Genomic DNA, 288,358 nt, shown 5'->3' on the forward strand with positions numbered 1-288,358 from the left:
CACTGTTTCTATTTAAGCAGGTTGATGTTAGCCTCCAACATACATCAATACCAAATCCACACCCAATGCAGAAAAGTCAAATTTCTGGTTTTCTCTGCCTCTTTCTCTGTGCCTGAAGGTGGGGATTGGATATAGAGGGTAAGGATTTGTTTTCTTCCATCAGCCTCAATCGAGGTTTTCGCCAAAGTCAAACAAAGTTAATATCAGGCTTCTGAAAGCCTTTAAACTCTTGCAAACTATATGTGTAAATTCCTGCCCTACTCCTCCAAATCAGGATGCTTCTTACTCTTAATGAATAGGTCTTTTCCAATCTTTTATGTGGATATGTACATCAGTGCCTAAATATCTTTCTTTGATATAAGCAGATACTTACAAGCTTCAGCTTCTTATTAAGGTTTCCATGGATGTGTTAGAAAAAAATATACTCATAATCTTTGGCAATGAATTTAGATTCTGGTATGTTTGTTTATTTACTACTAGAGGCCTGGTACATGAAATTCGTGCACTCTGGGGGAAGGGTCCCTCAGCCCGGCCTGTGCCCTCTCACAGTCCGGAAGCCCCAAAGAGGTAGGCCCCGCCAACCCGGCCGGGGCTCTGAGATGGATTGCCCCGCAAGAGGGAGGCCCCGCCCACTTTCCACAGCCCGCTGGTTGGTGGCCTGGGCCTCCCTTTTTGGGGTGATTGTTTAGCCCCCTGATTGATTGATTGCCCTGCCAGCCAGTGTCCTGGGTCTCCCTCTGCAGGACGATCATAGGACGATGGCTGGACCTTTGATCAATTGCATTGCACCTGCCGTGGCTGACCTGGCACCAATGGGTGTCATAGCATGGTCATCGAGAAGGTCATCTGGACGGTTGTTCTGCTGTTTGGTCATTTGGTTGATTTGCATATTACGCTTTTATTAGTATAGATTAGAAAATAATACATAGCAGTGTTACGAAGCCAAATGTTGAGCTACCTCACATTGTAGAGAACAGTCATGCTAACACATCTATACTGTGTAAGATATTTCATCCTATTGTGTGTTCTTCTCTAATTGTGTCTCATTAGGAGACCAATCGATTTATATTGTAATTTACATTGTAGAACTATAGCATAGAAAAGACAAGGCAGCTACTCCTAAAAGACCTTATTTGACTCACAGAACAGGACTTCCCTACAGTTCTGCACTATGCTACCTCAGGACCTTCGTCCACACCTAAGCATCATATCTCACTACTGTCAGGATCTTGTACAACCTTTACCACAATGGATCTGTTTCTGTCAGTTTATCAAGATCCTAAAAGTTAGTACATAGAAGAAAATGCCATTTCTCTTTTACCTAAATCTTAATGTTCTTCTGTATATCCTGAAACAAATAGATTACATATAATTTTTATTCTGATTCTGTGATACTCTGAAGGCATTTTAATCATCTTGTAGCCTATCTCCTTGATGATATATTAAAGTTAAATCACATGGCCTCAAGGTCTAATCAGTCAATGTGCTTCTGGAAAACAATTTGCTATTCATCATTATTTTAAAATTATTTCACAAAAGAAGAGTAATGGGAGCTTCAGTTTCAGCATTCATGAAAATACATTACAAAGTTATAGTACTTAAATCAGTATGATACAACTGTAAGACTAAACAAATTAGTGAGCCACAAGGATCATCCCTCAAAAGAACTCTTGTTCATAAAACTTAATATATTATAAGGTATTAAAATATGTGAGGATTAAAAAATACATTTTTATATCCCACATGTGAGTGTAATCATATGGTTCTTGCCTTTTTCTGTCTGATTTATTTTGCTTATCATGATATTATCAGGCTCCATCCATGTTGTCACAAATGGGAGTACTTAATCTTTTCTTATAGCTGAGTACTATTCTATTGTATTTATGTACCACATCTTCTCTATCCAATAATCTCTCAAAGGACATTTTGGTTGTTTCCATGTCTTGGCCACTGTGAATAATGCTTTAATGAACATAGGGGTGCATATATCTTTGCAAATAAATGTTTTTGAGTTTTTCAGATAGATACTCAGAAGAGTGGTTGCTGAGTCATAAGCAGCAAATGAACAAACAAGACAAACAACCAAACAAAAACTCATTGACACAGACAACAGTATGGTGGTTACTAGAGGAAAAGTGCATGAGGGGGGTAGTAAAGGGTATAGGGGATCAAATATATGGTGACTAAAGGAGATTTGACTTTGGGTAGTAAACACACAATACAATATACAGATGATGTATTATAGAATTATACAATTGAAACTTATATAATTTTATTAACCAATGTCACCCCAATAAATTTAATGAAAATTAGAAAAATTATACAACAGATGATGCTGAGTAATCAGTTAAATATTTTGGTGATTGATCACTTAGAGCTTCATCTCACAATATATATCAATGTAAAATTCAGAAGGTTGTAAAAAGAAATATGAAAAACTAAACCAAAAACTATAGAAAAAAAACAAGATTATTCATCAGCTTCCCTGTAAAGGCAAAAAAAATGTAAATGTATAAAAGGTGATGGGATTAAGAAGTATAAATTGGTAGTTATAAGATAGCCATGGGGATGTTAAGTTCAGCATTGGGAATATAGTCAATAATATTGTAATAACTATGTATAGTGCCAAGTGGGTTACTTGAATTATTGGGGGATCACTTTTATAATTATATAATTATCTAACTACTATGCTGTACACCTAAAACTAATATAAAATAATATTGAATGCCAACTTTAATTGAAAAATAAAACTTTAGAAAAGCTATTAAGGAAATAATAAAAGATAAGTTTTAGATTTAGCTATATTTTTAAATCTTGGAAAATAATTGTAACAAATATGATGGACAAGGGGTTAATAGCATTAAAATACTAAAAAAAACCTCATATATAGAGAAAAAAACTGAAAGCTTCAAAAGAAGATTGGACAAAGATAAATTTCATAGAAAAACATGTATAGCCCAGCTGGTGTGGCTCAGTGGTTGAGTGTTGACCTATGAACCAGGAGGTCACCATTCGATTCCCGGCCAGGGCACATGCCCAGGTTTCAGGCTCAATCCCCAGTGAGGGGCATGCAGGAGGCAGCTGATCACTGATTCTCTCTCATCATTGATGTTTCTATCTCTCGCTCCCTCTCCCTTCCTCTCTGAAATCAATCTATCTATCTATATAAAAGCCTAAGTAACCAGTTGACTGACCGGCCAATAGCTATGATGCGCACTGACCACCAGGGGGCAGACGCTCAATACCCGAGCTGCTGAGCACAGCAACTTTGCAGAGTTCCCTTCTCGCACTCCGGGACCACTCGGGGGGATGTTGGACTGCTGGTTTCAGCCCAATCCCCACAGGCCAGGCCGAGGGACCCCATGCACTGGGCCTCTAGTAAAAATATATTTAAAAAGAAAAAGAAGAGATAGGAGAAAGATTATTTTTTTAAAAAAGAAAAACATGTATATATGGCTACATATAAAATTTTTCATGTTTACTGGTAACAAAATATATGCAAATAAAACAACAGAGAAAAATTGTATATTTATTATTATTTTTTAAAATATATTTCTTTATTGATTTCAGAGAGGAAGAAAGAGGGAGAGAGAGATAAAAACATCAATGATGGGAGAGAATCATTGATCGGCTGCCTTCTGCATGCCCCCCACTGGGGACCGAACCTGCAATCCAGGCATGTGCCCTTGGCCAGAATCGAACCTGGGACCCTTCAGTCCACAGGCCGATGCTCTATCCACTGGGCCAAACTGGCTAGGGAAAAATTGTTGTATATTTAAATTAACTTGTCTTTAAAACTCCTCATAAGCAATTATTTTAATGATTAATGATTCTTTATTCCACATATTTATCATTTTCTTTGCTCATCAACTCTTCTTGGAATTCAAGCCTTCCATCTCAAATTGAATATGATCTTTGGCCTAGAATACACATACTTTAGCATTTCCTTTATTGAAAGTCTGCTGGTGGCAAAGTCTCTAAATTTTTGAAAACTGTATTTCCTTCTCTTTATTCAAAAATTTTTGTTGGGTATATAATTCTAGGTTGGCAGTTATTTTCTCTTACCAAATTGGTGATATCATCCCCAGATCTTCTGGGTTTTCTTGTTGCTATTAAAAAGTAAACTATAAATTTATCTCTCTTACAAAGATAATATGATTTTAACCTATTGTTAAACTCATATATTGGTTTTTAAATTTTTCTTTTTAATTTCTAAATATGTTATTTGGTTCTTTTTAATAGGTTTTTGTTCCCTGAAGATACTTTAGAGTTTGATTTTGTTGTTGTTAATCCTCACCCGAGGATATTTTTTCCATTGATTTTTAGAGAGAGTGGAAGAGAGGGAAGAAGGGAAAGGAAGAGAGAGAGACAGAGAGAGAGAGAGAGAGAGAGAGAGAGAGAGAGAGAGAGAGAGAGAAATATCGATGTGAGAGAGACACATAGATTTATTGCCTTCTGCACGCACCCTAGCAGGGCCAGGGATCAAACAGGCAACCCAGCTACATGTCCTTGATCAGGAATCGACCCGCAACCCTTTGGTGTGCAGACTGATGTTCTAACCATTTTGCAACATTAGCCAGGGCTATAGTTTGACTTTTATTTCCTTAAGCATATTAAGCAGAATAATTTATAATTTGTATCTGATAATCCCAATATCTGAGGTTTTAATGGATCTGTCCCTCTTGCCTGTTGTTCCTTATTCATGTGTATAGTTACTTTTGGCTCTTATCTGCTCATGGCCTTGGATAAAGATGTGTTTCCCCAGGGATGATGTGTGTTCACTTCTTTCTGGTTCAGGAGGCAGGGGCACTTTTTTCCTAGGAACACATTGGGCTAAATTCACATTCGGAATTTTTTTTTTCATGCAGTCAATGTGAATTTAGGGCATAAATCTACACAAGAGCTGTATTGTGGTTACAACTTTTCAGAGATGGTCCCCCCTTTTCTCCTCAACTAGCTGTGATAGGTGATAAAGAAAATTTTCATACATTTTCCTAAAAATGGGTGTTTATTTATAGTTCACCCTTATACTGAAGATTTAGACCTTTGGGATATTAAATATATGGGAACAGGGACTCCTAATTAAACTCCATCTTGGTACGGCCCGAGCCTTATATTCTATCCTTGTAGAGAAGTCCCACATACACAAAAATGAAAGCTTATGTTGCACTTGTTTGACAAATGTGCTTAGGGAAAAATTAGCTTCAGTGCTCAGCTTGCTTCTTTGGGTCACTGCCTTAAATTAGATTTGGGTTTGATGGTTCCTGTACTATCTTATTAGGTTTTTGATGTTTTAAAAAAGGTACATATTTTTTACTTTATCCAGAACTTTTCATTGTTTCCTATTTGCAGAATCTGTATAAATACCTAGACAGTCGTATTACTGAAACTAAAACATATATTTTATTATGAATGAAATTAACAAAGATTTTATAAAAAGATAATTTTTACTATTAGCAAACATTTGGTGAAAAGAGTACTCACACAATACTGGCAGTACTGTACACTGAGTGTAAATTAGCTCAATGTTAAATAAAGGGCAGTTTAGAAGTATATATCTAAGACTATTTTTTAATGTTTATATGCTTGATTGAATAATTCCACTTTCAATAATATATAATTGTAAATAAGCAAAAAGGCACAAAACTGTATATTTGAGGATGTTTATTGAAATGTTAATTATAACAGCCAAAATCTCATGCTATATCCATACATTTAAATACTATGCAGTCATTTATTAATAATATATTTAAATAGAATTTGTAATGACATGGGTAATTGTTCTTTATATAAGATTAAGTGATAAAATCAGACCACTAAATTGTATATATCAGCATGATCCTACTATATATGTATGTGTATATACACATGGAAATACATCAAAATGTTAATGGGAATATATTACTTTTTACTATACATAATAATTTATGGTAAATAATTTTATTTCTTCATGAATTTTTGTATTATAAGTATTCTTTAGGCTAGTATATATATATTTTATAATCAGAAAAAAGTTTTTTTAAAAGCAACACATTAGGATTAACAGTAACTATTTACAGTAATTATTTTAGGGGTTACTGTTCTTATTATACAAAGAACTTACATAAATCTAAGAAAAACCCTAAAACTCTACATATAAAGATATTCTTATGTTGCTTCTCAATAGCACTTTGAGTCCTGTGACCCTAAATTCAATGGTCTAACCAACATTGAAGAGATTTCTTTCTGCCTAGCTGAAGAAATGGATTTTCTTTTACTTGAGGGAAAACCACCTCACCTCTTAGGCAAAAAACTATGGCTACATATCTTGAGCTCTATCCTTTATGTGAGACTAGGGGCCCAGTGCACAAATTCATGTACCTTGAAAGGAACTGTGGGCCGAGAGGCTGTGGTGGGCACAGGAGTGGGTCTCAGCCCATCCTCCGCACCCCTGCCCAGCCCCTCCCACTGCAGCCCCCGGTCCCCTGTCTCAGGTGCAGAAGCCCTCAGGGGCCATCGGGACCGGTGCTGGGTGCCAGCAGTGGGTGCGAGTGGCGGCTCCAGTGCCGGCAGTGGGTGTGAGCAGGGCCATCACTGGCAGCCAGTGCAAGAGGCTGCTGCTAGCCCCAATCGCCCCTCAGGAGCAGGGGGAGGTAGAGAAGTTGGGCGGGACCGCAGCGTGCGAGAGCAAAGAATTTTCAGTAACCACCAGAGGCTCGCCCCGATGACAGTGACCTGCACCCTGCCTTGGTCTGGCACCCCCACTCACCTGATTCACTATCCCGCCATGGCCGATGCCTGCCATGTTCCACACTGCGGCCTGCTGCTGACGCCTGCCATATTCCGCATACCCCTTGGTGGTAAACGCACATCATAGTGACTGGTTGTTCGGTCTATTTGCATATTAGGGTTTTATATATATAGATGTAGAGAAGAGCCCTTGGTATGCATATGCACTCAATACTCCTGCTTCCTCTTTATATGTGCTCATGAATAAGTACTGTCAGTGTCCACATGGCTGTTGTGTTTTCTTTTTCCTATTTTTCTCTTCCAACTTATATACTTTTGGTGCTCTTATGTGATTTAAGCATCACTATATTTTTTGGGCAAAGCTAACACTTACGTTGTATAATGCTGCATTTGGAAATTACTGTACTGCATCCACTGTGTACCAGCTACCTCCATTGGCTTCTACAACTCACACTGGGGACTGCTTCTTATTCTATGGGGTAATAGTTTCTCCTAGTAGTGGCTTTTCCTAGATAATACCAAAGTTAGTACTGGGTACCACTATCTTGTGCCCAGAGTAACTGTTGACACCTTGGAGCCTTGGAGCAAGGCCACCATGGACAGTTGTGCAGGTTGCAGACCACAAAGAGGCGCCTAGCAGAGAGAATTAAAAGGAGTCTGAAATGCAACCTGTGTTCCCCTGCCATACATTATGCCTGAGTTTTGGAATCTGTCTCAGGGAAGGGGGTGGATGCCTATTTTATTTTATTTTATTTTTTAAATTTCTTTATTGATTAAGGTATCACATATTTGTCCTCATCTCCCCATTCCCATCCCAAACTCCTCCCCATGTATGCCCCCATCCCCTGTTGTCCGTGACCACTGGTTAGGCTTATATGCATGCATACAAGTCCTTTGGTTGATCTCTCCCCCTTTCCCCCACCCTCCCCTACCTTCCCTCTGAAGTTTGACAGTCTGATCGATGCTTCCCTGTCTCCAGATCTGTTTTTGTTCATCAGTTTATGTTGTTCATTATTTCCCCTAGATGAGTGAGATCATGTGGTACAAGAAATACACTTATAAGAACCGAAAATGAGACAAGCAATAATGGTTATGCTGAGAGGCAAATGAATCAGTCTGTAGTGAGTTTCCTTCTGGGCCAACAGTTCTTTTGAGTCCCAATTTCAATGTCAAACAGTTCCTTATGTGTACATGTCAGCAATGATATTTCAGTTCTGGATGGTGGACAAATGGTAGTGATGCAGGTCCGAACCTCTCTGGTTTGGTCCTGGGCAACCTGCAGTGATGCACAGCTGCTGACTGCTAGTATGGCAAGGTGTCGTCAGCATCTTCCATCTCTGGACTGTTTCTCTTCTGTCTTCATGGCTGGAGCAGTCCTGTCAATTCCTTTCTGTTGCAGGAATCCACATGGTCTTGGAGTTATTTTCTGAAAATATACAAACATATTCTTGACCAAAAGTTAATAAAGGAATATTTTCTATAAATTTGACTTGGGATCCTTTTTCATTTTTTGCCCAAATGATTTTCCTTTGGCTTGTTTTTACACCATGTGTATTTTTCATGGGTGTCTTGCTGTTAGCATTACAAATGAAAGTTAATTTTCTAAAGTAAAAATGTTCTAGATGTAATTTACTTACAGGATATTTTTTCTTACATGATATTCTTCTACTATCCCCCCTTTTTTATTTAAATATTAGGAGGCTTTTGGAAATTTTAAATTCACCTGCTCAGAGAGGGTGATGGCTCCTCACCAAGCTATAGGGTTGCCTAGAGTAGGTGTCATTTTCTTATTTAAGTTCTGTCTGCTTTGTTCACTGCTAAATCCCCAACACCTAGCACAGTATCTGGTTTGGTAAATGTTTGTTGACTAAATACCTAAATAAAGTACTGAAGTCCTAATTTCATATTTGTGCCCTAATTACAAAATGCTTTTGTAAGAATAGTAATTTTAATTGTTGATTCCACCTTCTTGCCTTCCCATAAGGCTCTGACTTTGAATCCATGAGGGTAGGCATGGAGACAAATTCAAGTGACAGCCACCTTGCTCTAATCAGAATTGTCCTTCCCCTCTCATGTCCAAAGTTTTCTTACTAGCCCAACTTTGTATACACAACTCTTTCTTTCCTTAGAATAAATTATCTCCCAAGAGACTCCTTCAAATACATTTCTGACAGGCCTGTCTCACCAGTTTCCCAGCCATGCCCAGGCATGTGTGAATGCCAGTAATTGACACAGCTTAGACTCAAGTTAAGACCCTCCCTAGTCCTCCCTAACTATACACACATATATAGCCACATTTAATGAATTCATAATCATACCCAGGTGCATACATATTGATTCATGCAGGTCTACACATTCACATACTTGAACTCACACATCTATGTAATCACTCATACCTGTAGAAAATAAGCACTCATGCATATATTTACATACATACATGCACATACAGAATTATATACCAGCACACCTTTTTAACACACTTCTAGTTAGAGCTAGGCTCCTGCCAAGGATCTTGATCCCATTTTTTTTAACTCTATGACAACTCCTCTCCTTTTTACTTAACCCCTCTATTCTAATTTATACAGAGACCTACCTAGCAGGGATGACTCTAATCCAACTCAGAAAGCCAAGGAGCTTCTATCACTACTAAACTCGCTATGCCTAACACTTGCACAACCATCCTTATCAAAGTACCTTCAGGGATTCCCCAGGTCCTCTACTTTCTTGTTTGAGCCTTAGTTAGGACCGCTTGGTTAAACCTCAACAATCTTACCTCTGAGATAGAGAGATCCATCCTAGACATAACGATAAATTAAGTAAGAAATTTATGGGAATAGACAGAGACAATGTATAATGAGGATTCTAAAAAATAAAACAGAAAGCTATGGTCTTTGGGGGAATTTTGGGAGAGGTTATGAAAGAGATATCATTTAAACTGGGCCTTGAAGGCTCTACGGGATTCAGGCATACAAGAACAGAGGCAGGAAATTTCAGGAGAATGCAAGAATGTTCACAAAGATCCAGGGTTAGGAAAAAGTGATGTATATGGAAAACTCTAGGAGCTCAGGCATCTGCAGTGAGGAAACATGACAGCGGAAAATTGGCAGGATAAAATCATGAAAGGTCTTGAGCTCTGTTAAGAAGCTTGAGCTTTATCTGTAGAAAAACTGTCAGGCAAAGAAGGGATATAAGAAATGGAATCACACTGGCTGCTATGTGCAAGGTTCCTTGAAGGGAAGTACAGCTGGAGCCAAGGAGACCTGTTAGCAGGCTGTGCAAGAGTCCAGATTAAATATTATAGCAGTGAGTGGACTCAGTGAATGGAGCTGTAGAGAAATGGAAAATTGTAAAAGAGGTTTAGGGGGCAGGGAGTAGCAAGAGATAAGGCTGAAGAGTTAGAGGTTGTATTTTAAGATCTATACAAAACTATTGAAAGGTTTTAAGACATTGAAAAGTATTTAAACAAAGAAGGTTCCATCAGAATGGCATGTTACAATGATCAATGTGGCTTCCATATGGAGGAATTGGAGGGGAAAAGGATGAAGGTGGTTAAGGAGGATGCTGCAATCATTAGGTGAGAAGTGTTAGAAGCCTGGTCTAGGCTAGTGGCAGTGAAAATGGATATAAGAAAGTGGACTTGAGATACATATTACAGTGGTAGATTTGACAGAATTTGATGGCAAATATATTATAAAAGGCAAGGGTATACCAACAGATCTCACTGTGCACCTGTATTTTATCTTCCATAGCGTTAAAGGCAAAAAAGTAGTACACATCTCCTTAGTGAACAATGACTCTGCAGTCTCACTCATGGGTGAAATGTGGGCTTTGTGATGCCCCCCCCCCAAATATTACCAGCACAGAGGACATTTATTGAGTTTACATTCAGATAATATATTTGGCTTGGTCCCATTCATTCCTCAGATCGCTTTCTTTCAGCTTGCGTAATGAGAACTGATATTTCTAATGCTGGCCTTCTGAGCCTTCAGGCAGAAAAGAAAAACAATAATGACAATAGCTTCCTCTAATAGAGTGTGAGCTTACTAAGTGTCAGACTCTACACATACTTTCATTTGTTTTCCACACTAAATCCTCCTTCCAAGCCTACAAGACAGAAATTATTATCTTCATTTTTCAGATGAGGAAAATGAGGCTAAGAAAGCCATCTATGTCACCTAAAGATACAGTCATTTTGTTCCAGTCTGTCTAACTTCAAGTGCATGCGCCTTCAACTACATTAGTGTTTCTGAACCTCAATTACACATTAACATCACCTGGGGAGTATTTCTCTCTCTCTCTCTCTCTCTCTCTCTCTCTCTCCAGAGTCTGTTTTAGAACATCTTTGTCATCTTGAAAAGAAATCCTATACTCATTTGCTATCACCCTTGCTATCCCCCATCCTCCACCCTCTTCTTTAAACAAGTACTAATTAGTCTTCTGTCTTTATAGATTTCCTTTTTCTGGACTTTAATATTGATGGGATCATATAATATTTGGACTTTCCTGACTGGCTTCTTTCACTTAGCATAATGTATTCAAGGTTCATCTAAATTGTACTATGTATAAGTTTTCCATTCTTTTTTACAGTTTAACTAGGGGCCCAGCACGCGAAATCGCACGGCCCGCCCACCACGCGTACCTCGGGGCACCTGCTTCTGGGCGCCCGCCTTGCTGCACCTGCCTCACCATGCCCACCCACAGGCCGCCCCACTGTGGGCTGCGGGGTAGGGACTGAGAGGTGCTCCCTGCACTTCATGGTGACCGGTCGTTTGGTCATTATGGCGTTATAGCACTGGCTTTTTATAATATGGATAATATTCTACTGTATGAATATACCACATTTTTTTTTATCTGTTCATCCATTGATAGACAATTTGGTTTTGTTTCACCTTTTGGCTATTATGAATAATGGTGCTATAAACCATTCTAGTACAGCTGTTTGTGTAGATATATGTTTTCACTTCTCTTAGGTAAATGCCTAAGAGTGTAATTACGTGGTCATGTGGTAACTCTATATTTAATCATTTAAAGAATTTCTAGGCTGTTTTACCTGGGGAGTTTTTAGAATATACTAGTGCCCTGCCCACCCCACCCATCCCTTATCCTCTGAAAAAATGAATCATACTCTCTGAGGTTGGGTCCCAATTGATTCCAATAACCTATATCAGTAGGTTCCAGTGTGCACCCTGCATTGAGCACCACTGCAATATATCATGATCTCAATGATATTGATATATGGAACTACTTAGAATTATCTATTTTTGAAGAATCATTAACCATAAGGATTCAACAAGAAGCCAGTGGTACTTCAATATTTATTCATTAGCTAAGCCAACCACCCTGGTGACTTATGATTCTGGGAAGAGAAGCTTTGACTGGAACTTTCAAGACTTGTAGCTCTCTTTTCTGTCACCAAGGATGATCTTTAGTGAAGGAGGATTGGGCTGAATTATCAATGTATTGAGAAGGTATTGATTTCACACACTGCTTGTCACAGTGCCTAGAATGATACCATAAAAAATTCTTTCACTGGGGTCTGGGGAAAAAATGGGTCTTTAAGAGTTCCTTAAGAAACTGCAAAGCTCCCTGGTAGGAAGGAAGTTGACAAGGAGGGAGAGAGCCAGGTGAAGACATGACTTCTTTTTGGCAAGAGGAAAAGACAGGGAAAATTGGCAGGACTTATTGCTTGCCTTCTCTCAGCCTCTTTCTGCCCTTAGACTGTTCCATGTCCCCACATTTCTGTGGAGTGAGAGGGTAAAAAGATATATCCTGGACGTCATTATTCTACCCAAGGAGAATCCCTCCCTGTTTGGCTCAGCTCAGTGACTGGAGATTTATAGCTGAAGATTTTCAAAATGTATCCAGGAGTATGTTTACAGCGTAACACACTGAATCAATTGCTAATTATGAATCCTCTTCTCACTTCATATTGCTTCCAGGCCTTTGCCATGGTAACCTTTCATCTCAATGTTTCAAAAGAGAAATGCCAAACTTTTGAAAGTTCCACCATTTCTCATTTTCAACATGTGGTTTGTAGTTTAGATATGTGCAAAATGTTTTAACAAATGTTGGTTATGATTTTGACCCTTAAAAAATTCTGTGAGATATTATTACCTCTATTTACAGATGAAGAAACTGAGGCTTAGAGATGGATAAGTGATTTACTCAAAAACACACTACTAGTTTTAGGCAGAAATGGAACTAGACCTTGGGCCTCCTGATTCCATGCTCTTTCTGCTCCACCCTGCCTAGATGAACATTCAATATGCCCTGACAATATCTATAAGTAAAAGAATAAATACCAAATATAACTTTGTGAATATTTTTACCCTCAAATTTCTCCAGCCCCTGAACTTTTAACAGGAGTAAAGAGTAAAAAGGATCACTAAGTGACATTAAAGAACCAGCTGCACTCCCATTAACACAAGTTTACAATGGGAATAATTAGTGTTGTTTGTTTTTAATATTTGCCATTATCATTTTATGAAATAGTTCTTAAACTCTATTAAGTTCCCAAATACTTTTGGAAATGTAAATATAATGGGTGCTCTATTCAGATAAAAGCATATACATGTATGTAAGTCAGAGTGTTCATGAAGCCCATCTTTGGATCCTAGCTTATGAGCCAACTAGAGGCCCGGTGCATGAAATTCATGCACTGGGGGGGGGCGGTCCCTCAGCCCGTCCTGTGCCCTCTCACAGTCTGGGAGCCCTGGGGGGATGTCTAAGCTGGCAGTCGGACATCCTTAATGCTGCCCTGGAGACGGGACAGGCTCCCACCACGGCCGCTGTACTCACCAGCCATGAGCCCAGCTCAGGGCTTCTGGCTGAGCAGCACTCCCCTGTGGGAGCTCACTGACCACTAGAGGGCAGCTCCTATATTGAGCGTCTGCCCCCTGGTGGTCTGTGCATGTCATAGCAACCAGTCATTCTATTGTTCGGTCGATTTGCATATTAGCTTTTTATTATATAGGATAAAGGGAGTAGGAACAGAAAAAAGAAACGTGACTGTGTTTGTCGAGGACTGAGGTTTAGGAAGACAGATATGACAGAAATGACAAAGTAGAGCAAATTTCAACAGGAATGTTTGACAAAGCAGACCACTGAGTTGGGCTGGAGAGAAAAACAATGAAGCTACAAGGTGGCTGCCAGACTTGGAGTATGAAGATAAAGAATGGGAACTGAGGTCTTGATGAAAGTGAAAAACAAGTTGGAGCCAAGTGAAGGTTGAGAGATTGTGATTAGAAAGGGAGGGGATTCTCAAAATTATAAATTTCAGAGATGGAGCTCTCCTCTGATATGTATCTAGTTGCCTATTTAACATCTCCCTTTGGACACTTAACAGAACTCAAAATGTATCCTTGCTAAAACAGAATTCTTGATTTCTTCCTTCCATGACAACCTATCTCTCTCTCAATCTTTTCCATCTCAGTTATTGACACAACTCAGCTGCTGAAGCAAAAAACCTGGGTCATTCTTTTAATATATTTTTTAATTGATTTTTTTACAGAGAGGAAGGGAGAGGGATAGAGAGTTAGAAACATCGATGAGAGAGAAACATCGATCAGCTGCCTCCTGCACACCCTCTACTGGGGATGTGCCTGCAACAAAGGTACATGCCCTTGACTGGAATTGAACCTGGGACCCTAAGCCAAACTGGTCAGGGCATCCTTGGTCATTCTTGATTTTTCTCCTCCACATTTAATTCATCACCTTGTCCTGTCAATTTTACCTCCATTATGTATTCTATATCCACCAGCTTTTCTTCATCTCACTTGTCACCTGTCTAGTCCAGGACAGGTTCATCTCTTGTCTAGACTACAAGAATAGCCCCCTATCAGACCTGTCTGCATTAAAAATTTATCTTCCATAATCTATCTTCCATGCAATGACTAGAAGGATATGTTTTCTAGTGATAATAAATTTTAGCTTTATTTCAGCTCAAACTAAAATATTTTGACATTTAATCATATAATTTTATGATTTTAATTAAAATTTTAGATATATTAAAATATTATTTTGTATTAGTTTCAAGTGTACAGCAGAGGGGTTAGAAAATCATATAGAATGTACCCCCAGATATTTCCAGTACTCACCTAGCACCACACATAGTAATTATATTATTGACTCTATTCCCTATGCTGTACTTTATATAAGCATGAAAATTGTGTAACTACCAATTTATACTTCATAATCCTTTCACCTTTTTCACCCAGTTCCCCCCCACACCACCTCCCCTTTGGCAACTTTCAATCTGTTCTCTATATCTATGAGTCTGTTTCTATTTTGTTTATATTCTTTAGATTCCACATATGAGTGAAATCATATGACATTTGGCTATCTCTGACTGATTTATTTCACTTAGCATAATACCTGCTAGGTCCATGAATGTAGTTGCAAACGGTAAGATTTTAATCATTGTATGGCTGAGTAACATTCCATTGTATATATGTACCACATCTTCTTTATCTACTCATTCATTAATAAGCACTAGAATTGCTTCTAAACCTCAGCTATTGTAAAAAATGCTGAAATACAAACTAAGATGCAAATATTCTTTTGAATTAGTGTTTTGAGTTTCTTCAGAAGTGCCATTTTTAATTTTGTTTTTTGAAAAATATATTTTATTGATTTCAGAGAGAAAAGGAGAGGGAGAGAGAGATAGAAACATCAGTGATGAGAGAGAATCATTGATTGGCTGCCTCATGCACGCCCCCCACTGGGGATCGAGGCCACAACCCAGGCATGTGCCATTGACCAGAATGGACCCAGGACCCTTCAGTCTGCAGGCTGATGCTCTATCCAGTAAGCCAAACCGGCTAGGGCCATTTTTAATTTTTGAATAATTTTCCTACTATTTTCCATAGTGGCTGTACAAATCTGCATTTCTACCAGCTGTATCAAAGGGCTCCCTTTACTCCACATCCTCACCAACACCTGTTGTTTGTTGAATTATTGATGATAGCCATTCTGACAGGTGATAACTCATTGTGGTTTTAATTTGCATTTCTTTGATGATAAGTAACATTGAGTATCTTTTCATATGTCTATTGGTCATCTGTATGTCATCTGTGCATAAGTGTCTATTTGGGTCCTTTCTCCATTTTTAAAGTGAATTGTGTGTTTTTTGGTGTTGAGTTGTATAAATTCATTTTTTAAATTATTACAGTGGTTTGTTTTATTATTCCTACATTTACACCTTCTTTCCTGATTTCTTTTCTTTTCTATATTGATTAAGGTATTACATATGTGTCCTTATCCCCCCATTGCCCCCCTATCCCCCCACTCAAGCCCTCACCCCCCCTGGTTTCTGTGTCCATTGGTTAGGCTTATATGCATGCATACAAGTCCTTTGGTTGAACTCTCCCCCTTACCCCACCCTCCCCTATCTTCCCTCTGAGATTTGACGGTCTTATCGATACTTCTCTGTCTCTGGATCTATTTTTGTTGTTCATTATATTTTTGTTTATGTTGTTCATTATATTCCACAAATGAGTGAGATCATGTGATATTTATCTTTCTCTGACTGGCTTATTTTGCTTAGCACAATACTCTCCAGTTCCTTCTATGCTGTTGCAAATGGTAAGAATTCCTTCTTTTTTACTGCAGCATGATATTCCATTGTGTAGATGTACCACAGTATTTTAATCCACTCATCTGCTGAAGGGCACTTAGGCTGTTTCCAAATCTTAGCTATGGTGAATTGTGCTGCTATGAAAATGTGGGTGCATATATCCTTTCTGATTGGTGTTTCTAGTTTCTTGGGATACATTCCTAGAAGTGGGATTACTGGGTCAAATGGGAGTTCCATTTTTAGTTTTTTGAGGAAACTCCATACTATTCTCCACAGTGGCTGCACCAGTCTGCATTCCCACCAGCAGTGCACAGGGTTCCTTTTTCTCCGCATCCTCACCAGCACTTGTCATTTATAGATTTGATGATGATAGCCATTCTGACAGGTGTGAGGTGGTACCACGTTGTCCTTTTTGATTCGCATCTCTCGGATGAATAATGACTTTGAACATGTTTTCATCTGTCTCTTGGCCTTCCTTATGTCCTCTTTCAAAAAGTATCTATTTAGGTCTGTTGCCCATTTTTTGATTGGGTTGTTTATCTTCCTTTTGTTAGGTTGTGAGTTCCCTGTAAATGTTGGAGATTAAACCTTTATCGGTGATAACATTGGCAAATATGTTCTCCCATGCAGTGGGTTTTCTTGTTGTTTTGTTAATAATTTCTTTTGCTGTGAAGAAGCTTCTTATTCTGATGTAGTCCCATTTATTTATTTATTTTCTCCTTAGTCCCCATTGCCCTAGGAGCTGTGTCGGTAAAGGTATTGCTATGACATATGTCTGCTATTTTGCTGCCTATGGAGTCTTGTAGGATTTTTATGTTTTCCCATCTTACATTTAAGTCCTTTAGCCATTTTGAGTTTGCTTTTGTATATGGTATAAATTGGTGATCTAGTTTCATTTTTTTGCATGTTATCTGACCAAATTTCCCAGCACCATTTATTGAAGAGACTGTCTTGACTCCATTGTATGCTCTTGCCTCCTTTGTCAAATATTAATTGAGCATAATGGCTTGGGTCGATTTCTAGGTTCTCTGTTCTGTTCCATTGGTCTATATATGTTCTTGTGCCAGTACCAGGCAGTTTTGAGAACCGTGGCTTGGTAATATAGCTTGATATCTGGTATTGTGATCCGTCCAACTTTGTTCTTCTTTCTCAGGATTGCTGTGGCTACTTTGGGTCTTTTTTTTATTCCAGATGAATTTTTGGAGAGTTTGTTCTTGATCTTTGAAATATGCCATTGGTATTTTAATGGGGATTGCATTGAATTTGTAGATTGCTTTTAATAGTATGGACATTTAATGATGTTGATTCTACCAATCCATGAACATGGTACATTCTTCCATTTGTTTATGTCTTCCCCTATGTCTTTTTTCAATGCCCTGTAGTTTTTCAAGTACAGGTCTCTTTTACCTCCTTAGGTAAGTTTATTCTTTGGTATCTTAATTTTTAGGTGCAATGGTAAATGGGATTGTTTTATTTGTTTCTTTTTTTGTGAGTTCATTATTGGTGTATAAAAAGGCCATAGATTTCTGAGTGTTAATTTTATATCCTGCTACATTGCCAAATTCATTTATTGGGTCTAGTAGGTTTTTGATGGAGTATTTGGGGTATTGTGTGTATAGTATCATGTCATCTGAGAATAAGGACAGTTTTACTTCTTCTTTTCCAATTTGGATGCCTTTTATTTCTTCTTCTTGTCTGATTGCTATGGCTAGCAGTTCCAGTACTATATTGAACAGGAGTGGTGAGAGTGGGTATCCCTGTCTCATTCCTGTTCTTAGGTGAAATGGTTTTAGATTTTGCCCATTGAGTATGATGTTGACTGTAGGTTTGTCATATAAGGCTTTTATTATGTTGAGGTATGATCCCTCTATTCCCATTTTCCTGAGGGTTTTTATCAAAAAAGGGTGTTGAATTTTGTCAAATGCTTTTTCTGCATCAATTGATATGACTATGTGATTTTTATCTCTCAATTTGTTTATGTAATGTATCATGTTTATTGATTTGCAGATATTGTACCATCCTTGCATCCCCAGGATAAATCCTACTTGGTCATGGTGTATGATCTTTCTGATGTAATGCTGGATCCCATTTGCTAGAATTTTGTTGAGGATCTATGTTCATGAGGGATATTGGCCAGTAATTCTCTTTCATTGTGTTGTCTTTATCTGGCTTTGGTATTAGAGTAATGTTGGCTTCATCGAATGATCTTGGAAGTGTTCCTTCCTCTTGAATTTTTTGGAATAGTCTGAGGAGGATAGATTTTAGTTCTTCCTTGAATTTTTGGTAAAACTCCCCTGTGAAGCCATTTGACCTCAGGCTTTTGTTTGCTGGAAGCTTTTTGATGACTGCTTCAATTTCCCTCATAGTTATAAGCCTATTGAGATTTTTAGATTCTTCTCGATTGAGTTTTGGAAGGTTGTATTTTTCTAGGATTATGTCCATTTCCTCCAGGTTGTCTAGTTTGTTGGAATAGAGTTGTTCGTAATATTTTTTAACAATTCTTTGTATTTCTGTGGGGTCTGCTATTATTTCGCCTCTTTCATTTCTGATTTTGTTTATTTGGGTCCTCTCTCTTTGCTTCTTGGTGACCCTGGCTAGAGGTTCATCAATCTTGTTTATCCTTTCAAAGAACCAGCTCTTGATTTCATTGATCTTTTACATTTTTTGTCTCTATGTCATTTATTTCTGCTCTGATCTTTATTATTTCTTTCCTTCTGCTCACTCTGGGCTTTTCTTGTTGCTCTCTTTCTAATTTATTAAGTTGTATCCTTAGATAATTTATTACCAGTTTTTCTTGTTTTGTTTTTTTTGAGGTAAGTCTGTAGGGTTATGAACTTCCCTCTAAGGACTGCTTTCGCTGTTTCCCATAGATTTTGGATTATTGTGTTGTCATTGACGTTTGTTGCCAGAATGCTTTTTATTTCTTCTTTGATCTCGTTGCTTACCTGATCTTTGTTATTTGGCCTCCAAGTAGTTGAGTTTTTTAATTTTTTATTGTAGTTCATTTCTAATATTATGTCATTGTGATCTGAGAAGATGCTTGACATGATTTTAATCTTCTTGTATTTGAAGAGATTTTGCTTGTGTTCAAATATGTGGTCTCTCTTTGAGAATATCCCATATGCACTTGAGAAGAATGTATATTCCATAGCTTGGGGGGTGAAATGCTCTGAAGATGTCAATTAAGTTCATCTGATCTAGTGAGTTATCTAGGATTGGTCTTTGTTTACTGATTTTTTTTGGATAGAGGATTTATCCAGTGATGTCAATGGGGTATTAAAGTTCCCTACTATGATTGTATTGCTGCTGATCTCTCCCTTGATATCTTCCAGATGTATATTTATGTATTTGGGTGATCCTGCATCGGGTGCATATATGTTTACCCAAGTTATATCCTCTTGTTGTATCAATCCCTTTAGTATTATGAAGTGACCCTCCTTATCTCTTGTTATGGCCTTCACTTTGAGGTCTATTTTGTCAGATATAGTATTGCTACCCCATATTTTCTCACATTTCCATTTGCCTGAAAGATATTTTTCCATCCCTTCACTTTCAGTCTGCATGAGTCTCTTGTTCTGAGGTAGGTCTCTTATAGACAGCATATGTATGAGTCATGTTTTCTTTTTTTAAAAAAAATATATTTTATTGATTTTTTACAGAGAGGAAGGGAGAGGGACAGAGAGTTAGAAACATAAATGAGAGAGAAACATCGATCAGCTGCCTCTTGCACACCCCCGACTGGGAATGTGCCTGCAACCAAGGTACATGCCCTTGGCCAGAATCGAACCTGGGACCCTTCAGTCCGCAGGCCAATGCTCTATCCACTGAGCCAAACCGGTTTGGGCGAGTCATGTTTTCTTATCCATTCATCCACTTGATGTCTTTTGATTGAAGCATTTAGTCCATTTACATTTAAAGTTATTATTGATAGGTACTTGTTTGTAGGCATTTTTATTCTTTGTGCCTGTGTTCCTTCTTGCCTTTTTGTTTCTTCTTTTTACAACTGTCCCTTTAGTGTTTCTTGCATTGCTTGGTAGTGATAAGCTCCCTTAGCCTTTTTTTTTTTTTTGTCTGTGATGCTACTGATTTCCTCTTCAGTTTTGAATGATATTCTTGCTGGATAGAGTATTCTTGGCTTCAGTCCCTTCCTTTGCAATGCTTTGTATAATTCATTCCATTCCCTTCTGGACTGATGTGTTTCTGTTAAAAAATCATTTTATAGTCTAACTAGAGGCCCAGTGCATGAAATTCGTGCATTGGGCGGGTCCCCCCAGTCCAGCCTGCACCCTCTCTAATCATGGACCACTGGCTTCTAATCACTCACCTGCCTGCCTGCCTTGTCGCCCCTTACTGCCCCTGCTGCCGACCTGATTGCCCCTCACTGCCTCTTTGTGCCGGCCTGGTTGCTCCTAACTGTACCCCCCTCCGGCCTGGTCACCCCTTACTGTCCCCCCTGCTGGCCTGGTTGCCCCCAACTGCCCCCCCATGCTGGCCTAGTTCACCCTCCCTGCCCCCCCTGCCAGCCTAATCACCCCCAACTGCCCCCCTGCAGTCCTGGTCACCCCACACAGCCTGCTTGTTCAGTCATTTGGTTGTCCCTCACTAACCCCCTGCCGGCCTGGTCGCCCCACACAGCCTGCTTGTTCAGTCATTTGGTTGTCCCTCAATAAGCCCCCTGCCAGCCTGGTTGTATTCAGCCATCTTGTGAGGGCATGATGGTCAATTTTCATATTACGACTTTATTATACAGGATGGGAGTTCCTTTGTAGGTAACTTTCTGTCTCTTGCTGGCCTTAAGATTCTTTCTTTCTCATTAGCATTTGCCATTTTAATTACGACATGTCTTGGTGTGGGTCTTTTTGGATTCATCTTGTTTGGGACTCTCTGTGCTTTTGTGACTTTTTTATTCCCCATATCAGGGAATTTTTCTGTCATTATTTCTTCAAATAAGTTTTCTATTCCTTGCTCCTCTTCTTGTCCTTCTGGCACCCCTATTATATGTATGTTACTTTGTTTTATGTTGTCCCAAAGCTGTCTTAGGCTCTCCTCCTGCTTTCTAATTTTTTTCTCCAAGAGTTGTTCAGATTGGGTGTGTTTCACAGCCCTATCTTCCAACTCACTAATTGAGTCCTCTGCTTCTTCTCATCTACTGTTGAAAACTTCCATAGCTTTTTTATTTTAGCTATATCATTTTTTACTTCCTCCTGATTCTTACATAAGTTGTTAATTTTCTCATCCATCTGGTTTATGCACTGTATAACCATTACTCTGAATTCTTTTTCTGACATATTGCATGGCTCTATTTCATTTAGTTTCTTTTCTGGTGATTCCTTTTCTTTCCTTTGGGGGTTATTTCTTTGTCTCCCCATTTTTGCTGTCACTAGTATGAGACTCTCTGATGGGTTGTGCAGGGCTGGGGCTGACATTGTGATCTTGGCAGGCAGGGAACACAGTCAGAAGCTTGTCTGCATGAAGCGCAGGGCCAGGCCAATGCCACTGTCTTCACTGACAGGGAGTGTAGTCCAAGGCTTGCCAGCAGGATGCTCTGAGTCCCGGGCCCATACCACGTGCTTGGTGGGCAGGGAATGCAGACAGAGGACTGCCTGTGGGACATGTGGGGCCAGGGCCGACTTCATTGTCTTGGCTGGCAGGAAACGCAATTCTAGGCTTGCTGGCAGGATGTGCTGGGGCCAGGGTCCATGCCATGGGCTTGGTGGTCAGGGAGCACAGTCAGAGGCTTGACTGTGAGACACGTGGGGCTGGGGCCAACTCCATGTTCTTAGAGGTCAGTGAACTCTGTCAGAAGCTTGCCTGCAGGATGCACAGTGCTGGGGCGACACTGTGGGCATAATATTTTTCTTATAATACTTTATATTTCTGTGGTGTCATTTGTTACTTCTCCCCATTCATTTCTGATTTTATTTTTTAGGGTCCTCTCCCTTTTTCGTTGATGAGTCTGGTTGATGATTTATCAATCTTGTTTATTTTTCAAAGAACTAGCTCTTGGTTTCATTGATTTTTTGGGGGGTATAGTTTTTTTGAGACTCTATTTTTTATTTTTATTTCCATGCTGATCTTTATTTCCTTCCTAATACTCACTTTGGACTTTGCTTTGTTGTTGATTTTCTAGTTCTTTTATGTGTAAGGTTAGTTTTATTTGAGTTTTATTTATTTATTTAGATAGGCCTGTAATGCTATGAATTTCCCTCTTAGGACTGATTTCACTGTGTCCCATACATTTTTGTTGTTGTGCTTTTTTTTTTCATTTGTCTCAAGGTAGCTTTTAATATTTTCCCTTGATCTCATTATTAGTTTACTCAGTGTATAGTAACATTGTATTTAGCCTCCATATGTTTGTGTGTTTTTCAGTTTGTTTATTTTTACTTGGTTTCTAGCTTCATACTACTTTGGTTGAAGAAGATGCTTGATATGACTTCAACCTTCTTAAATTTATTGAGATTTATTTTGTGTTCATATATGTGGTCTATCCTAACAAATGTTCCGTGTGTGCTTGAAAAGAATGTATATTCTGCTGATTGTGGGTGAAATGCTCTGAAAATATCAATTAGATCCATAACATCCATCTGTGTCATTTAAGGCTGCAGTTTTCTTACTGATTTTCTGTCTGGAAGATCTCTTCATTGATGTCAATGGAGCATTAGTCTCCTACTATGATTGTATTGCTATTAATCTCTCCCTTTACAATATGTTCATCAAAATTTGCTTTATATATGTAGGTGTTACTATGTTGGATGCATAAATGTTTACAAGGGTCATATTCTCTTGTTGGGTTGATCCCTTTATTATTATACTAGGGGCCCGGTGCACGAAATTCATGCACTGGGGGTCAGGGGTCCCTCAGCCCAACCTGCCCCCATTCACATACTGGGAGCCCTCAGGGGATGTCCTACTGATGGCTTAGGCCCACGCCCCACAGGGAGCAGGCCTAAGCTGCAGTTTGGCCTCCCTTTGTGGGAGGCAACCAGGCTGATCAGGGGAAGGAACCAGCCCCATCTCCCCGCTGCTGCAGCCACTGCCAGTCACCACAGCCACCAAAGTGTTTTCATCAACACGGACTCCAGTCCCTTCACCATGAAAAAATTACAACTTTATTTAGGCATTTTCAAGATGTGTCTTTCATAGGATATGCATTTATTTATTTATTTTTTTATCTTCACCTGAGGATATGTTTCCATTGACTTTTAGAGAATGTGGAAGAGAAACGGAAAGATAGAGAGAAACATCAAAGTGAGAGGAACACTTTGATTGGTTGCCTCCTGCATGAGCCTTGATCTGGGCCCCGGCCAGGGAGGAGCCTGCAACCTAGCTACATGCCCTTGATCAGAATCACACCCAGACCCTGCTGTCTGCAGGCCCAGGCATTATCCACTGAGTCAAACTGACTAGGGCAGGACATGACAGTTCATAGCCCTCCAGCAGCTGACCTTCATTTTTTTCTCCAGAAGTGTGGTGGAAAAACCCTAGATCACTTTTTTGGATTCTTATTACCCAAGTTACAAAGAATATTACCAATGGAATAAAGGAAGCTTAGCCAATGTGCAGTCAGAAAAGGTGTTTCCTCTGTAGTTCACACCAATGGAGGGCTGGGCCATGCCCAGGCCTAAAGTCTCTGGCTGAAGCTGTAGGCCTGGGCAGGCCCCTCGAGCTGCCTCTGATCACCGGCTAAGCCTCTGCCCAGGCCTGCCCAGACCGAAAGCCTCTTGGGCAGGAGCAGACCCCAGCTCCCTGCGATCAATCGCAGGGGGTCCCCTCCTGCCCAGGCCAAAAGCAGACCCTCAGCTCCCTGCCCAGGCAATCAATCATAGGGGGTCCGCTGTGGCACCAGGCCGAAACAACCCCCAGCTCCCTGTGATCAATTGCAGGGGTCTACTCTGGCACCAGGCCAAAAGGCTCCGCCAGAGGCTTTCAGCCTGATGACACAGCGGACACCCAGCTCCCTACGATCCGTCGCAGGGGGTCCACTCAGGGCACCTATGTATACAAATTAACTGCCATCTTGGTTGGGTTAATTTGCATACTCGCCCTGATTGGCTGGTGGGTGTGGCTTTGGCATAGCGAAGGTGGGGTCAATTTGCATATTACTCTTTTATTAGGTAGGATAGTGTTCTTCTTTGTCTCTTTTTATAGCCTGTGTTTTGAAGTCTCTATCATTTAAGTGTTGCTAGCCTAGCTTCTTTTCATTTTCATTTGTGTAAAATATCTTTCTCTATCCCTTTACTTTTAGTTTGTGTGTACCTTTCATTCTGAGTTGGGTCTCTTGTAGACTGCATATCTGCGTTTCTTTATTTTTATTCATTCAGCTATCTGTTGTCTTTTGATTGACGCATTTAAGCCATTTACATTTAAAGCTATTATTGATAGGTACGTATTTATTGCTATTTTATTATATATACTAGAGGCCCAGGGCACGAGATTTGTGCACCGGTCGGGGGCATGGACTGTGGGGATTGGCCTGCTGTGGGAGCGCCGCTCATCCCAGTCAGCCGAGCAGCTGTGGACCTGCCCTCTGAGTGGCTGCTTCCTGGTCTGGCAACTTCCATGGAGCCAGAACACTCACCTCTCCTGGGGACCTGGTTGGGGCTGGCCCCAGAGACAATAGCACTGAGAGGGGGCAGAGTAGGTCTCAGTCCCGTGGTGGCCACGAACCCGCCTGTCATCCTCCGGGGTCAGCTCTGTGAGCCCGGCAGCGGCACTGTGTGATCTGTGGGTGTCTGGAGGAGGCAGCAGGGAGTGAGGAGGAGGAGCCTGGGGCAAGGAGGTGATGATTGCAGCCCAGGTTCCTGACCAACAGCCTGGGGTTCTCAGCAGGAGCAGCCAATCATCCCGGTCAGCTGAATGGTGCTCCCACTGTGATAGTGAACTGACCACCAGGGGGCAGCTCCTGCATTGAGTGTCTGCCCCCTGGTGGTCAGTGCGCATCGTAGCGACTGGTCTACTGGTCGTTCTGGTCATTCCGCTGTTTGGTTGCTAGGCTTTTATTATATAGGATTTTTGTTTCTCTTTGTTTTTCTTTTTCCTTCTTAAATGAGTCCTTTTAACATTTCTTGTAATACTGGTTTGGTGGTAATGAACTTATTTAGGTGTTTTTTTCTGGGAAGCTCTTTATTTCTCTTTCAGTTTTAAAAGATAGCCTTGCTGGGTAAAGTAGTATTGGTTGTAGGTTTTTGCTTTTCATCACTTTGAATATTTCATACCAATCCTTTTTGGCTTGAAATGTTTCTCTTGAGAAATCAGTTGACAGTCTTATGGGAGCTCTCTTGTAGGCAATTAACTGTATTTCTCTTGCTGTTCTTATAATTTTCTCTTTGTCTTTAACCTTTGCCATTTTAATTATGATGTGACTTTCTGTGGGCATTTTTAGGTACATCTTGTTTTGGATTCTTTATGTTTCCTGAACATGTATGTCTTTTTCTTTACCCAGTTAGGGAAGTTTCCTGTTATCATTTCTTTAAATATATTCACAATACCTTGTGCACTCTCCCCCCACTTCTTTTTCTGGTACTGTTATGATGCAACTGTTGTAGCACTTGATGTTGTCCCAGAGGTTCCTTAAACTATTATTATGTCATTTTTTTTTCTTTTTGCTGTTATGATTGGGTGTTTCTTGCCACCTTGACTTCCAAATCACTGATTTGATTCTCTGCTTCATCTTTTCTGCTCTTGATTTCTTCTAGTGTATTCATCATTTTAGATCTTGTATTCTTCATTTATGATTTGTTATTTTTATGGTTTCTATGTCCTTTTGTTTAAGTTCTTATTGAATTCATCCATTATTCCCCCTAAGATTCTTGAGTATCCTTATAACTATATTTTTATAAATTCTTCATTGTTGAAAATGTTACATATGTCTCCTCCCCCCCCCATTGACCTCTCCCTGCCCATTCTCACCCCCCAGCTCATGGCCTCACACTCCTACTGCCTGTGTCCATTGGGTATGCTTATATGCATGCATACAAGTCATTTAATTGATCTCTTATCCCCCCTCCTACCCTCCCCTGATAACCATTATTTTGAACTTTGTATTTGATAGATTGCTTGTTTCCATTTTATTTCTTTTTCTGGGGTTTTCTCTTGTTCTTCTATTTGGGGAATTTTCTTTATCTCCCCATTTTGACTTCCTCTCTGTATTTGTTTCTATGTATTAGGTAGATCTGTTATATCTCCCAGTCTTGGTATGGTGGCCTTATGTAGTAGGTGTCCTACAGTCTCCCTGATCATCTGAGCTATGTGCTCCAGGAATGTCCCTTGTTTGGGTTATATGAGTCCTCCTGTTGTAATTGAGTCCTGATTGCTGTTGGCCCATCCGTTGGTGGGATTGGCTCTCAGGCTGGATGAGCATGAAGATTGACCCCAACTACAGTGTTTGAGCTGCTGTGTGGGGTCACCCACACAAAGCAGAATTCACCCAGCAGGGTCTTGCACCTGCTGAGATCTCCCTTTCGGCGTGCTTCTTGTGGAGCTAGTTGGGTCATGCTCTGATGTGGTTTGAAGCCTTCACTGGGTTTGTTTGTTTGTTTGTTTGTTTGTTATGGATCTTCTTGGGATTGACTTCAGTGCAGGATAATGTGAGACACTGCCTGTGGCCAGCCCTGGGCTACCTGTTAGGTACTACAAAGCAAACCATGTTGGTGGCTACCTTTGCTGGGCTTATGTGTGTGTCTGTGTGGGGAGGTGTCAAGCTGTGTTTCAAGGCTGGCACCCACTAGTACAAAGCCTGGGCAGTCCAGAAAATTTCCCAAAGCACTTTGAAATCTGCCTCCACCTGCCAGCCTCTTGTTAGTCTCAGTCACTGTGTGTTGCATAAGGTAGTTACTCACCAGGTAGGGGTGAGTGGTGTTCATCAGGTTGATAATTCAAACTTGATGCCAGTATTGGAGTTGAGGCCACTTGGTAAATTTCTCAGGGTACACCAAGGTCAGCTGCCAGCTGTCTGGTGTTTGGGGGACCTTTGTGTAGGAGTGGGGTCTCAGGGAGCCATTAGGGTGAGGGCAGTAGAGTTCATCAGGACAAAACAGATTAAAATTTTGCTATGTGAATGGTGGGCACTGCAAAGGAATGGTGGTGCCATTCAGGGGCACAGGGAAAAATGAGCCTTCTTCTCTAGCCATACAACTCAATCTCTCCATGTGCATCTCTGATACCCTCTAAGTATGCCTAAATCTTTCCAAAGCCTTCAAAGAAAGGCTGCACAGGAGTCTCAGGCTGGCCCAGCTAGCTAATCCCTCCACAGAGCACAATCTCAGCAGGGTATGGCCACAGGGAGTCCAATGATTACAGCTAGTGTATCTCTCCATGCTGATTCTGTATGGAGAGGGTGCTCAACCCAGGAAAGATAGAATATATAGGCAATGTGGGAGAGGGCCTCAGTACAGGGACATTGGAAGATGTTTATCCAGCCCTGTCCCCATATCCACACAACCCAGTCACTCCCTGTTCACTCTGAGCCATCATCCTTCCCAAGGTGAGTACCTACACAACAGATTTTGTGCATTGGCCATTAAAAGGCACCTGGGTTTCTCCCATCTCACCCTGGTGGATAGAATCTCCCCCCAATTTTCATGGCCAGATGTTATGCAGACTCCTCTTCCTGGCACTAGGGTTAGGGAGGCAAGCATGGCATTGAGACTCCTCACTTCTAAGAGGGGACCTTTGCAGCTGAGAAATCCTTCTGGATACTGAACCACCACATGTGGGTGTGGGGCCTTCCCTCTTCATTGCTCCTCCCTTCCAACCAGTCTTGAGTGGCTTCCTCTAATATCGTTGGTTATAGGACTTCTGTTCAGCTAGTCTTCAGATTGATTGTATAATTTAGTTGTAATTTTTATTTGGTCCCCAGAGCAGGTGAATATAACTTCCACCTATATTGCTGCTATCTTGGGTCTCCAAACTAAATTTATTTTATCTGCATATGAGGATATGCTTATTGATTTGAGAGAAAGAGAGAGAGAGAGAGACAGAGAGAGAGAGAGAGAGAGAGAGAGAGAGAGAGAGAGAATGACATCGATGTGAGAGAGAAATATCAATTGATTGCTTCCCATATGCACCCAGATAGGGGATCAAATTCACAACCTGGGCATGTTCCCTGACTGGGAATCAAACCAACAACATTTTGGTGCATGGGACGATGCCCAACCAACTGAGTTACACCATTCAAGGTATCACATATATTTTTAAATGTGTTTTTGTTTTTATTCTGGTGGAATTGTACAAGATTGTATGTATATCAGGTGTACATTAGAAAAGATGTTTAACATCACTAATCATCAGAGAAATGCAAATTAGAACCACAATGAGATATCACCTCAAATCTGTCAGAATGGCTATCACCAATAAATCAACAAACTACAGGTTTTGGTGAGGATGTGGAGAAAAGGAAACCCTTGTGCACAGTTGGAGGGAATGAAGGTTGGTGCAACCACTGTGCAAAACAGTATGGAGCTATCTCAAAAAACAAAAAATGGGACTGCCTTATGACTAATTGATTCCACTTTTGGGAATTTATCCAAAGAAAACCTAAACACTAATTGGAATGAATATATGCACCCTTAGTTCATTGCAGTGTTATTTACATGAAAAGTTGTGGTCCATTTACACAATGGAATACTACTCAGCCATAGAAAGGAAGGAAATCTTATCCTTTGTGTCAGCATGGATGGGCCTGGAAAGCATTATGTCAAGTGAAATAAGCCAATCAGAGAAAGACAAGCACCGTACTATTTCACTCATATGTGGAATCTAATGAACAAAATGAACTAACAAGCAAAATAGAGACTGACATTTGCAAATATCTTTTCCCATTCATTAGGATAGCTTTTCATTTGTTGATGGTTTCTTTGCTTTTCAGTTTCGTGTAGTTCTATTTGTTTATTTTTTATTTTGTTTCCTTTGCGTTTGAAGTCATAGCCACAAAAGTCTGTAAGAGTAATATCAAGTAGTGTACTGCTTAAGTTTTCTCCTAGGAATTTTACGGTTTTAGTTCTTACATTAAAGTCTTTAATTCATATTAAGTTAATTTTAAAGTGTGTTTTACATGATAGTCTAGTTTCATTCTTTTGCATGTGGCTGTCCAGTTTTGCCAATACCATTTATTGATTCCCCACTATGCGCCCTTGACTTTGTTATAAAATAATTGTCCATCTATGTCTGGGTTTATTTCTGGCATCTCTTTTTGTTCCATTGATCTCTATGTCTTTTTTAAAATTGATTTTGTATCCTGCAACTTTACTAAATTTATAAACTTATTTATTAGTTCTAACATTTTTTGTAGAGTCTTTAAGGTTTTCATATATATACTAGTGGCCCAGTGCACGAAATTTGTGCACATCCAAAGGAGATTAATTAGAGGAAATATTTTAATATTGCTATTTGCCCTTTCTCTATAATAGAAATGTCAGAGATGGAAGAAAATTAGTAAAATGTATATGAAAACCTTCCTCCTGTCAGAGTCTGGGGCACACCATGGGACCCAGAGTCAAGTCCCCGCCCAAACACATGCACCTCAAAATTGCATGAGACCCAGACCCGGCTGCCCCCCCCTCCCCCATTGGGCTAGATCCATACCTGGCCAGTCCCACCCTTGTCAAGCCCCACCAGGCAGGGGACGTAGCCTCAGGTCCCCTGGCCAGTGCCAGGATGGGGGGCATGGCCTGAGGTCCCCCAGCCCAGACCAGGGCGGGGGGCATGCTTTGAGGTCCCCTGTCAAGCCCCGCTGGGTGGGGGGTGCAGACTCAGGTCCCCCGGCCCGGCACTGGGAGGGTGCACAGCCTCAGGTGCCCCGTCAAGCCCCACCAGCAGGGGGGTGCAGCCTCATGTCCCCTGTCAAGCCCTGCTGAGCAGGGGGTGTGGCCTGAGTTCCCCCAACCCAGCACTGGGGGTGCACCTTGAGGTCCCCTGTCAAGCCCCGCTGGGTGGAGAGCACGGCCTGAGGTCCCCTGTCAAGTCCCGCCAGGCAGAGGGGCATAGCCTCAGGTCCCCCGGCCTGGTGCCGGGGTGGTGGGCGTGGCCTGAAGTCCCTTGTCAAGCCCCACCTGGTGCGGGGAGCGGCCTGAGGTCCCCCAGCCTGGCACTAGGGCAAGGGGAGCAGCCTGAGGTCCCCTAGCACAGAACCAGGATGGGAAGCACACCTTGAGGTCCCCTATCAAGCCATGCTGGGCGTGGGGCATGGCCTCAGGTCCCCTGGCCTGGAGCTGGGGTGGGGGGCGTGACCTGAGGTCCCCTGTCAAGCCCTGCAGGGTGGGGGGTGCTGCCTGAGGTCCCCTGTCAAACCCCATTGGGGGGCATAACATCAGGTCCCTGCTGATTGCTTGTTAAGGCTCCTTATGGGAAATTGGCTTCAGCTGTGGGTGCAGCCATCTGTGTGATGGAGTGATGGTCAATTAGCATATTCCCTCTTTATTAGATAGGATATTATCTGAAAATAGTGACAATTTTACTTTTCTCTTTTCAATTTGAATACATGTTTTTTTCTTCTTGCTTATCTGCTGTGGCAGGACTTCCAATACTACTAGTATATTGAATAAAAGTGGTGAAAGTGGGTATCCTTGTCTTGTTCCTGATCTTAGAAGAAAAGCTTTCAGCTTGTCACCATCAAGTATGATGTTAGCTGTGTGTTTGTCATACATGGCCTTTATTATGTTGAGGTATGGTCCCTTTATATCCACTTTCTTGAGAATTTTTGTCATGCATGGGTAATGGATTTTGTCAAATGCTTTGTCTACATCTCTATAGATGATTATATGATTTCTATTTTTCTTTTGTTAATGTGTATACTTAAAAAGCTCTAAGTACTCTGTTACCACCAGAGTCTAAAGCTATTATCACATGACTTCTCACCTGGATTTCCTGGACTGTGTCAAAAAGCTCCATCATTTTAAAGGACCTGTTTATGAAGCATTTTCTTATCAATTAATCCAAATAAAAATGATCTTCCTCCTTATTCAGAACCTTCTAAACACCTATAAAACTTTCATTACTCCAACAAACATTTGTTGAGTGCCAACTCTTGTGCCAGGCAGTGTGTTGGATGCTGAAGACACTGTGTTGAGTGAGATCCCAGCCCTGATAGAGCTTAAAGTATAGTCAGGGATGCAGTTAAATGACCAGGGAAAAATAAAATGTGTTCTGTAGAGCATGAAGGGTGAGTGGAAAAATGATGAATAGGTAGATGAGACCAGGTTACTAGGTCCTTTTCAGCTGTTTACTCAACATACACTGATATAAAATTTACTCTGTGCCAGGCATGGTTCAGGAAACTAGAAATTCCGTTATACAAAACAGATAAATTTCTACCCTTGTGCAGTTTATATTTAGTCAGTAGAGACAGCTGATGAAGAAAAAAATAATAATAGAAAAACAGAGTAACTTCACAGTGGAAGATAATGGCAGATACCACCTTTACCAAGTAATAAAAGTGAATATTAGCATTATTAGAATACATTGAAATGATGGGCCCCCTGATAAGATACAATGCAAAGCCTCATTTCTGTAATAATTGTACCAAAAATGCATAACCAAAACCTAATCATTAGACAAACTCAAATTAAATGGGAGATATCTACATAACTGACATATAATATTGAAATATATCTGATTTTTAGATTTAATTAAAATTTTAAAACTTGGAAAATAATTGTAACAAATATGATAGACAAGGGGTTAATAGTTTTAATGTACTAAAACTCATACAGTTAGAGAGGAAAAACTTAAAATTCTAAGAGAAAAGCAATTGTTTTGTACTCATTTGAGGAATTTTACATTTCTAGCAAATAAGGCTAATACAGGCCCAGTTCCTTCATAGAACCCTATACTTTTCCTTCATTGTACTTTTTCCATCACAACTGTTATTAACGGAAATATTTATATACTTTTGTATTTAATGTCTTTCTTCCACACAAAACTGTAAGCTTCTAAATAGGCAGTGATTTTTGTGTGAGTTTGTGTGTGCCTGTTTTTTTTTTTTTCCCAATTTTTTTATTAAGGTATTATATGTGTACATATCTTACCATTGCCCTCCCCACACCCCACTCCCATATATGCCCCCACCCCCCAGAGTTTTGCATCCATTGGTTATGCTTATATGCATGCATACAAGTCCTTTGATTGATCTCTTATCTCCCCCACCTCTCCCTAACCTTCCCCTTGTAATTTGACAGTCTGTTTGATGCTTTACTGTCTCTGTATCTATCTTTTTGTTCAAGTTTATAATGTTCTTTATTATCCATAAATGAGTGAGATCATGTGGTATTTTTCTTTCATTGACTGACTTATTTCACTTAACATAATGTTCTCCAATTCCTCCCAGGTTGCTGCAAATGATGAGAATTCCTTCTTTTTTATGGCAGCATAGTATTCCATTGTGTAGATGTACCACAGTTTTCTGATCCAGTCATCTGCTGACGGGCACCTAGGCTGTTTCCAAATCTTAGCTATGGTGAATTGCGCTGCTATGAACATAGGGGTGCATATATCCTTTCTAATTGGTGTTTCTAGTTTCTTCGGATATATTCCCAGGAGTGGGATTACTGGGTCAAATGGGAGTTCCATTTTCAGTTTTTTGAGGAAACTCCATACTGTTCTCCACAGTGGCTGCACCAGTCTGCAATCCCACCAGCAGTGCACGAGGGTTCCTTTTTCTCCGCATCCTCGCCAACACTTGTCGTTTGTTGATTTGTTGATGATAGCCATTCTGACAGGTGTGAGATGGTACCGCATTGTTGTTTTGATTTGCATCTCTCGGATAATTAGTGACGTTGAGCATGTTTTCATGTGTCTCTTGGCCTTCCTTCTGTCTTCTTTTGAAAAGATTCTATTTAGGTCTGTTGCCCATTTTTTTATTGGATCATTTATCTTCCTTTTATTAAGTTGTATAAGCTGCCTGTAGATGTTGGAGATTAAACCTTTATCAGTGATGCCATTTGCAAATATGTTCTCCCATGCAGTGGGCCTTCTTGTTGTTTTGTTGATGGTTTCTTTTGCTGTGAAAAAGCTTTTTATTTTGATGTAGTCCCATTTGTTAATTTTCTCTTTAGCTTCCATTGCCCTAGGGGCAGTGTCAGTGAAGAATTTCTTTTGGCATATGCCTGACATTTTGCTGCCTGTGGATTGCTCTAGTATTTTTATGGTTTCCCGTCTTATGTTTAAGTCCTGTATCCATTTTGAGTTTATTTTTGTGTATGGCGTAAGTTGGTGATCAAGCTTCATTTTTTTGCATGTATCTGTCCAATTTTCCCAACACCATTTATTGAAGAGACTGTCTTTATTCCATTGTAAGTTCATGCCTCCTTTGTCAAATATTAATTGAGCATAGTGGTTTGGGTCAATATCTGGATTCTCTATTCTGTTCCATTGATCTATATGTCTGTTCTTGTGCCAGTACCAGGCTGTTTTGAGAACAGTGGCTTTGTAATACAGCTTGAAATCTGGTATTGAGATCCCTCCTACTTTATTCTTCTTTCTCAGGATTGCTGTGGCTATTCGGGGTCTTTTTTTATTCCAGATGAATTTTTGGAGAGTTCTTTCAAGGTCTGTGAAATATGCCGTTGGTATTTTAATGGGGAGTGCATTGAATCTATAGATTGCTTTGGGTAGTATGGACATTTTAATGATGTTGATTCTACCAATCCATGAACATGGTATGTTCTTCCATCTGTTTATGTCTTCTTCTATCTCTTTTTTCAGTGTCCTGTAGTTTTCCGTGTATAGGTCTTTTACCTCCTTAGTTAAGTTTATTCCTAGGTATCTTAATTTTTTTGGTGCGATGGTAAATGGGATTGCCTTTTTAGTCTCTCTGTCTGTAAGTTCACTATTGGTGTATAGAAAGGCCATAGATTTCTTGGCGTTAATTTTGTATCCTGCTACATTGCCGAATTCATTTATTAAGTCTATGAGTTTTTTGACGGAGTCTTTCGGATTTTTTATGTACAATATCATGTCGTCTGCAAATAAAGACAGCTTTACTTGTTCTTTTCCAATCTGGATGCCTTTTATTTCTTCTTCTTGTCTAATTGCAATGGCTAATACTTCCAGTACTATGTCAAACAGGAGTGGTGAGAGTGGGCATCCCTGTCTTGTTCCTGTTCTTAGGGGAAATGTCTTTAGTTTTTGTCCATTGAGTATGATGTTTGCTGTGGGTTTATCATATATAGCTTTTATTATGTTGAGGTATGAGCCATCTATTCCCACCTTGTTGAGAGCTTTTATCAAGAAAGGGTGTTGGATTTTGTCAAATGCTTTTTCTGCATCAATTGATATGACTATGTGATTTTTATCTTTCAATTTGTTTATGTGATGTATCACGTTTATTGATTTGCGGATATTGTACCATCCTTGCATTCCTGGGATAAATCCTACTTGGTCATGGTGTATGATCTTTCTGATGTACTGCTGGAGCCGATTTGCTAGAATTTTGTTGAGGATTTTGGCATCTATGTTCATGAGGGATATTGGTCTGTAATTCTCTTTCATTGTGTTGTCTTTATCTGGTTTTGGTATTAGGGTGATGCTGGCTTCATAGAAGGAGCTTGGAAGTGTTCCTTCCACTTGAATTTTTTGGAATAGTCTGAGGAGGATAGGTTTTAGTTCTTCCTTGAATGTTTGGTAAAACTCTCCTGTGAAGCCATCTGGCCCCGGGCTTTTGTTTGCTGGAAGCTTTTTGATGACTGCTTCAATTTCGTCCATAGTTATTGGCCTATTGAGCTGTTTAGATTCTTCTTGATTGATTTTTGGAAGGTTATATTTTTCTAGGAATATGTCCATTTCCTCCAGATTGTCCAGTTTGTTGGAATAGAGTTGTTCGTAGTATTTTGTAACAATCCTTTGTATCTCAGCGGGGTCTGTTGTTATTTCACCTCTTTCATTTCTGATTTTGTTTATTTGGGTCCTCTCTCTTTGCTTCTTGGTGAGCCTGGCTAGAGGTCCATCAATCTTGTTTATCCTTTCAAAGAACCAGCTCTTGGTTTTGTTGATCTTATGTATTGTTTCTTTGGTCTCTATGTCATTTATCTCCGCTCTGATCTTTGTTATTTCCTTCCTTCTGGTTACACTGGGCTTTTCTTGCTGCTCTTTTTCTAGCTCTTTGAGTTGTAGGGTTAAGTAATTTATTACCATTGTTTCTTGTTTTTTGCAATAGGCCTGTAGAGCTATGAACTTCCCTCTCAAGACTGCTTTCGCTGTGTCCCATAGATTTTGGATTGTTGTGTTTTCATTGTCATTTGTTGCCATGATGTTTTTTATTTCTTCCTTGATCTCTCTGGTGACCCAGTCCTTGTTTAATAGCATGCTGTTTAGTCTCCATGTGTTTGATTTCTTTGGATTGTTTTTATTGTAGTTGATTTCCAGTTTTATGCCACTGTGATCTGAGAAGATGCTTGATATAATTTCTATCTTCTTGAATTTGAAGAGACTTTGCCTGTGACCCAGAATATGGTCTATCTTTGAAAATGACCCATGTGCACTTGAGAAGAATGTATATTCTGTGGCTTTGGGGTGAAATGTTCTGAAGATGTCAATTAATTCCATCTGGTCTAGTGAGTCATTTAAGATTGCTGTTTCTTTGCTGATTTTTTGTTTAGAGGATTTGTCCAGTGGTGATAGTGGGGTATTAAAGTCTCCTACTATGATTGTGTTGCTATTAATCTCTCCCTTGATATCCTCCAGGAGTTTTTTTATGTATTTGGGTGCTCCTATATTGGGAGCGTATATGTTTACCAGAATTATTTCTTCTTGTTGGATTTCTCCCTTTAGTATTATGAAGTGGCCTTCCTTATCTCTTGTTATGGCATTTACTTTGAGGTCTATTTTGTCAGATATAAGTATTGCTACCCCAGCTTTTTTTTCATTTCCATTTGCCTGAAAGATATTTTTCCATCCCTTCACTTTCAATCTGTGTGAGTCTCTTGTTCTGAGGTGGGTCTCTTGTAGACAACATATATATGGGTCGTGTTTTTTTATCCATTCAGCTACTCGATGTCTTTTGATTGGAGCATTTAGTCCGTTTACATTTAAAGTTATTACTGAAAGGTATTTGTTTGCAGTCATATCTATTTTTGTGTCTGTATTCCTTCTTACCTGTTTATTTCTTCTTTTTACAGTATTCCCTTTAGCAATTCTTGCATTGCTGGTTTGGTGGTGATAAACTCCCTGAGGCTTTTTTTGTCTGCAAAGCTCCTGATTTCCCCTTCAATTTTGATTGATAGTCTTGCTGGATATAGTATTCTTGGATTCAGTCCTTTGCTTTGCAACACTTTGTATACCTCCTTCCATTCACTTCTAGCTTGTTGTGTTTCTGATGAGTAATCATTTGACAATCTGATGGGTGTTCCTTTGTAGGTAACTCTCTGTCTCTCTCTTGCCGCCTTTAGGATTCTCTCTTTATCATTTATATTTGCCATTGAAATTATGACATGTCTTGGTGTGGGTCTTTTGGGGTTGATCCTGCTTGGGACTCTCTGTACTTGCGTAACTTTTATCTTTCCCATATCCGGGAAGTTTTCTGTCATTATTTCTTCAAATAGATTTTCTAATCCCTGCTGCTCTTCTTGTCCTTCTGGCAGCCCTATTATACGCATGTTACTTCGTTTCATGTTGTCCCGAAGCTCCCTTAGGCTTTCCTCCTGCTTTTTAATTTTTTTCTCCAATTGCTGTTCAGCTTGAGCTTGTTTCTGTACCTGATCTTCTAACTCACTAATTCGGTCCTCTGCTTCTTGTAATCTACTGTTGAAACTTTCCATGGTGTTTTTGATTGTAGCTATATCACTTTTCATTTCTTCCTGATTCTTGCATAAGTTGTTGATTTTCTCATCCATCCGATGTATAAATTCCATGACCATTACTCTGAACTCCTTTTCGGTCATGTTGCAAGCTTCATTTTCACTAATTTCCTTTCTTGGCGACTCCACATTTTCTTTCCTCTGTGAGTTATTTCGTTTCCCCATTCTGGCTATTACCAGAAAGCTCAAGCTTCTGTTTGCGTGGACCTGGGTCGTGTGCTGTGGGGACTTCGCTCCACCCTAGTTTCACTGAAGTGCTCTGACACTAGGACGTGTGACTGTCTTTGGTTGTTGGGAACCAAACTTGCCCAGGATCAGTGTCTCCAGTGTTCCGTGTGGTCTCGTGTGCACATTTAGAATCAGGGGCCCTGTCTGCACCACACTGTTGGTATGTGCCGAGAATGAGATCCTTAGCATGTGCCAGGAGTCAGAGTTTCCCTGTGTCTGCACCAAGACTCGAGTGTCAAAGTCTCTGTTGCCTTGTGAGGTTTCTCGTTGAGAATCAGGGTCCCTGTGTGTGCACGCACCAACAATTGGGGTCGCTGGCTCTTAGTGTGAATGCGCTGTGAGTCAGGGATCCCAGGCAGCTGTGTCCGGCGTGCCAAATTCCCGGAAGTGGGGCTGCGTCCTGTGTGTGCTCTCTCTACTGAGCCAAACCGGCTAGAGCGCACATTCTTAAAAACCTGAAGGTGAGCCGGCTCAGTGCACTCTCCCAAAGTCCCAGAAGGGGGGCGGAGTCCGTCCTGCGCGCCAAATTCCCCAAAGGGAAGCCCCTCTGTGCACGCTTTTAAGAATCTCCGAAGGGGGAGCTGTGCCCCGCGAGCCAAATTCCCCCAAATTCCCCGAAGGGGAGCCCTCTGTGCGCACTGACAGATTTCCCCGACGGGGAGCTGCTTCTGTCCCGTGCGTGAGCGCGCGCCAAATTCCCTAAGAGGGAGCGCGTCCCTGCGCAAAGCTCGGCAGCTTGGGCCAGGGGTGGGTCTATCAGTTACTATGACGCTGTCTGTGCGCGCGCCTGTGAGCAGCTTGGGCGAGGGGCGCGTCTATCAGTTACTATGGCGCTTTCCGCACGCCTGTGGGCGCTCAGCAGCTTGGGGGAGGGGCGCGTCTATCAGTTACTATGGCGCTATCAGCGCCTGCGAGGAGGGGGATAGGCTCTTTGACTCACGGAAATCTGCCGGGAAGTCTGGATTCTTGTTTGTTTGTCTGAAGCTGTGATAGCAGTTCTCTGTCCCCAGTGGCTGCAGGGTCCTGGTTTGTGTCAGAAGCCAGGATCCGAGTCTCGGGCAGCTCTGTTTCCCAAGATGGCGTGGTCTCTGCGTCCGCACCAGCCGCCGAGAAGTGTCCGCTTTGTGCGCGGGGCTCCGCCGTCTAGGGCTGCCCTGTTCGGGAGCCCCTTGGAAGACCTGCAGAATCTAACTGACCCTATCTCATACACACACACACACCACACACATCTACACTCTCCTCTATGGGTTCCTCACTCACACTCTCTCTCTCCCTACTTTCCTGCCGGTCGCCATCTTTTTTTTCTGTGCCTGTTTTTTATACATTGCTCTGTCCTCAGTACTTAGTAAAGTGTCTGGTGTATAGTTCTCTGTCAATAAATGTGGGCTGATGGAATAAATATTGAGGGGTGTTGAGAGAGCCCATCCTTTAAGTTATTTAGAAACAGAAGCCCTGATTCTGAATATGGTGACCGGCAGGAAGGTAGGGAGGGAGAGAATGTGAGAGAGTGAGGGAGCGATAGAGGAGTGTGTGGACGTGTGTGGTGTGTGTGTGAATGAGCTAGGGACAGTTAGATCCTGCAGGTCTTCCAAGGGGCTGCGAAACTGGGCTGTCTTACATGGTGGAGCCCTGCTGCCATGGCAGACACTCCAGGGGCAGCCAGTGTGGGCACAGAGACCACGCCATCTTGAAAAACAGAGCTGATGAGACTAGGATCCTAGTCTCAGCACCACCCAGTCTGGTCTCAGATGCAAACCGGGACCCTGCAGCCACTGGAGACAGAGACCTGTGACCACAGCTGCAGACCTACAGACACCAAGAATCCAGACATCCCGGCCACAGATTTCTGTGAGTCACAGAGACCACTCCCCTCCCCACAGGCTTGCGGCAGTGCCTTAGGAACTACTAGACCCGCCCCTCACACAGGCCGCAGCACCTCTATAGGAATTTGATCATGGGAGCATGCAGACACTGGGAATCTGTTCCCCTCAACACAATTGGGTAACCAAACCTGAAGCCCACGCAGGACAGCAGTGCCACCTGACTTCGATACTGGGCAAACGCACATGGAAGTCTGTTTTCCACAGTGCAGGAGTGGACCTCCTGCTAACAAAGTGCTACTGTGCAACCGGTCCCCCAAACTGACCGGGATCCTGATTCTCTGGGCAAGAGGCAGCACTGAACATCAGTGACTTGACTCTGTCTCATTGCGTGTACCTGGGATCCCTGATTCTCAGTGCATTCAAACTAAGAGCCAGTGACTCCAATTCTTGGCGCATGCACACACAGGGACCCTGATTCTTGGCACGAAGCTGCACCAAGCAACAGAAACTCTGATACTTGATTCTTGGTGTGGGCACAGGGGAACTGACTCGGGCATGCACTATGGAACTCTGATTTTCGGCACATGCCAGCAGGGTCTCTGTTTCAGCGCGGTGCAGGCAGGGTCCCTTATTCTAGGTGTATGCATGAGGCCACACTGAGCGCCAGTGACTCTGATCCTGGGCGAGTGTGGCTCCCACCAACCCACAGCAGCCCCATGTCTTGGTGTTGGAGCTCTTCAGTGACACTTGGGTGGTGTGAAGCTCCCACTTCACATGGCCCAGGCCCACACAACTAAACATTTGAACCTTCTGGTGATAGTCAGAATGGGGAGATGACACAATCCCCAGAGGAAATAAAATGAGGAGTCACCAAGAAAGAAAATTAATGAAACGGAAGCATGCAATATGACAGAAAAAGAATTCAGAGTAATGGTCATACAGTTAATACACCCGATGGATGAGAAAATCAACAACCTATGCAAAAATCAGGAGGAAATAAAAAGTGATATAGCTACAATAAAAAACACCATGGAAGGTTTCCACAGTAGACTAGAAGAAGCAGAGAACCAAATTAGTGAGTTAGAAGATAAGGCAGAGAAACAAACTCAATCTGAACAGCAACTGGAGAAAGAAAAATAAAAAGCAGAAGGAGAGCCTAAGGGAGCTTTGGGACAACAGGAAACGAAGTAACATACATATAATAGAGCTGCCAGAAGGATAAGAGGAGCAGCAAGAATTAGAAAATCTATTTGAAGAAATAATGACAGAAAACTTCTTGGATATGGGGAAGAAAAAAATTACACAAGTACAGAGAGTCCCAAGCAAGATGAATCCCAAAAGACCAACATCAAGACACGTCATAATTACAATGACCAATGTGAACGACTAAGAGAATCTTAAAAGCTGCAAGACAGAGACAGAGTTATCTACAAAAGATCCACCATCAGATTATCAAATGATTTCTCAACAGAAACACATCAAGCTAGAAGGGAATGGAAAGAGGTATACAAAGTGATGCAAAGCAAATGACTGAATCTAAGAATACTCTATCCAGCAAGACTATCAATCAAAATTGAAGGAGGAATCAGGAGCTTTAGAGACAAAAAAAGGCTAAGGGAGTTCATCACTACCAAGGTAGCAATGCAAGAAATGCTAAAGGGAAAGCTGTAAAAAGAAGAAATAGAAAGGGAGGAAGGAACACAGGCATAAAGTACAGAAATGGCTACAAACAAGTACCTATCAATATCATTAAATGTAAATGGATTAAATGCTCCCATCAAAAGACATTGAGTGAGTGAATGGATAAGAAAACATCACTCATATATATGCTGTCTACAGGAGACCCACCTCAGAACAAGGGACTCACACAGACTGAAAGTGAAGGGTTGGAAAAATATATATCAGGCAAATGGAAATGAAAAAAAAAGCTGGGGTAGCAGTAATTATATCTGACAAAATAGACCTCAAAGTGAAGACTGTAACAAGAGACAATGAAGGCCACTTCATAATTCTAAAGTGATTGATACAACAAGAGGATATAACTCTGGTATACATTTATGCACCCAATGCAAGAGCACCCAAATACATAAAACAACTTCTGGAAGATATCAGGGGAGAGATTGACAGCAACACAATCATAGTAGGAGACTTTAATACCCCATTAGTATCACTGGATAAATCCTCTAGACAAAAAATTAGCAAAGATACATCAATCTTAAACGACTCACTAGATCAGATGGACTTAATTGACATCTTTAGAATATTCCACCCCAAAACTACAGACTATACATTCTTCTCAAGCACACATGGGACATTTTTAAAGATAGACCACATATTGGGACACAGGCAAAGACTCTCCACATTCAAGAGGATTTAAATCATATCAAGCATCTTCTCAGATCACAATGGCATAAAATTAGAAATCAATTACAGTAAAAATAATCACAAAAATTCAAACACTTCGAGACTGAATAGCATACTATTCAACAATGAGTAGGTTACCAAAGAGATCAAAGAAGAAATAAAACACATCCTGGAAACAAACAACAATGAAAACACAACAATTCAAAATCTGGGACACAGTGAAAGCAGTCCTGAGAGGGTAATTCATAGCATTACAGGCCTACCTAAAAAAGAAACAAAAACAAGAAAAACTGGTAATAAACCATCTAACTCTGCAACTTGAAGAATTAGAAAGAGAGCAACAAGAAAAGCCCATTGTGATCAGAAGGAAGGAAATAATAAAGATCAGAGTGGAAATAAATGACATAGAGACCAAAGAAACAATACAAATGATCAATGAAACCAAAAGCTGGTTCTTTGAAAGGATAAACAAGATTGGTGAAGCTCTAGCCAGGCTCACCAAGAAGCAAAGAGAAAGGACTCAAGTAAACAAAATAAGAAATGAAAGAGGTGAAAAAAACAACAACAGACCCCACAGAAATATGAAGAATAATGAAAAATATACTATCAGCAACTCTACTCCAACAAACTGGTCAACCTAGAAGAAATGGACATATTCCTAAAAAAATATGACCTTCCAAAACTCAACCAGGATGAATCAAAAAATCTGAATAGGCCGATAACTATGCAGGAAATTGAAGCTGTAACAAATAAAAACACCAACCAAACAAACAAACAAAAAACCCTTCCAACAAACAAAAGCCCTGGACCAGATGGCTTCACAGGGGCATTTTACCAAACATTCAAAGAAGAAATAAAACCTATCTTCCTCAGACTATTCAAAAATATTCAAGAGGAAGGAGAACTTCCAAGTTCTTTCTATGAAGCCAGCATTACCCTAATCCCAAAACCAAATAAAGACAATACAAAGAAAGAGAATTACAGGCCAATATCCCTCATCCACAAAGACGCCAAAATCCTCAACAAAATTCTAGCAAATCAAATCCAGCATTACATTGGAAAGATTATACACCATGACCAAGTGGGATTTATCCCAGGGATGCAAGAATGGTATAACATCTGCAAATCAATAAATGTGATACACCACATAAACAAACTGAGAGATAAAAATCATATCCATTGATGCAGAAAAATAATTTGACAAAATCCAACACCCTTTCTTAATAAAAACTTTCAGCAAGGTGGGAATAAAAGGAACATACCTCAACATAATAAAAGCCATATATAACAAACCCACAGCCAACATTATACTCAATGGGCAAAAACTAAAACCATTTCCCCTAAGAACAGGACCAAGACAGGGATGCCCACTTTCACCACTCCTCTTCGACATAGTACTGCAAGTACTAGCCATTGCGATCAGACAAGAAGAATAAATAAAAGGCAGCCAAATTGGAAAAGAAGAAGTAAAACTGTTCTTATTCTCAGATGACATGATATTGTATATAGAAAACCCCAAAGAATCCATCATAAAGCTACTAGACTTAATAAATGAATTCGGCAACGTAGCAGGATACAAAATTAACACTCAGAAGTCTATGGCTTTTCTATACACCAATAATGAACTCACAGAAAGAGAAATTTAAAAAGCAATCCCCTTTACCACTGCAACAAAAAAATTAAGATACCTAGGAATAAACTTAACCAAGGAGACAAAGGACCTATTCTAAGAAAATTTCAGGATGCTAAAAAAAGAGATAGAGGAAGACATGAACAAATGGAAGAATATACCATGTTCATGGATAGGTAGAATCAACATCATTAAAATGTCCATACTACCCAAAGCAATCTATAAATTCAATGCAATCCACATTAAAATACCAACGGCACACTTCGAAGACCTAGAAGAAATTCTCCAAAAATTCATCTGGGATAAAAAAAAAGACCCCGAATAGCTGCAGCAATTTGAAAAAGAACAATGTAGGAGGAATCACAATACCAGATATCTAGCTATACTACAAAGCCACTGTTCTCAAAACTGCCTGGTACTGGCAGAAGAACAAACAGATACACCAGTGGAACAGAACCAAGAACTCAGATATAGACACAAGCCAGTATGCTCAATTAATATTTGACAAAGGAGGCAAGAGCATACAATGGAGATAAGGCAGTTTCTTCAATAAATGGTGTTGGGCAAACTGGACAGATAACTTGCAAAAGAATGAAACTAGACCACCAATTTACACCATACACAAAAATAAACTCAATGACCTTCCCATACTAGCAGTTAGCAGCTGTGCATCACTGCAGATTGCCCAGGACCAAACCAGACAGAGTCGGACCTGCATTACCACCATTTGTCCACCATCCAGAACGGAAATGTCAGTGGTGACATGTACACATAAGGAACTGTTGGACATTGAAATTGGGTCTCAAAAGAACTGTTGGCCCAGAAAGAAACTCACTACACACTGATTCATTTGCCTGTCACCATAACCATTATTGCTTGTCTCATTTTCGGTTCTTATAAGTGTATTTCTAATAGCACATGATCTCACTCATCTAGGGGAAATAATGAACAACATAGACTGATGAACAAGAACAGACCCAGAAACAAGGAGGCATGGATCAGACTGTCAGGCCTCGGGGGGAGGGTAGGGAAGGGTGGGGGTAAAGGGGGAGATCAACCAAAGGACTTGTGTGCAGGCATATGAGCCTAACTGGCGGTTAAGGACAACAGGGGGGTGGGGGCATGTGTGGGGAGGGGTGTGGGATGGGAATGGGGGGACGAGGACAAATATGTGATACCTTAATCAATAAAGAAATTAAAAAAATAATAAAAAATAAACTCAAAATGGATGAAGGACTTAAATGTAAGATGGGAAACCATAAAAATCTTAGAAGAAGCCATAGACAACAAAATAGCAGACATTTGTCGTAGCAATATCTTTACCGATACAGCTTCTAGGGCAATGGAAACTAAAGAGAAAATAAACAAATGGGACTACATAAAAATAAAAACTTCTGCACAGCAAAATAAACCATCAAGAAAACAACAAGCAAGTCCACTGCATGGGAGAACATATTTGCCAATGATATCTCTGATAAGGGTTTAATCTCCAACATTTACAAGGAACTCATACAACTTAACAAAAGGAGGATAAACAATCCAATCAAAAAATGGGCAAAGGACCTAAATAGACACTTTTTGAAAGAGGACATTCAGAAAGCCAAGAGACATATGAAAACATGCTCAAAGTCACTAATCATCTGAGAGATGCAAATCAAAACAACAATGTGGTACCACCTCACACCTGTCAGAATGGCTATCATAAACAAATCAACAAATAACAAGTGCTGGAGAGGATGCAGAGAAAAAGGAACCCTCGTGCACTGTTAATGGGAATGCAGACTGGTACAGCCACTGTGGAAAACAGTATGGAGTTTCCTCAAAAAACTAAAAATGGAACTGCCATTTGACCCAGTAATACCACTTCTAGGAATATACCCCAAGAAAAGAGAAACACTAATCAGAAAGGATATATGTACCCCTATGTTCATAGCAGCACAATTTACAATAGCTAAGATTTGGAAACAGCCTAAATGCCCATCAGCACATGAGTGGATTAGAAAACTGTGCTGCATCTACACAATGGAATACTATGCTGCAGTAAAAAAAGAAGGAATTCTTGCCATTTACAACAGCATGGATGGATCTGGAGAGTATTGTGCTAAGCGAAATAAACCAGTCAGTGAAAGATAAATACCACATGATGTCACTCATTTATGGATAATAAAGAACATTACAAACTGTTGAACAAAAATAGATACAGAAGCAGAGCAGCATCCAACAGACTGTCAAACTACAGCAGGAAGGTAGGGGAGGGTTGTGGGGGGCGGGTAAGAGATCAACTGAAGGACTTGTATGCATGCATATAAGCACAACCAACAGACTCAAGACACTGGGGGTGTGGGGAGGAGGGCAAGTGCCTGGGGGTGGGGGAGGCTGGGGGGAGGTCAGTGGGAGGGCAGGGAAAGAGACATACGTACTACTATTTGTAATACCTTAAACAATAAAATTAAAAAATAGTTTAAAAAGAAAAAGAAGCCCTTTGCAGGTTGAATACTGTGGGCAAGCCACAAGATAGTCTGGGAGCCATTGGAGATGTGAACAATTCTGTCACCAATCTGATTTTTTAAAAATATTTTTTATTGATTTCAGAAAGGAAGGGAGAGAGACAAACATCAATGATGAGAGAGAATCATTGATGGCTGCCTCCTGCATGCCCCCTACTGGGGATCAAGCCTGCAACAAGGACATGTGCCCTTGACTGGAATTGAATCTGGGACCCTTCAGTCCTCAGGTTGATGCTCTATCCACTGAGCCAAATCACCTAGGGCACCAGTCTGATTTTGAATCAGATACCAAGGCAAGGGTAACTCTAGCTGTCTGTGAAACTGTGATAAACTGACCCCACCCCCCTCCCCCCAGCAGCAGAATCCCTCACAATGTTGGCACCTAGGGCAAGGGGAAGTTGTCAGCCTACCAAAAGGAGATTCAGTCTGAGAACTTGGCAGCTTCCAAGCCTCATCCGGAACTGACACACATCCTGAAGAACCCACCACAGAAGTTGTCTTCACCCTGAAGCTTCTGGCAGTGATTCAGGATCCCTGTGCTATAGTGCTCCAGGGCCCAGATGCAAAGGGAGCAACTGTTTAACAGAATGTGTTCTAGGACTTCCCACTGGGATAAGCTCTCACATAGGTCCACCTTTCTTTTCTTTTTTTAAATATATTTTATTGATTTTTCACAGAGAGGAAAGGAGAGGGACAGCGAGACAGAAACATCGATGAGAGAGAAACACCGATCAGCTGCTTCCTGCACACCCCCCACTGGGGACGCGCCGGTCGAACCCAGGACCCCTGAGTCCGCAGGCTGATGCTCTATCCACTGAGCCAAACCGGTTTCAGCAGGTCCACCTTTCTTATCTGATCTTCAGACAAGAGGTCTGGCCCTGAGCCTTTTCTAAGCAATCTGGGGTGAAGAAGGGAGAGCCTTCCAGGCAGAGAGATAAGTTTAAGTAAAGGCATAAAACAATAATGCACATTGGGATCCTATAAGTACTTTGATAGGACTGGAGCTTTGGGGAGGAGGTGTAGCAAATCAAAAGATGAGGTTCAAAGTACAAAAGTCCTCATCTTGAATGCTTCACTTAGGAAACTGAACTTGATCTTGTAAGCAATGGACAGCAGCTGAAGAGTTTCATGCTGTGACATTTTCACTCTGAATGCCAGGTGGAGAATAGTTTGGAGAGACAAACTGTAAGGTTTGAGGCAAAGGAAACAGGAGCTGGAAACCAAGATATATTAAAAGAGAGGTTTATTCCGCAGTAACGAGCGAAATTCATTACGGAGGAGGTAGAAATCAGGATTAGAGTAGGAGGAAGAGGAGAAGGGACCCAATCGGGCTGCCTCAGCAGACGGAGAAATGGAGGAACGGAAAGGGACAGAAATAAAGATGGAGAGCAGCGCACGTGGAAGTGTGGAGAGTCCTTTAAGGGAAGAAACAGGAAGGGGTAACTCCACCCACCAGTTGGGGGGAGGGAGGATCTCACACAAACCACTCAAGAGGGTTTTAAAATAGTTTAGGCAAAGTATAATGAAGGTTCAAAATAGGGTAAAGGTAGGAAATACAAAGAAAGAGGGTCAATTAAGTGAGGCAGAGCTTGTAGATCAGATGTGAGTGGTGTGATGGGTGGGAACATCTAACCTAATGGTACTTTCATTGAGATAGGCAATATGGGCAATAAGTGAGATTAGTTTGGACATGTTAAATTTGAGGTGCCTATAAATTATCTTAGCAGAGATGTTCATTCAGTAACCTGATACACAGGTCTGGAGCTCATAAAAGAAGCCAAGGCTGGAGATACAGATTAGGAAATCATTAACATATATAACTGAAGCCATGATAGTAAATGGGATCACGCACAGAGGGTATAGCATGAGAACAGAAAGCCAAAGAGAAAGACTGGGAAATTACCAATGATTAAAGAATGTTCAGAGGAAGAAGAGAGAGCAAAGAGGCCTGTGAAGAACTGATCATTGAAATTGTAGAAAATGGCAGAGGTGATATCTATTAAGTCAAGAGAGAGCAGATTTTTGAAATATGGAGTGTGGTCAATAGTGTCAAAAGTTAATATAAAGTCAAGCAGGGTGAGAGCTGAAAAAAAGTTATTAAATGCAGTAATTAGAAGGCTATTGGGCACCTTTCCTAGGGTTGTTCCAGAGAAGCTGTGAGGGCAGAAGACTGACACTTCTGAAGATTTCTACACCCCAAGACATTTATTCATAACTATGTAAAACCTTCAGAATTATATGGGAAAATATATGTTTATTTAGAAAATGTACTTTCATTTTTTAAAATAAATGCAGAAAGATGTTCCCAGTAGGATAAAGAATGGTTCTGTCTGTCTCAAAGAAGGTCAAAATTTTCATGGCAACACAAGGAATGGATGGCCTAGAACCTTAGAGGTTATAGTTTGATGTTTGGCTCTGATTCATGAAGATGGTATTATCCAATAGGGATGCTATCTGTGAATGACTGTGCTAGTATATGGATAGATATTGTAGAATATTTTCTACAATGCATGATTACAATATGGCTTTGGTAAGTTCAAATAGAGGCCCAGGGAGAAAGATATTGGTCAAAGCCAGATAAATGGTGTTGAGCATCAGATCCAAAGAACAATCATGGGGATTATGAGATCAGAAGGAAGAATCATGAGATCAGAAGCTGAAAGAATCAGGAATAAGTGAGGGAGAATAACTAGGGTAGGACATTCAAAATTAAGACTATGAACAACTTATGGGGCTAGAGGCCTGTTTTTGGGTGGTTCTCCCTATGTGATATGAACTGGCAGGCTTCATGGCTTCAAGAAACTATGCAGTCCTGCCCAGTGAGAGTGAAAAGAAAAGCTTTTGCAGAGCTTCTGACCTAGGTAGAATCCCTGAATGAATGGCCAGACTGGTGTCTGAGGAAGCATGCTAAACATGGTAGGGAGAGTTGGAGTTTTGGTCCATCTAGAGTCCCAAGGCTATTCCAAGTAGGAGGTATTGTTTCTGAAAAGGCCTGCTACAGGCCAGAAGCCAAAACTTGCCCACAACTTGACCTAATTTTTCTGTTAGTGTATGGATTGAATTGTATTCTCCCAAAAAGATGTTAAAATCCTAACCCCCATTATTTCAGAATATGACCTCATTTAGAAATAGGGTTGTTGCAAATGTAATCAAGTTAATATGAGTTCCTAGTGAAGGATGATGGACCCTTAATACAATATGACTGGTGTCCTTATAAAAGGAGAAGAGACCAGGGAGATACATAGGGACAATGGCATCTGTTAACAAGAGTCAGGTATTAAGTGATGTAGCTTTAATCCAAGGAACACCAAGGATTGGTGGCTACCACCAGAAGGTAGGAAGAATTAAGGAAGGATTCTACCTAGAGTCTTAGAGGAATATGGCTCTGCTGATGCTTTGATTTTAGACTTCTGGCCTTCAGAACAAAGAGAGAATCCATTTCTGTGGGTTTTGTTGTTGTTGTTCATTAATCCTCACCTGAGGATATTTTTCCATTGATTTTTAGGGAGAGTGGAAGAGAGAGGGAAAGACAGAGAGAAACATTGATATGAGAGAGAAACACATTAATTGGTTGCCTCCTGCAGGAGCCCCGACCAGAGCCCGGCCCAGGGAGGAGCCTGCAACAAGTACATGCTCTTGACCGGAATCAAACCTGGGACCCTTTGGTCTGCAGGCTAACACTCTATCCACTGAGCCAAACCAGCTAGGACAATTTCTGTTGTTTTAAACAACCCAGAAATAAGTGGGGAAGAATGGATGGATAGGACATTCAAAACTAAGTGAACAAATACAGTTAGTAAATGTGGAAGAATATCATTGCTCCAGAGATAAACTTCCAGTCAAAATAATAAACCCTCAAAGGAGGGATTACTGTAAAGATTCCATTTAGACTATAACTTCTGGCTACTTCATAGAAGAATTGAGAAGTTAATGTCTTGGTACCATTCCAAGAATTTTAGATAATCTTTGTAGATTTAAGTTACCTTGGTTCATAATTTCCAAAGTTTGAACTGGCAATCAAAATGTATGTCTTTGTTTTGGGTGTTTTTTATCCAAATTAAGTCCAGATTTTTAGTCAGGGTGCTATCTTGGTAAGGATAATAAATGGCAACAACCACAAAATATGTAAGGGGAAATAAAATTTTAGGCAGTTTGCATGGCCTTTTTATTTACCTTTCTTTTTTATGAATATACTTTGCTTATAGAACAGATTTAGGTTTACAGAAATATTGAGCAGAAAGTATTCTCCCCAGTCCCCAACCCCACACATAATTTCCCCTGTTATTAGCCTCTTACTTTAATGTAAGAAATTGAAAACTGTCATCCAAAGTGGCTATACCATTTTGAATTCCCACCAGCAATGAATGAAAACTCCTGTTGCTCCACATTCTTGTCAGCATTTGTGTATCAGTTTTTTGGATTTTAGCCATTCTAATGGATATATAGTGGCATATTGTTGTTTTTGGAAATAAACTTTCCAGGAATAAAGAACGTAAAATTAAAGCTATAAAATTGACATTCTAAGATTCTAAAGGAGATTTATATAGTCTAAATTATTTCTTCATAAATATGGAAAACCTTCAGAATTCCATGGGTAACTGAGGCTTTATTTAAAAAATAAACCTTCTGTTTGAAAATAAATGCAGAAGTATATTCCCAGTGGGAAAAAATGGTTTCTGAATTGTTGTGGAACTTGTGAGCATTTCAGAAATCAAGTGATTACTCTGATATCCCTTTGGTAAGTCTGGGACTAGCAGTTTATCTTTAGCCACCCTCTCCACAGACCTATACCCTCCCACATCTCTAAGATAGAATTCCTTCCTGTCTCTTCTTTTCCTGTTTCATTCATTTTGTAAAATTTCTGTCTCCATCTCTTTGCTTCCATGTTCCCTAGGGTCTTGCATCTCCTTTGCCTTACTCTGGCATCCCTCACTCTCATGTGGCATTTAACTTCCTTCCCCTCATCTAAACCTTGAAAACACTATGCAAAGTGAAAGAATCCAGATACAAAAGGTCATATATTATGTGATGCCATTTATATGAACTATCTAGTATGGGCAAATTCACAGAGTCGGAAAGTGGATTTGAGGTTACTGGGAGCTGAGGTGATGGGGGATGGAAAGTTATTGCTTAATAGGTACAGAGTTTCTGTTTGGAGTCACTTGAAGTACATTTTTATTATTTTTGACTTATTGAATAGAGGTTTTATGTTTACTCTTCTACATTAAAAAATTCAGGTGAATGGAAATTTTTGAATTAAAAAAAATACATTGCTCATAACTGAAACTAATCCCAATAATCAGTATTCATCATACCTCTCTGTCTCATCTTAAAAGTCTTAAATCTCTGTTTGACTTTTAAGAATGTATTTTCCATGTGTGATACATGTTGATTTGAGCCTAAAGTATTTTCTCACTAGCCTGGTAGAAGACAATTCTACTTGGCCTGACCCCTCTAAACTGAGAGGCCAATAAATGTGTGCTTACTTCCCTATGGCTTCTAATTTTAAACACACAAAAAAAGCCATTTCTGAGGTCCAAGAAGAACAATACTTTTGATCATAACTGGGGAATACGTGAGGTGTGCATAATTTAATTTCTTTTATTTCCATTCATGCTTTAGTATCAGAAAGAGTCACTAGAATGGAATAGTCACAAACATGGACTCTGAATCCTTATATATTACTTGAGTTCAAGCTACTTAAGCACTACATGCTTCAATTTCCTTCTCTCTCAATTTGTGATAATAACAGTGCACACCTTATATGATTGTTGTGAAAATTAAATAAATTAATATACACATAGCATACACGTATGCACATAGAAAAATGTCTGGAACATATACTAGTAAGTGCTTATCATTAGTGAATATTATATGATTAACTTTATTGCTTACTAGGTATATAATGGTGAATGAAATAGATAATTCCCCTGTTCTTGTGGATCTTACAGTCTCGTATAGAGGGTAGACATTAAACCACATTTAAATACTTTTTAAAGTTAGAGTTGTGATTAGTGCTACAACGGTGCTTATGACCATGTTTAAGAGGGAAATCTACTCTACCCAGGTAATCAGGAAATTCTACTCTACCCAGGTAATCGGCTGCAGCGTTGATATTTAAGCAGTGGTATGGAGAATGAGTAAATTAGCCTAGGGAAGAGGGCTAAGAGAAGGAGGGCAAAGAGGAGGAGAATGAGTGAACCCAGGATACTTTGATGGTCTATAATAGGTCTAGGGTGCTCAGCCTGCTGGACAACATTCTTAGCAGGAATTGAGGCTGCCTACAGGGAAGGACTATATGTGCGCCACAGTTAAGAGAGAAGGTCCTTGAGGGCCAGAGAAAGAGAATACTAGTCCTTTGCCTTTTGGAAACAAAGCTTATCCCCTGGGAAATGCAAAGTGAAATGGCACAGGCCAGGGAGAAGGTGACTGCTGGGGACTACATTTTATCAACATAGATTAAAGCATTCAGGAAGATAGTCTGCAAGGAAAAGTCAAATCAGGGAATCACACAAAAGTGGCCAAATTGCCGTTGCAGCTGAATTTTAAGATGGCCTTGAACACTTAAGAAATCATATTTGCTGTACATATATGAATGGTTGAATAAGGAGACCTCAATTGCTCAAATGTATTCCTGGCATGTACAGCCTTAAATTAGAGGGTCTAAATAAAGCTGTGGCCTGCCCTTTCTGAAAGTTTGCCAACCACTGATATAGATCATGTGGGATATGGGGCCTCATCTAGGCTGATTTTAGGACAGACATTGGAACTTGCTTTCTTGCTGAAATGTCTGACATCAGCCCTAATTTTTAGTCATTGTAACTCTTTCTCTAAGACACAACGTACTCAGGGCCCTCCAGGAGGACAGGCTTCATCTCCAGGAGGTTAAATAGGTCCTTGTTTAGAGAATGAATGATTGATTCCTGAACCCACACAATCTGCCCCAAATTGTGTTTTCCCTCTTCGTAGACCCATTATCTTCATGCCCTTTGACTTTGGAGCAACATGTGAAGCGTTCTTTTAGTTTTGTATCAGTAAACACTTCAGACCTCCCAGGCAGCTCCAAGTCATGCTCCACATCACCTTGTTTGGAAACATCACCATCTGGTGGATTTCACTGTTTCTGCTCTCAAAGATCTGGCTATATTCTTCCAATTGAGGGCATCCGTGACTTGCTGAATATTTTAGCTGCACACGACTCTGGGATTGGTATTTGAGGAAGCCAGGGTTGAGGGGCAAATAAGGAAGAATGTACTATGCTTCATGCTTCGAAGCTGAAATCTAGGCACACAGTCAGCTGAATACATACTGCTTGGTTGGCTTTTCTCAGAAGCACAATGTGCACACCCCATACCCCTTCTCTTAAAAGAGTTTCTCATTCTACCTCCACAAACCTGGATTACCTTTCCAAGGATCATAGAAAACCTTCAAGGAGTGGAATAAATAAGTTGTGTCCTTTCCTTCATAGCTGGTTGAAATTCAATCCCTGGAATCTGATAGGAGGCAAGACTTCCTTCTTTCAAATACAGGCCCTCCTTGGTATAGTCAATCCCAAGGACCTTGGGTCAAATGACCTATGGGGAAGCCCAGTGGAGACACATGCTGTGGGACCACGCTGCTCTTCCTCTTCTTAGCCAAAGTATTAATGAAGTATCTTAAACACTGTCTTTCATTACTGTCAGTGTAAGAAGCAGAAACACAGCCATGTTCAGACCTGAAGGAGTATCTGCTCACATAAAAAATGTTTGGGCTTTATAGTTAAACAAACTTGTATTCAAATCTCACCTCTTTCACATACAGCCTGTGTGGATGAAATAAAGACACATCTTCATGTAAGCCCTTATACTTCTGTTCCCTAGCAGCAAGTAACTCAATCTCTCTGTGCATTAGTTTCTTAATCTGCAAAATAGGATGAACCCTGCAGCTATTTTATGCAGTTGCAATGAAATTTAAATAAGAGAAAAATGGTGCTGTAATTCACCCACCTTATAATTTAAAAATATAATATTTTAATTTATTTGGGGTTTTGTTGTAGTTTTGACAATAAAAGAGTTTAAATCTCTTTCTTGCTGTCTAAGCTGAAAGCAGACTATATTCATATTTAGAATGATGTTCTCTGAATAAAGCATTTATTTAGTTTCCAACAAACATTTTTTAAAAAAATTCAAAGAATCATGTTTAAATTTGGAATCTACTTGAGATATAATGATCTGATTTATTTAGAATAGTCTTTCTCAAACTTCATTTTTTCCTGGGCAGCAGGGTCCATTTTTCAAATAAATTCTCACTTGGAACCCTAACATGTTAAATAAAAGCAAAGATGCAGGGGTTGCAGCTAGAGCTGAAGTTGAAGGGAAAAAAGTAGGATTCTATTTGGTTTGCACTTGAGTGTAAGCTCTAGAACATCATGTATTTTGCCTGTTTTCTTCACTGCTGCATCTCCAATGTCTATAAAAATGCCTTACATTAATGGGGCTCAATATATATTTTTGAATGCATAATGGATGAATAACATATGAAGAAGGCTGGAATATAATAGGCACCCAAGAATACCTTAGTATCTCTTACCTAACTAAAATCCTGCAGGAAATTGAGTGATATGTTGTTGGTGTGAGAATAAGAACTTCCACCTGGGAGAAGATTCATGCCCTCCCCTGTCACACACCTACCTTGTCATTCCTCTTTCTGTTTTTCTCCAGAAAGAAGATATTGCCTGTGCAGGGGGCATAAAGAAACCAGACAGAGTGATTTGGCATCATCACTACTTTCTCACCTTCTCAATAACCTCTGGTAAAATGACATAGCTTGCAAAAATCACACTGAGCACCTGATGAAACACAAATTTGAGCCACAATTAAGCAAATATCCCCCACAATAATAGTGCATCAGTAATAATAGAAGCATCACATTTAGCTCTGTAGCCAATAAGTCAGATTTGAGATGTGAGATGTACACAAATAAAGTTAACAGGCAGCCTGATGGAAAAAGAACAAATTCAAACTTTGTAGTTAACAGGCCCCAATTTCCAGGTTTGCCAGTTATTGCTTGGATGATCTTTTGGTAAGACTTCCCTGATCTTCAGTTTTTATATCTGCAAAAGGATCTTCATTCCTTATCTGATAAAAAAAATAGTACTCATATAATGGGTTTGCAAGGAAAGTAAATGAGCTGATTAGCTAATTGATTAGCAAAGTACCTAATTCATAATGAACATTCAACAAAAGGTCATTTTCCCCAAAGTCTTAGAACAATCATTTAAAGAGAAATCATTTAAAGAGAAATAATTTTATACAAAAGTCCCAAGGCAAAGATTAAGAATGAATACTATAGAAGTTCAGAGACTTGATCAGGGGTGAATGTCAGAATCTAATATGTTTTAACTGATGGGGAGATTCTGATGTACAAATGGAGAAAAGCCAGGATTTCTAAGTTCCCTGAGAGGCAGGTAAAAAGTGGGGATCAGTATGATTAATGGTCAAGAGATGAATGTTGACCTGAGTTAAAATTCCAGCACTGGAATTTGCTAATGTTTATTTTTTTTTCTGGACCTCCATTTCCTCATCTATAAAATGGGAATGATATTAAGAATTTCTACTTCAGGAGGAATTTTAAGGAAATTTCTACTTTATCCTTTAGTTAGGATAAAATGGGATAACATATTCAAACCTCTGAATGTGGTAAGAGCTCAATATATAGAACTTATTATTAGTATTTTTGGGATTTATACGCCCAGAAAGAAAGAATGGGCTGGAAAGAGTTACAGTTTCTTCAACCCTAAGCAGGGATGGAGACTCACTTCTAGAGAGTTGATTCTGCATGGATTCAGGGAGATAGTCCTATGTAGAAGTCATCTTTGAAGAGGAAAGCAGCAATGATGGTCATGGGAGGACCCTTGACCTTGCAAGAATAGTTACATTTACTTTTCTTGAGTTATTCTGACAACAACCTATGAGGACAAATATCAGTTGAATAGAACAAATCAATGAATTCACTAAAGTTAAAGAATACAATGTCAACACACAGAAAGCAGTTGCATTTCTATACACTAACAATGAAATATCTGAAAAAAGAAATAAAGAAAACAATCACATTCACAGTAGCATCAAAAACAAAATACTTACATAAATTTAACTAAGGAAGTGAATGATCTGTATACTGAAGACTATAAGATATTGAGTAAAGAAATTGAAAAGTGCACACATAAATGTAAATGTATCCCATGATCATGGATTAGGAGAATTAATACTGTTAAAATGTCCATACTACCCAAAACCATCTATAGATTCAATGCAATCCACATTAAAAACCCAATGGCATTTTTCACAGATATAGAAAAAAAAATCCTAAAGTTTGTAGGGAACTATAAGAGCCCCCAAATAACCACAATAATCCTGAGAAAGAGTACAAAGCAGGAGGCATTACCACTTCTTTATTTCAAACTATACTACAAAACTATAGTAATAAAAACAGTGTGGTACTGGCATCAAAATGGACAAATATAACAATAGAACAGAATCAAGAGCCCAGAGATAACCCCTTGCTTATATGGCCAACTAGTGTTAGGCAGGGGAGTCAAGAATACTCAGTGGAGAAAGGTTAGTAATCCTATATAATAAAAGCCTAATATGCTAAGTGTCCGGTCATCCATTCAACCAATCAAAGCATAATATGCTAATGATATGCTAAGGCTGCTCAACTGCTCGCTATGACGTGCACTGACCACGAGGGGGCAGACAGTAAACCAGTAGGTTAGCTTGCTGCTGGGGTCTGGCTGATTGGGACTGAGTGAGACAGGCCGGACATGCCCTGAAGCCCTCCCGTGGTTCCTCCCTGGCTGGCCAACGTCCCGTGATCCTCCCCGGCCCCAATCATGCACCAGTGGGGTCCCTCGCCTGGCCTCCACCTTCTCACAATCCAGGACCCCTCAGGGGATGTCAGAGAGCTGGTTTCAGCCCGATCCCACTCAATGCAGGAGCTGCCCATTGTTGGTCAGTGTGTTCCTACTGAGGGAGCACTTCTCAGCCAGAAGCTGGGCTCATGGCTGGTGAGTGCAGCAGCAGTGTCGGCAGCCTCTCCCGCCTCTGCGGCAGTGCTGAGGATGTCTGACTGATGGCTTAGTCCCACTCCCCAACGGCTCCTGGACTGCGAGAGGGTGCAGGCTGGGCTGAGGGACCCCCCCCAAGTGCATGAATTTCATGCACCAGGCCTCTAGTCTCTTCAATAAATGGTGTTAGGAAAATTGGATAATCGAAAATAGAAGAATGTAATTAACTCCTATCTTATAACACTCACAGAATTAACTCAAAATAGATGAAATAATTAAGCATAAGACCTGAAACAATAAGACTCCTAGAAGAAAACATAGAAAAAATTATCCTTGACATTGGTCATTACAATTAATTTTTTTTTACATAACACCAGAAGCACAAACAACAAAGGCAAAAATAAGTAAGTACTACATCAAACTAAAAAGCATCTGTACAACAAAATATACAATTAACAAAATGAAAAGGCAACCTAGGGAATGGAAGAAAATATTTATAAATCATATATCTAATAAAGAGTTAATATCCAAAATATATAAGGAAGTTGTACAATTCAATAGCAAAAAAACACAGATACAATCTGATTAAAAAATGTACAGAGGAACTGAGTAGACATATTTCCAAAGAAGATATACAAAAGACCAACAAGTTTTTGAAAAGATGCTCAATATTGCTAATCATTAGGGCAATGAAAATCAAAGCTACAATGAGATATTACCTCACACATGTTATAATGGGTATTATAAAAAATAATAAGAGATAAGTATTGGGGAGGATGTGGATAAAATGGAACCCTATTGAACTATTGGTAGAAATATAAATCAGAACAACACTATGGAAAACAGTATGATCACAAACAACAATCTGGTTAGTGACAGGAGGAGTGAAGGGTGGGGTCTGGATGGAGTGGGGCAAAGTCGGGGGCAAAGTGAGGGACATCTGTAATAATGTCAACATTTAAAATTTTTTGTAAATAATCAAACTCACAGGAATAAAGAAGAAGAAGAAACGATTAGGACAGACATACACAGAGGAAAGACCATGAGAGGACAGAGAGATGAAACATTCATCTACAAGCTAAGGAGAGAAGCCTCAGTAGAAATCAACCCTGTTAACACCTTGATCTCAGACTTCTCCAAAACTTGTGAGAAAATAAATTTCTGTTGTGTAAACTATCCCCCCCCCAAAAGAAAGAAAGAAAGAAAGAAAGAAAGAAAGAAAGAAAGAAAGAAAGAAAGAAAGAAAGAAAGAAAGAAAGAAAGAAAGAAAGAAAAATAGAACTAACATATGATTCAACTATTTCATTTTGGGGTATATATCCAAAGGAAATGAAATTAAGATCTCAAAGAGATACTGTACTCACATGTTCATTGTAGTATCATTCACAATATTCAAGATATGGAAACAACCTAAGTGTCAATTTATAGATGAATGGCATATACACAAGGTACTATTATTAAGCCATGAGAAAAAAGAAATACTGCCATTTGTGACAACATGGATGGACCTTGAGGGCATTAGGCTAACTGAAATAAGTCAGACAAAAAAGACAAATACTGTATTATATCATTTATATGTAGAATATTTAAAAATCCAAACTCACAAAACCAGAGTAGAATGGTGTAGCGAGAGGCTGGGGGGTTGAGGGCAAATGAAGAAATGTTGCTCAAATTGTGCAAACTTCCAGTTATAAGATTAATAAGTTCTGAGGAGCTAGTGTACAGCATGGTGTTTATAGTTAACACTGTATTATATGCTTGAAAATTGCTAATAGTAGATTTTAATGTTCTCATCACACAAAAAAGGTAACTATGTGAGGTAATGGAGTTGTTAACTAACCCTACTGAGGTAAGTATTTAACAATATATAAGTGTATCAAATTATCATGTTGTATACTTTAAATTTAATAAAGATATATGTCAATTATATCTCAATAAAGCTGGGTAAAAAAAAGGGACCCCTGAATAAAAACACATTTTTTTAACTCTAAAGAAATAAAAGCACTAATGATGAAATGCCAAGAACTGGAGCCATAATTTTGGTTAGAATTCTTAAATTCTATCCTTCAAGTCATGCCATAGATAGATACTTTTTGTATCTTGGGAAAAAACAGTTGTGTGGTGCTTTTTATTTTTGGTTTAGGTTTATTCTATTTATTTTTAAATGATAATGGTAAAAACTATGTAGTATATACTCTTCTATTTTTATCCTAGCTCACAAATCCTGGAATCCAGCTGGCAAGCTTTCCCTCTCCACCTCCCAATGTGTGGAGGGACTATACTGGCCAGGCTAATTTTTCCAAGGGTGACCTCAAATTTGGATTTTTTTACTTTAAAGTAGAAAGTGAACTTTTCCTTTAGGACAGTTTCCTGTTTGGTATCATAGTCTATTAGTAACATTTTGCCAGTAATAGCTGAAGGAATAAAGCCTAGATGGAAAAAGAGAGGAAAAGAGAGGAAAAGAGAGAACTCATTCTTCATTTACCATTTTAAACTTCAGCAATAAGTGATTTATTTATATTTCTATCCTTAATATTCATCTATTGAACAAACACTTATTGAGTGTCTACTGTGTACCAGGCACTGAAATATATGATTTCACATGTCAATTTTTAAAAATTGATTGATTTGAGGAGAGAGAGAGAGAGAGAGAGAGAGAGAGAGAGAGAGAGAGAAACATTGATTTGTTGTTCCACTTACTTATGCATTCATTGGTTGCTTCTTGTATATGCTCTGACTGGAGATTAAACCCACATCCTTGGTGTATCAGGATGACACTCTAACCAAATACCACATAGCCACATGTCCAAATTTTTATTTCTCACACAACTCTATGAATTAGAATTGTCACTTTCCTTTATAGGTTAGAAAACTGAGGCACAGTGACCTTCCTCAGATCACACTGATGGTAAGTTTTAAAATAGATTTTTTGGTCATCAGAGCTACTGTTTCTTCCACCATCCTCACAGCCGCCCCTCCATTTGGAATTGTTGTGGAGGATGTGCTGTGAGCTATCAAAATATTAGCAAAGGTATGCACTCTTGTCCATCAGATATCAGCATTTTATTGGTCTAATTTTGCCAGCCTAATTACCTAATGTCATAGAATATGTTGGTTCAGTATAGACAAAGAGTGGTGTTTTAGGCTTCTTGCCTAATCAGGTTTAAATGTACTTTTACAAATTCCTCCTTCAAAAACCAGTGTTGTACTTAATGGAGAAACACTGGAAGCATTCCTGCTAAAGTCAGGAGAAAGTGAAGGATGCCCACTATTGCCACTATTATTTAACACTAGAGGCCCAGTGCATGATTGAGTCATGCACGTGTAAGGTCCCCTACACGCTTTCTCTTTCGATTGCGGGGGAGCTGGGTGCCTGTCTGCTGGTGCACCAGGCCTTTCGGAAGCCTCCGGCGCAGAGGAGGCTTCCGAAAGGCCTGGTGCCTGAGCAGACAGGCACCCAGCTCCCCCACTTTTGATGGTCCGCGGCGGGAAGTGAGCTCACTGCCCCAGAGGCCCCTTCTGTTCCGCAGCACAGCCATGGCTCAGCATCCCGCTGGCCCAATCGGCTACCCTGGCCACCCTGAGTCCTGCCCCCTGCACCTCCCACTGGCCCAATCGTGGGCATAGCGGAGTGATGGTAATTTACATATTACCATTTTATTAGGTAGGGTATTTTATGGGTCAATGATTTGAAAATTTTTATTTTTACAAATATCTTCAGGTGAGTGTCATGATCAAGAAAATTTGGGAAGTACTAATTTGAAACATGCTTTTCAAATCTACTTGCAGATTTTAAGTCTTGAACTATTGATCCCAGAATAACCCACTGAAAACTCTTTACCAGTCCAGTTTTGGGAAAGTAAAGTAAGTTTTCTGAACATTTAGTTTGATACATTCTCCTCTTTGGAAGCATCACAAATACTTTATTCTGGTTGTTTCCTAGAAGACACTGTTTCTTGTTTTGATTTCTGGCCCAGCATTTCTAGGTTGTTTTCCTTGGAGGGTCCATCTTCCTTGAGTTGAGGCATAGCAAACCAAGTAAGTCATTTTTAAAAATTGGTTTCTTATTAAAGGATGGTCCCATTAAAATACCTTTGCTGTGTCTTGTTCCCTTTGTTCTTGAAACTTTTCAGATGGTAGGGTGCCTTTCACCTTAAATCTCATATTGATGACTCTGGGTATGCCCACATGGATATGATTTTCTTTAATGGGTCCAACTCCTTTTAGTGTTATGGAGATATCTCATTCTCCAAGGTCATTATTTTAAAATGTAGCTGATGGTAAAAGATATGGAAAAAATCATGGAGGATGTCTTACCCTCCTTTCTGAGTTCTGCATTGTCTTAAACCAGAGATTCAGGTTTTAAGGGTCAGTGATCTTCTTTTGGGCTTAAAGTACTCAGGGCAGCCCTTCTTCTTGTACTCATCCTGCATGTCTCTGGCGGTCATGTCCAGGCACAGGTCATAGCTGGCTAAGTAGTCTATGGACAGAGCCTCCAGGACAGTGCAGCCATTCTTACCCATCACTGCACTGTTTTAGCTCCTGTTGCCAGTTTTGATTACAAGCGGGCATGAGGATAGCCAACACTTGGGGTGTAGGTGGTGGATGGCTTCAGGAAGAGGACAGGCCTGCTTGGCACTGTGCTCTCCACCTCGTTGGGGTGGACTGTGTAGATTCTTCCCACACTCACAATATTCTTCCCACAATATTCTTTCAGAATTGGCAGAGCTGTTTGGAGGTTGCCATGGCTCTTACTCTAACACTTCGTTTAAGTTATTAGCTAAGCCAATTAAGCAAAAGAAAGAAATTAGCATTATAAAAATTGGAAAGAAAGAGATAAAACCATTTTTATTCACAAATAATATAATTGTTTTATAACTGGAAACCAAGAATCAAATGAAGAAATACAGCAAACATTTACGAAATTTCAGTTAGTTATCAAGATAAATAAATTCAGCAAAGTAGCATGGTACAAAGTAAATATCTAGAAATCAATTATATTTTTGTAAATATTTTTTATTCTTTAAAGTATTACACATAGTAGTACATATATCTCCTTTTCCCCCCATTGACCTTCCCCCAGCCTCCCTTACCCCCTGTCGCATGCCCTCATTTCCCCAAACCCCCCCACCAGTGTCTTGTGTCCATTGGTTGCACTTATATTTTTATTGAATTTACAGAGAAAGGAAGGGAGAGGGAGAGAGAAATAGAAAAATCAATGAGAGGGGAGTCTTCAATCAGCTGCCACCTGCATGGTGGGGCTTGAGCCCTAAACCCAGGCATGTGCCCTGAATGGGAATCAAACCAGCAACTTTTTGGTGCATGGGTCGATGCTCAACCCCTGAGCCACACCAGCCATGCAATCAGTTGTATGTTTATACACCAATAATGACTGTCAGAAAGGGAAATTAAGAAAAAATCTTTACAATTTCATAAAAAATAAAGTGCCTATGAATAAATTGAACCAAGGAGGTAAAATATCTGTACCTGAAAATTATAAAGTACTGAAGAAAGAAATTGAAGAATATGCAAATAAATGGAAGTATACACCAAGAGAAAAAAAGATGGCGACCGGCAGGAAGGTAGGGAGAGAGAGAGTGTGAGTGAGGAACCCATAGAGGAGAGTGTAGACATGTGTGGTGTGTGTGTGTGTATGAGCTAGGGTCAGTTAGATTCTGCAGGTCTTCCAAGGGGCTGCCTAACCGGGCAGTCCTAGATGGCGGAGCCCCATGCACAAAGCGGATACTTCTCGGCGGCTGGTGCAGATGCGGAGACCACGCCATCTTGAGAAACAGAGCTGCCTGAGACTTGGATCCTGGCTTCTGACACAAACCAGGACCCTGCAGCCACTGGGGACAGAGAACTACTATCACACCTTCAGACCAACAAACAACAAGAATCCAGACTTCCTGGCAGATTTCCGTGAGTCAAAGAGCCTATCCCCCTCCCCGCAGGCGCGCGGATAGCGCCATAGTAACTGATAGACCCGCCCCTCGCCCAAGCTGCAGAGCTTTGCGCAGGGACGCGCTCCCCGTTAGGGAATTTGGCACGCGGGACAGAAGCAGCTCCCCGTCGGGGAAATCTATCAGTGGGCACAGAGGGCTCCCCTTCGGGGAATTTGGGGGAATTTGGCTTGCAGGTCACAGCTCCCCCTTCGGGGAATCATAGAGCGTGCACAGAGGGGCTTCCCTTTGGGGAATTTGATGCGCAGGACGGACTCCGCCCCCCTTTGGGGAATCTGGGAGAGTGCACAGAGCCAGCTCACCTTCAGGAATTTGAGAGTGTGCGCCCTAGCCGGTTTGGCTCAGTAGAGAGAGCACACACAGGACGCAGATCCACTTCAGGGAATTTGGCACGCCGGACACAGCTGCCTGGGATCCCTGACTCACAGCGCATTCACACTAAGAGCCACCAACCCCAATTGTTGGTGCATGCACACACAGGGACCCTGATTCTCAATGAGAAACCGCACAAGACAACAGAGACTCTGACACTCGATTCTTGGTGCAGACACAGGGAAACTCTGACTCCTGGCACATGCTAAGGATCTCATTTTCGGCACATACCAACAGTGTGGTGCAGACAGGGCCCCTGATTCTAAGTGTGCACACGAGACCACACGGAACACAGGGGACACTGACCCTGGGCAAGTCTGGTTCCCACCAACCAAGGCAGCCACACGTCCTAGTGTCAGAGCACTTCAGTGAAACTCGGGTGGAGAGAAGTCCCCACAGCACACGGCCCAGGTCCACGCAAACGGAAGCTTGAGCTTTCTGGTGATAGCCAGAATGGGGAAACGAAATAACTCACAGAGGAAAGAAATAGTGGAGTCGCCAAGAAAGAAAATTAGTGAAACTGAAGCTTGCAACATGACCGAAAAGGAGTTCAGAGTAATGGTCGTAGAATTTATACATTGGATGGATGAGAAAATCAACAACTTATGCAAGAATCAGGAAGAAATGAAAAGTGATATAGCTACAATCAAAAACACCATGGAAAGTTTCAACAGTAGACTACAAGAAGCAGAGGACCGAATTAGTGAGTTAGAAGATCAGGTACAGAAACAAGCTCAAGCTGAACAGCAATTGGAGAAAAAAATTAAAAAGCAAGAGGAAAGCCTAAGGGAGCTTCGGGACAACATGAAACGAAGTAACATGCGTATAATAGGGCTGCCAGAAGGACAAGAAGAGCAGCAGGGATTAGAAAATCTATTTGAAGAAATAATGACAGAAAACTTCCCGGATATGGGAAAGATAAAAGTTACGCAAGTACAGAGAGTCCCAAGCAGGATCAACCCCAAAAGACCCACACCAAGACATGTCATAATTTCAATGGCAAATATAAATGATAAAGAGAGAATCTTAAAGGCGGCAAGAGAGAGACAGAGAGTTACCTACAAAGGAACAGCCATCAGATTGTCAAATGATTACTCAACAGAAACACAACAAGCTAGAAGTGAATGGAAGGAGGTATACAAAGTGTTGCAAAGCAAAGGACTGAATCCAAGAATACTATATCCAGCAAGACTATCGATCAAAATTGAAGGGGAAATCAGGAGCTTCACAGACAAAAAAAGGCTCAGGGAGTTTATCACCACCAAACCAGCAATGCAAGAAATGCTGAAGGGAATGCTGTAAAAAGAAGAAATAAACAAGTAAGAAGGAACACAGACACAAAAATAGATATGACTACAAACAAATACCTTTCAATAATAACTTTAAATGTAATCGGACTAAATGCTCCAATCAAAAGACATTGAGTGGCTGAATGGATAAAAAAACATGACCCATATATATATGCTGTCTACAAGAGACCCACCTCAGAACAAGAGACTCACACAGATTGAAAGTGAAGGGCTGGAAAAATATATTTCAGGCAACTGGAAATGAAAAAAAAGCTGGGGTAGCAATACTTATATCTGACAAAATAGACCTCAAAGTAAATGCCATAACAAGAGATAAGAAAGGCCACTTCATAATACTAAAGGGAGAAATCCAACAAGAAGAAATAATTCTGGTAAACATATATGCTCCCAATATAGGAGCACCCAAATACATAAAAACACTCCTGGAGGATATCAAGGGAGAGATTAATAGCAATACAATCATAGTAGGAGACTTTAATACCCCACTATCACCATTGGACAAATCCTCTAAACAAAAAATCAGCAAAGAAACAGCAATCCTAAATGACTCACTAGACCAGATGGAATTAATTGACATCTTCAGAACATTTCACCCCAGAGCCACAGAATATACATTCTTCTCAAGTGCACATGGGTCATTTTCAAAGATAGACCATATGCTAGGTCACAGGCAAAGTCTCTTCAAATTCAAGAAGATAGAAATTATATCAAGCATCTTCTCAGATCACAGTGGCATAAAACTGGAAATCAACTACAATAAATACAATCCAAAGAAATCAAACACATGGAGACTAAACAGCATGCTATTAAACAAGGACTGGGTCACCAGAGAGATCAAGGAAGAAATAAAAAACATCATGGCAACAAATGACAATGAAAACACAACAATCCAAAATCTATGGGACACAGCGAAAGCAGTCTTGAGAGGGAAGTTCATAGCTCTACAAGCCTATTGCAAAAAACAAGAAACAATGGTAATAAATTACCTAACCCTACAACTCAAAGAGCTAGAAAAAGAGCAGCAAGAAAAGCCCAGTGTAATCAGAAGGAAGGAAATAACAAAGATCAGAGCGGAGATAAATGACATAGAGACCAAAGAAAAAATACAAAAGATCAACAAAACCAAGAGCTGGTTCTTTGAAAGGATAAACAAGATTGATGGACCTCTAGCCAAGCTCACGAAGAAGCAAAGAGAGAGGACACAAATGAACAAAATCAGAAATGAAAGAGGTGAAATAACAACAGACCCCGGTGAGATACAAAGGATTGTTACAAAATACTACGAACAACTCTACTCCAACAAACTGGACAACCTGGAGGAAATGGACATATTCCTAGAAAAATACAACCTTCCAAAAATCAATCAAGAAGAATCTAAACAGCTCAATAGGCCAATAACTATGGACGAAATTGAAGCAGTCATCAAAAAGCTTCCAGCAAACAAAAGCCCGGGGCCTGATGGCTTCACAGGAGAGTTTTACCAAACATTCAAGAAAGAACTAAAAACCTATCCTCCTTAGACGATTCCAAAAATTAAAGAGGAAGGAACACTTCCAAGCTCCTTCTATGAAGCCAGCATCACCCTAATACCAAAACCAGATAAAGACAACACAATGAAAGAGAATTACAGACCAATATCCCTCATGAACACAGATGCCAAAATCCTCAACAAAATTCTAGCAAATCGGCTCCAGCAGTACATCAGAAAGATCATACACCATGACCAAGTAGGATTCATCCCAGGAATGCAAGGATGGTACAATATCCGCAAATCAATAAACGTGATACATCACATAAACAAATTGAGAGATAAAAATCACAAAGTCATATCAATTGATGCAGAAAAAGCATTTGACAAAATCCAACACCCTTTCTTGATAAAAACTCTCAACAAGGTGGGAATAGAAGGCTCATACCTCAACATAATAAAAGCTATATATGATAAACCCACAGCAAACATCATACTCAATGGACAAAAACTAAAAACATTTCCTCTAAGAACAGGAACAAGACAGGGATGCCCACTCTCACCACTTCTGTTTGACATAGTACTGGAAGTATTAGCCATTGCAATTAGACAAGAAGAAGAAATGAAATGTATCCAAATTGGAAAAGAACAAGTAAAGCTGTCCTTATTTGTAGATGACATGATATTGTACATAAAAAACCCAAAAGATTCCATCAAAAAACTAATAGACTTAATAAATGAATTCGGCAATGTAGCAGGATACAAAATTAACGCCAAGAAATCTATGGCCTTTCTATACACCAATAGTGAACTTACAGACAAAGAGACTAAAAAGGCAATCCCATTTACCATTGCTCCAAAAAAATTAAGATACCTACGAATAAACTTAACTAAGGAGGTAAAAGACCTATACACAGAAAACTACAGGACACTGAAAAAAGAGATAGAGGAAGACGTAAACAGATGGAAGAACATACCATGTTCATGGATTGGTAGAATCAATATCATTAAAATGTCCATACTACCCAAAGCAATCTATAGATTCAATGCACTCCCCATTAAATTACCAATGGCATATTTCACAGACCTAGAAAGAACTCTCCAAAAATTCATCTGTAATAAAAAAAGACCTTGAATAGCCACAGCAATCCTGAGAAAGAAGAATAAAGTAGGAGGGATCTCTATACCAGATTTCAAGCTGTATTCCAAAGCCACTATTCTCAAAACAGCCTGGTACTCGCACAAGAACAGACATATAGATCAATGGAACAGAATAGAGAATCCAGATATTGACCCAAACCACTGTACTCAATTAATATTTGACAAAGGAGGCGTGAACATACAATGGAATAAAGACAGTCTCTTCAATAAGTGGTGTTGGGAAAATTGGACAGATACATGCAAAAAAATGAAGCTAGATCACCAACTTACGCCATACACAAAAATAAACTCAAAATGGATACAGGACTTAAACATAAGACGGGAAACCATAAAAATACTAGAGGAATCCACAGGCAGCAAAATCTCAGACATATGCCAAAAGAACTTCTTCACCGATACTGCCCCTAGGGCAATGGAAGCTAAAGAGAAAATAAACAAATGGGACTACATCAAAATAAAAAGCTTTTTTACAGCAAAAGAAACTATCAACAAAACAACAAGAAAGCACATTGCATGGGAGAACATATTTGCAAATGGCATCACTGATAAAGGTTTAATCTCCAACATCTACAGGCAGCTTATACAACTTAATAAAAGGAAGATAAATGATCCAGTAAAAAAATGGGCAACGGACCTAAATAGAATCTTTTGCAAAGAAGACAGAAGGAAGGCCAAGAGACACATGAAAACATGCTCAACGTCAGTAATTATTCGACAGATGCAAATCAAAACAACAATGAGGTACCATCTCACACCTGTCAAAATGGCTATCATCAACAAGTCAACAAACAACAAGTGTTGGCGAGGATGCAGAGAAAAAGGAACCCTCGTGCACTGCTGGTGGGAATGCAGACTGGTGCAGCCACTGTGGAGAACAGTATGGAGTTTCCTCAAAAAACTGAAAATGGAACTCCCATTTGACCCAGTAATCCCACTCCTAGGAATATATCCTAAGAAACTGGGAACACCAATAAGAAAGGATATATGCACTCTTATGTTCATAGTAGCACAATTTACAATAGCTAAGATTTGGAAACAGCCTAGGTGCCCGTCAGCAGATGACTGGATCAGAAAACTGCAGTACATCCACACAATGGAATACTATGCTGCCATAAAAAAGAAGGAATTCTTACCATTTGCAGCAACCTGGATGGAATTGGAGAACATTATGTTAAGTGAAATAAGCCAGTCGATGAAAGAAAAATACCACATGATCTCACTCATTTATGGATAATAAAGAACATTATAAACTTGAACAAAAAGATAGATACAGAGGCAGTTAAGCATCAAACAGTCTGTCAAATTACAGCAGGAAGGTTAGGGAGAGGTGGGGAAGATAAGAGATCAATCAAAGGACTTGTATGCATGCATATAAGCATAACCAATGGATGCAAAACTCTGGGGGGTGAGGGCATATATGGGAGTGGGGTGGGGGGGCAATGGTAAGATATGTACACATATAATACCTTAATAAAAAAAATTGAAAAAAAAAGAAGTATATACCATGCTCATGGACAGGAAGAATTATCATTGTTAAAAGTCCATATTGCCCAAAGCAATCTATAGATTAAATGCTATTCCTATGAAAATACCAATGGTATATTTCACAGAACCAAAACAAATAATCCAAAAATGTATATGGAACCACAAAACAACAACAACAACAACAACAAAACCACACCATAATAACCTCAGCAATCTTAAGAAAGAAGAACAGAGTTGGAGGTGTCATGCTATCTGATATCAAACTATACTACAAGGCCATAGTAATAAAAACAGATATATAGATCAATGGAACAGTATAAAAAGCCCAGAAAAAAAAACATTTCTATTGGCCAATTAATTTTGACAAACGGGGCAGGATTATACAATGGGGTAATGACAGTCTATTCAATAAATGGTGTTAGTAAAATTGGACAGATACTTGCAAAAAAATTAGACTAAATTCTTACACCATATACAAGAATAAATTCAAACAAATTAAAGACTTAAATGTAAGACTTGATACCATAAAAATCCTAGAAGAATACATAAGCAAGAAAATCTTTGACATTTATCCTAGTAATATTTTTTCAAATATATTTCCTGGGGCAAGGGAAACAAAGAATAAACAAATGGGACTACTTAAAACTAAAGAGTTTCTGCACAGCAAAGGAAATAATCAAGAAAATGAAAAGACAACCCACTGAATGGAAGAACATATTCATCAATGATACATATGGTAAGGGGTTAATATCCAAAATTTATAAAAATAACTTATACAAATCAACACTAAAACAAGCAAACAATACAGTCTAAAAATGGGCAAAGGACCTATTTAGACACTTCTCCAAAGAGGATGTACAGATGGCCTAAAGATATATGAAAATATGTTCAACCTGGGTATGTGCCCTGACCATGTATCAAACCCAAATTTTAGTGTAGGAGACAACACTCCAACCAACTGAGCCACACTGGCTAAAGGTACCCTGAGATTATTTTCCTCACTTATCAATTGGCAAAAATCCAAAAATTTGATATCACACTCTGTTGATGAACCTAGAGAAAATAGACACTCTCATACATTGTTGATGAAACTGCATATTGATACAACCCTTGCTATTAGTTTGATAGGTTAGTCATAATAAAGTACCACAGATTGGGTAGCTTAAATGACAGAAATTTATTTTTTCACAATTATGGAGACTAGAAGTCTCAGATCAAGAAACCAGCGGGATTGGTTTCTGCTGAGGCCTCTCTTCTTGGCTTGTTGGTGGCCATCTTCTCTTCCCTGTATCTTCAAGTGGTCTTCCCTCTATGCATGTCTGTGTTCTAATCTCCTGTACTTATAAGGAAACCAGTTAGATTGGATTAGAGCCTACCCTAATAACTTAATTTCAACTTAATTACCTCTTTATAGACCATATCTCTAAATACAGTCACTTTCTGAGTATCTTGGGGTTGCACTTCAACACATGAGTTTAGGGGGACACAATTCCACCCGTAACAACCATTATGGAGGGAAATTTAGAAAAGCTATCAAAATTGCCAATATATACCTTGATCAGATTTTGTTTCTGGAAATCTATCCTGCAGCTATACTTGTACAAATATAAAATGACATATAGCGAAGGATATTTATTTCAACCTTGTTGATAATAGTAAAAGTTTGGAAATAACCCATGGCCACCAATAGGGGACTATTTGAGTAAACTATGTATCACTGACACAGTGCAAAAGTATGCAGTTGTAAAAAGAAACGAGTAACCTCTCCATGCATAGCTAAAGAGAGATCACAATGACATGTGAAGTAAGAAAAGAAAGGCACAAAACAGTGTAATAGCATGCTACCTACATCTGAGAAATATATTCACATTTGCTTGTACAGTACCAGCATAAAGAAACACTGAAGGCTAAATAACAATGACAAAAAAATGATAAAATTGATTACTCATGAGGTACAATGGGGGCACAGAATAGAAGGGGGCAGAAGTGGAAATGAGGCTTTTCTTTTTTTTTATTGTTTAAAGTATTACAAATAGTAATACATATGTCTCCTTTCCCTCCCCCCTAAGCTTTTCTATATATTCCTTTTTATAATGTTTTCATTCTAAATTATGTAAATTCAAAAACAAGTACAACTATTATATATAAAGCTTCCTAGTTCAGCCATGGAATTTCTAGTACAATATGAGACTAACTCTGGTCCTTTTACTTTTGAGAATGACTATTCTCCCTTTATTGAATCTTTACCTAGGTTTTTGAAATTGTGCTCTTGTGAAATAAAGGAAATCCCCCAGGGGTTGCAAATGCTTTCTCTCTTTCATTCTTTTTATTTTTATTTGAAAAAGAGGAACTGAGTTTAAGAGGACTAGAGAGAGTCCAGTTTGATTTGTCGTTGACCAAATAGGAGATTACCCAGATGCTATTGATCACCAGCACTCGGCAGCACAAATACCCTTGGGTGTGCATCACTTCAAGCAAACAGAAATGTACCCTGCTGACGGTGGGGTGCCTGAGTAGGGGTGTGGGTGGGGTTGGGGAACCCGAGCACGTTGCATCCAGCTGAGAGTGAGATTCCTTGAGAAAGCCCCTTCCTATCACAGCACCCACAGCACTCTGAGCCTGCTTGCAGCCCAACAGCCTCTCCGAGAATGCTACATTTAAAAGTGCAATTTTTGGATGATTCCCAGAAGATTTTTGTGGTTGATGTAAGTGGAAATTACATTGCTATTATTCCTTTATTATTCATTCAATAATGGTCATTTGTGGACAGCCCATTTGCCAGCAATGTTATGTCTTCGTTAGGACTGAATGACAGAGGACTGTGGTTTTTAGCTTTGGAAAAAGAAATCTGTATTTAATATTACAATGTAGCTCATATTTTCCATTAACTTTTCTTCTAGAACAGGTTCTCTTTTCTCAGGGGATGACAAAAGCAAGTTTTAAAGATATGCTAAATAGTTGTAAAAAGACAAAGCAGCAATAACTTAGTAGTCCTGCCCAAAGACGTATTTTTTGAAATAATTTGCCTATGAGTCTCATCCCATGAACATGTATGGGGAGAAAACTGTGGTTCTGAGGGAAAGGAGAAGGGGAAAGCTACCCTCCTTTTTTTGAAGAAAATTTATGGGCTTTGGGGTCAGGGTAGAATTATGCACTTGTAATGAGACCTCAGGAAGTAATGACAAGTATGAAAGAGAAAAATAAGATAAGAGACTACTTAATTTGATTTAGTGCTTGTAGTTCAGGGTTCTTAATATCATTCCTAGCTGCAAGATGATTGCATACAATTATACCTCATCTCTTCAAGAAAGAAGAAATTTATTAAGCATATCATTTGGGGCTCATTTTTCAATATAGTAAGATATGTACATTTTGATGTTGGGTTTTATGTATGAGCATTTTGAAATCTATAATTTTATTTGAACAAAAATGCAATTTGCTCTGATATTTACATTAGCTACTAACAAAGAATAAATAGCTCATTTTCTTTTAAATTCATACAAAATGCTGGTTGTTTTCTTTTATACATAAACTAACAACTGCTGTTGGGTGTGTGGGTAACCCCTTTTTCAAATGAATGTTTCATTTTGAGTTGAATAATGTGCTTTGTGGGTGATGACTTCATGGCTTCAGATGCTGTTTTGCTGTCTCTTCCTTTCATTTTTATTTGCAAAAGGCAGTTTAGTTCCACAAACCTGAATGATTTGTTTTTGTAGCAAATAGCTTCCATTAGAGGTATGAGGCTTTTCCTATTTTTTTTCTTGGAACTATATTTAAGGAGTGGAAAATGTCTTTTGAGTAGTTTATCCATTTGCAGGCTGGTGGTGTACATTCACAGTGCTCCAGTACCTGAGTTAGTGAGCTGGGTATTCAAAAGAGACTGCTTTAGGCTACACTTTTAATAGACATTTCAAGCAACTCAAACAGAAATCTTTGACAAAAAGTGACAGAAGAGCTTTCTGAATGTGGAGTTCAAATTCAGATCCAATTAAATGTGGGAGGGGGTGAGAATAGTACCATAGCTTCACAAAATTTTCCTTCTGAGGAGCTGATTCCAGCAACTTGAATCCAGCATGATTTGGCTTCAAGTCAGATTGTTTCTTTCCAGCTGCAGCACATTGTGTTCCTTGGGAAGATAATGGGAGAGATTACCCAGCAATTCGGGTGTCACAGCATCTGATTCCTTTTGCTCTGTAGAAGGCTACTTCTGAAAGTAGCAATCATGGTGTTACTGAGAGTGGCAATAGCATTAACTGTAGTCCCACGAGAAGTGTTCTCCTGAGAGGAATGGAACCTTAAGTTAGCAGCCAATTATACAACAGTATCTTCTCTTTTTAACAATAGACTGATGATGATGATGTCAGCAGTAATAGTGAGTTACAAGTGAATAACACTTTAACATTTACAAAGTAATCTCATATCCATTAGTTCATTTGATCCTTCATTCTACCCTGTGAGTGAAGGTAGGAAAAAAAATTAATCTTTTCCCATTTTGCAAATAAATAGGTACTCAGGGAGCTTAAATGGCGTGTGTAGGATTATACAGCATATAAATGCAAAGCAATCCAAAACTCTCCCCACTATTCAATATACAGTTGTATCCAGAAGACTCATCTGTCAATAGCCTTTTAGTCCCATAATATTGCTCATGCACATTATTTGTTTTCTGTTGCTATCGAAAGGCAAAGAATTTGGCATACAGTGAGTCTTTGGTGACTGGTGTGTTCTGAGGAGCTATGTGAGAAAGTGGTTCTTAGAGGTTAGGGAGAAGATGGCATGAATATTTTCACTGATTCAAAAGCAACCTAAACATTTCCTCTTTTATTAGTACTCATATCTTAACCAGGATGAAGAAATGCTTGGAACCATAATGGAGAGAATCATTAGCAGCTAAGGAAAGCCACATGGAGGGGCTTTTTATATCAAAATTGACTGATATCTCATGAGATGTGGATCAATCTCAGGGAGAATTATTCTGCAAGATAAGATTAAAAAAACACAATTGGCTGCATAGGGAGAAATAATGGAGTCTTGGACATTGGTGTTGATTTTACAGAAAGTACTATAGTAGAAATATGAAAAGAACACATGATCAGATAGAATAATGTCTCTTGGGTAAGGCTAATTGGCACCCAGAATGTTTTACTCTACCCCCAGTAGCAATTTCTTGGTGAATTTGTTGGTGTCCAAGATCTGGCTCGGGCCTACAGAATCAGAAGCCTGATTTGCCAGCACTCCACAAGAACTGAAGTCAGAGACTGTTATTTAAAATCAGGATGTCAGTGTCACCATTTACAGTGGGATTGGGGACACTAAGATCCTCTCATCAGTTACATCAAATGCCAAATGTCAGAAAAGTCAGATTTAAAGGAATTAAACATCTGATTCTATTATTTGATGGCCTAGTAATCCATCCATCTTCACAAAGGCCCTATCATTCAGACCTTTTATTCATTCATTCATTTAGTTATTTTGTTAAAAAATTATTATCGAGCCCTATCCGATTTGGCTCAGTGGATAGAGCGTCAGCCTGCGGACTGAAGGGTCCCAGGTTCGATTCCGGTCAAGGGCATGTACCTTGGTTGTGGGTACATCCCCAATAGGTGGTGTGCAGGAGGCAGCAGATAGATGTTTCTCTCTCATTGATGTTTCTAACTATCTCTCTCCCTTCCTCTCTGTAAAAAATCAATAAAATATATTAAAAAATTATTATCGAGATCATAATATTTCCCAGGCCCTGTTCTGGGTACATTATACTCTACCATATAGGTAAGTAAAGTTCTAGAGCAAGGGCACACTCTCAACTGGGCAGTGCTGGCTTTTTGCTACAAACTATGGCTTCAGTGATTCATTTTTCCCTCATTGCATGATTGAATATCCCTTTGTTATTGACCTGTTTTTAACTTGTTAATGCCTTAAACTAGATTACTTGGAAGAGTGGCTGGCCACAGACACATCCTGTTTTTTTGAAGTTTCTTTGAGTATCTGTGTATATAGAGGCACTGTGTGTTAATTTTACAGATGGACTCTGAGAATATTTGTCAACCTTTTCTTTTCTGAATTTCCAAATGTATTTGGGGAATGCAGAATAGATATGGAACTTCAAAATTGCTGAAATGTGCCTACTAAAGTGTAATCCAGTGAAAAAATATATTTAGTAAAAACCTCATTTTTATTTTTCAAGCTCTCATATTGAAGAAACTTGATTGTTGTTAAATATCAACATTATATCTAGTGTGGCACTTATCATGGACTTCATATACTTAGATAATCAAGGAAGGCTCTCTAGAATGATGATGGGAGTGGGTAAGCAGAAGGAGAAATGGAGTAAGGTAATGCTTTAAAAAATAATTGCAGATTTTAGCCCTGGCTGGTGTGGCTCAGTTGGTTGGGCATAGTCCCATGCACTGAGAGGTCGCCAGTTCGTTTTTCTGTCAGGGTACATCCCCAGGCTGTGGCTGGATCCCCAGTATGGGTCATGCAGGAGATTTGATGATTCTTGATGTTTTTATCTCTAAAAAAATCAATAAAATATTTTTAAAAATAATTGCAGATTTTAATGTAAATTAAGTTTTGTCTTTTTATTATGGAGACTGGAATTTTCTTGACTAAAAAAATGGGGAGGAAAAACCAAATCTAAGGTTTTCTCAGCTCTTAGAAATAGTAGAGAAGGTCAGGTTTCTAGCTTGACTATGAATCCTCCTAATACACACACATACCAGTAACAGTAATGAATGTCCTTGAAGGATGACCTTTTTTTTTTCTAAAGTCTGGACTGTTTGCTTATCTGGAGGATATATGGAGAGTTTACAAAACCAATAATCCCATCATTGTATCTGACACAGTTATGTCTGCTATTTCCCCTGCCTGTGGCAGTGCTGTTTTTGTAGAAGCATAGTGGAGGTGAAGAACAGCTTTGTTTGTGAATTTTCCCCCAAAATAATTCACTTTGATGGTTTATGGAGCCTAAAGTCAAAATAAGAGATTTGAAACATCTCAAATCTTACCTTTACCTGATTGCTAAGTGACTGTATTGTTAATCACAGCAGGTACCTGGTGGCTTACACAGGGAGAATATGGTGAGTCAGCTTACCTCATTTCTTTAAGAATAAGCCCATCATAAAGGCCACTAAGCAACAGTTTCTGAAAGAGGCAGAGGGCAGACAGTACCAGGACTGAGAACTATTCAAGATAAATAACAAAGCAAAGTTGCCTTGTGGTTATTTTTAATTGGTAGTGTGGTATTTACCCTTGGATGATAAGGGATCTTTTGTAATTTTGTCAGTGATGAAACAGATACCTCTCCCCTTCATAAGGAAAAGCTGTCCCAACTCCAATGAGATGGAATACTTTTGTGTAGTGGAATGTTCCTGGACTTGGGGCTACAAATACTGAGCCATTTTAGTGTTGTAACCTTGAGCCAGTCACTTACTCTCTTAGCTCCCTGAGTTGTTGTGAGGGGAAATATAAATGTTATAATGTATATTTAGAGTCTGATAATGTAGGATAAATTTGTACCACTTACAAGCTGTGAGGCCTTGGGCAAGTCACTTAGCATATCTGAGACTTAGTTTTGTCGACTCTAAAAACTTGGACCTTATGGGTGGTGGGAACACTGTGCAATATACAGATCTTGTAACATAGAAACCCACACCTGAAATCTATCTGATCATGTTGACCAATGTTACCCCAATAAATTTAAATACATACATACATACATACATACATACATACATAAATACAAACTTGGACTTGAAGTGTCAGGAAAAAATTTCCAAATAATAAACAATTTAAGTTCCTGAGTAGTAGCTAAGGAGATAAAGAGTGAGAACTAGAGTGCTGAGGGATTTATGGTGGTCTACACAAAGGAAAAATGAAAAGCCAATATGCAAAAGAGAACATGCCCTTTCAAGGCAAAACAAAGGTCAATCTGAGTGAATAGTGGAATGTTGAAAGGAAGATGGAGAGTACCTGGAAATTAAGATGAAACATGGGTATGAAAAAATTGGACAGATACATGCAAAAAAATGAAATGAGCACCAACTTATACTATACACAAGAATAAACAAAATGGATAAAAGACTTAAATGTAAGTTGTGGAACCAGAAAAATTCTTAAAGAAAACATAGGCAGCAAAATCTCAGACATCTCTCATAGCAATATGTTTGTGGATACATCTCCTAGGGCAAGGGAAACTAAGGAGAAAATAAACAAATGGGACTACATCAAAACAAAACGCTTCTACACAGCAAAAGAAAGCATCAACAAAATGAAAAGGAAGCCCACTGTATGGGGGAGCATATTTGGCAATGATACATCTGATAAAAGGTTAATATCCAAAATATATAAGGAACTCATACAACTTAACAAAGGGAAGACAAACATTCAAATAAAAAATGGGCAAAGGACCTAAATAGACAATGTTCCAAAGTGGACATACAGAAGGCCAAGAGACATATGAAAAAATGCTCAAAGTCACTGATCATCAGAGAGATGCAAATTAAAATGACAAAATGAGGTATCACTTCACAGCTGTCAGAATGGCTACCATCAACAAATAAATAAATGACAAGTGGTGATGAGGATGTGGAGAAAAGGGACCCCTAGTACACTGCTGGTGGGAATGCAGACTGGTGCAGTCATTATGGAAAACAGTATGGAGTTTCCTCAAAAGTTAAATATGGAACTTCCATTTGACCCAGTGATCCTGCTTCTAGGAATATATCCTAAGAGACCCAAAACACCAATCAGAAAGAATGTATGCACCCCTATGTTCATAGCAGTGCAATTTACAATAGCTAAGATCTAGAAACAGCCTAAGTGCCCATCAGTAGATGAGTGGATAACAAAGCTGTGGTACATTTACACCATGGAATACTATGCAACAGTAAAGAAGAAGGATCTCTTACCCTTTGAGACAGCATGGAAGGACCTGGAGAGTATGATTAAGTGAATTAAGCCCAGAGAAAGACAAGTATCACATGATCTCACTCATATGCGGACTCTAATGAACAAAATAGATCCAGAGACATAGAAGAATGGAACAGACTGTCGAATCTCAGAGGGAAGAAATGGATGGGTGGATGGGTGGGTGTGAAGAGATCAACTAAAAAACTTGTATGCATATATGCATAAACCATAGACACATACAATAAGTTGGAAAGGCCTGGGGTGGGCTAGAAGGGGTCAATGGGGTGAAAGGGGACATATGTAATACTTTCAACAATAAAGATGTTTTTTAAAGATGAAGCACAGCTAGCCATGTGGTTTATATTCTGAAAGTGATAGAGAATAACAAGAATTTAAGAAGCTAAAATGTGGATATTAGCATGTGCTTACTAATTAATTTATGCATTCATTTGCTCAGCCAATATTTAATAAAATGTGTTCTAAGTGTTGGAGATGCCAGGTAGAAACTGAATAATAACTTCAACTTCAGAGGCTCCAATTTTAGATAATTAATCTATCTCCTAAAAAGGAGATAGGAAAAAAAATGCTCAAACAATCAATATTCCAACCTGAAAGTGAATGGAGACAGATAGGTTTTATGCAACAGATGGTAATAAAGTAGAATTTCTAGACCCATTTGATGCTGGTCTACATATGGAAGATGAGTGAGAGGAATCTAGATGACCTTCAGATTTCTGGCTTAGGTGACTGGATGGTGGCTCCCTTTCACCAAGACAGAGAACAGAATAAAAGTAGCAAGTTTAAGATGGGCAATAATGAGTTTTGTATTGGACTTATGGATTATCAAAAAAGAAATATATCTGGAGTTGGGAAGACCTGAGTTTTAGTCCCAGATCTAACAATTTTAAGGTGTGAGGCCTCAGGTGAGTCACTTCACCTCTCTGAGCCAGTGCCCTTATCACTAAAATAGGGATAATCATAGCACTTACCTCACAATTTCATTGTGAATATAAATGAAATCCCAGAGATAAAGTTTATGACCGAAAAATAAGTGCTCAAAGCATGTTAATTCCTCCCTTCCTTGCTTACAGACCTCTTTATTTCTCTGGTTTGCAAATCAATAGAATGACCTTTCACCCTCAATCTGGAGTTTCTTTTGATAAGCTTCATTTTGCAGCCCACCTCCAGGCAATAGAACTTTGTTTCCCCAGGTCTGCACTTCCTTTTGGGCTTCCCAAGGTTAATTTATCCTGCCTTTCTGAGTGGTTTGCCTTTGCTTAGTCAATAGTCTCAGGGGATTTGTTCTTCTCCTGGAGTCATTAATCCTGGGAGGGTCCATAAAAGCTGTCTAGAGTTACCTAAAATAATGTTGGTCTTCCTTTAAGGAAGCTGATGGAAATAGCCAAATACTTCGTGAGTTAACTACATTTTAAGTTAATCTGTGGTTAGTTTCTTAATCCCTTTCACCTTTTTCATCCACCCCTCTCCCCACCTGGGATATAAAGTACAGCATAGGGAATATAATCAATAATATTATAATAATTATGTATGATGTCAGATAGGTAGTAGCCTTGTCAGGTGATTAATTCATAAGGTATATAAATGTCTAATCATTATATTGTACACCTGAAACTAATATAATATTGTATGTCAACTGTAATTGGAAAATTAATTTCAAAAAATTAAAAACAAAAAGCTTAAGAAAGTTGCTCTGCGGTAACTACTCATAGTAATGCTAACACAGTTCATAACAATGGTAACGACAATACTACTGACTAATAATATCAATAGCTTATGTTCTAGGTGTATTTTGCATACACTATCTCATGTAATATTCACACAAAATAAATAATTGTCACTATCTAGGTTATTTATATAACACCTCTGTGCCTTAGGTTTTGTCATTTGTAAAATGAGGATAATGTTAATGCCCACTACATAGAATTGTTATGAAGGTTGAATGAACTATATCTAAAACACTTAGAACAATAGCATAAAAGTATTTTCTTCATGGATACCCCATAAAAATTGGCTCCAAATTTAGATGGTAAATATATGTCCTAATATTCTTGTCTACACAGCAATATCTAAGTGAATAAGGCCAGGAATATTATTGCTATCTTTATTTTACAGGTATGTAAACTGAGGTACAGAGAGGTTGACTTATCCAAGGTAGCATTGCTATTTAAGTTAATGGGTGATCTGGGGTTCAAGCTTCATTTGAGCTTCAAAACCCTGGCTGGTTATTGGTTAGGTAGTAGACTTATGACTCAGGTGGGATTGCTGTATGTGTTGTAAAGCTTCCTGGTTTTCCAGGACTTCCTGATGTATCTTCTAGTTGCAAGCAGCTGGTCCCACACTAGGTGCTCAATCAACTTTTGATGACAGGCTGACCAACAGACTGATCATAACAACGCATCACCAGCCCCGTGCCTGTACAAAGAAACTCAATTGATGAAGCTTCTAAACCATGTTAGGAAAATCATCCTGGAATAATAATGTCCCACCCTAGCCAATGTAGGCTATTTCTTTGCCAGGGATTTATTTGTCATTGCCAGGGATTTATTTGCCAGCTGCTATGATGAATGTCTTTGTTTAAACTACTGAGTTTGCTTTGCTCCTGGTAGCCTAAGGTTTGTTGATTCAGAGAATAAATTGAATTGAAAAAGAAAATGCTTGTGCTTTGTTGGCCGGAGGCCAGGCTGAGCAGTGGCCAAGGGTGGTTTAGGTGTTCTCTCTCTCACCCCTCTGGGGGCCCCGTATCCTCTGCTGTCACCTGGCTGCCAGGCTTCCCTCCTGATATTAGAGCTCAAAGAAAAGGCCTGGACTCAAGCTTTCCCACCCACACCCTTCCCTTGTCCCTTCCCATTCCCAGAGCTGAAAGGAGGAGGGAACATGAACCCAACATTTAAGGCACTGGGGTGGGGATTGGGAAACTGTCTTTGGAGTTGGGTGGTTGGTAGTTGGGTGTTCATGTATGCACTCGTGGGAAACTCTATGAAGAGTTTCTGTTAGTTGGGGCCTTGACACTTTTTTTTCAAAACAGTGCAGAGCTCCATCTGCTGCCTGGGCACTGGGAAGTCCTGGGCACTCAGAACTTCTGTTGAAGCTAGAACTCTCAACAGAAGTTCTGAGTGAAACTTGCTAAAGGACAACATTCTTCTGAATTCTATAGGAGTTTATTTCCTTTAAATGCCATTTACCCTGTATTAGCATCATTGTTTGACCTCTTAGCTTTAACTGGTGCTTTAAGACCCGAGGTTGTCAATTACAACTGAGAGACTGAGAAATTCTTCAAATTGACTGAACTGAGTCCAATCCCTTGAGGTCAAAAGGGTATGGCCTGAGGGGGAGAACCACTTGGGAGGTGGCCAGACTGCCTCAGCAATTTCCTAAAAGAACCAGGAGCCTACCATTCCAGCAGCAGAGAGAGCAGTGCTGGCTTTTGTGATAGTAGGTGCCACTAAGCAGTTTTGTGCCAGACTCTCAGAACTGAAAAAAACGTTTGGTTAGACCAGTTCTACTCTGAGAGATTCCCCCTAATAGACCGTTTGCACAGGAGGTAGTGGGGAATTGGCCAATGAGGTGCCAGAGCAAGGCACCACTAGGGAGATCTGCTGAAGGCTACAAAGCTCAGGAAAAAATAGAAGGTGACAGAGGGGCCACTTCTCTGGGGGTTTTAGAACTCTCTATTGTATAGCTGGTCTGTTCAAAATATGGCTGTTGTGCAAAACCTCCAACTATTAACCCCAAAGAATCTTATTCCAGCCCTCTTTCCTATATCCCCTCTTGCTCTTTACCCACTTCCTCATTCCTTTCTGGGTCCAAGGTGTGAGGCTAGAGAGGGGTGGTCTGTCTGGGTGAGTTGACCCCAGGCCCTGGAAGCACTTAGGCATGGCACCTCACCAATAATAGCTGGTCTGTGCTGTCTTAAACAAAAGGTACTTTGTCCTCTGAGATTCCATCTACATTGATGGAATTCACCTTTCAACAAACGTAAACAAAGACAAAGGTTCTCCAGAATTTTATACTCAGAACATTTTAAGTCATTGCAAGTTTATTTTCTGTATCTATAAGTCTGTTTCTGGAGTTGTGTTGAAATTTTAATGATTCTAAACATGGTGCATATGTGCTTTTGATCTAGCCTTATATCTTTGCACCACAGATGAATATGTTGAAGGACATTAGAAGAGCACACAGTAAACATTTTTAAGCAATAAAATTAATTAAAAAGGAAAAAAAGAGTTCTGTCACAAAGTTAATATCACTTACCTTTTATGCTATGAGATATTTTCTGACCAAACATTGTTCTAGGAATTTCCACTTGCATTATTTCATATAATATTAGTTAATACGTTTTAAAAATAGGTATGATTATTCTATTTCATTCATTCATCAGTCGTTTAACAAATTCTTATGAGACCTCACTGCTTCCATGCACAGTGGTAGCTACTGAGGATGCAGAGAAAAATAAGAAATAATATCTGATCTCAAAGACCTCCTAGTCTAGTAGAAGAATTAGAAACTGAAACAGGTATGTACACTAAAGTGTGATTTATACAAATGACAGTGACAAGGACAGTTTTTAATAGAAAAACAAAGGAGGAGCACCTAACCTAGATTTAAGTGTGTGTGTTGAGGGAATGGTCAGACAGATTTTCTTGAGGGGGATAATGTCTAACGTGAATCCTAATGACCAGTACTAATTACTTATGTTTTTAAATATTTTTAATTGATATTTAGAGAGAAAGAGGATGGGAGAGGGAGAGAGAAACATTGATATGAGATTGGAACATCAATTAGCTGCCTCCTGTTGGAAGTTAAAATTGAGGGGAGAGAATGCTATGAGAGTGGTGAGAGAATGCGAGATGAACTAGTCATAAAAAGAATTTTTAATATGAAAAAATCAAGGTTCAGCAAGGTTAAATATGAACCCACAGTCATACAACTGCCAGGAATTAAAAGTACATATATTGATTCTAGAGCCCAAACTATTTCCCCATACAGTCTACAATCTTTAAACTTCTGATTCCCAGTAAGAAGTTTGGGTTCATAAAATCCTTTCACTGCTTCACCAAGCAAGGGCAACCACTGTCATGAATCTTGTCCAGAATTTGCATTTGTATTTCAGTATTTAAGTAAAATTTTACACAAAAATATTTTAGTATTTAATTGAAAGTCTTAAACAAAAATAAGACAAACAACCAACAATGCAACCTAAATAAGATGGGGAATTCAATTTCTGGAAAAACATTGTCTAAGGAAATGATTAAGATTGTATATAAAGATGGATATATGTCTTTGTGTGTTGTCTATCTTAGTGTTTTTTTGCAATAGCTAAAAGGAGAATATAATTTACATATCTAACAAGGTGGTCTCCTACACAGTAACTAATGATGATATTAATAATACAATACTACGTGTGTTTTTTAAAATTTGGTCACCAAAAAGTATTGTATCACGTGTATTATGAATTATCTGAAAAGCTTTATCCTAAGGTTCTAATAATGTCTTGTTTCTTGATGGATGGGATTACAAGCACTTTATTTCTTTCTGCTTGTTTTTCTGTTTCTTTTTTACCCTGATTTTTAAATGAGCATATTTTGTTTTCTGAATGAGAAAAAAACCCTCAAAAACAAAACAATGGAAAAAAAAACCCTTCATTTAAAAAATTGTTGCTATATAAGTTCTATTTCCTACATAAGCAATCAAAATAGGGAACTCCTCACAAAATGGCAGAGCCAGACATTTCAATCTGCTCACAGCCACATCATATGATATGTGAGGGCTCCAGGCATCTACCCCAAAATATCAACCCCATTGCCCACTAGCCCACAATTACTACTCAATTCCTTTCCAAGGTAAATAGTAATAATAATAGCTAATATATCAAAAGAAAGTTTATTATGTTGTAGGCAATATTATAAGTATTTTACATGTATTAACTTGTTGAAATCCTCGGTGAAGTAGGAACTATTAATATCCCCATTTGAGTGTGCAGCAAATTGGATAGAGATGTGAAACAATTTGCCCAAAGTCACAGAGTCATACATGTTAGAAATAGAATTTAAATGGGGCAGTCTGGGTTAAGAGGCCATGCACTTAACTACTATATTGGTTCTTTGAGGCTTGTCTTTCAAGAACCTCTGTGTTGGAGTTACCTCGGCATAATTTCACATATTAAGCAGTTAGCTCTTGTGTGTGTTGTGAGTAGTGATATAGAAAACAAGGTCAGTAGCTTCAGGGAAGAACTGACTTAGGGTAAATAGGACCTATAAGAGCTGTTAGGGAGTTTTCATGGGACAGTTGGACAATGGAAATGGTTCAGAGGAATGAGTAGGATTAGAAAGATAAGATATAGTACATCTCAGAATTGCATGAGTTCAATATCAGGGAGTGATTATAGATCCAAAAGGACACAGTGGATTCTCTTTTTTTTTATTAATATATTTTATTGATTTTTTACAGAGAGGAAGAGAGAGTTAGAAACATTGATGAGAGAGAAACATCGATCAGCTGCCTCCTGCACACCCCCCACAGGGGATGTGCCTGCAACCAAGGTACATGCCCTTGACCGGAATAAAACCTAGGACCTTTCAGTCCGCAGGCCGATGCTCTATCCACTGAGCCAAACTGGTTTCGGCCACAGTGGATTCTCTTAATTCAGTAAAGTCAGTGGCTATCCTATTTAATAAAAAAGCAATATGCAAATTGACCGTACCTCTGCTACACCCACAAGCCACGCCCATCAGCCAATCAGGAGCAAGTATGCAAATTAACCCAACCAAGATGGCTGCGGCCATGGAGCGAACATGAGGCTTGGGTTTCCCTGGCAATGGAGGAAGCCAAGCTTCCCACACACCCTGGCCTCCCCTGGCCTCTGCTCAAGGCTACGAAGTTTCAATTATAAAAGATAAATAAATGCCAGATACTAGGGCCTCTCCTTGGATTGCTGTGGGGCGTGGCCAGCCTGCAAACCACCACAGGCCCCTCGCCCAGGCCACCCCACGCTCCAAGGGAATTCCCACCCTGATCCGGGACACTCTTCAGGGCAAACCAGCCAGCCCCCACCTGTGTACCAGGCCTCTATCCTATCTAATAAAAGAGTAATATGTAAATTGACCCCCACTCCAACACACAAGATGGCTTCTCCCATGTGGACACAAGATGGCCACCACAAGATGGCCAGCAGGGGAGGGCAGTTGGGAGGGACCAGGTCTGCAAGGGAGGGCAATTGTGGGTGATCAGGCCAGCAAGGGAGGGCAGTTGGGAGGGACCAGGCTGGCAGAGGAGGGAAGTTGGGGGCGACCAGGCCTGCAAGGAAGGGAGTTAGGGGTGACCAGGCTTGCAGGGGAGGGCAGTTAGGGGCAATCAGGCTGGCAGGGGAGTGGTTAGGGGGTGATCAGGCTGGCAGGCAGAAGTGGTTAGGGGCAATCAGGAAGGCAGGCAGGTGAGCAGTTGGGAGCCAGCAGTCCTGGATTGTGAGAGGGATGTCCTACCGGGATTGGGCCTAAACGGGCAGTCGGACATCCCTCGAGGGGTCCCAGATTGGAGAGGGTGCAGGCTGAGCTGAGGGACACTTCCCCCATGCATGAATTTTGTGCACCGGGTCTCTAGTCTATACAATAGTTAGCGCTTTACTTGAAACATAGTAGATACTCAATAACTATCTGTTGAAGCAATAAAATAATGAACTCTTTTTATTCTCAGCTGCCAGGCAACTAATCCTTGCTCCAACAAGTTAGTTGATAAAATGCCAGTTAGCTAATAAAACATTCTAGGAAGTCAAGTATTGAGTCAGGTGGGATGCGGCACAAAAATTTTATGAATTATAGTTAAAATCTTACCCTTTACCAGCCCTGCACCCATGTAAAACTGTGTGGTCACAGTAAGTCCTCACTAACTGAAATAGTATTACCAGATATGAGGAATGCTCTGACTCAGGCTCCCCCAAAGGTCAACAAAGGAGAGGTTGTCTGTACTTCTACTAGCTTACAAAGGCTTCCCAAATGTGTCTGTGGATACCACCATGAATATGTTGTTTGTTTCTGCATTTGGAGGACTGTGCATTAGACCCTCCTAAACTGGGACAAGCAAATGTCTAATTCAACATTCAGAAGGGAGAAATATCTTTGATTTTGATTTCTAAATAGCAGTGAGTCAGCCTAACCAAATCTTTATGCATAAATAATTCCATCTAAGCAATTAAGGGAGAAAGATATTAGAAAAGCTTGAATTGAGAGTTGACACAATTTTAAGTCACAAAGGTTAATATCTCTTGGGACCCAATATCCCACTAAAGGTTGCTAATAAGTATCAATTCTTGCCACTATCCTCTTCTCAAGTGCCCACAAATCTACATTTTGCAAGTTAAACCATGCTTTCTTTTTCTTTCTTGTACATTAGAATTTTAGATGTGCAATATTCTAAAAATATATGAAATAAAATGCCGGGGTGTTATCCAGCATTTAAAAAGGGTTCAGGAATCTGGAGAAGGGATGTGTGTAAATTAATAAAGAGACTAGACAGGAAATATAAATTTGGAAGGCATTTTGGGGAGCCAGAGGAGACCTAGATTCAGTAACCAAGTTCTCTGAATCTCTGGACCCCTAGATTTTTATTAACACAAATTGCCCTGAAGCAATGCAGATATACATACCAAAGGTTAAGGTTTGGTATACAGTAGGCATTGTCAGATTGGGGGAAGTGCCTTTGGCTGTCTCAGTAGCAGGCAATAATATATGCAAATATTTAGGTTTGGGGAAATGCTTTCAGCTATTCCAGCAGGCAATAACATGTATTCAGACCTGCTGAAGCCTCAAGGTTCCATCAACCTTTTGATGAAATTTCTTACATTTGTGACATGCTGGAATTAGCCTCCAGCAATAAAATTTTCTGGATTTGGCTGTGCTTGTCATTGGGTACAGTTAGAAAGTCCCAGAAAACTATTTTGAGTTATGCTGAAGACCCTAACAATAGATCTGGCATGTTGAAATAGCCCTGAGGAGAATGATGGCAGAGGTCTGAAAACCTGGAATCAACCCAGACTAGGCCAGAGAAGACTATGTAACTCGTAGGCATTGGGTTATAGAGAGAGCCCAGGCCACCTCAAGGCCTGACTGTGTGAGTTATCATTCAGAACTATGATGGCTATATGCCAAGGTAAACTAGAGGGAAGGGGGTGAAAAGTTGCAAAAAGGCCTGGGAATTAAGTTATAGTAAGCCACAGGTTAAGCAAATTTTCATGAAGCCCTACTGTGTATACAACTTAGGTAGAGATCCACCAAGGGGAGAGCAGAGCTTAGTGGAGCCTAGCTGGCTGCTGTTATTGGTCTAAGCCAGTACCAAACAGCCAGAACCCAAGTAAAGAGACTAGGTGAATAAGGGTCAGGAAGTCAAGCAGATGTGTGGGTAAGGAAAGAGGAATGAAAGAACAGGTGCTAAGTGACTTCTGCAAGGGTAGGAAGACTAAGATAGGAGTCCCTTATAGGATTCTTGCTGCAGGGCATAGCTGGTTCCTTAGTGTTAGTCTACAAGTGTCAGCAAGCAAGCACACTTGGCTGGGGAAGTGGACACTTTGTGACAGAGTGATAAGCTCACAAAACCTTTCATTTTGTGAATCAATTAGAAGCCCTTAGAAGTTCATCATCATTCTTTTTTTTTTTGAAATTTTCAAATGTAGCTTCAATATATGCTAGAACATAAATTCATTATTGAAAGATTAGAAAATTTTGGAAAATAAAAAGAAAAAAAATTCAAGTATAAACCCATCATTCAGATTTCAACATTTTGGGGTATATTTTATACAATGAAACACTACTTTCTTATGGATTCCTAACCTCCATATATGCCTCCCTATTCCATTTAGTTTGGAATAGTTTCCCGGATATATTTTTAAAAGAACTTCTGTTTAGTCAACACAGATTCTCTACAATAACATTAATACATTGGGTTTCATGGCCTCTTATTAAGTAAATGTTTTAAAAGGCATTATTTTTTAATAGCTTCTGTGAAATTCACAACCTGTCAGAATAGAGTGGCTTCAGAGAAACCAAGATGGTGGCATAGGTAAACGCCTGAAATTGCTGCCTTGCACAACCACTTCAAAACTACAACTAAAAGACAAAACAGACATCATCCAGAACCACAGGAAGGATGGCTGAGTGGAAATTCTACAACGAGAAGGAAAGAAAAGATCACACTGAGACTCAGAGGAGGTGCGGAAGTAAAGTGCAGAGGTACTGAGGCGTGCATGCGGAAAGGGCTAGCAACTGAGTACGCAGTTGTCCTGTTCAGTTGTGAGGGAGACATGATTGGGTACAGTTAATAAGCTCCCGACTGCTCTGAACTCCAGTTCCGGCCGAGACTCTGGGGACCCAGAATCATACAGGGAGAAACTGGGCTGTTTGACATCGGGGAGAACTCAAGGGCAGCTTTCTCTCAGAGGTGCTTGTAGTGATTAGTGAGGGACACTGAGACCCGGAGGCCTCTTAAGGCGTAGCTGAGGATCAGCCATAGCTGTTTGCTCCACCCTGTTGATTCCCTAAGACCTCACCCCACCCAAGCTGTGCACAGAGGCTTTTGCATATGAATGGCTTGGCCCTTTGCAATCTAAAATTACCTAACAAACTGCAGTTGGGTCAGAGAGACCAGAACATCCAAAAGAAAGACCAAGGCCCCATAGCAGCTTGCATTACTTCACTGCTGGGCCTCATCTGGGCACCTCCAAACCCCAAACACAGAAGAGGAATCTGCAGATCTCTCCATAGCTCCTGCTGGGTGGCCTCAGGCAGAGGCTAAATTTACACCTCCTTGGAGATCCAAGAGCCAGTATACCCAGTGGTCAGAGTGGGACCATCCAGATTACAACTCCTCAGATCCATAAGGAACACACTCAGGGGGCAGACTCAGTGAGCACCAAAGCCCCACTGAAGCAAGTCTTGCCCCAGAGGGTGTTTCCAGCACAGAAGTTCTCCCATCATAGACACAGCTGATTCTCACAGCCAATTGGCCTGGAGGTCAATTCCTCCCAGTGATACCAACAACAATCAAGGCTTAACTACAACAAGACTGTGCACACAGCCCACAAAGGGGTGCACAAAGAGTGTCTACCTCAGGTAACTGGGGAGGCTGAGCCACTGGGCCCTATAGGACACCTAGCACACAAAGCCTCTCTATCAACTCAGGAAAGCAGCCAAAATGTGGAGACAAAGAAACAGGTCACAAATGAAAGAAATGGAGGAAAGCAAACTACTGGATATAGAGTTCAAAACCACAGTTATAAGCTTACTCACGAATCTTCTAGAAACCGCTGATAAATTTAGTGAGACCCTTGAGGATATGATAAAGGACCAACTAGAAATTAAGCCTACACTGACAGAAATAAAGAATAATATACAGAGATCCAACAGCAAACTAGAGGACCATAAGAATCAAGTTAAAGATTTGAAATACGAAGAAGCAAAAAACACCCAACCGGAAAAGAAAAAAAAATCCAAAAATATGAATATAGTGTAAGGAGCCTCTGGGACAACTTGAAGCGTACCAACATCCAAATTATGGGGGTGCCAGAAGAAGAGAGAGAGCAAGAGCAAGATATTGAAAACCTATTTGAAGAAATAATGACAGAAAACGTCCCCTACCTGGTGAAAGAAATAGACTTACAAGTCCAGGAAGTACAGAGTACCCCAAACAAAAGGAATCCAAAGAGGACCACACCAAGACACATCATAATTAAAATGCCAAGGGCAAAAGACAAAGAGAGACTCTTAAAAGCAGCAAGAGAAAAACAGTTCGTTACCTACAAGGGAGTACCCATACGACTGTCAGCTGACTTCTCAATAGAAACTATGCAAGCCAGAAGGGAGTGGCAAGAAATATTCAAAGTGATGAATAGCAAGAACCTACAACCAAGATTACTCTACCCAGCAAAGCTATCATTCAGAATTGAAGGTCAGATAAAGAGCTTCACAGATAAGAAAAAGCTAAAGGAGTTCATCACCGCCAAACCAGTATTATATGAAATGCTGAAGGGTATTCTTTAAGAAGAGGAAGAAGAAGAAAAAGGTAAAGATAAAAATTATGAACAACAAATACATATCTATCAACAAGTGAATCTAAAAATAAAATGAATAAAAAATCTGATGAACAGAATAATCTGGTGAATATAATAGAATCGGGGGCATAGAAAGGAGGTAGACTGACAATTCTCAGGGCGAAAGGGGTGTGGGGGTTTGGGAAGAGACTGGACAAAAATTGTACACCTATGGATGAGGACAGTGGGTGGTGGGGTAAGGGCAGAGGGTAGGGTGGGAACCGGTTGGAGGGGAGCTATGGGGGAAAAAAAGAGGAACGACTGTAATAATCCGAACAATAAAGATTTATTTTAAAAAAAAGAATAGAGTGGCTTATAGATTCCAACCTGTTCACACTCCTTATAGATTCCAACCTGTTCACACTCCTGCTGGGCATCATAGTGAGCATTTTTTATAAATGGAGTCAAACTTATTCTAGGAAAGAAGAGACAGGAATAGAGAGCAAGTGAGGAAAGGGACGCTAAAGAAAAAGAGATATTGAAGTAATAAGCAGAAGGAGAGAAAAGTCAGTCAACAGTACAGTCAAAAGGTGAGAAAAGACGATAAAGAAAAAACAGTAAATATGAAAAGAAAGAGTGAATCAAAGAAACAAGTTTTAGGTGTTTCTGTCATCTCTTTCTTGTCTCTCATATACCAAGCTATTAGTTTTCCCTTTATGTTTAAGGATGACCTGGTGTAATGCGTTCATTATTGGAGGCCAGAAGGTCTTTGTTTCCATCTCAATTCTGCTATTAACATACTGAACAACCTTGAGCAAGTCTTTTCCCTGCTCTGGATGTAAATCTCCCACTCATAAATGAAGGGCTTGTACTATGTGACATCTAATGGCTTATGTTGTGTTCTGAACGTCTCATATTGCTAGATATACACAGTATGTTTTATCAACTTGAAGTTAAAAAAATTCCAACTACCATTTGGAATCTGGTTTTGCATCATGTGCACCACGTAAATTAAATGCTAAGGCATTACTTGGAAACAAACAATTATAATTGTTTTAATTACCCAAAGAAGCTAGTAATTTCAACAAGACATAGGAGCACTGTCTTGACAATGCTATTATTACACTGTCACTTTTCAACAGCCTTTACAATATAGGCATGGTAATTTCAATGTACCAGGAGCAGGGGCAAGATTAAGGAGTAACCTTGTCGTTTTTCTCCCCTAACTCTGAGCAATGAGAGTCTCTTAGACAACATTCAACAAAGAGTATGAATCAGATGCAACCTGTGTAGGTCATTGCCAGGCCTACATAAGGCCTCAGGAAATGACAAATCATTCCCTTATAGAATTAAAAAGGTATCTGCAAGAAAGGATCATTTATCAGGAACTAGACTAGCTCTTGGATTCCAGAGTTATCTTCCAAACTTAGTTTACCCAATGTAACTGGGAGTAAAGAGGGTGGTGGTGAGGCAGCTGCTCAGTTTGATTCTCCTGGGCGCCCTTAGGACACCCATGTGGGCTGGAAAATTTTCTAAGCAGTTAATTCTGAGCAACTTTAAGCCTTCCATCTCTCACATATGCATTATTTTGACTGCTTTGTGTTTTCAGGAATAAAATAAAAACTAGTTATAATTTGGTGTGAATTTCACACATGCACAAGACAACTACAAGTGTTGATCTCTCTGCTTACTGCCACATGAAATCTTAAATACCCAATTAAATTGTGCCTCCCTCCAGGGTTTATTGCTGAGTCCTATGGGCTCTAGGGAAAATGCCTCAGTTCACTTCCTACTTATTCTTTGTTCTTTGATGTATTTAACTGCAACGTGCTCTCCACCAGATGCTGAAAAACTAGACTGCCTGCAGAGAAGGCTCCGTTTTAGAATGAACTACTGCTACCTGATAATTAGCGTCTCACCACTCTCAGCAGTTCTCTTTTTATCAGGAGTTCAACCCCAGCAGCCCTCCCCTGCCTCCGCCCCAGAAGGGTTACAGCCTGGCCAACAATTTCTTCTGCCCTTCCCTGAAGGAGCTCCATTTCCTAGTTCTCTAGGTGGTTTACCCAGTTTAAACTTTGAAATTATGTTCCAACTTCTTTCTTAGAAAACTGGTTGCATTTGACTATATTGGTAAATGTGTGAGATATGTGTCCTAGTTTTCTGCAATGTCAGGATATTTGCATCTTTTAATAAAAGGTAAAACAGTCCTTCAAGAGGAGCAGTTCCAGGGTTTAATCCCTAAGGGATTCTGAGATTTCTGGAAGCAGATGATAGAAAAGGAGAAAGACTTATCTTTGGAAGGTTCCAAACTCTCTGTAAATGAGGAGCATGCCTATTGCTGTTATAAACAGAGAGATGGATTGAGGTGAAGGAGTGTATACTAAGCTGCAGAACAAAATTTCCCTATATGGATGAAATTAAATCAGGTTAACCAAAAACATACTTAGCCTAAAACTATACCAGATGGTACCAAAATGCACCAATATATCTAGACTTCCTGTTTTACTCATCAAAAGTCATATCCTCTGACCAGAGTGTACTGCTTGGTTCCAGGTTCCAAAATGTTATTCAGCGTTCAGAATAGGAAGAGTAAAAGGAGACATGGAAATTAGCGATCAGGGCAGCCAGAAAGTATTAGTTCACAATTGTCTCCATGAAAATGCTGAGTGGCAATGTATTTATATTATTCTAGATGAAACTGATTCTGGACCAGTGCCAGAGTCGGTGGTTGGGGTAAGTTGCAAGTAGGAAGCTATCAGATGTACCATAAAAGACCAGAAAGAAAATTCTAGATGGGTGACTTTAAAAGGAATCATTGACACATCAGTGGTGGTGTGCCCAAAAGATATTTTATAAGTTTATGTCAACAGAAAGCTTTTGATAAGACTAGCGGTACATTTCTTTCCACACTGGCACAAAGGGTAGGGAGTATCAAAAGAGGAGCTTAAATATTTGCAGATATTGGTGAGGAATGCTCCAAGTATTTCTATTCTCAGATAGGTGAGTATGGGGGAAAAATGTCAGGAATGAGCAAAGCGATGCATAAAGGTGAATGAACAGCAGCCAAATGTAGCCTAACTTCAGCCATAGTGTGTGCAAGCCCTAACCCTGGTGAAAGGCAAAAGGGAAGCAAGCAAAGAGAATATCAAGATCTCCAGGCCTCTTCCTCTCCCTGATCTCCCCTACTCCAATTGAGCTTACTATGGAGAAGGGTCTCACATCTCACATCTCACTACCACTGCCAAAGTCCACACCACTATCTTCAATCACCTGAACTACTACTGCAGCCCCACCTGGTCCAGCCATCACCTGTTTTGCCCCAACCTCCATCCACTCCTTACAGACTTGTTCTTCAGTGTGGCCACAAAGCAGCATTATCAGTCTTACCTGGGAGTTTGAGAACTGCAGATTCTCAGGCCCAACCCCCAAAGTTGTGAATTTGGGCATTATTTTAACAAGATGCCCAAGTGATTCATATGCACTTTACAGTTTGGGAGGCTCTGCCCTAACTATTGTCAGGATGGGGTTTCTAGAACACAACTCTGACCATATAAATTCCCTTCTTAAAATCATTCAGCTACCCCCACCCAAACCCAGCCTTCAGGTATATGGCTTCATCTGGCACAAAAGGCCTGTCTTGGTAAGGCTTTTGCCCACTTTTCCAGTCACTGCATCTCACTCCTTTAGGAATGCCATACTACTCAAAGTTTCATTGTTCACACCAGGTTTTCTAATATCCTCTGCCTCTCACACTTTTCTATCCTCCTCTTAATCTAGCTAACTTCAATTCTTGCTTCTTGTCTCAGATTAGGTGTTACCTCTGTTAGGAATCCATTGTGCTACACCCTTTCCCATATTTCTGGATAAAGTGCCCTCTGGATGTGATCTCATATTATCCCCTCTATGTATACTTCCACAAGGGCAATTAGCCCCCAACTACTGTTATTACCTATTGATATGGCTGCCTTGCCTGCCAGCCTACATATTTCTTGGAGGTAATGCCTGTGTCTTTTTCACCTAGGTATGCCTGGAGCCCAATAAAGTAACTGGCATGAAACAGGTGCTCAATAATGTGTTGAATGAAAGGGACAGTGGAAAGGGTCACAAAAGATTAAGGACAAAGGCAAGTGCATCAAAAGTAAGCCTGGAGTTTGGGCAGGGAGACATTACAACAAGAAAACAAAATGAATTGGAAAAAGAGAATAAAGAATGGAGAAAGAACATGTTAAAGGAGAGGTGAGGGATTTGCTCTTGAAGTGTTTAAGGAGAAGGTTAAGAAAGATGAAGTGGCCCAGCAGGTGTGGCTCAGTGGTTGAGCGTTAATCTATGAACCAGGAGGTCATGGTTCAATCCCCGGTCAGGGCATATGCTCGGGTGTAGGAATCCCTTTCCACGTCCCTCGTGGTCCAGGGTTCCGGTTCAGGGTTCGAGTTCTGGAGAAGGACCGCACACAAATGAAAGGAGACTTGAAGAAATTAAATTTGGCGAAATGGGGGGCCAGGCGGTAGTCCAACTCTAGTGGGAGAACTACTCCCTGCTCTGGCCCTGCCATCCCTTTTATTGAGGCTTTGGGGAAAACATCTTAGCCAGGATAAACAGAAATTTACATGGGAAAAACAAAGATGGAGGCTGCTTCAGCTAACAATGTCTCAACTAAAGGGTGAGTGGTTAGAGCAATTAAGGTTGTTGACCAGCCTTCCTGGCTTCCTGTCAACATCTCTCTTTTAGTGAAACTGATTTGTTTCCGGCACTCGGGTTTCAACTCAATCCCCCGTGTGAGGCATGCAGGAGGATGCTGATCAATGATTCTCTCATCATTGATGTTTCTATCTCTCTCTCCCTCTCCTTTCCTCTCTGAAATCAATAAAAGTATATTATTAAAAAAGAGACAGATGAAGCAGGTTTATGTCCCTGTCTTTTTCTGACTATTATGGTTGAGCCTTATCTATGAAAATGTAAAATCAGGGTTAACATGACTAAAAGACAACTCATTTACTTGCCAGTGAAGGAATGGTCAACAGGCATGGGTTTCTATGAGGGCAAACTAACTGCCAGGTGTGTAGTCCCTAATATTCCAGATCTTGAATATTCCAACAAATTCTACCCTTATTAAAACAGACCCTTTTAATGGCCCAAATGTTAATAGTTAGTTAGCCAGACATTAGGAAAATCCTGGTTTATATCTGTTGTGAAAATGTAATAATTACTAGTGCCTTTATAACCTTTAAAAGTGTTCCAATTTAGATGATAAAATATGGCTACCCTACAAAACAGTAAACACTTCTTGAGCTCTTCCTATGGACCAGACACTGTGTAAAGTACTTGACATAAATATTCTTGTTAGATGTTCACTATGATTATTTTCTTAAATTGAGATACAATCCATATACCATAAGATTCACCTTTTAAAGTGTAAAATTAAGCGGTTTTTAGTATATGCACTGTGTTGTATAACCATAACAACTAATTCCAGAATAGTTTCGTCCTCCCAAAAAGATATCCTATGTTAATTAGCAGTCACTCCCCATTTCCTCTCCCCCACGTACCTGGAAATCATCAATCTGCTTTCTGTCTCAATGGATTTGCCAGTTCTGGACATTTAATATAAATGGAATCACATAATATGTGACCTTTAGTGTTTGGCTTCTGACAATTCTATTTTACAATTGAGGAAACTGATTAAATAGCCTGCCCAAGATCATCCCCTTAGTGGTAGAGGTGTCAGAACTAGATTCAGGTGTGTCTGGCTCCAGAACTACATTCTTAACCACGATGATGTGTTGCCTCCTCATATTTATTGCAGGTACTCAACACATTCTTGGAACTCTTCTTTTGGCCTTCAGTAACTGGACACATTCTTTCCAAAATGCCTCACAAATCTTCATTATTTGAGAGTGTATTTAATGTTTGGAAAGAGCTAAAGTTATTAAGAGCAAGTATAGTAACTAAAGTGAGCTATCAAGCTGGGTCATTGCTATGGACAAAATTGTGTCCCATCTAACCTTCAAACAGGACTAAGGTGTCTATTTGGGGATAGGGATTTTAGGAAGTAATTAAGGTTAAATTGGGTCATAAGGTTGGAATCCTAATTCCATAGGATTAGTGGCCTTCTAAGAAGAGGGAGAGAGAAGAAGAATTATCTCCCTCTTTGCTTTGTGAGGACACAGCAAGAAGGCAGCCATCTGCAAGACAGGATGAGAAGTTTCACCAGAACCCAACAAGTCTGGCACTCTGATCTCAAACTTCCAGCCTCCACAAGTATCAGAAATAAATTCCTATTGTTTAAGCAACCCAGTATATAGTATTTTGTTATGGCAGGCAAAGCTAATACAGTAATATTTTGGGATTAAAATGAGATATATCTATAAAGTCAGAAGGATGAGTGATTATCATCTGTAACTTCAGGAACAATTTTCTTAGGAAAGCATGAGAAATATTTTGAATGTTGGAGTCAGCGTTGGAAACAGGAGAAGCATCTATAAGACTCTTTGTATGGCACTATGCTCTTAAATTTTATAATGTATATTGCATTTATCTGGAAAATATAACAACTACAAGAAAAAAGTAAAAATAACCTATCCTGCTACTGTTAATAATATGCTATATTTTGTCTCAGTTTGTTATTTTTCAAAATCTGAATTGTATAGTCTGTATTTTTTAAGTACATAATCAACATATTGATACATTACACTCCCCTTTAATGTGGTCAAAGGTGGTTGTTGGTTAGTTGATTGATAATATTTGCTAAAGGATAATAAATATATTCATACATACAAACACCTTAAACTTTTTATTTTGACCCAAACAATATACTTTTATATTCATATACTAATCTTTTGATGTAGTTTCAAGACTTTTTTGAATAAGGATTTCTGATTGGTTTCCCTTTGCTTTCTTCCATAAAACATACCCATAATGCATCATATATGATTTTCAGCATTTGCTTACATAACTTAGAACAAGAATGTAGAGTCTTGCAAAGCAATTTGAGACCAGAGTCCTTCCAGAGTTTCCACTCCCAATATTTTATTACTATCATACCCCAAATTAATTTGACAGCACATTTTAGAAGATTTTTCTCCCTTATTCAGTTTTTGCAAAGTGATCAACTTGGTTTTCATAGAAATAATTCTTGTTTTTAGTGCTCATAAATCTTTGGCATACATCATTTAATTAAGTTGTGTAATAAAAATTATCAAAAACTAGAGTCCCGGTGCATGAAATTCGTGCACAGAGGGGAGATTCCCTCAACTCAGCCTGCACTCTCTCCAATTGGGGACCCCTTGCAGGATGTCCGACTGCCATTTTAGGCTCGATCCCAGGGATCGGGCCTAAACCGGCAGTCAGACATCCCTCTCACAATCTGGGACCATTGGCTCCTAACTGCTCACCTGCCTGCCTGATCACCCCTAACTGCCCTCTCCTACAGGCCTGATGTCTCCCCCAACTGCCCTCCTCTGCTGGCCAAATTGGTTCTGATTGTTCGGTTCCTATGCCAGCATCAAAAGCTTCACTTCCTAGGCAGCCATTGGCTCCCCACAGCACCCAGATTTGATTCTCAGTCGGTTTCAATGCCAGTCAGTGTCAAAAGCTCCACCTCCTAGATAGCCATTGGCTCCCCATAGCACGCACCTTTGGTTCTGATTGGTTGGTTCCTATGCCAGTCAGCATCAAAAGCTCCACCTCCTAGGCAGCCATTGGCTCCCCCACAGTACCCACCTTTGTTTCTCTTTGGTCAGTTCCTATGCCAGTCAGCATTAGAAGCTCCACCTCCTAGGCAGCCATTGGCTCCCCACATCACCCACCTTTGGTTCTTATTGGTCAGTTCCTATGCTAGTCAGTGTCAGAAGCTCCGCCTCCTAGGCAGCAATTGGTACCCCACAGCACCCACCTTTGGTTCTGATTGGTTGGTTCCTATGCCAGTCAGCATCTCCAGGCCTATCTCTGGGCCTGATCAAAAAGGTGGGGCTTAACAGCAGCCCCCTCTGAGGCGGGGAGAGAAAGAAAAACCTGGCTGCTGGGGAAGATCAGAAAGAAAGAGGGAGAGAGAGAGGTAAGTACACTGATCAACAGCTTCCACTGAGGCTGCAGATCAGACCCTGACTCACTTTTTGGGTCTCAGCCACCTGAGCAGTCAGTGCTGGGTTGACAGGCTGCAGCTGGGCAACCCAGCGCTGACTTCCAGATGGTCTGCGTTTGGTCACAGGCTTGGCCCCTTCCCAAGCTCCAGGCTTTAGGCTTGGGAAGCGCGCCCCTCGCCCCACCCCTCCGATCACAGGCTCGGTCCCTTCGATGGCCGGCTGGGAGTGACCTGGGTGCCGAGGAGGTTCCTGGGACCCAGGTATGTATGCAAATTAACCTCCATATTTTTGGTTAATTTGCATACTCATTCTGATTGGCTGTGGGTGTAGCAGAGGACGGTCAATTTACATGTTTCTCTATTATTAGGTAAGATTGTTCAAGAAAAGAATTATTATTATGTATGGGACTCCATTGATAGGTATAAAAGTGCATGATCATATTAGAGTAGCATACTAACCTTGAGCTTTCATCATGACATAAGCATCAGCCAATGCTATATTTTGATTTATTTATTTTTAATTCTTTATTGTTTATAGTACTACATATGTCTCCTTCCCCCCCCCCCATTGACCTCTGCCCAGCCACTACTACCCTCCAACATGCCCTCTCCACCTTAGTTTCTGTGTCCATTGGTTATGCTTATATGCACGCATACAAGTCCTTTAAATGATTGCTTACCTACCACCCAAGCCCTCCCCTGCCTTCCCTTTGAGGTTTGACGGTCTGTTTGATTCTTCTCTGTCTCTGGATCTATTTTTGTTCATCAGTTTATGTTGTTCATTATATACCACAAATGAGTGAGATCATGTGATATTTATCTTTCTCTGGCTGGATTATTTCGCTTAGCATAATGCTCTCTATGTCCATCGATGCTGTTGCAAATGGTAAGAGATCTTTATTTTTTACAGCAGCGTAGTATTCCATTGTGTAAATGTGCAACAATATTTTTATTTTTTATTTTATTGTTTAAGGTATTACAAATAGAAGTACATATGTCTCCTTTTTTTCCCATTGACCTCCCCACAGCCTCCCCTAACCCCCGGCACTTGCCCTCCCCCCCCCAGTGTCTTGTGTCCATTGGTTGTGCTTATATGGATGCATACAAGTCCTTCAGTTGATCTCTTACCCCTCAAACCCTGCCTTGCCTTCCCACTGTAGTTTGACAGTCTGTTCGATGTTTCTTTACCTCTGTTTCTATTTTTGTTCAACAGTTTATAATGTTCTTTATATTCCACAAATGAGTGAGATCATGTGGTATTTATCTTTCACTGACTGGCTTATTCCACTTAGCATAATGCTCTCCATTTCCATCCATGCTATTGCAAATGGTAAGAATTCCTTCTTTTTTACAGCTCTGTAGTATTCCATTGTGTAGATGTACCACAGTTTTTTAATCCACTCATCTGCTGATGGGCACTTAGGCTGTTTCCAAATCTAAGCTATTGTAAATTATGCTGCTATGAACATAGAGGTGCATACATCCTTTCTGATTGGTGTTTCTAGTTTTATGGGATATATTCCTAGCAGTGGGATCACTGGGTCAAATGAGACTTCCATTTTTAGTTTTTTTGAGGAAACTCCATACTGTTCTCCACAGTGGCTGCACCAGTCTGCATTCCCACCAACAGTACATGAGGGTTTCTTTTTTTTCCACATCCTCCCCAGCACTTGTCGTTTGTAGATTTGTTGATGATTGCCATTCGGACAGGTGTGAGATGGTACCACATTGCATTTTGATTTGCATCTCTCCGATGATTAGGGACTTTCAGCATGTTTTCATATATCTCTTGGCCTTCTGTATGTCCACTTTCCAATAATGTCTATTTAGGTCCCTTGCTCCTTTTTTTTTATTGGATTGTTATCTTCCTTCTGTTAATATGTATGAGTTCCCTATAAATTTTGGAGATTAGACCCTTATGAGATAAAACATTGGAAAATATGTTCTCTCATGCAGTGGACTTTCTTGTTGTTTTGTTGATGGTTTCCTTTGCTGTACAGAAGTTTTTATTTTGATGTAGTCCCATTTGTTTATTTTCTTCTTAGTTTCCATTGCCCTAGGAACTGTATCTGTAAAGATATTGCTACGACATATGTCTGATATTTTGCTGCCTATGGATTCTTCTAAAATTTTTGTGATTTCCCATCTTACGTTTAAGTCTTTTATCCATTTTGAATTTATTTTTATGTATGGTGTAAGTTGGTGGTCTAGTTTCATTTTTTTGCAGGTATCTGTCCAATTTTCCCAACACGATTTATTGAAGAGACTGTCTTGACTCCATTGTATGCTCTTGCCTCCTTTGTCAAATATTAATTGAGCAAAATGGCTTGGGTCGATTTCTGGGTTCTCTGTTCTGTTCCATTGGTCTATATGTCTGTTCTTGTGCCATTATCAGGCAGTTTTGAGAACAGTGGCTTTGTAACACAGCTTAATATCTGGTACTGTGATCCCTCCAACTTTGTTCTTCTTTCTCGGGATTGCTGTGGCTATTTGGGGTCTTTTTTTTTAAGTGACTTATTATTATTATTTCTTTTTTTGTATTCTTTTTGTTTGTTTGTGGTGTTTTTTAAGGCATTACACGTGTGTCCTTATCTCCTCCTGCCCCCCACCCCCCCATTACACAAGGGTTCTCTTTCCTCCACATCCTCACCTGTTTTCGTATGTCTCTTGGCCTTCCTTTTGTCTTCTTTTGAAAAGTATCTATTTAGGTCCCTTGCCAATTTTTTGATTGGGTTGTTTATCTTCCTTTTGTTAAGTTGTAAGCGTTCCCTGTAAATGTTGGAGATTAAACCCTTCTCGGTGATAACATTGGCAAATATGTTCTTGATATCTGGTATTGAGATGCCACCTACTTTGTTCTTTCTCAGGATTGCTGTGGCTATTCGGGGATTTGTTTTATTCCAGATGAATTTTTGGAGAGTTCTTTCTAGGTCTGTGAAATATACCATTGGTATTTTAATGGAGAGTGCATTGAATCTATAGATTGCTTTGGGTAGGTAGTATGGACATTTTGATGATGTTGATTCTTCCAAGCCATGAACATGGTATGTTCTTCCATCTGTTTATATCTTGCTCTATCTCTTTTTTCAGTGTCCAGTAGTTTTCCTCATATAGGTCTTTTACCTCCTTAGTTAAGTTTATTCCTAGGTATCTTAATTTTTTTGGTGTGATGGTAAATGGAATTGCTTTTTTAGTCTCTCTTTCTGTAAGTTCATTATTGGTGTATAGAAATGCCATAGATTTCTTGGCATTAATTTTGTATCCTGCTGCATTGCCTAATTCATTTATTAAGTCTAATAATTTTTTGATAGAGTCTTTAGGGTTTTCTATGTACAGTATCAAGTCATCTGCGAATAAGGACAGTTTTACTACTTCTTTTCCAATTTGGATGCCTTTTATTTCTTCTTCTTGTCTGATCACAATAGCTAGTACTTCCAGTACTATGTTGAACAGGAGTGATGAGAGTGGGCATCCCTGTCTTGTTCCTGTTCTTAGGGGAAATGGTTTTAGTTTTTACCCATTGAGTATGATGTTGGCTGGCAGTTTGTCATATATGGCTTTTATTATGTTGAAGTATGAGCCTTCTATTCCCACCTTGCTGAGAGTTTTTTTCAAGAAAGGGTGTTGTATTTTGTCAAATGCTTTTTCTGCATCAATTGATATGACTATGTGATTTTTATCTCTCAATTTGTTTATGTGATGTATCACGTTTATTGATTTGCGGATATTGTACCATCCTTGCATCCCTGGGATAAATCCTTCTTGGTCATGGTGTATGATCTTTCTGATGTACTGCTGGATCTGATTTTTTTGGAGCGATGGTAAATGGGATTGCTTTTTTAGTCTCTCTTTCTGTAAGTTCATTATTGGTATATAGAAATGCCATAGATTTCTTGGCATTAATTTTGTATCCTGCTACATTGCCAAATTCATTTATTGAGTCTAATAGTTTTTTTTATGGAGTCTTTAGGTTTTTATGTACAATATCATGTCATCTGCGAATAAGGACAGTTTTACTTCTTCTTTTCCAATTTGGATGCCTTGTATTTCTTCTTCTTGTCTAATCACAATGGATAATACTTCCAGTACTATGTTGAACAGGAGTGGTGAGAGTGGGCATCCCTGTCTTGTTCCTGTTCTTAGGGGAAATGGTTTTAGTTTTTGCCCATTGAATATGATGTTGGCTGTCGGTTTATCATATATGGCTTTTATTAGGTTGAGGTATGATCCTTCTATTCCCACCTTGATGAGAGTTTTTATCAAAAATGGGTGTTGGATTTTGCCAAATGCTTTATCTGCATCAATTGATATGACTATGTGATTTTTATCTCTCAATTTGTTTATGTGATGTATCACGTTTATTGATTTGCGGATATTGTACCATCCTTGCATCCCTGGGATAAATCCTTCTTGGTCATGGTGTATGATCTTTCTGATGTACTGCTGGATCTGATTTGCTAGAATATTGTTGAGGATTTTGGCATGTATGTTCATGAGGGATATTGGCCTGTAATTCTCTGTGTTATCTTTATTTGGTTTTGGTATTAGGGTGATGCTGGCTTCATAGAATGAAATTGGAAGTGTTCCTTCTTCTTACATTTTTTGCAATGGTATGAGGAGGATAGGTTTTAGTTCTTCCTTGAATGTTTGGTAAAAGTCCCCTGTGAAGCCGTTTGGCCCTGGGTTTTTGTGTGCTGAAAGCTTTTTGATGACTGTTTCAATTTCTTCTATAGAGATTGGCTTATTGAGATGTTTAGATTCTTCCTGATTGAGTTTTGGAAGGTTGTATTTTTTTAGGAATATGTCCATTTCCTCCAGGTTTTCCAGTTTGTTGGGATAGAGTTGTTCATAGTATTTTTGAACAATCCTTTGTATTTCTGTGGGGTCTGTTGTTATTTCTCCTCTTTAATTTCTGATTTTGTTTATTTGGGTCCTCTCTCTTTGCTTCATGGTGAGCATGGCTTGAGGTTCATCAATCTTGTTTATCCTTTCAAAGAACCAGCTCTTTGTTTTGTTGATTTTTTTTGTCTCTATTTCATTTATCTCTGCTCTGATCTTTATTATTTCCTTCCTTCTGTTTACACTGGGCTTTTCTTGTTGTTCTCTTTCTAACTCTTGGAGTTGTAAGGTTAGTTAATTTATTACCATTGTTTCTTGTTTTTTTGCAGTAGGCTTTTAGTGCTAAGAAATTCCCTCTCAAGACTGCTTTCACTGTGTGCCATAGATTTGGGATTGTTGTGTTTTTATTGTCGTTTGTTGCCATGATGTTTTTTATTTCTTCTTTGATCTCTCTGGTAACCCAGCCATTGTTTAATAGCATGCTATTTAGTCTCCATATGTTTGAATTTTTTGGATAGTTTTTATTGTAGTTGATTTCCAGTTTTATGCCGTTGTGATATAAGAAGATGCTTGATATGATTTCTATCTTCTTGAATTTGAAGAGACTTTGCCTGTGAACCAATATATGGTCTATCTTTGAAAATGACCCATGTACACTTGAGAAGAATGTATATTCTGTGGCTTTGGGGTGAAATGTTCTGAAGTTGTCAAGTAATTCCATCTGGTCTAGTGAGTCATTTAAGATTGCTGTTTCTTTGCTGATTTTTTGTTTAGAGGATTTGTCCAATGGTGATAGTGGGGTATTAAAGTCCCCTACTATGATTGTATTGCTGTCAATCTCTCCCTTGATATCCTCCAGGAGTTTTTTTTTAATGTATTTGGGTGCTCCTGTATTGGGTGTGTATATGTTTACCAGAGTTATTTCTTCTTGTTGGATTGCTCCCTTTAGTATTATAAGGTGGCCTTCCTTACCTCTTTTTATGTCCTTCACTTTGAGATCTAATTTGTCAGATATAAGAATTGCTACCCCAGCTTTTTTTTTTTTATTTCCATTCGCCTGAAAAACCTTTTTCCATCCCTTCACCATCAGTCTGTGTGCATCTTTTTTTCTGAGGTACGTTTCCTGTAGACAGCAGATATATGGGTCATGTTTTCTTATCCACTCAGTTACCCTATGTCTTTTGATTGGGGCATTTAATCCATTTACATTTAATGTTATTATTGATAGGTACTTGTTTGTGGCCATTTTTATTCTTTACCCCTGCGTTCCTTCTTCGCTTGCTATTTCTTCTTTATACCCCAGACCCTTCATCATTTCTTGCATTGCTGGTTTGGTGGTAATAAACTCCCTTAGTCCTTTTTTGTCTTTGAAGCTCCTGATTCCACCTTCAATTTTGAATGATAGCCTTGCTGGGTATAGTATTCTTGGATTCAGTCCATTGCTTTGCATCACTTTGTATATTTCATTCCATTCCCTTCTGGCCTGGAGTGTTTCTGTTGAGATATCAGTTGATATTCTAATAGAAGATCCCTTGTAGATAACTTTCTGTCTCTCTCTGGCAGACTTTAATATTCTTGCTTTGTCGTTGGTGTTTACCATTTTAATTATGATGGTGTTGGTCTTTTGGGGTTCAACTTGTTTGGGACTCTATGTACTTCTTGGACTTGCATAGTTTTTTTCTTGCCAGTATCAGGGAAATTTTCTCTCATTATTTCTTCAAACAGGTTTTCTATTTTTTGCTTCTCTTCCTCTCCTTCTGGTACCCCTATTATGCAAATATTGTTTTGTTTTGTGTTGTCCCAAAGCTCCGTTAGGCTCTCTTCTTGCTTTTTAAGTCTTCTTTCCAGTTGCTGCTGTGTTTGTGTGTTTTTTTCCTACCTTGTCTTCTAATTCGCTGATGCAGTCCTCAGCCTCTTCTACTCTACTGTTTAAGCCTTCCATTGTGTCCTTTATTGCTGCTATGTTGTTCTTCATCTCCTCTTGGTTCCTTTTCATGTTGGTGACATTCTCATTCATCTCCTTATATTTTTCATTGAGTTGTGTGTATTTTCCATTGAGTTGTGTGTATTTGTCATCCAGCCATTTAAACATCCTTACAACCATTACTCTGAGTTCTTTCTCTGATATGCTGCTAGCCTCAATTTCATTTAACTCTCTTTCTGGTGATTCCTCTTTTTCTTTCCTTTGGTGATTGCTTTTTTGTCTTCCCATATTTTGCTATATTTTAATTGTAGGTCTGATTGGTTTGATACTCAGGTTCTTTTGGGAATGGTGCTACTGGTGTGATCTCTCAGGTCTCCTGGACTAGGTAATATAGTGTAGCTCCCTACTTGAGCTATTTGGGTTCTCTTGATGTAGGCCTGTTAGCTGGAAAGGTACAACTGTGATGTCTAGAAGTCAGCTACCATGGAGGGGGGGTGTCCCAATTTTTGCTGTCTTGCGCCCTTGATTGAAATCACGCATGCCCAGTGGGGACTCAAAGTGGCACCCAGGAACCGTCTTTTGGGGTGATGGGTATCAGGAGGCCTGCGCTCTGGAAAGGCGTGACTGTGGTGTCCAGAGTTCTGTAGTTGTTGGGTGGGCAGACTCAGCTTTTGCTGCTGCACCTGTGGTGGATATGCGCATGCTCCAAGTGGCAGCTCACAGGAGCACCCGTGGTGCATTTGCCAGCGAGGGGCGCTGAAGCACTCTGAAGGACCCTGGCACTAAAGCTGTGTAATTGAGGCATTTTTAAGCAGGTATCCAGGATGTGTGAATTCAGAATTTCTACTGCCAGGGGGAGTGCATCCCCGTTTGTCCAAGATTACACCCAGCAAGGACTCACAGCAGCTCCCACAAGAGCACTGTGGATAGATGGGCTCAGGGTGCCTGTCCGTTGGAAATGCACGTGCACTCTCGCGGTGCATTTGCGCACAGAGCTCTGACGCACTTTGAGGGGCCCTGGCACTGAAGTTAAGCAGCTGGGGTGTATGTGGGCAGTTATTCAGGAAGAAGGAATTCAGAATTTCTACTGTGGTGCAGCGCATCCTTGTTTGTGCAGAATTACACCCAGCAGGGGCTTAAAGCAGCTCTCCAGAGGACCCTGCTTTCATTGTGTCCCATAGATTTTGGATTGTTGTCTTTTTTTTTGTCATTAGTTTCCAGGATGTTTTTAATTTCTCCTTGATCTCATTGCTAACCCAATGGAAATGCCCATTGGAAATGCACGCACGCGGACTGTGTCGGTGCCTTTGCTAGTGTGTTTGCTGGCACACAGCTCTGACACACTCTGGGCCCTGGTGCTGATGTTACACAGCTGGGGCGTCTGTGGGCAGTTATTCAGGCAGAGGAAGTTTAGAATTTCTGCTGGGGGTCAGTATGCCTTTGTACAGAATCACACCCAGCAGTGGCTCCCAGATGCTACCTATGGAGTGGTGTGCCCTGGATGCCTGCACACTGGAAAATTGCGAATGTGGTGTCCAGCGTTCTGCCGCTGGGCAGGGGGGGAGATGCACTTCCTGCTGTGGGAATGGTGCACCTTTGGAGGTGTAGGTCCAAGGTCCGCTGGTCTGCAGCTGGGGTATCAGGATTTTGGCTGTAGTAGCTGCTGGGTCATGGGGCAGTATCTAAGTCCTGACTGGTTGGTGGTGATGATGAGTTCCCAGAAAAGGCCGCTGTCCCCCTCAAGATGGCGTGGGCTCCATGCCCGAGTCCTGCAGTCCAGGGAGTGCCCACAGCAGTAGTAAGTAGTCTCTCCTTATCCAAGAGAGCCTGGTCTGACAGCACCTGCTGCTCCTGCGAGATTTAACTGTCCCTTACTCACTCACACACACACCACACACATCCACACACTCTCCTTTCATACCCTCACTCACTCACTTCCTCTCCCTCACCTCTGTCCTGCCAGCCTCCATCTTTTTTCTCTGTTCATAGTATTTTTTAACAACCCTTTGAATTTCTGTGTGGCCTGTTGTTATTGCACCTCTTTATTTTCTGATTTTGTTTATATGGGTCCTCTCTCTTTGCTTCTTGGTGAGCCTGGCAAGAGGTTCATCAATCTTGTTTATCCTTTCACAGAACCAGCTCTTGGTTTCATTGATCTTTTGCTTTTTTTTTTTTGGTCTCTATGTCATTTATTTCTGTTCTGGTCTTTATTATCTCCTTCCTTCTTCTCATTTTGGGCTTTTCTTATTGCTGTCTTTCTAATTCTTTGAGTTGTAGAGTTAGATGATTTATTACCATTTTTTCTTTCTTTTTTTTTTTTTGCAGTTGGCCTGTAGAGCTATAAACTTCCCTCTCAGGACTGCTTTCATTGTGCCCCATAGATTTTGGATTGTTGTCTTTTTATTGTCATTAGTTTCCAGGATGTTTTTAATTTATTCTTTGATCTCTTTGGTAACCCAATCACTGTTTAATAGCATGCTATTCAGCTTCCAAGTGTTTGAATTTTTTTATTGTTTTTATCGTAGTTTATTTCTAATATTATGCCATTGTGGTCTGAGAAGATGCTTGATATGATTTCAATCTTCTTGAATTTGGGGAGACTTTACTTTTGACCCAATATGTGGTCTATTTTTGAAAATGTCCCATGTGCACTTGAGAAGAACTTATATTCTGTGGCTTTGGGGTGAAATGTTCTGAAGATGTCTATTAAGTCCATCTGATCTAGTGAGTCATTTAGGATTGCTGTTTCTTTGCTGATTTTTTTGTCTAGAAGATTTATCCAGTGATGTCAGTGGTGTATTAAAGTCCCCTACTATTATTGTATTGTTGTCTATCTCTCCCTTGATATCTTCCAGGAGTTTTTTTTATGTATTTGGGTGCTCCTGCATTGGGTGCATATATGTTTATCAGGGTTATATCCTCTTGTTGTATCGATCCCTTTACTATTATGAAGTAGCCTTCCTTTTTGCTGGTTATGGCCTTCATTTTTGGTCTATTTTGTCAGGTAAAAGTATTGCTGTCTCAGCTTTTTTTTTCATTTCCATTTGCCAGAAAGATATTTTTCCATCCCTTCACTTTCAGTCTGTGTGAGTCCCTTGTTCTGAGGTGGGTCTCTTGTAGACAGCATATATATGGGTAATGTTTTTTATCCATTCAGCCACTCAATGTCTTTTGGTTGGAGAATTTAGGCCATTTATGTTTAAGGTTATTACTGATAGGTACTTGTTTGTAGCCATTTTTATTTTTTGTGCCTGTGTTCCTTCTTACCTTTTTATTTCTTCTTTTTACAGTATTCTCTTTAGAATTTCTTGCATTGCTGGCTTGGTAGGGATAAACTCCCTTGGCCTTTTTTTTTTTGTCCATGAAGATCCTTATTTCCCCTTCAGTTTTGAATAATAGCCTTACTGGGTAGTGTATTCTTCGATTCAGTGCCTTGCTTTGCATCACTTTGTAAATATCCTTCCATTCTTTTCTGGCCTGATGTGTTTCTGTTGAGAAATCATTTGATAATCTAATGGGAGATCCTGTGTATGTAACTTTCTGTCTCTCTCTTGCAGCCTTTAAGATTCTCTCTTTGTCCTGAACTTTTGCCATCATAATTATGATGTGTCTTAGTGTGGGTCTTTTCAGGTTCATCTTATTTGTCATTCTCTGTGCTTGTGTGACTTTTTTCTTCTCCACATCAAGGAAGTTTTTTCACATTATTTCTTCAAATAGGTTTCCTAACCCTTGTTCCTCTTCCTGTTGTTAAGGCACCCGTATTATTTGTATGTTGCTTCGTTTCATGTTGTCCCATAGCTCCCTTAGGCTCTCCTCCTGTCTATTAATTTTTTTTCTCCAATTGCAGTTAAGTTTGGGTGTGTTTTGCTTCCCTGTCTTCTAATTCTCTAATTTAGTCCTTCGATTCTCCTAGTCTACTGCTGAAACTTTCCATGGTGTTTTTATTGTAGCTATATCACTCTTCATTTCTATTTGATCTTACATAAGTTGTTGATTTTTTCATCCAATTCTTCTTGATTCTTACATAAGTCGGTGATTTTTTCATCTATCTCATTTATGAATGGTATGATCCTTATTCTGAATTATTTTTTTTGACATATTGCATGCCTCTGTTTCACTTAGCTGCTTTTCTTGTGATTCCTCCTTTTCTTTCCTTTGAGAGTTTCTTTGTCTACACATTTTTGTTGTCACTGATTGATCTAGATGTCGAGTCGTGCAGGGGCTTCTCCTTGGTCGTAGTGGCTCCTCAGGCTGTAGTTGTTCCTTGGGAACTCACGGTAGCAGCCGCTCCTCAGTTGGAAGCGGCTTCTCTGGTGGGTGCGGTGGGGCAGGCTGATTGCACAGTTGCTGTTCCTCAGATGGGGGTGGGCTGATCACTAAGCTGCTGCTCCTTGTATAGGTGCAGGTTGCTCATGCAGCTGATGTTCTTCGGACAGGGAACAGGGTGCTTATGCGGCTGCTGCTCCTCGGGCAGGAGTGAGGTGCATGTGCGGCTGCTGCTCCTTGGAGGGGCAGGCGGGTCAACTGGCTGGACAGGTGCAGGCTGCATGTGGCTGCTGCTCCTTGGACCAGTGTGGACTGCGCAGGGCTGCAGCTCCTCGAATTTGGGCAGGCTGCTCGAATAGGGGCGGGCTGCTCACACTGCTGCTGTTTCTTGGACAGGGTGGACTGCTCACACAGCTGCTGTTTCTCGGATGGGGGCAGGTAGCTCATGCAGCTGTTGCTCCTCAGACAGTTGCAGGGTGCGGGCTGCACACAGCTGCTGCTCCTCAGACAGGGGCAGACTGCACAGGGCTGCCACTCCTCAGTTGTTGGTGGGCTGCTCGTGTGGTTGCTGATCCTTGGACGGGGGAGCAGGCTGCTCACACATCTGCTGCTCCTGGGACAAGGGCAGGCCATGTGATGCTGCTACTCTTAGGTCTGGGGAGGGCTTCTCGCAGGGATCTTGCTCCTTGGACAGGAGCAAGCTTCTCATGTGTTTGCTGCTCATGTGGTTGCAGTGCCCTGCGCTAAAGCGTTGGGATGGTCAGAGGAGAGCGTGCTTCAGAACTCACAGGAGCCTGTGCCTGGGGTGACTTGAGACTCGACTCTGGGACCACAGGCAGGGTAGCAGGCCCCTGGAAGGGGTGGCTGTAGAGTCCCAGGTGTTATCTGAGGGCACCCTGGGTGGAGGTGAGGCTGGGCTCCCAGTTACAGCATCTATCCCCTTCAAAAAGTCTAGGCCTCTGAGGAAGAGCCAGCCTCCCAGTACTGTTTGCAATGGTAGCAGAGGCTGTCTAGTTAGGCAAGCCCGGTTAGCCTGTCCCCAAAGGTCCTGCAGGATCTAACTGTGCCTCACTCCCACACATACACACACATACCCCATGTGACCACACACTCCTCTTTTGCTCCCTCACTCATGCTCTCTCCCTCACTGCCGCCTTCTTCCTGCCTCTGTAGTTGGGTCTGGGGTGTTATTGACCCATTCGTGGATGGAGTTTCCTCCCCAGTTGTCTGGTTATGTGGCTTGCTCTCTAGCATCTTGGCCCGACAGGATAAAATTCACCTCAAGAAGACATGACACAAAGGGAACAAATTATGACTGTACTCATGACACCAATAACCCCAGTATAAGTGACCACATGTGAAGAGAGAATTAGGGGAGAGAAAGCGAGCCCAAATGATGTTGAAAAAGATAAGAGAGAAAAGAAAAAGAAAGAAAAAGGAGATAAAACACCACAGAACCAATAGATAAACAATACAAACACCAAACATCCAGCAAAGAGGGTGGGGGCAGAATCTGTAGAGGCTGAGCTTGTATACAGAAAGTAAAGTTAAGAATTGGATGAGTATGGGGAGGACCTCAATTCAGTATAGAGGAAGTAGAAAGGGGATGAGTGGATAAGAGGAAAGAGAATGAGAAGAAAATATTAATAATAATAAATTTTTAAAAATTAATTTTAAAATGGTATAAAAATAAAAAATAGCAAATAAAAATGAAATAAAGTAGAGTGATGGAAAAATAATGTGCAAAGAAATAGAAAATAAAGCAACAAACAAAAAAAGGAAAACAAAGAAAAAAGAAGAAAAAAAGAGATAATAAAATAATAAAAAAATAAAAATAAAAATGAAAAAGTGAAGTGTAGTTCTTTTGGCTGGCTTATGATCCCAGTCTTCTGTCCTGTACTGTTTCTCAGTTTCCTTTTGCTGGGACTGAATGCCTTTCTTTAGGCCAGTCCCTGTGGACTCTCAGGGATTATTCAGATTTTTTTTAACCCTTTGCACTCGCTTGCTTTTTTCTCGATTCCTTTATTCTACTCGGGATTTAATTTTTTAAATACCCCAGATTTTACAAAGCGCGACAGTAGAATAAAAAACTGGAGTTTCTTTTTATACAAACTTATTTATTTGGATTTTTTTATATTTCAAATTATTGATACATTCAATAACCGTCACACTCGACATCCGAGTGCAAAAGGTTAAATCCTTTGTACCATTCAGGATGGAATCTGGGTGTGGTTGTATTGGTTGCCTGGAGACTGGAGGGAGGGGCTATCTCTTCAGAACAAAATGGATGCCCAGGTCCCTGACTCAGGTATGACTCAGCGCCAGACTTGCTGCCACTTCTCCTGAATCCCCTCCCCTCCCCAGACTGCACAAGTCTGTAACTTCTCCTGCACCTCAGCCGTGGGTAAGTGTCTGTATCCAAAAGGTCCTATGAACTTGGTTTAGTGAAGAAAGGCACAGGCCACAGAGAGGGGAAAGACTGCACTTCTGCGAGCTCCTCTCCTGCTGGCACTGCGCGGTCTGGTCAGCCCTTCAGGCTGCCACCTCTGGGCTCAGCCTTTCATGACTGTGGATCCAGATCTAGAATCCCCTGCCTCCAGCAGTCCTGTGGGCCTTCTTTCCACAGTCAGATGCTGTGTCTATCCCCAGGGACGTGTCTCCATGCTATGCGGTTTCCCCTGAACCTCTGGGCCCAGAGGTCAGGCAGACTCTCCTGCCCAGATCCTTGATTTTACCTTTCTCCAGGGGTCCGCTGCCCTTCCCAGCTGCAAATTGTCTCACCAGCTGAGTCTCCTTTGCCAATTTGGGTTGGATATTATTCGTTTCAGCTGCTCATTCTATTTGCTCCAGGACAAGGCTTGGGAAATGCCTGTCTATTCCCCTACCATTTTGTCTCCCTCGGGGTCTTTTTTTAAATTAAAAATGAATTATTGGAGAGTTTGTTCTAGAAATGTGAAATATGCCATTTGTATTTTAATGGGGATTGCATTGAATCTATAGATTGCTTTGGGTAGTATGGACATTTTAATGATGTTGATTCCACCAATCCATGAATATGGTATATTTTTCCACTTATTTATGTCTTCTTCTATCTCTTTTGTCAATGTCCTATAGTTTTCCGATTATGTGTCGTTTATCTCCTTAGTTAAGTTTATTCCTAGGTATCTTGTGTTTTTTTTTTTTTTTTGCAAGGTAAATGGGATTGATTTTTTAGTTTCTCTTTCTGTGAGTTCATTATTAGTGTATAAAAAAGCCATAGATTTATGGCTGTTGATTTTGTATTCTTCTACATTTCCAAAAGAATTATTAAGTCTAGTAGTTTTCTGATGGAGTCTTTAAGGTTTTCTATGTACAATATCATGTCATTTGTGAATAATGACAGTTTTATTTATTCTTTTCCAATTTGGAAGTCTTTTATTTCTTCTTCTCTTATTGCTATGGCTAGCACTTTCAGTACTATGTTGAACAGGAGTGGTGAAAGTGAGCATCCCTGTCTTGTTTCTCTTCTTAGGGGAAATAGTTTTAGTTTTTGCCCATTGAGTACAATGTTAGCTTTATGTTTGTTATATAAGGCTTTTATTATGTTGAGTTATGATCCCTCTGTTCCCACTTTGCTTAAAGTTTTTATTAAGAAAGGGTGTTGGATTTTGTCAAATGCATTTTCTGCATCAATTGATATGATTATGTGATTTTTGTCTCTCAGTTTGTTTGTGTGATATATCATGTGTATTGATTTGTGGATATTGTACCATCCTTTCATCCCCAGAATAAATCCTCCTTCGTCATGGTGTATGATCTTTCTAATGTAATGCTGGATTCAATTTGCTAGAATTTTGTTGAGGATTTTAGCATCTATTTCATCAGGGATATGTGTCCTGTAATTCTCTTTCTTTGTAGTGTCTTTATCTGATTTTGGGATTAAGGTAATGCTGGCTTCATAGAAAGAGCTTGGAAGTGTTCCTTCCTCTTGAATTTTTTGAAATATTCTGAAGACAATAGTTTTTATTTCTTTGAATGTTTGGTAAAACTCCCCTGTGAATCTGTCTGGATCAGAGATTTTATTTGCTGGAAGTTTTTTTTTACTGCTTCAATTTCCTCCATAGTTATTGGCCTATTCAAAATTTTTTTATTCTTCCTCATTGAGTTTTGGAAGGTCTTATTTTTTCTAGGAATATGTCCATTTCTCCTATGTCTACCAATTTGTTGGAATAGAGTTGTTCATAGTATTTTTTAAAAATCCTTTGTATTTCTGTGCAGTTTGTTGTTACTTCACCTATTTCATTTTTTATTTTATTTGGGTCCTCCCTCTTTGCTTCTTGGTAAGCCTGGCTAGAGGTTCATCAATCTTGTTTATCCTTTCAAAGAACCATCTCTTGGTTTTATTGATCTGTTATATTATTATTTTTTATCTCTATATCATTTGTTTTCACTCTGATCTTTATTATTTCCTTCCTTTTGCTCACTCTGGGTTTTTCTTGTTGCTCTCTTTCTAATTCTTTAAATTGTATAGTTAGACAATTCTATACGAGTTTTTTTATTTAAGATAGGCCTGTAATGCTATGAACTTACCTCTCATTGTTTAATAAAATGCTATTTAGCCTCCAAGTGTTTGAATATTTTGATCATTTTTATTGTAGTTGATATCTAATATTATGCCATTGTGATCTGAGAAGATGCTTAATATTCTTTCAGTCTTCTTGAAGAGATTTTTACTGTGACCCATTATGGGGTCTATCTTTGAAAATGTTCCATATGCACTTGAGAAGAATGTATATTCTGTAGCTTTGGGGTGAAATGTTCTGAAGGTGTCAATTAAGTCCATTGGATCTAATGATTCATTTAGGATTGCTGTTTCTTTGTTGAATTTTTGGTCTAGGGGATTTATCCAGTGATGTCAATGGGGTGTTGAAGTCCCCTACTATGCTTGTATTGCTGTTGATCTCTCCCTTGATATATTCCAGAAGTTTTTTTTTAATGTATTTAGGTGCTCCTGCATTGGGTGCATATATGTTTACTAGAGTTATATCCTCTTGTTGTATCAATCCCTTTAGTATTATGAAGTGGCCTTTTTATCTCTTGTATGGCCTTCACTTTGAGGTTGATGTTGTCAGATGTAAGTATTGCTACCACAGGTTGTGTGTTGTTTTTTTTTTTTTTTTCATTTCAATTTGCCTGAACATTATTTTTCCATCCCTTCACTTTCAATCTGCTTGAGTCCCTTGTTCTGAGGTTGGTCTCTTGTAGACAGCATACATATGGATCATGTTTTCTTATTCATTCAGCCACTTGATATCTTTTGGTTGGAGCATTTAACCATTTTTGTTTAAGGTTATTATTGATAGGTTCTTATATGTAGCCATTTTTATTCTTTATGCCTGTGTTCCCTCTTCACTTTCTATTTTTTTCTTTTTACAGTAGTCCCTTTAGCATTTCTTGCTTGGTAGTGATAAACTCCCTTAGCCTTTTTTTGTCTGTGAATCTTCTGATTTTCCCTTCAATTTTAGATGATAGCCTTGCTGGATAGAGTATTCTTGGATTCAGTCCCTTGCTTTGCATCACTTTGTATACTTCATTCCATTCCCTTCTGGCCAGATGTGTTTCTATTGAGAAATCATTTGATAATCTAATGGGAGATCCCTTCTAGGTAACTCTCTGTCTCTCTCTTGCAGCCTTAAAGATTTTCTCTTTGTCATTAACGTTTGCCATTTTAATTACGACATGTCTTCGTGTGGGTCTTTTCAGGTTCATTTTGTCTGGGTTTCTCTGTGCTTGTTTGACTTTTTTCTTCCCCAAATAAGGGAAATTTTCTGTCATTATTTCTTCAAGTAGATTTTCTAATCCTTGCTCCTCCTGCTTTCTAATTTTTTTCTCCAATTGCTGTTCAGATTGGGTGTGTTTATTTTCCTGTCTTTTAACTTGCTAATTTGGTCCTCTGCTTCTTCTAGTCTACTCTTCAAACCTTCCATTTTTTTTAATTGTAGCTATATCATTCTTCATTTCCCCTTGATTCTTAACTAAGTTTTTGATTTTTTCATCCCACCAGTTTAAAAAGTGTATGACCCTTATTCTGAATTCTTTTTCTGACATATTACATTCCTCCATTTCATTTAGTTCCTTTGCTGGTGTCCCCTCCTTTTCTTTCCTTGGGGGTTGTTTCTTTGTCTCCCCATTTTCTGTGTCTTTTTATCCCTGGGCTCCCTCCTTGGCATCTGAAGTGTTGAAGCCCCTAGCAATTCAATGATCTGGGACTGGCTAGACTGTAGGCTGGGTCTGCCTTGAGTTTTACACCTTTATTGTCTCTGCTCTGAGTTGTAACTCCATCTCCCCCAGTTCTGGTCCCTTAGTTGTCTACTTCAGAATCTTGGGGCCAGTGGGCGTACATGCATAATTCCTTTGGTGTGTGATTCCCTGCGAGGGCCCAGACCCTCTGGCATGCAATTCACTGTGCGGCCCCAGCACCCAAGGCAGGATGGCAGAGCACATGCAACATGGTCCCATGACCTGTGGCAGGAGGGCCCAGAGCCCTCTGGCATGCAAATCACTGTGCAGCTCCAGCACCCTAGTTCCCTCTGGCAGAGCACATGCAACATTGTCCCATGACCTGTGGATGGGCTCACCAGGTTGCACCAGTAGCTCTGACTTCAGCCAGGGGTAGGGCATGCACCAGGTGACAGCTCTGTCCATGTGGTGGGTGGGGGAAGGCAGAGCTTGCACTAGCCTGAGGACTCTGACTAAGCTGGGGGGCAGAGCTTGTGGCCTGCTTGGCATTAGGGGCCCCCTCTCTGAATCTCACCAAGGGGACCAGTTGCCAAGTCTCATGGGGCCTGTGTCTGAAGTGTCTGGCTTGGTGGGGAGAAGCACACTCCAGGGCTCACAGGAACCTGCAGCTGGGAAGGCTGGAGTCCCAGAGTCTGTGGGTCTGCAGATGAGGTAGCAGGTCTTTGGCTGGAGTGGCTGCAGGGTCAAGGATGGTGTCTAAGGCCAGTCTGGGTGGAGATGAGGCTGGGCTCCTAGTCATAGCAGCTCTCCCCTTCAAGATGGCATGGTTTCTGTGACAGAGCCGGCCATCCGGGAGTGCTTGCAGTGGTAGCAGGGGCTCCCAATCTAGGAGAGCCTGGTCTGACAGCCTCAGAGACTCCTGTGGGATCTAACTGTTTCTCTCTCTCTCTCTCTCTCTCTCTCTCTCTCTCTCACACACACACACACACACACCACATAGTCCACATATTCCCCTTTCACTCCATCCCTCACTCACACTCTCCCCCTCACTGCCATCCTGCTGGCTGCCATATTCAAATCCTCCCATCAGCCAATGTTTTAGAGAGGTAATTGAATGCATTATCTGTGCTTTGTTGAGTAGAAGTTGGTTAAGAGAGTTTTTCCATCCTTGCTCATTTAAAAATTAAATGTAGATATGTACAGAATAAAAAGTTAAAGTTCCCCTTTATCTATCCCCTCTGCAGGGAAAATGCTCTTAACATTTGGAATGTATCAGTCCAGACTCTTCTATGCATTTACCTTTACATGTGCATGCCTTAGTTATATGATTTGCCAGGCACTGTACTAAGACCTTGATGTGAATTATCTTGTTTAATCCCCTCAACACCTTTATGAGAATACTACTGTTATCTTCATTCTACAGATTCATAAATCTAGGCTCAGAAATGTTCAGTAAATTACTCTAGGCCACATAGTGACTAATTTGTTCTTCCTCCTGAGAGAACTGTCTTGATTAATGTATATTAATCAAGTTAAATGTTTGGATCCATTATTTCTTTTCAAAAATATGTTTTTATTGATTGTTAGAAAGAGATGAAGGGAGAGGTAGAGAGAGAGAGAGAGAGAGAGAGAGAGAGAGAGAGAGAGAGAGAGAGAAACATTTAGGGGATAGAAATATTGGTTATTGGTTGGCTGCCTCCTGCACACGCCTTACTGGGGATTGAGCCTGAAAACTGGGCATGCGCCCTGATTGGGAATTGAACTGGCAACCTTTCAGTGCATGGGATGACGCTCAACCAACTAAACCACATGGGCCAGGGCCCATTCATTTATTCAGTAAACATTTATTGAGAATGGCCATTCTTGGCCAGGTACTGAACATAAAGCCAGGTATTCAAACACATGGTTTCTATCTTCAGATGTCTGAAAAAGGTGGGTCAATCTGTGACTTAAAAGATAGATTACCCCCAATTCATCCAGCTAGTAAATAGAGCAGAATTACAATTCAGGTTTTGAAAAACAATTGCTTTATGAGTCCTCTAGGTGCACAGATATTTTGGTACATTGTTGTTTTTGTTTTTTTTAGAGGTAATCAACTTGAATATTATTGCTTTCATGAGAAGATAAGTTTGGAGCTCCCAGAAATCAGTGTCCAATTGTGAAGACCCAGTTTGTAAATTGCAGACCATAAATACACATTGTGAAAAGTTTTAAATCATATATATATATATGCAAATACTGCTCTACTGTAATCCAAGGATGATTAGGATAAGATGGGATGCAAGCTTGGAGTTCTAATTTCCTAAGTGGGAGGATTGTGGTAAAGAGTTTAGATCCACTAAGGAACTTGATTAAAATATTGAAAAGTGGTAGCTTAAATAAGAACAAGCAATTGAAAAGAGAATCAGAAGTCCAGAAAAGAGAAAATAAGAAAGCTGTATATAAAGAGATATTATGAGGAAAAGAATCATAACATAAAAATTGAGGAATTGGATCATAATGTTTGAAAAAATTTAAAGGCTACATGTTGAGACAGAACCAAGACCTTACCTATTATGCAACACATTCCACAATGCTGGCCAATTTCAATGTATACTATGGAGGACTGAAGGGAAATGTCTCTCCCCGATATGGGGGTGGAGAAATTGAGCCACATGAGCGTCTGACCTTCAAATGCATAAATTCCAAAGGCTTTTAAAGCTAGTTGGCAGCATGTACTGGGATGGAAGAATCAGGGGATTATTCTTATAAACATATTATAGGATCTTACATAAGGGAGCAAAAAGAAAGCCTTGATTGGAAACCTTACAAGAATGGCTATATATTCTTTGTGACTGCTGAAACATTTACATGTACAAACTCATGGAATGTGGTGGCTATGATGGAGAGGATTAAGCACCAGGATGGAAAAAAATAATAAAAATGAAGAAGAAAATGAAAAATGTTGAATTTCTTAAATTGTTTGCAAAGAAACTGGAGCCTGTGATGGAATTTAGTTCACATGACTGAAGTGTTTCTTTGGTGTAGGAAAAAATATTGCTGTCATATCTGTCTTTAGAAATTTTTTTAATAAGAAAAATTTTGTGGTAGCTCCTTGCCTGGAGGACTTTAAAAATAGAAGCAATTTCATCTGTCTGGAATGGTCTGTGTCAGCACTTGCCGTAGGCAAAATCTTCCCCTCCGTCCTCCCTACCAGACAACCCCTCCCCCACTGCCCCTTTCCATGCCCTACAACTTCTGCCTTGACACCTTTTTCCTGGACCATAGTTCCAATGTGACCTTCCACATAAAATCAAACCCCTTTCCCTCAGTTCACTCCAGGCGCCAGGGATGCAGTAGGTTTCACCCTTTGTGTCCTATTTGCATTTAAAAATAGGACCCTGGTTAACCCACAGGAATATCCAGTTGGTGGAGCTTGGGACAGAATAACCAAGTGGAGAGAAGTCCAGGAGAGAGGGGAGTAATTTTGGTTGCTGGGGGAAGGGGGGGGGGGTACCCCGCCTTCATGGAAGCTATTAAATCCCAGATGTGGGCTTGCTTCAGTGTGGTGCTGTCTTGAGGGAGCAGGCAGGGGAAGGAGAGAGGGTGGCTGGACTTTTTGACCTCTCAAGCTTGCTGTTAATTCTATGGGTCAGTGATTTCCAACTACATTTCCCCGCACCCGGCTTTCTTTGCAGCACTCTAGCACCGTGTGACTTGGTTTTAACTAGGGATTTTCAGCATCATCTTCGTGGCTAATAGTCTGTGCCCAAATGTACCATCACAGTCCTCCCTGCAAACATCAACCCTGGGGTTTAGCAGTGGAGATCAGTCCCAGCCACACTCAGCTCAGAGAGATTTTCACAGAGAATTCTTCAAAGCTCCAGTTTTCAAAGAAGCATAAAAAAGGGGCTGTTTTGTGCCCACAGTGTGTGTGGGCTTTATGAAATTAAAAAAAAGTGGCTTTATGTGAATGAAATTAAAAGCTGCAAAAAGAAATCTACTCAAGGAGTTCATATGAGTAATTTGGTAAACTTCATATTGGATCAACAAACATTCAGGAGCTCCTACTATGTGCCAGGCTCTGTTAGACCTGGTGCATACCAAGAAAAAAAAAGCAAGGTGTCTTTATGAAGGAATTCAGTATAACAGACATCCTGTGTAAGAAATGGCACATTTGAGGTAAGCAAGGTTACTCTTGGCTCAACCTGTTGCTGATAGGTTCCAGAGAAGGCTGTCTATCCCAGGGAGATGACATCTGAGCAGAGTAGGAGTAAGCCAAACCAAAGAAATGTGGGAAGAGTGGTCTGTGTAGAAAGAACGATATGAGCTGAAGCATGGAGGTATGAAACTACTTGACATGCATGGGGAACTAGGAGCAGGCTATAATTTATTAGAGGAAAGTGTTGGGGAAGGGGAGGGACAAGAAATGAGGCTGGAGGGGCAGGTGGAGCTGCCTTAGGGAGAGAGGGCCCAGCTTATGATGTTAAGGAGAATAGATTTTATCCTGAGGGGAGTCACTGAAGGATTTTAAGCAGGTCAGAGCTGCATCTTGATTAAACTGTCCATTTCGGAGAAATCATTCAAATTGCCTGTGTGATGAATTGATTAAAGAATTCTATTGAAAGGGTAGATTTTCAGGTCTAGCCATAGTTAAGTTCAAGGCTCTGTTTTTCCAAGGGGATTTATCATTAGTCTGAGACCTTTTAAGGTATACCCCTAAAACAATTTATAGATAGATGCATGGATCTACCTGTAAAACTCAACATCATTTGGGGGTGGGGGGGATGCAGCACTTCTAAACAGTGTTTAAGGGAAACAGTGTTTGAAGAGTCTTATCACTTCTACCATTTATGCACACTGCACTAATGATATCAGGTTAGGAATGCAAATTGTGCTATGGTCTCTTTGTTTTGTTCAGCAAAAGTCATCCGGGAAGGTGCTGTTTAACCTGAGTTGCAGCCATCTAAACCTTGCTGAAAAGGAATATTTTGGATTAGAATTCTGTAGCCATTCTGGAAATAATGTAAGTTGGTTCTTCGTGTCTACAATTGCTTCTAAATGCAGTTTGCAGCTAGGTATATAAGGCTCAAACCTCTGATTGAAAAATAGAAAAAAAGTTAAACCCTTGCAAAATAACTTCTCTGTTAAGTCACCTCAGTTTGCCAAACACAAACTCTTCTGCCCTATGCTCCTCTTTTGTCACTCAGTGAACAGCTATCTATGCTTTATTTATTTTGACTTTCCCGAAGCTGGACCTCAACCTCCAGAATTGACTCCTAAACTCTCTAATGAGTATTCAGGGGATTTTCCTTTCCCCTCTCTGAAGTCTTAATATTCCCTATATTCTTCCTGCTGTGTCCTTCCTGTTATCTGGCACCTTCCCAGAAAGGCTCATTATATCTGTTAAGCTGGCATTTGGGGGCTGTAGGATTCAAACGTGGAGCCAAATGCCTTCATTAGTTTTTATAGCAACTAATGAGCCTTGTATATGACACCTCTGTCATCCTACAGGCAGGGGAGCAGTGATTCAAATGTCAACAACAAAGAGGTTATAGGTCAACAATGTTCACTGTCATTGAGAAAATACAAGGGGGCAGATTGAGTGTGTTGGAGGTACCTCAGCTCAGACATTGCTGTTTCTAACTATTTTTAGAAGTCTAAATAGTCTTGGTATTTGTTTATTTCATGTTTATTTTTATCTGGTACCAAAAAGAAAGATGCATTCAATTCCATGTTCTACCAATTTTTTCATTAATATTATTGCAGGTCTGGTTGGAACTTCTGAAGCCTATTACAAAACAAGTAAAAAGTAAGTATGGAAAATCATTTAAGGAATATAATTCCCAGTTAAAACTTAAAAATATTTCAGTAATGCCACACTATTCCTCACATTAATATAAGGGAAGAAATGGGTTTTGATGTATTTTTTAATCCTTCATACATCTAGTAAATTCAGCAATTTAAAAAATCATTTTAACTTTCCCTGAGATGAAGAAAATCATGCTGCTGGATCTTTGATTGAATTTGAAGAAGCCTGGTAATTATAGCACTCTGTGGATTGGCTCTGGGAATATATTTCAGGTTCTAATATTACAAATCTTTGAGCATCCTTGATGTTAATCTGCAATGTCACTCACCTTCTGCCTGAAGATGTTTTGGTTTTATCCTGTCACAGACATTATTCATTCATTTCAGTTCATATTTGAGTGCCTACAATTATGAAATACACCTCCCCTGTATATCACAATCTAGTGTGGTGGTTCTCAAATTTTAGTGTGTATTATGATTATTTGGGGTTCTTGTTAAAATACAGATTATTGGGCCTCATTCTTGTATTTTCAACAAATTCCACTGGTGTTTCTGATGCTGGTGGATTTCAGTCAACACTTTGTGAAACATTCTCTTATGGTGTCTCTTCTCTCACCTGCTCTTTACATATTGGTGCTTTCCACAGCTCAGTCTCTTTCCCACAATAATGATAATGTCACATTATTCCAACAGCTTCTGAACTGATTCCCCCTAACTCATCATGTACACCACTCCCAAAGGGAACTATTGAAAATACCAGTTTCACCACATCACTGTTTTGCTTACAAAGCTTCCATGGCTCCATATTGCCCTTAGAATAAAGTACAAACATTAACACGATCCACAAAACACTGAACTCTGCCTGCATTTCTAGCTTTACCTCTGCCTCTGATCACTTTTTATCATATTCCTACCCCTCCTGATTTTGACTAAACTAACTTCAGCTGTAGGCTTCTCAGATAAAATAAAGGATGCCAAACTAAGTTGGAATTTCCAATAAACAAAGGATAATTTACTTGCATATGTATGTCCCATGCAATCATTTATCTGAAATTCAAATTTAACTGAGACTCCTATATTTTATTTGGTAAATCTAGCAACCCTACTCAGATTTCAACTCTTATAGGAATCTTTCCTTGACTTTCTCCAAACTTTTTTGTTCCCCTCTTTTGCTTCCCCAGTACTCAGTGCTTACAGCACTTTGTGGCACTGTAATTGTCTGTCTAGATGTCTGTCTCTTATACCAGAATATGAGTGCTTTATTGTCATTTTATTTCCAATACTTGCCTAGTACAATGCATGGCATAAAATAAGCACTCACAAATATTTGCTGAATGATGCTAAATTCTGCAAGCTGCAGAGTTTCTGATTTTCAAATGCAAATAGGAATTAAAGCAAGTAGATATGTTTTAATGTAGATTTTTAAGATACATAGAGGCATCAGACCATACTTCTTCTGGTTCCCCTTATAAGATCCTTCAGTCAGATGGTACTCACCTGCTTTTAAAGCAGGACACTTCTCTCAACCAGGAATGCAGAATTCAAAGCAGCAAGTGGGACATTTTTCAAAATGAGACACTACTTAAGAGAGGACACAGTAGGTCCCTAAGAGGAACATCTTTAGGAAAAGAAACTCAAAGGGAAAGAGGGTAGGAAGAGGGTTGGGAGAACATTCTTAATTGCTATCCACATAGAGACACAATACAGAAATAGCAGCATCTTACAAATGTGAAAAATTAAAAAAAAAGTCTGAAAGGGAGTGATGGGGAGAGGAGGGAAGATTAAAGGGGAGTACTAGTATGTGTGTGTGTGTGTGTGTGTGTAAACACCTATACACCTATAACTGTTGTGATGGACATGTAAATAAAACTTATGGAGATATTGTGTTTTAAGATCCTAAGGAAGTTGTTTTCAAATTTATGGTGAAATTTTTCCCAGTGGACCCTGGACATCTACAAGAAGAACTTACAAGGTTAGTACTCACCTGTGTGTCTGCTGTTACTTAAGAATTATTATTCTCTATTTACCAGGGAATGGGCTTATAGTTTTTGGATGGCTTGGCTCTCAATGTCACTCTCCAGAAGATGGTAAGGAGCTGGAGAGAAGAAGGGCTTGGCTGGTACCCAAAATGTTATTCTTCCAAAGGGTGGGGACTTCACAGAGAAAGGGAGTGTTCTAGAAGTGGTAGCATGGGTGTCCACTTGAGGGTTATGCCATTAACTGCTGCAACATAGTGCTTGCCTTCATTGCATCTGTGCTCAAATCAGAGGGCAGCTTGACAGCACAAGTGTAATGCCAGCTAATTTCATAGATATTAAAAAGTGTGTGTGTGTGTGTGTGTGTGTATCCCATAGGTAGAAAATGATGCTGATATATACTTATAAAAAATTTTAAAATTAAAAAATATACATTTTATAAATTATTTATAATGTTTAATATACATTATTGGCAATTTTATTATAATTGTTTAATAATTATATATTATTAAAAATTTAATATAATTCACATAATTTATAATGATAATTTTTTAACTTTATAAAAGTAAAATATTTTTACTTATAAAAGTTAAAAAGTATAAAACATTTTATTTATTTGTTTATTTATTTATTTCCTCATCCAAGAACATTATCATTGAATTTTAGAGCAAGAAGAAGGGAGAGAAAGAGAGAAAGGGAAGGAAAAACATCAATATGAGAGAGAAACATTGATCAGTTGCCTCCTTGAAAGCTCCCAACTGGGGCGAGGGATTGAACCTGCAACCTAGGCATGTGCCCTGACTGGAAATGAACCCAACCCAGTGCTACTGACTGAGCTACCCAGCCCAGGGCTAAAACATTTTAAAAAGTGTTTTAGTACTTATTTAAAACTAGAAGCCCAGCACTCGAAATTGCGCAGCCCCGCCCACCTGTGCTGGTCTTTGGTTGTTAGGGCGTCAGGGCCACTGGGTTTTTATAATATAGATTATGCCCTTTAAAATTAGAATGTAAATCTACTTCTTCAAAGATACATTTTCAACATAACACTTCCCAAAACCTTACTCTGCTTTCCAGACTTTAGACTTTTACATGTAGAAGTGATATAACAGATATATGAAATAATCTAGTCCAGCCCTCTTTGTTTACAGATGAGGAACTGGTCCTGGGAGCTAGAGTGACTTAGTTGGCAGTTATTCTCCCTGAAGTCTCTTTTTCACCCCTTTTCTGCACGGATGCTTCTTTTATGAGGGGTCTTTGCAGAAGTCACCTTTCAGAAATCAGTCTCTCTCTCTCTCTCTCTCTCTCTCTCTCTCTCTCTCTCTCTCTCTCTCTCTCTCTCTCTTTCTCTTCCTCCTTCCCCTAATTCTCTCCACATTTGTGAGTTGTAGGCCACTTTCCTATATAACTTGATGTCTTGGTAACTATATCAATTTGCATTTGCCAGCCCATAACCTATTTCAGTTGAGTCTCAAATTGTGACCAGTTTTGATGGAGATAAACTTTCTCCCCCCACCAAAAAAAGAATGAGAAAATCAATGTGATGATAAATGATTCATCAGCTGTTCAAAGCAAGGATTTGGTATTTGTAGCAGACAGCTGCCTTCTTAACAGCAATGAACGTGTCAAATGATGAGAAGTTTCATTATTTTTTTCTTGCTAGGAGCAAAATGAAATTCACTTTCCCTTTAGCAATTGAAGCTGATTATTGTATTTACATCTATATTTGAAATCAGGCAATGGCAAAAGTTAGAATTCCTTTATTTTATCCTCATTGGTCCATCTAAGAATACTTAACTATAATTGACTTGATAATGATGCTTTGTTTAGGTCCAATACATAAATTTCTGACACTTGTGTGCAAATAATAATTTCTAATTGAACCATCTCTTACTCATTTGGGGAGCACACAGTAGGAAGTATTATAATGACAAATGCTTTTGTAAATTGAATAATTACCTGCTAATTTACTTGTATGTTTTCTAACCTGAATTTTCATCTATCACCTGAAATTAATTTTGATTCTCCACATTGACTTCAAGGCTTAATTGGTTTTAAATAAAAGTCCAGGTACAGCTTTATGTAAATAAAGGGAAATGCCAACAGCAGATACAATAAATGTTTTAATGTATAAAATAAAATATCAGAACCAATTTTGGACTATGAGATAAAGCCATCAGTGGTAGAATCTTAATTATATACATCTTTTCAAAAGTTGATTCTCCTTTGATAATGGCTTAAAAGTGTGAGACAAATGCTATCTGTTTGGCAAAGCTCTAGATACCAACTGGCACTTTATGGGTCCCTGATGAGCTGTTGGTGGAAAAAGAGCAGTTTGTTTTCCTTCCATTCGGTATAAAATAATTCCATACCTGCTCTGTGCAGAGTGCTGCCTTGGCTGTGGTGACACAGAGAAGGTGATCCAGCCCAGCACTCTACACAGAGCAAAGAGTGGTCTCAAGTCTTTGTTTTCTTTTCTTTTTTTTTCAAGTCTTTGATTTCTGAAACACAATCTTTAGAACAGGAGGAGGCCTAAATTCAGTGGCAGACCTGAGTTCTGGCCACAGTTTCACTTTCTTTGGGTGATATAACCATGCCCAAATCACCTAGTCTCTGTCTTCCCATAATTGTGAAATGGGGTGATTGTTCCTGCCCTGCCAACTTCCTAAATAGTTTTGATAGTGAGTGCTTGATTGTATTTTGTAAACAGAGCAGTACTGGCCTCCTGAGCAGGCTGATTCTTGCTGAATTTCCCTTTCTCTCTGGCTGGGTATGTGGCTTTGTTACGTGGCAGAAACCACCAGAGGATGATTGGCCAACTCCTTCAAGTTGGCAGGAGGATTTGGCTGGGGTGATTCCTAATGGTTGTTAATCCTGCCAAAGTGCTGGATCAACCAAGTTGTGGTCTAGTACTGGTTTGGGGCTGAAGCAAAGCCTGTGCATTACTCACCACCCCCAAAAACATCCTACTGACTGGGGGTGCCGTTTCATTCTTGAAACATTTTGGATCTGGGAGAAGGGATATGCTTCTTTTTTGTTTCTGTTTCTTTCTCAGGAGATTTTCCCCCAACTTCCTTGCAGGTATCTTTTTACTCTTCAAATAAAGAAGGATTTGGCTCTAGGAAGGCTTCCATGCAGTGACAACTGTACAGCGTTGATGGTATCTCACATCTTACAATGTAAGTAGCAAATGTTGTCTTTGGGGCATATAAACCAAGCAGAGAACCAAGCAAAGGAGCTGAGCACCCTCAGCGTGCCCACCATTATGTTAGGAGAGAAAGCCTAGATAAAATATGTGAAAACAGCATGGTCCAATAGAAAGAGGCTGTCATTGTAGTTATGGAAATTTAGATTCAAATACTGTCTCTACTACATTGTAACTGTTGTATCCTAGGGTAAAGTCCTCTCACCTGTGTCTGAGATTCTTAGACTTTAAAATGGTGACAAAACTATTTTTGTCACAGAGTGGTTGTGTTTATGTAGATTAAAAATAAAGGCTGATTTTCTTCTGTCTGGGTCTAACTTTCCCCTCCCACTGCCTGGGGCTTACTGTCCAGGAACTGGTTTGGACTAATGCAGGCATGGACTTTTCCAGGCAGGCCCCACTCTCTCTGCTTGCCCCAGGATACATTTCTGGCATGTGCTTTCTGTGGCACATTGTCACGTTTGATGTGATTTCTGTGTTGCTCTGTATCATGATTACAGAGAACAAAGCACAGAGTATATCAGGTAGAGAGAGGCTAAAAAGGAAAAAGGCCCCAGGCATCTATTAGAGTTCTCCATCTACTAGCAGCTAAGTAGTTGGATTAGGCTGAATAATGAAAGCAGGGAGGAAGAGCCTGGGAAACAGTGGGGGGCATACCTGGAAGTGGGTGAATCTAGGCAGACCAGGCTGCTCCTGTACCCTGAAGGGCAGGGTTGAGGCAACTAGAGATAGCATATCTTCTTCTAGGGCTGGCTGTGCTTTCTCTTTGAGAGAGGCCTTCTAAGAATAGTTTGTTCCTTACCATTCTGCAGGATCATACATTCATTTTTGTTTGTTTCACAAGTTCATCTTTTTGCCTCTATCCCTTATATCATGACAGTCCGTAATTGGTAGATTTCTGTTTTTACTGGGAACTTCAAAATGAAGTGCTTGGAGAAGGACAGTTTCTGAATCAGTATGTATCAGTCAGTACTCCTGACTGGGACAGGTAAGGACAGCCCCAGGATCTCAGGAAGGCAGTGAGCAGTGAGGGCAATAGTAATCAGGGAAGGCTTATGGAGGACGTGGATTTTGTGCTGGTTCTTAAGTGACATATAGGTATTGGATATGTAGTAATAGGAAGAGAAAAGAGCATGGAAAACGGTAGTAGGACAAGAAGTCATGTATACAGAAGATGCAACTCAGGTAAAGCTCAAGCATAGGGTCTGTTTAGGAGAGGTGGCAGAAAGGGCCTTGAATGTCAAGGACACTAACAGTATGTTCACTATTGTGTTTTGTTTGGCGGGGGTCACAGGGTAAGGCAAATAGGGAAAACAATGTTGAGAGACATCCTTCTCCATTAACTATTAAGGTAGCAATCAGGGGATAGAAGCTCGGTGACAGCCTCTAATAGGGGAGCCCAATGTCATTCCTAATGGTGCAGCATTATAGATTTGGGCATTCCCTAGTGGCCATTTCAGGCACAGCATGGAACACTTCAGCTTTTGTCAATAGATGCTCTTTCCATAGAAAAAGGCTAAAGTTTCAAGGAGTCAGCTCTTTACAATCCATCCATGTCAGACAATTTCACTGGATATGTAGGCAGTAAGCAGTATACAACCAGATTTCTCATTCATTTGCTAATTTATTCATTCATCCAATATTTATGTTCTACACATTCAAGAACCTCCATGTTCTGACCTCATCGCTTAAGTCTCTCTTACACAACCTTCTGGCTCTAGCCAGACAATTCCTCCCAAACACAATCTGTACATTTCAAATGAAGCCTCATTTTTATGAATACCTTTAGTTACTCTGTCATTTATTCAACAAAAATTTCTTGAGTACTTACTACATGCCAGGTACTATTAGAGGCACTGGAGACATAGCAGTAAACTAAGCAGACAAAAATTCTTGCCTTTGTGGAACTCACATTTTGGCAGTGGTAGAGAATCAGACAATAACCAAAATAAGGAAATATATTATGCATGTTAAAAGGTGATAAAAGTGCTGGAGAAAATAAAGTATAAAAAGGAGACGGGGAATTCTGGGGGTGGATACTGATTTTTTCAATAAAGTGGTCAGGATAAGATTCACTATGAAGGTGACAGCTGAACAAAGAATTGAAGGAGGTGAGAGAGGAAGCCATGAAGAAACCGGGTGGAAGGAAGTTCCAGGCAGAGAAAACATCGAGCATAATGAGCCTGAGGTGGGAACATGCTGGAATGTTCAAGAAATATTAAGCACTTTGTGGCTGCCTGGAACTGAAAGAGGGAAAGAATAATCATGGGGTACCTTAAAAGCATGTTAAGACCTAGAACATTACTCTGAGATGGGAAGCCATCAAAGCATTTAAAGCAGAGGAGTGAAATGATCTGAACTATGTTTTAACAAGATTATCTTGGCTGCTATGGTGAAAATAGAAACTTGTAATGAATAGTAAATAAGTCATAGAATTCTAAAACACAGTATAATTAATAGAGACCATAAATTGTACTATAATTATGTAATCCTATATCATAAAAGCCTAATATGAAAATTGACCGAATGGCAGAACGACCGGTTGCTATGACAAGTACTGACCACCAGGAATTGCCTGGCACAAGCCTGTGGCTGCTTCTCGGTCATGGGCATGCTGGTATTGCCCTAGGATGGGTGTGTGGAGACTGCAGCAGAGTGGCAGTGAGCCTACTGAGTGGTGGCGGCAGGCACAGTGGGGCTGGGATGAATGGGAGCAGCCCGGCGCCTGGCCCAGGCTTGGGCTCCTCCCTGGCCACCTGTTGTGGCCTGATCCCTGCAGGTCATGCTGAGGGACCCCACTGGTGCATGAATTCGTGCACCAGGCCTCTAGTGTGATAATATTGCTACAACAATCATATTACAATATATAAGTATATCAAAGTAATAGCCTGTATATCTTAAATTTATGCAATGTTACATGTCAAATTTATTCAATAAAAAGGGAAAGAAGATAGAAATTTGTGAATGAATGGTGGAAGTGGGGAAACCAGATAAGAGACTATTGCAGAAGAGAGGGATAATGGTAGCTTGGACCCGCGTGGTAACAGTGAAGTGCTCAAAACATTTGTTACCTTCTGTTACTGATGATATTTACACATTTGTATGTCATAGGTCTCTTCCTAGATTGTCATAGTCTTACACTGAGAGAAAAGCAAGCAGTCTTATGTGTCCTTATGTTTTCCATAGGGTCGATATTGTGTCCTACACCTCTGAATTTACAGAGTTGTGCAACCATTAGCAAAATCTGGTTTTAGAACATTTCCGTCATGCCGAAAGAGATCTCTCATGCCAATTTTCACTAACTCATTGTTCTCATGCTCAACCTCTAAAACCACTAACTTACTTTATGTTTAAATAGATTTGACTTTTCTGGACATTTCATGTAATTGGAATGATAAAATATGAAGTCTTTTTTATCTGTCTTTTTTCACTCAGCATAATATTTTTTAAATTCATGTATGATCTAGCATGAATCACAGCAGTTTATTTATTTATTATCATTATTTTTATTGTTTAAAGTATTAAATATAGTAGTACATATATCTCCTTTTTCCCCCCATTGACCTTCCCCAGCCTCCCCTACCCATTGACACATGCCCTCATCCCTCCCCCCCCCCCCCCGAGTGTCTTACAATGCTCTTTATTTTCCATATATGAGTGAGATCATGTGATATTTTTCTTTCATTGTGTCCATTGGTTGTGCTTATATGCATGCATACAAGTCCTTCGGTTGATTTCTTTCCCCCCATGCCCAACAATCCCCAGCCTTCCCACTGTAATTTGACAGTCTGTTTGATGCTTTACTGCCTCTGTATCTATTTTTTGTTCATCAGGTTATAATGCTCTTTATTTTCCATATATGAGTGAGATCATGTGGTATTTTTCTTTCATTGCCTGGCTTATTTCATTTAACATAATGCTCTCCACTTCCATCCATGCTGCTGCAAATGGTAAGAATTCCTTCTTTTTTATAGCAGCGTAGTATTCCATTGTGTAGATGTACCATAGTTTTCTAATCCACTCATATGCTTATGGGCATTTAGGCTGTTTCCAAATCAGCTATGGTGAATTATGCTGCTATGAACACAGGGGTGCATATATCCTTTCTGAATGGTGTTTCTAGTTTCTTTGGATATATTCCTAGAAGTGGGATTACTGGGTCAAACAGGAGTTCCATTTTTAGTTTTTTGAGGACACTCCATACTGTTCTCCACAGTGGCTGCACCAGTGTGCATTCCCACCAGCAGTGCACAAGAGTTCCTTTTTCTCCGCATCCTCACCAGCACTTGTCATTTGTTTATTTGTTGATGATAGCCATTTTGACAGGTGTGAGATGGTACCACATTGTCGTTTTGATTTGCATCTCTCACATAATTAGTGTCTTTGAGCATGTTTTCATATGTCTCTTAGCCTTCTGTCTTCTTTCAAAAAGTTTCTATTTAGGTCCATTGCTCATTTTTTTATTGGATCATTTATCTTCTTTTATTAAGTTGTATGAGTTCCCTGTAAATGTTGGACATTAAACCTTTATCAGTGATAACATTTGCAAATATGTTCTCCCATACAGTGGGTTTTCTTGTTGTTTTGTTGATGGTTTCTTTTGCTGTGCAAAAGCTTTTTATTTTGATGTAGTCCCATTTGTTTATTTTCTCTTTAGTTTCCATTGCCCTAGGAGAGGTATCGTGAAGAAATTGCTTTGGCATATGTATGAGATTCCGCTGCCTGTGGATTCCTCTAGTATTTTTATGGTTTCCTGTCTTATGTTTAAGTCCTTTATCCATTTTGAGTTTATTTTTGTGTATGGTGTAAGTTGGTGGTCTAGTTTCATTTTTTTGCATTTATCTGTCCAATTTTCCCAACACCATTTATTGAAGAGACTGTCTTGACTCGATTGTATGTTCATGCCACTTTGTCAAATTTTTAAAAATATTTTATTGATTTTTTACAGAGAGGAAGGGAGAGGGATAGTGAGTTAGAAACATCGATGAGAGAGAAACATCGATCAGCTGCCTCCTGCACACCTCCTACTGGGGATGTGCCCACAACCCAGGCACATGCCCTTGACCGGAATCAAATCCGGAACCTTTCAGTCCACAGGCTGACGCTCTACCCACTGAGCCAAACCGGTTAGGGCTCCTTTGTCAAATATTAATTGAGCATAGTGGTTTGGGTCAATATCTGGGTTTTCTATCCTATTCCATTGGTCTATATGTCTGTTCTTGTGCCAGTACAAGGCTCTTTTGAGAACAGTGGCTTTGTTATACAGCTTGAAATCTGGTATTGAGATCCCACCTACTTTGTTCTTCTTTCTCAGGATTGCTGTGGCTATTCAGGGTCTTTTTATTCCAGATGATTTTTTGGAGAGTTCTTTCTAGGTCTGTGAAATATGCCAGTGGTATTTTAATAGGGAGTGCATTGAATCTATAGATTGCTTTGAGTAGTATGGGCATTTTAATGATGTTGATTCTACCAATCCATGAACATGGTATTTTCTTCCATCTGTTTATGTCTTACTCTATCTTTTTTTTCAGTGTCCTGTAGTTTTCTGCGTATAGGTCTTTTACCTCCTTAGTTAAGTTTATTCCTAAGTATCTTAATTTTTTTGGAGCGATGGTAAATGGGATTGCTTTTTTAGTCTCTCTTTCTGTAAGTTCATTATTGGTATATAGAAATGCCATAGATTTCTTGGCATTAATTTTGTATCCTGCTACATTGCCAAATTCATTTATTGAGTCTAATAGTTTTTTTTATGGAGTCTTTAGGTTTTTATGTACAATATCATGTCATCTGCGAATAAGGACAGTTTTACTTCTTCTTTTCCAATTTGGATGCCTTGTATTTCTTCTTCTTGTCTAATCACAATGGATAATACTTCCAGTACTATGTTGAACAGGAGTGGTGAGAGTGGGCATCCCTGTCTTGTTCCTGTTCTTAGGGGAAATGGTTTTAGTTTTTGCCCATTGAATATGATGTTGGCTGTCGGTTTATCATATATGGCTTTTATTATGTTGAGGTATGATCCTTCTATTCCCACCTTGATGAGAGTTTTTATCAAAAATGGGTGTTGGATTTTGCCAAATGCTTTATCTGCATCAATTGATATGACTATGTGATTTTTATCTCTCAATTTGTTTATGTGATGTATAACGTTTATTGATTTGCGGATATTGTACCATCCTTGCATCTCTGGGATAAATCTTACTTGGTCATGGTGTATGATCTTTCTGATGTACTGCTGGATCCGGTTTGCTAGAATTTGGTTGAGGATTTTGGCATCTATGTTCATGTGCGATATTGGCCTGTAATTCTCTTTCATTGTGTTGTCTTTATCTGGTTTTGGTATTAGGGTGATGCAGGCTTCATAGAATGAGCTTGCAAGTGTTCCTTCCTCCTGAATTTTTTGGAATAGTCTGAGGAGGATATGTATTAGTTCTTCCTTGAATGTTTCGTAGAACTCCCCTGTGAAGCCATCTGTCCCCGGTTTTTTGTTTGCTGGAAGCTTTTTGATGACTGCTTCAATTTCTTCTGTAGGTATTGGCCTATTGAGATGTTCAGATTCTTCCTGATTGAGTTTTGGAAGGTTGTATTTTTCTAGGTTGTCCAGTTTGTTGGATTAGAGTTGTTCATAGTATTTTTGAACAATCCTTTGTATTTCTGTGGGGTCTGTTGTTATTTCTCTTCTTTCATTTCTGATTTTGTTTATTTGGGTCCTCTCTCTTTGATTCTTGGTGTGCCTGGCTAGAGATTCATCAATCTTGTTTATCCTTTCAAAGAACCAGCTCTTGGTATTGTTGATCTTTTGTATTTTTTTTTTCTTTTTGGTCTCTATATCTTTTATCTCTGCTCTGATCTTTATTATTTCCTTTCTTCTGCTTACACTTGGCTTTTCTTGTTGCTCTCTTTCTATTGTAGGGTTAGGTAATTTATTACCATTGTTTCTTGTTTTTTGCAGTAGGGTGGTAGAGCTATGAACTTCCCTCTCAAGACTGCGTTTGCTGTGTCCCACAAATTTTGATTGTTGTTTTTTCATTGTCATTTGTTGCCATGATGTTTTTTATTTCTACTTTGATCTCTCTGGTAACCCAGTCATTGTTTAATAGCATGCCATTTAGTCTCCATGTTTGATTTTTTGGATTGTTTTTATTGTAGTTGATTTCCAGTTTTATTCCACTGTGATCTGAGAAGATGCTTGATATGATTTCTATCTTCTTGAATTTGAAGAGACTTTGCCTGTGACCCAATATGTGGTCTATCTTTGAAAACGACCTATGTGCACTTGAGAAGAATGTATATTCTGTGGCTATGGGGTGAAATGTTTTGAAGATGTCTAGTGATTCCATCTGGTCTAGTGAGTCATTTAGGATTGATGTTTCTTTGCTGATTTTTTGTTTAGAGGATTTGTCCAATGGTGATAGTGGGGTATTAAAGTCCCCTACTATGATTGTATTGCTGTTAATCTCTCCCTTGATATCTTCTAGGAGGTTTTTTATGTATTTGGGTGCTCCTGTATTGGGTGTGTATATGTTTACCAGAGTTATTTCTTCTTGTTGGATTTCTCCCTTTAGTATTATGAAGTGGCTTTCCTTATCTCTTTTTATGTCCTTCACTTTGAGATGTAATTTGTCAGATATAAGTGTTGCTACCCTAGCTTTTTTTTTTTATTTCCATTCACCTGAAAAACCTTTTTCCATCCCTTCACCCTCTGTCTGTGTGCATCTTTTTTTCTGAGGTGGGTTTCCTGTAGACAACAGATATATGGGTCATGTTTTTTTTATCTACTCAGTTACCCTTTGTCTTTTGATTGGGGCATTTAATTCATTTACATTTAAAGTTATTATTGATAGGTACTTGTTTGTGGCCATTTTTATTCTTTACCCCTGTGTTCCTTCTTTGCTTCCTATTTCTTCTTTTTACAGCAGACCCTTAAGCATTTCTTGCATTGCTGGTTTGGTGGTAATAAACTCCCTTAGTCCTTTTTTGTCTGTGAAGCTCCTGATTTCACCCTCAATTTTTATTGATAGCCTTGCTGGGTACAGTATTCTTGGATTCAGACCCTTCCTTTGCCTGACTTTGTATATTTCTTTCCATTCCCTCTGCCCTGATGTGTTTCTGTTGAGAGATGAATTGCTAGTCTGATGGGGGATCCTTTGTAGGTAACTTTCTGTCTCTCTGGCCACTTTTAAGATTCTTATTTTGTCATTGATGTTTGCCAATTTAATTATAATGTGCCTTGGCGTCGGTCTTTTGTGGTTCATTTTGTTTGGGACTCTGAGCTTTTTGGATTTGTGGGGGTTTTTTCTTCCCTATATCAGGGAAGTTTTCTGTCATTATTTCTTCAAACAGGTTTTCTATTCCTTGCTTAGTTTCCTCTCCTTCTGGCACAATTGTTATGCGGATGTTGTTTCGTTTAGTGTTGTCCCAAAGTTCCCTTAGGCTCTCCTCCTGCTTTTTAATTTTTTTTCCTAGAAGCTGCTCTACTTGTATATTTTTTCCTACCTTGTCTTCTAGCTCACTGATGTGGTCCTCTGATTCTTCTACTCTACTGTTGAATCTTTCTATTGAGTTCTTTATAGCAGCAATGTCATTTTTCATTTCTTTTTGGTTCTTCTTCATTTCCTCTTGGTTCTTACATATATTGTTGAATTTATCTTCCATTCTTTTCATCCATCTTATGACCATTTTTCTGAATTCTTTCTCTGACAGGTTGCTTGCCTCCATTTCGTTTACTTCATTTTCTGGTGATGCCTGCTTTTCTTTCATATGCGGGCTGTTTCTTTGTCTCCCCATGATCTCTCCTTATCCCATGCAAAATCTGACCTTTCCGTGAGGGGGTGCAGAGCTCCTCTGAATACGCGTGCTTGTGCCACTTGGGGACCAATGTTGTTGGTTTGCAGCTGTTCGCTGGGTGCCATAGTTGTAGATTCCCGGGATTTTCAGGCTTCTGATAACATCCACTTTCCCCTTCAAGGTGGCATGGTCTCCATGTCCAGTTTATTTCTTTCTATTGCTGAGTAGTATTTCATTTTATGGATATATCACATGTTATTTATCTATTTACCTGGTCATGGACATTTGGATTGTTTCTAGTTTAACTAATATGAATAATGTTTTGAACATTCATGTGGACACATTTTTTTATTTTTCTTGGGTAGATTCCTGGGGGTGCAATTGATTGTTTCATCTTATAGTAATTTATGATTAACATTTGAAGACACTGCAAAACTGTTCTTCAAATTATGACAATATAATCAGAAATGTATGTGGTTTCCAATTTTTCCACATCTTCATCAGTACTTGGTGTTGTCTATTTTTTTTTTATTATCACCATTCTAGCCGATATGAAGAGGTATCTCATTGCAATTATAATTATCATTTTTATTAACTAATGATGTTGACCATCTTTTCATCTGCTCATTAACAATGTCTATGTTTTCTGTGTTAAAATGCCTATTCAAATCTTTTTTTCTATTCAAATCTTTTGTCCATTTTAAAATAGATTGTCTTCTTATTGAATTTTTAAATATCTTTATATATTCTGATTAAAACCCTTTATGAGATATGTAATTTACTATTTTCCCCCAATCTGTGGCTTGACTTTTCATTTTCTTAATGCTGTAATTTTTAGTGGAACAGTTTTTAATTTTGATGGAATTCTACTTTCTCAATATGTTTTAGTGGATCATGCTTTTGGCGTAATATTTAAGAACTATTTGCCTAACCTAAGGTCACAAAGATTTTTTTCTTAAGTTTTCTTCTAGAACTTTTATAGGTTTACCTTTTAGATTTAGGTCTATGATTCATTTTGAATTATTTTTGTATGCTTACATGGCATATGTTGAAAGATAGAAATCTAACTTCATTTTTTGCATTTGGATGTATACTTGCCCCATTTGTTGAAAAGACTATTATTATTTCTCCATTGAATTGTCTTGACAACTTTGTCAAAAACCAGTTGACAATAAATGTAAGGGCTTATTTCTGGATTTTCAACTACGTTCCATTAGTATATATGTTCTATACTATATTATTTATATGCCCTATACTGTCTTATTCATTCATATACTCTTATTTATTGTAGCTTTTATTAAGCTTTGAAATGGGGATGTGTACATCCTCCAGCTTTTTTCTTCTTTCACAAAATTGTTTTGTTATTTTGCATCCTGTGCATTTCCATGTAAATTTTAAGATCATTTGCTAATTTCTACAAAATACTGGTGGGGATTACATTGAATTTGTGCATAAATTTTGGCAGAATTAAAATTTTTACAATTCTAGTCTTCTTCTAATCCATGAATCAAAAATGTCTTTCAATTTATACAGATCTCTTAGAAATTTCTCTTGGCAATGTTTTGTACTTTTCAGTATATAAGTCTTATATGTATTTTGTTAAATTTATTCCCAAGTATTTTATTCTTTATATATGCTATTGTAAATGACATTGTTTTCCTAGATTCATTTTTTTGAATTTTGTAGTTGTTAGTATATGCAAATACAATGATGTTTTGTATACTGATCTTCTATCTTGCTACCTTGCTGAACTCATACATTAGTTCTACTAGGGTATTTTTGTGTGGATTCTTTAGGATTTTGTACACACAGGACCATGTTGACTATAAGTAAAGATGGTTTTACTTCTTTATTTTCAGTACAAATATTTTCTATTTCTTCTTGTTGCCTGATTGCACTGACTAGAACCACCAGTACAATGTTGGGTAGAAGTCGCAAGAGTAGACATCCTTGTCTTGTTCCTGGTCTTAAAGAAGAGCATTCATTTTCACACCATTTAGTGTAATTATAATGGTAGCTGTAGATTTTTAATTGTTAACCTATTTCAGGTTTAAGAATCTCCCTTCTATTCCTTGTTTGTTGAACATTGTTTTTTTATTTTATTTTTTTTTAATTTCTTTATTGATTAAGGTGTCACATATTTGTCCTCATCCCCCCATTCCCATCCCACACCCCTCCCCACGGATGCCCCAACCCTCTGTTGAACTTAACCATTGGTTAGGCTCATATGCATGCACACAAGACCTTTGGTTGATCTCTCCCCCCTCCCCCCACCCTCCCCTATCCTCCCTCTGAGGCCCGATAGTCCGATCGATGCCTCCTTGTTTCTGGTTCTGTTCTTGTTCATCAGTCTATGTTGTTCATCATTTCCCCTAGATGAGCGAAATCATGTGTCACTAGAGATATACTTATAAGAATTGAATGTGCGATGAGCAATAATAGTTATGCTGACAGGCAAATGAATCAGTCTGTAGTGAGTTTCTTTCTGGACCAACAGTTCTTTTGAGACCCAATATCATGTCCACCAGTTCCCTATGAGTACATGTCGGCACTGACCCCTCAGCTCTGGATGGTGGACAAATGGTGGTAATGCAGGTCCGACTCCCTCTGGTTTGGTCTCGGCCGGACCCAGGGGCACTGATTCACCCGGATCCAGGGGCCTGCGGCCTCACCCGGACCCAGGGGCACTGATTCACCCGGATCCAGGGGCCTGCGGCCTCACCCGGACCCAGGGCCAGGCTCACCCGGATCCAGGGGCCCACGGCCTCACCCGGACCCGGGGCCAGGCTCACCCGGATCCAGGGGCCCACGGCCCCACCCGGACCCGGGGCCAGGCCCACCCGGATCCAGGGGCCCGCGGCCTCACCCGGACCCGGGGCCAGGCCCACCCGGATCCAGGGGCCCACGGCCTCACCCGGACCCGGGGCCAGGCCCACCCGGATCCAGGGGCCCGCGGCCCCACCCGGACCCGGGGCCCAGGCCCACCCGGATCCAGGGGCCCGTGGCCCCACCCGGACCCGGGACCCAGGCCCACCCAGATCCAGGGGCCCACGGCCTCACCCGGACCCGGGACCCAGGCTCACCCGGATCCAGGGGCCCACGGTCTCACCCGGACCCGGGACCCAGGCTCACCCGGATCCAGGGGCCCACGGTCTCACCCGGACCCGGGGCCAGGCTCACCCGGATCCAGGGGCCCACGGCCTCACCCGAACCCGGGACCCAGGCTCACCCGGATCCAGGGGCCCACGGCCTCACCCGGACCCGGGGCCAGGCTCACCCGGATCCAGGGGCCCACGGCCTCACCCGGACCCGGGGCCAGGTTCACTCGGACCCGGGACCCAAGCTCACCCGGAGCCAGGGGCCCACGGCCTCACCCGGACCCGGGACCCAGGCTCACCCGGATCCAGGGGCCCATGGCCTCACCCGGACCCGGGGCCAGGCCCACCCGGATCCAGGGGCCCACGGCCTCACCCGGACCCGGGGCCAGGTTCACTCGGACCCGGGACCCAAGCTCACCCGGAGCCAGGGGCCCACGGCCTCACCCGGACCCGGGGCCAGGCCCACCCGGATCCAGGGGCCCGCGGCCTCACCCGGACCCGGGGCCAGGCCCACCCGGATCCAGGGGCCCGCAGCCCCACCCGGACCCGAGGCCAGGCCCACACGGATCCAGGGGCCCGCGGCCTCACCCGGACCCGGGACCCAGGCTCACCCGGATCCAGGGGCCCGCGGCCTCACCCGGACCCGGGACCCAGGCTCACCCGGATCCAGGGGCCCACGGTCTCACCCGGACCCGGGGCCAGGCTCACCCAGATCCAGGGGCCCACGGCCTCACCCGGACCCGGGACCCAGGCTCACCCGGATCCAGGGGCCCACGGCCTCACCCGGACCCGGGGCCAGGCTCACCCGGATCCAGGGGCCCACGGCCTCACCCGGACCCGGGGCCAGGTTCACTCGGGCCCGGGACCCAAGCTCACCCGGAGCCAGGGGCCCACGGCCTCACCCGGACCCGGGGCCAGGCTCACCCGGATCCAGGGGCCCGCGGCCTCACCCGGACCCGGGGCCAGGCCCACCCGGATCCAGGGGCCCGCGGCCCCACCCGGACCCGGGGCCAGGCCCACCCGGATCCAGGGGCCCGCGGCCTCACCCGGACCCGGGACCCAGGCTCACCCGGATCCAGGGGCCCGCGGCCTCACCCGGACCCGGGACCCAGGCTCACCCGGATCCAGGGGCCCACGGTCTCACCCGGACCCGGGGCCAGGCTCACCCGGATCCAGGGGCCCACGGCCTCACCCGGACCCGGGGCCAGGTTCACTCGGACCCGGGACCCAAGCTCACCCGGATCCAGGGGCCCGCGGCCTCACCCGGACCCGGGGCCCAGGCTCACCCGGATCCAGGGGCCCGCGGCCTCACCCGGACCCGGGGCCCAGGCTCACCCGGATCCAGGGGCCCGCGGCCTCACCCGGACCCGGGGCACAGGCTCACCCGGATCCAGGGGCCCGCGGCCTCACCCGGACCCGGGGCCCAGGCTCACCCGGACCCGGGGCCCAGGCTCACCCGGATCCAGGGGCCCGCGGCCTCACCCGGACCCGGGGCCCAGGCTCACCCGGATCCAGGGGCCCGCGGCCTCACCCGGACCCGGGGCCCAGGCTCACCCGGATCCAGGGGCCCGCGGCCTCACCCGGACCCGGGGCCCAGGCTCACCCGGATCCAGGGGCCCGCGGCCTCACCCGGACCCGGGGCCCAGGCTCACCCGGATCCAGGGGCGCATGGCCTCGCCCGGACCCAGGGGCACGTGGCCTCACCCGGACCCGGGGCCCAGCCTCACCCTGACCCAGTTCCCAGCCTCACCCGGACCCAGGGGCACGCGGCTTCACCCGGATCCGGGACCCAGCGGAGTTTCGTCTTCTTGATCCCAATTCCTGTTGGTCAATTCCCTCTCAGCAATTCCTTCGGCCATTTTCTCAGAGTTCCAGGGCAGCCACCGCAGAACTCGTTGGGCTGCGGGCTCGGCAATGCTCCGGTGTGCCCGGTGCGCGGCGGCGGGCTGGTCCGGGGTGGCTGCGTCGGCCCTTGGGTCTGCAGCGGTGGCCGGTCACCGAGCATGCGCACCTGGTCGCTTCCGGGGCGTTGAGATTCTTGAAGGACTCGGAGGTCAGCAAGCGCGTAGTCTCCCGCCCCATGTCTCCCAGGGGCTCGTCTGTCCGTGCTCGGCAGCGAGTGAAGCCTTCCCCTCAGCCGGAGACCGCTGGGGGAACTGCGCCGAGCACGTTCCAGGCCGCCATTGTGTCGCCTGAGCCGTAGTTTTTAAAGTGTGGTCTTTGGGTCACCGGCATCAGCTTCATCCCGCGTACCCCTCTCTTTTATTCTAGTTGTATAGCATCCGCTCAGTTAGCCCTCCGGTGGTTCTGGATGGTGTCCGCTCCGCTCTCCCGTTGTAGTCTCAAAACCGTTGTGGTAGGCAGCAATCAGGCTTCTGCCCTATGCCTCCATCTTGGTCCTTGTTTGTATAGTTAAGTCTTGATTGTTGTTGGTGTCACTGGGAGGAATTGTCCTCCAGGCCTATTGGCCATGCGGACCCTCTGTGTCTATAAAGGAAGAGTTGCTGTGCGGGAGACACGCCTATGTGCCGGGTCTTGGTGCAGCAAGGCTTCGGCGCTCACTGCGTCTGCCTCTTGAATGTGTCCCTTATGGGAGTGGTCGAAATCTGATGTCATCTCACACCGACCACTAGATGCCTTCGTTTCTGGGTCTCCAATGGAGTGTAGGTCAGCTACTGCCTGTGGCCCCTCAGCAGGAATTACAGCATCCCTTATATTCGTGACCTGTTTCGGTGTCTTCCCCTTTTGGCTGCCTCCCTATCGCTCAGCTTCCCCAATCTCCCTAGGTGGTCGCTCTTGATACCCCCCTTTGTGGGCTGAGTGCAAAGTCTTGGTGTTGTTAAGCCTTGATTGCTGTTGGTACACTGGGAGGATGTGACCTCCAGTCCAATTGGCTGTGAGGATCAGCTGTGTCTATGCCGGGAGACAGCCCCATTCAACTAGACTTGCAAAATTGTAAAAGCCTCTGTGTTCAGCTTGGATGGGGCAGAGTTACAGGGCGGAGCCTACCGCCTTGGCTTCCCGTCAGCCCCGCCCTATGAGGTTCCTGTGTCTCAATGTCCCTCTGTACTCCCAGCAAACACCTCTGAGAGAAAAGCTCCCTGGAGTTTCGCGCGCTGCCAAACAGTCTAGTTTCTCCCCCAATGAATCTGGATTCCCAGATTCTCTCCCGGAACTGGGTTTCCGTGTAGTCAGAATTGGGGCTCACCTCAGTCTGGCGCTTTTGTCTCCTTCCCTCCAGGGCGACTCAGCGGCACAGTCAACAGCCCATCCTCCGCGCACAATCCTGTGTGCGCCTCCGGTGCTCTGCTCTTCGCCGCCTCTCTGCATCTCTGCCTTACAGCCCAGCTTTCCCCAGTATGAGCATGGCTTCCCCGGGTCTTTCCCGGAACTGGGGTTCAGTGCAGTTGGAACTGGGGGTTCAGCACAGTCCGGAGCTTTTGTCTCCTTCCCGCTAGGGCAATCCAGCGGCACAGGCAACAGACCCTCCTCTGCGCACATTCCCGTGCGCGGCTCCGGCGCAGCTCCTCTGTGTCTCTGTCCCACAGCCCAGACTCCCCCAGCATGAGCCCGGCTTCCCAGGGTTTCGCCGGGCACTGGGGTTCAGTGCAGTCGGAGCTGGGGTTCAGCACAATCTGGCGCTTTTATCTCCTTCCCGCCAGAGAACGCCAGCCAGGCGGCCAGCCGCCCCTTCCTCTCCGGCTCCGGCTTCCCCGCACGCGCGCGGGCTCGTGTCTCCGCCCGTGTCTCCATACCTCAAGCTTTTACGGCTTCTCTGATTTTCCTTGTGGTTTTCTTTTTCCTTCTAATTGTGCGCATTTCAGTCAGCCAGCTTTCCTGTGGTTCTGGATGATGTCCGTTTTGACTTTTAGTTGTGTTTTTGATATTGTTGTGCCCGGCTGTAGGTTAGGTGTTTAACCTATGCCGCCATCTTGGTTTCTCGAACATTGTTTTTTTAAATCATGAATTGGTGTTGGATTTTGCCCAATGCTTTTTCTGCATCTATTAAGATGATAATATTTTTTTCTTTTATCCTTTTAACATAGTATGTTACATTAATTAATCTTCACATGTTGAACTGATTTTGCAATCTTGGGATAAATCCCACTTGGTCATGATGTGTAATCTTTTTATGATATTTTTATATGTTGCTGGATTCATTTTACTAATGTGTTGTTGAGGATTCTTGCCTCTGTATCCATGAAGGTTATTGACCTGTGTGTAGTTTTTTTGTTTTTCTTGTGATGCCTTTGTCTGCTTTTGGTATCAGAGTAATACTGGCCTCATAGGATGAGTTGATAAGTATTTATTCCTTTATTTTCTGGAAGAGTTTGTGAAGAATTGATATTTATATATTTTTTGAATATACTCAGTGAGACAATATGTTCCTGATTGATTTGTATTTTATTTTAAATAAATATTTATTGTTCATATTATTACATGTGTTCCTCTTCCCCTCCCATAGCTCCCCTCCACCTGATTCCCCACCCCACCCCATGCCCTTACCCCTGCCACTGTCTTCATCCATAGGTGTAAGATTTTTGTCCAATCTCTTCCCATACTCCTCACACCCCCTTCCTCCTGAGAATTGTCAGTCCACTCCCTTTCTATGTCCCTGATTCTATTATATTAATCAGTCCATTCTTTTCATCAGATTTGTTATTCACTTGATTTTTAGATTCACTTGTTGGTAGGTATGTGTTTGTTGTCATTTTGTTGTTCATAATTTTTATCTTTACCTTTTTCTTCTTCTTCCTCTTCTGAAAGAATACCCTTCAGCATTTCATATAATCCTGGTTTGGTGGTGATGAACTCCTTTAGCTTTTTCTTATCTGTGAAGCTCTTTATCTGACCTTCAATTCTGAATGATAGCTTTGCTGGGTAGAGTAATCTTGGTTGTAGGTTCTTGCTGTTCATCACTTTGAATATTTCTTGCCACTCCCATCTGGCCTGCATAGTTTCTGTTGAGAAATCAGCTGACAGTCGTGTCAGTACTCCCTTGTAGGTAACTAACTTTTTTTCTCTTGCTGCTTTCAAGATTCTCTCTTTGTCTTTTGCCCTTGGCATTTTAATTATGATGTGTCTTGGTGTGGTCCTCTTTGGATTCCTTTTGTTTGGGGTTCTCTGCGCTTCCTGGACTTGTAAGTCTATTTCTTTCACCAGGTGGGGGAAGTTTTCTGTCATTATTTCTTCTAATAGGTTTTCAATATTTTGCTCTCTCTCTTCTTCTGGCACCCCCATAATTCGGATGTTGGTACACTTGAAGTTGTTCCAGAGGCTCCTTACACTATCTTCATATTTTTGGATTCCTTTTTCTTTTTCTTTTTTTTTTAAATTTCTTTATTGATGAAGGTATCACATATTTGTCCTCGTCCCCCCATTCCCATCCCACACCCCTCCCCACACATGCCCCCACCCCCCTGTTGTCCTTAACCGCTGGTTAGGCTCATATGCCTGCACGCAAGTCCTTTGGTTGATCTCCCCCTTTACCCCCACCCTTCCCTACCCTCCCCCTGAGGCCCGACAGTCTGATCCATGCCTCCTTGTTTCTGGGTCTGTTCTTGTTCATCAGTCTATGTTGTTCATTATTTCCCCTAGATGAGTGAGATCATGTGCTATTAGAAATACACTTATAAGAACCGAAAATGAGACAAGCAATAATGGTTATGGTGACAGGCAAATGAATCAGTGTGTAGTGAGTTTCTTTCTGGGCCAACAGTTCTTTTGAGACCCAATTTCAATGTCCAACAGTTCCTTATGTGTACATGTCAGCACTGACATTTCAGTTCTGGATGGTGGACAAATGGTGGTAATGCAGGTCCAACTCTGTCCGGTTTGGTCCTGGGCAATCTGCAGTGATGCACAGCTGCTAACTGCTAGTATGGGAAGGCCACATCAGCGTCTTCCGTCTCTGGACTGCTTCTCTTCTGTCTTCATGGCTGGAGTAGTCCTGTCGATTCCTCTCTTGCTGGAATCCACATGGTCTCAGAGTTGTTTTCTGAAAATATACAAACATATTCTCGACCAAAGGTTAATAAAGGAATATTTTCTATAAATTTGACTGGGGATCCTTTTTAAATTTTGCCCAAATGATTTTCCTCTGGCTTGTTTTGTCACCTTGTGTGTTTTTCATGGGTGTCTTGCTTTTAGCCTTACAATTAATTTTCTAAAGTATTAATTTTCTAGATGTAATTTACTTACAGGATATTTTTCCTTACATGATATTCCTCTACTATCCCCTCCTTTTTTGATTTAAATGTTAGGAGGCTTTTGAAAATTTTATAATGTATTCTCGATGGCTTTTAAATTTTAATTTTTTGCACTATAATATAACTGTTTTAGGTTCATTATATGGTGCACACTTTTATCATGAGATGAAGTACCAATAAAAATTTTAGTTGACTCTTTAGGAACACCTTTTTGTCTGGTACAATTAATTTTTCTAGAATATTCACTTGTTTCAACTAGCCAATTTAAATTTGTCTGAAAACTTGACTACTATTTTACTGTCAAATTTATTACTCTAACAATAATCTTGTTTTTCCCGGTAAATATTGGTGGAAAGGATTATTTGCCTTCTTGAGTAGGTCCTGAGCATTCCTGGTGGTAGGCTGGATTTAGATATCGTAAACCCCCTTCCCCACACCATGGGTACAAGGCAACTCAAACAATTCTTGTTGGAGTGAGAGGGCAGCTGCTGTCGGCCAAGTCTCTGTGGGTCACCTGGGTCCTGATCTGAGCTGGGCATGGGAAGCACAAAGCAGCCATGGGGGCAGGAGACCTCCCTCAGAAGGGGCTAGGATTCAGGACCCTGCAATGTTGGGGGGGTGAGGGTCTGTGCCCCACCTCTGTTGATCCCCAAATTCTCTCCTGATGGCCCCTCTGCGACTGTGCCTGTCTTAGGTTGTTCCTTCCTTGAGGAATCTTACCCGTCTCTGGCTAACCAGCCATCCTCCGGGGCCAAGCAGGGTGACGTGAGGTTCAGTTTTGTCTCCTTGGTAGCCTATGCCCCCGTGGCCTCCATGCCCAGCACCTGCCTTGGGATCCCCTCGCCTGCTGGCGGGGCCCCAGCACTGATCACATATCTTTTGGAACCAGGGTTTCTTCTCCAGGGAGGGCTCAGTTCGCCCTACTGGGTGAGAGACAGATCCATGGCACCAGTCATCACGAGACTTCAACCTCGACATGAACAGATAGCTCATGCAACAGCTGTGAGCAATTGAATTGTGAGAAGAGGGTCTCTCTTGGCCTAAAGGGTAAGAGGGACCCATATAGAATGCTCAGGTGCCCTCTCAGGAGGCCCTCTACCCAATGAAAAGGGTTAAATCCTTACATGTCCTTTTTAAATTGCTGCCGGATTCCTTTTTCTTTTTGTTTTTCTGGTTGGGTGTTTTTTGTTTCCTCATATTTCAGATATTTGGTTTGATTCTTGGGGTCCTTTGATCTACAGTTGAATTTCTGTATATTCTTTATTTTAGACAGTGTATGCTTAATTTCTGACTGGTCCTATTCCATTTTTTTTGGCATTTTCATTAAGGTCCTTGAAGGTCTCACTAAGCTCATCAGAGGTCTCATCAAGTTTCTCGGCGGTTTTTAGAAGGTTCTTGAGTAACCTTATAAATGTGGTTTTGAACTCTGTGTCCAGTGGTTTGCTTTCCTCCATTTCTTTCATTTGTGACATGTTTCTTTGTCTCCGCATTTTGGCTGCTTCTCTGTGTTGATGGAGTGGCTTTGTGTGTTAGGTGACCTATAGGGGCCAGTGGCTCAGCCTCACCAATCACCTGAGGTGGACGCTCTTGGTGCACCCCTTTGTGGGCTGAGTGCAAAGTCTTGGTGTAGTTAAACCTTGATTGCTGTTGTTACACTGGGAGGAATTGACCTCCAGGCCAATTAGCTGTGAGGACCCACTGTGTCTATAATGGAAGAACTGCTGTGCTGGAGACATGCTTATGGGGTAGGACTTGCTTCAGTGGGCTTTGGTGTTCGCTGAGTCTGCCTCTTGAATGTGTCACTTATGGTTGTGAGGAGTTGAAATCTGGTGTCGTCTCACACTGACCACTAGGTACAGTGCCTTCTGGATCTCCAATGGGGTGCAGGTCAGCTACTGTCTGAGGCCACCCAGCAGGAGCTACAGCGAGAACTACAGTTTTCTCCTCTTTGCTTGGGGTTTGGAGGTTTTGGAGCTGTCTGACCAGAGATGCAGTTTGTTTGGTTAAGGTGCGATAGGGCAGGCCATTTATATGCAAAAGCCGCTTGGGTGGGTTTATAGATTGTGTGTGGTGGGGTCTCAGGGAGTCACTAGGCTAGGGCATGGCTAACAGTGATGGCTGCCAGTCAGTTGTCTCTGTGTCTCCGAGTTTCCATGTCCCCGCGCCCCGCGCCCCAGCGCAATAAACAATGATTCTTGTGCGCAGCTTTGCAAGCAAGCCACCCTCACTTTCCGACCTGATGGCAGACAGTCCAGCTTCTCCCCGTAGGAGTTTGGGTCCCCAGCATCTCCCCAGAAACTGGAGTTCAGAATAATCGGGAGCTTGTCTCCCTTCGGGTTGAAAGAAGCAGCCAGTTGCCCGCTGCCAGCCCGATTTGCACGCCTCCATACCTCAGCTTTTTAGCGCTTGTGCACGTCTCAATGCTTTTTTCTCTTTCCTTCTAGTTGTAGAACTTCCACTCAGCCAGCTTTCCTATGGTTCTGGGTGATAGACGTTTTGTCTTTTAGTTGTAGTTTTGAAATTGTTGTGCGAGGCAGCAGTTTAGGTGTTTACCTATGCTGCCATCTTGGTTTTATCTCCGCCTGATTGATTTTTAAAGAGATTTGTACATTTATCAGTTTTGGTAATAAATAAATAAATAAATAAATAAATAAATAAAGTCATTGATTTGGTCTTTTGAAAAACTTGTTAGAGATTTTCATTATAATGTGATCTTCAAATATACATACACATAGACCTCACTTGTCTAAAAATGAATATGCCTTCTGTCTAAAACACAATAGAAAACCAAGACAAAAAAGAAAATAACTTTCTAGCACCCAATATGGGTGCCCCTTGTCCATGTATTTTATCCAATTGGAGAGCACCACAGGGTTCCATGGAAAGTCTATTTATTCTTACAATTCATAAACTGCTAACAGGTTTGGATATCTGTATTCCAATTTTTAAATGTTACAATGTGAATTTTAATTGGAATATTAGTTTTGGGTTCCCACTTTATGGTAGATTAGAAGTCACAATTTAGAACCAAGTGGAGACCTAACTCTTTAGGGGAAGTCAATGACCAGGAAGTGATTCATATCAATCTGACAGAGAGGGAGAAGGCATAAAAATTATAAAGAAGACACAAGAATTCAAAAGCAAAATAGTTTGAAGCCATTTACTGTGAGGGCAGATAGTCCTATATACCTCAATTACCTTTGTAGACATAGTGCTATAATATAGGTTTCTAACAATAAACTGGAGACATCTAGAAAAGAGTACACTATGATCAGAGATAAACTGCAAGTGAGTTGAAAAAGCTAGAATGATTCCCAGTATGATTTATCTACTGGGGCTTACAGATAGCTCAGGTTTTACTAGATTCCCAGAGTAATAGATTTCTGTGACTGGCCTACATCATAGTTAGGAGGCTGAATTGATTTCCTGGGGCTGCCATAACAAAATTCCAAAGACTAGTTTGTTTAAATGACAGAAATTTAGTTTCTCACAGCCTGGAGCCTGGAATTCCAAGACTGAAGTTTTGGTTTTTTCTGAAGCCTCTCTCGGTGGCTTGCAGATTGTTACCCACGTGATGCATCCTTACTTGGTCTTCCCTCTGTGCACCTGCATTCCTGGTGTCTCTCTATGTGACTAAATTTCCTCTTTTTATAAGGACACTGGTCATATTGGATTAGTGGACACACATCTGCCTCATTTAACTTAAATCACTCATTTATAGAGCCTATCTCCAAACACAGTTGCATTCTGAGGTTCTGGGGAATGGCATATCAACATATGAATTTGAGCCGAAACTGGTTTGGCTCAGTGGATAGAGCGTCGGCCTGCTGACTCAAGGGTCCCAGGTTCGATTCCGGTCAAGGGCATGTACCTTGGTTGTGGGCACATCCCCAGTAGGGGGTGTGCAAGAGGCAGCTGGTCGATGTTTCTCTCTCATCGATGTTTCTAACTCTCTATCCCTCTCTCTTCCTCTCTGTAAAAAATCAATAAAATATATTAAATAAACATATGAATTTGAGAGGGGTTGGGATACAATTCAACTGATAACAGGGATTGAGTAGATGTAAAAGAAACCATGAACCGAATGTAGGAGAAGAAAACAACAAAATACTCATCTGTGATCCTGTAGCCTTTAAGACTTACCTTGTCTCTGTGAGTTATTATACAGGGACTTCATAACAACCCGTTGCTTCTTATTTGAAAAAGAACCAGTTAGACCTCTCCCCTGCCCCCCTAAATAGACATAAAGCATGGGATGGGAGGCCTCGGCCTGCATTGGCTGCAAAGAAAGGACTGTTTGGGGGAGGTCAGAGAGTCTTCTGGGTGCTCCATTGCTTAACTCCTCTATGGTAATGTGAAAAAAAAATGTCACTTTTCTATTATGCAGCAGAACTAGGAGACTTTCATGAAGAAACAGAGAGGAAACATCTGTCACAAACCCGGTACTTACCGAACCAAGACTGTTTAGAGAGTAAGATCGTGCACTTTCATCAGAAGCACATGTAAGTACTTTTAACTGGCACCTGTTTTCACCAGCAGGGAACACTGCAGCTGAGGACAGATTTAAAAGCAAACCCTTCAGTCAGAGAAGCTTGAGGCTCAAGAAAACACTGAACTCGTCATGCTCTCAGGGTGAAGTTGTCATTCTTGTCACATTTATTAGGCTCATAAATTCTTTCCCCTTGCAGTGGCAGGAGCCCAGCTGAATCTGACATTCTGCTATTGGACATAGCAAGGAAGTTGGATATGTATGGCATCAGGCCTCAACCTGCCAGTGATGGTGAAGGGATGCAAATCCACCTGGCTGTTGCTCACATGGGAGTATTGGTGTTACGGGTAACAACTATTTCCTTTGAAGTCCTTTAGCTTTGGGAGTTATCTTGGGTCAAATTTTAGTGTCTGTTCCCAAGGTGATCCAGCCCCTTAGTCTTACTACCACTCAGAAAGAGAGGTGATGCTTAGAAGTGTTTTGGGCCAGTCTTCTCCCTTCAATGTGGTTTGCTTCCATTTGCAGTCTATACCTGATTGTTCTAAAAAACTCACATATTAGGTCAGGCCAGCATGGTTGAGAGAGGAAGTCAAGAGCATCTTTGGAACTTTAAGACTCTTAAGTAAAGAATATGGATTTTGGCATCCTAAAACCTTACACTATGACAAATTAACCAAAAACAACTCAAAGGTCCCAAAATGTGGTGTTCTCATTCAGTTACTGGTTTTATTGGAGGCACCCAGTGTCAGCCAATAGGGAATTGTTGCTGTTTACTGGCTCATCTTTACCCAGAACTTTTGTTTTTTAGGCTAGAAACAAACTCATGGCTCTCTTTGTCATTAATCCTCACTCTACAGAACTTGGACAAAAGCTATTTTTTTCAGCATATTTTTTAATCTATTAGGTCTACTCACATCTGTGAATATTCAATGAATTTAGATCTACGTTAAGGTTCAAGAACACTTGCCTAAACTTCGAAATGAAAAGCAGATACCTAGGAAGGTTTGGTAACAAATCACATTTGAGAGAGGAAGGACTAACCACAGACCTACTGACCCTAAGGATCAAATTAGAGCACTGAATTACATCACAAAGCAGGTCAGGTACAGATTCAGCTAAAATAATCTTTGCCTTCTCATTTATTTGGTTGTAAACTTTAGAGTATGAGAGTCACATTGATGGGTAAAAGACTAATGGATCACAGGCATACCTGTTCACCCAGGAAGGAATTTTAACCATTCCACTCTAACCCATGATCTTTGGTATTTTCTATTGTATGGGAGCAGATGGGGAGGGTAGGTGTGCATGGCTGTAATGTTAGTTGTGATGCCTTTCAGTGTGAATACTTCTGTGGATAGCTGGGAACAATATAGCTGGTCTATTTTGTCTTACTCAAATCCAGTCAAATAATACTTAGTATTGAGTACCTTCTGTGTGTTCTTCATTGCATTATTCTTTCTTAAAACAAAAACAAAAATAAAAACAAAAAATACCCTGTCTTTATCAATACATAATTTTCATACAACAAAATTCATATGTTTTAACTATACAATTCAATGGATTTGAGTGTATTTACAGAGTTGGGCAGCAATCTATTTATTCATCTTTCTATAAATATATTTATTGTGCATTCACTCTGTCCCAGGGACTAGAGCTACAGAGGTAAATAGTAATGATCCTGACCTTGTGGAACTTGCATTCTAATAGAGGGAAGACAGATAATGAAGCAAGTAATTATAAGCAAACATGATGTGCTTTGTGCTAGAAGAAGTATGGGGTGCTAAGTAACATGTGAAAAGGGCTTGTGACCCACCTGTAATGCCTTCATTGGCTATAGCTTCTATCAAGTACAGCAGGATCAGTCTGTGTAAGAAATAGATCAAGGGTAGTCTCATTCATGACATACATTTTCTAACAGGTTTGCATTGTCTTATAAACCAGCTTGTGATGATATTCATCTCCCTGAAATCTTCCATGTATTTAATTATAGGGAAATACAAAGATTAATACTTTCAATTGGGCTAAAATCCGCAAGTTGAGTTTTAAGAGAAAGCATTTTCTCATCAAACTTCACGCCAACATCTTGGTAAGTAGCTTTCTAATAAATTCTATGACTTTCTGTTTACCTGGTATTTCTTGGTTGTTTCTGCAAATAGTTTGAATGTGAATGGTGAAAGCTAGCTGGCCCTGAGGGGTGATGTGCTCCCTCTTTTGACTCTACATAAATAAATCAGAGCTTTACTTAGTCATATTTTTACTAAAGGCAAAATACAAAGAAATCCTACTGGCAATTTAGAATGAATAAAGTAATAGGAAAATGTGGTGGTTGGGATGAAAGACAAGTTTCCTTAGAAACCATTTTTCAGGGATCTGATAAGTCAAATAGATGTGATCAGATCTAGGACTATGGACATATTTGTTCTGTTTTCTGCTCCATTTTACAAAGTATTTTCATCTTCTTTCCTTAAGCAAAAATAATCGATCACCTACTACATGCCAAATATTTGAACACCTACAGTTTACAAAAGCAGGATGTTGGTGTTAGGTGTATATTAAGCAAGAGAAACAACTATTGGTCAAGGCTGCATTGTACAGGGTAAGACAAAGGTGCTAGAAAGGATGTTCTTTTATGACTATAAAGCAAATATGCATTAATTTTTTTTTTTTTACCTACAGAACATCCAGTAGTTTGGGCTTCATTCTCTGGATCTTAGCCTTATATAGAATCATAAGGAGACTGTATCCAGTTTGAAGCTTATGGAGAATCCCAGGATTGTATATAGGAACATGGGAAGGAATAAGAGATGGGAGGCACCATCAAAGTTGGGGGGGAGGCTGCTGAAAATATGGCTACACACATGTATGGGAAAATGAGGGTATATAGTGTATTAAGGGAATAGAAAAAAACTTGACTTTCATGTCTGAAAGGCTAAGCCTCCCCCAGAACAGATTAGAACATGCTAAATGAAAAATACAAACTATCATAGAACAAGGCATCTTAGAGAGGAAGAAGTGCTTCTGGCTGGTATATTAAAAAATATTCATATACTTGTAATCATACTACAAAGCCTATCATCTATATGGAAATCTCCTCCCCACTCCCCTTTCCTGTTGGTCATTTATAATTCGTTACCTTGAAAGGTTACTCTTTAGTGTTCATCTTAACCTAATTTACAACTTCATAAAAATGTTCCTGGCAGAAAAGAAGAGGTAAAAATGTTTGAGGTGAGTGGGGTGTGCAAGGTAAAATTTGGTTCTTAGAGAAGGCTCTGTTTTTGAGCAGTGGCCCTGGCTGTTCCTCGGAAGGTTGCCAATAATTTGGTTTCAGTAGGTGTGAAGCTTATAGGGAGCCAAGTGGGAAATCATGAGCTGCATGGGCACCTGGACCAATAGTTTGGAAGGCTTTGGGATTTGAAGGTCTTTATAATCTTGAAGGCTATTTTGCTTGATGGAACTTGGTTTACACAGGTGTTGTGCAAGGACACCTTGGAGTTCACCATGGCCAGCCGAGATGTCTGTAAGGCTTTCTGGAAGACTTGTGTGGAATACCATGCTTTCTTCAGACTCTCTGAAGAGCCCAAATCAAAGCCCAAAACCCTACTCTGCAGCAAGGGTTCCAGTTTCCGCTATAGGTAATTTAATATTACACATAGGCAAATTATACACACAAATTTTCAATAAAATGGAAGGCAGTAGGAGAAGTATGAATTATAGAAGCAATAAAGAATTCATTTCAATCACTTAAACAATGATACTCTTTACTATTCATTCTCTGTGTGACATATTAAGTCAATATTTTCTAATTGGGAGGCAGGGGGAGAGAAACATCTTACTTAAGGGGTTAGATCAGAATTCTGCAAGGATGAGGGGACAAATGCAGTTTGAGAAAATATATTCAATGAACCTATTGCTTTGCTTATATACAACTTATGTGCAAGTCATGGAAAAGAAAGCTCAATAACATTCTTTTGGCGGTAGTTAGGCAAAAGATAGTGTGAGTAAGCACGAAAGGGCCAAGAGATTAAAAAGTTTGAGCAATATTGCAGTAGAAGCTCCTTATTACAGGTAACACCTTGGAGAAATTGAAGCAACATCTAAATAAGATCTTGTCTCTAGGTGAAGACACAAAACTAGGAATTCTTTGGAAAAACCTTTTAAAACTCCTTGCTAAGAGAAAAATATTCTAATCAAATGCTTCCCATAAGGGATTTTTCAAATAGTGGAGACCTGCTCCAGTAAGAGCTGAGATTTCTATTTTATGTTTAATAAATATTTATTGTTCAGATTATTACAGTTGTTCCTCTTCCCCCCCCATAGCTCCCTTCCACCTGGTTCCCACCCCACCCTCTACCCTTACCCCCCCACTGTCCTCATCCATAGGTGTACGATTTTTGTCCAGTCTCTTCCCACACCCCCCACACCCCCAGGCACTCGAGAATTGTCAGTCCACTACCTTTTCTATGCCCCTGTTTCTATTATATTCACCAGTTTATTCTGTTCATCAGATTTTTTATTCATTTTATTTTTAGATTCACTTGTTGATAGATATGTATTTGTTGTTCATAATTTTTATCTTTACCTTTTTCTTCTTCCTCTTCTGAAAGAATACCCTTCAGCATTTCATATAATACTGGTTTGGTGGTGATGAACTCCTTTAGCTTTTTCTTATCTGTGAAGCTCTTTATCTGACCTTCAATTCTGAATGATAGCTTTGCTGGGTAGAGTAATCGTGGTTGTAAGTTCTTGCTATTCATCACTTTGAATATTTCTTGCCACTCCCTTCTGGCCTGCATAGTTTCTGTTGAGAAATCAGATGACAATCGTATGGGTACTCCCTTTTAGGTAACTAACTGTTTTTCTCTTGCTGCTTTTAATATTCTCTCTTTGTCTTTTGCCCTTGGCATTTTAATTATGATGTGTCTTGGTGTGGTCCTCTTTGGATTCCTTTTGTTTGGGGTTCTCTGCGCTTCCTGGACTTGTAAGTCTATTTCTTTCACCAGGTAGGGGATGTTTTCTGTCATTATTTCTTCAAATAGGTTTTCAATATCTTGCTCTTGCTCTCTCTCTTCTTCTGGCACCCCCATAATTCGGATGTTGGTACACTTGAAGTTGTCCCAGAGGCTCCTTACACTGTCTTCATATTTTTGGATTCTTTTTTCTTTTCCAGTTGGGTGTTTTTTGTTTCTTCATATTTCATATCTTTGACTTGATTTTTGGGATCCTCTAGTCTGCTGTTGGATATCTGTATATTATTCTTTATTTCAGTCAGTGTAGGCTTAATTTCTAGTTGGTCCTTTTTCATATCCTTGAGGGTCTCACTAAATTTCTCAGAGGTTTCTAGAAAATTCTTGAGTAACCTTATAATGGTGGTTTTGAACTCTATGTCCAGTAGTTTGCTTTCCTCCATTTCTTTCATTTGTGACATGTTTCTTTGCCTCTGCATTTTGGCTGCTTCCCTGTGTTGATAGAGTGGCTTTGTGTGCTAGGTGTCCTATAGGGCCCAATGGCTTAGCCTCCCCAATTACCTGAGGTGGTCACTCTTGGTGCACCCCTTTGTGGGCTGTGTGCACAGTCTTATTGCAGTTAAGCCTTGATTGTTGTTGGTATCACTGGGAGGAATTGACCTCTAGGCCAATTGGCTGTGAGCATCAGTTGTGTCTAAGATGAGAGAACTTCTGTGTTGGAGACACCCTTATGGGGCAAGACTTGCTTCAGTGGGGCTTTGTTGCTCACTGAGTCTGCCCCGAGTGTGTCCCTTATGGAACTGAGGAGTTGTAATCTGGATGGTCCCACTCTGACCACTGGTACACTGGCTCTTGGATCTCCAAGGAGGTGTAAATTTAGCCTCTGCCTGAGGCCACCCAGCAGGAGCTATAGAGAGATCTGCAGATTCCTCTTCTTTGTTTGGGATTTGGAGGTGCCCAGATGAGGCCCAGCTGTGAAGCAATGAAAGCTGCTGTGGAGCCTTGGGCCTTCTTTTGGAAGTTCTGGGGCTCTCTGACCCAGCTGCAGTTTTTTAGGTAATTTTAGATTGCAAAGGGCCAGTCCATTCATATGCAAAAGCCTCAGCGCACAGCTGGGGTGGAGTTGTAAATTGGGTGGGGAGAGGTCTCAGGGAATCAACAGGGCAGTGCAAACAGCAATGGCTGACCTTCATCCCTGCCCTAAGAGGCCCCCGGGTCTCAGTGTCCCGCGGTAATCGGTGCAAGCACCTCTGAGAGAAAGCTGCCCTTGTGTTCTGGCCCGATGCGAGTTTCTCCCCGTATGAGTCTGGGTCCCCAGAATCTCGCCCGGAACTGGAGTTCAGAGCAGTCAGGAGCTTGTGTCTCCCTCCCGATTGAAAAAGACAGCAGTGTCCTCAATTGCCAGCCCCTTTCTACACGCTCGCCTCCATACCTCCGCACTTTACTTCCGCACCTCCTCTGAGTCTCAGTGTGCTTTTATCTTTCCTTCTCGTTGTAGAATTTCCACTCAGCCAGTCTTCCTGTGGTTCTGGATGATGTCTGTTTTGTGTTTTAGTTGTAGTTTTGAAGTGGTTGTGCGAGGCAGCAAGTTCAGGTGTTTACCTATGCTGCCATCTTGGTTTCTCTCGAGATTTTTTTTTTAAGCATACATAATTTTGATGGAATCTTTCCAAAATGTATTCTATAATTCCCCACCTTCTTAAACAGATGATACTGATAATATTTTGTCTTTTTAAATGGCCTAAGTAATTATATATATCACTTATTATCATCTGCAGGCTGCTCTAGTAAGGTGATGGCCTCAGGGTGGGGGACACATGTCAGACCCTGTATCTCAGTGATAAATGGCCCAGAATTGTTGGGTTTTATTATTCTTGTGGTTTCTTTTTTGGCTCTTGTGTTTCTTCCAGCAGTCATTTGGCTTTTTTGCTAGTGTATGTCTGACTGAAGCAACCCTCTTCTACTGTTTAATTAGCTGTTTTTCTTCTGTCATGGGTTAGGAAACTAGTAAAATAGCATCATTAGAAATTCTTTGTAAATTTGGAAGTAGAGAAAATGACTATAAAAATAAAGCATATTATTTCCAAGGCCAGAATTTTTAACTGTTATAGAGCCCTGTTCAGAGGCTTTTTAAATTTTCTGGGATCTGAGTAATTGAGGTTGCTCTATGCTTGCTGGTTAGTTAAGTGGGTATTATCATTAATATGCTGGTCAAAGATTTATGACATATGTTATTCATCCAGACTCTCAATATTTTAACAATTAATGAGGCTTTTGAGTTTTAGTAGCCTATTCACTTACAACTAGCATTAATAAAATGTTTCTCTTTTTCTTATAATAGTGGAAGAACCCAAAGGCAACTTTTGGAATATGGGGGGAAAGGGAAGTTGAAGAGCTTGCCATTTGAAAGGTACATGGTTTTGTTTCTCTCTCTCTCTCTCTCTCTCTTTCATGTTCAATTTGAGTTGAATTTAGAGATTTATATGTATCCTATATTCACATAAACACCATTTCAATACATTCTTCATTTGGCAATTTCAGGAAACATTACCCATCTCAGTACCATGAACGACAGTGCAGGTCCTCACCAGATCTCCTCTCTGATGTCTCAAAACAAGTAAGGTTTCTGAAAATGCTTTTTTTTTTTTTTTTAGATAAGTGTAATGTGTTGTTTCAAAAGCTTCCAAGAATTGATTCTGCCAGAATCTCACAGTTACTGTGTTTTAGTAGGTTAGCCTTCCATGGAGGTCTGTCAGCTCAATCTTTCCAGCCAATAAAAGATCATTTAGTACACGACCACTGGTGTGTATCTTATAGACTGGAAGGATCTGGCTTAAATTGCAATATGTAATGCTAACATGTTGAAAATGTAGAGTGAAATGAATATATATGGCTTTGTGTTACCTATAAAAACTTAAGGCACAGAGGAAACTATAAGATGTTGGGTTAAAGTTTTAAAGTACTTTTGCTGTATAATTTTGTAACTCAATTTAAGAACAAAGTACTATTATCCTGAAACTGAAATGATGGCTTCATGTGAGTGTTATAGTATGAACCAAGTTAATTTGTCTTTTGCTCTCACAAAAAAATAATTATAAGTCTCATAAACTCTTATGTCTTCATTCAAATCAGAGGCAGTTTTTATCTGAAAAGCATCACAAAGGTATAATGTTGAAAGGTACCATATAATATATGACCCTCTCATGCCAGTCATAGGCCTCCTCCTCAGCATTTTACAGAAAATAGGCAGGAGGCTGGAACAGTGAGGTTAGAAGACTTGCCTAAGGTCACAAAGCAATGAGCCAGGAGAGAAGTCAGAACTCCTGGATCATTGATATAGGTACTAAACCATACTGCTTGAAGTACAATTCTGGCTGAAGTACATAGAGAACTTGGAGCCCGAGAGTGGGATGGAACTGAGAAAGGATAGTGTCATGTGTGTTTTTTGCACATGAATTGGGATATGGTACAAGTTATTACCCTTTCTGAATATATTTATCAAACCTGGAATAGAAGATGATTTGAAATAACTTTGTGAACAATCACCTTTGCAAAACTTAAGGCTAATTTAGATTCCTGATCCCTCCCAACCAAATGACTTTTTCCTTCTTTTACCAACATGTCCTTTCTCTCAAGGTGGAAGATTTGAGACTAGCATATGGCAGTGGGTACTACCGAAATGTGAATGGAGTGCACGCATCTGAGCCTGTGCTAGACAGTAGGAGGAGAAACTCTGCATTGGAGGTGACATTTGCAGCAGAGCTGGAGCGTTCCAAACCAGAGGCAGATCCTACATTGTTATATCAATCGCAAAGCAGTTCCTCTTTCTCTTTTTTTAATACTGATCCTGTCTTTAACACTGACCTTGATCCTGACACTGATTCTAGAGTCTACTTTGAGGAAAGAAGTCCTCTAAGCTCCTTCCGAACAAGCTGTAAGTTTGCTGACAATCACATGAACACATCTTCTGGCCTTACAAGCAAAGTGAGTCCAGCAAGGAGGCTAACATACACAGATGTGCCGTATATTCCTTGTACTGGTCAGCAGGTTGATATTATGCCTCCTCAAATATTTTTTTATATGGACAAACCATCCCAGGTGCCCAGATGGTCTCCAATTATGGTAGAGGAAAGGGAAAAGCTAGGCAGCTGTCTAGAATCCACTGCAATGAAGCCAGCCAAAAGAAGCCCAAGGAATATCAGAATGAAGAGCTTTCAGCAAGACTGTCAAGAACTCCAAGAAACTATGGATAGGACAAGTGGTAGGAGCAACATCAATGTAGATCTAGAAGACCCAGATTTAGAAGATGCATTTGCATATAATATTCAAGAGCAACTCCCTAAACGCTCCCACAGCCAATCAGACATGAAAACTATCCGTTTTCCTTTTGGGTCAGAATTTAGACCTTTAGGGCCTTGTCCTGCTCTGAGTTGTAAAGCTGACCTGTTTACTCATATGTTTGCAGAGCAGGAGTTTCCAACAGTTCTAATGGATCAGGGAGCAGCAGAAAGGTGTGTAGCTAATGAATCCAGTGATTCTGAATCAGAGTTTCTTAAACCAGACTATTACTCTTTGTATGGTAAAGGAATGAGGTCACCCATGGCCAGAATTCGCTTGTCTTCTGGTAGTCTACAGCTAGATGAAGAAGATGAAAATGTTTCTTCCAATACCACAACTGAAGACAGGACTTTGTTAAAACCATGTAATTACTTTTTAGCTTAAAAGTGTAAACTCTGTGACCATATTTGGACCAGTTCTGTTACCAACTTAGGTAAAAAGAAGGAACCTTCTGCATAAACCATTTTCTTAGTTTCTATTCATTGGTATTTAGGGAATCTTTGAAGTTTAGGCACGTGGCTTATGAAAGATTGAAATGCTGCCTTGTTTATCAACTTCTACTCTTCTACTCCAAAAGAACTGTGGAACATGCCCTCTCCTCATTAGCACTGTGGTGAAGTGAGGTGGGTATTTGTCATCTCCATGACACATTTCCCCATAGAGACATTATAAATGAAGATCAGGCTCCTTAATACTGAAGAATGGTGACAGCATGGGTTGCAATATAGAATTGGCTTCTTATGTCGTTTAGTGATTTAGTAGATCGTGACTGTGTTAGTCATTTTGTTCTTAAATAGTACTATGACTAAAGGTTTCAGTCCTCACTATATGTGTGAGGCCCAGTAAAAATGGTCCTGTAATATGTAAAGAACTTCAATTTTTATAAGATATGGTAGGGGGATCATGGCCCTCCTGAAGATTAGGAACAAGATATGTCATAGATTCTCTCAACAGCCACAAGTTTATAATTTATCTAGGACTGGGCAAAATTCTAATCCTTAGAAATGAATGAATTAATACATTTCTAAACCCAGATATATGCCTGCTGAGGATATAATAATGTTTAATTTATTACTTCTCTATTCTTAACTATCTATTTTATGTAGTGGAAGAGAAAAGCTAACTGTTGGTTTGTTTAATCTCCTGCAAGACTTTATTTTTTGCTATATCTTGTTGCATGTATGTAGGCAAGGAAATGAGATGAATAGTATTTTAACAGAGAATGACTGAAATCCATTTATTAAAGATGCTGTATTATCTTCCTTTTGTTTTAATAAATTTCAAGAGTGATTGGTTTTAGCATGTTACTAAGAAAAGGACTGTAGAAGTGAAAGGAGGGAGGCCAGTGAAAATGTATAGTTATGGATAAAGAAGTGGTAGAATTAGGATAGCTGAAAAAAAATGATAGTACTAAAAGCAGACTGAGTTAATAAACCAAAAGTCTATTCTTAACCCATTCAGAACTTTTCTACTATTCCCTCTGGAAGGCATAGCATTCTATTTAAGAACATCTTTTGGTTTACTGAATTTAATTTTGAGTAAAGCATATAAGATAATGTTAAGTACTAACTTTAAAAATGTTGCAATTATATAAGCAAGCTATTTTGATATATTACTTAATAGAGAAAAGATGGATAGAATAATTTCCTTATTCTCCTAGTCTTTACATCAGAAAAATTCCTTTTAATATACTTTCCTTTACCCCTTTCCCATATTCTAGCACTTTCTTTCCTGCTCCTGAAATTGTGTCCAGTAACTTACAAGTATAGAATAGATAGTTTATAATAAGAATATACAGTGATGAGCAAAAGTATGTTTACAGTTGTTTGTATGGAAAAAGACATGCAGGTTTTGATTATTACAATAGCTTTATTAACTCTGTGTTTCACATACTCACAAATGTAAACCTAATTTTGCCCACCCCACTATTGAAGTCCAATCACCTATACATTAATCCTAAACATCCTCAAACCTATATTAAGTTCACCTTTGACTTTTCCTCTAGGAAAAACTCAAATTCATTTAGGCTTATATGTTGTTCCTTGTTTCAATTTCTATAAGTCTTTGTAAAGTTTGCTTTCCCCAGAGAACTATAGGATTCAAATCTTTGAGATTTCCTAATAAAAACTATAATCAGAGGAAACATATAATTTATTGTCCAACCTAGAACATTTTTGAGTGAAAGAGTACTCTGTTAATAATTTTGTTAGGATAGAAGGTGGAAATGAGGACATATATTCACTGTAGCTATAATCAATGCTTAATAAAATATGAATAATATCTTTTAGGTCCCAATTAGTATTAAAATTCCCACAACAAATTAAAGGACAACGGGGAAATGATTTGAAACAATTAAAATACCACACCATACATTCCTCAAGAAAATAAACATTGAGGACCAGAAAATTTAAATATTTATTTTATCCCCCTCAAACACTGGAGTACACTTCACCTAGAAACAGTTTACAGGACTAATAACTACAATGAATAAGCAATACAATTTATATTTATGATGCAGTTGTGGTGTAAAGTTTCAAATAATCAATTTATAAATTGGTTGCTTTTACTTTTATAAAAATATTCTTTTAACTCATGATATGAGTGGCAAATTTATTTCCTGACCTCTACAGATTATAAAATGTAATTGAGTTTCAGTTACATAAAAGGTGAAAACTTTAACTGAGCCATTACTTGAAAATACAATGTGTTAAAAGTAATTGTTAAAGTACAGGCACCAATGAAAAGAATTTTCTTGGCATATGACATGACAAAAACTTGTCTTGTTACAAAAAGAGGAGGTAATGGCCACTTTGATTAAAAACTATATTCTTTACTTGAAGAATATCTTTCTTCTAATATTTGGCAATTATTCAGATTTTTAAAAATGACTTTTGTGCAAAAACAAAATTGTGCAGTTCCAAATAATAAAACATCAACCATCAAAATTAAATAGTATCAATAATTCTACAACTACAGTTCAGAACTTAGGCAGGCATAATATATATACTAGTACTGGGCTTAAAAAAGGTATTACCCACATAACAGTACCATAAATATAACTGAAAATTAACTGTACAGTCTAACTTACCTTTGTACAGATAAAAATCATCCTGTACTATGGTTACTTTCATATGAACCAGAAAATGCCTATTTAAATACCCTTTCAAAAATGAACAAATTATGCTTATGTACTGGATAATTATGAAGAGAAAAAATGTATAAATAGTTTATAGCATATTTTACTACCATGACAAAAATATGCTGGTGTAAATTATATTCCTACCTGTTGATCAGGTTTTAATCACACGAAGAGCAGCTTTTTAAGCTCCCCAAATCTAAGCATATAATATGCTATTTGAATTGAAGATTTTAAAAATGAAGACTAATTCCTACAGTATTACTTGGTGTTGCATTAAATCCTCAACCATGTTAAATAAGGGTTAATTTCCTCTTCTAAAAGAGAAGGTAAATACTGCACACCAAGAAGTACCCCTGTTGCTACATGTTGCCCATAAATGCTTTAAACACAGGGCTCTTTAATGTGATCGTCATTGAGCTACCTGGAATATCATACCAACTTTGTAGAAGAGTCAATACTTTTCCAGGTACCATTTCCAAGAGTTTATTAAAAACTTCTCTTTTAATATGGTATGACTTGTTTGCACCTTCCACCAACAGTAATTTTTAGAACATGCTTGTATTTTTTTTAAAAAAAGCTTTTTGAGGTTTGATGATTTACAAAAGTTGAATATTTAGAATGACTTTAAAAGACCTGTATGTTTCATCAGTGTATAGTTAACTAAAGATCAAAACATGAAAGGTATTCATCCTATTAACTTAATAATGATATCTAAAAGCAAAACTGTATCTCAACATTTACTAGAAAACAGATGAAACTATAGTATTAAAAGTTATTCCTTACAAAATAATCTCTTTAAAATATAAAATGATAAACACCATCACAAAATAGTTGAATAGCTTCTTTCACATCTTCAATGTTGCAAAGATCCAAAAGGCACATGGAGCTCATGAGTTAAACATTGTTAAGCTTGAAGTAACTTTGGTGGGTTTCTCTGAGTCCACATGAAATGAAAGCCAATATTAAGTTTCTTAGGGGGATTCATCTGCTGAACACCTACAAAATTAAGAAAAACTTTTATTGATATACAACTATGCATGTTTATATTTCACATCTGTATGAAATCTACAATAAAGAAACAGATTCAGCAAACTAAATCCTTTCCATTGAATCCTAACATGTAGATGTTAAAAATTTAAAGAAGTTCAAAAATCCCTTCCACATTTGATTTTACAACTGGCAATTGAATTTTTTAAAAATTGTAAGAGGGGGGAGTTTTCCATTAAAATCTAAGGAGTTTTAGGTTATAAGTACAAGTAGGCTTTATCAGATCTAAAGATCTATGAGAGTGTATGCTTTTATAGGCTTTATAGTTTGTTCCTACTTGATGCCAGTGATATCACCAATACAAAGAAATATAAAGATGCACCAAGAAGCAATATAATGGGTTAAGGCTAAAATTAGTATTGCTTTATAACTTACTTGAGCTAAGGAGTTGTGTATTTGCACAAAAGCCTTGTTCTAAAGAGCATTTAAAAATTAAATGTAAGGACTTTGTTGAATGTTAAAAAATTAAACCAACAGGTTAAGACACAGTATAGAAACTAAAGTTAATTATAAGGAACATTTATAGTCTTCATTGAGTTCCTCTACCTAAAATCCTTTCCTTATTTTTTTTAATGGGGATTAAATTTATGGACTTTAGCACTGGAAACTATAAATAGTGGTGTGATGAGAGTAGTGGCAAAAATGAACCATGCCTAAATTATGTTTACAAGGGCTCAGATAAAAATATATTCCATACATAATCTTTTGTCTAGACTTCATCTAGCAGGGAAAATGGGGGGTGGGGCATTTAATTCAGTGTAAAATTACTTTGTAATGCCTGAAGGTAATAATTCTAAAAGCAAATGTTTAAAATGGGCAACAAACAAAACTTTTTTGAAATTTGTTTTTTCTTATTTTTAATTCAGTTTATTGTGGCGACATTGGTTAATAAAATTAAGCAAAAACAAACAAATAAACAACAACCACACAAGAACTTCATAGGCACAGACAATAGCATGGTGATTACCAGGGGAAAAGGGGGTAGAGGGAGGTTGAAGAGGGTATAGGGGGAGTAAATGGTGATGGAAGGAGACTTGACATGGGGTGGTAAACACACAACACAATATACAGTTCATGCATTATAGAATAAAAGAGTTTTTAAGCATACAACTATAAAAAAAGTGATTTTGTAAGGAACAATTTAAATAATTGAATCAAGGTAATTAGATTGCATTATAAATTAACATCCAACAGAAAATGTCAAAATAGTTTTTTTTTAAATGACATTTCAAACTTACTTTTGAAATTTTTCAATTAATTTCTTCACCATTTTATCTGTGATGCCAGGACAGGCGGCTTCAGCCACAGCAATACTTTTCTCGAGTTCTTCAATTGCCTGATTCCTACTAGCATTATTCTCATCCTGCTGTTTAAGCTGAGAAAGATCAATAGTTATAACATTTAAAATTACTATATTTCTTAAGATACATAGTCAATGATGAATCTGTACTTACTTCAGCAAATGCAGGTGTGATTATCATAGACAAACAGCTCAGGGTTTGCACAAGTTCTTTCTCCTTTGAACAAATAATATAGATTATACACATGAAATTAAAACATTGATTCATATTTTTCTTTGTTTTTTTCTATGGTAAATGTGCATTAATTCGAATCTCCCTCCCACCCAAAAAAAAAAGACCCAATATAAGGCAAATCTCCATGCTGTCTTCCCATCACTAATTTCATCCATCATCCAGAAGGCTTCTAACTTCTAGGATTACAATAGATGTCCATGATTTCACTGGCTATATATGTATCTCTAGGTAAAATACATTTAAAATTATACAAGTGGCCACATAAATTATTTTTATGACCTTTTCTTAATTAGCTCATAACTAATGACAAATGAAGTATACTAGGGACACAGTGAAGTAGACAGGCATTTTAGGGGTATTAAATTCTAATAATTTTGACCATCAAAATCTCACTACATAGTTTGAAAAAATCTATCAAGAGGAAGTGATCATCTCCATGTACATACTGCCCCATTCTGCAGTTTCTTTGGGTCAGGCTTCTTTCGCACGGTGGTAAAGCTCCATTCAGGATGAGTGTTATTTTCCCTGCTGGTGGATTCCCTGAAATGATTGCCAAAGATATTTCAATAACTTCTTAATTCAGCTTGGTGAAAATACCAAATCAATGCAATCAAACTCTTAAGAGAAATTGTCCCAATGTATAAAATAATATAGTTTTAGAAAGCATTTGATTTCAGTTTCCGGTCGATAATACATTTTATTGAAGAGTAGAAATGGTTCTCAAGTCTAAGTGTGCATCACAATCACATATGGGAACCTCTAACCACATATAAAGCCCTGCACCTACCCCTCCTTACTGACTGGATCGGGATCTCCTATAGGGTGCCTTACTTTTTTAAGGCTCCATGGGCAACTCTCATGGGCAGCTAAGGCCAACAACCACTAGAACAGCGTACAAAAACTATCCTGGCATTTGTTTATTCCTTTCAAAAGTTAGGCAATTTCTCATCAATGCAGGACTCTGAGAGTATTTCAGCCTGTGGAGTAGTAAATTCTGGCGCAGTCTATAGACTTTTCTAGTCTAAATTAAGTTATGGACCTAGACACCAAAAGGTTAATGTAAAAAGCAGTGTAACTTTTTGGGGGTATAAATCTATATAAAACAATTTAGCAGGTCCTCAAATAACATCGTTTCATTATAATGTTGATGAGGGTTAAAAAAAAAATTCCCTGCTTGGCCAATATCTTTGAGGAGTTCCACGTTCTCCCGCATCCCAAAGATGTGCATATGAGGTGAATTGGTGTGTCTAAGTTGTCCCACTCTGAGTGTTTGTGGGTATGTGTGAGGGGCCCTATGATGCAAAGGCGTCTTGTCCACAGTGGGTTCCGCCTTTTGCCCTGAGCTATTGAAAAGGCTCCATTCATCCATGACCATGAACAGAAAAAAGCAGACTAGAAAGTCATTATCTGACTCGTCATTATTCATCTTTCTTAAATGTATGCATAGCTTATATTTATTTCAATGCTTTATTTAGATGCTTGGTGATGTTTTTGTGACCAGACATATATCATAGGAATTTAACTCTTGTTTCTATTGGTTATTCTATGGTAAATTGGTTTCATTATAAAACATTTAGTTTTAGTTTGCAGTTTCCAAGAACCTATCAAATGTTAAGTAAGGACTTACTGTATTTAAATGTACCAGTCTGACTATGGTTTGTGTCATGGTCAAGAGGTGGGAAAGGCCTGCAGGTCATTCTCCAGAAGAATTTTGTAGGTTGACAACAAAGTATGAGAAGATGTAGCCCCTTATCACTTTGGACAAGCTAATATAGCACCTTTAATAAAATCTTATTCCAAAATTTTGTAATATACTCAAGTATCCACTAGGGGTTAGACTGAGACCATTTAAAACTAGAGCAACTCACTTCTAAGAAAAACATGTTTTCAAATTTATTGTACTCCACAGACTGATTTTAAAAGATTTTCACAGTTTCTAACATAAAACTTTAAAATATAGTTTATATTTTATGCTAGAAAAAGCATACTGGATCATAGTTAAAAGATATACAATATCAAAACACGCTATGTAAATAAAAATGAAATAATTTGTACATACGAATCAGAGCCCTCAGAATCAGATTCATCATCACTGTGTCCTTCTGCCTTCCATCTCTTAAATCGATCAATCAGTTCAGTGAGATAAGAAGTCTTCTTTGAATTTTTTACAATGAATTTGTGTTTCAGAAGTTCTTTAGCTGTAGGACGCTAAGGAAAAAATGAAGCATGGATAAATATTTCTAGGCTCTTTATGATTGAAGGGGATAAGAAATCATTTCAATTATGAAGTTGAAAGGTGTGAAAGTATGTCTGCATACATGAGGACAACTAAAATGCTGTAGGACAATAGCTAATTCTATTTTTGAAGTGGCTCAAGGAAACCAAATTACACTCATTGCCTTGGTACTAATTTGTTAAAGCTCAATGGGCAAAAGATGGCCTACCTACCAGTAAAATGGTAGGCAGGCCTTCTCAAAAGCAGGGAAAAACATGGCAGGATTTTGAAAATAAAGTAAAAATTTAAAACATTTCAAAGTAGTGCTTTGAAATACTTTATTGTATTAACTGTAAAATAAAAAAAAATGGATGAAAACTAGAAATGCTATAACTTTAGTATTAGCTGCACACAATTTATGACCCTCAGATTAATTTATATTGCATCTACATACAAATACCAGGTGCTACAGGGGATATTTTCCCCTTAGTATTTTATTAATATCAGAATACAGTTCTTATATATTTCTAGTTTCTAGAAGTTACCAGGCAGCTTTATTTTAAAAATAGTAAAACAACTGCAGTCAAATTTGTTAGGTAAATGAGTGGAGCTTACTAGACTTCAGGAAAGGTGTGTAACTTCATCTTGGAATTTCTAAATATACATTTAAAAATAATGAAATGAAAATATAGCTTTTCATGAAAAGTGAAAACACAGTGAATAAAAATCATTGTGAATAGTCACACATATACTTTAATAATGACATCATATTAAATAAATTTTATTTCTCATATTTATTTCCCCCTGAAATAGAAAATGATCAATAGAATAAGGAAGAAGCTATGGACCATGAAAACACACACACACACACACACACACACACACACACACAGATGGGGGGGGGGGAGGAACTAAGGATCTTGTTAAGAACTGAAAAGAATTAGCAATATAAAGGAAAAACCAGTTTCCTGGATGGACTTTTGACAATTTTCACATGCACTATATTTCCTCACTATAGAAAAAAACACATTTGTTCTATGTAGATCTAATAATAGATAACAGTGGCCTCATATACTCACAAATGATGGATCTTTGTTCAGGCAAGCATCAATAAACTCCTTAAAGGACTTAGTAAACTCTCCGACAAGAGTTGGAGGATTGTTTTTTGGAATAAGAAATAAAACTCTCATTGGATGCATATCGGAGTTCGGTGGCTCTCCCTTGGCTAGTTCAATAGCAGTAATTCCCAATGACCAAATGTCAGCCTAAGTTTAAGAGAAAGAAAAAAAAATATCTTGAAATTCCATTCCAAAATACTGCCACAAAGTAGCCTGTGGAATTTTAATGGTCACAACAATATTAAAGTTTCTCAAGAAATGTGAGCTTAATAAATGTTTCTTAATAAAATTCATTTATTTAAAAAAAGTATCAAATTCTCTATATTATGCCAAGTACCACAGTCTAGGCACCGAGGATTCAGGTGGTAATAAACCAGACAAAAATTCCTGCTCTCAAGGGGCTTATGTTCTAGTAGAAGAGACAGATAAATAATATGATGTCAGATGGTGCTAAGTTCTGTGAAGAAAAGAACTCAGGATAAGGAAATAATGAATGATGGTATTGAGGGGCTGCAAATTTACACAGGATAGCCAGAGAAGACTATTCTGTGTAGGTAATGCTTAAAGCAGAAAACTGATTGGGAGAAAGGTTATTCCAGATAGAGGGAAGGTAAGTGCTAAAGTCCTGAGGCCAAAGTGTGCTTGCTATGTTTGTGAAACAGCAATCAACGCACTGTGGCTGAAGCAAATAGAATATAAAGGAGAGTGACATGAGATGAAGCTGGAGAGCTGGACAAGGGCAAGATCTAGTGAGCCATGTATGTGATACTACGGACTTTGGATTTTACTCCAAGTGGTATAGAACAAAATTGAAGGGACTGGGGTCCCAATATTATCAGCATCAGGGAACTTATAATTTAGCAGCAACATTTGTCATAACTCTCGCTTTAGAAATACTTTAAAATGAAGATAAATTAAGGCAGTTTATTAAATAGGACAGTATGTTATATAAAACTTATTATAAAAAACAAAAATAGACAATGTTTTACTTTTGAGTCATAAGCAGACTGTTGAATAACTTCAGGAGCCATCCAAAATGGTGTTCCCACAAAAGTATTTCTTTTAATTTGTGTATCTGTCAGCTGGCCAGCAACTCCAAAATCAGCAAGTTTAACATCTCCTTGTTCTGAGAGCAAGACATTAGCAGCTAGGAGGGAAGAAAAAGACAATGAAATAAATCTCAGCTTCCTCAGAATGTACCTATTTTTCTCAGGTTCATATTAAATTTTTGTATACCTTTTATGTCTCGGTGGATTTTCTTTTCTGAATGTAGATAGTCCAGACCTTTCAAAATTTCCTTTAGCATGGTAGCAATCTGGAACTCATCAAATGGACCAGCTCGCAGCTTAGGGGGAAAATACACACACATACATGTATGAAAGTTTAAAACAATAAAATTCAAACTTGATATTATCTTCGAAATAAGGGAACCATTTAGATGTATGAAGCAGTTCTGTTTATTAAACCAATATTTAAATAAGTGAGAACAAATTAAAAGGCGAGGGAAGAAAGTAAAAAAGTTAAGTCAAAGGGATAGAAGGGTTTTTAAATTATTGAATTTAATCGTGAAAGATGATTATACAAGCAGTGTGACCTATATACTAGCTCCAAATCCTGAGGTTTTTAAATATTTACATAAACAATTTAAGATACACTTACATAATGACAAAACTAGCTTTATTTTTTCATTTGAGAAAAAGGAAATTAGTTACTTAAATTTTTACATTTGTTCAACAGTTATTAAATATTGGCTGGCTGGTATGGCTCAGTGGTTGAGCAGTGACCCATGAATCAGGACACAGTTTCAATTCTCAGTCAGGGCACATGCCTGGGTTGCTGGCTCGATCCCCAGTAGGGGGTATGCAGGAGGCAGCTGATCCATGATTCTCTCTCATCATTGATGTTTCTATCTCTCTCTCTCCCTCTCCCTTCCTCTCTCTGAAATCAATAAAACACATTTTAAAAATAAAAACATAGTCCTAGCTGGTTTGGGTCAGTAGATAGAGCATCAGCCCTCAGTCTGAAGGGTCCTGGGTTCGATTCCAGTCAAGAGCTATGTACTTTGGTTTCAGGCTCGATCCCGGGCTATGGTTGGGGCTCATGTGGGAGACCACCGATCTATGTATCTCTCTCACATCAATGTTTTTCTCTCTGTCTCTCCCTCTCCCTTACACTCTCTCCAAAAAATAAATCAATATGGATAAGTATCCTGGGGTGAGGATTGATAAAAAAAAACTACTTTTAAAAAGTTATTAAATATTTACAACGAACTTACTTTTAGCATCAACACAATTTGATCATATAGGTCAACTGTAGCATAGTTCTTATCATTTATGTGTTTTAATAACATTGTAAAAGCATAGAGACTTTTGGGGACTCAAAATTTAACCAGGAGTATAATAATTAAACTATTCAGACTTTCACAGTTAAAAAAAATTATCAAGTCATGGAAGAATATGATTTTTAAAATAAATGTAACATATTTCCCTTTCTTTCCCCATCCCTGTACCAAAGCCAATAGTTTCAACTGGAATACAAGGGAAGCAATTATTAGGTTTCAGGAGAAGTTGTAATGGAATAACTGAAAAATCTCTCTTTAAAATAAATGGTTATTTTAAAATTCTGCTACCTCATAAAGCACAAACAGTAGACTGTACAACATTTACAGGAAAGGGTGGGAAACTAAAGTCAGAGCTGAGGTAAAGTTCTGTTTGCTGGAAGGAGGGAAGAGGTGGTGAAAATCAAATATTGCCCACTCTGCCTCACATTGGTAGGGATTCACAGCCCTTTGGCACCTTGTGTATTTCATCTTTCATGAATGCCCATATTTATTCTGAATAAAGGGTACTTTCATGTTGAAATTTAACAGCTTAAAATAGAACCCATACTTCCGTCTCACCTTTTAATATTAACTGTGGTCTGGATATAGAGTATACTCCAGGCATATCCATAGTTCAATAGAAGCCTTTCTTAGGTAACATTACCTATGTATTTTCAAATCTATCAACTTCTACCCCAGAAATTTATATTTAAACAGTAGTGATTAAAGTCATTGTAAATGGTAAAAATTGAATATTATTTTATTATTGTCAATGAAATTCTGAGGTACTACCAAATAACTGAAAGACAAACATCATACTACTCAAAATTAGTACTGAGTATCACTGATCACAAAATGTTGACAAGGCCATGAGGTACACTCTCAGTTACTTAAGAAATTGGGCAAGGTTCATATAATGGACTAGAGGCCCATTGCATGATATTCATGCAAGAATAGGCCCCTGGCTTCACTCCCAGCTGCCTGGGAGCCGGCAAGTCACCACTCCCTGGCCGCCCAGGAGCCGGCAAGTCCCAGCTTCCGGGTCACCCAGAGCTGGCAAGTCCCCACTCCCCGTTCGCCTGGGAGCTGGCACGTCCTCACTTCTGTCTGAAGCACCACTCGAGTAGCTCCCTCTGCCGCCCCACTTCCCCTCATGGCAGGCTTCACTCAGCTCTGCGCCTGCATATGCAAATTAACCGCCATCTTTGGTGGGTTAATTTGCATACTCGCTCTGATTGGCTGTGGGCATAGCGAAGGTACGGTCAATTAGCATTTTTCTCTTTTATTAGGTAAGATACTAGCTATCATTCTGAAGGACTTCTAAAAAGTGGCCTGGATAAGCCAGTGTACTACCTAAAACAGGATTTCAAAAATATATTTAAGTAAAAACAAACAAAAAATAGGTACTAAAAATCCATTAGCTTATCTGGGAGGGGAGATTCTGTGGCAGAGAAATGAGAATGGGATAGTGGTACACTTGAGTTTTTATGGCTCATTACAAGATAGAAAACTATCCCAAAACTTGTACTTAAAATGTTTCCTTAGTCATCTTAATAATGATTAGACAAAGAGGGGGGAAAGGAATTGGAAAGAGAAGAAAAGTAAAGTAGATGGAATAGAGGGTTGTTGTTGTTGTTGTTGTTGTTGTTGGTGTGTGTGTGTGTGTGTGTGTGTGTGTGTGTGTGTGTGTGTGTTTCCCAGTGCAACCTGGGGAAAAAGAATGCCAAGATTTTGCTCCACTGTATTGGGAGTGCATATTTGAACTTCTCTCCAAAGACTGAAGATTACGCACTGTCTCTAATAGCTAATACCTCCACCTCCAGGGCAGCATACTGGCCTTGGGTAATATGCCTCTGTTGTCAACTGAGGATATGCAAGAGAGAAACATTTGTTCTTTCAAAGAATGTATACTTGTGAATTTGGGTATTTTCCCCACAGTCATTTGACTTCCATCCTGTCCCTGGTGTAACATGTTATGTTATGCTTTCTCTTACAGTTAGCATATTGCTTCTTTTTTCCTTGGTGCTCACATTTTATTCTATTAACCTTAGTATATGTGCTTTTGTTGTAAGCCACTGCAATTCAATATAATATCATATAGTATGCTCAAAGTCTGTTGACATACAACACTTTTTTTTTCAAGAATGGAAGAGAATCTTGAGGTATACACTATATAATGTTGACATAAATTAAAAGTCACAGTCATATTCCATTAGGTACCAGCTTAAAGCGATAAACTCTTTCTGTTCAGCATCCCTCTTTTTTTCCTTTTGTTCCTGGTAGCCTAAGCCTCTAAGCCTAATCCTTTACTAGATTCCTCAAATGATAGTATTCATTTGTACAGGACTATACATGGAGAAGAAATAGCACATTTCCTCATTATTTGCTCTCCTTACAAAGTCCAGTTAAATGATATCCTACCTAATAAAAGGGTAATATGCAAATTGACAACACCTTCCCTATGCCTAAGCCATGCCCACCAGTCATGCCCACCAGCCAAACAGGGCGAGTATGCAAATAAACCCAACCAAGATGGCTATAGCCACAGAGAGCAAGGTTTCCCAGGCAACGGAGGAAGCCAAGCTTTCCGCCTGCCCTTGCTAGGCCTAAGCCTCCACTCAAGCTACAAAGTTTAAGTTATAGAAGGTAAACAAATGCCACAGAGCTGGAGAGAGGAGGCCAGCATTGCCCCCGGCAACGGAGAAAGCAGAGCTTTCCACACACCCTGGCCAGGCACAGGCCTCCGCTTAAGGCTACAGAGTTTCAATTATAGAAGGTGAATTAACCCCAACAGAAATGGCTGCCGGCCACGAAGCGAGCAGGAGGCTTGGCTCCGCTACGGGATACAAAGTTTCAATTGTAGAAGGTAAATAAATTCCAGATACCAGGGCCTCCTCTTGGGTCGCCAGGGGGCGTGGCTGGCCTGCAAACCACCATAGGCCCCTTGCTCAGGCAGCCCCATGCCCCAAGGGAACCCCCATCCGGGACACACTTCAGGGCAAACCAGCTGGCCCCCACCCCTGCACCAGGCCTCTATCCTATCTAATAAAAGAGTAATATGCAGATTGACCATCACTCCAACACACAATATGGATGCCCCCATGTGGTCAAAGATCCTGCCCCCATGTGGATACAGATGGCCACCACAAGATTGCCAGCAGGGGAGGGCAGTTGGGAGGCACCTGGCCTGCAAGGGAGGGCAGTTGAGAGGGACCCAGGCCTGCAAGGGAGGGCAGTTGAGAGGGACCCAGGCCTGCAAGGGAGGGAAGTTGGAGGCAATCAACCCTGCAGGGGAGGGCAGTTAGGGGTGACCAGGCCAGCAGAAGAAAGAAGTTGGGGGCAAACAGGTTGGCAGGGGAGCAGTTAGGCATCAATCAGGCTGGCAGCGGAGTGGTTAGGGGGTGATCAGGCTGGCAGGCAGAAGTGGTTAGGGGCAATCAGGAAGGCAGGCAGGCGAGCAGTTGGGAGCCAGCAGTCCTGGATTGTGAGAGGGATGTCTGACCAGGCCTAAAAGGGCAGTTGGACATCCCTCGAGGGGTCCCAGATTGGAGAGGGTACAGGCTGGGCTAAGGGACACCCTCCCTCTCTGTGCACGAATTTCGTGCAACGGGCCTCTAGTTTATAAATAAATCATAATATTATTATATTTTAGAGCTAGAAAAATAAGACTAGAGAGACTACTAACTTAATTTCTTCAGTTAACATTCTAGTAAATTAAGGCAGTTAGTCAATGGAAGAACCAGGACTAGAACCTAGGTCTCTTGATTTTTAGCCACTACAAGGCTAAGAAAAATTTAAGTTCATTGAATTTGTGCTAATTCGCATTTGATTAGGCAGAGGTCAGAATGGCAGGATGAGATTAAGGTCTCACAATCATTTCATTCATAGATTTCATAATACTGACCAAACTATAATCGGGGGATACAGATTGTGTTAGTTAGAGTTGGGCCAGTGTCTCATGTGTATCATTCTTATCAGTGATCCTAATGAAATCAGTGGACTAGCTTTGTCAATGCCAACTAAGCAGGGAAGAGGCATTGTGAGCACCATGGGAGACTAGATAACTTAACTGTGATAAATTTGGAAAGGGCTCTTACTGTATAAAAAGTGAAAGGAGGATCATGGAGCAACTGTAAGACTTCTTATGGAGCTAATGGAAAAAGAACAACAAACTATTGTATAACAAAGTCGTGACAAGACAAATAGAAATGAGATTAACTTCAATACAAGAATGAGATCTGATTCCATATACATGAAGGATTATTATACAAAGAAACACCACTTGTGTTCTATCACTAGAGAGGGAATAGAAAAAAAAATGAACTCAACTTTAGAATATAAGAATTATTTCACATATTCCACAAGGAAGGATTATTTAACTCGGCTGATTAAACTGAAATGAATTCCTAGAAGGAGATGGAACTCTCCATCAAGTTTAATTACCATTTGTTTAGAATGGTTTAAGAATGGTTCTTTAAAAAAAAAAAAAAAGAATGGTTCTGTTTAAAGGAAAGAAACTCTTATGGCTATTTCTGTTCATAGGATTATTAGAAACTTTGAGTTATTGGCAGTCAGGATTAAACCGTATTTAAAATATTTAATCACTTTTAGTTAGGAAAACTCATCTCCACTGAAAAAGTAAGAATTAAAATAGTACTTGATGATCTTATTTTTAGAAGTAGCATACTCTATTATTTCAAAAGCAGAAGCATACTAATAAAATATGTCATAAAATATTAAATATAACTTAGAAATAACTTAGTGCCACTTCTTTGTTTTATATGACATCAAAGACCAAGAATTTTATGTGTTTGGTTCAGAATGATTTAGTTATGAATAGAGCCAGCTCTATAAACTCACACTTCCATAGGCCAGCCCAGTAGTCATTCTACTACACAAAGCTGCCTCTAGTACTTCACATTGAATTTAAATACAATGCCATCTTAATAAAGATTGTAAAAGGGCAAAAAACAACATTGGTAGAATCACAGTAATTTGGAGAAAATAACCAGTATTTCTCAAAGGTGTTTTGGGTGTGAACACAACTTCATTGGGTGGAATTTCTGCACACTGTGGAATTTTAGCATCCTCATCCCTGTCCACTAAAAGTGCTGCAGCACTTCCAAGTCATTTGACAACCACAAATGCCATCACATTTCCAAATGATATATAAAGGAGAAGAGAAAACTATAGAGAACAGGATCTATAGGCCTACTTGGTCAGAACCCAAGAACCACTTTTAGTGACAGTTACCTGAATTATATATTTTTTTAAAATCTAAGAACACTCAGTCTTTTCAGAGATAACCTTACAAAGTAAAACTCTAAACTGACAGCAACTGTCACACACTCATTCCTAAATTGGGAGGGGGGGCTTGATTTTATTAAGCTACTTGCACTTCTTATATACTCTAAGAAGGTCAGCAACATGGTCAATCCTGGAATACAACTAAATCTACAAAAGGGTAGAGGTCCTAAAGAGTTTAATGTGAACATATTAACTAAAGCAACCACTTAGCTTGCCCAAAAGCTGTTGTTTACTCCAATTAAAAAAGAGGTTATAGCATGGATGTGTATGTTTATTTAAAAATACTTACAAGATCCAGTGCTGAACCGCCACCTAGGTATTCCATTATTATCCATAATTTTGATCCCTGCAAGAACCACAAAACAATGTATAATTATAAACCTGAGCATAACTAACATAAACATTAAATCTGATATACTATACTAATGTACTAGTTTTAAAAAACAGTACATTAAAGTTCGGTGTTTGGAACCCTGAATATTATTTTTTACATAGAACATTAAAAATTAAAGTAAAATTTTGAGACTTTATCCTCCTCGAAATTTAGTTAGCTTATGATATAGCTAAATAAGTAGCTAATTATTGTTTCTTATTATGGAACTATTAGCAATTTTTATAGTACCCAGAAAATACAAACTATAGCTTTAAATTATTATTTTGAATAATAATATTAAAGGGAAAAGAAAGATGCATTACAGAATGAGGAAGTAAATAGAAACCTGCAGAAATTTTGAATAGGAGTTCTGAGTGTTTTCATTCAATTTTCGAGTTTAAGGACCCTGGATATTTTGCCTTCTTTTAATTTTTGCTTTTTGTTTTTATGTACTTTACAACTTTATCCAGCCAAGATTAATGAATTTTTTTTAATAAACTTAGAACGTAGAAAGAATACCATCCCCTACTCAGGTAAACAGATAAGAGAAAGGGAGTATATAGCTTAAAAAGAATACGATTACTCCAGGTAGAGTTAACTTCACAGTAAGTTGTACAAGAACAAATGGGGTGCATAGAGAGAATGCATATATGTGAATTCCAAAACAGTTGTATACACACACACAAACACACCATTCAGCTCTATCAGATAAAAGTTGGAATAAACCATTATATCTTTTTCCTTCCTTCTTTCAACTATAGCTTGAAATACTAGGGACGCCTCTCTTTCCATACCACTTCATGAGTGGTATTCCCTGAATTGTTATGGGACCACAGAGTTGACTGGAAGAGAAATGTTTGGTTTTACTATACTGGCAAGTGTCAAGTTGAGATTGGATTGTGTTCCCAAAGTACATTTTTAAAGTAAGATATTTGGAATTTAGAAAGCAAGCATTTTCCCATAAAAATAATGTCTAGTTTCCTGGGGTATTCCCCAAAAGAAAATTTAATGTAAAGGTATCCATAGTACAGCAGGAAGAGTAGCAGAGAAACTACCTACTATTTACTATACAATAACAATGTTTCTATGGGGAAATATATATTCAGTGTGCTTAACTTGGGATGCTAGGAACACCTTTCTCAGCTTTACAACCCCAGATGTGGGATGAAGATTCTCCAACTATTGTCAGTAGCCCTCAAATTCTAAAATCCCTGAGTATTCATTCAAAATGTCCAAGGAGTTTAACTGAAAATGTGCAAGCATCTTCATGACGCTGGGGCCTTATCATGGCAGAGAATGGATTCCAGTAATATCATGATGAGTGTTTAGGTGACATTGCAGTGTGGAGAATGGGATGTGGCCTAGGGTTAGAGACCAGGGAGGGTGGGCTCCATTAATTTAAGATGAAAGGATTCCTCCTTTCTTTCTTGATGCTGATACTAGGATGTATAAGAGAAAGAGAGGAACAAAGCTCCCTCCCGCTAGTCTTGACATCCACTCTCTCCTGTCACAAAGGGCCAGCTTGACCTGAGGAAAGAAAGAGCTGAGAGTCTTTGATAACAGTAGTGTCTATAGAAGGAGAGAGAGAAAATAAATTCCCATTATGTTGATAAGGGGAGAGGAGTTCCAGGATTGTGTCTTGTAACTCATTTTATGTATAGAAACCAGGTATTCTGAACCTCAAAATTATGAAACTGATGTGTATTTTATATTCCTTTCAAGAGAAGAAAGGGCTTCTCACAACACTGTATAGCCTGAGATTTTTCTTTTGCACAAGTGTATTTCTAACAACTATTATATTCTACCTTATGAATTCAGAATGCTTCCCATTCACCTGAAATTTAAAAGAAAAATAAAGAATCTTATAAAACATTTTTATCTGTTTCTGCAGTTCTGCATGAATGAAAGCACCAGGTTTCCAAGGTACAAATTCAAAACAGAACTTTACCAACTTCTATTCTTCACCAAAAATATTCATATGAAGTTTAATATGTTATTAAAGTTATGACTAATTAACTTCTCAATCTGAAAAGAAGGCTTCCTCTTAGATTTTCCCCCCTCAGTGGAAGTAGAACCCTTCTGAGACAGGCAGAGAACCAGAACTGCCCAATAGCTTTTCTGTTTGCTTCCTTCTGATCACCACTTCCAGAGACAAGCCTCACTGGCGGATGGCCATAGGTCTGGACATTCAGAAGATTGCTAGGCAAGCATGAGTGCTGAAGCAAGGCCTGAGTGGGCATAGGCATAAATGGTGAGCTGGTGGGGTTCCTCCCTGCTCAAGGAAGCTTAACCCACAGAGGCTCTGTTTACCAGTTCCTTGGCCACAGCAGTTCTCAATAAAAAAACACCAATCACAAGCAAAACAAAATAAAAAATCTAGATTCTATGTTTTCATTCTTTTGGAGGGACTAAAACTTCTACCTTTGATTTCTGGTAAAAGATGTTTGTGTTGGAGAAAGCAAATAAGTATGTTTGGTTTGCTTTTAAAGAATTTAAAAAGCCAAGATGATGTCTACATTCTGGTTTACAATTCTAAAATAGCAAAGTGACTGGAAACCATAAACATACATCCTGTACATTTAAGCATTGGAAGTCTCTAGGAAAAACTCCACTTCTTCACTTATAAAATGATCCATACATTTTAAAAATGGGTCAGAGGAATAAGTTTAAAGTCCTGCATCAACATAGTTGGTCAGCTAAGTGTTAGGAAGTAGCTCCCTGTTCCAAAATTCAAACTGCCTAAAGAGCAAGTATTCTATAACTATACTATTTACTGAGGAGTGGTTGGAGTCTAGTGTTAACAAATTACTGGTGTCTAGAGTATCAACTCTGTTACCCCATGAGGCCTTTGAACCTCACTGTTTGCTGCTAAAGGCGACACTTGGCCAAAGGGGAGAGAAATGCTGTGAAATTTAGAATGCATTTGTTCATAGAAAATAGACTTAAAATACCCATTATTGGTATATGTATTTGAGAGATCATTATTATATATCAAGTACATGTTGAATGAAATGAGCTGGTCTATAACTCCAATAGCCAATCATGACATTGACCAGACAAATCAGCATATATAAGTAAAATAAGCTAGTCACCAAAGAACAAATGTATGATTTCACTTATATAAGGAAATTAAGGTAGTGAAATTCAGAGAAACAGAAATTAGGATGGTATTACCAAGGAGTGTAATGAGGAGAGAATGAGCACTTATTGTTTAATGTGTACAGTTCAAGTTGAGGAATATTAAAAAGTTCTGGAGATGGATGGTGGTGATAGTTGTACAACAAACAATGTACTTAATGCCACAGAATTGCACACTTAAAATTATTAAAACCATAAAATTTGTGATGTGTATTTTACCAGGATAAAAAAAATAGAATGTAGCATAGCCTTAACCTGTTGGATCAGTTGGTTGGAACGTCGTCTTGTACAACAAAGGGTTGTGGGTAAGATTCCCAGTCAGGGCACATACCTAGGTTGTGGCTTCAATCTCTGGTTGGAGCATACAGGAGGCAACCAATTGATGTCTCTCTCTCTCTCTCTCTCTCTCTCTCTCTCTCTCTCTCCCTCCCTCCCTCCCTCTCTCTCTCTCCCTCCCTCTAAAAACTGATGAACATGTCCTTGAGTGAGAATAACAAAACAAAAAAATAATGTAAAATTTTATAGAACTTCAAGTGACAGTAGAGATCATCTTACCATCTCTTAACTGTTTTATTTCAGTTTAGAATTCTTGTCTATACCCCACCTTCACATCCCAACCTCCATCAAAATCATACTCAGGACTTAGTTCAAATACTACTCCCCAGTTTTGGGGTTATTGCACTTTATGTACCACAAATAAGTGAATAATATGAGGCAAGTTAGATGTACATATCTGGAGCTAAGGAGAGAGGCTGGAACCAGAGACATGAATTTAGACATTGTCAGAATAAAGTGGATGAGACTGACCAGGGAAAATATGTATAATGACAGCAATACACATAAGTAAATATCTGTTGAATTGAACCTCATATGGGGCTTCATAGAAGTGTGTTATGTGAAGTTTAAAGTTATGCTTATTTTGAAAAGCAAGAAAAACGTAAGGAGAAAAATTTTCCCTCCTTAATTTCCTTCAAGTATGTTTTAAAAAGTTCTGGACATTGACAACAGTATGGTAATTACCATGGTGAGGGGGGTGGGAAGAGGTAGAGAAAGGTATATGGGGTATAAATGGCGATGGAAGGAGACTTGGCTGGGGTGGTGAATACACAATACAATGTGCAGATGATGTGTTGTTGAATTGTGCACCTGAAACCAGTATAATTTTGTTAATTAGTGACACCCTAATAAAGTCCATATAAAGGAAATGAACATAACAAAGGAAAACTCATTATTTTTAAAGAATATTCCAGAAACATTCACCCAACCCTGAAATTATGTACATTATGCACACACACAAGTCTCAGGAAAAATGAGGAGGCTACAAAATTGTAGAGACTCTATTCTGGAATATTTTACTTAAATCATTCCATTATTTTTTAAAAAAATAAATATTAGTGGTGGTAGTATCTGGAGGGGAGCATATTTCCTTAACATAAACAGAAATCTAAATCTAAAGGCATTTTTGAACAGCAAATAAAGGCATGATTCAAATTCTATTCAATGCCTGAGTAAGTTTCATTTTAATATTTACATTGAACTAGAAAAATATTTAAAGATTATAAAAGATTCTTCCAGTATTATGAGATCAGAAAGGAAGGGTTTGCTTATTTTAGTACACTTTATAAAGACTAACTTTGTTTCTCAAGAAAATCTGCAGTGAACTAAAATTAAAGGAAAATACTGTGGTCATACTGATGTGTTTGTCTGGTTTTTACTCTTGTTTTTAAAAACGAAGTTATACAGTGAGCTCAGTCAAAATGAACACCAGTACATTTTTTCATGTCTCAAAAAAAATCATTACAACTGCACACAGTTCCAAAGAGCATATAATTTTCTCTCGAAAGCAATAACTTTTCCTTCAGCATACAGTGATTTCTTGGTTATGTATAGTATCCTGTGTAAGGACAACATAAGAAAACCACATATCCTACTCTACTCAATTGACTTTACTCACAAAATTCCCCATGTCATCTGAAATGGAAGGATGGGTCACAATAAGAACATAAGTTGATTGATAATGCAGTTCCCAGATGGTATTTAAAGTATGCAGCCTTGAATTACAATGACTTCATTAAACAGAACCCTGTTATAATTGATACAATTTTACTTAAAAAATACAAGCCCACAGAACCACACTATGTTTTAATATAAATGGAAAGTAAACAAGTTGGTCAATTTAAGAAAATAATTTAAATAAAACATATTAAAATGCTATAAAATCATAAGACATTTCTTTTTTGTGTATATGTGTACATATATATAGAGTTAATACATATATGTTTATTTACTTTAAGGTAAATATATTCAGGATACAAATCATATCAGCCAGCTGTGAATTTCAACAATTTTATCATGAAATGACATGTTTCTTAAAGTAACATCATGGACTTTACTTAATGATGGGTAAAAGAAATAAAAATAATTCTGTTTAATCCTTGAAGAAGACATCTTAGATAATGGTTTTATGTCATTAACTGGTGCTGAGAACATTCTACAGTCAAGATTTGGATAAGAACTATCAGTTTTATTTGCTTAAAAATTAAGTATTTATTGGGTGACTGGTACATGTAAACCATGAGGGAAATTTTTTTAAAAGGTGAAATATTACGAATATATGAGAGTACTAAATATGAACAAAGACTATAAGCAACCAATAAAGCAGTCAATACCATTTCAGTACCCATTTTCATTATAATATAGAATAGCTCATTTTAAATAGGGCTTATTTAATATTTTAAGTTAGTTATCAAAAATAGCTTATCTATACCTAAAAAATAGAAAGGGTCTGGAATTACCAGGATTCAATACAGGAAGAGTAATCCAGAATGAACAAACAACAAGGAAAATAAAAACACATACATATACACAACAGATTCTTGGGGCTGTGTATAACCAAGGCTGCTATGGGAATTAGGAGGGAGACATAAAACTACTGAGATTGAGTGACCCTAGGATTATTGAAAAAGAACCTTACCACTAAATAAGCTTTCTATATAATTATTTACATAGTAAAATGGAGTAATGGTTCACTGTAAGAAGTAAATTGAACAGAAATTGCCAGCAGAAACACCTTTTCTAGGAAGCCTTTCTTGAAGCCTTCACCCTCCCCTCCAAAAAAGGATAGAAGTGACTACTTGCTTACTTGTGCTCTACTTGTGCCTTATACATACTTAATAACAAAATTGGCCTATTTTTAGTGCAATATGGGATGGTGAGCTCCTTAATGGCAGTAGTGAGTTGTTCATTTTTACATCTAGCATTTAGTAAAGTATACGATACATAGTGACTATTTGGCTGTTTAATGATTCATTCTCCTACGCATTCTTTGCACATTCATCTAATTCATGTAATCCTATCTAATAAAGAGGGAATATGCTAATTAACCACCACACCCTCACAAGATGGTGGTGCCCACAGCCACAAGATGGCAGTGCCCAGTCCCCTCAGCCCTGCCTCATCCAGCCGGAGTCCCCCAGTCCCCTCAGCCCTGCCTCATCCAGCCAGAGTCCCCCAGTCCCCTCAGCCCCGCAGGGGAAGGCAGTTGGGGGCAATCGGGCTGGCAGGGGAGGGCAGTTGGAGGTGATCAGGCCAGCAGGGGAGGGCAATTAGGGACTATCATGCTGGCAGGGGAGCAGTTAGGCGTCAATCAGGCCAGCAGGGGAGCAGTTAGGGGGCTATCAGGCTGGCAGGTAGAGTGGCTAGGGGCAATCACACAGGCAGGTGAGTGGTTAGGAGCCAGCAGTCCCAGATTGCAAGAGGGATGTCCGACTGCCAGTTTAGGCCTGATCCCACAGGAGTCCCAGATTGGAGAGGGTGCGGGCTGGGCTGAGGGACACCTTTCCCCCCCACCCCGCCCCATGCACGAATTTCATGCACCTGGCCGCTAGTATTAGAATAAATCAAACTTTGTAAAAAGGCAGGAAAATTGTTAATGAATTTCTATATCTTTAGATAGGTTATCCTAGGGCTTATTTGGTAAGCATAACATAAAAATATAGCATTAATTTTTATGTAGGTTAACAGCTTGAGAAGTTATAAACATACCCCTTTTGGCTTAGAAATAGATAAAGAAAAAAAATTGAACAAAACAAACCCTCCCCCACCCCACGTAAACCCTGAAAAGCAAAGAGCTAACAGTGCCTTTCATTGAAAAATTTCAACACCAAGAAAATAAATTTTAATTTTAACATAATTTAAACTCTAACCTAAGCTATTTTTGTATTTATGCTTCACATTCAATAGACACAAATTGAACTTCTAACTCTGGAACCCAGGAACTCATGGATTTACTAACTAAACAGTTTTCTGTTATGCAGTAACATCTCCATCTGCTGGAACTTTGGGTGTCTGTTAATTCCACGATCCTAGAAATTAAAAATCCATTTTTTGGAGGGGTGGAGAAGGGAACAGATATTATTCAATTTCATTTAAACAAACATTTATCACTTGTGTAAGATATGCCATGCCCTGTGCTAAGTAGTGTAAAAAATCAAGACTAGTTGAGCTAATCTCCCTGCCATCACAGAGCTCACAATCTGGAGGGAGAGAGAGGTGTGTAAATAACCACCAAACCTCAATGGAGTAAGTTACAGACTTACATATTCTATAAATTCTGAGGTTGAGACAGACGGGACCATTGAGAATAATCTGTGAAAGCACTGGGGGAAAGTTCTTTCTTAACAAAGGATATGTCTCAAGGACCAGCTGCATTTCTGCTCCTCCATCAATCCAAAAGTTCAGGTGTGGGAAAAATGATGCAGCTGAGTACTGGGATATATTGAGGATACAGCTGCTAGGTCTATACAAATTCTATTTGGCACTATAAATGGGGCTGGATTCTGCCTGGAAGCCAAAGACTGCCAAATCCCAATTTAAGATATTGCATTTTTAAAAAAGAATTAAAAAAGAAAGGAAAACTTATAATGAAAATACATTGACAAATAATATAGCACACACATTACCTTTAAATAAGATCCATAGTATTTTGTTACATATGAGCTGTCACACTGACTCAAAACAGTTATTTCTTGCTGAATGTCTTCAATTTCATCTTCAGCTTCCTCGAGGTCTATGATTTTAATAGCAACCACTTGCTGGGTACGGTTATCAATTCCTTTGAAAACTTCTCCAAAGGAGCCTTTTCCAATGCGTTCTAATTTTGTGAACAGTTCTTCTGGATCAGCTATATTATTCTAAGAGGAGGGAAAGAAAGAAAAGGAATAACACAAATGTTTTGCATCAATTCTTTTAAATGAAGGAAAATAAATCATATAGGACATTAACACATTTTTAAAAAACATACAAATTCCCTTGACTCTTCAAATGTGCTTTGTTATAACAACAGTAACTCCAAATGGTGAGCTAGTCCATATTCTACTGGATCACACACATTCACTGGGCTTCCTTTCCTTAATCCTGCTACTACAAACAATCCTATACAACAAATGTTGTCTCTGAAGCCTCCAAAGGGCCAGACATGTTTTAGAGTAAAGCAGCTGGCTATAGATAGTTTGCACATTAATGCTATGATAGCTATAGTGAGAGCACTCTTAAACTAAGTTATAGGTAGGTGAATCATTAAAAATTCTATCATTCTACCAGCAATATGTTACTTTTTAATTATCCTTTTATACTTCTCCAATTTGGACAACTCAATCAGCCTCACCTATTAGTATACTTCTAAACCACCATGTAAACAACACAGAACACAAAAGACTCAATCTACAAGTCTCATTTTTTTTTCTTGTTTTTAAAAAATCTTTATTGTTGAAAATATTACATAGGTCCTCCTTTCATTTTTTTCTTTACTTGAGATCTTATCCACATGCAATGTTCTCATCAATTACTGAAATAATATTCTATGCCTTTATCATTATAATTGCTAGTACTCATCAGGAAATGGTAATATATTGAACTTTCACAACTTATCTCACAGTGGAAATCCAGAGTAAGTCCACATAAAATTTGTAGTCAAGCATATGTTTTAATAAATGTATAGGCATGACTTAGATTTATAAATCACTGTCCTTTCCTGGTTCAAAATTATCCTTTATCTTATCATATACAACTTTTAACTAAAATGTTATGCCCACAAGACAACCTTTATATGCCTACTTAAACTCATATTGCTTAATAGTGTACATACTTCTAATCAAGTAGAACACAAGATCTATAAACCTCCCCAAAAGGCACGTTATTAATTTATATTTAAGTGATTTATTACACTGTACCTAAAACTTTACTTTTAGTTCCTTCAAAATATAGGAGAATATTAGCTAGTTCTGGTAGCTATCTATATTTAATTTGACAGTTGAACCCAGATCATTTGTTCATTTACAACTTTACCTAGTCATCAATTTGAGAAGACAATTATAGAGTTAGCATGTTCCCTTATGTCTTCTTCTATTACACAAAGTAATCATTAAAGTTCACTTTTTTCTCTCATCAAATTCTCTGCACCATTATAACCAAATAGATTCACTATCGCTCCAGTAAACTAATTTTGAGTAACTTGAAAACTTATAATTGCCTTACAATTTCTTTCACCAACTTTTCTTTTTTCCAACATGCTTAAATAGTTTGCACATGACCTGCTTATTTTATAAACTTCCACATATTCCTGGGTTGGATATTTTCCATTTCTAAAAGTTGTACTTTCTATGTAGTAGTCTTTTTGATGTTGCAAGCTATTTGTTATCCTCACCCCACCTACAGAACCCACATGAAATAAATATATCTTGATTTTCCCATATAGGCTTTTAAAAATGGTTTAGACTTTCAGTAGGTTGAAATGCCTTTTTAATGCTCACACTTTTTTATAATATGTTCCCCCAACACTTCAGTACTCTCATTATTGATGTCATTGGTATTCTCTTTCTTACCAAGACATTGTACTTCATTGTGATTACTATTACATAGTAGCTAAACCAAAGGTACCTCTCTTCCAACTTTTCGTGATGGTTCTTGTCTTTCCAGTACCTTGTGGCAAAAACAAAACAAAAGCTTTGTCAAACAGCTTGGTGACAGGTTCATCACCCTATTACTTCCTAAATTCAGTAGATTGGAAAAAGATAAAGAAAAAAGCTTCCAGTCTTTCTGACATAACTATAAAACAAATCTAAAAATTGGAAATATACCATAATTTAAAAATACATAGTATGTACTTTCTGATACACTGTCAACTAGGAAGTAGATTAACCTTGGTTGTAGAGAACATTTTATGCTCTACATAACAAAAAATGTTGTTGTATTAAATCCTAATCTTCCTTCTTTCTTTCCTCCCTCCCTCCCTCCCTCCCTCCCTCCCTCCCTCCCCACACCCTTCCTCCCTCCCTCCCTTCCTCCCTCCCTTCCTTCCTTCCTTCCTTCCTTCCTTCCTTCCTTCCTTCCTTCCTTCCTTCCTTCCTTCCTTCCTTCCTTCCTTCCTTCCTTCTTTTTAAATTAAATTTATTGGGGTGACATTGGTTAATATGATCATATAGGTTTTAGGTGTGGGTTTCTGTTATAAAATCTGTATATTGCACCATGTGCCCACCACCTAAAGTCAAATCTTCTCCTGTCACCTCATGTTAGGACCCCTTTCTCCCCGACCCCCTTCCCTCTGCCAACCACCACTCTGCTGTTTGTGTTCATATGTTTCATATCCCACATATGAGTGAAGTCATATGGTTCTTAGCTTTTTCTGTCTGATTTATTTCACTTAGCATAATGTTCTCAAGGTCCATCCATGTTGTTGCAAATGGTAAGAATGCCTTCTTTTTTATAGCAGCATAGTATCCCATTGTGTAGATGTACCACTTTCTTCTAATCCACTCATCTGCTGATGGGCATTTAGGATGTTTCCAAATCTTAGCTATGGTGAATTGTGCTGCTATGAACATAGGGGTGCATATATCCTTTCTGATTGGTGTTTCTGTTTTCTTGGGATATATTCCTAGAAGTGGGATTATTGGGTCAAATGGAAGTTCCATTTTTAATTTTTTGAGGAAATGCCATACTGTTTTCCACAGTTGCTGTACCAGTCTTCATTCCCACCAGCAGTGCACGAAGGTTCCTTTTTCTTTGCAGCCTCTCCAGCACTTTTTGTTTGTTGATTTGTTGATGATAGCCATTCTAACCTCATTGTTATTTTGATTTGCATCTCTCAGAAGATTAGTGACTTTGAGCACATTTTCACATGTCTCTTGGCCTTCTGTATGTCCACTTTCCAAAAGTGTCTATCTAGGTCCTTTGCCCTTTTTGTGATTGGTTGTTTATCTTCTTTTTGTTAAGTTGTATGAGCTCCCTATAAATTTTGGAGATTAAACCCTTATTGGAGATAACATTGGCAAATATGTTCTCCCATGCAGTGGGCTTTCTTGTTGTTTTGTTGATGGTTTCTTGATTTGTCCAATCTTATTCACATCACTCTTCTACAGAGCCTCTAAGAAAGTCAAGTCAGTTTCCTTCCCACTCAAATTAAATATTCTTTTAAGACTATGAAAAATTCCCAGATCTTTCTATTGCTACTGTAAGATTGCAGTTTACTATTATATCTATATTTGTAATACCTTCTCAAAGCTGTATCTCAGGAAGGAGCTCTAAGTTCTAAAGCAGCAAATAGGAAGAAAGGCTAATTAACATCATATTGATTTACAATGAATGGTAGCCAATTTATTATAAAAACAGGTCTGTGAAAATAAAAATCTCACAGATCCACCTCAGAACATTCACATTATTCTTTGACTATCTTTATCTTTCCTTTGCTTGAAATTGATCTCTTTAGCTGTAAGCACATTGTTAAAAATTTAGGTCTGAAGCAGAGGTATCATTACTATTAACAAAACAACAATGATAACAATAACCTTTTAGTATGGAAATACTCTTAGGAAGTCCAAAAGGTAAAAACATAAGATGATCATTTTGTTTGTCCCCTGTGTAAAGTCAGGGGCAGATGAAAGAAGACTACTTGCATACTTAAATCACAAAATCAGTAGGTGAAAGAACTTTTGAAGGTTCTCTAAGTGCCCTCCAGTCCTGGCTGCAGGTAAGAATCACCAATACAACTTTTTAAATGCAGATACCTAGGACTCATTCCAAAACTACTGATTCAGAATCTCTGAAATTGGGCCCAGCAATCAGTATGTTTTTTAAAAGTACTCCAAACTATTTTGCATATAGTCGTTTTGGCCCCAGTTTTAAGATTAGCACTTGGGAACCAGTAAGCAGACAGATATTGAATTTGTATTGTTGATTATATGGAACTCATTACCACTATTTTTTTCCAGGCAAGCCTGTGGCTCTCTTCTAACTTTGAATGTTAAGAGGACAACTTGGAAATTAAAATAAAACCAATAACACCTTAATATTTATATATATGTACCTATATTTTAAAAATTAGGTCTTCAATACTTTTATATGGGCACATCTCTACCAGTAAAATTACCCTAAAATAAGACAAGAAACAATATTTACCAAAATATACACAATATGTTCTCTACATTTTGAATATGTACTCTTGAACTTTAAAAATTTTTAATTGATTTCAGAGAGGAAGGGAGAGGGAGAGAGAGATAGAAACATCAATGATGAGAATCATTGATTGGCTGCCTCCTGCACGCACCCTAGTGGGGATGGAGCCCGCAAACCGGGCATGTGCCCTTGACTGGAATCAAACCCAGGATCCTTCAGTCCACAGGCTGACACTCTATCCACTGAGCCAAACCAGCAAGGACTCTTGAACTTTTTTTTTTTTTAACCCAGCATAATAGCTTAAGATTTAATGGATGACAGTTTTGAGGTAACAGTCAACATTGACAAAGAGTAAAAGTTTAGTTCTAGTTAGCTAGTAGAAAATGGGTAAAAACTGTGGAGGGCGATGTAGGGGAGAAAAAAAACGTCTCCTCAACCTTCTTAGGGTCCCTGGTTGGATCTGAACATTAAACTGACAAAGACAGATGAACAGAAGAAAAGTATATAAATCTATTTAACATAAGTTTTACATGACACCAGAGCCTCCATAAGGAAATAAAGACTCAAGAAATTGTTAAACCCGTGTGTTTTTGTTAGGTTTGATGAAGACTGGAAATCTGTAGAAAGATGTGAGCTAAGTGTCATAAACTGAGGGAAACTTAGCAAGGCCTATTTGTTCAGATTCTTCTTGGTGTCTCCCTGTCTTTGGAGATACGGATGCTTCTTTTCTCCTAGTATAGGGAGAGTCCCTGTCACAGAGGGTCTTAAGACCAGTTTCAGGAAGAAGAGCAGGAGGGTATGTGGGGAGGGTGGTGTGGGATAACAAGTGAAGTAACCTTTCTTCTTCTGTCATTTTTTCAAACTCCTTCAGTTTCAAATATCCAATATGCCATAGTGCCATATTTTGAGGTAGCCTGTCCTGAACCCCATCAGGAGGCATTAAGAATAGGTGATCAGGAGAAACAAGAAAAAGTAGACAGAGTTAGAATTCTCCCTAGGGTTCTAAGCAGAATGGAGACCCAGAGAGCCAAAAGATGGCAAGAACAAAATGTAACAAATCTAGTTTCTTTGAATCTGAGGTAGCTTAGCCAGACTTTTAGTCTGGAGCTGAGAGGGAAAACATAATTCATTTAGGGAAGAGGGGTAGATTTCTCAGAGGATTTGACCAGAAAGAGTTGACCTCATGTGTTCCAAAAGAACCTCGAAGAACTATGAACCAAGCTGAGCAAGGCTGACCTCAAACTACATTTTCCTATAGCCTTCCTACCTTGATAAAACCTATTCTATGAATGCTCTTAGCTATAAGATACTGTTTGCATTTTTACAAAGACTGATTATGTGTAAAGGCCTATCAGTGCCTCACTGATGAGGAGGGGTATACAGGAAATGATGAGCAAAAAAATGTGCTAATGACATCAAAGCTTAGAAAGGAAGACCTCTTATACATTCCAATTCTCAAGAGGTAACAACAGGGGTGACCTGCAATGAACTCAGGATACCCTGACAATCACGGAGAGCAATTAAAAACTTTAGCTTAACAATGTACTAAAACCTAGAGACATCCAGTTAGCTACATAGAATTTACTACGTGTACCAGTTAATAATGAGGATTTTTTTCAATAGATGGAGTTACACATATGTTGATATATATGCGATTTGATATGTATGCTATTTTGTATTGACAGCAAGCTTCAAAACTTCATATGTCAAATTTGCTGAAGGTGTTAACATCATAGATATTTTTACACTGAAAAATGTCAAATTTCATGCCAAAAAAAAAGCATTCACAGGAAGATTTAATTCATTACTTTATTTTGAAGAAAAGTGCTGCTGAATACTTAGGGAAGCTTATGGTGAACATGCTCCATCTCAAGATACCTGTGAACGCTGGTTTAAACGCTTTAAAAGTGATGATTTCAATGTGAAAGACAAAGAACATCCAGGTCAAATGAAAAAGTTTGAAGACCAATTACAAGCATTATTGGATGAAGATGCGTGTCAAACTCAAAAACAACTTGCAGAACGATTAAACATTGCTGTTTACAAGCAATGGGGATGATTTTAAAGGAAGGAAAATGGGTGCCACATCAACTGAATGAAAGACAAATGGAAAACCCAAAAGTCATCAGTAAAATGTTGCTTCAATGGCACGAAAGTCTTTTTTTTTTGCATCGAATTGTGACTGGCGATGAAAAGTGGATTTATTTTGAGAATCCCAAACGCACAAAATCATGGGTTGATCCAGGTCAACCATCATCATTGACTGCAAGGCCAAATTGCTTTGGAAAGAAAACAATGCTCTGCATTTGGTGGGATCAGGAAGGTGTGGTGTATTATGAGCTTCTAAAACCAGGTGAAACCGTTAATACTGATCGCTACCAACAACAAATAATCAATTTGAACCATGCTTTGATTGTGAAATGACCAGAATGTGCCAGAAGACACAGCAAAGTAATTTTGCTTCATGATAATGCACCATCACACACTTCAAAACCAGTTAAAGACATGTTAAAAGATCTTGCCTGGGAAGTATTAACCCACCCGCTGTATTCACCAGACCTTGCTCCTTCAGATTACCACTTGTTCCGATTGATGGCACATGCACTTTCTGAGCAGCACTTCAAAACGTATGAAGAAGTGGAAAATTGGGTCTCCAAATGGTTTGCCTCAAAACAAGAAAAGTTCTATTGGGACGGTACCCACAAATTACCTGAAAGATGGGGGGAAATGTGTAGCTAGCAATGGACATTATTTTGAATAAAGCACTTTTGATGTTTCTCTTGAAATTATCGTGTTTTCTTTGATTATAAAATCTGTCATTATTAGACGGTACACCTAGTAAATTACTCAGATTAGTTCTTGCAAGATATAGAGAAAATACTTTTCTGGATTATTTCCATGTCTATACCTGCCATCTAACAAGTAGAATGCATGTAGATAAAAGTCATTCTCTAGTGATGCCATGAGCCTCAAATTCAATCAGTTCTATTATGATTACCTACTAGAGGCCCGGTACATAAAATTTGTGCCCGGGGTGGGGGTGGTCCCTCAGCCCGGCCTGCACCCTCTCCAATCCGGGACCCCTTGGGGGATGTTTAAAACCTGCAATCGGACATCCCTCTCACAATTCAAGACCACTGGCTCCTAACTGCTCACCTGCCTGCCTGATTGCCCCTAACTGCCCTCCCCTGCTGGCCTGGTTGCCCCTAACCACCGCTGCCTCAGCCCCCGCCACCATGGCTTTGGGCGGAAGAACATCCGGATGGATGTCCGGAAGACGTCAGGTCTAATTAGTATATTACCCTTTTATTAGTATAGATTATAAACGTAAGTTTTGAGGTAGAATTGTATTAGTAGAAATGAAGAGACATTTCATTAAAAAATGTATATTGGTTTAATATGATTCAAATCCACTTGTTTATGACAAAAATCAAGTCTTTGAGAATAGGATTGCTTGCCCTAGCTGGTTTGGCTCAGTGGCTAGAGCTTCAGCCTGAGGACTGAAGGGTCCCAGGTTCAATTCTGGTCAAGGGCACAAGCCTGCGTTGCGGGCTCGCTCCCCAGTAGGGTGCATGCAAGAGGCAGCCGATCAATGATTCTCTTTCATCATTGATGTTTCTATCTCTCTCCTTCTCCATTCCTCTCTGAAATCAATAAAAACCTATTTAAAAAAATAAAAGAATAATATTGCTTTGCTGTCAAAGCCAAGTAAGGTATATTATTCATTGTCCCTGATGAAGTCTGAGCAGCTCAGTTGCTAAGCGACTTCGCTGGGTTCTTATCAAATAAAATCCGTGGAGAAGCAACTAAGCCCACCATGCATTTAGGCTATAAAGACCGAAAGTTGGGGAGGACAGAGTGCTTCTGGGGTAGGAGACAGTGAGGGTCAGTGGCTGGGAGGCAGGGAAGATGCTGAAATGCCCAGTGCCTGGACATACTGAAGGGTCTGGGATATGCATATGTGCTGGGGGCCGGTCAGGCCCTAGGCTCCGAGAGGTCAGGTCCGGGAGGAAGGGCAGGGGTGCGGTTCCAGGGGATCCCCATCCTGTGAGGCTCCTCCTCCTCCCCTTAACCCCCTAACCTGTCCATTTGGATAAAGGGGGTGGGAAGCAGGTACACAATGCCTGGGCAGGACGCCCCTCAATCCTGGATCTCTCCAGGGCAGGGGAGGGGTATTTGTATTGGTTTATTTGATTCTTCTTACACATTGAAGGTGGTGGCAGGGGAGTGTATCCCAGACATGGTTTCCTTCTGCTTGCTCGCCAGAGCTGCCCTACATGATGCCTTTTCCCTTCTTTCCCCGCTGCCCCAAGCTAACACGCATGAGATTGCCAGGGACAAAACTGGGGCCTCCATTGTATTGCATGGAGATTGCACTCCATAGGAACCTGCCTGATCCAGGGAGGGTTGGGGTCATTCATTGCCAAAAAAGCTCGATTTAAACCACTTAGGCTCTAGCTGAGCCATTTGTGGAGGGTTTATCATTCCTTCTGGCTGTTTCCTTGGAAACCACAAACTCAAGATAGCAGAGCTGGGGCCATGCGCTTCTCAGCACCGGCTCTCCTCAGTCAGCTGCTGAATTTACTGAAGGACGTAGAATAATTTTTAAACGATGCTAAAGTGTGTACAATTAGGTTAAAGCATTATGCAATTATTTCCTATTAATTTGTACGATTGAGGGTCCTGAGTGTTTGAGGATGTCACCTCTCACAGAACATAATGATTTTAACTATTGAATTTAACCAAAGTTTCCAGTGACTCTTTAGGCCAGGCAGCCTCTGGGCTGGGTGGTGCCACGGGCCCGTGTGTGGCCTTGCCGGTGGCCACTTCTGCCGGGGCCACTCCCGGGCCATGCCTGACGGGTTGTGACTATGATGCGCCTGACTGGTCGTGACTGTTAAGGTATCTGGGCTAATTAGCATATCCCTCAATTATTATATATGACTAGAGGCCCGGTGCATGAAATTCGTACACGGCGGGGGGGGGGGTTGTCCCTCAGCCCAGCCTGCACCCTCTCCAATCTGGCACCCCTTGAGGGATATCTGACTGCCCCTTAGGCCTGATCCCAGTAAATGGCCAGTCGGGACATCCCTCTCACAATCCAGGACTGCTGGCTACCAACTGCTTGCCTGCCTGCCTGATTGCCCCTAACCGCTTCTGCCTGCCAGCCTGATCACCCCCTAACTACTCCCCTGCCAGCCTGATTGCCCCTAACTGCCCTCCCCTGCAGGCCTGGTCACCCCTAACTGCCCTCCCCTGCAGGCCTGGTCACCCCCAACTGCTCTTCCCTGCAGGCCTGGGTACCCCGCAACTGCCCTCCCCTGCAGGCCCGGTTGCTCCCAACTTCCCTCCTCTGCCAGCCTGGTCACCCCTTATTGCCCTCCCCTGCAGGCTTGATCACCCCCAACTGCCCTCCCTTGCAGGCCTGGTCCCTCCCAACTGCCCTCCCCTGCTGGCCATCTTGTGGGGGCCATCATGTGTCCACATGGGGGCATCCATCTTTGACCACATGGGGGCAGCCATCTGGTGTGTTGGAGTGATGGTCAATTTGCATATTACTATTTTATTAGATAAGATGTTAAGATTGTTCAATTGCCCTATGAACATTGCCTTATAAGTCTGTTGAGTGCTTCCTAATCAAGATACTGCCAGAAAATAAAGGTTAAATTCAACAGACATATACCTCCCAGCACTGCTTGTATTGAAGATTACAGGATAATAACTTTTAAAGTATTTTATATAAACCAAGCACAACTGAGTTCCCCCAGGATAGAACTATAACAATCACAGGCTTTTAGAATTAGAAGGAAATTTAGGTCATTTGATCCAATTCCTTATCACCACCACCAACAAAAAGCATTTATGTATTGTGTGTCTGCTGTGTCCTAGGCTAATACTACCAAGTGGAAACTATGAAATTTAAGGCTATTTATGTCAAAATAATGGTAGAAGTAGGGAAAGGTAATGGAGGGAAAAATAAATCCTGGAATTAAAAGAATTATAGACGCTTTGAGATAAACAGGCACTTAGCAAACATCTGGTACAAAATTTATTTTTATAGTGAAAAAAATAAACAAACCTGCAGCCTATAGAGGTTATAAATTGTTCAAGGTTCTAAAGTGGTTCATTAGTGGCAAAGCTCAAACATGAACCTAGGATTCCTTACTTTTAAGGAATCACTACAGCTTAGGTTAATTTGTAACTTAAAATATATTCTTTTTCTATAAAACCAAAATTATTTTTTATCATAAACAAATCACACTACTGCTCAAATGTCTACTTAGAAATGGCCCTACATCTCAAGAATTTATAAAATTGAAACATAAAATTTTGAAAAACTTAGAATAGGATTTTCTTATTCTTTGAATGATATGATTACTTATAATTATTGAACCACTCTGTGATTAGTTGGTCCTTGTTTATGTGCACAATTATCAAATATTTCATATTACAGTCTTACAGAGAAGTGAGCTATATGTTATCTTGACTTTTTGTCAAGGTTACTGTACTTGGTCCATTTTTTCCATGTCAATAACTAGACTGGAATGGGCTAACTTTTAGAGTATGGGAGGCAAGGAAGAGATGGTATTCTGCACCATAATTCCCATAGGATCCAATGTCCAGAAGCCAATAGCTCCAATTCCAGCTTCATCAGTGATTTACTGTAGACTTCAGTAACCCTTAACACTAAGATTTTCAGTTCTGTTCCTAAAAAAAAGACCCTCAAATTGGTCACATTTTCCAAGAATAAAAATATTTATGTAGCAGGTTTTATATAAGCAAAGAATTATTCAAACAACCAAGTAAATACTCAGATTATTTTAATGAGAAAGATTAAAAAACTCATTAGTTTTTCTAAACTTTTGAAAAATGTGATATTAGAAGAGTATTTCTCTACTTTGTACAACCTCATGTTCATATTACAAGTATGTGATAAAATTTTATGTATTCTTAAGAGACCTCTGTGATTCATATTTCTGAAATAAAATATGTAGCCTCACCATATTTTACATATAATAGAATAAAACTTAAGATAAAAATTAAGTAGGTCTGTACATGTTTCAAAATTAAATATGAAGAATTTGGCTTGTAGTCAACTTTCTTTAAGTTGTCAAGTTTTTGTTGTTTTTAATTTCCATGTTCATAAGAGCTCAAAATATTTATCTAGACACAATAGAGGAAATATCTTAGTTTACTTATTTCATGGCATACTCACATTTTTACATATGTCTCAAAGGTTATTATAACTTGTTTTTGCAACAAAAAGTAGAAGTCAAATTGTCTGATTTTATGTATATTTAATGATATAAATGAGATGTAGTTACAACAGCCCTGTGTTTCCTTCTGGTAATCAGATAGTGTTTTATCAACTCACGGTTGAGTTCCTGTCTTTATTCACTCACTTAAAAGACAGTTTTGAGATGGATGAGGCAGCAGCAAGGTAGCCCTGGTTTTAATGGTAAAGCATAAAGTAAAAAATCTCACACAGTATTATTTTCTACTCTTAAGGCAATGGTGTAAACTTTCAGCAGTATTGTGCATAGCAACAAGAAAAATGTGTTTATGAGGCAGAAATAAAATTAAATTTATAAGTACTTTTTCATCTCTTTATTTTATTATTCCTATTTTTAAATGCACATTAGCAAAAATACTTAGAATGCAAATGTTTTGGTAAAGGACATCATCATTAAATTTATTACAAAAGGTTTTGACATAGCTGTATGAATAATAACATTTTGAGGAGTTTCTCCTGATTCATTATTTTGAGTCTATTTCATCCTTAAGAACAAAAGAATAATTGGTAATATGCTTCATATTAAATCCTCCTACTCAGAATAAGAGAAGCACTTCTTCTGTCTCCTAACTTGGATTCTTCTGTTTACCCAAGCTCAGATCAGAGTGGGGGGAAAATGAAGTAAGTGGGACACATTCTGGGATGTGAAGAATGCATTTCTTTATATATTTTTGTAAAATAGTTCAATTTATAATCCAGAAAAGAAGAATGAAACATTTCTTTCATTCTATTATCACTTTACACATACCACATTTTTCTAAAGAAAATGAAATACAGGTGGGATATTAAGGAATTTAACTATACAAGTCTCCACCATAGAAATCCTCAAGCAAGAAAAAATGTTATAATAGGCAGCACTTTTATTAGCTCCATTTCCTAGATAGATCTTTAAATTCCTGTTATTTTAATTGAAAGTAGAAATGTCAGATTATTTTATTTAGCCATGTAAACTATCTTTGTATCTAAGACCTCTTAAAGGAAATAACTAATTTTGTCTTTTTGACTAAAATTTTAATTATATCCATGGGAAGGGGAAGAAAACATCCTGTAAACAACCACATTCTTCTCTCAATAAACCAAAACTCAGGGCTATCATCACAATAAATGCTGGATTCAAATTCTATTGCATCATTTAACTTATTTCTCTATGACCTTACAACCATTCCAAAGGAAAAAGGACGCCTAGTTTCTCATATGTATTACAGAAGTAAAGGGAAGAGTGAGGTCAAGCAAAATTGGCTTAATTTTGCTTATCCCAGAAATCACAAGAAATCAGTGATTAAATGTCAGCTTCACTATCTGTATGATGAGGGAGAGAGGTGGTATCAATGATCTCTAGTCTAAATGATCTACTATTCTCGCACTGTGAATTTGTGAAGTATTAGAAACCAAGATCCTTTGTTCCCCTGCTTGTATCACTAGCAATTGACAATTCTATTTCTGAAGCAATCATTAAGGTAAGGGATAAATTGGCATTGACCACAAGGCCAATTCCATAGTGGAATACAATGGCTCAAATGAAAAGTATATACTACCTCATTGTTCAAGTAAGAAATTCAGAATCACTAGTTGACATCATTAAAGTCCCAATTCTCTGATACCATAGTGAAGCAGACTCAGAATCCAAGGATGGAAAAAAGAGCAACAGAGTGAATACTGTCCAAAATGACCTCTCCCCACCCCTCATACTGGCCATGTCCCATTTTATGAATGGCTGCTCAAAGGAAGTCAATTGAAACCAGAGTTTAGGTTATACAGGGGCTAAGCTTCTATTAGTCTTCTCCTTCAATTGTAAGTAAATTCATAAAGAAAGTAAAGTAGCATTCAGAAAGTAACCTGGTTTATACCTGACCATATACAGAAGCACAACATCCAACAATTAAGTGCCCAGAGGGGACATTTCAGGGATGTCTTAACCATATATCTAATCCAAGGCTTCAGTGAGTAGCTGTTAGTCATTCAAACTTAACTGCAATGTTCCACTGGAGAACAATTCTACTTTACTTTTGAGCCTTTGGGTCATGCCATTTTCTCCATCTACAATAACTCTATCTCTCCTCCATCTCTGAAAATTTTTCATCCTTATTAAAAAAAATATATAGCTCTCCAACTCCAAAGGGGAAGTTGATCACCAAAACAGTAAGTTGCTTCTTCTTCTGCCCTCCCACAGCCTTTTGCTTTAACTTCTATTACAGCACACATTTTATTATCCTTGCATTCTATTTCATTGCAATGACCTTTCCATGTTTCCCCCCTATTTTCTAATGAGTAAGCACATTAAGGATGGTGATCTCTTACTAAGCACCACCTACCCTGAGCACTACAGGACCAAGTATAGTGCTTTGTATACTGTGGGTCTTGGATATATGCTGGGTGTTCATCTGGAGGCCTTTCTAAGATGAAATCATTGACATGAGGTTTATTTATTATTTGATTTCTGACTTTTTGTGCAAGGGAGATTACATTCAATAAACCAAAGGATATTAAAATAGGTATGAAATTCTAAGGCAATACTCTTTCTCGTGTGTGATTGACATAATAAAAACTTTCCAAAGTGACAACTTTGAGATTTTTTTCTTTCTACTGAAGAGCTCTATTTTTTAATATCTCAAGAAAAACAATTTTAAATATAATAATGTTACATGCAATAAACACCAATTATTCAAGAAAAATGATCTCAAATATAATATTACATGCAATAAACATTAATATTTCAAGAAAAAGGGATTTTAAGTATGATAATATTAGCAAAACTGTACTAACATAGTATGATATCACAAAAGTTGTAGGAAATATCAAAAATCTGCAAATAACAGGATTACTTCTACTATATTCTAAAATATTTTTTCCTCTGGCTTGAAGAGCTATTTTTAAATTAAATTTATTGGAGTGGCTTTGGTTAATAAAATTATATAGGTTTCAAGTGTACAAATCTATAATACATTTTCTATATATCGTATGGTATGTTCACCACTACAAGTCAAGTCTCCTTCCATTATCATTTATCCCTCCTTTAACCTCTTCTACCTCCCTCCATTCCCCTTTTCTTCTGGTAATCATACTGTTGTCTCTCTATGAGTTTTTTTGTTTGTTTGTTTTTGCTTAATCGCTTCATCTTTTTCACTCACCCCTATCACCCCTTCCCTTTGACAGATGTCAATCTGTTCTTTGTATCTGAGTCTGTTTCTATTTGGTTTGTTAGTTTATATTGTTCATTAGATTCTACATATAAGTGAAATCACATGGTACCTGTCATTCTCTGACTGGCTTATTTCACTTAGCATAATACTAGTATTCTCCAGCTCTTTAGTGTGCAGAGAACAACAGGTCTTGAAATAATATGGAGCTATACCCCCAAAGAAAGTTGGTAGTAGCCATAAACACAAGGATGCATATCAGTGCTATATGCAAATTTGATTTTGAAAGCACATCTGCAATCACTATTAACCAGAGCCACAGAACTACTCTTTGTTCCGTAGAGCCCAGTATGATTTCATATGTGAATACAAAGATTAGAGGCCTCAAAGAGCCACAGTCTGTGTATTACTTTGCTTTACATTTCAATTTAGTTGAGCTAAACACATATAGAAATCCATAATTCAATCAGGGATCGAGTTTAACCATAAGCATTAATGTTAAAATTAAAGGAATTATTTCTGACTAGACAAGAAGTTACATAAATATGACCTGGGATTGATAACAAGCTCTAACTATAAAATATTAATTTGGAAAGGGGGACAAGGTCATACAGTGAAAGGAAGACAAAGATTCTACTAATATATAAATTATAAAACAGGTATCCTAATTTATTCAAGCCATTATTTAATCAAATCCACATAGGGCACTTTAACATGATGGACACTGAGAGCCTGATTTTATGCTATCCATAATGGAGGATGTCATTAAAGGATGTCATTCCAGTACTTTCAGAAATAAATACCTTTGTAGAGAATCTAAAGCAGAGACCCCTAATAGCAAATATCGAACTATCACAGATAATGTTATGGTGAATCTTTAGCTCACTTATTAAAATGCATTGGATTGAAACAAAATTGATTTTTTTCACTGCCTATCTTCCTTCTAGATGCAAAACTCCAATTAAAATCAATAGATTTGAAGCTTGTAAGCACAGCACTAAATTATTAACACCATGAGTTCTTTTAGAAAATTAACACTGATTGAAAAAGTGGGATTTTATATAGACTTACCTTTTCATTCTTAATGAGAAAGTGACTGCAGTATAATTTCCCTCTTTAATCAAATCTATACTTTGAACAAATTCAATCAAATAGTATTTGCAAGGAGTTACTGAATGGAATCTTAGGACTAAGGAAAATTATCTCTTGGGTTCTGCTGGCTTTAACATTCTATGATTTCAAGAAAATGATACTGATAGCATGATGTGGTTAATAGCAAACAATTTTAATCTTGGCAAAGACTAATAATGGAGCAAAGAGGAGATTATAATTTAATCTAAAAGAATGGTCTCTAATATTTTCAACAATCTACTTTTCATTTTTCAAAAGTGAAAAATATTACCAGAGTGTCTATTTATGTGTGCATATGGGTGCAGGGCTAAAAAAATAATGCTTATTGTTATTTTTTATGACCTATCTACTTCTTTAAGAGATTTGAATCAGTGCATTAATAAACAAAAATTAACTCAGAAACCAAGTAAAAAGGGATATGTGGTGTTTGCACGCGCATGCAATAGTTGAACCTGAAAACCTAAGCTAAGAAGTACTACTACTACTAATGGGAACAAAAGTTAGTTTTGCACTCAGAACCATGATGCACCAAACATATATGAGAAATAAGCTTACATGAAAAAATATGCTATATTAACAAAACAGGGGCTAGATTTTTAATATTCTCACTAATGATGATTTTATTATTGTTAGTCCCTTTCCCTTGCACAATGAGTATCAGTTCATTGGGGGGGGGGGTACTAAATATTGTCATATTTCCATTTTCCCAAATAATTCTAGCTTAGAGAATGATTCTTTTTGTTGTAAATTAATCTCCTCTCAAAGTTAACCAGCTTTTCCTGAACTGGAGTTTCTCAAATTGATCTCTATCCTACTCTACACCACATGGTCAATAGCACTTGTGACTATCCTAATCCCTATTCCTAACGGTACAAATTCACCAGTTTTTACTCTCACTGATCTGTGCTGATATTGCTGAAATCTATTCATGTTGCCAAAGCACAACATTTGACAACTTAAATGTTCAAATAAAGGGAGAAGTGCTAATGAAATTATGAGATATCTACTAATATGAGTTGAACCTTTTTAAAAAATATATACTTTTTTATTGGTTTCAGAGAGGAAGGGAGAGGGAGAGAGAGAGATAGAAACATCAATGATGAGAGAGAAACATTGATTGGCTGCTTTATGAACACCCCCTACTGGGGATGAGCACACAACCTGGGCATGTGCCCTTGACCGGAATTGAACCTGGGACCTTTCAGTCTGCAGGCTGATGCTCTATCCACTGAGCCAAACCGGCTAGGGCAAACCTTTTCATTTTTAACAAATACCAAAAAACTATGGCTAGGATATATTTTATTAGTTGAAATTTATAGTCCTTGCTTAGTCGGTAATCAACTTAATAAAACTGTAAGGATAATCAATATCCAGTACAAAATGTGAATATAGGTACAAAATCTGATTTTTTTTCCTTTAAAAAATATATATAATCTGTTTAAGAATTTTAAAAGACCATAGGATTTTAGGACTGGAAATGACCCTTATAAGATACTTGGATTTTTTTTTGACTGTATAATGAGTGATTTCTAGCTGGAGGTGAGATGGGCAATGACAAACAAGTAACCTCAGGATGGAGACAAATGACCAAGTTCCTTAATTAGTTCTTCAATTGCCATAGCCAAAATAAGCATTATGAGCAATTCAAAGTAATTAAAATGATTTGAACAGTGTGCTACCCGAAAAGATCTGTGATCTACAACTGGAAATGACATACCCTATCATTCACAGCCCTGACCAGAGAGAAAGTACCATTCAGCAAACAACTCTTCACTGCCCACCCCAAAAGGACCCATAACCATTTTGAAAAATACAATCTTAGAACTCCCTTTGTCTTTTCTTGCCTTGTCTAATAGAATTCTCTTCCTTTTTCTTCTTTTTACCTAGTCTCAAAGCCAGCTCAGCTAGCCAGTGATGCTTTTCCTGCCCACCTCGCTAGCCTGGCTTGATTCATCTTTCCTAGGAATTTCTGGTCAGGCTAGTAGGGAGCCACTGAAAGCTTTCATTAGAAGAGTCTGAAAAAAATAAAGTCTGTATTTCAGGCAGCTGCATCATGTCTGCGTGTTGCCTCGAATCTATGTAGTGACAAAGGACAAAACAGCATGATTTTAAAAAGGTATGATGTCTGACATTTTCCAGAGAAAAATACTGATAGAACTTCATGATTAACTGAATATGAAGATAAAGGAAATCAGTAGTAGCTAATTACAAATACCTGTTATCCTTTTTCTCCTTTCATAATTTCCTGATTTACCAATATATATTTTAAGGCTGATGGCATCTTCCCCACTAAATCAACTAGATAAGTGGCATTTAGTAGAGCCTGATTATTTCACGTTATGATCTCATAATTTTAATGAATTTTTGATTAAGTACTATTCTCTTTACGCTGACAAGGTACCTGAGATGTTAATTGTAGGGTGAAGACACTTATTCAGCCCAGGAGGAAACAAATGTGATTATATCTGATACTTAACAGTCTCTACTCACTTTCCTTCTCTAATAGATATGGCCTTTTAATTTAAAATAGTGATCAAAGCAATCAATGCCCTCCTTTATATTCCTGCATAAAATTTGTCCAGTCTTATTTTCTTGCTTTAGAAACTACAAAAAAATGTTCAAATGTATCTGTACACATACACACAAATTACCACTCATTATAGTTACCAATACAACTTTCCATATAATTCAACCACTAAAATTTATGTCTAGAAAACAAACAAAAATATATCTACCTCTTTACTATTATCTGCAGTCTCTCCTTGAATTAAGCATTACAATAATGGGACCAATATACAAGCTATTTACCAAAATAAAAAGAAACTTTCCTACTATTTTACTGCATCCCCAATCTCGAGAAAATACTATACTACTAAGAAGTTTCCTTTCATTAGATCAGCAATTCTCAATAGGTTCCATGCCTTAAGAGAGGGATCTGCAAACTTTTTCTCTAAAGGGCCATAGAGTAAATGTCTTAGGCTTTGTGGGCCAGTTACAGTCTGTGGTCTCTGTCACATATTCTTCTTTCTAAACAACTCTTTAAAATGCAAAACACTATTTTTAGCTTATAGACTACACACAAACAGGCTGTAGGCAGGATTTGGCTATGGTTTGCTGTCTGGTGCTCTAAGGAATCCATTGTATATAATATATAAACCTCTCCAGTGAATCTAGAATGGTCTTAGTTGTGCCCTTCTTGGGAGGATTGAGAAAACATTAACTCAAATCATTTTCTCTGTTTTGTGGTTAAGATGAAAATTGTGGTTGAGAAAGGGTTGCATTAAATTAACAAAGCTCAAAAAATACTACTGGAGAAAGATGATATTATGTAAAAAATATAGGCTTTCAAAAATTTACTAGGGAGAAGTTAAAATCCAAAATTCCAAGGAACTGTCATTTTTGTCTAAAGCATAAGTCAAATGTTATAACCTCACTGCCTCTTAGTAGAAAATTAATTACATGTAGTAGAAAAGTAATTACACATTCATTGCCTAAGTATAAAATTAATTACATCTAATTCAAACTTTGCTTGAAATGGATACCTGATCATTTTTATATATAGTCATGTGTGCCTTATCTTTTGTAAATATAAGCCTAGTCTAGACACCTTAGAGCAGGCGTCTTCAAACTACGGCCTGCGGGCCACATGCGGGTGTTTTTGCCGTTTTGTTTCTTTACTTCAAAATAAGATATGTGCAGTGTGCATAGGAATTTGTTCATAGTTTTTTTTTTAAACTATAGTCCGGCCCTCCAACGGTCTGAAGGACAGTGAACTGGCCCCCTGTTTAAAAAGTTTGAGGACCCCTGCCTTAGAGGAATCCTCAAGGCTTAGTTTTAGAGTTTAAGGGTTAGCTAAACAATCTCCTCACTTTGCATTTGAGGAGATGTATGCAGGCATTATTTCATAGCATAGAGCAACAGAACACACTACATTCTGCATTCTAGTAGTTAGGAGAAAACAAGTTAGTGGCCTACCAGGAAAAATAACTAAATTCTCAAGCTCTGGAACAACTTGGCCATATTAAATAAGATTATTCTTTCACAATATACAGATCATCTTTTCAGTTAAAGGAGTTTTTTAAAATCGTCCAAAGCCGTGCTTCATCTTTCATTCATAATCAAACATAACTGCATGGCATACTGTCATAAAAATTACACAAAAGAGTAATCAAATTAAAATACTTTTTAAATATATTTTATTGACTTTTTACAGAGAGGAAAGGAGAGGGATAGAAAGCCAGAAACATCGATGAGAGAGAAACATCGATCAGCTGCCTCCTGCACACCTCCTACTGGGGATGTGCCCACAACCAAGGTATGTGCCCTTGACCGGAATCGAACCTGGGACCCCTCAGTCTGCAGGCCGACGCTCTATCCACTGAGCCAAACTTGTTTCGGCTAAAATACTTTTAAGTTATACAAGTTCAACCTCCCAAATAACCCAGGCATATGAATGGACAACAGGAGAGAGCTATCTCTATCTTGAAATGGGGGCAGGGGGCTGTAATCCCTGAGCAGAAAACAATGCTTGTTTTTTAAGTGTGAAGACATTTATATCTTTTAAATTGTTGGAAAGTCAAAAGCCAACAATAGAATTAATACAGTATTTAGTATCCATAAGTGTTATTAGAAAAAAGTAATTGGACAACATACCACTTAGAACTCTCTCAGCCAAGACATAAATCAAATAGTGCTAAAAAGTCATTAAGCAAACTTATTTTAAAGTAAATCTGAGATACTACTCAGCCTTGAAGGTTCCAAAGAACTGTTTTAATCATTTCCTGAGAGAGAATTTTAAGGCCAGAACCTACTGGAAAAGTAACAATAATAATAAGTCCAGTCATATGGAAGAACAATTCCTTCTCTTTAACCTCCCTCCCCCAATAACAGTCTAAATTAGCCAAATATAATACAGTGATAATCGGGCACTTTTCCTCGTTAGTGGAAAGTATTCCTTTAGCCTACGGAGAAAAAAATGCCACCCAAAATGACTCCAAGTATCCAGAAACAATTTATTGGCCCAGTACACATGCCACCAAAATTGCACATCTTAAACAGAAAAGCAGCTGAAATCACCATTCCTATAATATCAGCTCTTTCCCCTGGTCTTTCACAAGCTTTCTCTCAACCAAATATACTCTTTACAGACATTTTCTTGCCATAACAAAGCAATTCTGTACACATAATTCTTATCACAGAAGTCATAAGCAAGAAGAAAGAAATGAATTACTATTACCTCCCCAATTTCCTTTTCTGTTAGCTTTTTCTCCTCTCTGCAGAAAGTAGAGAAATTTCCCATTCTAAAAAAAAAAATAGAATTCTCAAATCTTTAAAGCAAAAGACTACTTTTCTCCTTCCTTAGAAATACTGTCTTTCTCTTCTTCCAGAGTCCAACACCTTTTCCCTCACCAATATTTTCTGTAATCCTCTGGTATCATGAAATTCTACCTTCCCTAAGCAGGGTTTACACTGCAGCCTCCAAAATGATGCCTAAACCTCACCAGATAGAAGATCCATAGCAACAGCAGGAATAGTTTTTTTCACTTGCTATTACCAGAAATCACAGTCCAAAAAGATGACCATGGAGGTGTCACCTATGTGACAACCTCGAAATTGACTCATTGTTTAACTACTCAAATCCACGTTTTCATTTTATGTGTCCTTTGGGAAGCCTGTGACACAGTAAAAAAGATCTTTCAGTGACAGTCACCATTTTTTTCATAAAGAAATAGTTTTGTTGTTTTTTTTTTAAAGCAGCTCTCTGGATATAAGATTTCATCACTGTAAGAGAATCTAATTCCCCATCCCTTCAATTCTCTATCACCTTAGAATACACAGTATAACATACCTATGACAATATTAGCTTTAAAATAAGAGCTTAGACAATGATCACAAGTTTCTGTTACCTACAAGTCATTTGTATAATACCCATATGCCACTGATTATTCTAACAGGTAAACTGGTTTATATTTATCAAAAACAGTTCCTTTGATGTGATGATATTCTGTATGGGAGAAATTAAGCAGAAAATTGAGAATCTTGAAAAATATAATTCTACATAATGTTCAATTAAATTCTAATTTACTAAAATAGCTCAACAGTGTCATTCAATTTTATTAAAAGTAATTTCCCATTATCTGCATCCTGTATAGAGTAAGACTGATGTGAGTCCATTTTTTCAAGAATAATAACAATTTAAATATTAAAGGCAGAAAGAACTAGACATGATAAAAATGCAACATGTATAAAACCCTGATAACCCTGTTACATATTTAGACTGAGGTACATAAAAACATATGTATTCACATTGGAGTAAATATTCTTAAAAAGGGTAAAGAATCCTATATATTTTCTATCTAATAAAATATATTTAGCAAATCCATGGATACCATAATTTTTACTGAGTGCATAATTTTTACTGAATTCTTGTTATATAAAGACCTTCTTAAATGACATTGTCAAATTTTAATTTTCTGCTTCTTGAACTTAGTGATCATCTTATCTTTTACCCATTTTTATTACTATAATTCACTTTTCTACTTTTTAAAAAGAATTATGTCTAAAATTGGTAGAATTGATTAAAAACTCTATAGGCAAATGTTGAGCCTTATTTTCTTGAACAGATTAAAAGTGTTTTCAGACATAAAATATATTTCATGCACAATATACAGTTGACTCTTGAACAACAACTAGTTTGAACTGGGCTGGTCCATTTATATATTATTTAATAAATGTACACTCTACCCTCTGTGTCCATGGAATCAACCTATGGCTGATGCAAAACAGTATTTTCCATCCACAGTTGGGAATCTTCGGATGTGAAGGACTGACTATATGCATTCTGTATGCACTGTTCTATACCATTTTATATAAGAGACCTGAGCATCTGAGGATTTGGGTATCTGCATGGGAGGTTCTGGAAACAATCCCTCACAAATACCAAGGGATGATTGAAGTTAGGGGGTTTTTTTGGTGTCAACAGTTATACTCAGACTTTTGACTGATCAGGATTCAGTTCTCCTAATGCCCATGTTGTTAAAGGGTCAACTGGACATTTTGTGTGCATATATACACACCCCCATCAATTTTCTTTAACACAAACTTAATCTACCACTCAGAATAATGAAAAAAAGTATCCTGGAAAACAAACAGCTACCACATAAGAGGTGAGAGGTATAAGGTAAACATATCAGAATTTTTACACCCAAACAAATTGTATTCTCTAAAGTCTCCCAGGGACTCAAGGAATTTATTCTAATGATAATTAAACATCCTTTAAAATTTAGAGGTACATTTCTGCACATGCTTTTGATCATCCTCATTTGTGGCAAACTTTGATTATGAGGGTTAATTTTGTTTTATTGGTTGTGTGTTCATTTTAGAAATTGAAAGTGACTTAGGTCCAAGACTGATGAATGAGGTGTGTAATCAAGTTTGTTCACATTGTTTGGTGTTGGCAAACTCATTAAGTAGTCCCTATTTGCTTCTCTCATTTTCAGTCCTAATCCTTTGTTTTAACTAAGCTCTGAGCTCTTCTACATGGTACCTGTTGGAAAACAGTAATTCATTAATCTGATAGGTATGGAGAATATTTTAGAGAGCTGAAGCTGGAGTCAAAAAGCTCATTTAGGAAGTGGCTTGATATTTCCTTAATGGTTCAGAAGTAACTTCCTCTCCTCTCCAGGAATTTACATATGTAAACGCAAGTTTCCAAAGTTTTTACTGTGAATAGGTAGTTTTCACATAATAGCAGTCCGGGGTTATTAAGTCCAGGACTTGGATGGGGGAGGGGCGAGTAATAACAGCATGAGGAAAAGGAATTATAAATAATAAAAATTGGCGATATGTCAAAATTGGGGGAAAAATCTTAAAAATGTCTACATTTGGGGGAAATATTGCCATTTACTGGAATATAGGATACTGGCATTTTATTTTACTGGCATTTTATTAGCCAAATTGCATTTTCACAACTCTAAGCACAAATAGATCTCATGTTCTTAATAAAACTGTTTTTTATTTGGAGATAGGAGCATTTACTAAGTGTTCAAGCCTACCTGGATCAAAGAAACAGAAGTTGATGGGTGACCGAGATTTTGGAAGTTGCAGAATTTAACAAAATGTTGAGTTTGGCCTCTTAGAATGATAATTGGAAAGCATTTTATGTTACATTATTTATTCATTTGTTTATCTATTTATTTTAGAGAGAGTGGCAGGGAGGGCCAATCTTCTAGCCACTGAGGAACACCAGCTAGAGCAGAAATCATGTTATTTTAATTCCTCACAATTTCATCTATCTATTTCAGTGGTCGGCAAACTCATTAGCCAACAGAGCCAAATATCAACAGTACAACGATTGAAATTTCTTTTGAGAGCCAAATTTTTTAAACTTAAACTTCTTCTAACGCCATGTCTTCAAAATAGACTCGCCCAGGCCATGGTATTTTGTGGAAGAGCCACACTCAAGGGGCCAAAGAGCCACAGGTGGCAGGTGAGCCACAGTTTGCCGACCACGGATCTATTTCCATGCAGCACGTCCAATATCGATCTTCACTCTTGAACAAACCTGTAACTAATTACTTCTGCTGGGATTTGTGGCCAGCACTTAAAAGTCAACATTTCTAGAAATGAACTAATTTTCTTTCAAACTCAGCCATATCTTTGAGTCTTTACTCTCCCATCATATTTCTCCCCTTTCCATATTGAGTTAGTCACCATGGTCTGTTAGTCTTCCTTGAGTGGTGCTCAGAGCGATCCTCAGACCAGCAGAACATCTGGGAACTCATAAGATATGCAAATTCAAGACCCCACTTCAAACCTACTGAATCAGAAATTCTAGAACTGGGGCCTGACAATCTTTGTTTTAACAAACCCTCTAGGTGGTTCTTGTGTATGCTCAGGTTTGTCCATCACTGCCCTACATCAAATCCTTATTTCTATAGCCTGAGCTATTACAATATTTGCATATTATAAATAGCCTTCCACTTCTCTAACCCAGCCTGCTGGGTTGGAAGCCTAATACAATCTCCAAAAACAAACAAACAAAAAACCACATTGCTCTCATCAGTTTACTTTACTTTCTTGCTGAAAAAAACTCCTTGTTGTAGACAGGATTAAAAAAAAAAACTGTCTGTCTGGAATTCAAGGCCTTTTATAATTTGGTCCTATCCGTTCATGGCAATAAGCACCTACCTCAAACCTCTGTTATAGAAAGAACCTTGTGTGTGCCTCTTTGTCCTTTTCTCTTGTCTATCTCCCATTCTCCTTTAAGGGTCTGTTGAAGGCTGCCCTGTCTAGAAGCAATGTAGTGCAGTGGTATAAAGCATGAATACCTAGCAGAAAGGTACTCTGTAAATGAGAGTTCTTTTCCTTAGTACAGTCTTCCTTGGAACGCATCTATGGCAGTTTCAATCCTATTTGGAATTCATCACTATTGCTCTGTGTCTAAGATTTCTATATGTACCGATGTCAAGTTTCTCCAATCTCTCTATATAAAAAGTGAATATGCAAAGTGTCCCCTCCAGTGTTCGACCTGGAGACAGGGAGTTCGATCGCTTGCTATGATGTATGCTGACCACTAGAGGGTGGCGTGGAATGAAGGAAGGCTCTGGCCAGCAGCCAGCAGCCAAGGAAGAGAGGCCCCAGCTGGCAGCCAGAAGGCCCCAGTTGGCCCTGATTGCCAGCCAGGCCTTGGGACCCTACCTGTGCACATATTTTTTTGCACTAGGCCTCTAGTTAGAGTATAAACTTCTTGAGGTTAGGGACTTTTATACTTTTTGTATCTCAAAGATAGACATCGAGCACCTCATCCTATACAAAGTAGACCTTTTAAACTTTGCTGCAAATACTTTTCTAGTTTAAATCACACCATTATTTCATGCAGACTAAGCATGAAAAACATTAAACCTGGATCATCAGTGTCCAACCTGGGAAAGCCAATATATTACTACTTACTGACAGGCACATAGGAAGGCTCAGAGTTAAACTGAAACAAAGGATTTGAACTAAAACTAGAGAAGCAAACAGGACCCTAATTAATGAGTTTGCTAACTGTCCTTCCCATGAGGTCAGTATCATTTAAAAAGCATACATTTGAAATATGCTTCTTTCCCTGAAGCTGCCAGGCACACTGACTATGCCCTCCTTAACCACAGAGGTCAAAGTTGTATTTTCTATCACCATACTTAGTAGCATAAGTGCATGGTTTGCTGATTGGTTTCTTTTGTGCTTCTGCTTAAATTTAAGGCTGGCGGCAGGAAATTGAGACCAGAGAGTTGAGAAACTTTAATAGCTACAGTGGGCAGACATAATCATGAGGCAGAGGCTTTGGGAAGAAATTATGACTATGATTCCTATTGGCTCAGCTTCCACCAAATGACTTGTATTAATAACAACTTATGCCCTACCTGATTATCTATGTTGCCCATCCCTTCCCAATCACCCACTGTTGTGTTATTTATACTATTCTGCATCAACAAATTAAATCCCAGTTTGATATAATACACTGTCAAATGATATGTCCAAAGCCAATGGCTTAATAGAAAGCTGGGCGAGGGGATTAAAACGCACTAACACATGACTCAAAAAATGCATTTTCAAAGAAAAATCTGGATGTGTCTAGATGTTCTTGAAGTATTTCTTCCACCTGCCAAAAATTCACTCCTAGGATTGTGTTACTAGGCACTCTTGAAACCTGGTAGAGTAACTCACTAGTGTGCTTAGAAATTCCCTAACACATGTAGTGTGGTATGGATTTTGTAACCAGGAAAACTTCATTAAGTTGATAGTGGTAAGTTGTTTCTATAATTCAAAGCAACTGTTATTCTTTAGCAAGACACTCTATTGTTCTGTAATAAACAAATTGAAAAATCCAATGATGGTGGATTTGAATCCATACTTTTTTTCAGTCCTTTGCATTTTAAACTAATAGAGTTTTACATATTTATTTTTCTTACTTTTTTTAAACAGATGAAAGGGGCTTGGGAAAAAATCACTAAGAACACAATCTCTGTACAAGTATCACAAAAAAATGTTGAAAAGTTTTTCAGTAAACGTTTTTCATAAGAAAAAAACAAAAACGTATTTTTTTGGATTTCCTCAACAGCACATTTTTAAGTTACTTGACCAGAAAGAAGTGGACACTTAAATATAAAATTGGAATATTTTCAACTCTTTCATCTGAGCTGTCTACAATTTTGCTTACTCTAGTCCGAAAGAAGTATGAACCATAATTTTGTTCTAATTTTGCTAGAATATCCAGAGCTATGTCAGACCAATAGGCTAATCTGATTTTTTAGGACATGGATCATTCTAATCCATGACCATATGATAAATGAAAGAAAGGAAAGCCCAGTAGGATGCTGTCAGGAAAATGCTGAAACAAGTCCAGAAAAGGTTGAGGGGGAGGGTACCTCTATCTCCAGTGAGGTAAATGCTGGTGAGAAGTGGGGGGAGAGACAGGCAAGAATAGAGAAGAAAGATAGGATTTCCTTTGTACTAGGTTTCCTAGTTTCTTTGAATGTGCAAGTCAGGTGATCCACATATAATCATATAATTCCTCAATTATATGAAATTTTAGGAAGGGGCAACAAAGCAGATGGTGGATAGAATTGGCCATCAATTTGCTATTTTGTTTTTTAATCCATATTTGAAGGCCTTTTCCTATTGGATAACTCTTCCTATTTCATAGTATTGTTGAGAGGAATTAGTCGATATATTTTGAAAATGTTTGATTTCTATAAGCATTAATTCAAAGATGTTGTCCCTACCATATAACACCTTAGTCTAAAATGGCAGGCAACCATATGAGAAATGTACTTCAGATGCAGTCAAAATGTTATTTGTGTATATTTTATTGATTTTTTTGTTCTTTTAAAAAGGAGTTACCACATGGCATTCCTCCAGAGACACGTTGTTTTATATGTTCCTGTGGTGGAAATTCTTTGGGACTTAGTGATGAAAAATGAAAAGGAGTTTGTTGCATCACACTTAATATTGGTGTTAATTTTTGTTCTAATCCCATTTTCTAGCAACAAGTAAAACTACCACTCTTTCAAAAAACATCATTCAGTCAAAAACTATCATCAAGCTGTCCAAAATTTACTATTAGATTTCCTTTTTTAAAGGCATTATTCCCTGTAAAATATGAACATCCCTGGGAGAAGTCATACACTAAGTCATTAATCAAAAACACCTTACTATGAATGAAATTTATCACACTCTGCTAATGTGACAGCTGAGAGAGAAATGTAGTTTCTTTTTTTATTTGTTTGTTTTGGAGGGGTGGGAGCAGAGGGCAGGTACAAGAGGTTCTTTTTCTCCCAAAGGCACAAATTTTTCTGAAATCAGCCCTAGTTACAGAAAGCAATGAGGCTCCTTATTCCCTCAAAGGCCTTGGAAGGTAAGGGAATGAGAACTTTAGTGTGAATAGCTGATTATTTACAAGTATATTTTCTTAGATATAATACATATAATACATTTAAATCATTTCAATAAGTAGAAAAAATCTACATTGTGTACATATAAACTAGCCTTTATGAACTACAATAATTTAAACATCACACAATATGTATACTTAAAGAAACAGAATGGAAAAAAGTTAGAAAAGTCTAATCTATACTGCACTCAGCCAATTACATATAATTCATACTGGTATAAAGAAAGGTAAAATATATGGTCCTTGCCTTTAAGAAATTTACAACCTAGTTTGGAAGACAAGTATAACATATATAATTAGAGAAAATCTAAGGCAGCATATAAATCAAGGACTGAGTTTTAGACTACTGTCAATAGATAAAATAGGTGCTTGGAAATGGGAGAGATTTTGGTAGTCTGGAACATTCAGAGAAAGTTCATGGAAAAAGTAAGATGGAGACCCTGAGTATCAGGTAGGATTTGGTCAGTCAGTGATTACTGAACTGTAACTGGCATGGTAGAACAAAAGGGATTTCTTATTGAAAAGTAGTGATAACTAAGTTTATATATGTAGCAAGGAGCTGGATAACAGGAAGTCTGGAAAGTTGAGAAGAGGATTTGGTGCCCGGTGATGTCAGCGGCATGTGTATGTGTGTGGAGGGGTACTGGATTTCAAAAAATGTGGGTTATCACACAAAATATAGATAAGATAATGACATGAAAACATTGCTTTGCAGGATTAACTGTCCATATACATCATAAATTTTATAAAGGAGCTCAAAATATATTCTACAGATGATAGTTAACTCATCTTAATAACATTTCATTGAGGCAAAGGAAATTTAGCTTTTATTATTCCTCATTTCATAAATAATTTGTTCAAGGTCACTAAATAAATGAAGGCCAGAATAAAAAACACAGTATCACAATGTTCAATGTTTCTTAAGCACCTTCTAAATAATATTCTCTCATTTTCTATGACTCAAGCAGGGAGGTAGATGATGGACCTTTGTTGTCAAGTGCCATTTCTAGACCCTCATTAGTGTTCAAGGCACATATCCTACCACACCCAATTACTGTTTACTCTTCCTATAGCCTCTAGCCCCCTGATACCATACTTTCTAACCACCCCCAACTTTCCCAGCTTAACAGTTGTCTTGGATTATTCTGTCCCAGATGGTCTTCTGCCATTATCATTAGCATACTCAACATTTCTGTATCAACTGCTCGCCAGTAGGACAATGGTTTGAGTTTAATCAATGCAAGGTGATGCTTTCTTTCCACTTACACCTCAAATTGCAAAACTGATTATTACCTTCAGAAGGTACAAGGGAGGTTAGAACTCCACATACTAGATTCTGGCACCAAACCCAAATCCTTTTCTCCAATTTAGGTTTCACGATGAGAGTAAAAAAGTCAAGGAATTCTCCTCAGTTAACTCCCTCTGGATCCTGACACATTTTCTCTTCCTCCCATGCACCTTAAAGTCACTGGTCCTTTCCTTACAAGCTGATCCTTCACCTATACTTCCTATCTCATGAAGGCCCTCACTTAAACATATTCTCTCTGTCATTATGACCTTCTCCCTCCTGGTGGCTCATATTCTTGTTTCAAGAAAAGAGACTAGCATATAGTAAATGCTTAGTAAATGTGTGATAAATGACTAAAGCATCAAACCTACATTTTCAAGTATTTGCTGAACAATTTTTGAAAACAGCTTGAGGCATATTGATATACAAAAATGTATAATTTAATGTATACAATTTGATGAGTTTGGACATAAGCATGCATGTGTGGAAACCATCACCACAAGCAAGATAATAGACATGTTCCATATTTTAACTTTGTCATCCCATTGTTACCTCAAACCTAACAGAAACTAAAAAGAAGTAAAGCAACAAACCTATTTCCACTCAAATATTTATTATTTTATGATGTAAGACATGTTTTTATTTGAAGTTTTCAGTTACAAATCATAGTTAAGTTGAAGATATGTCCCCTTAATCAGAAATCATTAACTTCCTACTAGATCTGGCTCTTCTCCATGACTTTCCAATTATTTAAGATATATCATAATTCTCCCAGTTCCCCATATTAAATACTACAAAAGCTTATATTCCTCTTTCTTTAACTGGCTAATTATTAAATCTGGTAATCATATTTTTTTTCTTCGTAGTATTAGATATATGGAAGGCAGTTAATGCAAGGTCCATTACATCTGGACAGACATGATTGTCCCACTAAAATAGCCTCAGTAGATCAAATGGCCTCAAGTCTCTCAATTATCCAGATCATCCATTAATCCAATGTTGAGATTGCTCTTCCTATATATAACTTTGTTCATTGAGTCTCCCTTATTCAGAAATGTATAATGTCTAGTCCACAGGCCAAAATTCTTTCTTAGAAGTCAAGGACCATTATAATCTGGAGCTAATAAAATTTTCCAATTTTACCTTCTATTATGTCTCTAGAGGAATTCTTCATCATAGTCCAAGTGATTTTTATCCCATTCTCAAAGACTGTGTGCACACACATATTTGGCATGTGTGCCCTTCCTTGTCTACATGCATTTTCTCAGAAGTTTTCTCTGCTTGGAAATGCTTTCCTCAATATAGATCCTAACAACAATCCTTTGGGGTCAGTTTATCATCTGTAAATCTTCAACTCTTCCACTCAGAAAATTCTATTATAGAGTATTACATATTTTGCATTAGTTGATGTGTTAGATTTAACTCCCTGACAACATTTTAAGATTTTTAAAGGTGGAGATCATTTAGTATATGTACTTCTGTATCCTTCCCAGAACCCAGTAACTAAGTTCACCAATGCAAGCCAATGTTTTCTACCTCTTATACAGAAGTCTTCAATAAAGTGTTCATTAATCCTTAAACCTCATTTCCATCTCAAACCTCAAAGCTGAAACCATTAAAAAATAGTACCAATTTGATCATATTTAAAGATACAAGAAAGCTAATTTTTAAATTCTTTAGCAAGAACTTAAAAATTATTTCACAAGAGACATAACATAGAGCACAACATAACTTAGTACTCCAATTCAACATTTAACTTTATTCTCCTACCTACATTTTATAAAATATTTAGCAACCAGTTTAGAATACTTGTCTTTAGAAATACCAATGCAGGTTCTAAGGGGAAATAACAAACTTAAGTATGATTTATAACTAAAAATTTCAAAGAAAAGAACATGTTTTAAATCATTAAAGAGTAACTATTTCAGTGGAAAGAAACAGGTTTATTGATTCATTTTTTTTAAAGTTGTGCTATTAAAAAGTTGTGCTTTAAATATTTTTCAAGAGTTTAGCTCCTGGTATGGAAAATTCCTTTAGTTATATACTAAAGAAGTAAGCACAAATTAAATACAAAAAATTCATATCCTTGACATTTGGTGTAATGTGGCAAAAATGTTCATTACCACAATATTAAGAAATATCAACAATGAGTTTGAATAACTAATTCATAAGGAAGAGTTTAAACTGGACCAAATCCTGGGTTTTCTTTCGTCACTCCAAGTTTCTTTTCTATTTTAAACTAGTGGCAACAGAAATTTCTTTGTTTGAAAGTCAGGAATGCTGGAAGTCTTAAGTGATAGAACAGGTAGCTCAGCTTCTACTTCACATCTCTCCTGGGGCGGGGGGTGAGGGGGAGAAAAACACTGTGGATAAAGTAATTTTGTTTTTATTTCTGGAAAAATCATTTTTTCCATCAATCTTCATAATTCTCTAAAATAAACTGTTAAAAAGTTATAGGCCAGGCGACCACTTCACCCTGATTTGTGGAAATACTTACTATACATTAATTTCAAGAACACATGGTTAATCCAAGTTTTTTTTACTAGTCTAAAGGTCCAAAAGTTACTCCTAACTCTTTAACAAAACTCTAGGGGAATTTCAAAAGCTCATGATATATTTCTGCATCTCATCTGCAATATTTTTGAACAAAAGAATAGTAAAAGAAATCTAGGCTCAAGTCACACTGCATGCCGTCAAATTTATTTTTAGAGTACTGTACAATTTTAACTGTGGAAAACATTTGTGTTGCACCAAATGCTTAAAAACTACATATACAAGAAAATGGAAATAAGAAGTTAAGAATTTACCATTTTTATTAAGACAGAGAAAGTGACAAAAAATATTTCTCTCTTCTTTGCTAATATTGAGATGATTGCACTCTACAAATTAGGTTGAACAAAGTAATCGCAACTTTGGGAAGGCATAAAGTGAAAGGTAGAATTTATCATTTAAAATACATGATTCATATTCTAAACCATTTTAATTAACATTTAGAAATTCCAGAGATAGGGAACTCAGATAATTCAACAAAGCTGGGAGTAGTAAGAAATACTGAACAGCAAGCAGTTCCTAAACCATATAAATCAAATAAAGACAAATCAAATAAGGACCAGAAACCATATAAATCAAATAAAGTCAAGACAAATGAAATAAACCCCAGAAACTATTTTCTCCTTAGTACACAGATTTTTCCAGCACACAGAGTTTTTCATAATCACAAACTTGGTAAAGGGGAGGCACTCACTCTGCTGACAAATACAAACGGACTCTCCAGCACACAATGGAGAGGAAAGCTTGAAAACCCTTGGAGACCAACTTTACCTCTGTAAAGATCTTCTCTCCACATAATGGAAAGAAGGGTACAGTGAGAAAATTTTCACACTTTCTTCCACATCAGACAGAGCAAAACTGTAGTGTTGCAAACTACTAATTCACTTAATACAATCAAAGGCAGAACTGAATGAATGGGGTGTGGGACAGGGCCCATGGGGGAAAGAGGGGGGAAGTGGGGGTGTCCTGAAAAGAAAAAAACTTGGGGGGCATTTTGTAAAGCTTGAATGGATTAACCTTTTTAGAAGCCCTAATATTTCTTATTTTCTCTTTTCTTCCTCTCTTTTTTTTTTTATTAAATACACACTGACTTCCTGGGACTCAACTTAGACTTGCTCTATACTTTATTCAGCTAAATGGCCTGGTGCTTAGGGACACACTGGAGCCCTTAGATTAGATATATGGCTAACACAAATGGTTCTTTTTTGGGGGGAGTATCTTAAAAATAACTTTTTTATGACCATGTATAAAATGTGACCGATTGCTTAAAAAAAGATGAATTTCATGCATCAATTAGCAGTAAATCGAGGCCCCAATGAAATATAAGCTATTTACTAATGAAAAAAAATTTTGAACTTGGAAAAAGTTTGCTTTCACATTTTTAGAAGATAATGAGAGACTGAGGCTTTAGTGTTTTTAGTCTCTATTCATAAGTAGGTTGTTTAGGCTATGTGACAAAGGAAAAAATAAAACGTGAATGCTTAAAAGTTAGTAGACTTGGATAACATTTAGTAGATAGCTTGAAATGCACCGATTAAAAACAGTAATAGCATAAAAAGTATGGATATAGCTATTTCTTCTTTAATAAAATGAAAATATAATAAGGGGGCTGGGTAGATCTCCAGTAAGAAGTTGAGTCCCATTGCAACAGTCCCTTATCCAGTACAAAAAGCTTCCTTTAACCACATGCAACAGTCACCTTGTGGGAAAGGCAGAGGAGGGGGCTAGAGAGTCATCTCCTAGGTGACTCTGATATGGGATCCTACATTTCTCACACCGAACTATGGGTCGGGCCAGGTGGGGGAGCGAGTTACAACTTCGCCCTTAAGCTGCACCAAAAAGGGAAACGAAGTCACCTCGCGCTTCACTCTGTGCACACAGGAAGAGCCCAATTCAGTGTCGCCGCCAACGACACCCTCTAGTCTTGCTCCGCCCCAATTTGTATGTGTTTTTTTTTTTGGGGGGGGGATGGGGGGTTGGGGAGTAGGCACAACTTGCGTTTTATCCCACAAAATCAGAGGCACCTCCGTCTTTCCCAAGTTAAGTTCTCCCTCCTCCAGTGCCCAAGGGTATCCTTTCAGCAGGCGCAGGTGTCTCACTCTGGCCTGTTTTTATAACCGCCCCCCATCCCGACATCGACGAGCGCCCCAGTCCTTCCCCGCCTTCCCAGCACAGGGCACCACTGAGCCTGAACACCAGAAAACACTTAGAGCCCAATTCCCAGGTCACCTGGCCAGAGCGCCCGGCCCTGCCTTCAGGGGAGCCCTGGGGCCGCCTTTCAACGCCAGTGCCCAAAGCAGAAGGCTCCCAGGCAGTCACGTGGGTGGCAGGGGCCGCCTGAGCTTCCTCACCTGCATCCCGGGCACTCGGACAGCCACCGGTGAGTGGGCCATGAAAGCGACTGCTGCTCCGCACTGCTTCTGTGCTGGTGGCGCCTTGGGCTGGGACTGGCTCCTCCTCCAGGGGTAGCTCTGCGGCCCTCCCAGGCTTTTCGACCCGGGCCTGGAAGGACACACAGAAGTGGGGTTACTGGGCTAGTGGCGCGCAGCCACGGGCTGGGAGGTGGGCATTTCGCGGCGGGACTCCTTGGGACTCAGTCTACCTTTATGGCGCCCCCCGGCCGCTGTTGCCGCCGCCTCTGCTGGTGCTCCTACTCCTTAATTCGGGGCGCTGTGTGTGGCGGTGGCTGGGACTTGGGCTCCAGTGATGCCGCTCGTCTGCGCCTCGCCGCTTTAGGAAGAGGAGGTGGAGGCACCCCAGCAACCCGCCCGCTCGGCTGGGCTGGTCCGGGAGGCGGTTGGGGGCGGTCCCATCATTGGCCCTGCCCCCGCCCCGCAGCCGGGCGGTGTGGAGACTAAGACTCTGAGTGAAGGGGTTTGCCTGGGGTTGCTAGAGCCTGAGAAGGTGGAGACTCTCCAGACACGCGGAGGGGAGAACCCAGGGACTGGGGCCCCTGGAACACAGCTCGGCCTGGACAAAGAATGGAAGAGTTTGGGTGACTCTGGGAGTAAGAGGACATCCCAGATGCGGCCACGTTGCAGGCAGGCGTGCAAGGCTGGGACACACGAAGCCTGGGAGACCTCTTGAGTTGAAACTTGGGGAGTGCTGGCATCCTGAGCTGGCCAAGGGTGGGGGCACAGAGAACCACTGATTTAGTGGACCCTTGCCTAGTCCCAGAGTCGGGTATCCCCAGCTTGGGGCCCTCACGCCTTGGGGCAGATCCACAGCCACTCTCCTGCTTTCCGGATTCCCTGCCCCCAGACATGCTTCAGGTGACTTAAATCTGAGGCTACCCCTACCTCTTGTGATATCACTTGGTGGGGGGCAGCCAGACTGGGGGTTCTCTTCATCACAAATTCTGCAGGTGTAAGAGAGAGGTAACTTGGAAAACAGATGATTCATCCGCAGAAATTTTAATGAGAATAATAGAGGTATGGGAAGTGAGATTGGATCAGTGGCAGTACATATTACTGGACTGAGCATACACAGCAGTGGTTTTAGCAACTCCCTGCCTCCACCCCATGTTAGGTTCCACTCCAAGAGGGAGTAAAGCTCTTTTGAGCGTACCCTAATAATAACAGTAACAATGATAATAACACCTACAGGAATATCATTATGAAGGGACCTCTGGGAACCCACAGGGGTTACTTATATTTTTAAAATGTAATATCCAAGTGCTAGTTTAAAATGAGGATGAAATTCCCTATCTTGCAGGTTGTTACAGGTCTGTACACAACATAATGTTGGGGCTCTAGTAGACACGCATTTCTTTTGTTCCTTTGGAATCTTTCTCAAAAGATAGCCTATTATTGTTATCAAAATTGTTACTATTAATGGATGCCATTGTCTTTCTACCAGAAACTGCTAAATACTATACGTATTACCTTGCTTAATCTTTACAAGGGCCTTCTGAGGTCATATAGCCCCCCCCCCCACACACACACACATTTTACAGACTTTCTTAAAAGGCTCAGTGAGGTTAAATAATTTTATTTTTAAAAAATATTTTTTATTGATTTCAGGGAGGAAGTGAGAGTGAGTGAGAGATAGAAACATAAGTGATGAGAGAGAATCATTGATCAGCTGCCTCTTGCACACTTCACACTGGGGATCAAGCCCACAACGCAGGCATGTGCCCTGACCAGGAATCGAACAATGACCTCCTAGTTCACAGGTCAAAACTCAACCACTGAGTCACCCTGGCTGGGCAGGTTAAATAATTTGATGTAAAATTTCACACAATTAAGAAGTGGTAAAGCTTGGAATTAAAATGCAGGTATCTCTAACTTTTAAGATCTATTCTGTTAACAAATTTTAAGTATACAAAATAGTATTGTTAACTATAGTTACTGTGCTGTACATTAGATCCCCAGAACTTATTTATCTTATAATTGGAAGCTTGTACCCTTTGACCACCTTCACCAATTTTCCTCATCTCCTGCCCCTGGCAACCACCAATCTACTCTCTGTATAAATTTGGTATTTTTTAGATTCCGCATATTTGTATTTCTCAGTCTGATATATTTCACTTAGCATAATGCTTTCAAGATCCATTCATATTGTTGCAAATGGCAGGATTCCCATCATTTTTATGGGTGAGTAATATTACATTTAATGTATATACACCACATTTCTTATCCATTCAGATGATAAAATATGTAATTGCATTTCTTTTACTCCTTGTTTCCCAAGTCCAGGCCCTCACTACTTATAATATGATGATAGTCTCCAATCCAGTCTCTATTTCCACTAGCCCAGCTTACACTTAATTATGCCACACTGACAAGAAACCTGCAGTGTGACCTAAACTTAAATGTCCATAGAAATTCCCTGGGATTATCTTTATAGTGCAGATTTTCACTTAGCAACTCTGGAGTGAGCCTAAGATTCTGCATTGCTAACAATTTCACAGGTGGTGTCAATGCTGCTAATTCTTAGACCACACTTTCAGTAACAAGGGTCTGAGTCAAGTTCCATTAGGTAAGGTTCATCTCAAATCCCATCCCCATTGAGCCATCCTTGTTGCTCTAAGCCCTCCTTCAAATTTCTCCTATTGCATGTCAGTGGAAGCAGCACTCACATTGTAGTTTTTCTCTTATTTTATGCATTTCATTTGTTTAGTTTGCCCAACACGATTATTAAGTCCCTGAGGCCAGAGATCCAACTTCTCTTATATAAGGATTATTCAGGTAGGATGCCAACTCTCAGTGGGCAACATTCTTGTCAGTTTGGATCATTGCTGTATCCTCAGAGTCTAGGACAGGGTGATACTTGTAGTGGGTAGAGACCAGGGATGCTGCTAACCATCCTCCAATGCACATGACAGACCTCACAACAATGGATTACCCAGCCCAAAATGTCAATGGTGCCAAGATTTGAAAATCCATGTTCCACACTCTTTAAATTAGGGGTCACTAACTAAGAAACAGACTTAGGGATCACTGTTCCCTGAGGATTTCAGTTCAATGTGGTGGCTGTTCCTCTTCCAAAACAACAACAACAAAACCCACAAGATATTGGGCTGCATCAAGGGGGTACTGGAAACAAAGCAGTATTTTGTATTAAATATTACTTTTGTATTAAATCATAGATCACCTGCCCCAAAGAGTGAATACTACTTAATGAAAACTAATATTGAAAAGAAAATAACTTTAAGAAAATGTAATGGTTTGTTTAAAAAATGTTCAATCATGGAGCATATTCTAATGTACCAGGCATTAGCTAGGAACATTCAAATGTGATACCTCATTGAGATAAATTTGACTTCTTATTCCACTTTACAAAATTTAAAAGTGGGTTTTCACATTTTAGACTTTCATATTTTGAGCCTAATAACTACTTTGAGTGTATAAATTATATAAATGTATGAAGTTTAAGGGCAAATTGATACAGTCATCTGGAGTTCTTTTAATTATCTGTTTATTTAAAACTAAAGGAACTTATCTGAGTAATAATAGAAGCTCATGATCCAGTGATAAGAATTAAAGTTACTGGACTCTACTAACATTTGGAAGGACAACATTCAAGAGTCCCTTTTATATTTTTTATTTTTTTTTTATGTAACGTCATGTTTGATAGGTCAGATCTCCTCTTTACTCTCTGTGGGTATCAAATTGGAAACCAGATGTTGTATCCTTGCTATTGTTCTAGCAAAGCAGCCCCAGGGAAAACCTATTGAATCGATTCTTGGTGAAGAAGCATTAAACCTATGTGATTGCTTCTCCTGAGTAACCTTGCACCTTTTTGGGATTGCACAAGACCATAGTATCATTTAAAACAAAAAAATTAGAACAACATTTTTCTTGCTAGCTTTACTTCCTGATGTTACTGAGGTGAATAGAGCAACAGAGGAGGTGGGGGGAAGCAGATGCTGCTTAGGTGGTTTCCTGCTTATAACATTTCTTTACATATATGCTTACTCACTTTGAAATATTTGCATTTAGTGACCCCAAAAAATTAAGGAGCTCATAATTTCTTGCCTTTACCAATTGGTTACAAAACTGAGAGAGGAAAACATCATCCGGACAATCTCATTCAGATGTAGAGGTAGGAGTCAAAAGATACAATGTTAAAGAGAATCTTCCTGGTTTCAGTTTTCTGCATGCCTAAACTCTCACAGAATTGCACTGTTAATCTTTAAATGCCATGGTCCCAAGGTGAAAGGCTTCAGAAGCCTAAATGTACTCATAGTTGTTTCAGTGGTGAAAAAACCACTGTCTGCTACACCAGTCATCCTATAATGATAGTTTTGTGTTGCCAAGGAGGGACATGAAGAGACTGGGGAGTTTCTTAGAACAGAGTCTTTGGGTGACTAGACTCTTTGTAATGAAGTCAGGTAACTTCTTTGTGCTCTTCAGTTTGTGCAGTTTTTAGTCACAGGAGAACCTTTCATGTGCTTCCATGAAGTGATGTTAAGCAAACAATTTGGGTGATATTTTCCCCTCTGAATTAACTTTTTAAATGTCTTGAATTGACCACTTGTTCTTTAATTTGTAGGCTTCTCAAGAAAACAGTTCTAGTCAAAGGTGGCAGTTAAAAACAGGAAAAAAACTGGCAGTTGAGACCAAATAGGAAGTGACTATGCCATCAGCTCACACTGAGGAAAAGGAAGTTGTTGCCAGGACCTCTAAGAAAGGCAGTTGTGTAAAATTACCACCCTTCAACTTGCTTGCTGAAGTTCTGTCACTGTGGTAAAAGCTCTCATAGTTATATTACTGCTGTACTCAAAAGAACATGAACAGAGCAGGAGAATAACAGGCACCCCTTGCAGGACTGTTATCGGGGACTACCAGAAGTTTCTGGGGCAGAAACTCAACATTGTAGACAAGCAAAGCTTCCACCTTACTCATTTTTACCCCTGTGCTAAATAGATATTTTAAGATTAGTTAAAATTTAATATGTTATACCATGGGAACCACCACAGGATCCAACTATAGATGGTAATGGGATTTTTGCTGAGAAATAGAAGACAAAATGTCTTTTCATATTTTCACTTGGACCCCAGAGCCAACCTAGGCCACACCACATTTCCCTTTTTCCTTTCTTTTCTCCTCCCTTCTTTTCCTTCTCACATATTTCTTGAGCACAGTGCCAGGAACTGTGCTATAAGGGCTGGGAATACAAATAAACACAGGAGTTTGCTTTCTCACAGAACACAATAAAAATAGGGAGCACTAAAATGATACATGATTAGCCTTAGTGGTTGAGCATCGATCTATAAACCAGGAGGTCATAATTCGATTCCCAATCAGGGCACATGCCCAGGTTGTGGGCTCATTCCCCATTGCGGGGTAGGGGGCGGGGGCGTGCAGGAGGCATCTGAGCCATGATTTTCTCTCATCATTGATCTTTCTATCTCTCACTCCCTCTCCCTTGCTCTCTGAAATAAATAAAAATATGTTTTAAAGAAATGATACATGATTATAGTAGTAGTATATGAAAAAATGCTATAGCAACAGGCACAAAAGAGAAATTCATTTTACCTGTTTAGATTCTGGAAGGCTTTACAAAGGAGGTGATGTTTGAGCTAAGCCTCGAAAATGAGTAGGAGGTAGCCAAGTAGAGAAGTGGGGAGAGAGAGTAGAGAAGAGAGGGAATTCCAGATAGAAGAAACATCATGAACAAATGCCTAAACCAGGCATGTGAATCGCTCATTACCTGATGACCTGATTAAAATACAGATACTGTGCTCCATTTGTATAGATTCTGATTTTGTAGGTCTTAGATTGAAAAATCAACAACTCCCAGGTGATTATAATGTGTCCTCTTAGTTATGAACCACTAACTTAGAGAAATGACAGTTTTCTTTCAGAACTAGCTATTTGGTTTAACAGGCAGAAACAGAGTACATGAGGCATCCATCAGCAATGGGTTTGGAAGGAGAAAAGTTTGAAAGGAGAAGATTGTGAGTGTTTATGTCATTCTAAAGACTTTGGACTTAATGTCGTAGGCTCCTAGGAGTACTGAATGGTTTTAAGGAAGTGAGAAATTTGCTCCAGATTTGTATTTAAAACAAAAAAAAAAGAAAGAAAGAAAAAGAAAGAAAGAAAGAAAGAAAGAAAGAAAGAAAGAAAGAAAGCAATCAACCAAACAAACAAAAAATCCTCTACTTTGTACATAAAAGATAGATTGGATATGGAAGAGACTAGAAGCAGAGGTACCTATTAAGAGGCCATAAGTAGGCCATTATAGAAGTACAGGAGAATGACTGAACTAAATGAATGGCTGTGAGAATAAAGAGGAAGGGATAGAGTCCAGAAATAATTTGGAGGTGGAATCAAAAACATTCAATAGATTGGATCTGGACAGTATCAAAGGAAGAGGTTTAAAATGCCAGAGACATCTAATTTAGGGAAATGAGAAAATGTTGATGCCTAGAACTAAACCAGGGAATACAGGAGGACCAGATTTGGGGAAAAGATAAGGAGTTAAATGTGGGTACACTGAGTTTGAGATGCCTAAGTGATGATATCTAAGTTATGATCTCTAGAAAAAATGGAAAATCTCAGAAGTCAGATTGCAAACATAGATTTGATAATTGTGGATAGAAATCCTTTGAAACCTCATAGCAAGGTGTCAATAAAGAACATAAAAATAGAAACCAAATAGAAACATTCACTTCCTATTTAGAAGATCACTTCTTGAATAATTGTCCTATGTTTTGGTCCAGTCAAATGCTGCCTGTGCCCACTGACATCATACCTATCTGCAGAGAGCCTACCATTGTTTCAAAGTAATAATTGTTGGTCTCATGTCTATAAGATTGTATTAGTAAGTATTTCTGTTGTGTTCTGTATATATAGACTACCCTTTGCATGCATGATAATGACAGTAAAGGAAGGCATTGAATAAAGGATAGAAATTATGTGAAAAGATCTGAATGCTATCTTGCCAGGTTTTCTGGGATGGTTTCATTGCATGCAACTGTAAAATAGATTATTGTGCAATAGAACAATTTGTATTATATTTCCCCTCCTACACTCAAAAGAAAATGAGGTGGGAGATGACATGCGTGCCTGGTTTCATGAAGCCAAGTTAGTGTCTTCCACATGGAAAAAAATAGGAACAATTTATTGCAACATAAAGCACAGATTACTGGCAAAGCCATGATATTTGCCTGCTGTGAAAGTGCACAGCAACTTCAGCTAACATTTCTCTAATTTTTCAGAATCATTCATGCTTTTCTGGTTCTTCCATTCTTTCTGTGCTATTGACTTTTTATGAAACTTCACATATCCCTATAGTTTACCATATGTGAAGTAAGCATTAAAATGGCTAAATGCCAACTTGAAATTAACATAGATAAATCATGCTTTCATATAAATTGTGAAAATAGTGGTAGACATTTACAATCTGAGATCATGAAAGCAGATACAAATAGATTGTATTTTAAATGTTTGTACAATGCATTTTATTATGTATTTGGATTTTTCTAAGGTGTTACAAGAAACTGAAATATACCAGCTCTTAAATTTTAATGTTATATTTGCATGTTGTCAATATAAAGATTCCTGCTATGCAAATATAGAGAAATGAGTGCTTACTATGTTGTGGAGGATATATTTAGTTCATAAAATAAATATAAAAAATATATTTTCTTATTTTTTTCAGACTCTCAAAGCACAAAAAGGTTATTGCTGTATGAAAAGGTCATTTCTATGAACAATAACAGAAGAAACTGTTTCTGGGTTGTAAAGTGCTGGTTATTGAACATGTTTCCTAATAAAAACATAAGGTATTCTATGTGAATATACATAACAATTCACTTCAGTATCACTCTTCTACTTTGGTTCTGCACATAGTAAATGAGGTATAAAGTAATTATTTAATTGTCCTTTTTAAAGCAGAAGCCCAAATCAAACTCATATTAATGTAAATAGAGGGGTTAGCTAATTATAAGAGTTATCATTTACATAATGCTTATTCTGTGTTCAGAATGGCTGCAATTTACATATATTCCCATCTAATCTTCACCAGAACTCCATGAGCTTGGTACTACTATCATAATGTCTCCCGTTTTACAGTTGAACAAACTGAGGCACAGAGAAATTAACTCATCCAAGGTAGGGTTGCCAGATAAAATATTAAGATGCCCAGTTAAATTTGAATTTTAGATAAGTGATGAATAATTCTACATGAGACATATTTATACTGAAAAATATTATTTATCTGAAATTTAAATTTAACTGGCTCTCCTGTATTTTTATTTGCTAAATCTGACAACCCTACAAGCCAAGGTCATATGGTTATTAAGGGGTGGAGCCAGGATTTGAACCCAGCAAGTGTGATTATAAAGAATGGAGCATAGAGTGATTCATTATCCATATGTGGAATATTGAAAAAAGTAAAGACTAATGGATACCTCCTGAACAGGATGATAGGTCTATAAGTTTTAATTTATTATAATTTACTCTAGTGGTTAATTATTATTTGGTCACAGTTTTTTTAGCAAGAACTTTTGTTCTGAAAGTGAAAAGATCTTTAACATTTTAAAACTTCAGTGATTTCTAAGTTGGGAGATTACAGAAAAAGTATGATTCACTGTAATAAGTGGAATTAACTGATCAGTACCATTGTTGAAAATACTTTTTTCTTCCTTCACAAAACAGCCTTGTGTTGTTGATAGAGTAAGAGTTTGCTTTTAGTAAGAAGTTTTTTAAATATAAATATATATTTACTTATACCATTTTCTTCTCTCTTCCTTTGATATTTTTACTCTAAAGCAGGAAAAGGGCATCTAATTTTTGATAGGCACTGCAATTTAATGGGGAAAAGGAAACAAAAGAAACGGGCTTTGGAGCCAGACAGACCTTATGAGCTGTGTGAACTTGATGTCTGAGCTTCATATTCCTCAGCTGAAAAATGGGGATTATTAATACCTCCTTAAAATGGTGATGGTGAAGATTAAACGAGATAATGAACATAAATTGCTCTAATGCAATATTTGGCATAGAATTGACACTTCAAATATAGTGGTAGGTTCTTCCTCCTGTCCATTTAACCTCTTCCCCTGAGCCACCACTCTCAGCAATCTTCATGAATCTTTGAAAATCTAAGATTTTTACAAAAGCATTTTGACTTGCCCAGAAGTTACATAGGAATCAAGGGGTAGAGTCTGTTGGAATCCAGTGTGCCTAAAATATTTCCCCTTCTGTGATTTTTTGAGTCTCTCATATATTTAGGTTAGAATAAAAGACTACTGTGTGATTTCTGCTCTTAGAGATTAGTTGCAAGGATTTTTAGAGAGTTATTTTCATTGAGAATGTTCATCTCTGAGGGGCACAGAGAGGCATAAAAAGAGATGGCAAGGGCAGGGAAATTGTATCATTAAAGAATTTTCCTGTGTACATGTGTGTGCATGTGCATTGAAGCAAGAGGCCATGATATATAATCAGGGGAAATACAAAAGTAAGTGCAGTTAGGGTCAAAGGCAAAGCTATCATAAGGTTAGAAAGCAAATAATCTTGTTATTGAAAAAAAAATCAATTCTGAGAGGTGGTATATTGTGTGCTAATTAAGAACATGGATGTGCTGAGACTGGTTTGGCTCAGTGGATAGAGCGTCGGCCTGTGGACTGAAGGGTCCCAGGTTCGATTCCGGTCAGGGGCATGTACCTTGGTTGCGGGCACATCCCTGGTGGGGGGTGTGCAAGAGGCAGCTGATCGATGTTTCTCTCTCATCGATGTTTCTAGCTCTCTATCTCTCTCCCTTCCTCTCTGTAAAAAATCAATAAAATATATTTAAGAAAAAAAGAACATGGATGTGGAGCCAGACTATTTAAGTTCAAATGTCAGTTTTGTTTACATATTAACTCTATGATCTTCAGCAAGGTATTTAGTTTATCTGTACCTCAGTTTCCTCATCTGTCAAATATAGGTAATAAAAATATCTACCTAATCAAGTTTATTTACGGGCTTAACTTATTTTTTCTTTAAACTTTTATTGAAGTATGGCATACAGAAAGGTGTACAAATCATAGTTGAATGGATTTTCACAAAGTTAACACACTCATGAATCTGTCACCCAGATCAAGAAGTAGAACACTACCTGTACTCCAGAAGTCATCTTGACACCCTTATCCAGTCACTACCTCCTCCAACCCAAATGTATCCACTTCCTTGTCTTCAAACATTGTGAATTCATATTGCTACTTTTGAAGTTTAAATGAGGATCTATGTCATATGCTCAGAACAGTGCCTGGCACATAATAAATACAATATAAGCTTAACAATATGATTTTAACAATAACAAGAAAGCAGGTATGTTTTGGGGGTATAATTCTTAACAGGAATAACAAAATAAAAAGCAAACTTGGGAGCTAAAGTCTGACAATAAGTGTAACAAGCCTGTTTAAAAAAATGATTGCGTTCTTGAAAACATTTTGCTTCCATAAATTATATCTATTGTATATTCTATGCTAAGACAAATACATTGAATTTGAAACATCAGAGAAAACATATGCCCAAATGTTTTTGCACAATCCAGAATAATAATTAAAAGACTAATAAAAATAAAAAATGAGTTTGGCTGAAGCCTTTTTAGGCCTCAGTTTCTTTGTTATAAAGTGAAGAGAATTAGGTCATCTCTAAGGTTCTTTCCAGATTTAATTTTCTGACATTTAATGATTATGTGAAAACTTTCTTAAAAAGCAAAATGTGGAAATATCTGAAACATCTTTTTATAGCCAAATAATATATCTATAGTCACAGTAAAACCTGACCTTTCGGAAGAAAGGCAGTAGGATTTATGTGAGGGAAAATCATGTCTGACTAATCTGTTAGTGCTCCTCAAGAGAGTAAATAACATATGGACAAGGAAGAACCAGGGGATAGAATTTGCATAGACTTTTTAAAAAGCCTTTGAAAAACTTCCATACTGTTGACATTTTTTTGTTGTTGTTAAATGAATTCTTATAGGATTTGGGGAAACATGTCACGAAAGGTGAGCCAACATACAGAATGAAATAGAAGATAGGAAAAGTGGGTGCTTCTCTGAATGGAGAAGTGTTTGCATTAAGATTCCCATAGTTCTAGGTTTAAGTATTATAGGTGGTTTAAAATAAGGTATACAAAGTGGTATTTTTGTGTTTGTAGCTGGCACTAAGCTATTCTCAGTAGAGAAATGCCAAGCTGCTATAGGATAAATGGCAAGAAAATCTCTGAAAATTGAGGGAATGGGAAAAAAAGGAACAGTAAGTAGATTGTCTTAGCAAGGCAAAACATTTACCAAAAAAAAATCCTAACTATACAATACAAATAATAAGATCTGGTGTTACTTATGGCTCTAGAAAGAGATCTAGGAGTTATAGATATTTCTGAAACAATTTCAGCTCTCTGTGTCATTTTGGCTGGAAAGGTCAACAAAATGCTATGCATCAATAGAAAACAGACTAGAAAGATAATAAGACATTATCCTAGTTTTGAAAAATATTAAAACCTGTAGCAGCCATATCTGAACATAATGTTTAACACAGGAGGCCAAAAATCAAGGAAGGCAAAATGGAGCTCAAGGTGGTATAGAGATGGGCAGCATGAATGAAGGAATTAGAATGCACTATACTGAGACAGTCTCAAAGTATTAGGATCCTTTAACCCAAAATCATGAAAATAGAGCCAATGACCAAAGTTCATAATAATACTAGTACTACTGATAATTACCACTTATTTACTACTCATTCTGTGCCTGGCACGGGTCTAAACACTTGACATGTATTAAATTATTCAATATTTATTAACCCTATGAGGTAGGTATCACTATTGTGCTCATTATAAAAGCATCATGAAGGGTATATACAGAGTAGTAGTCAAAGCTATTTATTTACTGGCTAGAGCTCAGCACAGAACTTCAAACTCAACTCAAAAGAGTAAAATCCAAGACAAACAAAAGGAAGTGAGACTTTACAAGTGGTCAGTAAATCTAGGGAACTCACCACCTCAAGCAACAGTACAAGTTGAGCTGAAAAGAGAGCAAGGATTTAGAACTATATTTGTAGAAGATAAAACCAAGATAGCTTACGAAGAAAGTCTTGTAAATTGTATTTAAACTTTGAGGCTGTTGCTAAAAAGATAACCACACTCTCTGCACTCCTACTTGCCAACATAGCTCTGAACCCCCTAAAAAATTCTGGGCTAGATGGACCAGAAATTTTCCCAAATGTGGCTTTTCTTTTTACAATTTGACGTAAGTAGTGGAATAGAATGTGAATTCCTTGTGGGTATTTCAAGACGAAACATATTCTTCCTGGATCTGTTTTCATTGATAGCTAAATTACACAGAATCCTATTTAAAGCAAAGTTTTTCCTATTAGAAATGGAAACTTAAAAAAAATACTTCCAGAAGAATGAATTGCCATAAAGAGAGCAGGTAGAGGGTTTTTCCTTTAACATCTATATTCCAGTCAGCATTTATTTTGGGTTATTTCAAGCCCATATTTCTTTAATAAATTATATTACAGAGAAAATACATTTCATACAAGGAAAAATGGGAAAGTAGCTTAAAACAGTACCCCTGTGTAAAAAACCCCTCCCATGAAAACTGACAAACTAACACATCAATCCTCACAAAACCCAAGGACAGACTCATCCAGTGTTACTTGGGGATTCTTCTGTCTTGTTGGTGCAATACTGCCTGTTTCCCCAAAATGTCATACTATCCTCCCCTGGCTTGGTTACCTCTACCTTATTGGAACACTATAAGTGCTCTGGGCACACCATGAAAAATAAACAGAGAAGAAAAGAAGGGCTAGGAGTGAACATCTAGTTGACAGAGAGCTAACCTTATCATTGGGAAGGAAGTATGAAAAGAAAAATTAAAAATTTTGGAACCTAAGAAACAGAGGAAGGAGAAAGGGACAAAGGAAAGCACAGGATTGTTCTGAAGTATAGTATGATACAATTTTTAAATTGTTTAAAAAGATAGGATTAAGTGTGTATTTCAGTGATAATATAGATAATTGGGCCATAAGCAAAATGGTGAAGCTGCCCAATCCTTTGAGCTCTTCTATTTCTCAAAGCACAGAGCCTCTGCTTTCTGTGTCCCCTCACCCTGACCCCGCGTCCTCTGGCTGCCCAAAGTCTGTTTCAGTAGCTAGTTGCTAAGCCAGTACTCCCACAGACAGACCCTGGTTCGAAGCCCTTCTCACCTCTTTTGTTTAAAATATATTTGTGTTCTGCTCATTTTAAACCCTGGCCTGAGACTATTTTTATCTTAATAGAGAATACTTACTAAATATTGTTTCTAGTTGCAAGTAACATTATTTTGGGAGCAGAAGCTTCCACATAGCCTCAAATAAGAGGTGGAAAGGTGACAGTTTTTGTCTAAGTCAGGTAACCACACTGACCTTAAGTTTTCTCATCTGTAGAATGGCGATACATAATACCTTTCATTTCTATTAAAATGGACAACACTTTCACATACATTTACCTACTTGACCCTCACAGCCACCCTCTGAGGTAAGAATTATTTTTCCATTTTACAGACAAGGGAACTGAAGCTCCATGAGGTTAAGTAACTTGTCTTGGGATAATATGTGAAAGGGCCCATGCATAAGAAGAGGAGTCAGAACACCAGGATAGTGAGTTGACATGTGATGACAGAAGCTGCCCAGACAATGGGAGCTATGTGACTATGTAGAGATAGTATGAAACCAAGGTTATGGGTATGGGCTTTGAAGTCACAGACACCTAGTTATAAATCCTGTCCCTTATTACCTGGCATCCTTTGAGCTACTTTCCTCATTTGGAAGATGCAGATAATAATGACTACCTTATAAAGCTGTTGTAAGAATTAAGTAAAACACTGAATGTAATGTGCTTAGTACAGTGCAGAGCATATGAGAAACAGGCAAAAATGTGGAAGCTCCTGAAGTGATTATTAGTAGTAATACTTGGTTCACCTGCTAGCCCAAAACATGGAGTAACTGGACCAAATATAGAGTTAGCCAGTAGTGACCAGGCCATAGGAAAGCCAAACACGGTAGACACAAGGAGAGAAAGAGTAGGCTGTGTGTTCTGCAGGTAGGACTGGTCAACACTACTCAAGAATAGGTTGCAGTTTCCTTAGAAAAGTGGTTCTCAAACTTGAGCCTATTTTAGAATCACCTGAAAAGGTTGTTTGTGTTTTACATTAAATTTTTTTTTAGTTTTTTTAAATTACAGTTTACATTTAATATTATTTTGTATTAGTTTCAGGTGTACAACATAGTGGTTAGACAATTATATACTTTACAAACTGTTCCCACTGATATTTCAAATATCCAACTGACACCATACATCATTATTACCATACTAGTGACCATTGCATGGATTTGTGCACATTGAAAGGAAATTAATTAGAAGAAAGATTTGTGCAATAATTACGTTACTGCCAAAAAATTACATGTCAAAATAGTGTATATAATACAGTATTATAAAATTAAAACTGGCATGTGATTGGCGCCAGTGAGAGCTTTATATGTATCGCACATGTGCAAGTCAATGTTTATTTTTAAATTGCCAGTGTGCATCATATGTACCGGCCAGTCAGTCAGTCGGATGGTCAGATAGATGGACAGTCGATCACTTAGCCTTTTACATATATAGATTATTGACTTTATTTCCTATGCTGTACTTTACATCCCCAAGACTATTTTGTAACTACCAATATGTACTTCTCAATCTGAAAGGCTTGTTCAATGATAGATGTCTGGGCCTCTCTTCCAGAGTATCTGATTCAGAAAGTATTGGATGAGGCCTAAGAAATTGCATTTCTCATGAGTTCCCTGATATTGCTGATACCACTGATCTTAGAGCCAACTTTGAGAAACATTGTGTTAAAATAAAAAATCATGTCCAGTTTTAGGCAACAGTTTCCTTGATTTTGTTTTCTTTTTCTTTCTTAGTAAAAGTCCTCTTAAAAAACACCAACCCTATTCTAGTAGGACAACCCATAAGTGGTCCAGGAGAGTTAGGACTGCTGGAAACCAGGGATGGTTGTGACAATGACTGCCCTAGGTAAAAGGCGGGGAGAAGCCTTAGAGCAGAACAAAAGTCAAAACTCAGCTGGGAAAGGATCAGAAATAGCTGTGATGACTGAACCTTTCCCAGCTTGAATTTTCCCTCATAAACCTTTTCTTACTTAAGCTCTTTATCCCTATTATAACTAATACTATATTTTGGGGGGTGGGGAAAGAGTCACTGTATTTTCTTTCTGTATTTTTCCTACTCTTTTGTTTTACAATTTTTTAACGATAAGGCCAATATGAACTTCTTGGAGAGCCTAGTGCTGCATGCACAGGTTATGGCAGCCTGAGCAGAAAGTTTAACGAAATTGGACATCTCTCTTGAAGTAAAATATGTGCTCTGTGCTCTGTATCATGTTACAGCAAATTTGAAAGCCAAGGGCTATGTTCCAAGTCAGCGCCTGGCAGTTGTCAGTAACTAAGACTTTGCTACCTGTTAAATACAGCTAATGAAGCAGTCTGTGTTTATAAAGTGTTTGTCTTTGATAATAGTAACCCAATAGAATGAGAAAGATAGATAGCCTTGGATTTAGACTTCTGGATTAGAAATCACGTGTCCCATGAATTTGAAGGGGGTGAAAGAACTTGTGGTCTTACTTGTTGAGAACATATATTTCTACTGAAAATCTTAGGAAACTGAATACAAATAGAAAATCCTGCTATAATTATAAGAATGTAAGTTTCAGCTCTTGAAGCAGAGATACTTTGGATCAGGAATTCCATATAAGTTGTCTGGGCCTGTTCAGTGCCTTTAAGCTATCAGGTATTTGCCTGTACCAACCTGCCCACACTGAATGAAAACAGGCCTCCCACATTTTTTTCAGAATCCATGGCTTCTGGCCTGAACCATTCACTCCAGCTTATCTCATATGCATTTCTAACTCGTCCTCAGTCTGTTCTAATTTCTGTCCTTATGACTCATTTTTTCTCTTATCGCTTTGCCTCACCCTAGGACCTGGCACTTGGTGCTACTTCTCAAACTTGAACTTTTGCTGTCTTCTTTGGCCAATAATTTGATTCCCCACTTGGCTAAACAACTATTGGCATCCTTGGATGAGTGCCCCACTTGGACCAACCCATGCCCTGGGACTTTCACACAGGCTCTCATGGAAGGTACCACTGCAAAATCAATCAATCCCTTAGAGCAGGACTCAGACTTGAGATTTGTGGCTCCTTGATAGTACTCTCAGAAAGAGCAGAAAATAAATGAAAAGGGGAAAACGTTTGCCCAATTATTTTATATAAAAGAGCCAACTGAATTTTTGTTTGATTGAAATACATAAAGAAGAAAAGGATGGTTTATAGTATATACTATTTAGTAGTTCTAACTTTTCAGATGTGAAGAATTGCTATTTCTTTTTTCCTTTCCTTTGTATCCACCTCCTCCCAATAGCCTATCCATCCATTGCATTCAAAGATTTATTAATTCTACCCTCTATAATAACTCTTGAGTTGATCATCTCTGTCCTGAGCTATTTGTAATAGCACCCTAAGAATTGGTCTACTGCAGTCAGTGTCTCTTTCTCTCCTGGTCCCAATCTTGCACACCCTCCATCTCTTGCCAATCCATTCTCCATAGTTCTGCCAAAGTAATCTTTCTAAAACACAGATCTAATCAAGTTACTCTTCTTTTTAATACATTTTATTCCCATGCATGTTTCTGACTATTATTACATACATGATTCTGGTTTTCTAGAAGATAGACTATTCTAATTGTGCCAATAATATTGATCTACTATGCTATGTCTGTATTATGCTTTAGAGTGTTTTCACAGCTACTATATAATTTTAACAATAACCCTATGATATTTTATCTTTATATTTGAGGAGAGATCATAACTTATATATATATACATACATATGTATATATGTATATATATATAATGAATTATACATAGTATAAGGTATGTATATTAGAAACTAAATGTGTACTGTATCTATTTGACTGAGTATATTAGTTACTCTTAAAGAAAATTCAAAATTTTAGTTCCAAAGAATGAATTTGTTAAATCTGTTCAGATGCTGGTAAACCTTAGTTGTTTCAAACATGCAATTACTGAGGTCAAAATTGTACTTCAGTTCCCATTTGTTTCAGTTAATCTCATTCAGTTTCATGGACATAGTCTGTAACCCTAACCTCAGCCAGCTATTTTACAATTGCAGGTCCCAATGGAACATCAGTAACAGAATATGGATAAGTCTCCATCATGACTCCATCCCTTTTACTTGAAAAATGAAATATAATAGTAACTCTTCAGTAATCCATATATATAAAAAGCCAGGGGCCCTCATGACCAAAACAACTGGATGGACTACCTAACAGGCTGTGTGGGGTGACTAGGCCGGCAGGGGGGTTAGTGAGGGATGACCAAACGACCGAACTGCAGGCTGCATGAGGCGACCAGGCCGGCGTGGGGGGGCAGTTGGGGGTGACCAGGCTGGTGGGGGGGGGCAGTTGAGGGCAACCAGGCCAGTGGGGAGACAGTTGGGGGCAATCAGGCTGGCAGGCAGAGGCAGTTAGGGGTGATCAGGTGAGCAGGGGGGCAGTTAAGGGTGACCAGGTCGGCAGGGGGGGCAGTTAGGGATGATCAGGCCAGCAGGCAGGTATGCAGTTAGGAGCCAGTGATCCAGGATTGTGAGAGGGATGTCCGACTGCTGGTTTAGGCCCAATCCCCGAATTTCACGCACCGGGCCTCTAGTATATATCTTATCTAATAAAAGAATAATATTCAAATTAACCATCACTCCACTACACCACAAGCCACACCCACCCACCAGCCAATCAGGAGTGAGTATGCAAATTAACCCAACCAAGATGGCTGTGGCCATGGAGCGAGCAGGAGGCTTGGCTTTCCCCAGCAATGGAGGAAGCCAAGCTTTCCGCACACCCTGGCAGGCCCAGGCCTCCACTCAAGGCTACAAAGTTTCAATTATAAAAGATAAATAAATCCCAACAAAAATGGCTGCGGCCATGGAGTGAGCAGGAGGCTTGGCTCCGCTCAAGATTACAAAGTTTCAATTATAGAAGATAAATAAATCCCAGATACCAGGGCCTCCGCTGGGGTCGCTGGGGGGCGTGGCTGGCCTGCAAACCACCACAGTCCCCTCCCCCAGGCCACCCCATGCCCCAAGGTAACCCCCACCCTGATCTAGGACACCCTTCAGGGCAAACCAGCTGGCCCCCCACCTGTGCACCAGGCCTCTATCCTACCTAATAAAAGAGTAATATGCAAATTGACCATCATTCCAACACAAGATGGCTGCCCCCATGTGGTCAAAGATGGCTGCCCCCATGTGGACACAGATGGCCACCACAAGATGGCCAGTAGGGGAAGGCAGTTGGGAGGGACCAGGCCTGCAAGGGGAGGCAGTTGGGGGTGACCAAGCCTGCAGGGGAGGGCAGTTAGGGGTTACCAGGCCAGCAGAGGAGGGAAGTTGGGGGCAACCGGGCCTACAGGGAAGGGCAGTTGGGGGGGACCCAGGCCTGCAGGGGAGGGAAGTTAGGGGTGGCCAGGCCTGCAGAGGAGGGCAATTAGGGGTAAACAGGCTGGCAGGGGAGCAGTTAGGCATCAATCAAGCTGCAGGGGAGTGGTTAGGGGGTGATCAGGCTGGCAGTCAGAAGTGGTTAGGGCCAATCAGGAAGGCAGGCAGGTGAGCAGTTGGGAGCCAGCAGTCCTGGATTGTGAGAGGGATGTCTGACTGTCCAATTAGGCCAATCCTACCGGGATTGGGCCTAAATGGGCAGTCGGACATCCCTCAAGGGGTCTCAGATTGGAGAGGGTGCAGGCTGGGCTGAGGGACACACACCCCTGTGCAAGAATTTCATGCACCAGGCCTCTAGTATGCTAATAAAAGGGTAATATGCTGATTAGACTGGACCTCTTCAGGACATCCATCTGGATGTCCTTCCGGACAAAGCCATGGTGGTGGGGGCTGAGGCAGAGGTGGTTATAGGCGACCAGGTCAGCAGGGGTGGGCAGTTAGGGGTGACCAGGCCAGCAGGGGAGGGCAGTTAGGGTCAGCCAGGCAGGCAGGCACAGTGGTTAGGGGTGATCAGGCAGGCAGGCAGGTGAGTGGTTAGGAGCCAGCAGTCCCACAGGGATTGGACCTAAATTGGCCATCAGACATCCCCTGAGTGGTCCTGGAATGGAGAGGGTGCACCAGGCCCCTCTAGTGTGTGTGTGTGTGTGTGTGTGTGTGTGTGTGTGTGTGTGTGTGTGGTATATGCAGTTATATAAACACATTTTGGTAATAATCATTCTAGACAAAGAGAAGCTATGATTCTCCAAAATGGTATGTGAAGGACCCTTAAGGATCCTCCATAAATATATCATGGAAATAGTAATTTACTAATCATACAATTCCTGTACAAGCATGCTAGTTCCATCTCTACTGATGACTTATTAGATAACAATTATTAATAAAGCATCAGATAAGTTCTGTAGTAATTCCACTTATTAACTTCTACATTCTTTATTGAATGATTAACAATCATTGTACAGATTATTCTAGCTTTCCTGTTTACAGAGGTGTGATGAGAGCATCAGTTTCAACTTTATGTACAGATGGTATATTTATCTGATCTCTTCCACTGAACACTTAACTAAAAGAGGTGCCTTAAGGAAGACACTTGGATGGTACATTTTGATGGTAAGATAGTGGAGACAACGAGTTTATATTCCCTAAGAACAGACTTAGGTCAAATCCTGAGGGTACTCTAAAGGCATAAGATGGGACACATGTGGGTAAAGTAGGAATATTTCCGGAATGGAGAAGCAGAAAAGTACCAGAAGATGACCTTCTCTTACATACCCATTAGGCTTTAAGCCAGTAGTAATTAAGAATATATGAAATGGTATTATATGTATTAACAGAATCCTATAATGGTTAAGAAACTAAGTTCTTGGCTAGCCGGTGTGGTTCAGTGATTGAGCATCAACCTATGAAGCAGAGGTCATGGTTTGATTACCAGTCAGGGCACATGCTGGGGTTGCAGTCTTGATCCCCAGTAGGGGATCTCTCTTATCACTGATGTGCCCATCTTTGTCTTCCTCTCCCTTCCTCTTTGAAATCAATAAAAAATATGTTTTTTAAAAAAGAAACCAAGTTCTGGAATCAGACAGACTTAAGCTCAAATTCTAGTTCTGGCACTCTCTATCTGTGTAGCCTTTGGCAAGTATCCTAATCGTTCTGAGCCTTGATTTGCTGATCTTTAAAATAATGGTAATACCTAACATACAGGGTTGTCTTGAGAAATTAAATGAGATAGTTCATGTAAAGCACTTAGTGGAATATATGAGATATTATAAGTAATTAAGAAATTATATATATATATATAATTTTTATATATATATTTGTTTTTATATATTTATATATATTTTTATATATTTTTATATATTTTTTTATATATATTTATATATATTTTTTGTTATATATATATTTGTTATATATATATATATATATATATATATATATATATATATATATATTTGTTTTTTTCACTGAAAGACTACCTTAGTGGAGCCAGATTTATGGCACTTCAAAATAAAAATTCTAGCTAATTTATTTGATGCTGGAAATAAATAAATAAGGTTAAAATAGGATAAGAAATAAGCCCAAGAAATACACAAGGATAGAAGGATCCTTGTATCCCAACAGAGACCCAAAAGCCATATTTTGGAAATATGAGGTCTAATCAAATATGTATAGTTGATAACTGAATTAGTACCATGAGAACTCAGAGCAATGTAGAAGGTAAGCAGATGATACAAAGCTGGAAGCAAAAGCAAACATTACCTATTCTCCTAGAAATAGGTATAATCTCTAGTCAGCTTGTAAAAAATACATGTAGTTTCCTTCACAAAAATAATTTAGAGGAAGAAAATGGAGGTACAACTCCTTATAAAGATAGGAGTTTGGGGGAAACACCTCACTATTCACAGGTCATGTTTATTATTATTTATGTAGACTTTTGACAATTCAGATAAAATAACATTTATTTTTGCATTCTCCTTGGGCCTGAGGACATTTTACTTGTTCTGAGATAGCTGATTACCTGAGATAAACAATCTCAAATCGCGGTTATAACCGTTGCTTTTTTTAGGATATAAACAATGATTCCTTACCTATGTGACTAAAAGCAGGCCAAAGCAGTAGGTCTGATGGAATGTTAAAAGTATGGCTGTTGAGTGTCATCTATACAATAACTCCTGACAGCCATTTCCTGTTTGGCAGCATAGGGAAGAGGACTGATTGACTTGTCATCCTGATTCATCATTATGACTTAAATAATCTCTTCTGTCTACCTGTCCTGCACAAGCAACATCTTCTTTAATTATGAGAAACATAGTGCCAGTATCTGGCCCTAAGGAAGAAGGTCATGGTTTGGTTCTGTTAAATTCAAGAAATGTGAGTTTTCAAGTCAACAGAATAACAATTAACATTTGTATATAGCACTTTGAAACATGTAAATCACACTTTTATACATGATTTTATTTATTCACTAGCTGCCTGGTGCACAAAATTTGTGCACGGGAGGGGGCGTCCCTTGGCCCGGCCTGCATCCTCTCCAATCTGGGACCCCTCGGGGGACATCTGACTGCCGATTTAGGCCCGATCCCTCTTGCAATCCAGGACTGCTGACTCCTAACTGCTCACCTGCCTGCCTGCCCGATCGCCCCTAACCACTCTGCCTGCCAGCCTGATCTCCCCAACTGCCCCCCTCTGCTGGCCTGCTCACACCCAACTGCCCCCCCCACCGGCCTGCTTGCCCCCAACTGCCCCCCCTGCTGGCCTGCTCGCCCCTAACAGCCTCTGCCTCAGTCCTACCACCATGGCTTTGTCTGGAAGGTCTCCCGGAAGGTCTCCTGGTCTAATTAGCATATTACCCTTTTATTAGTATAGATTTTTTAAAAATAATTTTTATTCTTCCATTGATTTTTAGAGAGAATGGAGGGGAGAGATAGATAGAAAGAAACATTGATTGATTGCCTCAAGCCTGCAACCAAGGTACATGCCCTTGCCTGGAATCGAACCTGGGACCCTTCAGTCTGTAGGCCAACACTCTATCCACTGAGCCAAACCAACTGAGGCTACATGATTTCATTTAATTCATACAACAGATCTATTAAGTAAGCCATAGCTATTTGTGCTTCTACTGTGAGGAAACTGAGTTTCCAGAGATGAAAAAGGCTTGCCTCAAACCTCAGCTGATAAGTGATGAACATTCCAGATTTAACTCCAAATTCTAGGTTGTTGACCTCAGACCTAATCTTGGTTTCCATTATGACTAACTCTCCTTCAAACCCTTTCATCTACTAGTCATAAGATGCTATTTATTTTACCTCCATAATGCTTAAATGTATCCACTCTTGAAGTTCCCACCTCCACTCCCATGGCCCTAGCCCAGGCTACCATTGTTTCTCCTCTGGATTATTGCAATAGTCTTTTAATTATTCTGCTCATGATCTTATGATCTGTTCTATATGCTGCTATTAAAGTGGGCTATTTAAGAGTAAAAATCTGAACATGACACTCACTTTCTTAAATCCCATCAATGTCTTCTCAATACCTTCAAATAAAATCCTAATTCATTAGCATGCCATACCTCATCCATTTCCTGGTCTCCTTCTTACATACTCTATGTTCTGGCTAGAACAAGCTCCCTTCTTTAACTTGAACCTCAATGACCTTTGTTGTTTTTGTGTTTTTCATGAGATTTCAAGAATTTCTTCCTCCTGTTGTCTACCTTACTATGTAGGAGGAGCCTATAAGAGATGTCTTCAGTAAGATAGTCTAAACCTGATGGAATGTTTCCATTAGTCTTCATATAAACTCCTGTATGGCACTTATCAAATTTAGTTGTAATTATTATGTTTTTAATTCTTTATTATTTAAAGTATTACATATGTCTCCTTTCCCCCCCCCATTTACCTTTACCCAGCCACTCCCCCCCCCCCAGCACATGCCCTCATCCCTGCTAGTGTCTATGTCCATTACTTGTAATTATTGATTGGTATGTTCATCTGACTCACTAGACTATGAGATAAGGGTTAAAGACTTGTCTTATAAAATGTATACCCATCCTTTTTGTCTAACAAAGCTTTTGGAACAGAAGGGAATAAAAAATATTTATTACATGAAATGCATAAGCAATGATTAATTATCATATGCCCAAATATATCACATATAGGGAGGCACTAGGGCCAAGCCTTACTGAAAAAGGGAGAATTACACAATTCATTTTGTTAAGGAGCAACATAAGACATTTTATAATTGAGATATTGTATAATACTGACTGAAAGTCTACAGAAGATTTGAAACTATAGGAGTACCTCTTTCCTTTAGAAATGATGATTATTTATGAAGGGCCAGCAGCAATTGAATATTTGCCATCCAGCAGCTGACACAGTACTCATTGTAAATCATACTTAATAAACCAAAGTCCTTTTTTAAAAGTGAAGGTGTTTGGTATTATTTAGGGAGAAATACTATCCCCCCAGGAGACTTACTCAAGGAAAATACTTAGAAACTAAAACTAAATTCCTGTGAGTATCAGGAGGCAGAATTCTACCTGCTGAGATGTGACAAGTTTGGAATACCTTCTTTAAGGGAATACATATCCATTATTTTTATTGAGAAGAAAACACACTTGTTTTTTATTTAACCAGTCAAAATTTGGATAAATCACTGTGGATATTTGGTGCTACCCATTTGGTTGCGTTTCCCAGGCCAACACTACCAAGTCCCCCTTTACACTCAAACAGAATGTGATACCAGTGGTTTTCTTGTTTATAGCATGCACCCTCTGTAATGATATAGCACAATCTACAGAAATGTTTCCCTCCACTATCAGTAAGCTAAATGGGAAGCTACATGTCTTTCCCCAAAAATGATTCTGAACACCCCCTCCAACCACCCTTACAGTGAATTAGAAATAGTTGCATTCATTTTTTAAAGTATTTTTCCAGTAAACTTGAAGTAAATTTGTATTGTCTTTATATCACCAATATGCATCGTAGAACACTAAATGGGGGATATTATTCAAGAATATCAAATCAACAAATATTTATTGAGTATTGTCTATGTGTAAAGTCCTGTTCTTATTTCTGTGTGGAGCATTCAGAAGCATACACCATGGTCCTTGCTCTAAACTAAGTTGTTTAGTTAGGTCACATAGAGATCCCTTAGCTCGATCAGGAATGGGGGAAGGAGGTGAAGTTGACCCTCAGCTGGTAGTTATGAATAATTAATTGAGGCACTTAAAGAAAAATGATAGAGCAGGCAAGCTATGATAGAAGAATATATAGGCTGGGGAAAGATCGGCTGAAGAGTTAAGAAGGGAAAAAAATGAAGATCCAAGGCAGAGGATCCTAGATGCTTGGTAGTGGGTAATGCCAGGCAGGACCTTCTAAAACAGAAAAGTACATAGAAAAGTTCATGGAGAGAGCAAGGCCTGTGCTGTGGGCTGGGGAAAGGAGGTAAAAACAAAAAAGCAAAATTTATAGAGCAGAGTAGTCAGAATGTACCGATTGTGGTGGCGATGAAGGTGCTGACTGCATACACAGAAATGGGTTCTATCAGAAGCAAATGGATATTATTTAGGGTTCAAACAAAACACAACCTGACTTCTCTGCAAACCAGAATGAGAAACAAAGATAATACCTCCACCCTAGACTGGGGGTGGAAGTAAAGTGAACCAACCAGAATCCTATCACTTTTGATAAAAGGCCCGTGGATTAAAAGGGAATGCCAATAAGGGGATCCTGAATGGAATCTATCTGTGACTTACATCTGTGTAAAATGAGTGACATGAACTGTACCTGGGAAAAACTTAACTGGTATATAGTACTTAGATTGGACCTTTTTTGTATTAGTGGGAGATTTTGTTATAAATATAAATTACATGTTGTCCTGGTCATCACTGGACAAGATGGAAGGAGAAGAATGCTACTGGAAAATCTGGACAGTCTGGTGAAAATGGGGAATCTATAACTCTGAATAAAGAAATCTCCAGCCCCATCACACATAGCATCTTAGGAATCTGAGATAAGTCAAAGTGGGGAAAACTATGCCTCAGGGTCTGAAATTCCCACCATTAGATTCTATATTTTATGGCTTTGTAGAAGTAGATATTTTATTTCATTTTAAATATATATATTTAAATTTAAATTATTTATTGTTTAAAGTATTACATGAGTCTCCTTTTGCCCCCATTGACCTCTCCCTGGCTGCTCCCAACCCCCAGCACATGCCCTCACCTCCCTAATGTCTATGTCCATTGGTTATGCTCATATGCATGCATACAAGTCCTTTGGTTGATCTCTTACCCCCTCACCCCACCTTCCCTCATAGGTTGGACAGTCTGTTTGGATCTTCTATGTCTCTGGTTATATTTTTGTTCATCAGATTATGTTGTTCATTATATTTTACAAATGAGTGAGATCATGTGATATTTATCTTTCTCTAACTGGCTTATTTCGCTTAGCATAAATGCTCTCCAGTTCCATCCATGCTGTTTCAAATAGTAAGAATTCCTTCTTTTTTACAGCAGTGTAGTATTCCATTGTGTAGATGTACTACTGCTTTCTAATCCACTCATCTGCTGATGGGCACTTAGGCTGTTTCCAAATCTTAGCTATTGTAAGATTGATGTTGTTTTGTTGATGGTTTCTTTTGCTGTGCAGAAGCTTTTTATTTTGATGCAGTCCCATTTGTTTATTTTCTCCTTAGTTTCCATTGTTCTAGGAGCTGTATCAGTAAATATATTGCTATGACATATGTCTGCTATTTTGCTGCCTATGAATTCTTCTAAGATTTTTATGGTTTCCCATCTTATATTTAAGTCCTTTATCTATTTTCAGTTTATTTTTGTGTAAGGTGTAATTAGGTGGTCTAGTTTCATTTTTTTACAGGTATCTGTCCAATTTTCCCAACACGATTTATTGAAAAGACTGTCTTGACTCAATTGTATGCTCTGGCTTCCTTTGTTAAATATTAATTGAGCATAATGACTTGGGTCGATTTCTGGGTTCTCTGTTCTGTTCCATTGTCTATATGTCTGTTTTGTTCCAGTACCAGGCAGTTTTGAGAATAGTAGCTTTGTAATATAGCTTGATATATGGTACTGTGATCCATCCAACTTTGTTCTTCTTTCTCAAGATAGCTGCAACTATTTGTGGTCTTTTTTTATTCCAGATGAATTTTTGGAGAGTTTGTTCTAGGTCTTTGCAATATGCTGTTGGCATTTTAATGAGGATTGCATTGAATCTATAGATTGCTTCGGGTAGTATGGACATTTTAATGATGCTGATTCTACCAATCCATAAACATGGTATAGTCTTCCTTTTGTTTATGTCTTCCTCTATCTCTTTTTTCAGTGTCCTGTAATTTGCTGAGTGCAGGTCGTTTACCTTCTTGGTTTATTCCTAGATATCTTAATTTTTTGTTGTTGCAATGGTAAATGGGATTTTTTTTTAGTTCCTCTTTCTTTGAGTTCATTATATAGACTTCTGGGTGTTAATTTTATATCCTGCTACTTTGCTGAATTCATTTATTAAGTCTAGCAGTTTTTTGATGGAGTCTTTTGGGTTTTCTATGTATAATACCATGTCATCTGCGAATAATGACAATTTTACTTCCCTTCCAATTTGAATGCCTTTTATTTCTTCATTTTGTCTGATCACTATGGCTAGCAATTCCAGTACTATGTTGAATAGGAGTGATGAAAGCGGGCATCCCTGTCTTGTTCCTGATCTTAGGGGAAATGGTTTTAGTTTTTGCCCATTGAGTATGATGTTGGCTGTAGGTTTATCATATAAGGCTTTTATTATGTTGAGGTATGATCTCTCTATTCCCATTTTGCTGAGAGTTTTTATCAGGAAAGTTGTTGGATTTTGTCAAATGCCTTTTCTGTATCAATTGATATGATTATGTTATTTTTGTCTCTCAATTTGTGTATGTGATGTATCATGTTTATTGATTTGTGGATATTGTACCATCCTTGCATCCCCAGAATAAATGCCACTTGGTCATGGTGTATGATCTTTCTAATGTAATGATGGATCTGATTTGCTAGAATATTGTTGAGGATTTTAACATCTATGTTCATCAGGGATATTGTCCTGTTATTCTCTTTCTTTGTAGTGGCTTTATCTGGTTTTGGGATTAGGGTAATGCTGGCTTCATAGACAGAGCTTGGAAGTGTGCCTTCCTCTTGAATTTTTTGGAATAGTCTGAGAAGGATAGGTTTTAGTTCTTCCTTGAATGTATGGTAAAACTCCCCTGTGAAGCCATCTGGTCCAGGGCTTTTGTTTGCTGGAAGTTTTTTTGTTTGTTTGTGTGTTTTTTTATTACTGTTTCAATTTCATCAGTAGTTATCAGCTAGATATTTTATTTATTGAGTTTATTGGAGTGTACACTTTTATAATATATTAGCTGTATTGCATTGTGTGTTCACTACCCCAAGTCAAGTCTCCTTCTATCACCACTTATTGCCGCCTTTACCGTCTTATACCTCCCCCACCCCCTTACCTGGGAGGAATGACTTTATCTGATTCATTTGTTTTGTCACCATTTGTTCAACAAACATTGAGGGTCTGGCACAATGCTAGGGGATGCACATATGTACAATCCCTTCCTTCAAGAAGGTCACAGGACATGTGGGGAGGTATAGTTGGGAGGAGGCTGCAAGAGAGAGAGAGAGAGAGAGAGAGAGAGAGAGAGAGAGAGAGAGAGACTAAGAAAAATTTAGAGCCTGGAGCTCCATGGGGGCTGACAACCTAAGCACCTGGGGAGATGAGAAGAGGATGATAGCCAGAGAAGAAATAGTATGGTAAATTCTGTGTATTAGAATACAGATAATAAAGTGTACAAGGAAGACAGAGGAGGAAGCCAAAACTGGAGGAAACTAAGTTTTCCTAAGTCTAAGTTTCTGATGGAAAGAATGTCTATTATTTTTTTTAAGAATGTCTATTATTTTAATATAACGTCTGTGGTGTGTGTGTGTGTGTGTGTGTGTGTGTGTGTGTGTGTGTGAGAGAGAGAGAGAGAGAGAGAGAGAGAGAGAGAGAGAGAGAGAGAGAGATTGAAAGAACTTCCGTTAACCCTTTTAACCATTGGTAACAGGGTGGAGACTGTAACCACTAAAACAAAAGCAACTAGATCAGTGAGCCTAAATTGAACTTTAAAAAAGAGGAAGTGAGGAAAGTTTGTTTGTGAGCTCTGGTGGCAGGAAATCCTGTGACTAACCTTATTTCACACATCTCAGATTATTCAAAGGGATCTTAACTTTCTTAAGAACAGTAACTTAAAATGGAAGGGCTTGTCTCAGAGGCACTGATGTCTGAGAAGGGCGGACACCTTTGCTAAATAAAGTAATCCAATTTGGGTTGCCCTTTACTATAGAAGAGATGCCCCGGGTATTTTCAATCAATAGAGTAATGCAGCATTAACAAGTGAGATTTGACTTTACTGGAAAAAAAAAATGCCAACATGTTGGAAACAAAATCAACAGGCAATCCTCTTTTTATTTGCAGAAATATTTGTATAGGAATGAAAACAATCATTATATATGTACTATTTTAATTTAAAGTAGCATTTGTAGAAGTGTGGACTATGATGATAACTGCAGGGGGTTGACAGTTGGTGAGGAGGGGAGATGATGATGGTCAAGGTTAGGCAATTGCAAAACAAGCATCCAGTCAAGTAAAGACATATGCTTCTGCAGGGGCACAATAGTGGAAAGGAGCCCCTATGCTGGGCTAGGCTGTCCCATTAGCAGGGAGAGTTGGGGTTCCAACCACCTGGAGCTTTCATTTCTAGCTGCAGGTGTAAGTGTAGCAAGAAAGAGGTCTCGGACTTATCTTTCATTAATCAGGGGTGAAAATGTACTTCAGGCAAACAGAGAAGCACTTTGTTCTTTTATATTCCAGAAGTATACAGTAAGTCCTTGGGTTATGGGTTACGTTGGAGATCCGTTCTTACTGCACGACGTAACACGATTTTCGCTGTAAGTCGGAACCCACCTACATAAGCACCTGTATCACTCACATGGAGCACATACACAGCAGTAATGAAGTGAAAGAGTAAAAAAAAAATTAAAAGAAAGATAATTCCTGACCTTTACTTGTGGTAAATAAATAATAAAAAACATAAAGCACATATGTACATATGTCGAAATGACGGAACTTTTTTTTAATAAATAAATGGGAAATAGCAACGTAACCACCAAACGATGTACGTCGAGTCCGACGTAACCCGAGGACTGTCTGTATATAAAGCACGCAATTTTCTGAAGACAATAAAAGAAGAAAGTGCATATGCTAAAGGCTGGGATAGTTCAGCCCAACTGACTGCATTTTCTAAATAGCCAGTGGGACCCTCATTTTGACACACTACATCACTGCTCTCCTTGATGGAGTCAACAGGACTCTCACCAAGAGTCTAGTCTCCCTTTCAAATAGAATCATATTATCTAGAGGTGCACAAACCATGTCAATACTCATCTTACCTCTACCTGTATGGGCCATGTGTCTCTGCCTCAGTGTGCTGTGGGGCTGCATGTCTCTACAAGCAGTTAAGCCTTACAAAAAGCCAGAATCCTATTCACAAGCCTGACTTGCCATGGACTGATGATGTCAGGGTTCTTTCTATGCTGTCTGAAATCATTTTGGGGAAACTGCTGTGTTGAAAGAACTCAAACAAAAGGCAGAATGTGTAAATAGGTTATATATTTGCTAGCACATGCTAGAAACCAGGCCTCCAGTTGACATAGACATACTTGTGGTGACCTCTCAGGGCTCTTTGCCTCCTTATCAGGCTCACACTGGCCATCCACCAGATCTGAGGGGACAGGTCAAGGTTGGAGACCCTAGTAGGCTGAAATAAGTACTCCCAGCTGGTCTGGAGAGCAGGGACTGGAACCTGGGGCTGGAATTACATCTGCACCTGGTTCAGGCAAGGTTCAGGAATCTGAGACAACAGCCAGGCAGAAGCCAAGACATGGGGGAGGGGGTATCCCAGACCAAGGGAATACTGCGAACAAAGGCAAAGAGACAGGAAGGCAGGGAGCACTTCTGAGGAATAGGTAGGATCTGTTGTCAGTGCCAGGAATAGGAGGAGATAGAAACCTGAGGACCTTGGAATCAAACTTCAAGACCCAAGAGAACATCTTGAATATTGTCCAGGGCTGGGGTTCAAGAAAAGAGCTTCTCATCACTGACTTCAGAGGGGGAAAAGCAATTACCTCAGATCCCTGGGATTGGGTGATGACAGTTTCAAGCTTAAGTGAGGCCTTTGGGCTGGAAAACCAGTCTAAAGGAAACTTGGGACAATTAAATTCATTTATTGAGTACCCACTGTGTGCAAGGCACTCTGCTAGTTTCTGAATCAGAAATGTGATCATTTGGAACTCAAAAGTCATATCAAGAGTGTAAACCATGCCAGATTTGATTCTGTCAGAAAGGCAAGTGTATGAAATCTATAGTTCTGATTGGACATATGAAGTGCTGTCAACGCCTTATGAATATGACAACTATAATTTATGAATCCCAGATCAGACACATGATCTTAATAAGGATTTTTTCCTCATGGCTGACCTTATTTACATGTATTTATTATAAATTAATATAAAGTTTAAACATTATATTACATTTAGTTATACATTTTACAATTAATCTTTATTAAAAGTTATAAACACACAAGAAGAAAAATACAAAATACAGCACTAAAATGTATATGAAAGAGAAGCAGAGAGGTAAATTAGAAAATGCATACACTTTGGAGATGGAAAAACATGGTTTCAAATCCTATCTATACCATTTACTAGCTGTATGATCCTGGAAAAGTTACTTGGCCTTTCTGTGCCTTGGTTTCCTCAAGTGTAATATGGGGATAAAAATGTGTGAAGATTAAATGAAATAATGTACATAAAATAATTAGCAAACTGTTTATATTTAAGCAAGTGCTCAAAAATGACAGTTTAATTTCTATTGTTGATTTTTGTCATTCATCTATTTTTTTACCTGCATCTTTTTATTCTTTTTTAATTACTTTATTGTTAAGGTATCACATATTTGTCCTCATCCCCCCAATTCCCATCCCAAAACCCTCCCCACGCATGCCCCCACCCCCCTGTTGTCCGTGACCATTGGTTAGGCTCATATGCATGCACACAAGTCCTTTGGTTGATCTCTCTCCCTTATCCCCACCCTCCCTTACCTTCCCTCTGAGGTCCGACAGCCTGATCGATGCTGTTCTTGTTGATCAGTCTATGTTGTTCATCATTTCCCCTAGATGAGTGAGTTCATGAGATACTAGAAATACACTTATAAGAACCGAAAATGAGACAAGCAATAATGGTTATGCTGAGAAGCAAATGAATGAATCAGTCTATAGTGAGTTTTTTTCTGGGCCAACCTTTCTTTTGAGTCCCAATTTCTATGTCAAACAGTTCCTTATGTGTACATGTCAGCAATGATATTTCAGTTCTGGATGGTGGACCAATGGTGGTAATGCAGGTCCAACCCTCTCTGGTTTGGTCCTGGGCAACCTGCAGTGACGCACAACTGCTGACTGCTAGTATGGCAAGGCATCGTCAGCGTCTTCCATCTCTGGACTATTTCTCTTCTGTCTTCATGGCTGGAGCACTCCTGTTAATTCCTCTCTGTTGCAGGAATCCACATGGTCTCCGAGTTGTTTTCTGAAAATATATAAACATATTCTCGACCAAAAGTTAATAAAGTAATCTTTTCTATAAATTTGACTTGCGATCCTTTTTCATTTTTTGCCCAAACGATTTTCCTTTGGCTTGTTTTGACACCATGTATGTTTTACATGGGTGTCTTGCTGTTAGCATTATAAATGAAAGTTAATTTTCTAAAGTAAAAATTTTCTAGATGTAATTTACTTACAGGATATTTTTCCTTACATGATATTCTTCTACTATCCCCCTTTTTTATTTAAATATTAGGAGGCTTTTGGAAATTTTATAATGTAATCTTGATAGCTTTTAAATTTTTAATTTTTTGCACTAAAATATGACTGCTTTAGGTTCATTACATGTTACGCAATTTTACCATGAGATGAACTACCAATAAAAATTTTAGTTAACACTTTAGGAACAGCTTTTTTGTCCAGTACAATTGATTTTTCTAGAATATTCGCTTATTTCAATTAGCCAATTTAAATTAGCCTGAAACCTTGACTACTATTTTACTGTCAAATTTAATAGTCTAACAACCATCTTATTTTACCCTGTAAATATTAGTGAAACGGATTATTTGCCTTCTTGAGTAGGCACTGAGCATTCCTGGTACTAGGTTGGATTTAGGTATCAAATCCCACTTCCCCACACCATGGGACAAGACAACTCAAACAAGTCTTGTTGCAGTGAGAGGGCAGCTGCTATTGGCCAAGTCTCTGTCTGTTACCTGGGTCCCGATTTGAGCTGGGCAGGGGAAGCTAAGCAGCCATGGTGGCAGGAGACCTCCCTAAGCAGCGGAGAGGGTTCAGGCCCCTGCAAAGTTGGGGGGGGTGAAGGTCTGTACCCCGCCTCTGTTGACCCCCAAATTCTCTCCTGATGGCCCCTCTGCGACTGTGCCTGTCTTAGGTTGTTCCTTCCCTGAGGAATCTTACCCGTCTCTGGCTAACCAGCCATCTTCTGGGGCCAAGCAGTGTGATGTGAGGTTCAGTTCTGTCTCCTTCGTAGCCTATGCCCCCGTGGCCTCCATACCCAGCACCTGCCTTGGGATCCCCTCACCTGCTGGAAGGGCCCCAGCACTGATCACGTATCTTGTTAAACACAGGTTTCTTCTCCAGGGAGGGCCAGCTCACTCCATTGGGCGAGAGACAGATCATCATCACAAGGCTTCAACCTTGGCATGAACAGAAAGCTCAAGCAACAGCTGTGGACAATTGGATTGTGAGAAGAGGGTCCTTCTTGGCCAAAAGGGCAAGAGGGGGCAATATAGAATGCTCAGGTGTCTTCCCAGGGGGCCCTCTACACAGTGGAAGGGATTAAATCCTTTCATGTCCTTTTTAAATTGCTGCCAGACATTCAAAGAATTAGTTTGTAAGTTTGTTTGGGATAATTGTACATTATGCTGTTGTAATTCTAAAATAACTAGAGATGTGTTACCTTTGTCTCCAAGCACCAAAAAGATTATTTTTTATTGATACCCTAGGGTGTGAGGTACTATTATAGGTAATGGGGGTAACACAAATCTGGGAAAAGTTATAATGACATTGTAGAATAATATCATGTAAGGGTATTCTTTGCTCTAGGCCATGGCAATTCCATTTCAAACTGGCTGCCAATTTCTTTTTGTATAGACAAGGTCTTAGTTACATTTTCTACACCTCTCCCAGAAGGAAGTAGTGATAGTCCCTTCCTTTGGTGTCCACACAAGCCAAAAACCTCTCTTTGATTTTATATACAAAGGAGCACTGGTTTGATTTTTGTGTCATACAAAAGGGAAGCTGGGTGGAGACCCCTGTGTAATTATACTTCCTTGCCCCACCCATGGTCCTACTGGATGACCAAAGTGTTTGGTATTATTGGTGACTACATTAGGAGGGGGATCAGCACATGTAAGGGCTCTTACCCATGAAAGGTCAGGAACATAAGTCCAAAATACTTCCCCATTTGCCCCAGGTAATATTACCGTACAGCTGATGACTGCTAGCATGGCAAGAAAGATGTTCTCAGGAATCCTTGGGGTTCTGATTACCTCACAATTTCTTTTTTATTTTTTTTAATTTTTTATTTTTATTGTAATTATTTTTTTTATATGTGTCCTTATTCCCCCATTACCCCCCATCCCCAATTCGTGCCCCACCCCCCTGTTGTCTGTGTCATTGATTAGGCTCATTGCATGTACACAAATCCCTTGGTTGATCTCTCCCCCTTTCTCCCACTGACCCCCTCCTTCCCTGAGGTTTGAGGTTCTGATCGACTTTTCTCAGTCTCTAGATCTGTTTTTGTTCATCAGTATATGCCGTTCATTATATTCCACAAATGAGTGAGATCATGTGATATTTATCTTTCTCTGCCTGGCTTATTTCACTTAGCATAATGCTCTCCATCTCTATCCATGTTGTTGCAAATGGTAGGAGCTCCTTCTTTTTTACCGCAGCATAGTATTCCATTGTGTAGATATACCACGGTTTTTTAATCCACTCATCTGCTGATGGGCATTTGGGATGTTTCCAAATCTCAGCTATGGTGAATTGTGCTGCTATGAACATAGGGGTACATATATCCTTTCTGATTTGTGTTTCTAGTTTCTTGGGATTTATTCCTAGGAGTGGGAACACTGGGTCAAATGGGAGTTCCATTTTTAGTTTTTTGAGGAAGCTCCAAACTGTTCTCCACAGTGGCTGTACCAGTCTGCATTCCCACCAGAGTGCAAAAGAGTTCCTTTTTCTCCACTTCCTCGCCAACACTAGTTGATTGTTGATTTGTTGATGATAGCCATTCTGACAGGTGTGAGATAGTACCGAATTGTTGTTTTGATTTGCATCTCTCTGATGATTAGTGACGTTGAGCAGGTTTTCATATGTCTCTTGGCCTTCTTTCTGTCTTCTTTTGAAAAGTGTCTATTTAGATCAGTTGCCCATGTTTTTATTGGGTTGTTTATCTTCTTTTTGTTAAGTTGTACGAGTTCTCTGTAAATGTTGGAGATTAAACCCTTATCGTTGATATCATTGGCAAATACGTTCTCCCATGCAGTGGACTTTCTTGTTGTTTTATTGATGGTTTCCTTTGCTGTGCAAAAGCTTTTTATTTTGATGTAGACCCATTTGTTTATTTTCTCTTTAGCTTCCATTGCCCTAGGAGCAGTATCAGTGAAGAAGTTCTTTCGGCATATGTCTGAGATTTTGCTGCCTGTGGATTCCTCTAGTATTTTTATGGTTTCCAGATTTATGTTTAAGTCCTTTATCCATTTTGAATTTATTTTTGTGTATGGTGAAAGTTGGTGATCTAGTTTCATTTTTTTGCATGTATCTGTCCAATTTTTCCAACACCATTTGTTGAAGAGACTGTCTTGACTCCATTTTATGTTCATACCTCCTTTGTCAAATATTAATTAGGCATAGTGGTTTGAGTCAATTTCTGGGTTTTCTATTCTATTCCATTGATCTATGTGTCTGTTCTTGTGCCAGTACCAGGCTATTTTAAGAACAGTGGCTTTGTGATACAGCTTGAAATCTGGTATTGAGCTCCCACCTACTTTGTTCTTCTTTCTCAGGATTTCTGTAGATATTCAGGGTCTTTTTTTATTCCACATGAATTTTTGGAGAGTTCGTTCTAGGTCTGTGAAATATGCCCTTGGTATTTTAATGGAAAGTGCATTGAATTTATAGATTGCTTTGGGTAGTATGGACATTTTGATTATGTTGATTCTACCAATCCATGAACATGGTATGTTCTTCCATCTGTTTATGTCTTCCTCTATCTCTTTTTTTCAGTGTCGTGTAGTTTTCCATGTATAGGTCTTTTACTTCCTTAGTTAAGTTTATTCCTAGGTATCTCAATTTTTTTGATGCGATGGTAAATGGGATTGCTTTTTTAGTCTCTCTTTCTGTAAGTTCATTATTGGTGTATAGAAATGCCGTAGATTTCTTGGCATTAATATTGTATCCTGCTACAATGCCAAATTCATTTATTAAGTCTAATAATTTTTGATGGAGTCTTTAGGGTTTTCTATATACAGTATCACATCATCTGCGAATAAGGACAGTTTTACTTCTTTTCCAATTTGGATGCCTTTTATTTCTTCTTCTTGTCTGATCACAATGGCTAGTACTTCCAGTACTATATTGAACAGAAGTGATGAGAGTGGGTATCCCTGTCTTGTTCCTGTTCTTAGGGGAAAAGGTTTTAGTTTTTGCCCATTGAGTATGATGTTGGCTGTAGGTTTGTTATATATGGCTTTTATTATGTTGAGGTATGATCCTTCTATTCCCAGCTTGCTGAGTGTTTTTATCAAGAAAGGGTGTTGGATCTTGTCAAATGCTTTTTCTGGATCAATTGATATGAGTATATGATTTTTATCTCTCAATTTGTTTATGTGATGTATCATGTTTATTGATTTGTGAATATTGTACCATCCTTGCATCCCTGGGATAAATCCTACTTGGTCATGGTGTATGATCTTTCTGATGTACTGCTGGATCTGATTTGCTAGAATTTTGTTGAGGATTTTGGCATCTATGTTCATTAGGGATATTGGCCTATAATTCTCTTTTATTGTGTTGTCTTTATCTCGTTTTGGTATTAGCTTAGAAGTGTTCTTTCCTCTTGAATTTTTTGGAATAGTCTGAGGAGGATAGGTTTTAGTTCTTCCTTGAATGTTTGTTACAATTCCCCTGTGAAGCCGTCTGGCCATGGGCTTTTGTTTGCTGGAAGCTTTTTGATGACTGCTTCAATTTCTTCCATAGTTATCAGCCTATTGAGATTTTTGGAATCTTCCTGATTGAGTTTTGGAAGGTTGTATTTTTCTAGAAATGTGTCCATTTCCTCCAGGTTGTCTAGTTTGTTAGAATAGAGTTGTTCATAGTATTTTTTAACAATTTTTTGTATTTCGGTGGGGTCTGTTGTTATTTCACCTCTTTCATTTCTGATTTTGTTTATTTGGGTCCTCTCTCTTTGCTTCTTGATGAGCCTGGCTAGAGGTTCATCAATCTTGTTTATCCTTTCGAAGAACCAGCTCCTGGTTTTGTTGATCTTTTGTATTGTGTGTTTTTTTTGGTCTCTATGTCATTCATTTATGCTCTGATCTTTATTATTTCCTTTCTTCTGCTCACTGTGGGCTTTTCTTGTTGCTCTCTTTCTAATTCTTTGAGTTGTTGAGTTAGATGACTTATTACCATTTTTTCTTGTTTTTTTGAGGTAAGCCTGTAGAGCTATAAACTTTCCTCTCAGGACTGCTTTCATTGTGTCCCATAGGATTTGCAATGTTGTGTTATTATTGTCATTAATCTTCAGGATGTTTTTAATTTCTTCTTTGATCTCATTGATAACACAATCATTGTTTAGTAGCATGCTATTCACCTTCCAAGTGTTTTGTTTTTTTGGAATGTTTTTATTGTAGTTTATTTCTAATATTGTGCCATTGTGGTATAAGAAAATGCTTGATAGGATTTCAATCTTTTTGAATTTGGGGAGACTTTGCTTATGGACCCATATATGGTCTATTTTTGAAAATGTCCCCTGTGCACTTGAGAAGAACGTATATTCTGTGGCTTTGGGGTGAAATGCTCTGAAGATGTCAATTAGGTCGATCTGATCTAGTGTGCCATTTAGAATTGCTCTTTCTTTGCTGATTTTTGTCTAGAGGATTTATCCAGTGATGTCAGTGGTGTATTAAAGTCCCCTACTATGATTGTATTGTTGTTGATCTCTCCCTTGATATCTTCCAGGATATTTTTTTATGTATTTGTGTGCTCCTGCATTAGGTGCATATATGTTTACCAGAGTTATATCTTCTTGTTGAATTGCTCCCTTTAGTATTATGTAGTGGCCTTCCTTATCTCTTATTATGGTCTTTACTTTGAGGTTTATTTTATCAGCAATAAGTATCACAACCCCAGCTTTTTTCTCATTTCCATTTGCCTGAAAAATATTTTTCCATCCCTTCACTCTCAGTCTGCGTGAATCCTTTTCTCTAAGGTGGGTCTCTTGTAGACAGCAAATATATGGGTCATGTTTTCTTATCCATTCATCTACCCTATGTCTTTTGATTGGTGTATTAAATCCATTTACGTTTAATGTTATTATTGACAAGTACATGTTTGTTGTCATATTACTCCTTAGTGTTTGTGTTTCTTCTTGCCTTTCTCTTTCTTCTTTTTACAGCAGTCCCATTAGCAATTCTTGCATTGCTGGTTTGGTAGTGATAAACTCTCTTAGCCCTTTTTTGTCTGTGAAGCTCCTGATTCCACCTTCAATTTTGAATGATAGCCATGCTGGGTATAGTACTCTTGTATTCAGACCCTTGCTTTGCATCACTTTGTATATTTCATTCCATTCCCTTCTGGCCTGGTGTGTTCCTTTTGAGAAATCAGTTGATATTCTGATAGGAGATCCCTTGTAAGTAACTTTCTGTCTCTCTCTGGCAGCCTTTAAGATTCTTACTTTGTAGTTGGTGTTCACCAATTTAATTATGATTGTCTTGGTGTCGGTCTTTTGGGGTTCAACTTGTTTGGAACTCTATGTACTTCTTGGACTTGCATGGTTTTTTTCTTGCCAATATCAGGAAAGTTTTCTGTCATTATTTCTTCAAACAGGTTTTCTATTCCTTGCTTCTCTTCCTCTCCTTCTGGTATCCTTATTAAGCAAATATTGTTTTGTTTTGTGTTGTCCCAAAGCTCCCTTAGGCTCTCCTCTTGCTTTTTAAGTCTTCTTTCCAGTTGCTGCTGTGTTTGTGAGTTTTTTCCTACTTTGTCTTTTAATTTGCTGATGCATACCTCAGCCTCTTCTAGTCTACTGTTTAAGCCTTCTATTGTGTTCTTTATTGCAGCTATGCCATTATTCATCTTCTCTTGGTTCTTTTTCATGTTGGTGACATTCTCATTCAGCTCCTTATAATTCTCATTGAGTTGTGTGTATTTGTTATCTAGCCATTTAAACATCCTTATAACCATTACTCTGAATTCTTACTCTGATAAGCTGCTAGCCTCAATTTCATTTAACTCCCTTTCTGGTGATTCTTCTGTTTCTTTCCTTTGTGGATTGCTTTTTTGTCTTCCCATGTTTTCCTGTAATGTTTTAGTTGTAGATCTGCTTGCTTTGCTACCCAGGTTCTTTTGGGGATGGTGCTACTGGTGTAATCTCTCAGTTCTCCTGGGCTTGGTAATCTATTGTAGCTCCCTACTTGAGCTATTTGGGTTCTCTTGATGTAGGCCTGCAAGCTTGAGAGGTAAAACTGCGGGGTCTAGAAGTCAGCAGCTATGGAGGGGAGTGTCCCAATTTTGCTGTTTTGCACCCTTAGTTGAAATCACACGTGTCCAGTGGGGACTCATAGTGGCACCCAGGAACCATCTGTTGGGAGAGCTCACAGTGGCTCCCACTAGCGCCCTGTTTGTAGATGGGCTCAGGGTGCCTGCATGTTGGAAATTCTTATCTGTGGTGGTGTGTTTGCAGGCACAGAGCTCTGATGCGCTCTGAGGGGTCCTGGCACTGAGGTTGAGCAGCTAGAGTGAATGTGGGCAGTTATTCCAGAAGAGGGGTTTCAGAATTTCTGCTGCTGGGCAGCGCATCCTTGGCTGTACAGAATCACACCCAGCAGGGGCTCAAAGCAGCTCCCCAGAGGACCCTGTGGATATATGGGCTCAGGCTGCCTGCCCTTTGGAAATGTGCAAGTCTGTGGCAGTGAGTTTGCTGGCACTGAGCTCTGACACACTTTGAGGGGCCCTGGCACTGAAGTTATCCTGCTGCGGTGTCTGTGCAGGTGTCCAGGATGAGTGAATTCAGAATTTCTACTGCCAGGGGCAGTGTGTCCCTGTTTCTCCAAGATCACACCCGCCAGAAATCACACTAGCTCCCATAAGTGCCCTGTGGATAGATGGGCTTTGGAAGTGCACGCACGAACTTTGGAAGTGCCTGCCCTTTGAGAGTGCGTGTGCGCGAAGTGGTGGTGCATTTGCCTGCGCAGAGCTCTGCCATGCTTTCAGCGGCCCTGTCACTGAAGTTAAACAGCTAGGGCAGTGATGGCGAACCTATGACACGCGTGTCAGCACTGACTCGCGTAGTCATTTCTGATGACACACGGCCACATGCCGAGGATGAAACATTTGCTGCTCCTGAGGATGAAACGTTTGCGAAATAATGTTTTTTCCTCAAAGTGACACACTACCCCAGTTATGCTCAGTTTTTTTGGCGAAGTTTGACACACCAAGCTCAAAAGGTTGCCCATCACTAAGCTAGAGCATATGTGGGAAGTTATTCAGGAGAAAGGAGTTCAGAGTTTCTGCTGTGGGGTAGAGCATCCTTGTCTGTACAGAATCACACCCAGCAGGGGCTCAAAGCAGCTCCCCAGAGGACCCTGTGAATATATGGGCTCAGGGCGCCTTCCCTTGTCTGTGGCCTTGAGTTTGCAGGCTTTGGAAGTGCGTGCGTGTGATCTTTGGAAGTGCCTGCCCTTTGGAAGTGCGCACGCGAACTGGTGGTGCTTTTGCTAACTGGTGGTGCGTTTGCTGGCACAGAGCTCTGATGCACTCTGAGGGGCCCTGGCACTGAAGTTGCACAGCCGGGGTGTCCATGGGCAATTATTTAGGAAGAGGGAGTTCAGAATTTCTACTGCAGGGCCGTGGGCCCTTGTCTGTGCAGAATCACACCCTCGGGGGCTCTCAGTGGCTCCCAAGCACTGCCTAGGTAGTGGAGTGCCTGGCTGTCTAGGGGGCTGGGAATGCGGCGAATCCTGAGTTCTGGCACTGGGGAGGGAGAGGTTGTACTTACTGCTGTCAAGTGGTGCACCTTTGGAGGTGGAGGTCTTAGGGTCCACGGGTCTGCAGCTGGGGTAGCAGGATTTTGGCTGAAGTGGCTGCTGGGTCCTGGGCAGTTCCAAGGCCTGTCTGGTTGGTGGTGTTGATGAGTTCAGAAATCTGCGGCCGGGTGCCTGGAGTCTTGGTGTCCCTTGGTCTGCAGCTGTGGTGGCAGGTCTTCTACCAGAGCGGCTGTAGTGTCCTGGTTTGCTTCTGAGACCAGACTCTCATTCATCTATTTTTGAAGCTGATAACATATTGTTCCATTTATACTTTCTTTTTAATTGTATTCAGTTTGTTCCAGAAATCTTTATCCTTACATTTTTCAAACAATTTTTCCCAAGAAATCTTGACTGGCATTTGTGTATTTATTTGGATTATTAAGAGAAAATTAGTGATCAGGAGTAGATTTTCCCCCATTTCCTTAATTTGCCAATTTGTGTAAACGACCCTTGATCCCAACATTCCTACTCCATAGTAAAATGCTTTCCACATCTCTTACATTTAGAAGATTGATATTCTCAAGATGAAATTATTTAGGTACATTACACTATATCTGATCTATAGTTATCCTCTCTATGTATCATTTGGCTAGTAAGTCCTCATTATGCTATGATTTAAGAACCAAAGGTTCTTTACACAGATTATTATAAGACAAAATAGCAAAAACACTTTGGGAAAGATTCTGCTTATTCAGGGTCTTTATCAACTGACTCAAGGATGATCATGCAATCTTAGTTTGGATTCTCCAGGAATCAGACTCCGAGACAAAGGTAATTGAATAAAAGTGATTTGTTTGGGAATTGCAGGTAACACCTGTAATGAAATGGGATATTTTAAAAAAACTGAAGGCAGTCAATAGAGTATGCTAATTAAGCCAGCTATCATAGTGGTGGACTGACAATTAATTGGAGAAATTCTGAAAAACGGTACAACACACAAACTTCAGAATTATCCCACTAAAGAGGCAAGGGAACTGAAATATTTATACAAAAAGTTGTGAGCCACATCTCATCACTCTTTGGGGGCTGTTAATTGGCACACCTTTTAGATTGTTGCTTGTAGACAGCACAGAGATCTACAGTTGTTAGAAAAGAGCCCTCCAGCAGGCATGCAGATAGGGCAATTGGAACTTGGTCTGAGCATATGGAAAGGTAAAAGGGACATAGGTGGAGCTCTTACAATACCTGTTATATCAAAAGAAGTTCAAATGGACTTTGGTTCTATGGTATGCAGGGCTACTGGGCTAAGGGTTAGTATAAGCTCTGACTCTGGTTCTGGTTCTTTTACCCTGTTGCCATTATCTTTTAATCTACTTCCCACTGGCTGACATGTTTTTATTCTTGCTGTGAGAGTAGTAATCTATACTTATAATAGAGTAATATGCAAATTGGTTGGGATGCCATCACATAATGACCAAACAGCAGGAGGGTGGGGCAGCAAGCTACAAGCACGGAGAGCTGCAGGAGGGCTGGGCAGCGAGCTACCTGTGGCAGAGAGCTACAGGAGGGCAGGGCAGCGAGCTACATGTGGTGGAGAGCTACGAGTGGAGATGGGCCAGGTGGCCAGCTGAGGCAAGGGGAAATGAGCTACTCATGCACAGATTCGTGCGCAGGGCCACTAGTATCTAATAATTGAGGATGATCTTGGGGGCAGAGATGGAAAAAGAGATATAGAGCATCAGAGCAAGGGCATTTCCCCCTATACCTAGAACCACTTGCCCTATTCTTTCTGTGTCCCTGCCCTCTTTTGTATCCTTACCTCATGGAAGGAATGAAGACAAAAGAGAGAATGTGAGAAGAAGACACAAAGAAAACAGAGCTGATACCTATCTAACCTCATGGAAGCTAGAGATTGCCTGGAGAGGCGATCCCAAGAAAGAAACAGACTCTTGAACTCCTCTTACAGTGGACCAATACAGTGTCCTGGAATTTGATGACTCTATTGCTATGCTGCTGTTCTTCAGTGTAGATGGGAGGTACTAGGAGAAGGGGGAAGTTGGCATTTATTAAGATTTTTCTTCCTAAGATCTAGGTCAATAGTTTTCACACTATACTCACAGGTGTAGTAGACATATCCTGCATATCCCCCTTAATAGTGTCCCAGTATCTCTTTGGGAGATGTTCCCATTGCATGTGGTCTTAGTGGGAGGCAGTGCTTACCTTTTATTACAGTATCCCAAGGGTCAGAACCTGGTTCTCCACAACTTTTTGCAGCCATGGGACAAGCATATCATTGTCAGAAAATCCCTGAAATTGCTAGGCTGGTGTTGCTCAGTGGTTGAGTGTCAACCTGTGAACCAAGAGGTTGCTGGTTCGATTCCTGGTCAGGGCACATGCCTTGGTTCTGGGCTCATTCCCCAGTATGGGGTGTGCAGGAGGCAGCTGGTTGATGTTTCTCTCTCATTGATGTTTCTATCTCTCTTTTCCTCTCCCTTCCTCTCTCTTTAAAATAAACAAAAACATATTTAAGAAGAAAGAATGTTCCAGGAATTAATTTGCTCATATGGAAGACTTGGAACACACAATAGCAACTGAAATAATTCTATTCTTAGAATCATAGAATAAAATGAAGAAGCATTTTTTGTTTCTTTGTTTGTTTTTTTACTTCCATGGATGTTAGGGGTAGAATGTTTCAGAGTTAACAGAAGGAGCTTTCTGTATAAGGGTCATCTGGACAGTTTCATCATAATGGAATCAGGAATGGTGATGATTATGATGATGATGATGATGAAGGTGGTGATGGCTAACATTTACTCAATGTCTACTCTGGGCCAGACACCTCAAGTGGGTGATATCATTATCTTTACAAAAATCCTGTTATCTGAGTGGTATTATGATTTCCATTTTTTCAGAAAAGAAAACTGAGGCTTGGAGAAGTTAAATAACTGGCCAAAGATCATACAACTAACAAATGGGCTTCAAATCCAGTTCTGTCTAACTCACGAGCCTGAAATCTTTACTGTCATACTGGGATGCTACTTCCCATAGCCAGGAATTCAAATTGTTGGTATGAGTTTAGCTGAACCTCGTGAAAGGAAAAGAGTCCAAGGGCACCATTAAATTAGCTGAACACAGGGTTTGACCTATGAAGAGAGGTTCATATGATCAAGTCATGTGGTCATGGTTCAAAAGAAATGGGTGGTACTGAGTAATTAGACCTTGTAAGAACCACTTCAGGTACTACAAGGAGTGATGGAGAAAGTACGGAAAAATGATGTGATTAGAGATGGAGAATGCTGTGTTAAAAGCCACACGTGCTTTTCTGTGGTTTATGTGGATTTAAAGGAGCCAGATCATCTATCTTCTGCCATTATCTCCTTCAATATTTTGTTGATTTCCTGATTTTTATAAAACTCAGTGGAATCTTGACTTTACAGTTTTGTTCTTCTCCTGGTCACTCAAGTACAATTTATGTTGTTTAACTCTCTGTTTTTAAACATTCTCTCATGCAGTTCTGATTTACACTGGGAAAAAATTCAGGTAATGTTTTGGTGTGTGTGCATGTGTATGTATGTGTACCTGTGTGTACACACATGCTTGCATTGTGTGTTCCAGCTTATTCCTTTTTGATGTCATATATTTCTGTTGATAGGAAAATTCTATTCAAAATGTTTAGTTCAAATATATTGCATGCTTGATGGGTTCTAATAATGGTGAATTGCATATTTGAAATGCAAAAGAAGTCACTTTTGGTGTTCTTTTTAAAGAGTTTCTAAGGATTTATAAAAGCTGCTTTTGAGTATGGCTTGAAAATTATGACTTTATGCTAGGAAGTGTGTTTGTGCATTTGTACACATGTGCATGCTTCTATTGCTGTGATTGAAACATTAAAGAGCAGTCCTCAGCAGGAAGCTGGCAAATACCCTGGGGGCTACTAGTAGGATGAGTTGTGAAAAGAAACTTGAGAAATCTTGTTAAAATGTTTTTAATATACTAGAGCCTTGGGGATTATAGTAATATGAACAGATATAAAATTCACTCAAGTATCTATCCTCAGCATAAATTGGAAAGGATAAGACAGAGTACCCTTCCCCCACACATACTCCTTACAAACACTTCCCAAGAGCACTTGTTTAAATTAGTTGTTGGGGAAATGTGCTTTCACTTGAGGGGCAGAAAGGGTTGAAGGAGAATGAGTGTGTGTTCAGGTGTTTCAACAGCTGTGTAAGAGACATAGTTGCATGTGAAAGTCAGTTGTTTGCCAAGGTCCAAAGCTCCTATGTATATCTAACTCTACCTCTTCCCCCACTCCCATTTCTCCTGTTGTGAGACTCCAGCCTAGCGAGTGTGAGCTTGGTAGGCTTGCAAGCTGGCTATGCCCCAAATCAGAGGTTCATTATTGTTGAAAGGAATCATAGGACTTATCCTAATTACTGAGACAAGGGTCACAATGGCGACCAAATCCAATTTTCTGTTTTGAGTACTTTGTGGTAAGAAGGGTAAACTACCATGTGTCTTAGTTATTTAAGGACACATAGGCCTCTTGGGATAAATTGGGAAGGTTCTTAGCATAGAAGCATTAAAAAAGTGAATGAAAAAAAGGGGAGACAAAGAGTCTTTTAACATGGGAGTTTGACAGGAATATACTTCCAAGTTGGAGAAGTCTCTGGGCTACTTCATGTGACAACAGTTTGGGAGTAATGAAAAATGCAGTTAATAGGGCACTGGAGGGCAACCCTAAAATGTCCTCTGGCCTGTCCTTTGGACTTTGTCACAGCAAAGGAGAGAACAAAACCAAAATAGTTAGGATATCTTTCCTAATACAGGATAGTATGCATATGAGTATAGATCACATTAGGCTGGTCAAGATGATGTTACTGAAAGAAATAGATGCTCCCCATTGGGGTCTCCTGTAGCAATTGTGTTGGCAGTAACAGCAGCAATGGAGTGGTGAAAATTGCATTAACAGTGCTGGAAGCAGTTAGCGGTGCTACAAGTATTAATATAGTAGTAATAACTGCCACTTATTGAGACTTACTATGTATCAAATGTTTTTCATATATTTGACTCCTTCTATGGTATAGGTACTAGTTTATCTCCAATTTAAATACGACAAAACAGAGTAAGAGAGGTAAGTATCTGGTATAGGGTCACATAATTGCTGAGCGGTAGCCAAAGTTGAAAGACTTTTAACACCAAACCCCATGCATTTAATCCCTGGGCTATATGGTAATAAGAGTTGCCAAAGAGAGCATGAGCTTTCTGGGACTAAGCTTGGAGTTCCAGAACATTTCTGATTGGCAACTCTAGGTAGATCCCACTGAAAGGCTTCAATGACCCAGCAAAATAAAGGCAGCATGATTTGATCCTTTCTTTCTCTGGGATCCTGTTTGCCCAGGTGAGATCTGAGGTCAGTACAGAACAGTGGCTCTCAACAGGGTCTAGTACTGCCCTCTAGAACATGTTTTGGACATTTGTTGGAGCATGTTTTCTCTCCCAATCCTTTACATATAGAAATAAATATTGTTTTGTAATAAATCACTTTCCCTTTTACCCCTGCTTTACATCATAGGACATTTACAAAAAATTACATGTGGAGGCAGGTTCAATCACCTATGGTTTTCATTTCAGGATAATGGGAGGAGTTAATTTTTTATTATTAAAAAGAAGCATTAGGTTAAGAATGATTGTCCTAGAAGGTTTAGAATGACTCTTCCACTTGTGATAGTCTATGGTTTCTAATCAGTCTTTGAGCAAGTGAAGCAATGCATCAATTCTCAGTATCAGAAGTATTGGGACAATCTGACAGCTGAGGCCTGCCTGCCTGATCCTTTGGACCTGAATTGCCTATACCTGGGGCACCCTGCAGTTAATGTTCTCTTGCCACCATCCAAGGTCACAGAGGTTCCTCCACAAAAGACCACATCATGTTGGATTTTGGCCTCCTTTTTCTCTCTAGTACTAGCCTGTCTGGATCATGAGGCTATTTTTGATCATGAAGGCAATTATTTTTGATTCTCTGGGCCAGAGTGATGGGATAATAGAGGAAATCAATTTTAAAGTTATGAGTGTGAAAAAAGTTACAAGTGTGTCATCTGACTTCCCTCAGTTTAGCTCAGGACACACTGATTAGGTTCAGACCATAGTTCTACTTACCTGGCTTTAGCCCTCCCATCCATACTGGTGGGCTGTTCTTACTCCTAACTTGGAGAACTCTCCACTCTTTCTTTTTAGGCCAGCTGCAGCCATAATCCTTGGGTTTTAGTCTATGACTGTGCATTAGGCAGGTAGCTAAACTAAACTCCATAGCTATGTCCTTCCAAGGCTTCTACTCGCATCTCTTAACAAGTCTCACCTACCAGAGTTGCTCTAGAAGCTGCTTTCTCTTCTAAGGCTCAGCTGAAGTACCCTTAGCTCACTGCAGCCCCCAGTCATTTCAACTTGAATGAAAAATTTGATGTTGTTATTTGACCTCAGTTTGTATGCACAGCATATTTTCTCTCTGGCAGTCTCTCCATTGAGTTCAGTCATATGTTTTAAAAAATATTTTTAATGTTTTTATTTATTTTACAGAGAAAGAAAAGGAGAGGAAGAGAGAAACATGGATGAGAGAGAGAGACATCCATTGGCTGCCCCCTACTGGGGATCAAGCCAGCAACCAGGCATATGCCCTGATCTGGAATTGAACTTACAACCTTTGGGTGCACGGGAGGATGCTCAACCAACTGAGCCATACTGGACAGGGCAAGTCATCTTATTTCCATCATCCTCCCAAGCATGGGGTTTATCCACTGTCTTACTGGAGACAAACATGATACACTGGAAGTTCCATGAGGATAGAGACACATCTCTGATATTCACAGTCATATAACCTGAATCTACTAGCACAGATCCTGGCACTGAGTGGGCATTCAATAAATGTATTGTAAGTCACTGACTGACTGTGAAGTCCGTATTCCCACTTCCTATTAAATGCATTGAGGATTATGGTATCCACTTGGTTTTTAAATAACTATTAAATCTCATAATTTCTATAAGGAGTCACAGATACTGATCAGCACTGGGACCCAGGCTGGTCCTCACTAGATGCCTAAAAATTCCATGATGTAAATTCATAAAATCTATGCCTAGATTCATTTCTAGAGAGTCCCACAATTCCCAAGGATATTCTAGCAAGGCCCACGTTAAATATTTGCAAGAAACAGCTTGAAAATCCTGGTGGTGGGGGAGGAACCAAGATGGCGGCAAAGTTAAACAACTAAACTGCCGCATCGCACAACAATTTCAAAAATACAACTAAAAAACAAAACGTCTACCACCCAGAACCACGGGAAAGCTGGGTGAGTGGTAGATTTACAACTAAGAAGAGAAGGGAGCACAAATGCTGGAGAGCTGAGGTACGGAAGTGCACGCGAAGCGGGCTGGCGGTGGGTGACTGGGCGTGCGGCTTTTCTTCAAACTGAAGGGAGACAAACTCCCGATCACTATGAACTCCAGTTTCTGGGGACACGCGGGGGACCCAGACACCTACGGGGAGAAGCTGGACTCTCGGTCATCGGTCGGAGAGTGAGAGTGACTTTTCTGCAGAGGTGCACCCAGCAATCAGGGTTTGCTGCACTGGAGTGCAGGACACGGGGACTTGGAAACGTGGAAAGGCAGAGAAGGCTGAAGGCAGTCATGGCTGTTGGCCACGCCCTAGCCTAGTGATGCCTTGAGACCCCACCCCGCCCTGAGACCCCCATCCCGCACATTCTACAAACCCGCCCAGGCTCCACACAGCGGCTTTTACATATAAATGGCCTGTTCTGTGGCAGCTCAACCAAATTAACTGCAGCTCCAGTCAGACTGCTCCAAAACTGCCCAAGCAAAAAGGAGAAAACTTTAGCTCTTGCTGTAGTTCCTGCTGGGAGGCCTCAGCCCTACACCCCATTGGAGATCCAGACACTAGGGTATCTAGTGGTTGGTTTGGATGACACCAGATTTCAACCACTCTCATAAGGGACACATTCAAGAGGCAGACTCAGTGAGCACCAAAGCCCTACTGTGTCTCCAGCACAGCAATTCTTCTGTTATACACACAGCAGGTCCTCACAGCCAATTGGCCTGGAGGTCAATTCCTCCCAGTGTACCAACAGCAATCAAGTCTTTTAACTACACCAAGACTTTCCAATCAGCCCACAAAGGGGTGTACCAAAAGCGACCACCTAGGGTGATTGGGGAAGCTGAGCTACCAGCCCCTATAGGTCACTGACCACACAAAGCCACTCCATCAACACAGGGAGGCAGCCAAAATGCGGAGACACCAAAGTATGTCATGAGCAGGAGAGATGGAGGAAAGCAAACTAATGGACAACACAGTGTTCAGAACCACATTTATAAGGTTACTCAAGAATCTTCTAAAAACCGCTGAGAAACTAGAAGAGATATTCAAGGACCTTAATGAGAATACCAAAAAAATGGAAAAGGACCAGTCAGAAATTATGCATGCACTGTCTGAAATAAAGAATATACAGACACTCAACTGTAGACCACCATACCCAAAGAGTCAAACCAAAGATCTGGAATATGAGGAAGAAAAAAACACCCAACCAGAGAGGCGGAAAGAAAGAAGAATCCAAAAGTGTGAGGATAGCGTAAGGAGCCTCTGGGATGGCTTTAAACGTACCAATATCCGAATTTTTGGGGTGCCAGAAGAAGAAAGAGAGCAAGATACTGAAAACCTATTTGAAGAAATAATGACAGAAAACTTCCCCCACCTGGTGAAAGAAATAGACTTACAAGTTCAGGAAGCGCACAGAACCCCAAACAAAAGGAATCCAAAGAGGACCACACCAAGACACATCATAATTAAAATGCCAAGGGCAAAAGACAAAGAGAGAATCTTACAAGCAGCAAGAGAAAAACACTTAGTTACCTACAAGGGAGCACCCATACGACTGTCAGCTGATTTCTCAACAGAAACTATGCAGTCCAGACGGGAATGGCAAGAAATATTCAAAGTGATGAATAGCAAGAACCTACAACCAAGACTACTCTATGCAGCAAAGTTATCATTCAGAATTGAAGGTCAGCTAAAGAGCTTCACAGATAAGAAAAAGCTAAAGGAGTTCATCACCACCAAACCAGTATTATATGAAATGCTGAAAGGTATTCTTTAAAAAGAGGAAAAAGAAGAAAAAGTAAAGATAAAAATTATGAACAACAAATACATATCTATCAACAAGTGATCCTAAAAATCAAGTGAATTAAAAATCTGAGGAACAGAATAAACTGGTGAACATAATAGAATCAGAGGCATAGAATGGGAGTGGATTGATAATTCTCAGGGGGAAAGGGGTGTCTGTGTGGGGGGTATGGGAAGAGACTGGACAAAAATCATACACCTATGGATAAGGACAATTGGGGGGGGGAGGTAAAGGCAGTGGGGGTGGGAACCGGGTGGTGGGGAGATATGGGGGGAAAAAAGGAGAAACAATTGTAATAATCTGAACAATAAAGATTTATTAAAAAAAAAAAGGAACAGCTTGATTTGCAGTAGGATGAGAAATGAGAAGGGGCATTCCTCCATTTTCATTCCTGTCTCTCCCAGGCAAGGAGTGAAGGCTGGCTTAGAGCTTCATTGCCCTGGACATTCGGAGCTGCCCACAGCTTAAAATTCAGTATAAATAGGACTCTCTAGTTAAAATTTTATTCCAGCAACACAGTTTCTTTTTCTCTCAGGAAATGGGAAAATAATGTTAGCCTGTGAGTCATACACAGAAAGTGTTCATCATGACACTGTGAAAAACTCTTTCCAAAGGGTATCCAGATACTGCTGTTGTTTCCACTTTGCTCCAATGGCCAAACAGGGTGAAGTGTACCCTTTGAAGAGGACAGCAAATTTTTCTAATGCATAGGGCCCTGCAGGGATTGCCAAGGTTCTCACTCTGCTTCCTTAGAGTGTATCCACCCACAGAAAGGTTAGCTAAACCTGTGACCTTGGGCAAGGTGATTCATTTTGTTCTTTAATCTCATTGCAGAAACTTTGGTGAACTATATTCCTTAACTTGGCAATACATAAATTTTGAGGGGAAAAATAGGTTTTAAGGATTTAAAATATTGGATTTTTAAGCCTTGAATTCATTCATAAAACATATATTTTTTAAGTATCTACTATGTGGCACATATTATGGATAGATCACTAAAGAAACACACAAAAATCCCTCCTCTCAAGCCTCAAATAATTTATATTTTGGGAGGAGGAGACAGAAAATGTTAATAAATAAGACAAATGAATAAAATATAGAGTCAGTCAGATTGTAATAAGTACTAAGCAGAAACAAGGAATGAGTAGAAAAATGCACTTTGGATAGTGTGGTCAAGGAAGATTTCATTGAAGAGATAACACTTAAGTAAAGATCTGAAGGAAATGAGAAAGCAAACCATGAAGATATCTGAAAGAAGAATGATCCAGGCAGAGAGAATAATGAGTACAAAGTCACTGAAGTAAGGCCTTGAGAGTTTGAGAAACAGCAACATGTTTTGTGATGCTGGAGAGTAGTAAGTAAGGTGAGGAGCAGTAGGAGATGAGGGCAGAGAAGTAACAGGGAACCAGATCATGCAGGCCTTGAAGTAGAGAGATGGCTTTGTCCTTTACTATGAAGGTGATGGAAAACCATTGGAGAGTTTGAATAGAGGAGTGACATGACATCACTTAAGTTTTAATAAGGTCATTTTGGCTACTATTGGAAAATAAACTCTGGGGTCAAGATGAGGGCCAAAAGAAAAATCAGAAAGACCAGCAAATAGGCTATCACAATAATGCAGGGAAGAAATGATGGTGCCTTCCACTAGAATAGTAGCAGTAAAGTTGATAAGAGTTATTGAATAATGAATATCTTTTGAAGGTGGTGACAATCAGTTTTGCTGATGAACCTTTTTAAAAATGGATTATAAGAGAAAGACAGGAATCAAGGATCACTCAAGGGTACAAAGGTCCTGAGGGAGGGGAAGGCAAGGGGAGAGAGACAGAGAGTGAGCAAGAGAACAAATCATAGATATCTTTAGAGGGTTTCCCTTGTGTATTCAGCAGAGTACCTTATCAGCACATGCACATGTGAAAAATAATCAAGGCCAAGGAAAAAGAACCACCTGAAAGGATTAGAAGTCACAGTGGTTGGCTCTCACACAGGACCACGATAGTGCCTGTTACCAACCAGTCATGCTTAAAAAAACTTCATTATTTACAGGACATTGAGTAGAGAACTCAGAAGGGTCTTGCCTCGACAGTGGGGAAGCATTCGCTCTAGGCTAAACACTGCTCTGAACATGCCAGCAAATCATAAGAGCAAGACCCAAAAAGATGAAACTGTTTCCAAGTAACTTAACTGTGCCCCAAAACGAAGTTCAAGAATATTTATAGGAATACAAAAATATGTAGTACCCAACATGGAAAAATTCACAATGTCTGGCATCCAATCAAATAGTACCAGGTGTGAAAAGAAGCAGAAAAATAAAAACCCACTATGAGGAAAAACATTTCACCAATCAAAATCAACCCAGAACTGAAGCTAAAAGAAATGTTAAATAATTTTCTTCATGCAGAAGGGAAACTGATATCAGATAGAAATATGGGTCTACACAAAGGAATGTTGAGTACTAAAAAAGTAACTAAATGGATAAATATACTATTTTTTTTTGTTTTCTTATCATTTAAATTCTTTAAAATATATTAGGTGGTTTAAATAAAATAATAACAATGTAGAATAAGATGTATAAGTTATATGGAAGTGCAATGTATGACAACAATAGCACAAAAGCCAGGAGGGGATAAATGAAAACTCAAATGGAGGAAATTTTCCATTATGATGTTAAATATGGTACTAGTTGCACCTAAGATTTTGAAAGTTCCAGGCTTTGAATTGCTGTTTTCCTATAATAGTGGAATATACTTCAAGTGTTGCATCACCCTCCCTAGTCTTTTCTGAAAGGTTCAGGTAAGTTTCTACCAGTTGAATTTTCTCCTTAAGTTCTCCCTCCTTTCCTCCTCTATGTGCTGGATCTGAGTGCCTTCCTTTCTTTTACTTCCTCTTAGAAATTTTTTAAACATACTCTTCTAGGTTCTCTCTTGTGGGCTCTTCTTTAGTGAAATATATAGGACATAAATTGGGTTTCTTCCAAAAGCATACACTATGCAGAAAAAAACTTGTCCACCTTTACCTCCTTAAATTGAATAGACTTACATATTTTTACTATCAAAACCAAACTCAAGACACTGGGGGTGGGGGTGGGATGAGGGCATGCGACAGGGGGTAGGGGAGGCTGGGGGAAGGTCAATGGGGAAAAAAAGGAGATATATGTACTACTATGTGTAATACTTTAAACAATAAAAAAAGAAAATACTCTATTATTACCTTGACTGCATCCCCTTTATTATGGTTCATCTTTGCTATGCTTCTCTCTCCTCAGAGCCATGTCCCCATAAATTTTGCTGCCATATTTCTTTAAAATACAGAAAATTGTATCTTGTTGTCTACAAAACCTCTGTCATCCAGAAACTTATCCAGTAATTATTGGAATTTTGATGCCAAATCTACCTGTTTTTACCTCTCAATTCAGTTCAAATTTTCTTAAATCACTTTCTACAACTACCCCATCTTCAGTGGTGTCTCCCAATTACTTTATGGTTGTCATGAAAGTTGTAAATTGTGATAGAATTTGCAACAAACATTGTAGCTATGATAAGATTTCTTGAGAATATAATTTATACTCAAAGGAGTAGTAGAATTCACAGAAAGGGGAAAATGGGGATATCTGTAATAGTGTCAACAATAAAAATAAAGAGAATAAATGTAACAATGGGGCTTATTGGCCCAAGAAGTATTTTTGAGGAATCTCTTAGACTCAACTAAGGTGTTTGCATACCAATGTTACAGGTATAATCCTCCATATTTCTCTTTAAGCTATCTCAATCATTAGGAACTAGTTCACCTTGACAGGTAAAGATTATGGAAGGGAGGCACCATGATTTTGAAGGATATGCAAAAGATCTAACCTCATGCAGAGATGTAGTTGGAAAAAAAGAGTATCTTATTAGGCTCTTCAGATAACTGTGGATAGTCTCTTTAGATACTGCACCAAAATTCAACAAGTGGTATTTTTAAAGTTTAGTTACAATGTAGAATCTAAAACCACATCATTGAACTTTGTACACTCTGTTACATTAAAGTCTATTGGCCTATCTTAGCTTTTTAATAGCTTTGTTTTACCTATACATGGTTTTTGTAACATTATGCACTAGTCATTTGAAAAAAATATTGATTCCTGGGGTTATACAGATCTTCCAAATAATGACACATTTTAGTATACAATATTAAAAATTTCACATTAATTAATAGCTCTACCAGTCTAATCAAAGAAGTCTTTAAGTATTGAACAGCTCTTATGCTAAATGTGATGGATATACAGTTTTACCAATTCTAACTTTGCTTGATACCTTGAATTTTACCATTGGCAATAAATGCTGCAGATGTTTCTTTTGAAGTGACAGGCTCTTTTTGTTCATCTTTGGAGAAAATATCTGCAAAATACTAAAAATCTGAATAAACCATAGTTTTTGTAATTCTTCAAATAAAAATGGCATTTTATGAAAAATAGGACTAGTTCAACTTGCAACTCAAACAAATCCTATATTATAAAAGCCTAATATGCTAAGTGTCAGGTCATCCATTCAACCAATCAAAGTGTAATATGCTAATGACATGCTAAGGTCCGCTCAACTGCTCGCTATGATGTGCACTGACCACCAGGGGGCAGACCCTCCGACCAGTAGATTAGCTTGCTGCTGGGGTATAGCTGATCAGGACTGAGCAAGATGGGTTGGACATACCATAGAGCCCTCCCGCAGTTCCTCCCCAGCTGGCCAACCTCCTGCGTCCCTCCCCACCCTCCATCGGGCCTGTGCCCTCTCGCAATCCAGGACCCCTCAGGGATGTTGGAGGGCTGGTTTAGGCCTGATCCTGCTCAATGCAGGAGCTTCCCCCTGGTGGTCAGTGCACTCCCACAGCGGGAGCACCACTCAGCCAGAAGCCGGGCTCATGACTAGCGAGCACAGCAGCAGTGGCAGGAACCTCTCCCGCCTCCACGGTAGCACTTAAGGATGTCCGATTGCTAAGCCAGCAGTGGGACATCCTTCTAGGGCTCCCAGACTGTGAGAGGGTGCAGGCCGGGCTGAGGCCCCCCCACCCCGAGTGCATGCATTTCACGCACCAGGCCTCTAGTGTGCAATAATTTTCCTTGGTTGAACCATCACACTCCAGTATGCATCAGAAGTAATTTATGTGTGCCTTTCAATTGTCACACAGAATATTAAGAAACATGTGCATTCAAGGGTTGATCTTTAATAAAGTTAACTAGAGGTCCGGTGCATGAAATTTGTGCAACTGGAGGGGGTTGTCCCTCAGCCCAGCCTGCACCCTCTCCAATCTGGGTCCCCTTGGGGGATGTCCAACTGCTGGGACTGCTGGTTCCCAAACGCTTGCCTGCCTGCCAGCCTGATAACCCCCTAACCACTCCCCTGCTGGCCTGATCTCTCCCAACTGCCCTCCCCTGTCAGCCCAGTTGCCCCCAACTGCCCTCCCCTGCCAGCCTGGTCGCTCCTAACTGCCCTCCCCTGCCGGCCTGGTCACCCCTAACTGCCCTCCCTTGCAGGCCTGGTTGCCCCCAACTGTCCTCCCCTGCAGGCCTGGTATCCCCCAACTGCCCTCCCTTGCTGGCCTGATTGCCCACAACTACTCTCCCCTGCCGGCCATCTTGTGGTGGCCATCTTTGACCACCTGGGGCGGCCATCTTTCACCACATGGAGGTGGCCATCTTGTGCGAGGGCGTGAGGGTCAATTTGCATATTACCTTTTTATTATATAGGATTGCTACATCAAGGACATTCTTAAGTGAAATTGACTTTCACCCCCTCTAAGTGCATGGTGGTAAAAAATACATTGATGTGCTAGTACAGTTTTGGTGCTACTGCCTTCATTTGTGCTAAGGCAGCAGCAGTTTTACCCACCATTTCTTTTGTACCATCAGTGCAAATGTCAACACAGCAACAAAGGAAAATTATTTTTAATATTATTTTTAAATATGTTTTTATTGATTTCAGAGAGGAAGGGAGAGGGACAGGTAGAAACATAAATGATGAGAGATCATCATTGATCAGCTGCCTCTTGCATACCCCCTACTGGGTGGGGATTGAGCTCACAACCTGGGCATGTGCCCTTGACTGGAATCTAATACCAAACCCTTTAGTCTGCAGGCCGAGGCTCTATCCACTGAGCAAAACCAGCTAGGGCAATTTTTAATATTCTCATGAGAAGAGTCTTGACCTTGTCATGGATCCTAGAAAGAGCCTTGAGAATTGTCAGAAATCTGTGGACCACATTTTGAGTACCAGTACTCTAGTGTTACAGTTAAATGAATAGTAAAAGAACAAACAAACTGATAAAGGTGAAAAAAGAAATATTTTATAAAATACTAAGGCAAGAACAGAGAAAAATGAATATACATAGGTAGAACACATAGTACAATGGTAGATTTAAGTCCTTAAGACCAGTTCTTTCCTTGGTTTCCCATACAAGTAGAAACCATCAGGTACTTAAAATTTTTCTTCCAATGTTTCCAGACAGACTTGTATCTTAAAGGGAATGCAGTTTAGCCTTAATATGAGACTTCTGCTTCAAATGAGCAGAATAAATGGTGGGAACTAAGATCATTATTTAAAATCATTTCAGTAACAGGTTTAGAAAAGAATATGGTGGTAAATAACCTCCATTTTGCTAAATGAAGACAAACTCATACCAATTTACTTGAGAATATAGGTTCAACCCTGCAAATGAAGACCTAAGATGCACACAGAATATGTCAAAGAAAGAAAATCATTTGAGTATATAGTGTCTCTAGCTTCAGGAGAATTTTGTGATTGGCATATTCATTTGCTTTCTATTTAAAAGCAAATCCAAGGACAAACAGTATGAGGGAAGGAAGCATCCTCTAAATTCCTCTTCCCCAAAGACAACCTGTCTAGTTCATAGGACTGAACACTGCTAGGAATTCATCAATAGTAGCTTCACCATTCATCTCCTTTGCATAGGTGTATCTATCTAATTGATTGGTTGTCCATCAAATCTGAATCTAATCTATCTCATTGACAGGCCTTGCCCTTTATAATATTCCTTAATTAGTTTGCTGAGAGGTGTTTGTCATTTATTTTGAGCTGAATCACAGGTACATCATAGAATTAAACATAAAAGAGTTGGAAGCGACCTTTGCAGTAATTTTTTCTGTCATCCTACCTGATAGAGCAATCTTCACTACAGTACCCATGCCTACTGGCTATCCAGCAGGTCCTTAGGTACTTCTTATAGCAAGTTCACTAACTTGTAAATCAGACCATTTTATTTATTTTATTTTACTTTATTTTCTTTATTCTCCCAACAAATATTCATTGAGAACCTGCTCTTTGCCTGTGCTGGTGAAGGAGCTAGAGATAGAGCAGTAAGAAAAGCAAAAATAGTCCATGAGTTCATGAAGTTTAAACACAAGTGCATTAAACTTCCAATCCATGACCCCAATAAATATATATACTCAGAATAGACTTTAGATATATGATTTATGTTTTATAGATTTTTGGGTTTTGTTTGTTTTTAAAAAATGGAATGATACGTTTGTTTAGAGTTATTAAGCTACATTTCTCCAGTCAGTAATATGTTGTAACCTTCCAGAAAAAGGAGCCTGAATATAATTAATTGCCCTCATATTCAACTAGAGACTGTAAAGTGAATGAAAAACAAGGAACAAAACTCCATCTCTATCCATTAAGAGAACGCTATGTCCCCCAGTCACATTCAATCTATAACACATGAGCTATGAGGATGTACAATAGGCTGTAATGTGAAATACAAATACATGCAAAGCATTTCTTATACAAATTAGGGTTTTATTCTTCTCTTAAGACATAAAGTACAGGGATGCTAGTGAGCTTCACAATAACATCAAGCACCAAGCAATATCTTCCCTTCTTTGTACACATTCCTAGCATGTGTTTTTACCCCATAGTTATAAGATAGTTGCATTGCCTCCAGCATTCTGACCATATTTCATGGAAAAGGTAATGTCAGGGTAAAATGTGGGCATGTGACACTTGAATCTCTGCCTAACCCTAACTGCACCCTTTTAAGTATCTTACTAGATACCCCACCAAAGATATTCTGCTTAATATCATTGGCCATAATTGCATCACATTTCACCACTGTGTGCTTGTGAAATTTGGAAAAGTTCTTTACATGAGAAAATTTCTGATCTAAACTATTATTCAGATACAATATGATGTAATAAGGAGCAAACAAATGAGAATGCCCAGAGCACACTCACTCCTCCACAGAGCACACTGAATTCCCCAAGGAAGGTGGCACACACAGCATGGATAGCTAATGATCCTTTTCTTGGAACATCAAGATATAATTGTACTTGCCGCCTGTGGGCATACCCTGAGTTCTGTGGACCATCACAGAGGGCAGGAGAGAAACTGCACGTTCTTTTCACCATCTGCTAAAGGAGTGGGCTAGAGATGAGGCAGATAGAAGAGCTCTGTTGACATCAGTGCCACGGCTGATGAATTAAATCAGCTGGTGAATTTTGGTAACTTATATCAACCTACATACAGCTCCTGTAACATGGGCTTCTCAAAAGCTTCTCATACTAGGACACAATATAGGGCCAGGCAACACTCTTAGTATTGGTGACATGGTATTCAATTTAAAAATATTTTCATGAAAGTTGCCCTATATTGTGTGAACAATTTCTGCCTGCATCTATTTCAGCCATAAACAGCTTCCATAATAAACACTCAGGCCAAGATATTTAGTCCAGGGATTCTCTTGCACAAAAGGAGCCTTCCCCCAACCTCTCTCTTTCCTCTCCCTTTTATACATAGATATATTAATTTTTCTGAACAATTTGAGAGTAAGTTAGAGATATTTTGCCCTTTAACTCTATATTTTCCCCTTAACTCTTCAATGTATATTTCCTAAAATCAAGAACATTCTCATAAAACTTTATTACAATTATCAAAGCTAAGAAATTAACAGTAATATAATATTTCAGCTAATATATTAACCTTATTCAAAGTCTACCAATTGTTCTAATGATGCCCTTTATGGGGAAATAAATTCGCAGATCAAGAATGGCATACAGTTGCCACATTCCTTTCATGTACTTTGTGAACTTGAATTTAATGTTCTGACAAGGCTTCCTAGAGCTGGTCCTAATATTTACATGAATGCCTCTTTGAAGCTTTGTCATGTTGATGGCCTACAGTTACCAAGGTAGAGACACCTAAACTTTCTTGGAATGCTCAGAGGGGGTGAAATTATTTACAATGTAAGACTCAAAACCCCACCAACTGACTTTGTACCCTAGGAGGATACCAAGGGATGCATTATGATGAAGACACTAGTATCTTTGAGCTCAGGGACGGTTATTATCTGTAAGCTGCAATCAATAGTGTGAGACTCTATCATGAAAATGGGCTCTATAATATCAATTTGAATGATGAGATTCTAGAATTACAGAAGTCAGATGATAATTCTTAGCCACGAAGCATTATTAATATAATAGGTAGCAAGGATGGGATGGTAATAGTAATGCTTTTATGCACAGAAGTCTAATGTTTTGATGCAATACTATGAAATAGATCATGGTGTTTCTAAATAGGGAACCAACTAGGCTGTTGCTAAATTTAATTGTAATTTCTTAAAATGGAAAGCTGATAATCAGCAAGTTGATATCAGATGCCACAATGGAAAATTTCACTCCCTCAAACAGTTTCAATTTATGGTATTTCACAGACCTATTGATTCAATATGATGTTGGGCCACCTCATTATAAACAGTGAATCTTCCTTTGATATTTCCTTAGAGATGTCTTCAGCCATTTTCCAGGATAGTTGCACACTGAGCAAAAGGGAATACTTAGACTCTAAAACTGTTATTTACAGCAGCAATTTTCAACCCTTTTCATCTCATGGCACACACAAACTGATTACTAAAAATCTGTGGCACAACAATATATATTGCCAATCTGGTGAAATAATAGGTATAAATTTGGTTGATTTTCAAAAATAAAAATAGTAATAACCTACCCTTTTTGCTCCAAAGTGATTTTTTAAAAAATCAGATGCCTATACTTTTATATAAGGACTAGAGGCCCAGTGCACGAAATTCGTGCAAGGAGGGGGGTTGTCCCTCAGCCCAGCCTGCACCCTCTCCAATCTGGGACCCCTCGAGGGATGTCCGACTGCCCGTTTGGGCCCGATCCCGGTGGGTTCCGGCCCAAACGGGCAGTCGGACATCCCTCTCACAATCCAGGACTGCTGGCTCCCAACTGCTTGGCTGCCTGCCTTCCTGATTGCCCATAACCGCTTCTGCCTGCCAGCCTGATCACCCCCTAACCACTCTGCTGCCAGCCTGTTTGCCCCCAACTTCCCTCCTCTGCCGGCCTGGTCACTACTAACTGCCCTCTCCTGCAGGGTTCATCACCTCCAACTGCCCTCCCTTGCAGGCCTGGTCCTTCTCAACTGCCCTCCCTTGCAGGCCTGGTGCCTCCCAACTGCCCTCTCCTGCTGGTCATCTTGTGGTGGCCATCTTGTGTCCACATGGGGGCAGGATCTTTGACCACATGGGGGCAGCTATATTGTGTATTGCAGTGATGATCAATCTGTATATTACTCTTTTATTAGATAGGATAGAGGCCTGGTACAGGGGTGGGGGCCAGCTGGTTTGCCCTGAAGGGCGTCCCAGATCAGGTGGGGGTTCCCTTGGGGTGTGGGGCGGCCTGAGCGAGGGGCCTGTGGTGGTTTGCAGGCTGGCCACGCCCCCTGGCAATGCAAGCGGAGGCCCTGGTATCTGGAATTTATTTTCCTTCTACAATTGAAACTTTGTAGTCTGGAGCAGAGCCAAGCCTGGGGCTCCCTCCGAGGCTGGCAGCCATTTGTGTTGGGGTTATAATTGAAACTTTGTTGGCTTAAGTGGGTGGGCCTGGCCAGGGTGTGTGGAAAGCTTTGCTTCCCCTGTTGCCGGCGGCAACCCTGGCCTGCTCTCTCAAGCTCCATTCTGCCGCCATTTGTTTGAATTTGTTTACCTTCTATAATTGAAACTTTGTAGCTTGAGTGGAGGCTTAGGCCTGGCAAGGGCAGGTGGAAAGCTTGGTTTCCTCTGTTACCTAGGAAACCTTGCTCTCTGTGGCTGTAGCCATCTTGGTTTGGGTTAATTTGCATACTTGCTCTGATTGGATGGTGGGCATGGCTTGTGGGCGTGGCTTGTGGGCATGGCTTGTGGGTGTGTCAGAGGTATGGTCAATTTGCATATTTGTCTATTATTAGATAGGATTTCTGATACCAAGAATTAACCAATCAGATGCAACCTTATTATGCAACATGACCAGTAAGATGCAACTCTATTACATGACCTATAAAGTTATGGTTCAAGATAGGGCATGCACATGGGATGGCAATTGTTGTGTTGGCTGTTAGCATTTTTTTATTTGACTATCTAAGGTAAAAGAGGTCAGTGCCCCTGACTAAATAGTCAGGTATTTAATGTTTTAAAAGTTCTTGTAGTACACCAGTTGGAAATCACTGATCTATAGGGTTTCAGCTTACATTTATCACAGAGGACCTAAAGCATCATCAAGTTGCTTTGATTAGTGTGGAGGCTATCATAATACACATAAGAAGTGGAGTTTTGGCCCATCCACATCTCATAGTGGGTCAATGCATCCACACATATATACTGTGACTTTTTTTCTGGTCTCTGGTATAACTGGGATGCACATTCTTGGGTGCTGGAAAACTCCTACTATTGTTAGTATGACCTATGGATTAAGAATCATTATAGGAGGAAAGACCAAGTAAAAACCCCTCAAACTGCCTCTGCCAGAAATTTAAATTAGAAAAATTATCATATTTTTACAAGTATGCAGAAATTAGTGTCACCATAAAATATTTAAAAGATGTGGTCTTTTCTCTCAATGTTATCTGTAAAACCAGGTGGTTCATGGTTGATGACAATGGTTACTGTAAACTGAACCAAATGGAAGCCCTGATTTCAATTGCTGTGCTTCATGTAATATCTTTATGAAAGCAGACCAAGTGTTTAGCACTTAGTATACAGCTATTGATTTGGAAGAATGCTTTCATCTTAATGCATATCAGCAGGGAGGATTGAAAGCAATTTATATTTACACTAGAGGCCCAGTGCAGGAAATCGTACATGAGTGGGATCCCTAGGCCTGGCCGGTGATCAGGGCCAATCAGGGCCAGGCTGATTGAGGCTGGGCCCATTGGAGCCTGCCGGCCAGGGGGGAGGGGCCAAGGGAGATTGGTTATCTGGGAGAGGCTGGCTGTGGGAGCACACTGACTACCAGGGGGCAGCTCCTGTATTGATCGTCTGCCCCCTGGTGGTCAGTGTGCATCATAGTGACTGGTCGTTCAGTCGTTCTGATTGTTTGGTTGTAACAGTCACTTAGGCTTTTATATATATAGATGGGAAAGTTAGCAGTTTCAAATACTCTCTTGCCTCTGGTAATCAGCAAGTTGATGTCAGATGCCACAATGGAAAATTGTTAACTCATTGATATAATATAGTCCATTAGGAACCTTGAATTTCTCAATATTCCTAAAAAGTCATTCCTGTCCACATGTTATTAATTAGACTGCTGAGCTGGAGTGACAATATCCTTAGACAACTAAGTAAGACACTTGGATGCCAAAAGGTGGGAGATAAACCTCAAAAAGATTCATGGTCCTATTGGTTAAGTTATAGTATGGTCTGGAACCTGCTGGGATGTTTTTCACAAGTACAGGACAAATTGTTGGACCTTGTACCTCCTATGACCAAGAGAGGACATCACTTAATTTGGCCTCAGTAAAAGAGTAACAGTACACACCACTATGGCTCTAGAGCAAGACCATGCCATTCATAGCTGAAAAATGCTATGTTTGAAAATAATTTCTTATATGCTACTGGACCCTAATTGAGACTGGGTACAAGATATCAAGAGTCTTTGCAAACTAGATGTGCATCATGACCTGGGCATCTAGTTATCTAGATTCAACATATCAAATCCAATATGTTGTAAGAATGAGGAGTCATAGCAGCTAGACCTTTAATCCCCTGTACAATGAAGTAATACATTTGGATTAGACTCAAGTAGGTCCAGAAGTTATGAATAAGCTACATGATTAGGTAGCCCAAACAAATGCCCATGTCACCTAACTTTGTTGTATTATTGACTCTTAACTTACCACAAGCAATGGTAAATATAAAATTTAAGACAAAGAGTTTAGAGTTACCAATCAGAAGTAGATATTTAATTTTGTGCCTTGCATAGGAGCATTAATCACATCTAAGAGGAAACCATTTACATAAATAAGCATCTTATTCCTTTTGAATTTTTTCTTACTTTTATTATGAACTTGTTTGCTCCAAAGACAGGTTATTTGTAAATTTATTATAGTAACAATTCACACATTGTGACAAATTCTCTTGTTCTGACAAAGTAAGTATCTTTAGTAAGAAATTTATCTACAGTGGGAAGCAAAGTCTTTTTTAATAATAAGATGAATACACATTATTCCATAGAAAGTTACAATTGAGAGTCAAGTTTTACTTTTAAGTTATAATTGAAAGACCTCGTTGACCTAATAACAACTAAAATAACCTCTGCTTCTAAACTAAGAACTTGTAAACAAGATTTAGGTCCTAGAATTCAAGTCCAATGTATAATCTATCTAATAATAGAGGAATATGCAAATTGTCTGAGACACCGTCACAGTTATAGTAACGACCAGCAGGCTGCCTGGGGCAACAAGGACGGCAGGGGGGTTAGTGAGGGACGACAAAACAACTCAACAGCAGGCTGTGTGGGGTGACCAGGCCAGCAGGGGGGTTAGTGAGGGATGATCAAACAACTGAACAGCAGGCTGCATGGGGCAACCAGGCCAGCAGGGGGGTTAGTGAGGAATGACCAAACGACTGAGCACCAGACTGTGTGGGATGACCAAGCCGGCAGGGAGGTTAGTGAGAAATGACCAAACAACTGAACAGCAGGCTGCGTGGGGCAACCAGGTCGGCTGGGGAGAGAGCAGTTGGGGGTGACCAGGCTGGTAGGAGATTAGTTAGGGGTGATCAGGCTGGCAGGGGGGCAGTTAGGGGTGATCAGGAAAGCAGGCAGGTGAGCAGTTAGGAGCCAGCAGTCTCAGATTGTGAGAGGCATGTCCCACAGGGACCAGGCCTAAACCAGCAGTCAGACATCTCCTGAGGGGTTCCAGATTGGAGAGGGTGCAGGCTGGGCTGAGGGGACCCCACCCTGTGCACAAATTTTGTGCACCATGCCTCTAGTCTATAATAATAAAAGCAAAATATGCAAATTGACCGAACGGCCAGACAGCAGAACGAATGTCCAGACGACCACACTATGACACCCACTGGTGCTAGGCCAGCCAAGGTGGGTGCGATGCGATTGGTCAGGGGTCTGGCCATTGCCCCATGATCACCTGCAGAGGGATGCCCAGGCCAATGGCTGTTGGGGTGATCAATAAGGAGCCCCACGATGGAGCAGCCCAAAGAGGGAGGCCCAGGATACCTAGTGGTGATGCTGCGGCATGTGGGCAGGGCCTCCCTCTGCAGGGTGATTGATCATGGGACTCCTGTACTGCGAGAAGGCTCAGGCCAAAATGAGAGACCCCCCCTGAGTGCACGAATTTCATGCAACAGGCCTCTAGTTTCAAATAATATCCATTATTACATGTATTTTCTCAGTAATTTGATATGATGTTTTATGAAAAATTAATATTATACAAAAAATGATAAATGAATAAAAATTATATGTTTATCATTTCCTTGAAAGAATCAAAAGAATAAATTACTTGAAAAATGGGATATTTTTATAAAATTATATGCTTGATGCCAAACAAATCGCATAGTCTCATGATATTGATGCCAACTTCTCCAATTAAGGAAATACCAGAAAAATAAAGAAGCCCCATTTGACCACAAGTTCAATAATCAGCCCATTTATAATCCAAATGTAAATGTAAAAGTTAATTTAATTCTCTAAGTTGTAAATAAAATAGCATCTTTAAAACAAAGATGTACAATAATTTATTAATATTGTGGCTTTTTCAATATTCCATATGACCAGTGATTTGATGAATTATGAAACTGTGAACTTTTGAAGCTATATTAAAAATTACAGCTGAAATTGACTAATAAATATTGTAAGGAATGTGCTGTTGCTTGAAGATTATGAGTAATTAATTAACTTTTTTGTATTGTAGATTTATATATAGTATGATTGACTTATACATTTTCAAATGTTTTTGTGGCTCTCAGAATATATTTATTTTTTACAATATTGGTCAAAGTAAAGAATGTAGCACCTCAAAATTAAAATGTATTAAAATTATTTAAGGATACTGCATTATAAGAAGGATTATAAAATCTATTGGCCACTTCTATTAAAAACTAGATATTGGAGCAAATAAGCTTTCAAATCCTCATATGATATACAATTTCATGAAAGCAAGACATGTGGCTATATTTAAATTTGATTTTTCAGTAGTTACAGTTAAAACTTTAAATAATTTCTGATTTTCTTAATTTTACTTAATAATTTGAAATATCTTCTCCCATTCAGTAGGTTGTCTCTTAGCTTTGCTGATGGGTTCCTTTGCTTTGCAAAAACATTTTAGTTTGATAGTGTCCCATTTATTTATTTAATTTAATTTAATTTTTGTTTTTGTCTGTTTGTTTTTATTGTTTAGAGTATTACATATGTCTCCTTTTCCCCTAATTGACGCCCCTCCACTCCCACCCCCAAGACCGGCCGCCACAACCGCAGTATCTGTGTCCATTGGTTTTGCTAATATGCATGCATACAAGTCCTTTGGTTGATCTCTAACCATACTCCTCCCCTGCCTTCTCTATGAGGTTGGACAGTCTGTTCAGTGTTGCCATGTCTCTGGATCTATTTTTGTTCATCAGTTTATGTTGTTAATTATATCCAACATATGAGTGAGATCATGTGATATTTATCTTTCTCTGACTGGCTTATTTCTTTAGCACAATGCTCTCCACTTCCATCCATGCTGTTGCAAATGGTAAAAGTTCCTTATTTTTTATAGCAGTGTAGTATTCCATTGTGTAGATGTACCATAGTTTTTTAATCCACTCATCAGCTGATGGGCACTTAGGCTGTTTGCAAATCTTAGCTATTGTAAATTGTGCTGCTATGAACATAGGGGTGCACATATCCTTTCTGATGGGTGTTTCTGGTTTCTTGGGATATAGTCCTAGAAGTGGGATTACTGGGTCAAAAAGGAGTTTCATGTTTAGTTTTTTGAGAAAACTCCATACTGTTCTCCACAGTGGCTGCACCAGTTTTCATTCCCACCAGCAGTGCACAAGGGTTCCTTTTTCTCTGCATCCTCGCCAGTACTTGTCATTTGTTGATTTGTTGGTGATAGCCATTCTGACAGGTGTGAGATGATACCGCATTGATGTTTTGATTTGCATATCTCAGATGATTAGTGACTTTGAGCATATTTTCCTTTGTCCCTTGGTCTTCTGTATGTCCTCTTTCGAAAAATGTCTATTTAGGTTCTTTGCCCCTCCCCCGTTTTTTTTTCCCTTTATTGATTAAGGTATTACATATGTGTTCTTATCCCCCATTGCACCCCATCCCTCACCCCCTGGTGTCTGTGTCCATTGGTTAGGCTTATATGCATGCATACAAGTCCTTTGGTTGATCTCTGGCTCTTATCCCAGCTGATGTTTGACAGTCTGATCAATGCTTCTCTGTCTCTGGATCTATTTTTGTTCATCAGTTTATGTTCATTATATTCCACAAATGAGTGAAATCATGTGATATTTATCTTTCTCTGACTGGCTTATTTCACTTAGCATAATGCTCTCCAGTTCCATCCATGCTGTTGCAAATGGTAAGAATTCCTTCTTTTTTACCACAGTGTAGTATTCCATTGTGTAGATGTACCACAGTTTTTTAATCCACTCATCTGCTGATGGGCACTTAGGCTGTTTCCAAATCTTGGCTATTGTAAATTGTGCTGCTATGAATATATGGGTACATAAATCCTTTCTGATTGGCGTTTGTACTTTCTTGGGATATATTCCCAGAAGTGGGACAACTGGGTCAAATGGGAGTTCCATTTTTAGTTTTTTGAGGAATCTCCATTCTGTTCTCCATAGTAGCTGCACCAGTCTGCATTCCCACCAACAGTACACAAGGGTTCCTTTTCCTCTGCATCCTTGCCAGCACTTGTCATTTGTGGATTTGTTGATGATAGCCATTCTGACAGGTGCAAGATGGTACCACATTGTCGTATGGATTTGTATCTTTCAGAGGTTTAGTGACTTTGAGTATGTTTTCACATGTCTCTTGGCCTTCCATATGCACTCCTTCGAAAAGTATCTATTTAAGTCCATTGCCCATTTTTTGATTGGGTTGTTTAACTGCCTTTTGTTAAATTGTATAAGTTCCCTGTAAATGTTGGAGATTAAACCCCTATCAGAGATAACATTGGCAAATATGTTCTCCCATGCAGTGGGCTTTCTTGTTGTTGTTTTTTTGTTTTTTGTTGTTGTTGTTGTTGATGGTTTCTTTTGCTGTGCAGAAGCTTTCCATTTTTATGTAGTCCCATTTATTTATTTTCCCCTTCGTTTCCATTGCCCTAGAAGCAGTATCAGTAAAGATATTGCTATGACATATGTCTGGTATTTTGTTGCCTAGGAATTCTTCTAAAATATTTGTGCTTCCCCATCATACATTTAAGTCCTTTAACCATTTTGAGTTTATTTTTGTGTATGGTGTAAGTTGGTGGTCTAGTTTCATTTTCTTGCATGGATCTGTCCAATTTTCCCAACACCATTTATTGAAGAGACTGTCTTGGCTCCATTGTATGTTCATGCCTTCTTTGTCAAATATTAATTGAGCATAATGTCTTGGGTCGATTTCTGGGTGCTCTGTTCTGTTCCGTTGTCTATATGTTTGTCCTTGTGCCAGTACCAAGCAGTTTTGAAAACTGTAGCTTTGTAATATAGCTTGATATCTGATATTGTGATCCCTCCAACTTTGTTCTTCTCCCAGGATTACTGTGGCTATTCCGGGTCTTTTTTTTATTCCAGATGAATTTTCGGAGTTTGTTCTAGGTCTGTGAAATATGCCATTGGTATTTTAATGGAGATTGCACTGAATCTATAAATTGCTTTGGGTAGTTTATGGACATTTTAATGATGTTGATTTTACCAATCCATGAACACAATATGTTCTTCCATTTGTTTATGTCTTCCTCTATCTCTTTTTCAATGTCCTGTACTTTTCAGAGTACAGGTCTTTTACCTCCTTGGTTATGTTTATCCCTAGGTATCTTAATTTTTATTTGGTACAATGGTAAATGGGATTTTTTTTAGTTTCTCTTTCTTTGAGTTCATTATTGGTGTAAAAAAGCCATAGAGTTCTGGGTGTTAATTTTGTATCCTGCTACATTGCCAAATTCATTTATTAAGTCTAGTACGTTTTTTATGGAGTCTTGGGGGTTTTCTATGTGCAATATCATGTCATCTGAGAATAAGGACAGTTTTACTTCTTTTCCAATTTGGATGCCTTTTATTTCTTCTTCTTGTCTGATCGCAATGGCTAGCACTTCCAGTACTGTGCTGAACAGGAGTGGTGAAAGTGGGCATCCCTGTCTTGTTCCTGTTCTTAGTGGAAATGGTTTTAGTTTTTACCCATTGAGTATGATGTTGGCTGTAGGTTTGTCATATAAGGCTTTTATTATGTTGAGGTATGATCCCTCTATTCCTACATGTACTTTGCTGACAATGTTTATCAAGAAAGGGTGTTGGATTTTGTCAAATGCCTTTTCTGCATCGATTGATATGATTATGTGATTTTTGTCTCTCAATTTGTGTATGTGATGTATCACATTTATTGATTTGCAGATATTGTACCATCCTTGCATCCCCAGAATAAATCCCACTTGGTCTTGGTGTATGATCTTTCTAATGTAATGCTGGATCCGATTTGCTAGAATTCTGTTGAGGATGTTAACATCTATATTCATCAAGGTTATTGGCCTGTAGTTCTCTTTCTTTGTGGTGTCTTAATCTGGTTTTGGAATAAAGGTAATGCTGGCTTCATATAAAGAGCTTGGAAGTGTGCATTCCTCTTGAATTTTTTTTTAATAGTCTGAGGAGGATAGGTTTTACTTATTCTTTGAATATTTGGTAGAACTACCCTCTAAAGCTGCTCCATACTAGGGCTTTTGTTTGCTGGAAGATTTTTTATTACTGCTTCAATTTCTTTGGTAGTTATTGGCCTATTCAGGTTTTTTAATTCTTTCTGATTGAGTTTAGAAGCTTCTATTTTTCTATGAATATGTCCATTTCATCTAGGTCAGTGATGACGAACCTATGACATGCGTGCCAGCACTGACACGTGTAGCCATTTCTGATGACATGCGGCCGCATGTCGAGGATGAAACATTTGCTGCTCCTGAGGATGAAACATTTGCTGCTCCTGAGGATGAAACATTTGCAACTAGAGTCTTGGAGTTAGTTTTTTCCTCAAAGTGACACACTACCCGAGTTATGCTCAGTTTTTTGGCGAAGTTTGACACACCAAGCTCAAAAGGTTGCCCATCACTGGTCTAGGTAGTCCAGTTTGTTGGAATAGAGTTGTTCATAGTATTTTTTCATAATCCTTTGTATTTCATTGGGGTCGGTTGTTACTTTACCTCTTTCATTCTGATTTTGTTTATTTGGGACCTCTATCTTTGCTTCTTGGTGAGCCTGGCTAGAGGTTCATCAGTCTTGTTTAACCTTTCACAGAACCAGCTCTTGGTTTTATTTATGTTTTTTATTGTTTTATTTTGTTGTTGTTGTTGTTCTCTATGTCAATTATTTTCACTCTGATCTTTATTATTTCCTTCCTTCTGCTTATTATGGGCTTTTCTTGTTGCTCTCTTTCTAATTATTTGAGTTGTAGGGTTAGATAATTTATTATCTTTTTTTTTTTTTAATTTTTGAGGTAGGCCTGTAGAGTGCTGAACTTCTCCCTCAGGATTGTTTTCACTGTGTCCCATAGATTTTGGATTGTTGTGTTTTCATTGTCGTTAGTTACCAAGATGCTTTTTAATTCTTCTTTGATCTCTTTGGTAACCCAATTATTGTTTAATAGCATGCTATTTAGCCTACAAGTGTGAATTTTTTCATTGTTTTTATTGTAGTTGATTTCTAATTTTATACTATTGTGATCTGAGAAGATGCTTGATATGATTTCAGACTTCTTGAATTTCAAGAGACTTTTCCTGTGTCCCAGTATGTGGTCTAACTTTGAAAATGTCCCATGTGCACTTGAGAAGAATTTATATTATGTAGCTTTGGGGTGAAAAGTTCTGAAGATATAAATTAATTCGATCTGATCTAGTGAGTCATTTAGGATTGATGTTTCATTGCTGATTTTTGTTTAGAGGATTTATCCTGTGGTTTCAATGGAGTATTAAAATCCCCTACTATCACTCTATTGCTTTCAATCTCTCCATTTATATCTTCCAGAAGTTTTATTATGTATTCGGGTGCTCCTGTATTGGATCATATATGTTTATCAGAGTTATATCCTCTTGTTGAATTGCTCCTTTTAGTATTCTGAAGTGGCCTTCCTTATCTCTTGTTATGGCCTTCACTTTGAGGTCTAATTTGTCAGATATGAGTATTGGTACCCCAGCCTTTTTTTCATTTCCATTCGTCTGAAAAAAATTTTCCCATCCCTTCACTATCAGTATGTGTGAGTCCTTTGTTCTGAGGTGGGTCTCTTATAGACAGCAGATATATGGGTCATGTTTTCTTATCCATTTAGCTACCCTATGTCTTTTGATTGGAGAATTTAATCCATTACCATTTAAGGTTATTATTGACTAGAAACCCGTTGCACAAAGTTTCGTGCAATAGACTTTCACCTGGCTGCCGGCACCAGTTTTCTGCCAGCAGCAGTTTTCCTCTGGCCACCGCCGATCAGAGCGCCTCCTGCCAGCGCGATCGGCCACCCTGAGAGGAACTCCGATCCGGGAGGCGCTCTGATCAGCGGGTGGCCAGAGGAAAACTGCTGCTGGTGGAAAACTGCTGCCAGCAGCCACGCAATCGGCCACCACCAGCGTCTTCCACAGCGTCGGCCGTTTAGTCTGGCGGTAGGAGCGGGGCGCGGGGCCTCGCGAGTTCCCGCCCCCCGCTCCTACCGCCAGCCAATTGGCCACCCTGAGTCCCGCCCCCCACGCCTCCAGCCGGC

The 288,358-nt window shown here is 39.4% G+C and overlaps 2 protein-coding genes across 3 annotated transcripts; one reads left to right on the forward strand and one right to left on the reverse strand.

The window, feature by feature from the left end:
* Nucleotides 1–71,092: 71,092 nt before the first annotated feature.
* On the forward strand, nucleotides 71,093–157,953 carry FRMD7 (FERM domain containing 7; the record flags this gene model as incomplete). 2 transcript variants are annotated; one of them, XM_079765860.1, is made up of 12 exons in its annotated part: nucleotides 71,093–71,149; nucleotides 119,617–119,721; nucleotides 120,465–120,507; nucleotides 122,400–122,478; nucleotides 125,561–125,658; nucleotides 148,166–148,280; nucleotides 148,467–148,614; nucleotides 150,258–150,353; nucleotides 151,736–151,899; nucleotides 155,573–155,641; nucleotides 155,773–155,848; nucleotides 156,868–157,953. In XM_079765860.1, 12 exons carry the CDS (start codon nucleotides 71,093–71,095, stop codon nucleotides 157,951–157,953), a joined length of 2,136 nt encoding a protein of 711 aa, XP_079621986.1. The 2 variants fall into 2 exon arrangements, with proteins under 2 accessions (XP_079621986.1, XP_079621987.1); XM_079765861.1 differs by having other exon boundaries at nucleotides 122,445–122,478.
* A 2,023-nt stretch (nucleotides 157,954–159,976) lies between these two features.
* STK26 (serine/threonine kinase 26) lies at nucleotides 159,977–217,778 on the reverse strand. The gene is made up of 12 exons (XM_079765871.1): nucleotides 217,647–217,778; nucleotides 217,396–217,546; nucleotides 182,723–182,953; nucleotides 174,540–174,596; nucleotides 167,860–167,968; nucleotides 167,613–167,770; nucleotides 166,585–166,770; nucleotides 165,350–165,498; nucleotides 163,737–163,830; nucleotides 163,210–163,272; nucleotides 162,994–163,130; nucleotides 159,977–161,704 (listed from the first exon to the last, which is right to left on the reverse strand). The coding sequence occupies exons 2-12, from the start codon at nucleotides 217,435–217,437 to the stop codon at nucleotides 161,680–161,682; spliced, it is 1,251 nt and encodes a 416-aa protein (XP_079621997.1). The 5' UTR covers nucleotides 217,438–217,546; nucleotides 217,647–217,778; the 3' UTR covers nucleotides 159,977–161,679.
* Between the last annotated feature and the right edge of the window lie 70,580 nt (nucleotides 217,779–288,358).

This window comes from Cnephaeus nilssonii, assembly GCF_951640355.1.
Source record: "Cnephaeus nilssonii genome assembly, chromosome: X".
In the NCBI taxonomy this organism is placed as follows: domain Eukaryota; kingdom Metazoa; phylum Chordata; class Mammalia; order Chiroptera; family Vespertilionidae; genus Cnephaeus; species Cnephaeus nilssonii.

Excerpts from the sequence above, each read along its gene's own strand:
- STK26 (XM_079765871.1), bottom strand. The coding sequence starts at position 217,437 with ATGGCCCACTCACCGGTGGCTGTCCGAGTGCCCGGGATGCAG. Across the intron at positions 182,954-217,395 it reads TCCGAGTGCCCGGGATGCAG|AATAATATAGCTGATCCAGA; the intron begins GTGAGGAAGCTC and ends CCCTCCTCTTAG. Across the intron at positions 163,831-165,349 it reads GATTCTGAGGGCTCTGATTC|GGAATCCACCAGCAGGGAAA; the intron begins GTATGTACAAAT and ends CAATCATTTCAG.